General features: G+C 39.0%; 2 protein-coding genes and 1 pseudogene across 4 annotated transcripts; 2 read left to right on the top strand and 1 right to left on the bottom strand.

Moving 5' to 3' along the window:
- Nucleotides 1-7112: 7112 nt before the first annotated feature.
- On the bottom strand, nucleotides 7113-70521 carry SLC17A5 (solute carrier family 17 member 5). 3 transcript variants are annotated; one of them, XM_037034307.1, is made up of 12 exons: nucleotides 70301-70521; nucleotides 55669-55889; nucleotides 50237-50275; nucleotides 47575-47808; nucleotides 45030-45117; nucleotides 43078-43164; nucleotides 40333-40451; nucleotides 31184-31342; nucleotides 25828-25960; nucleotides 24694-24841; nucleotides 12150-12240; nucleotides 7113-8588 (listed from the first exon to the last, which is right to left on the bottom strand). In XM_037034307.1, the coding sequence occupies exons 1-12, from the start codon at nucleotides 70398-70400 to the stop codon at nucleotides 8454-8456; spliced, it is 1554 nt and encodes a 517-aa protein (XP_036890202.1). In that variant the 5' UTR covers nucleotides 70401-70521; the 3' UTR covers nucleotides 7113-8453. The 3 variants fall into 3 exon arrangements, with proteins under 3 accessions (XP_036890202.1, XP_036890204.1, XP_036890203.1); XM_037034309.1 differs by lacking the exon at nucleotides 70301-70521 and adding an exon at nucleotides 56430-56487; XM_037034308.1 differs by lacking the exon at nucleotides 50237-50275.
- A 34956-nt stretch (nucleotides 70522-105477) lies between these two features.
- CD109 (CD109 molecule) lies at nucleotides 105478-225315 on the top strand. Its single transcript, XM_037034310.1, has 34 exons — nucleotides 105478-105592; nucleotides 105725-105933; nucleotides 107045-107217; nucleotides 130665-130693; nucleotides 135089-135319; nucleotides 140821-140946; nucleotides 163233-163272; nucleotides 166111-166195; nucleotides 170061-170157; nucleotides 170421-170562; nucleotides 171247-171356; nucleotides 173281-173505; nucleotides 174341-174442; nucleotides 174530-174592; nucleotides 177190-177366; nucleotides 178399-178551; nucleotides 183425-183499; nucleotides 183988-184048; nucleotides 187319-187460; nucleotides 188343-188460; nucleotides 190560-190673; nucleotides 192113-192331; nucleotides 193162-193306; nucleotides 197713-197889; nucleotides 204977-205058; nucleotides 206793-207021; nucleotides 207990-208155; nucleotides 209764-209954; nucleotides 210401-210556; nucleotides 211598-211663; nucleotides 214320-214462; nucleotides 216109-216256; nucleotides 217790-217892; nucleotides 220376-225315. The coding sequence occupies exons 2-34, from the start codon at nucleotides 105833-105835 to the stop codon at nucleotides 220549-220551; spliced, it is 4365 nt and encodes a 1454-aa protein (XP_036890205.1). The 5' UTR covers nucleotides 105478-105592; nucleotides 105725-105832; the 3' UTR covers nucleotides 220552-225315.
- On the top strand, nucleotides 128102-128606 carry LOC118978700 (rRNA N6-adenosine-methyltransferase METTL5-like; annotated as a pseudogene).
- Nucleotides 225316-288358: the final 63043 nt, after the last annotated feature.

The following is a 288358-nucleotide window of genomic DNA, read 5'->3' as shown; positions in this document are numbered from 1 at the left end:
AAACTACGGGCGTTACCCTGGGGTAAGGGAGCAGATAAACACAGCAGTACTGAAGGGCGCGCTCCACCGGTGTCTGTTTTTTGGCAAGTAAATATGGGTCACTTGGCATAGCCTGTGGGCTGCCATGAATATCAACAAGGGCCACTTTGTCGGCCACAGAAGCCACTTTGTGCCCAGGCTGAGGTGTGAAGCTTGAAGCAGAATGAAGCCGGAGGGCGGGGCGCTCCTGCCTGGAGGGTCTGGGACGGACCCTGAGTTGTTGTATTTTTTAAAAAACAATGTAGTATTGTTTTCCTGATGAAGATCCTCTTGTTTTTAGTTTTGAAAATTTAATATAAGAAAACACAAAGAAAAAAATTAATTACCTATTGCCCCAGTATCCAGGAATAATTCTTGTTAATGTTTTGGTGTATATATGCAATTTTTTCTATGCATATTTTATTTAAACAAATGGAATCACTATATACTCAAGATAATTGAAAACATTGGCCCACAGAAAACACCTGTATGTGACTGTTCATAGCAGCTTTATTCATAACTACCAGAAAAAAAACAATCCAAATATGCCCATCTTTAGATGAATGGGTAAATAGAAAATGCAACATCAATTTGATGGAATATTATTTGGCAAAAAACAGGAAGAAAGGATGGTACATATTACAACATGGATGAACTTTGAAAATGTTATGGTAAGAGGAAGAAGCCAGACATGCAGACCACATGCTATGTGACTTCATTTGCATGAAATGTCCAGAAGAGGCGAATCTACAGAAGCAGAAAATAGATCAGTGGAGGCGGGCTCTGGGGGTCGGGGAGTGGGGTTGGGGAGTGAAGCTCATACACTGCGGTGTCTTTTTGGAGTCATGAAATGTTGTGGAATGAGATATGTAATAGCTGAATATACTACCTGAGAATATACTAAACACTGCTGAGTTGTGCACTTTGAAGAAGGCGGATTTCATAGTATGCAAATTATATCTCAATAAAGTTTTCATTAAAAAATAAAATGTAATCACACTGTACCTGGTAATATATTATGAACATTTCCCTAAGATTCCCAATAACTGCTTATCTGTAATGATTTTGATTTTTAATTATCCAAGTAATGCACATTCATTGAAAAATAATTAAATAATGAAGAAGAGTAAAAATTAGAAAGTGAAGTATAACTTCCCGTGACCAACTTCAGCACCTGCAGAGTACCACTTAAAAATTATTTTTATCTCACAGTCTTCTGTTCATAGGACCTTATGTGTGGCCCAAGCCCACAGTCTTGTTTTAATTTTAATCTTTCCCTCCCCCCTCTCTATTCTCATTCTTCTCCTCTGCATTGCCAAGCTCTAATGAGTTTTTTGTATGTTCTAAATTATGCAACATCAGGAAAATCATATTTTTATATATGGGTTTTTTAAAAGATTTTATTTATTTTTAGACAGGGATAGGGAGGGAGAGAGTTAGAGAAACATTAATGTGTGGTTGCCTCCTACATGGCCCCCACCGGGGACCTGGCCTGCAACCCAGGCATGTGCCCTGACTGGGAATCAAACTGGTGACCCTTTGTCGCAGCCCATGCTCAATCCACTTGAGCTACACCAGCCAGGGTTATGTATGGGTTTTTAATGTACAGGAGTGGTGTTGTGCTAAGTCCTATCTTTACTCAAAATTTTCTGAGGTCTCTGCATGTTCCTGAGTGATGTCGTTCTATAGTAAACAAACACCACTTTAACATATGTTTCCCTAATGAGGGACACCTGGGCTGCCACCAACTCTGTCACAATAAACAGTGTGGTATATGCTTCTTTAAGGACCTAAGTAAGAATTACGCTGCAAGATATACGCAGGTGTGGGTCATTATACAGGGTCAAATAGTGTATTCTTATTTAATTTAAACACAAATAGTTTGCTTTCTGAAACAGTTATGCTAGTTTATAGTCTCTCCTCTCCCCTTGTGGACAAGAATTTTCATCTCTCCACATCCTTTGTCAACACTGGGTAGCATCCAACTTTTAAATTTTTCCCAGCCTGATGGGTCTAAAGTAATATCTCATTATAGTTTCAGTTTGTATTTCTTTTCCTATGATTACTAGGAGTTTGATCATCTCTTCCTATGACTCACATCTGGTCTTCTGTTAAGTGAATCGTCTTTTCGTTGCTCATTTTTCTTTAGGTTTTCTGCCTTTTTCTTGTTGATCTGCAAGAGTTCTTTGAGTATTCTTGATATTAATGTCTTATACCGACAAGATGTTACAGTGTCTCCTGCAATCTGTCAACCACTAACTTGGGTATATTGTGCTGAACAGAAGTACTTAATGTAGTGTAGTGAGATCCATCTCTTTCCCTCCTCTAGTCCTAGTCTGTAAATATATTTTTTTCTATTCACTTTCTGATTTCACTTACTACTATTAGCAGATCATTTTCTACGTATATATCAACACATACATAATTCACTTGTTTTTTTTAAAGGATAAAACAATTTGTATATTGTTACCAGGTAACTCTTTTTCATCCTCCAGCAAAACGTATGGACATTGTCCTACATTGCTCTCTGCTCCGTTTTTTAAAAAGATATTATTTATTTATTTTTAGAGAGAGGGGTAGAGAGGGAGAAAGGGAGAGAAACATCGGTGTACGAGAGAGGCATTCATCAGTAGCCTCTTGAATGAGCCCTGGCTGCGGCAAGACCACACCCAATGCACTGAGCCACACCACTTAAGGCTCTGGTCTTTTTTCTTTTTCCTAATGGCTGCAGAGTATTCTCTACTGTAAATGTACCAGAACTTATTTATCAATAGTCTTATTGATAGAAAATTGATAATATTTCAAATAATGTTTGGTGCTTGGCCAAATAATTTTTAGGCTAGATTATTATAGATAGAATTGCTGGCTCAATGAATATGTTTATTAAATTTTCATATACTACTAAATTGGTCTCCAAAATGTTGTAATTTTATGCTCATTAACAGTGTTCAAACATGACTTTTTTCCTATTGTATTGAAGCTTATTCCCTTTCTTCTTTAAAAAATAAAGTTTATTGGGGTAGCATTGGTTGATACCATTATACAATTTTCAGGGGTACAGGGTTATAGTGTGACATCTGCTTATCCTATGGCATCCATGTCATCTGGCCCAGTTTCCTTTCATTACCATATTAGACCCTGCTTATCCTCTTCGCCCTCCCTCCAAACATGATTTTTAACGAAACAGAATGGCACGGCGCTAAAGAGATTCTACTCTAGTATCAGAGCGACCTGGCTCCAATCTTGTCTCTGCTACTGAGTTGTGTGACTTTCTCAGTTTCCTCATCTATAGATGGTGGTGCTGATACCTACTGATAGGGCTGTGGGGAGAATGAAATAAATGTGACATTTAGGGCCCTCATATGGTACCTGGCACAATTCTCTACTCTGGGAAATTTATAAACATTGTGATTTATAACATTATAATATGAAGTACTACTACGTTGAATTTGGAACATGCCTTCACTATTTCCTTAGCTGCTTTCGTTTTCATCCAGCTGACAGTCTCATACAGTCTTGGCCCTTCCTCTTTTCAACCGCCTCAGACTCGCAGGGTGAGAACGGGGACTCAGAAGGTGTAATAAGCTGCACTCCATGCCTGTCTGCACCTCAGGCCAGTCTACACCTGGAGAGAAACTCACCATTGTTCCTCACCTTCTTAGGTTCCGTGTTACTGTGTGGGTCAAAAGTAGGCGCAGAAAGAAGGACTGAGAAAACCTTCCAGAGAGAACAGAGGGGCCGGGCGGCAGCAACTTGGCCGGAGCATTGCTGCCGGCAGGGAAGATGGAGAGGGTGGGGGAGGGGGCATGCCACAGGGCTGGCAGTGAGGAGGGCGTTGGGCTGGGGGTAGACACAGAAAATGCAGGTGAGGTTTCTCGACTTATTTTCCTCCTGCATTCTGAACTTTCAGTTCCCAATGGGAGCTGATGTTCTACCCCTCAGTCCTTGCTACCCAGCCCATAATTTGAAATTACAATTTTCGTGGGACCAGGTATGGACCGCCAACAGGTTTTCTAGAGGGAGTTTATTTTTCAGTGAGAACATAGATGGGGAGGGCTGTGTTTTGGCACCATATCAAAATGTCCGAAATCATTAAATTTTCAATCTGTTATATTAGTAGAAATAATGAATTTTTTTTCCACAGAAGCAACTAAAATGTGTTGGCTTGCTCAGGTTTACAGAAAACATTTAAAATACTCGTAGTACTATAGACTAAAGATGAACAAAGATTAAGTAATTACGTATTTGCTAACATCACACATGGAGCTAAGATAATATTTTAACAAAGTCCTGGCTGGAGTTGCTTTTGGGCCCAGGGTTAATTTGACAACTTATATTGGGAGAACATATTAAAAATCTTTAGTGTGCCCTTATGCACAGGCTTCTTGTAGGATTTTTCTTAATGAATAAGAAACAGTTGTCCTTTAAGTAAGAATTTGATTCTGTGATGGGGCAGATGTTGTTAAGGGAAGGTTTTTTTTTTTTCCTGGTCTAATGTAATAGTTTGAGCCAGTGGGCTTCTTTCGCTGAGGTTGGCATGGGGGCCAAGGTTACTGGGTAGGACCCTCTGAGGGTCAAAGACTGTCCATGAAGAGTCAGAGGACACATCTTTCAGGGTGTTGCAGTGGTAGGGAGGTGACACATCACAGTGCAGCACAGATGATGTCACTGGCCACGTGTGTGCTTCTCTGTAGCAGGTGGTGGTCAAATACCCAGTCCTGGGATGAATGCGCTCCCTGCCGCTGGTCACAGAGCAACTGACAGCTCTGCTCGCCTCTGAAGTATTTCCCTGGTGCACTCACAAAGCAGAAGGCTTTGTGATCCATCTTAATTCACATTTCTATGAGGAAGATAATTTATTCTTGAACTGAAATTAGACTGAATTTATTTGCCCTACATCCACTTATCTGGTGTTAAAAAAAGGGTGTTATACTAGATGTTGTATAGGTAATTTACACTGAATTCCTCTAATAGCCTCCTAGTACTTCACACACAGCAGTTCTTGAGCATTAAAGAGACCAGATTACATATCTGTCCTGATTGCTTTCAATCTCAACCAAACTTGTGTGGGAAGCTCAAGTTTCAGACTGAGTGTGAAGTTGTAAAATGCTTAAAACCGGGACTATTGGCCGAGCTTTACAGGATCCCTGGAGCAGTGCGCCCACTGGGCCCTGAGAGGCGGTGACTGTTGGAAATGCCAGCATGTTTCAGTTGTTGCTGTCGAAAACAGCACTTTTCCAAAAGATTTAATAGAGTATTTAGGGTGATAGGCTCCCCATGGTGTGTGGGAGGCAGGCCATTTAAATGCCTTTCCAGCTCACTTGTTCAATAATGGCTTCTCACTTACAAGCACAGGACAGCCAATGACGTGGAACTTCTACGTTTCCTCCTCGGCACCATGGAGATAAAGTGAAAGTAAACAGGCTTGGAAAATTACTAGTGTTCCTCTCGAGGCACATGAAGGAGGGTGGCAGAAAATCTGTTACTTCTCGTTTTTTCTCAGTGTTGCCTGTGCTGTCTGCAGCGGAGCTCCCGGAAAGAGGGTTCTGTAGGACCCTCTTAGGGCCCAAACTTATAATTGGCTTTTCTGCTTCTGTTTGCTCTAAAAGGCGTAGGCATTTGAAAGGCCTTTGTGATCCATCTTAATGTACATTTCCGTGAGGAAGATAGTTTACTCTTGAACTGAAATTAGACATTTATTTGCCCTACATCTACTTATCTGAAGCACTTACATGCTTTTCCTGAGAGGAACCGGGCCATTTCCTATAGTGCTCTTCCTGCCTTTGGATTTAAATAATTTTATCAGCATTTTTCTGTTGGGAAAATTTTATTTTGAACAGCAGTGATAAGCCACCTTAGAGAGGAGATTAGATTTTTTTTTTTTTTACTTGTAGCAGGGTTTAAATGCAAACATCTCTATTTCTGGTTCTTGAAAACAAAACAAAGGCCGAGCAAAATCAATACAAACTGCTGATTTCAGCGTTCACCTCAATTTCTTTCAGAACTTTTGTTCTCAAGGTCAGTGGCATGCTCATTCCCAGTGGATGCGACTGCTCAGTGAGTAATGATGTTATACATGGCAAGTTTCAAAGGCTGGAGCCACCGAAGAAAAAGGTTTGATACATTTTTTTCACTGCCGTATTTCAGGTGCAAAGAACAAAGCCTGCCTGGCTCATACTGAATGCTTGGTAAATATTTGCTGCATAACTAGGAAGAGAAGTATTTTGCCTATATAGAACTACGCTGTTCTCACATACTTTCAAAACCATGTACCAATAACTGCCACTTACAACATTTTGAGGTTGGCATTTTTTCACTCAGATTTAACTACTTTTTTTTTTTGAGAAGGAAACATGTATATGAGGAGATACACACAAACACACAAATATACACACACATATATGTAACTAATTTTTTTGAGAAGGAAACAACATGTATATGAGGATATATATATATATATATATATGAAAACAAATTCAATTTCTTTGCCCATTTAACCACAGGGTTATTTTCTAAATACTTATTAAATGACTGAAATATAAGACAAAGCATATATAGTTACAAGGAAGACCACGCCGAGATAAATCAAATGGATGCTGCCTTCAAGATGTGCCTGACTGATCTAACAGGGTTCCAGACGAGCATGTGTTGATACGCATTGCAGAGGGGAAACCACGGAGAAGGGGGATGGAGTAGCCTAAGTTCCAAGGTGGCTTCCAAGGATGGAAGGGCCTGCCTCTGTCAAATGCGTCTCTCTATCCTTGTTGCCTGGCGGAGCAGATGGGTACTTTAGCTATTCCTATTTGTTGAGTGAATGAATAAAGAACTTCTCTGGGGCTGGGTGAAAAAGGTGAAGGGATTAAAAAACACAAAACAAAAACCTAACCGAACAAAAAACCCCCCAAATACAAACAAGGAAAAAAAATGATCATAAACCCAGACCACAGGATGGTGATTGCCAGAGGGAAGGGAGTAGAAGGAGGTAGAAGAGAGTAAAGGTACAAATGATGATGGAAAGAGACTTGCCTTGGAGTGGTGAGCACACCCCTATTTCCCGATGATACAATATACAGACAATATATTATAGACCTGTACATTTGAAAACTATGTAATTTTATTAACCAATGGTACCCCAATAAATCTAGTAAAAAAGAAAAAAACCAATTCTCTCTTCCTCATAATTGAGCCTGAGTCTTTGAGTTTAAAATAAAGAAGAAAAAAACTCCCTCAAAACAAATACATAATATGGTGTCCAGGGGATCAAAGAAAGAGACCATCTAAATCAGTGAGGCTGGAAGAAATCAGAGGTCAGGAAGGACAGTTAGTGTTAAACAAAAACAACATAAACCAAGTTCTAAAACACATAAAAGCTCTCAAAGCACGTTCAAAAGCTATTGGAAGATGGTCCAGGAAAAAGTGGAAAAATATGATTTCAGGAATCAGCAGAGAGATGATTCTTACCTTTACATTACAATTGGTCTCAGGAGATGTGGCCTTTAAAAGTCACTTAAACTTTAAACTGCAGCCAGAATCTTGAGTTTGGACAAACAGAGGGAACTAAAAAAATTTTAAAAAAAAATTCTGGTGTAGCTCATAGAACATAGGACTTGGAATTTATACTCTGATTGACTTGAAGATAGTTTTAATCAAGGATAATGTTGTTTGTGGTTAATTCGGCGTCACACTTCATTTTTGTAGGTTATATGCCAATCAATATTCTGGGGACGGGACAGTTTGAGGATTCATCAGACTCACGGCTATGAATCTCAATGCCCCTGTCTGCTCAGGGCTTTGTCTACACATTAACAGCCCTCAGGGGAAGAACACCATCCAAAGACCTGGCACTGACCCCGGTCTTGGCTGCTGCCTCTGATGAATGCAGGGCACTGCCCCTGAAGCCAGGAAGGGAATGCCTGGCAGCTGACTGGGCGTGCTTCCCTCAGCCCGGCTGCCAGGCCACTGTGCAGAAAGGCTGGCAGCTCCGTAGGGGCGCTGAGGCTTGAGACGTAAGGGTCGGGGATTGCTGATGACAAGTGACTTTTATGAGGAAAGTAGATAGAACAGGTGTGCACCAAGACCTGAGATTTATTACCTAGTTTAATTAAGCAAAGGTACAGAGGAGTGCACTTCAGCTCATTCCTAAGTACAGCCCTTAAAAATAACTAGAACTCCCCTACTTCACAGTGCCTGATTAGCAGCTGGGCATGTGGCCTAGAATAGAAGTTCTAGCATACATGCTATTAGTAATTAAAAATAAATGATTTTAGTAATCTGGCCACTAGTGACATGTCATGATTACAATTCTTAAAAATTTAATACATATACATTTTTTTCTTGCGCATAGAATGCTTGCAACATTAAAATATCAAAGGCACTTTTCGGTTGCATGAGAAACAAAAATACATGGATGGAGACAGGGTTATTTACTGGTTCCTTCAGCTTCTGTGTCCAATGTCATCGAGGGCCCAGTTCTGTACTTCACCTTTGGCAAAAAGTGTGAAAAAAATGGCACCGAATACATTAATAACAGCAGCGATCCAGAAAACAATTTGCCATTCTCTAATAGTGTTCTGTAGAAAAAGAAAAAAATGCGCATGAATATTTCTTGTTTGTAGCCCACTTTATAAAACAAGGTGGTCACAAGACTGTTATAATAGTAACATTACTCATAAAAGAAACAACCCCAATGTCCATTACAGTGAGACTGTGATGTATTTATTCAGTGAAATACTACACCGCAACTAGAATGAATGCACTACAACAACATAGACACATCTCACAAACACAATGTTAAGCAAAAGAAGCCAGACACAAAGAGTACATACAGAACACTTATATAAAGCTCAAAGTCAGAGAAAACTGATCTATGATGTTAAAAGTCAGGATGTGGGAGCTCTTGGTGGGAGGGGGTACCTGAGGGCTTTGCAAGAGAGTTACATGTTCTGTTTGGGTGCTGGTTTAGGTGGATGTACCAACTTTGCAAAAAGTTGTTCAGCAGCATACTTAGGATTTGTGTATTTTAAAAATACATGTTACACTTCATTAAAAAGTTTACTAAGACTAAAACATGTGGCATATCCTCGAGTCGTGTGTTACTAGGCAAGTATTATGCCTCCGTATTATCCCCCAAGTTCTTGGGGGGGAAGGTCAGGCGCAGATGAAGTAAGGATGAACTGAGACCCACTTCAAGTTGGAGCCTGGCCTGAAAGATTCCAATGGCTCCTGCATGGCACACAACGTAAGACATGCACTGGATTTGTCACCAAGAGATCAACAAAATGTAGTTGTTCAGTGTATAATCCACTGGTATAAAAGTATCAGACGGTTATCTAAACTTCTGGGTCATGTGACTAACTTTAACAATCATTTTTGGATTTTTTCAATTTCAGTATTATCAAAGTGCTACATTTGCAGCATTAAACAGACAAACAAACAGACAAAAACAAACCTAAATCCTTTAATTTAGGATTGGATTCTGCCAATCCCAGCAGAACTGGCAATGAGAAAGAAAAGAAAAGGCAGGAGGAAGCTAGTACGAGGTTATTTACTTAGGAAAAAAGGAAAAACATGAAGAAAGGAGCACTGTGTGGTTAAGTTACACTTACCTGAGGTGAATGTATTTTGGAGAAAAAAATCTTAGATATCCACCTTAAATTTTAGTGACTATTTAGATATGCTAACAATGTGTCACCATCCTAGAGGCGAGGTCAGTCAATAATTATATCACATACCAGAAAGAGATGCTTAACACAGCTCTGTAGGGTTCCTACGACAAAGCTTCCACCTTTGTGAGTTTGACAGAGTAAAATAGTGCCCGAGTGTTATCTGGCGGCAACTAGTAACTTAAAGTTAGTCCATTGGACCAGAAATCTCACATAGCTCCTAGTTGGCTTTCTATCAAAAATTCCACCAGTTTTTAGGGAGTGCTGTTTTGTTTGTAACAAAATAGAACCTCAGATACACCTTGACTTTTAATTATTTATACCCTGACTCATTAACCAGAGTTTTTGAGGCAGTGCAGTAATTTTAACTGTAATTCATTTTAATTGTAAAAAAAATGTGTTTTTCCTTTTTAAAAATAACGTCCTGGCCCTGGCTGGGTAGCTCAGTTGGTCAGAGCATCATCCCGATACACCAAGGTTGTGGGTTTGATCCCCTGGGCAGGGCATATATCAGAATGAATGCGTAAGTGGGACAACAAGATGTGTGTCTCTCTCCCTGCCTCTTCTTCTCCCCTCCCTCCTACCTTCTCCCCTTCCCTCTCACATTCCCTCTCTCTCCCTAAAATCAATAAATAAAAGTTTAAAAAATAAAAACACTATCCTTTTAATAACACAAAATAAATGTTTTAGTAATATATCCAAACTCCACTTTATAAACGTTCAAGACTTTAATTTAGGATCCGTAGCTCCCTGGCATAGTGCTGGGAGCACCACTAAGTGACACGAATACCTGGCCGTGTGCTGACTTTCTTTTGTTGTCACGATGTTCCATGAAGATCGGGTCGGACATTTCTGTGTCCACACAGAGACACAGAACTTTGGGACAAACCTCTTTCCCAGCATACCTTGCTATTATGTGAGAAAACAGTAGCAAGGGGCACTGATTCATTTCAGTAAGGAATTAGAAATGGTGGGAACAGAGAAGAAATAGGAACATCATCTGTGGTGAACACATACATGTCTGAAATCATGTACCTTCATACCAAATCAGTATATTTGGTATCAAGAAAGTTTGTAAGCATATCCTAAAGTTCTAAGAATTGGCGTTTATTAGATCACAGAGACAAAACAGAGAGAAAATTAAGTCTTTTTTAGAGGTTTAAGTCAGCTTTTAAAAAAAGGATTTTATTTATTTTTATTTTTAGACAGAGGGGAAGGGAAGGAGAACAAGAGGGAGAGAGACATCAATGTGTGGTTGCCTCTCGAGTGCCCCACACTGGGGGTCTGACCTGCAACCCAGGCACATGCCCTGACTGGGAGTCGAACCAGCGACCCTTCGGTTTGCAGGCCAGCACTCAGTCCCCTGGGCCACACCATAAGTCAGCTTCTTGAAGAATATATTTCACCAGTCCTTTAGATTTTTTTAAGTAGTAGAAAACTGGAGTTGGAAAGGGCCTTTGAGGTCATTCATTCTGATTTCTTACACAAAGTAGGCAACCTTTGGTCCTGCAGCATCTCTGCTTACTGACCTGGCCCAGGCTGCCAGCCACAGGTCAGAGAGATGCCTTGGCCCACCCTGCTCCCTGGGGCTCGGCCCTGGGCACAGACTGAGTACAGCCCTCCCCACACCCCTGGCTCAGTCCTCTAGGGCTTCATCCACCCAAACTGGGTATTCACTGCACACATTTTTTCTGCAGTACTTGTCATGTCATGCTGTACTTTATTTGATTTCATATAATCTCTCAATGATGATTTTCTCATGTACAGAAACTTGTTTGTCATTTTTTGCTTTTGACTCCTCAGTATCTGGTATATAAATAAGCACCCAAGAAATGCCTTTTGAATACATGGTTGACTGTTTCAGGGCTCGTTAATTCATAAGGCAGGCCATCCCATATAGTAACAGCTTTAAACAAAAAACTTCCTATTATCCCCTCATACCTTCTCTCCACCTGTCTTTGTGAAACCACTGAAAACAAGTCATCATCTCTCATCCAGTGGTCCTTCAAATACGCGAAGACCCTTACCTGTCTTCCCAAGTCTCTGCTCCTCTAAACATTCTCCATTATTTCAACTGCTCCTTATTCACTCTCACACGATATTCTGACACCTCACCTTCATGCATCCAATTCTTGAATAGTTATACATTACCAATTTTTAATCATTAAAGTAAAAGACACAGTCACTTATCTGGTATAATATCACAACTTATAAGTACTTATGTAGCTTAGGCTACGAGATCTTTGTTTAACTTACTTCTATTGTTCTGTCTAAAATCCAAAGTGTGTTCTTTTAAAATATACATTCCTACCCATTAATATATTTACTGTTTGTTGCTATAAGGAATTGTATAAGAATAAACATTAAGAATTTTATCCTTAATTAAAATATACTTAACTTTGACATAGATATTTAGCTTCCAGGGCACTGTTCAGATCTTTTCAGTTTATAAGTTAATTACCTACTTACCTCAGGGGTCAGACTTTTAGCAATGACAGGCCCGACCATTCCTGGAATAGTGGCAAATGTATTTGTGATCCCCAAGAGGACACCGGCAAACCTGCAGAAACATTTCCATAGATGTTTACATTGTGCTACATATTTAGGTAGCTTTTTTCAACAGCTAGCTATACCACTTCCAGGCTGTATTCTTTTCTTTTAAAAAATTTTTAATTTATTTTTAGAGATAGGGGAAGGGAGGGAGAGAAACATTGATGTGAGAGAGAAATATTGATCATCACCTCTTGGACATGCCCAACTAGGGACTGAACCCTCAACCCAGGCATGTGTCCTGGCCAGGAATTGAACCAGCGATCTTTTGCTTTGCAGGACGACACCCAACCATGCCATGCTGGTCAGGGCCCTAGGTTGTATTCTTACAAAATTTTATTTTTAAATGAAATGCCTTATTGAAACATGACATTACTAAAATGTTTAGCTGGTGAAAACCTTGCATTTCAATAGTTAATTAGCATTCTAAATGCTATAAACATGGCCATTGAAATAATCCCTTTTATAGTGATGTAGAAAAGTGCTGAGATATGATTTCCATACATGAACATATCTAGATAGAAAGCTTGATATGTCTTAAAATCTTTTTAAGTTGAAAAAGTTCAGCTCTGGCCAGTGTGGCTCAGTTGGCTGGAGCATTATCCTGTAAACCAAAGGGTTGCAGGTGTGGTTCTAGTCAAAGCACATGCCTCGGTTGTGGGTTTGGTTCCTGGTTGGGGCACGTGGGAAAGGCAACCAGTCGATGTTTTTCTCTCACATCAATGTTTCTCTCCTTCTCCCTTTCTCCCTCCCTCGCCTCCTCTCTAAAATCTATAAGCATGTCCTCAGGTGAAGATTTAAAAAAAAGGTTTATTTCCTGATTATAAAATTTATTTCATTGTTGAAAACTTAAGAAAATATTAAGAAAATATGCCCTGGCTGGTGTAGCTCAGTGGATTGAGCGCGGGCCTGTGAACCACACAAACGCGGTTCGATTCCCAGTCAGGGCACATGCCAGGGTTGCAGGCCAGTTCCCAGCAGGGGACGCACAAGAAGCAACCATACATTGATATTTCTCTCCCTCTCTCCTTCCCTTCCCCTCTAAAGATAAATAAATAAAATCTTTAAAAAAAAAAGAAAATAAAATGATCTATAATGCTTCCATAGATAGATAATCAGCATTAACATTTTGGTAAATATCCTAATTACTTTTTAATATATATATTTCAAATATATTATAGAAGTGGGATCATATCAAACATCAATTTTACTTACTTGCTCCACTTATTACATATCTGCTTGTAGTTAACTCCTTGAACAATGTCCCAGAAGTAGGTAAGTTTGGTCTACAGTGTGTGTGTGGGCGTGTGTGTATAAGAATGCATTTTTCAAAAAAATTTTTATTTACTTATTTTTAGAGAGAGGGGAAAAGAGGGAGACAGAGAGGGAGAGGAACATCAATGTGTGGTTGCCTCTTGCACACCCCCTACTGGGAACCTGGCCCACAACCCAGGTATGTGCCCTGACTGGGAATTGAACCAGCGACCCTTTGGTTTGCAGGCTGGCACTCAATCTACTGAGCCACACCAGCCAGGGAAGAATGCATTTTTAATAAGCACAGAAAAAGTTCTGATTTATTTTAAGGGTAAATCTTAGAGGAGTGGGATATTCTTATCTATGTTTACATGCAAATCTTTAAAGAAAGGATTCCTGCCTGTATTTGGGAAATGCTAATAATCTGTTGATTTCTCCAGTACATAAGGAAGGTATATAGACTAAATAAGACTTCCATAACCAAGATCTTAGGTACCATCCTAAAAATAAAATGCTTATCATTTTCTATAAAGAAGTCATATTGGAGTGGTAATCAGAAGACCTAAAGATTCCTACCTAGTTCTTCCATAAACCATCTGTATGACCTTTGGCAAGTTAGTGAGATTATTTCCCTTATCATTGATGGGTTCATAGAAGTATACACATAACATACCTGGTAGTCTCAACTGAGCCCACTGACATCCCACCAAATATATGAAAAAAAAAACCATTTTAAGTGCAACATACATATGGAAATACGTAAAAACCATAGGTATACAGCTTGATGGATTTACACATAGTGAACACAATCATGTCATTAGAACCTGATCAAGAAACAGAACCTACTGGTGTAACCATTTTAAAGGACATTTCACATATGGTCTCTCAGACTGTACACATTTTAACTTAAATAATCATAATTTTGTAGGGTAACCCCTTTCCTACTCAAAAACCTACAAGAATGGTTTAATGCTTACTGTGATCTTCTGCCTAGTTTACAATGGCCTGACCCTGGTTCATCTACCCAGCTTTGCTTCCTAGTACTGCACAGTATACAACTTCAGATCCTGAGAGCTCTCATTCCAGCTGTTTGCATCTGTCAGGCTCATTCCTTGCACTTATCTTTCTTCCTACTATATTCACTACCTGAAACCCACACTCTGTCCATCCAAACCACTTCCTTGGCACCTGTTCCGTGAAGCTTTCTCTGTCTAGTTCAGTTCACCTTGAACTCTGTCTTCTTAGAATCTTTATTAATCTTACAGCTAGTACTACGTGTTTTAAGAGATGCAACTGTTCTGTAATTCATGTTTGCTAATTCTGCCTCCATAGTCTCGCCGCAAACTCATGTTTTATTCCCCTTTATTATTTCCAGTGGCCAGGACAACATATGTGCTCAGTCAGTACATGCTTTCTGGGGAAAGTGCCCGTGACCCTAGTCATTCCAGGCCCCGTGCACGGATCTGGGGGCTGTGGCTTCACTGACTGCTGGGGCTTTGTCCCATGGAGACTCACACCCCTCTTGGGTATTGGCTCCAAACAGTGCCAGTTCCTGGTTAGAAATTTCATGTAAATGGAACCATATAGTATGCAACCTTTTGAATTACATACTAGGGTTGGTTGCTGGGCATCATCCCAAATTGTTGTGTGGATCAATAGTTCATCCCTTTTTTATTGCCTGCTATCTTAACTGCAGAACTGGGATTTTCCTGTAGATAGTCCCATATTCTGGACTTTGTAGATTGCTTCCCCAAGGTATCATTTAACTTAATGTTATGTCTCCTGTGTTTCCTGTAAACTGGTGGGATCTAGGCTCTAGATCCTAGAGGGTTCATTAGATTTAGGTTTGATATTGTTAGCAAGAAAAATTAAAGGTGATAGTGTAGTTAAAAATTAGTTAACCAAGTAAATGGCATTTATTATTTTTCATAAAAATCACCTATACATAGGACAAGTCCAATTAGAGCTTTAAATTTTTATGAGATAAACAGGGTTATTATAAAATAAAATTACAGCCAAAATTAATGAAGCTTGATGTTTATCAGTCTGTATAATCTTATCGTGGGATAATGAGATTTCTATTAGGGTTTGGAACCCTCAATTCCTTGGCTGCAGACTACAGATCTGAAATTCCTCTCCCTCTTAGATATGAAAAAGCCTTCTATGGACTGAACTGCTCCTCCCAAAATTCCTATGTTCAAGACCTAATCCTTAATGAGACTGTATTTGGAGACAGGGCTTTAGGAGGTAGTTAAAGTTAAATGAGATAAGGGTGGGGTCCTAACACACTAGGTTTGGTGGCCTTATAAAAAGAGGAAGAGAGGGAGAGATCACTCTCTTGAACTCTGTGAGGAAGTGCCGAGGAAAGGCCATGCGGAGACACACAGAGAAGGTGACTGTCTGCAAGTCAGGGAGAGTCCTCACCAGAAACTGATCTGATCGTGCTGGCCCTGTGACTGCAGATGTGCAGCCTCCAGAACTGTGAGAAAATAAATTTTGTCTTTTTAAACTACCCAGTCTATTTGATACGGCAGCCCAAGTTGACTAATACAGTGACTGAGTAAAAATACCTGCTGAATATAATTCAGTTATCTACGAACATCATGAATTTTTATGTTCAAAGCTCCTGTATAGAGGATACCATGACAAAACCACGTGGCACAGATCTTTTTGGCTTACACCCTTCAGGGAGCGTATCTTAAATTAACCAAGCTTGGCAGAACCTGTCTTTTTTTTTTTTTTAAACCATTAACACCTTGGCAGTAGGAGGAAATGAGTGCAATGTTGCCAGGCCTTTTTAGCAACAGATATTAAGTGCCGATGAATGTTGTGAAATTCTAAATGTTAGCACCAAGAAGCTCGTTCAAGTATTTATATTACACTAGGCCAGGAAGAGCCATGAAAGATGGATGGCTGCTTGGGAAAAAAACACATGGCACGGACTCAGTGTGGATTCTCTATTGGTCTACTAGAATCCTGTGGGATTAACAGTTAAAAACCTATCCAATTCCCTTAAACCGGGGCAACAAAATTATCTACAGAAAATCCCTATTTCAGTCTACAGAACAAAAGGCTTACAAATGCCTTCTGCACATTTATATGTTAATAGGAACACTGATGATTTATTGAAAAACTTTATGTCAGGCATGGTTCTAAGTGTTTTACATATATATATATATATATACACACACACACATATAGATATAATCCCATTTTAATAGTAAACTCAACCCCATGGGGAGGGATTATTTTCATTCTACAGACAAAGACTGTAACATGTTACCCAGTTTGTCTGATTCTAAATCAGTATTTAATATTTTAATGTTATAATACTGCCTTGTTAAAAACATAGCCATTGCTGAATTCAGTCTGTAGGAAAAATCAATTTTCTCATGCTTAATTTTTTACCACAAGCCTCAGTGCTGAATGCTTAAAGGTCTGTGGTCTTCCAGTGTTGTTCCAACCAGCACTGTTATTGACTGCATGGGCATCAGTGGTCACCAAGACAACAAGCACCTATGCAACATGGTCACAGACATGTAAGCCCCCAGTTAACCAAGACAGGGGACTAGAAACAACTAGTATGCTCTGAACAAAGATATTCTAGTAGGAAACTAAAAACTGAAAGCTTATCTTAAGGGTTGAATCAAAATATAAAGGAAATAATTTTGACTTAAATGAGATTAATTTTACAATTGTACAGCTGTATAATTTTAAAAGTTATATATGTTGTTTACACATAGATCATACATATGTTAATCACAGCCATAAATCTGGTGCCTTGATAAGCTTAAAGCACGTACAGCATTCTTCATTACCAGAGGCATACAGGCACTTAACCATTTTCCTAATTTCTACAACTTCGCTGGCATCATTTGTCACTAAGTTGTTTAGCTTCATACCATATTTAGAAAAATGTCTTCACTGACTTATAAGACCCACGAAATGTTTGGGCTGGACCAGGTTCTTGAGGATGTAGAGTTCAACCACTTGGCTGATGCTCGAAGCCCACTTTCAGGATCCCACCTGCAAGTTGTTCGGTGTGTGCTTTATTTAGGATCTGACCTGACCTCCCTCCAAGCCAGCATATGCTCACACAGATGCAAGCAGCGACCGTTACTCCTTCATATCAGATGTGTCTCCAACACTGAGTACAGTGTTGAATGACTGGATCCATTAATCAGCTTGCTATGACACTGAAATTTCATAATTGGAAATCTATCGACTTGTACATCCAGTTCATTTTTTCCATCCTGTCCAAAAGGACACATTGGGACACCTTTTAATATACTATGTTTCCTCTAAGTATGAAGCTGAAAATGACATTGAGATATTAGACTACTTGCTATTTTGGCTCAGTAATCCAATGGTGGCTCCCTACTGATCAATATTTTCTTTTCTAAGAGCTCACCAATCATCTATGTAATATTTTACTTGGATTAATTTGACCTTGGTCATAGCACCTGACTCAAAATTTGTCAGAAAATAATAATTGTTTATTGAATTATTTGCAAATATATTTATTACATTATGAGCTAAGTATTACGTGTAGTGTTTGTGTGTTCTACTTAATCCTCACAACAATCTTAGAAGGTAGGCACCACACGCATTTGCTTTTTTTCTTTTCCAGCATCCACTTTGATCTTCTTAAACAAAAGCTCCAATTTCTATTTGATAATCCAATTTTCTTTCACTGTCAGTTTAAGAGAGCTCTGTTGGCCCCTTGGCAGATCCCAGAACTTCTGATAGACTTCAGTCACCTGATGAATCCTGAACTACATTGTCACCCCATAAAATGGGGTGAATGGCTTACTACCTTCTTTCTGGCTAGGTGGTTGCTGAGGCAATTTTACAATATGCTCCTTATCACTTTTCCTCTCCTATTTGTTCACTTAGTTTTCTAGTAAACTCACATTAACTGAGGCAACCAGGGTGTGTGCTCTGCAATGAGTTCTGTTCTCTGGATTCTCAAAATAACTTCTAGTTCCTCGACAATGGCCAATTTTTAATCTTTCAAAAAGTAATTGAGAGGCAACTTAATGTAGTAGAAAGATCCCTGGACCATGAAGGTAGAAGGCCTGATTCAAGCCTCAGGCCCACCATTTACTATCTGTGACTTTAGAAGTCAATGACTCCTCTGTGCCTGAGTTAGTAGCATAAAGAAAGATTGTTAAGTCTTTTAATTACTTGCTATTTCCTTGAATCCCCTTTTTGGGGGGGAGGGTAGTCAGGGTTAGGTTCTATTTGTGAATCTCAAATACATGCCTCAAGTCACTGTGCAGAATGAAGGCAAGCTGGCTCCTTCCTGTCCTCTATTCCACAGAAATGGCTTCTTCTGCCTTTAGTCCTTCAACTTCAAGACATTCTTTATTGTTTCATTTATGTTTGTTTCAGAACTTTCAAATTATCTCTAAACTTATAAAAGATTTTTAAAGTTAATTTGCTTTTCTTTTTCTTTTCTTTCACCTTTATGTTAAACTCTTTCAGTTTTTAACCCACCAATATGTATACTAAATAAATATTTTCTAGCTTGTATGGTTTACAAAATTCTTTTCTTTTTGACAAAAATCTCTGGTGTATTGTAAATAGTTCCAAAATTAAACATTTAGTCCTGTGATTAACACCAGAGAGTCACTAATCAACAAATATTAACTGAGCATACTCTTTGTGACAGGCACTATAAGATAAAACTTTCATGAACGATCAATCTTGGGATGTGAAAAAAATGATTACATTGCTAGATTGAATAAGAGATATTTCAAAAAGTTTTTTTATTACAATAGACTTTCTACATACAGCACAATATTTTTATTAATATTCTTATGATTAGACCCTTATGCATTTAAAAATGTAATTCAGCCACTATATATATATCTTCATATTAAAAATATTTTGTTTAACCAGATAAATCTAAACTTCTAGCTTAAAAATAAAAATCATATATAACTGTGCAAGAATAAATTTGAAATTCAAAATTTAAATATTGCAAAGATTGTAACTAATGGATTTAATAATTAATCACATCTATTTCTGGTTTTAAAAGTTTAAATCAATCTTAATTATATGGAAAACTATGACTGAAAATAATTGACTCACAAAGTTGTGAAATGGGTGGCTATTTTGTAGTCAGTATATAATCAATTATTATTCATACAAATTTCTAAATACTAACAAAAATATTACTGTTTAAGGCAAGTAGATACCACTATCAGATGAGCAACTACAAGATTCATAATCACACAATTCTCTACATTTAAGTAGTTTAATTGTCATTGAAATTCTGAATCTTGGGAGGTTCTTTCATCCTAGGACTGTGATTAAATTATCAAGGTATAAATTAGGGAGATAAACTAATATGTAGTCTGGTGTTATTATTACTATAATTAATTCTATGAAAGAATTATTCAAAAGTAAACAGATATATGAAAAGTGAATACTTAACATAATGTAGAGAATAGGGCTGAATGTTAAAATATTTCTATAGAAAATTTTTTGATATGGGTATAAAGAAGTTGAGAGGACAAAATATCCTAATGAGTGAAATGTTGTTTAGGTGTATTATTTCCCTCCTATTCCTAATCTCAGCAAGTATCGCATTTTTAAATTTCAATCTCAATTTTATTCTTAATATAAACTTACATAGTATCTTATAGAATTCACTATTATACAGTTACTTTTTGCAGCTCTTTTAATACATAGAGGGGGCCGGTCAAGATAGAAGTGTAGGTAAACACACTTCACCTCCTCGCACAACTACAGAAAAAACTGCAACCAGACCTCAAAGCAAATAACACCCAGAACCGTCAGAAAAGAGTATGGAAGTCTGACAACCAAAGATTTAAAGTAGTCACATTCAACCAGACAGGTAGGAGGGGCAGAGATGTGGAGATGGGCACAGAGGTGCAAAGAGCCAGTGGGGCATGGAGAGGCAGTGGAATGGGCTGTCCCACATTCACGTATGGTAGATAAAAATCTGGAGGGATACGTGGGAGCAAAGGATCTGAGACCCAGGTGAGACCACACAGCCCAGGGTTCCAGCACCAGGGAGGTAAATTCCCATAACTTCTGGCTGTAAAAACCAGTGGTGGTTAGGGTGGCAGATGAAACTAGCAGATTTTCAGGATACTCTACTTAAAGGCCTGCATGGACTTAGAACTTAAGCTGACCCACCCGCTCTGGGATTCAGCACCAGGGCAACAGCTGGAAGGGGATATGGGGAGTATGCAGCACCAGTTGCATATGGGGAGTAAATGAAGTGACTAGAAACAGGGTGAGTGCCAGGCAAACCTCCAGAAGCCAGGCAGCAGCACTGTCCCCTCTCTGAGCTCTCCCCCGACACGGAGCCACAAAGTGGTGAAGCGGGATGCCCCTCCCTGGTGATTACCTAAGACTTTGCCCCACACAATTTATAGGAGACTTTACTACAATAGGCCACTACAATGCTACTAAGACAGGGAGTCAAAGTAGCTCTATAAAATACATAGAAACAAATACAAGGAGGCTGCCAAATTGAGGAGACAAAGAAATATGGCCCCAATGAAAGAACAGAACTAAACTCCAGGAAAAGAATTGAAAAGAACTAAATGAAATGGAGATAACCAACCTAACAGATGCAGAGTTCAAAACACTGGTTATCAGGATGCTCAAAGAACTCATCAAGTATGGCAACAACATAAAAAATACCCAGGAAGAAATAAAGGTTACATTAAGCGAAATAAAGAAAAATTTATAGGAAACCAACAATGGAGGGGATGATGTCGAAATTCAAATCAATGATTTGGGACATAAGGAAGAAATAAGCATTTAACCAGAACAGCAAGAAGAAAAGAGAATTAAAAAGAGAGAGAGAGAGAATAGAATAAGGAGCCTCTGGGACATTTCCAAATGTGCCAACATCCAAATCATAGGGATGGCCATAAGGAGAAGAAGAAGAGTAAGAAATTGAAAACTTATTTGAAAAAATAATGAAAGAAAACTTCCCTAATTTGGTGAAGAAAACAGATATACAAGTCCAGGAGGCACAGAGAGTCCCAAACAAGTTGGACTCAAAGAGGACCACACCAAGACACATCATAATTAAAATGCCAAAGGTTAAAAATAAAGAGAGAATCTTAAAAGCAGCAAGACAAAAGAAGAGAGTTACCTACAAAGGACTTTCCATAACAGTGTCAGCTGGTCTCTCAAAAGAATCTTTTCAGTCTAGAAGGGACTGGCAAGAAGTAATGAAAAGCAAGGAAAAGCAAAGCAATGAAAAGCAAGGACCTACAACCTACATTACTCTATCCAGCAAAGCTATCACTTAGAATGGGAAGGCAGATAAAGTGCTTCGCAGACAAGGTAAAGCTAAAGAAGTTCATCACCCAGCCCTTATTACATGAAATGTTAAAGGAACTTGTTTAAGAAAAAGAAGACCAAGCTATGAACATTAAAATGGCAACAAATTCACAACTATCAGCAACTGAATCTAAAAAACAAAGCAAATGACCAGAACAGGAACAGAATCATAGACATGGAGATTATTTGGAGAGTTATCAGCTGGGAGGGGGAAGAGGGAGAATGAGAGAAAAGGAGCAAAGATGAAGAAGCATCACTGGTAGATACAAAATAGACAGAGAGATGTTCAGAATAGAATACGAAATGGAGAAGCCAATGAATTTAATATGCACGACCCATGGATATGAACTAAGCGGGGGTGGGGAGAACTACTGGTGTGAATGAGGGTACCAGGCAGAGATGGACAAAGGGGGAAAAATTGGGAAAACTATAATAGCATAATCAATAAAATATATTAAAATAAATAAATACATATACATGTAGTTGATAAACAAACTCAGTTATTTAATCCATTGATTTCTTAAATTAAAAGATATGGTTATATGCCCTGGCAGGTGTGGCTCTGGATGAAGCACTGGCCTGCGAATCAAAAGGTCGCCAGTTTGATTCCCTGTCAGGGCTCCTGCCTGGGTTGGGGGCCAGGTCCCCAGTTGGGGTTGTGCGAGAGGCAACTAATTGATAATTCCCACATACATCAGTGTCTTGCTCCTCTCTTTCTCCCTCCCTTCTCCTCTGTCTAAAAATAAATAAATAAAATATTTAAAAAAATTGTTATATTAAAAAAATTTAAAAATGTTGTGGTTATAGAAATGAAGAGATATCTAAACAAATTTCATATTTCAATTACTAGAATTAGTAAAGAATAACATTTATTAAAAATAATATATATTTAAAGATGTCCTTTTTGCTAAATTTGTACAGAAAAGTGTCACTGCAATTCACTCTAAAAAGATTTACAAGTCTACACTGTTAACATTATAATTCTCTCAAGGCTGTGAGATCATTTTTCAAAATCCCAAAGAAGGTAAAAAAAGGTTTAAAACAAAGCCTAGAAGATTATTCAGCATACAAAAGATGTAAAAGAAATAATTTGATAAAATTGCAGACTTTTGTTTTTGTAAATAAATCTCTGACAATAGTCAATGCTTTATGTGATTTCTAAGTGGTAATTAAGATTTTCTTAGCAGAGGCAATACACTTAGTAATGAAAGCATATCATCTTTGCAGGGATCTTGGTTTCTAAATATCGGTCATCACTAAAAGGAACCAGGATTCCTTGGAGAAATGGCTGATTCCAAGGCAGGGAAGGTGTAAGATGAATTAAAAACATCTGGTTGTTCCATTAATAAGAAAGTACTCAAGAGGGAAAAGAAAAAATAAAGATGGGGCATGGCTACAGGTCACAGGAACTGGCTAAAAAGTGTTCCCATTGGCTAAATCTGAGAAAATGTGAGCATAAAAAATAAATACAGACAATAATGGATTATAACTCATAAAGTAAATTAGGAATCTCGAAGTCCAAACTAATAATTGATAAGCAACAGAATCCCGACTGATAAGTGTGGAGGACAAGGTTGAAATATTTTCTTGAAATGGCCATAGTAAAACTTGGTTTGGCATGGATTGTCAAAAGACACTCAATCTAAAGTGAGGGGTGGTGAGGGGAGTTTGAGGAGGAGCAGGATGTCCGCATGATTTCAAAGCATCTCTCCAGAGATGCTATTTTAGTTGAAGGAGAATAAACATAACTAGTTATCAGAGAAACTTGACACCACTTGGGTAATCAAAATTAACATCAACCAGAGTCCTCTGAATGTGATGTCCTGAGGTCACAGGCCAGTTATTCTAGCCAAGGACACAGTATCTGAATTTAATAATGACTGGGCATTCCAGGTATATAGACTACCATGAGCAAAGGGCCAAAGGTAGGAAAGTACATGTGTGTGCTTTATTTTTAGAAAACAAAGAGTAATTTAGTTCAGCTAATCCCTAGAAGATGAGGCAAGTGAGGGAGAAATAAAATTATAAAGATAGGTTGGGGCCATAATGTGAAGGATTTTGCACGTTGGCTGAGAATTCTGTATTTCAATTTAATAGAACCTATAAAGATTGATTTTATTACACATGAATAGTAAAGAAAGCTTTAAAGAAAAATATGGTAAGATCAATACACAAATAGTTTATCAGAAAGAATTTCAACATGGTACTGAGTATGAAAGTTTATTTTCATTCTTCCATTCATGCAATGGATTGACTGAGCAGGCCCAGGTGCTAGGACCGCTGTGGTGCAAAAGACAGAGTGTTCCCTGCACTCTCTGAGCTTACAGTCCTAGAGGTTGTACTTGGGCTCTCTTTCATTCCAAATAGTTTCTTGGTCCAGTGCCTAAGTGTTGCAGGTTCCTTTCTTTGGTTCCTCACTGTGAAGAGTGCACACAGCACTGATCGTGCTTTCTCTACCATTAGCAGCAGTTATAATGTATTATTGTTTTTATGGAAGCACTGTGTACACAGGCAATGATAGTTAGAAATTTAAATTTAAAAAACATTTTCATGCTTTAATTATTGTGTAACTGAAATCTTGTTTAAGAATTTAGTCATTTCCAGAGTAGTCAAAGCCATAGAGAAGAAAGTGGAAAGGTGGTTGCCAAGGACGGTGGGGGAGGGGGGAGGGGAAGTTAGTTTGATAGGTAGGGAGTTTCCGTTTGGGAAGATAAAGTTCAGGAGGTGGATTGTGGTGGTAGCTGTACAACTATGTGTATGCACCTAATGCCACAGAACTGTACCCTTAAAGTGGTGAATATCATGTTATGTATATTTTACCACAGTTAAAAATAATTTAACATTAATCATAGCCAATCTTTAGATTTGTACTCACGAAGGAGCAATATCCAGGTGGTTGATGCTAAATCCAGCAGCGCAAAAGCCTCCTAGCGTTGTTGATATGGTTAGGAATGCCACAGCCAAAGAATAATCACAACCTATAAATCCAGCGGCAACCAGAAATACTGCAGGTCCAATCATTCCTGTAGTTAAAAGGTTATAGAAGGAAAAAGCCCCAGCATTAACATTTGCTTGCTCTACCTTAATACAGCACAAATCTGATATTTGGTATCACTGCCACCTACTGTAGAAACACTGTATTACCTAGAAGACTTCAAATTTAAATTGCATAGTTTCATGAAAAAACTTTCGGAAAACATAGTCATGCAACTAACGAAACTAATATAAAAGTAAAAGGAAACTCTCCTTATGAAGTCCATTAAATCTACATGTGACCAAGACTCAGTTAAAGTTTTATCTACAATGTTAGAGAAAAGAGCAAAAAGAGAATAACTGAAAAATATGGTCCCAGAGAGAGGCAATAGAGTGTGATTTAAAATTCAAATAAAATAAATTAAATTACAAACTGTTGGATAAAGTTTGAAAAACACTCTATCTAGGTTTTAACAACTGAAAGCAATACGAATAGCTTATTACAGGCAGTTAAACATAAAATATAACATAGGAAGGGACTTAGTGAGTGGGCTGCCATTTTCCCTCTGTATCTATAGCAGTGCGACCCAGAAACACTCTGTGATGACAGGGTTGTTGTATTGCAGTACATACTGCAACTGAGAAACTAACTCTTACATTTCAATTGAATCTAAATAGCAACATATGGCTGGTGGCTACTGTACTGAACAGATCAGGTCCACGGAAAGCCAAAAAGGAGAAAGGCCTTTAAAAAATTTTATTCTAAAGGAATTTATTTCACTTGAAGATGTGGAATAATTTCTGAGTCAGAGTAAGCGAGCAGTGGAACATGACAGCACGTTTCAGGAGTAGGTATCCAGAAGTGTTTACAGAGTAATTCCAAATAGGACTATTCTGTCAACTGATGCACTACATGCATTAAACATTCTGTTTTAATATGTGAGCAAAATAAATGATGAATATTATCACTTAGACTTTGCCTTACACTGTAAACACAGTAAATAACTCAAAACAAAACCTGATTCATTTCACTTACCTATAAGGGTAAAAATTCTTCGAACACATACAGTTGAAAACTTCCATTTTGCTCTTAAATGGTCAGCAGCTTGACCAGAGAGGATCATACATAGCCAACAGCCGAAATATGGCACTGCTGATAAAATTCCATTCTGGGAGGAATAAGAAGATACAGGATGGATTATGGTGGCAGGAAGAACCAAAATACAAACACACACCTCCAATGCCACTTGAAAACAAAAGATATCCATAGCACTATACTGTTAATTTTATATAGTTATAGTTAATAAGTTTAGTTTACAGAAGGATTTTGGGATTCAGCTCAGTGCAGTCCATAAGATCTTGTCTCAGAGGGAAGGAGAGCTCACCACAGTCAAGTCTGCTCAAGGCATTCTTGACTGTTATTTTGGGACTTGGGCTGTAGCTTCAGGGAGAGAAGCCAAGTCTTCCTATTAGCCTATGGATTTTCCCTACTGAACAGTTTCTGTCTTCGATTTTCACTTATTTATTTTAAAAATATTTTTTATTATAAAAACATACAAAAACAAATAAATATATATCTTAATGAATTATTTTTTTAAAAATTGACTGTAGAGAATGGAAGGGGAAGAGAAAGAGGAACATTGATTTGTTGTTCCACTTACTTATGTATTTATTGGTTGCTTCTTGTATGTGCCCTGACCAGGAATCAAATCCACAACCTTGGCGCATCAGGATGATGCTCTGCTAACTAAGCTACCCAGCCAGGCCTCTTAATGAATTATTTTTAAGTGAACACCATCTAGGTCAAGTGCCTGGTACACTAGCACATGCTTTGAGCAGTGGACCAAAGGCAGTGAGGTGACTGAGAGACGCTCTATCTTTTAAGTTACCAGCTGAACAAAATGAAATCACCAGGAGATAGAAAACAGAATTGATTATAAAAATAAATATGTTATTTTTTTTGGTAGGAAATGATTTGACAACTTTTTTAAAAAATCACAAATTCTGTGAAATAAAGAACACACACTCAAAAAAAAAAAAAAGAGAACATTTTTTCTATTCATTTTTCCTTAGCACAAACCTGAGGTGCCAAAATTAAATGGCCTAATTCTGATAAAAACAAATGTTTTTATAGTCTAAGAGAGATGGGTACTCTCCTTAGTGTTTACACACTCAAAAAAGGTAGAAAGATATTTTATAAGCAATATTTAAATCATGCAATAATTCTATTTAAGCACCATTCATGGTGCAGACCATAACATTTTAATATTTTAAATTTGTGTGCTTAAGAAAATATTTAATTTCTTTCATTATAGTTTGTGGTTCTCTGTATTCAGATGTTTTATGCTTCCAGTTCTTCTGTAACTGAAGAACTAAATAAATAAAAACTTTTATTTATGGCATTATGGCGTGTAATCTCCTTTTTAAATTTTATTCCATTTGGGCTTCTGCATAGTGGGATCGCATCTATCATCACTTGGGCCAGAATCCTACAGGTGAAAAGACTGTCACAAACAGATAAGTTAATTTTCAGATCTTGGTCTTGTTCCCTGGTGGGATAAGGGTGAAAGTTTATCAGTTACTGAATTTTTCTACTTAAAGTGCCAATTGTTTTTTACAGCTCTGATGTTAAAACACCCCCAACAACCTAAAACTACTAAAATCTTCAACATTTATTCATTCCATGGGCATCTTCTACAGTTATTAAGCTTTCTGTGCAAGGATACAATTCCTTACATTCACTTATTTAAAAAGTTGATTCCAAAGTATAGTATCTAAAATAGGGTGATATATATTACCCCAACTCTCCCTGAGTTGTAAGAAATAGGAACAGTGGAATTAGAAAAAACAAGGAAAAAAGAAAAGTGAGAATAACTGATGAAACCAAACTCATACGAAAAAGCAAGCTTATAGAAAAAGATCAAGAGCTTTAAAATTTTTAATGAATGAATTATAATTTTAAATACAAAGCTTCTCAAAGCAAGCTTTACCTTAAGCAAAAGCCATTTCATGAATGTGATATACTGTTTTTTAAGGAAAAAATCCAAGTTGAAAAGAGGCTTCTAGGGGGTCAAATACATGGTGACAGATGGAAACTAGACTTTTGGTGGTGAGCATTCTGTAGTGAATACAGGTACCAAATTACAGTGTTGGTATACCTGAAACTTATATAATGCTATTAATCAATGTTCCCTTGATAATATAAAAAAGGCTCCTCCTGGCTGGTGTAGCTCCGTGGATTGAGCGCAGGCCTGTGAACCAAGGGGCTGCCACTTCAATTCCCAGTCAGGGCACATGCCTGGGTTGTGGGCCAGGTCCCCAGTAGTGGGTGCACAAGAGGCAACCACACATTTATGTTTCTTTCTCTCCCTTTCTCCCTCCGTTCCCCTCTCTCTAAAAATAAAAAAGTAAAATCTTTAAAAAAACTTCTATACAACTAGATAATTATTGTCAAACTTTATTCATATTTCTTTTAATTTTGAGAGAGAAAAATGCTTTTTTTTATAAAAATGCAAGATAAAAATTCTTGTTTTAAAGTCTCTCATTATAGAACTTTAAAAATCCATAAAATAGATAAAGACAACTAAGTGCACAGCAGTAATTCCTGGCCAGCTATTGATATTTCTTCTTCCCACAGTTCTCCCAGGAAAATCTCAGATAGAAACATCAGGGGAATAATCTTTAGATTCGCATGCAATTCATCACTGTAGTAGATTGTGGTCAGGTTCTACTAACAGGTAACATAGGGAAAAAAAGGTTGCTCACAACAAATCCATCCCATGCTATTGCCAAAGCCTGTTTTAGTTTACTTTTGTCAATGCTATTCGTGGATATATTTTGGTATAACTGATCTTGTTTTTCAAAGGTAGGCAGAAGAGATCTTCATGGCTCAGCTGTCTAAATGAAGTTCAAGGTTTGGTTCTTGAGGCCAATGTTTTCAGTACGTTTTGAGAGAGAGGTGACTGGAGATACACTTTAACCATGTTTAGAGCTGGCTAACTCCAGGTTAACCAAATTGTGCAGTCAGCCTTGCTCTCTTCACATTCAGCATGGAGGCTGCTTCTTGACTCCTAGGGTGTCAGGGCCCAGGGCAGGCCACCCCCAGATACCCCACAATGAATTGGTGATGATTTCGACTAAAATCACAGGAGAAGCAGCAGGAGTGGAAGGAACTCTGACTCCTGTTTGAGGAAACGAATCTCCACGTGACGGGTGTCCTCTCTGCTTCCAAGAGACACCCATATCCCAAGGGTTAAAAACATCCAGAGGTTAAAAGCTTGTGTAAACAAACCTTGTAAAGTCTTTACCAATTTACTACCTAAGCCCAAACCTTGCTTAAATGCCTTCTCTAATGAGTACTTTCTTTGACCTGTCAATTCCTCACAAATTTATCATCTTTGTCTGAAAAATATTGATGGTGCCTTGTTCCATCAATTCTTTGAGTCTTATGAATGAGCATCATATTGTGGCTCCTCATGTGCATGTATTAAATTGGTTTTTCTCCTGTTAATGTAGTATCAATTGTATTATTTTATTGCTGGTCCAGCCGAAAGAACTGCAGAAATACAGAAGGTGAGGGAAATTCTCCCCTCTCCCTGATAATTTTGGTGAGCCAGCAGGAACCCTCTCTGCTGGGAAAAACTGCCTTTTTCTGGGACTGCAGCAGCTAAGAGATCCTTGAGAAATCTGACAACAAGCTGGCAAACAGGTCGACTTTTTCTTACCTTCTCAGCCTCCTGGAATCTCTTATCTGCAGGGTCCAATGAAAAACAACGTGATGAGAATTTTATTCTTTCTTTCTAAATTTAGATTAGCAGGAGGGTTAGAGAGCTCCTCTCACTCCCTGCTGCTTCTTAAGTGACTTTAGTTTGAAATCATCAATATGCCAGTGTGAGATGTCTTGGGGTGGTCTGCCCTGGGCCCTGACAAGGGGTATCTTTCACTTCATGGCTGAGTAATATTCCATTGCATGAATATCCCACCTTTTGTTTATCTATTCACTAGCTGATGGACATTTGCATTGTTTCCACTTTTTGTCATTATGAGTAATGCTGCTATGAACATTTGTGTACACACATCTGTGTGGACATCTATTTTCAGTTCTCTCGGGCAGAGACCTAGGAATGGAGTTGCTGGGTCATATGACAACTTTATGTTTAATTTTCTGGGGACTTGACAAACTCTTATACAATTGCCATATCATTTTACATTCTCACCAGTAATGTATGATTGTACATCCTCAACAACACTTGTTATTTTCTGTTTTTTAAAAATATTTAAATAGGTGTGAAATGGTATATGGTTATGGTTTTGATTTACCAGAGGAGACCACCAAAATCCCAGAATTTACTTATAAAAATTGTGTGTTTATTCTTAGGGCATGTTTAAACTTTAGTCACCTTCAAAGTACTCTTCATTGATGCAACACACTTTCAAGATGTTTTTTCTACTGCTCAAAACAGTTTTTAAACTCTGATTTTGATGCCTTTTAGTGCTTCTGCTGTTTTTTTGTTTCACCTCTTCCATATTAGCAAAATGTTTCCCTTTGAGGACTTTTTTCATCCAGGGAAACAAAACAAAGTTGCTCGGGGTAAGACTGGGTGAATAGGGAGGGTGGGGCTCATGCTGTTTTTGGTCAAAACTGCTAAACACTCAGTGAGGCAGGTGTGCTCATAAATCACCCACAATGAAACATGTTGAAAGAGTCTTCAAAAAAAGTTCACTGAACCCACAGACAGCCTCTCACCACACCACAGGTGGTACACTGATACAGATGGGTGCCTAGACCACTCACCTAGCAGGGGAAACCTGTATTACAAGGGGCTGGCCCTCCAGAAGAACTACCAGTTTTCCTTACAAACTGTGCCTCATTCTCCTTAGGCTTCTCTTCAGTCTCTTTAAAGACAAAATCCATCAATGTAAATAGAGATAATAGGGACTCCCTCAATTTGATGAGTTCAAAGGTCCTTCTTATGTAACTTTCTAACTGTAGCCCTTCCAGTGCCTAAATGGCACAAGGACTTTGCACCTCTGCACAAGGACTTTGCACCTCCCAACTCCTCTTCAGCTGCCTGCAAAGCCCCACCACCATCCCCTGTAGAAATGAATATTGGTGGCGCTTGAAATTGTCATCTGATAGGTCCTGGCATGTTACTAGGGATTAGTAGGACTTTGTGGTTAAAGGGATGCCAACCAAAAGATGCCTTGAATCAAGTGTTAACACATTCTGAGAAAAGAAACAACAACTGTGAAGCAAAAAGAGAAGTCTCTAAAATTTAGTATATTAGAGTAAAATGGAAGATACAAAATAACTGAATTTTACATAGATGGAAACAAATTCTGTGTGTAGTTTAAAATCTGTATATAAAAAGCATATGATTATATTTTCTTACCGCTTGAACATTGAACCTTAGGATCTCCTTCATGTAAGTAGGCAATAATGTCAACAAAGTATAAAAACTCCAGTTATAAGAAAAGTGTGCAACAACAATAGCCCAAAGTGGCAAGGATTTTAGTATGGGTATCCATGGAACTGACTTCTGTGAAGAAAGCTGAAAAAAAAAACAAGCACATTTAGGGCAAGCCACAACCATGTTTTGCTATATTTAGATCCGTACCTTATCAGCCAAAATTCCATTTAGAACACATTATCAACTTTGATTAGTAAATTCCAGATTTTTAAATTAATTATTTTAAAATATTAAAGAGTAATAGAGTCCATTTTCAGATTAGAAGAAAAACAGAAATGTAATTAGAGCAATCATGTCAACCACACACACTCCTTATGAATGTTGTCAGAAGTCACCTGCAGTATTAATTCCTCCAACTATAAATTAGAGAACAGTGTCACAATCAAATTCAGAGGTTGGCATAAGGGCAAATGAAAGAGACTGCAAGTCCTATTAGAACTCATATTTCGTTTTATAGTCTGTATTAAATTACAATGATTTATAAGAACTGTGCAACAGAACTATTTTTGTGGAGCTCGTTGGAGTAACAGTCTTCAAAGTAGGGTAGAAGTACCCCAGGGGCGTGCAAGATGATCCACCAGGGTGCGAAGAGACATATTAGAACTTCTATCTATACTCACTTTTATTCTAAAGAATATTAAATTCTATTAATATTTAATAAATAGACTGGCCCTGGAGTATGTCAGATGTAAAAGAAAAACAGCAAAACGGATTTGATACTGTCAGGAGAGCAATCTCAAACAGAGCCGGGAGGCCTCCAGGAAGCTCAGTTAGTTAATGTGCCTCACCCACATAAAACAATGGCTAAACTCAACAGCTCATCTCGATACAGCCCCTGGAAAGGGCTCTGCATCGCTGCATTCTCTTTTAAAAATCAAAATTCTCACCTAGCAATGGATATAAGCAATTAATCATGTACAGCATAGTGGAAGTTTGCTTGCCAGCACCAATCTTAGCTCTTTCAACGCAACTTGCATTACCCCTTTGGAAGCCCCTCCTTTTTCTGTCTTTATAAGTTCTGTCCTCTTTTCCCCATTGGAAGAGAGTTGAGTTTCTATTCAAATCTGTTTTAAGGAATTTGCAATTCCTTAAAGAAAACACCCCCAACCCCCCCCCGCCAAAACCCACAAAGCTCTTATTTGCCTTGCACTGGTTAAAACTGACTGACACAGACAATATGTTGTATGACTACCCCAATTCAAAGGGGTTAATGGTGTCCTCACTTGTTTGTTTGCCCTCAGTGCATTACAGCATATTACATTTTATACACGCCTTTACAGTGCATTTATGGATTTTATTAGCATGTGTTACTTAAAACAAATCTCACAAAATCAACAGTGTCTTCAAAAGACTCTTATAAAGAGTCAGTAGAAAGGAATTCTAGTAATGTAAGCATGAGCGAACAATAGGAAAATAGTAGAGCTGACACTTCCTCACATGAGTTCTTTGTTGGCTGCCTCCCCAAACAAAATCATGGCTGGCTCATCAACTATAACATATTCAAACACACTGCTCCTATTAAATAACATTATTATTACTAATTTTAAGTAATAAAAAGGTGTTTTCCATTAAGTTAAAAAATATTCTACTTATTTATTTTTAGAGAGGGGGACGGGAAGGAGAAGGAGCGGGAGAGAAACATCATTGTGTGGTTGCCTCACATGTGTCCCCCACTGGAGACATGGCCTGCAACCCCGGCATGTGCCCTGGCTGGGAATTGAACCAGTGACCCTTTGCTTCACAGGCCCGTGCTAAATCCACTGAGCTACACCAGCCAAGGCTAAAATTTTTAATTTATGTATTTACCTGTTTATTTCTTATTCACCCCTTAAAAGTCTATTTTTATATATTTTATAATATACATAAGTACAGTAGTACATGTAGAAACCTATGAAAAAATATATACACTCAATGTCCTACCTAGCCAGGTATCTCAGTTGGTTGGAGCATCATCCTGTAAACCAAAAGGTTGCAGGTTCGATCCCCAGTCAACTGACCAATGTCTCCCTCATATGGATGTTTCTCTTGCTCTTTCTCTCCCTTCCTTTCTCTGTAAAATCAATGAATATATCCTTGGGTGAGGATTTAAAAAGAAAAAAATTGGACGTGAACTAAAGTGGGGGAGGGAATGTGGGTGGGAGGGAGTGTGCAGGGTGGAGGAGAGTGAAGGGGGAAAATGGGACAACTGTAATAGCATAATCAATAAAATATATTTAAAAAAGAAAAAAAAGGAAAACAAATGCATATACTCAAATTGTTAGCCAACCCTAATGTTTCATTGATGAATGATCAAGAAAGTCTGGATCACCCCAATAAGTTAAAAAAAAAAAGAAAAAGAAAGAGAACCTGGAGACCACTGGTCTGGGGTGTCAGATAATTCCATTTCTTATATACTAAGGCTCTGTGGTTTCTTTTTCAAAAGTTAGATCAATTTATGTTTCTACTTCTAGGGCTCACTGTTATTTCAAAAACAGGAAGAACCAGTATTAACCTTCTGGTGGAAAAAGTACCTTTTTCCTATTTGACTTGGCAGTTATGCTCTTATCTTCTCCACTATGTATCAAAGATATAGGGTATATAGGGGAAGAGAAGGAGAGAGAACACTTATTCCTGTATAGCAGTGGTTCTCAATTCTTGCTATTGGACAGGTCTGGGAGCCCTTGGAGAATACTGACTTAGACAATCAGCCATTGAAATGCTGAAAGAAATCTTGCCATTTGCAACTTGAATGGACCTTGAAGCCACTATGCTAAATGAAACAAATCAGACAGAGAATGTCAAATACTGTATGATATAACATGTGGAATAAAAAAAAGNGCAGTGGTTCTCAATTCTTGCTATTGGACAGGTCTGGGAGCCCTTGGAGAATACTGACTTAGACAATCAGCCATTGAAATGCTGAAAGAAATCTTGCCATTTGCAACTTGAATGGACCTTGAAGCCACTATGCTAAATGAAACAAATCAGAGAACGTCAAATACTGTATGATATAACATGTGGAATAAAAAAAAGGAGCTCATATAAACAGAGAGTGGAATGGTAATTTCCAGGGAATGAGGGGTGGGGGAAATGTCAGTCAACAGGTGCAAATGTCCAGTTACAGGATGAGTAAGTTTTGGGAACCTAATGTACAGCATGGTGACTAAAGTTAGTAATATTATATTATATACTTCAAAGTTGCTGAGAGAGTAGATCTTAAATGGTCTCCCCACAAAAAGGAAATGGTAATTATGTGAGGTTTGGAAAGAATATGACATGTACATGTTACATCTTAGAGTTCATTTGTAAATTGGCTAGAAAACAACAGTTTTGAGTTCCAGCCAAGATGGATGCGTAGGTGGAAATGCTTTGCTTCTTTGCACAACCAAAAGAAGGATAACAACCAATTTAACAAAAATAAACAACCAGAACTGCCAGAATATCAAACTGCATGGAACTCTGACAACCCAGGAGTTAAAGAAACATTCATTCAGATGGGTAGGAGGGTGGAGATGGGCAGTTGGATGGGCAGAGGGGACCCGCTGCAAGGTGGTGAGGAGTGGCTGGCTGAGAGGGAAACTAAAAACTCAAAACCTCTAGCTGTAAAATAATGTGGGGGTTGAGAAGGTGGGAGAACCTCCTAGTCTCACAGGAGAGTTTGTTGGAAAGTGGGGCTAAAGCGGAGCAAGTGAGCACATTGTTCCCTCTCTGGCACCTCCCCCATAGGCAGAGCTGCAGTGCCGCAAAGAGGGTTGCCCTGCCCAAGTGAATAGCTAAGGCCCTGCCCCCTAACAACTTAACAAGTGCACCAAGACAAAGAAATATGGCCCAAATGAAAGAACAGAGCAAAACTCCAGAAAGAGAGCTAAGTGAAGCTAAGCAATGTAGAGACAGCCAATCCATCTGACAGAGTTCAAAACCCTGGTAATCAAAATGCTCACAGAACTGATTAAGCTCGGTTGCAAAATGAAAGAACAAATGAAGATACCCAAAGTGAAATAAAGCAAAATATTCAGGGAACTAACAGTGATAGGAAGGAAACCAGGACCCAAATCAATGATTTGGAACAAAAGGAAGAAATAAACATCCAACTGGAACAGAATGAAGAAACAAGAATTCAAAGAAATGAAGGGACCTCTGGGACAACTTTAAGCACTCCAACATCCGAATCATAGGGCTGTCAGAAGGAGAAAAGGAAGAGCAAGAAATTGAAAAGTTATTTGAAAAATTAATGAAGGAAAACATCCCCAGTCTGGCAAAGGAAATAGACTTCCAAGAAGTCCAGAAAGCTCAGAGTCCCAAAAAAGTTGGATCCAAGGAAGCACACACCAAGGCACAACATAGTTACATTACCCAAGATTAAAGATAAGGAGGACATCTTAAAAGCAGTAAGAGAAAAGGAGACAGTTGCCTACAAAGGAGTTCCCATAAGACTATCAGCTGATCCTCAAAAGAAACATTACAGGCAACAAGGGACTGGAAAGAAGTATTTGAAGTCATGAAAGGCAAGGACCTATATCTAATATTACTTTTATCTAGCAAATCTGTCATTTAGAATGGAAGGGCAGATAAAGTGCTTCCCAGATAAGGTCAAGTTAAAGGAGTTCATCATCACCAAGCCCTTATTATATGAAATGTTAAAGGGATTTATCTCAGAAAAAGAAGATCAAAAATACGAACAGTGACAGGTCAGCAAACTCATAACTATTAACAACTGAGCCTAAATGACAAAAACATGAAGGGACCTTAAAAACTAAGCAAACAAGTAGAAGAGGAACAGAATCACAGAAATGGAGATCACGTGGAGGATGATCAGTGGGGAGAGGAAGGGGGAGGGGGAGAATGGAGAGGGAAGCACAGGGAATAAGAAGCATAATTGATAGGCATAAAATAGGGAGAGGTTAAGAATAGTATAGGAAACAGAGAAGCTGAAGAACATATGTAGAACCCATGGACATGAACTAAGGGCATGGGGGAGGGGGAATGTTGCAGGGTGGGAGGTACAGAGCAGAGTGAGGATAAAAAGGAGAGTGAGGAGAAAAAATTGGGGCAACTGTAATAGCATAATCAGTAAAATATACTAAAAATAAAAGAAAAGTTTTCTTTTCCCCCAATAAGAACTGTGAGATCAATTTATGGTATTGTATTTTCACATTATAAGTTAGGGTCAGGGAAGAAAAATCTTCATTTATAAAAACATTCAAGTTAAAGATGAATTTTTAAATGTTATTAGGAGAAACTATCCAAGTATTCAGCAGACACTAAAAAATCCTTTAAGGTTTTAAGTTAGTGATGTCTAACAGAACTTTCTACAACAATGGACATGTCCTATATCTGCATTTCTCAATGTGGCAACCAGTAGCCACATGTGGCTATCAAGCCCTTAAAATCTGGCTAGTGCAACAGAGAATCAGAATTTTTAATTAAGTTATTTTAAATTAAAATTTAATAGCCACATGGGCTAGTGCCTACCATAATGGATCACTCAGGTTTAAAGTAAGACCTTAATAAAAGTACAAAACAGCTTTTTCTGATATTCTGGATCTAAAAATTATCCTCTTGCTATTGTTTCTAAAATACCACTGGTGATAAATGAAGGAAATTTTTAAATTGCTCAGATCACCTTCTCAAGCAACATTTTGAAAGGAAATTTTCTTTAGATGTGTGAATTGTTATGAATTTATGAAAGAATATCAATGAGGTCTTGAATCTTGTATAGAGAATGTATTATTAAATTTGTAATAATAGATAGACCAGCTTTTTTCCATACAAGTTGAAACAAAAAAAGACAAACTACCAAAGACTATTTGTTGTCAAATGTGTTAATTTTCAGAATATAGGAAGGGTAAGGTAATTTAACAAATACTTGAGTATCTTTAAGTGCAAATTCACAGAACAATGTTTTCCTGTCATAAGCAAGTAACAACAAATTGATTTGGAAAAAGTTGCGTGAGAGATGTTCTTAATTTACAACAATAAAACATTCAAACTAAGGACCCCATTTGCTTTATACTGTTGCCAAATTGTATTCTTTTTCTTAAAAGTATAAAGGAGAAGCAAAACAGTTATAATACATGTTGTTTCAGGAATCAAGTAAATAAAAGAAAAAAACCAATACCAGATCTCTAGGAAAGAAAACCCCAGTGAAGTGGTAATGTTTTTTCACACTTTATTAAAAAGAGATCTTCAAAACTGAGTAAAAATTGATGATCTTAAAGTGCTCACTAGTACAGAGTTCATTAGTTATAAGCTGACCTTCTGAGTTTACCTGCTGAGTGCCCTAAAGATTTTATTGTTCTTTTTGTAATAATTTCTAAATCAGAATTGGAACTATATACATTGCCATAAATGTAAGATCTACTCACTGTAAGAATGAAATCTCATTTCTGTGTGTAATACAGTATTGACTTTAAGCTTGATAAGTGAGAAAGCATTCTAACTGGAACCCCTGCCTATTCGGGCAGGTATTCTTTCCATACACCTATCCATGTAAGCTCTTTGGAATGGAAACCTCATTCTGTCACCAAGCTCACAAACAATTCATGGCATCCCAGTGCCTACAGGATAAAGTCTAAGCTCTTTAGTGAGACACAGGGGACGCCCCCCATGATCTGACTTTTGCCTACCCCCTATATCTCTTGCAGTTCTTTGCTTTTTGCCAACTGCTGCACTTCCTGGCAGATACCATGCTCACAGCATATCCTTGGCCTGGAATGCCTGCACATCTCAATCCCCCAGTTTGTCTGGCTTCCAACTTCCCTTTCAAGACTGATTGGATATACTTTTATTAGTGAGAGAGGAAAAAGCAACCCCAGGTTGTTGTCACCTAAGCTGGCCAGCTTCTATCAACTTGGTCAGAGTGTTTGACCATTGAACTTGAACAAAGCCACTCTGCAAACATGATAGAATGAGACAAAAATAAGATCACTCTATAATCATGTCTGAGCACAGACAAAAACATGAATACTATAAACCACAAAAAGGAGCAAACATCTCCTCTCCTGACTAACAGCTTTAGCCCACACCTTTTAGATAAAAATTCAGGTAGCCCTGACCAGTGTGGCTCAGATGGGCATCGTCCAGCAAAGCAAAATGTTGCCAGTTTGATTCCATGTCAGGGCACATGCCTGGATTGCAGGTTCAGTCCCCAGTGGAGGCATGTGCAAGAGGTGGGGGCACGATCAATATTTCTCTCTCACACTGATGTTTCTCTCCCTCTCTCTTTCTCCCTCACTTCCCCTCTCTCAGAAAATAAATAAGCAAAATTAAAAAAATTAAGATAATTATAGAATTGCTACTGCTTTCCAACAGCACCACAACAGTAGTGCTATCTTATGGCACCGCATCACACAGCCTATACTTCATTGAAATTCTGTTCCTTAATGTCTGTCTCCTTTTGGAGATCACAGATCTCATAAGAACCATGTGTTGTTCATTTTCTTTCTGTCATTAATTTTTAAGTTCTCAGTATCTGAAAAAGAACCTAGGACATAGTAAGTTCTCCCAAAATGTTTAAAGAATGAATAAAGTAGAGCACATGCTGTGGATCCAAGATTTATTCCTCCTAACTCCTCTTGCTTTTGAATATTCTACTTTCTGAAACAGATGAAAGAACAAATTAACTTAGGTTTGGATAATGGACAGGTTTAGAAACACATCAGGTAGAGAAAGCTTTAACAAAAAAATCTAAAATCAAAAAGTTTCATAAGTCCATAAAAATATAATAAAAATAAAGTATTGGAAGAAGCTGGCTGTTGGCCATTAATGCTGAGAAAATATGACAAAACATATCAAGGTTTATGTCGCAAGACTTGTTTATAAGGCATTAAATTCTTTTTATCTGTTCCTTAAGGGAAAAAAGTGGGTAAGTCATTTGATTCACACCACAAAAAACACCAAGCTCTCAAAGTAACTTTCCTTATTACATTGCTGATTTCTTCTAAGTTTTTGCCAACCTTTAGCAAAGCTCAAGAGATGCCACATTTGCTAAAGTTCAACAGTTTGTGGAGGCATTTGTAGCAAAATTTGAAAACTTAAAAGAAATACAAATGAGTAAATGTTTAAATACTGCCTGGCTATACTATATATAAAAATTGAAGATATGAATAATAACAACATAATGGGCAGTAAAAATTTTAAATGAAATATTTTATAGACATATATATTTTAATTTTTCCTAATGTTTTCATATTATTCTTTTATTTTCCCAAAAGGCAGATATTTTGCGTCCATGGCTTGAGTACTTGCTATGTGAAATTATGGCAGACTTTAATTTCTGACTTGCTATTGTGTTTAATAAAATATAAATTTTTTTCTAATGAGGGCAAATAGGTATATATTATATTATTATATATGATAATAAATGGGCTGTCCTCATTAAATCACAATCATTTAAAATACGGATAAAAACATACCAATTAGTTTTCTAACATCTAACATTTAAAATGAAGCTATAAGATTCATTTAATAAATAACACATTTTATTTTCTACTAATTAAGAAGAAAAGATGAACTTCAGATTTACTTGATAATCACGATAGAACAACAGTTTTAAACTGGTGAGCTTCAGCACAGAGGTGCACTGCAAGAGTTTTTAAAACATGCAATACTTGACTATTTAGTTGGGGGCACTGACCTCTTTTTCCTTAGATTGTCAAATAAAAAAATGACAACAGCCAACACAATAGCTGTCTGGTGTGAATGAATCATATTACCATTTTTTGGTGAGATTGGCAAAAAACATATTTTTTGGTGTGTTGCAGAATCTTAGTAATTAGTTTATGTGTGCCATGATGAAAAAGGTGGAAAATAAGTGCTCTCGAAGGTTTTAAATGACTTTAAAAAGTATTTTTTTCATAGATTTAATCTAGAGAGAATTGGAATTTCTCAGACAAAACAAATGAATATTTTGTACATTTATTTCATCTGCTTGCTCTACTTTGCCTAGCGAGCAATGCACAAAAAATATCTATTAAAAATGGTATCTTGGGATTTCAGGCCAGATAGTGGCATAGTCAAAGAAAAAAATTCGTATCTTCATTCTGAAGAAAAAGAGCTTTTAAAATAATTTTTTAATATGCCAAAGTCCTTACCTGATTTTTTAATGATGAACGAATGTATTCCTTTTCTTGGTGGGAGATTCTTTTGTGAGTTTCTGGTGTATCACTAACTAAGCAGATCCATAAAACAAACCAAATGATTCCAACTACACCTTAAAATAGAAAAATAATAGTTAAGTAAAACTAGAATCCACCAACAGCAACTTTTATAAGTCTTGAAGAAATTATGTCATTATAAACTCAATGTAAATTTGGTTTCAACTCAATTTTCGTTTCAAGTTCCTCTTATTCTTTAATGGGATAGTTGCTATCTGTATTATTTCCTATAAATTTTGAAGAGAACAACTTTTGACCATATGACTCTGCCAATCGAAGTATACCGGAGAAATCTTTTATTTTTATTTATTTATTTGCAAAAGTTTATTTAGAAAGTCAGTGGTAGAAGAGGTGAGCCATGGAAGAAATGCCAGCTGGGTTTTATTGGGCTCAGGAATCAAGTTACAGAGGCCAAAGAGGGGCCCTTGGAGCTTAGGACACCAAGGCAGAGAGAATGTGCCTGTGGGGAGGAAAGGGGGAAGGGGACAGGCATGGTGTGCTCTACAGAGACAGGGCAGCAGGCCCCGGGGAAAGCAGGGAGTGGGGAAAGATGCAGGCATGCTCGAGAGAGAGAGAAAGAGCATGCTGACAAATCTTCTAAAATATAAATTTACATAACCTATTATTTCCAGAGAAATAATACTATTGTTTATTGATTTGTTGTTATTGTTTATGTTAATGTTTATTGCTTTTTTGTTGTTGTTTTTGCTTTGACTGCAGACAGACTTCCTGCATAAAATGTTTTTGTGGTAACCTAATTTATTAAAAATGTATATGATCATGTTAATAAAATTGAGAAATAAAAGGCCCTAGACAAGATTAGAACTACCAAGTGAAAGCATCTAACTTTTCTTGAGAAGGAATTTTTCAAAATACATATATCTACAATGTTCAAAATAGTAATTTTTGTTAGTAAGTATAGTATTTAAGTCCTGGATTCAAGAACAGTTTCTATTTAAATACTCCAAAACTAGTATCAGGTCAAAATTTAGCAAATCATTTTAACCATCTCAACTTAAAACACAAGCTATCAGTAGTGTTTTAGAACTTTGTGGTTTAGGAGATGATTACTTCCATGAATTAGAATATTTATTTTTAATCAATTATGGGACTACTATTACACTTTGGATTTTTATTTTATTGGCTATCACAGTTGTCCCAATTCTACCCCCTTCTGTCCACCCAGCACCCCTACTCACTCAAACATTCCCCACACCATTGTTCATGTCCATGGGTCATATGCATAAGTTCTTTGGCTACTCCATTTTCTATACTGTATTTTGTATCTTCATGGCTATTCTGCAACTACCTGTTTGTACTTTTTAATCCCCTCACCTCTTCACCCATTCTCCTACACCCATCTCCCATATGGCAACCACCAAAAACCTCTCCATATCTATGATTCTGTCTCTGTTCTTCTTGTTTGCTCAGTTTATTTTTTAGATTTAACTGTTGATAGAAATGTATTTTTGCCATTTATTGTTCATAGTTTTGATATTATCCTTTTTCTTAAATAAGTCCCTTTAACATTTCGTAGAATAACAGTTTGGTGATGATGAACTCCTTTAGTTTTTTTTTGTCTGGGAAGCTCTTTATTTGCCCTTTGATTCTAAATGATAGCTTTGCTAGTAGAGCAATCTTGGCTATAGATCTATGTAAATCCCTGCTTTACGTGACTTTGAATATTTCTTGCCAATCCCTTCTAGCCTACAAAGTTTCTTTTGAAAAATCAGCTGACAGTCTTATGGGAACTCCCCTATAGGTAACTAACTGCTATTCTTTTGCTGCTTTTGAGATTCTCTCTTTATCTTTAACCTTCGGCATTTTAATTATGATGTGTCTAGAGTTGGTGTCTTTGTATCCATCTTGTTTGGGACTACCTGTGCTTCCTGGACTTGTATGTGTATTTTCTTCAATAAATTGGGGAAGTTTTCTTCCAGTATCTTTTCAAACAGATTTCCAATTTATTGCTCTTTCTATTTATTTTCTGGCATTCCTATGATGTGAATGTTGGAATGCTTGAAGTTGTCCCAGAGGCTGCCTACACTATCCTGCTGGTTCTGTGGCTCTGTGGCGGGGAGGGTTCAGAAAAGGGACAATGGCCTCTGCCTGCCTTTCTGTCTAGGAGAAAACTGTTCCCCATCTCTTACCTTGATGCCAGATGTTTCAGTTCTTCCCTGTATGCCATTTGTGACTTTCGAGCTGCTACCCGTGCTGGAACTCAGAGGGAGTGAGTCTGAGTATCTTCGTGTGTGGGTTCTTTATGAGGAACTGCTTGGGATGCCAGAAGTTTCTTCCACCAACTCAATCCCTGCTGGTTTTTGCAGCTGGAAGTTATGGAGACTTATCGTCCTGGCACTGGAGCCCTGGGCTGGAGAGCCTGGTGTGGGGCTGGGACTCCTTGCTCCTGGGATATCTCTCCCAAATATTTATCCACCATACGTGGATGTGAGACCAGCCCATTTCACATCTCTATTCCTACTACCAATCTGGATGGATGTGGTTTATTTAATTCTGTAGTTGTTGAACTTCCATTCAACTTGATTTCTGAGAGTTCTGAGTAATGGTGGTTCTATAATTTATCTGTAATTCTCATGTGGTTGTGTGAGGAGGCAAGTCATGTTTACCTATGCTCTGGATTTGTTACATTATAATTAAGGTCAAATTTTTCAATCAACTTACCAAAAAAGTAGAAGACATAAGTCCAATTCATATAGAAGCAAATTATTCCAGAAAGAGGAAGAGAAATTACTGTCCCAAGCTGTGCTCCTACGACAACAACACAGACTTTGTAAACTTCAGAGAGATTAATAGAGGGACAAGTTACAGTTTAAAGAAGATGGGTAACAAATAATGGAGAAGAGAAGGAATGATTCAGATCCTACAAGGGCTGAATTAGTCACATGTAAAATACAAAAAGCCCATTTTCTTAAGGAATCATTTTACTAAAAACCCCACAACCCAATGTAATGCATATGTTAATATGTAGTTCCATTAACAACTATGTAGCTATTGATGAATCAGAAGGCATCAATCAATATAAGACCTAATAAATACCACAAGTGTTAGAAATTCAGGTATCTGGGGTTCGAAGATGGTTTCTAAGGCTGATAAACATGACCTAGAGTAGAATGCTTGAGGAAATAAGAATAAAGCTTTTAATAATATAATTTGCCCAAAATATATTAGGAGTAATTATTTCAGATAAATAAATAATAAAATTCATTTTAACCACCAAATATAAGACATCTTGGTATGGTGGAGCTAAAATAATCAGATAGTTTCTTGGCTCAAGTGTTTGTCTTACTATCACATCTTTGAAAGTGTTAAGTGTCACACAGCAATATGAATTTTCAAATATGAGACAAATTTCCTCTGACTTTCAGAGGTCAGGAAAAGATGTAATAAGCAGCAATGGACTTTGAAAAGATAGGTAAGAAGATACAGAGGGAGCTGTAACAGGATGAGTAAAGGAATGGAAGCAGGAAAGCAGAGAGTAGGTTTGGGAACTTCATTTAGATAAAGGAAGGAATAGGAGATAAGAGCTGGAAGAATAAGTCAAATGGTTACTGACTGTCTACTCTATGCCAGGTACTATGTGCCACGGCATAGGCTAGTTGAAATGAAGTGGTGAAGAATGTAAAGAATGTTGACTACTAGTTCAAGTTTAGACTGTATTGAATAGGAAAAGGGGAACAAGAGATAGTACCTCTTCTTGAACTTATTATCAGATTTCTCATGTCAATCTCTACACAGCTGCAAGAATCATCTTAAAATATAAATTAGTGTATGTCTCTCTGGATTAGAAACCTCTCAGGTCTCCCCATTCTATTTTGAAAAAAATAATCCTCATTCTTTCCTTTGTAAGACCAGATGTTATCTGGCTCTTGTCTATTTCTCTAAGTTCTTATGCTGTATTTCTTTTATTCATTATGTTTTAGCCACCTATAGTGTTTTCATTTGCTCAAACCCTTATATATTTCTTGCCTGAGAGCCCTTGTGCATGCTGTTCTAATAGGCTGGAATGCTCTTTGTATGACTAGTTCATTCTTATCCTTTAAATTTTAGCTAATAAGTCACCACAGAGAGGACTTTCTGAACCACTGTGTAAAAGCAGTCAGTTCAAACAGTTTTAATTCAGTTCATGTAAGAAAGGCTAGAGTTCTTGTGTACTCTGGTAAAATTATAATTCACATATAAAGCTCATGCTATCTCACTTATAGATCAAAATGATGGCAAATAAATGTATAGAAAAAAGACATATGAAGAGAGTCATGATGCGTGAATTAGACAATAAAATTAGAAATCACAGTTTAAAAGGACAAGTATTCAATTTTCCAGCCATTGTATTTTTTAATAAAACATAGCATTCTCTATACCAACATCTGAAAAGTCAAAAATTTTTAAAATAAATGATGGCAGATGAAGGAAATGGCATTAGTTAATAAAGTCACATTGCTATATACAGTTGAGTCAAGTAAAAAAATACTAATAAAGTTATACTCCCAAACTTAATTTTTCCCCAAAGGAGGCATCTCACAGTGGATGACTCTGGAGTGCAGACACTCCTTCTCTGAGGTTGATTGGTATACAACAAGTGATAGCAGAAACTTCTATAAGAACAGTTATCTCACCTGCATATGAAATAGTAAGAAGCTTGCTTCTTTCAAGAGGGGGAGCCCAAGAAGACCACATGGCATGCATGGCTGGAAATGTAACACCCTGAGGAGGGAAAAAGTATATTTCTGATGAAATATAAGGTAGTTTTGTTAATGTTTTAAATTGAGTTGAATTTTATTGCAAGAGAGATTTCTGGATAAAGATCAAACTAGAATCAGGTTCCATGAAGTGAGGTGTCTTCACAATTTTTAGTGAAAATACTTTATAATGAAGTACTTTCAAAATCTGAACAAAGATTTGTGGATTCTGTCAGCTGGTGTGAAGACTAAGGTAAGGGTTACAACAGATCCAAAAGAATGTACTGAATGATGACACAAAGTATTCTTCTAAAGGTTAATTTTACTCATTCACTTTATTAGTGAGCTGAATGAAATGGGAATGTTACCAATATATAACTTTGAAAAATACTGAACTAATACTGTGGGATACTGGAAGAAATTCAGATTGATCTTAACTGACAGGAAAAATGGTCTGGAAAAAATGAATTCAATCACAGTGTTTATAGTTTTTTTTTTCCTTTCTGGGGATAACTAGTCTAGTAAATGCCACTTATGCTATGGAAAGGTAACGGAGCAGTGGAGGCCGGGAGGCTCACAGAGACCTGGGAGAGGAGGAAATGCTACAGGACAGTGGGAACGAATAGGTTTTGGTAGATTCGAAGCAGTGTGGGTTCACAGCTCTCCTTTGTCACAGAGCTCTAACTGTGTAGCCTCAGTTATTCTTCTTGAACTTCAGTTTCTTTGTATGTAAAATGGGGATAATACTCCCTATCTTGCATGATTGTTGTAAAGATAAATGGCAGCTAGTGCTATTATTAATGGAGAGAATACATGCTTTAATACTTTGTGCTTTCTGCTGAATCTTTCTAAAAAGAAGAAAGAAAGAAAGACCAGTAGAAGCAAAAATGTTTTAGGCAGCATTCCAAATTGGTAACAATCCATATCACTGAGCAACAGGAGTCATTGTAGAATAAATATTTAGATGTTTGGAAATGTCCACAGAAATTATGAAAACTTTTATTATAAAACCTAGGGACAATGTAGGTATATTTATGGTGGATCAGATGAAAGATGCTGACCTAAGTTTACGGATGTGGAAATGTACATGTGGTTCATATTGAAGAAATAAAGATGAATAAGCCTAAGAACACAACTTAAATTCTATTCAGAAATAAAGCAGTCACCTGAGACAGTAAAAGTAATACAATCAATAGAGTATAATGCTAAATGAGTGGCATAAATACAAAGTATACTAAAATATGGAAATATATGCAGGAAGGAGATTCAATATCTGGAATAGAGACAATATACTACAATTAAGTATAACTAACTCAGTAAGGAGAAGAGAAACCTGGTGACATGGGAGCAGTTTTTATTGTCAGGAGGAATTTACTTAGTACACCTCTATTTGATAAGAGCAAAATAAGAATCTTCAGATGACTGATCAAAGCTTAAATTTAAATAGTACTTGGAAATATACAAAGTATTCTAGCAGTCATTATCCAACTTGAGCTATGACTAAATATGGGGCAGGTATTTTAGTCTCAATTTAAAAAAATGATGGAACCAAGGCCTAGAGATTAGGATTTACTGAATGCTTTCACAGTGAAGCTGTTATTCAAATTCTGCTTTTATGACTCCAGTTAGTAGCTTTCCAACATAGCATAATACATTACTACCTAAAATAACCTTCATTTTCTACACCAAACCCAGAGGCCACTATTTTGCTTGGGTTAAAAAAGTGTTAAGAGAGGGCAAACTACATCTATGCCTTAGTTTCACAGATAGAAGTTCTAAGTTAGAAACAAAAGAGATCATTATTTAAAGATGGAGATACATATGATCAAATGCAAAGAAGTGGAAAGGAAAAAAATAAAGAATTAAAAATTTTAAAAACGATAAAAGTGTAAGGAGGGGAGAAAAAGAAGACATAAAATTAATTGTAACAATTCTAAAACCAAAAAAAAAAAAGACCAGAAGAATCACAGAACCAAAGAAAGTTATATAAAATGATCATCTGTTTCTAAATTAGAGGACCAGAAAAAAAAGAACAAATGATAAAGAGGAAGTTCTTTCCATAGCAACAAATTTAAAAGAAGAGACAATTCAATAATCTACTGCATAATGTGTTTTAGATTTTGTGCAAACAATGACACAGCAGAGATGAACTGTGGCAAAAGTTCAGGAGGTATGTCTTAACTATTTTAATAGTGTTTTGTTTTCTTGTCTCCTATAATAAGAGAGTAGGGAGAGCTGTAAAGTGTCTCCTGGAAAATGTTTTCTCTACTCTTTGAGTAAAGCTGTCAATTTCAGAGTGCTCCCACTCCAGACTTTATTGACCACAAAAGAAATCTACGCAGGTTATCTTCTAGTGAAAAAATAATTCCCTATTATCCTCCAGTATCAATTTTTGGTTCAAGTTCACACCAACGAATGATATCTTTAAAAAGACAAGAAAACGATATAGGGTAAGAAGAAAAACAGACCACAAAAAAATTACCTCTCCTAGTCCTTCTAGTGCTCTGAGCACAATGAGGGCTCCAACTCCAAAATCTGCGGCGATGGGAGTAAACAGGGTGAAGACAGCAGTGCCAAGGATCCCAAATCCTAGCAGTAGCTTCCCCCCCACTTTGCTGGCAATATATCCTCCAGGGATCTGTGTGATGATGTAGCCATAAAAGAAGGAACCGAGAATCCATCCTTGAGTTTCTGCATTCCATTGGTATCTTTTACTCTACAGAGAGTAGAAGGAAAAAAAATCCAACCTTTTAAGACCTTGATTAAACAGCTTCTTTATCTTACTGGCATGTAAGTATATAAAAATGTACAATAATTCTGAACCACTGTTTTAGACTGAAGAACACAGACCTTTCTACAAGGTAGGTTGAGTCACCGTAATACAGACATGCGGTCTCTAGAAGTGAATGGAAAGTGACTGAAAATAAAAAACTACACAAAAGGCTTGCTATTTTATGAAACTAGACTGCAGGATGAGTTGCAGAGGCTTTGTAGTGACCATGACCAAGAAGGCTTAAAAAAGAGGCACAGGCTCAATTCAGAAAGCTAGTAAGTAGGAGGAAACTGTAATGGCTCAGTCATGCTTTGAGGCCAGGCCTGGGTTCCAGGCTAGCTCTATCACTTACTGGACTTATGTTCTGGCAAAATTAAATGGAAGAGGCATATAAAATAAGGCCTGACACATACTAAGTGTTCACTTAATGTTGACTATTAGATAAATATAGATCATTACTATCTCCACATTTCAGACCAAGCATCTGAATGAGCATGAATTTAAATCAAGCCACAAACTTCATGTGACTAGAAAATGTCTTTTAACTAGCAGCAGCACATGGTAAGGTAATAATGAACATTGGTAACTGATCTGAGTATCTGACATCTTTAATACATGCAGCTGTATAACGCGCTTACATGTCAAGAACCATTTGAGGATTTCTTTTTAGTAAAGCTGATGAAGATAAGTAGCTAGAGCAACAAAAGTACTTGCCAAAGGGAAAGATACAAAGCAAATCCCTCATTATCCTTGTTTATGGTACCAATCTGTAGCTTATCTGTACAATTCTAGAGCTTTAGTTATACAGTTATACATCATAGGTTGGAGTGGTGAAAGTGGGTGATATGTACCCAAATATGTATTTAGCAACATTATTCATGTCAAATATAAAGATTTTTGATGTTATTTTGCACATGTGCTTGTTTGGGCAGAAAAACCTTTTCCCTGCTTGAATGCTCTTGTTTTTAAATGGCAGAGGAGACTCACCCAAGTGTGATCTCACTCCTTTGTGAGCACTGAAAATGGATGAAAATATACTAATAAACAAGGACACCAGGCTTTTCTCCCTGTACTCTCTCCCTGTGTGATAAGCAAAATAAAATACAGTCACGTGCCACATAATGACATTTCAGTCAATAATGGAACACATATAGGATAGTTGTCTCCTAAGATTTTAATGGAGCTGAAAAAGTCCTATCACTTAGCGACACTGTAGTGCAACACATTACACAAATACTTAACATCTTGTTACAACTGCCTACAGTATTTAACACAGTAACATGCTGTATAGGTTAATAGCCTAGGAGCTGCAGGGAGAATTTGCCACCCCAAAATATTTCTATTTAAGCATAAGGATTATTTTAGGATGGTCAGTTGCATTTTAAACAGCAGATAAAGGAGAAGCTTTGAAAACCAAGTAGAAGTCACCCTTTAAAAAGACACTTAGATCTGTAAGATCTGCTATTCGAAAGGATGTTTTCCTCTCTATACCTGGAAGGTGGGGATGACCTTGTCTCTAAAAACTCTAATCAATGAAGAAGAAAATGACTTAAATCTCCACAACAAACTTACTCTTGTTTACTGAGCTTTTCCAGTTATTATGACAAACAAGCAAATTTTCTACAAGGTAGCTGAACCATCATGATCAGACATGCAGCTTCTAGAAGCAGGTAAATGGAAAACAACTGACTTCCCAGATCCCCAACATTTTCTTCTGTCTTCATCTGAAGGTGGTATTTAAGGTGGTGGCTTCAGCATTTTCCCAAGTAACTCAGTTTTCTTGGGCCTCTCCCACATATAAAAGAAGCATACATGTTATTAAACTTCTGTTTTTCTCCTGCTAATCTGTATTTTATCACAGGAATATCTAGTCAAGAACCCATAATGGTGGAGGGAATATTACTTTTCCTCCCCTGCACTGCAATTGCCATGTAGCTTAGGTGTGTATTAGGCTATATTATCTACATTAGTGTGAGTGTCCTCTGTGATGTTCACACAATGGCAAAATTGCCTAATGATGCATTTCTCAGAATGAATCCTTGTCATTAAGTGGCACGTGACTGTATTTAAAGTGTTTAAAACTCAATTCTAAACAAATGATGAATACACACTTATCAATTCTACTATAACATAAGGCAGGCAAAAATGACTTAAGTGACTTAGCTTTAGGCATGTATACATTGTGTAAAAAAATGTCCTAAGAAATTGCTCTGATCTTATTTTTCAGTCTGCAGCTGAGATTATCTAAGCTCTCCTGAAACAGTAGCCTTTATAAGTAAAACAGCTGTTAAGTAATAGTCTTACAAAAGCTATTCAACAATATCTTAAATAATCAAACTTTCTGGTGTAAAGGAAGAAATTTTTCTCTTACCCTCATAGGTTCTCTGGACACTACAAGAACTAGATGTATCTGGAAAGATTAACAAGAGAAAATAACCAAATTTAATTATGAGTTGTATGTGTGGGAATCTACACACATGAGAGCATCAGAGACCCCACCTACCCGAGAGGTTCAGAAGCAGACAGGGAAAATAAAGTATATACGACCTTCTGAACCAGAGATAAGGTAAGGCATGTAGAAGGGGAGGAAAGTCACTGCAGAACAATTAGAAGAGCAGATGTTCAGTAATTAGATGTCTGCCCTGGTTATTCCTGGTAATAACTCATTATAGACCAAAGCCCCTAATTTAAATTCTTTAAGGGAGAGGTAAAAGTTTCTCACAAGACTGCAACTCAAGATAACTTACAGGCAAATGTGGTACATCTTGGGATGGCCTGTTCTGAATACCTTCAGCCCTGCCTTTGAAACTTCTGAGAAGTTACACATTCTAGAAGCTGGGTTGATGGATTGTTCCATGTCTCATTAAACTAGTCCCTCAGTCTTTCAGTTTAATTAAACAGTGTTATCTAATTTCAGAAGCCAGTGACACAGGTGGGTTCCAAAGTTAGGCCTATGGTGCAAACAAATCAGGCATTTAAGAAATATCTTTGTGGAAACAAAAGAAAAACAATAGTTAATGATTGAGTAGACTATTAATCCCAGTTTCTGAGTTCTGAAGGCAGGCAGTCAAGAAGATTTCTAGATGTCTGGCTTGAATCATTTTCAGATGGAGTGAAGGCAGCCAGTGACAACTTGATAGATTTCTCCTAGTTTGAGGTTTGAATGTGTCTGGTGACCTTTCTGCAATAGGCACAACAATATATAAGCTGCTGTGGTGATTTCTCTGAAGGTTACATCCAATTGTCCAACTTTAGCTCCCATGGCTTTGGGAAAAGGGCAGTTTTATTTCTCAATGGTCCCCAGTCACAGGGCTTTGAACTGCTTCCACACTTACATTTCTGGTTTCACAGATTTATAAGAAGATAGGAGTGGTTATTCACTCTTTTTTAAAATTATATTTTATTGTTTATGCTATTATAGTTGTCCCATTTTTTTCACTCCCTCTATCAACAACCCCCCCCCCCCACTCCTTCAGGCAATCCCCACACTGTTATTCATGTCCATGGTCATGCATGTATGTTCTTTGGCTACTTTTTTCCCTATGCTGTATTGTGCATCTGCATGACTATTTCATAACAGGCAATTTGTATTTCTTAATCCCTTCACCTTTTCCACCCATTCCCCTAACACCCTCCTGTCTAGCAACCATCAAAATGTTCTTTGTATGTACGATTCTGTTTCTGTCTGCTTGTGTATCTTCTTTTTTAGAATCAATTGTTGATAGATATGTATTTATTGCCATTTTATGATCATCTTCTTCTTAAGGAAGACCCTTAAACATCTCATGTGATACTAGTTTAACAAGAGAAACATGAATTGTGACGAATTCATAGTTTGGTGGTGATGAATTCCTTTAGCTTTTTCTTGTCTGGGAAGCTCTTTATCTGCCCTTCAGTGCTAAATGATGGCTTTGCTGGGTAGAGTAATCTTGGTTTTAGGTCTTTGCTTTTCATCACTTTGAGTATTTCTTGCTAATTCCTTCTAGTCTGCAAAGTTTCTTTTAAGAAATCAGCTGAGAAATCTTATGATGTGTCTTGGTGTGGGCCTCTTTGGGTTCATCTTGTTTGGGACTTTCTGTGCTTCTTAGACTTGTATATAACACCAAATATAGGGAAGTTTTCTGTCATTTTTTCAAATAGGTTTCCAACTTCTTGCTCTCTCTTCTCCTCCCAACACCCCCACGATGTTAATGTTGGTATGCTTGAAGTTGTCTCAAACACTGTTTATACTATCCTCATTTTTTTCAATTGTTTCTTTCTTGCTGTTCTGATTAGTTTTTTTAAATTTTTACTTCCTTATATTCCAAATCACTTTCTTATATTCTGTTCCTTGGCTTCATTCACTGCACTGTTGAGTCCCTGAAAATTGTTCTTTATTTCAATTAGTGTATCCTTTGTTTCTGACTGGATCTTTTTTATGCTGTTGAGGTCCTCACTAAGTTCCTTGAGCATCCTTAAAACCAGTGTTTTGGGGAGCAATGGCGGGGGGGGCAGGGCTGGGAATATAAGACAGAAAACTGTACTTGAACAAGAATTAAAAAAACAAAACAAAACAAAAAACCAGTGTTTTGAACTCTCCATCTAGTAGATTCCTTGTCTCCATTTTGTTTAGTTCTTTTTCTGGGGTTTTGATCTGCTTTTTCATTTGGGCCATGTTCTTTTTTCTCCTCATTTTGGCAGACTCCCTGTATTTGTTTCTATGTATTAGGTAGAACTGCTACATCTCCTAGGCTTGATAGAGTGGCCTATTGTAGTAGATATTCTGTAGGGTCCAGTGGCACAGCCTCTGCTATTACCCAAGCTGGGTACTCAAGGTATGCCTACTGTGTGAACTGTATACATCTTCCTGTTATAGTTGAGCCTTGATTGCTGTTGGCACATACAAGGTCAGCCAATGACTGTGTTCTGTCTAGGGTCACACAGCAGTAGCTACAAAGCAATCTGTAGACGGCTCCTACTTATGCTGAGCTTGGTGGTGCCCAGGAGAGGCCCAGCTGTGAACCATGACTAGCTGCTGCTACTGTTGGGTTTGGAGCCACTTAATGAGAGGTATGGGGTTTGCTAAAGCTAGGTGCTGCTTGGTTGAAAGAATTTAGCCCTGGCTGGTGTAGCTCAGTGGATTGAGCGCGGGCCTGCGAACCAGACGATCGCGGTTCGATTCCCAGTCAGGGCACATGCTTGGGTTGCAGGCCAGTTTCCTGCAGGGGCCAGTTCCCTGCAGGGGATGCACAAGAAGCAACCATACATTGATGTTTCTTTCCTCTCTCCTTCCCTTCCCCTCTAAAAAGATAAATAAATAAAATATTTAAAAAAAAAAAAAAGAAAGAATTTAGAAAACTCTGAAGCATGGGCTAAGATAAGCAATTCATATGGAAAAGCCACTGGAAACAGCTTGTGTGGGCCCAAAAGGTGCCTGGGAAAGGGCCAACTTTTTGGGAATCCAGGTTGGGGCAAACAGTGTGAGCCAGGTTGATGGCTCACATCAGATATAGCCCATATCATATGATATGGGCCATATCATATCTCAGATATGGCCCCTGCCTGCTGGCTCTGTGACTCTGTATGGGGAGGGACAATACCCTCTGCCAGCACTTCTGTGTGGGAGAAAGCTGCCCCCCCCGCCCCCACGCTCTAGCCCTTATGACTGATGCTGGAAAATTAAGTTTCTCCCATATGTCTCTGATGTCTTTCAATCTACTGCCTCCATGCTGGAATTCAGAGGGAGTGAGTCCAAGTAAATTTGTGCATAGGCCCTTTAAGAGGAAATGCCTGAGACTCCAGCAGTTTATATCTCCCACAGCCCCAATCCATACTGGTATTTACAGCCAGAAGTTATGGAAACTTCTCTTCCTGGCAGTGGAATCCTGGGCTGGGGAGCCTAGGTGTGGGCTGGGATCCCTCCCTTCTGAGATATCCCTCCTGCTTTTTAATCTGCCACATATGGGTGTGGACCAGCCTGTTCTACATCTCTGCCACTCCTATCAGTCTCAATGCCGTTTCTTCCTTAATTCTGTAGTTGGTTTCTTCAATTCCATAGTTGTAGAACTTCCATTCAGCTCAATTTCTGATGGTTCTGAATGATGGTTGTTCTACAGTTTAGTTGTAATTTTGATGTGGTTGTTTGTCTGAGGAGGCAACAATGTTTAATTATGCGACCATGTTTACTGTAAATCAGAACGGTTATTCTTGATTCCTCAAGGAATTGCGTTGTAACTTAAGTGACAACTATGTCTTCCTAATTTGCTTCTTTCCCTCTGAGTACACATTTTTATTTTAGCTTAAGGGAGGAGGCTTTTTAAAAAAGTTCCATGGTTCCAGGTTTTGAATCTCTAGCTTCCAATTTTGTCAAATTTCTGATTAAAAAGTTTCAAGTGTCTTGTCGGGTTTCAGCTGGAACAAACAGTAAATATTTCTGGCAGTAATAAACAATACCATGGATTTGTAGGTGTTCAGACAGCCCCCCCCCCCACCAATGTGCCTCTTTGGAATGTGAATTATTTTGACCTGAAGACAATTAAGACCCTGCAGGCTTATGAGAAACTTTACCTCTCCCTGAAAGAACTAGGGGACTTGCCCATAATGAGTTACCACAAGAAATAACATTTTATGACCTATCTATAGAGCAGAGCAAATTTCTAATTTCTAAATATCTGCTCTTCCTGCAGTCCTGCAATGATGTTTTGAAACTCCCAGGGCACCTCACCTCATCTTTAGCTCACAATGCCACACATGCCTCATTCTGACTTTCTGTCCCTGAACCTCGCGTGTGTAAGGTTTCTCACTCTCTTTTATATGTGGGATTCCCATGTGTATGTACATTTTAAATTTTGGTATTTCTCTCTTGATAAGCTGTGTCATGTCTATTTGGTTAGTAGGTCAGGCTGAAGAACTGGGAGGGTAAAGTTTCTTCCTTCCCCACAGACTGAAGAGGATGCAAAAGTCATTGCCTTCCGGAGTCACTCCCTCTGAGAGTCAAAAGAAAGAACTGAGAGCTTGCATGTCCCAGGCAGGCAGGAAGCCATCCCAGTCCCTTAGGACATAGGCAATAGCTATTCCTAGGGAAAAAACGATCAGTAACCAATTTCTCTGGATTTGGGAAGGAAAAAACAATGTGAAATTTTATTTCCCTCTCTCACTGGGCTCATGAGGTAAATCATTTACAAAAACTTTTGAACATCCTGAGTTTAAGAATTCTAGGTACCTTTTATCTCTTTAATTTTTCATTAGTTCTTTCCAATAATCGTTCAATGAATACACAGGACATTCTGAGCTAAAGATGAGGGGGCACCTTTGTGCTTCACAGGAGAGGAGGCCACTGAAGAAGGACAGAGCAGATAATTAGAAGTTTGCCCTCCCCTACAGATAGGTCATAAAAAGTTACTTTACTTCTTGATAACTCTTATTACGAACAAGGCCCCTAATTTAAATTTTTAAGGGAGAAGTAAAAGTTTCTCATGAGCTTACAAGCTCATGACTACCTTCAGCTCAAAATAATTCACATGCCAAAGTAGCACATCTTGTTCTGAACCCCTTCACTGGAAGGTCAAACAGGTTCTTCCCAATTTTCTTCAAGGATGATATGTTTATAGAGGAAACAGACAAACAACTTTTCAGACAGCACAGCAGCAATAGCTAGAGTTCTAAGTTACTGTCCAACCAGTTCCTGGGAAGACACAAAAGAAAGTGATTCAGAATTTACATGAAAAAGTGTTTTTGGTTTTTATAGGATGAAGAAAGATCTTTCAGTATGTTTACCTGGCTATATTTTAGGATTAAGATTGTTTGCTTAAAAACAGTACTTACTGTTCGATTAGGAGGAGCCGGAGAGGGAGGAACCGGAGAGGGAGGAACCGGAGTGGGAGGAGAAGGCTCTGCACACTCCTTAGAAGTTCTATCTGAAGTTGTATTTGAATCTACCATATCCACTAATGCGACACTCAGATTCACACGTAATGCATAGAGAACGAAGAAACCAAAAAAAGCCAAAATTGCTAAGTTGTAACGGACAGAGCAGCATACTGGAGCTGAAATAAAGATTGGGGAAAAACTCTCATTAAAAGAAAAGCTTAGATAATATTGTCTAAATTACCGAAAATGTTAATTTTGGAATGTACACAAATTATTAAATCATGAATATTTTCCCGAGACTATTATCAGATTAAGCATATCTAAACATACTTGTCAAAAATAATTTGTTCCTGGTATCTGGTTTTGATAAACATTCAACACATAAGAGCTTGCACTGCAAGAGTTTCTTAAAGCATGGAGGCTATAGCTTTGTCAACTTTTCTCAGAAAAATTTCTAGTACAGACTCAATACTGAACCCTTACTTCCTGTTGACTGGCAAAAATATAAGAAAAATAAGTAAGGGGGTTTAATGGCATCACTATTTCTAAAAAAATATCTAAAACATAGCCAATAAGCCCTTGAGTACTCATTACAGGATAGCATGTATGCTACTGACTACAGATCAGTAGCCATCACACTGTAAATGTAGCACAGCACAAAAAATTTACTGATAATTTCATGCTGAGTGTGAAACCCTTCTTGATAAATTTCTTACCTTGAAACATATCCTTAGAAGCTGATATTGAATCAAAAGCCATGATTAATACTTACGGCTCTCCTAAACTAAATGTATTTAAGAATCCAGAAGCAAACTTGCAGACTCTATGACACTTGCAGCATCTGTGACAGCTGGTCAGCTGGTCATGCTTAAAAGGCCCATAGCAAAAAGGGAAAGAAGTGCATGTACCACAATGTTTAAAAAAAAAAGGGAGCCAGTGAAAGAAGGATCATGTGAGAAGACTCTGACCTATTTTTAACTCCAATCATAGGCGTATGCACTATTTTCTCTTTTTTTCTTCCTTAACTGAGTTGCATAATGGGGTGAGGAAATGGGAATTCAGGAAGAGTGACTGACAAAAAGAACTGGCTAATCTAGGTCTTACACCTTTAAGTTTGGTAAACACAGAGTGTTTGAAAACTATCTGTTTAAAGATATGAATATCTATTTCATTTGGTAATGATAAGTATATACATATGTTTTCACCTATTCAGGAATCCTAAGATTCCTGACCTAAGATCAAACAAGAATACATTTTTCAGAGTACCAAGGTTTTGGTATTGATTCAGACTGACTGATTCATACAGAAGCATTAATGAATAGGGCACAACTATATTTAGGTATATGTTAATATACTGCAATTCTAACTTTTCCATAAGCCCTCACACACTTAAACAACTGCTATCATTTTTCCTCTGTGCAAGATCTTTTTACAGAGAACTTTTCATTTGGCATCTTGGCTTCTTTTTTGGGAGTAGAACTAGCAGAATTATGGCACTGCTGCCAGTTGGGTCCAGACCCAGGAGAGATGCATTTCTAAGGCTCTATTCATACTGTCTCTGTTCCCAGAATCTAGGTACATTTATTCTCTGCCCCAACCAAGTGGGCAGTGGTCCAGTTAAGGACAGTTTGAATACTGCAAGGCATGTTTAATAGGAGAGCATATTTATTTTTTCAATCTTCACCCAAGGACCTGTTTATTGATTTTACAGAGAGAGAGGAAGGGGGAGAGAGAAACATTGATTGATTGCCTCCTGTAAGTGCTCCAACTAGGGACTGAATCTGCAACCTAGGAATGTTCCCTGAACAGGGAATTGAACCTGCAACCTTTTGGTGTACGGGAGGATGCTCCAACCAACTTAGCCACTGAGCTGGGTCAAGAGCACATTTATAAATCGTCATTTTTGTCTCAGACAATAATAGAAGAAGTCTGATGAGTACTCATAATCCAAACAAATTAGGGTTATCAGAATGTGCTACTTTGAGTAATTTGAAGAAAGAAAAATCTAGATTTATATACAGTCTGCTTTGCCAACATACAAAGTTCACCATCTACTTCAGCAGAGGAGTGACAAGATGTGAGTTATGGTTTAAAGAGCTGGTTCTCTGGTTGCTGTGTGGAGATTATGAAGGGGAGAAGTTTGGATGGGGCAGGGGACGCAGAGACAGGGAGATTACTGAGGGGACTATTGCGGCTTTCCAGGTAAGAGATAAAGGTGGCTCAAACTAGAGCAAAGCAGAGGCAATGGAGAGAAATGGGCAGGTTTGAGATGAATTTAATGGAAGACTGGCAGCCCTTGTGGGCGTGAGTAAAAGGGAGGAATGACGGTATTGGTTATTCTCTTACCCTAAATTTGTAATGCTGTTACTCTATTCTGTCCTTATTTGCAGTTACCTTATTTTACTGTATGTTATTATTTCCCCCCTACATGTTGCTTGACTTGGACTCTGATATACCTCATCATGTGAATAGTACATGAGGCTAGAAGCTTGGGAAGTAAAGGAAAGGTATGTAAAATGATTTCAAATTATTAGTGATATTACTGAAAATCTGACCTAGAAGTTATAGATCAGGCAACTTTAACTTTTGGGGGCTCAGTCAATAATATGAAAATAAAAAGCCAACACAGATGCTACAAAGTATACAAATATGAAGTTTTAAGAAATATTAAAAATAGATGGTTACTATCTGTATAAAAATGGTTGTTGATTACAAATCAGTCAGAAAAATTTTATTTCATAAAAGTATAGCAATAAACCAGAATGTGCTTGTGAAGTTGGATGATGTTTGAAATTCATTCACAAAAGCATTCTTGCATGATCAAAAGAGATAACATCCATTGAGCATCCCTCACACTGAAATCAAGTTCAAAGGAAAACCATGCTTGCATAATGAACAGAGCTCCTATCAAAACAAATACCAGCTTCTCAAATATGGTTTAAACTTCGGAAATGTGGAGTGGGTGTAGCTGAGAGAACAGAGACTAATTTACAGTGAGGCAGACCTGGAAATGAACTTCAGTTCTGATTTTCACTTGCTGTGTACCTTTGGGGAAGTTACTTAAGTTTTCTTTCCAAGGTTCCTCAACTTTAAAATGAGGCGATCAGCATATACCTCACTAGGTTTTGGGTGGAGTCAATGAAGTATTGTAGAAGCAGTATAGTAGGCATCCCGTAAAAGTGTGTTCCTTTCCTGTTGATGCTGAAGAAAGTTATATCAATAAGATAAAGTGCCACAGTGTGTGCATGTGTTTATGGGAGTCAGGGAAGTCCTCCCGGAGAAACACATGCACTGAGTGTTTACTAATGAGCAAAAAGTCACCAGACAGGTTAGAAGAGGTATAACAATGCAAACAAAGACAGCAGTATGTACCAAAGTATGGAAATAAGAAAGGCAAGCACAGGGAGAGCAGGAAACTTCAAATGATTTAATGTGGCTGGACTACGATACTGGAGTAACTCTGAGTGGGATAGCAGGTACTGAGTTTAATAACAAAAAGTAATAGCTAATACTTACTGAGTATTTACTAGGTGTTTCTCCAAGTGTGTTGGCCTATATAAAGGCTATTATAAAGATTAACTGCCCTGACTGGTATAGCTCAGTGGATTGAGGCGGGCCCGTGAACCACAAAATCGCGGTTCGATTCCCAGTCAGGGCACATGCCTGGGTTGCAGGCCAGTTCCCAGCAGGGGACTCATGAGAAGCAACCATACACTGATATTTCTCTCTTTCTCTCCTTTCTTTCCCCTCTAAAGATAAAATCTTTAAAAAAAAGATTAACTGAGTTGGTACATGTAAAATACTTAGAACAGTGCTTAGGATATAATAAACCTTCAATAAAGCTGAAATGTTTTAATTATTATTATTGCCTTTTTTTGGATAGTAAGAATTGAAGTCATTTGTTAGGAATTTAAGTTATTTCTCTTTGTGAGAGATTATGTTTTGGGGAAAAAAGGTCAGAGATTGTTGAAGAGAATAGGGGCGTGACGTGTCCAGTGAAACGTACAGGATTGCCAAATGAGTAGATACCCATGCAAAATTGGTGGGAACAATCTGCCTTAGTGTGTGACCTTGAAGAATTGCACACCTGTGCTCAGAAGTAGGCACTAGGAAAGAGGACACTGAGATGGAGGTGGTGACAAAGCACAGGGCAAGGGAATTTGAAAGAACTGGCAAGAAAATAGTGTTGGACTGTGATTCTGACCCAACAAGGCAGTGAAATGGAGAGTGCTAATGGTTTAGGAAAATGCACAACAAAGTACAAGAGCTCTGTAAGGAGAGGAGGGAAGGAAGTCATTGGACATGTAGGAATCCAGAGAACTGAGGGGACATGGTGTTGGATGAAAAGTCACTCAGGATAATGGTAAGAAATAAAGTGTACAAGATGGAGGGGTGTCAGATGGCAAATGTTTGATGAATGAAGCAAAGTGCCAGCAAGTGGGTAGAAGACACAGCAATGTAGGGGAAAAGTGATGTAGCCCAAAGGCATTGACAGTGGAGGGGTACTGGTCTGGAAGTATCAATGTGGAATGAGGAGGAGTCAATCTCATCAGTAAATACTAGGCAAGAGAAAATTATTACTTCCTGAGAAAGCAGTGGAAAGTGACACTGGGATGCCCAGAAGGCAGGTTTCTGCTGAAGCAAGGAGGTGTAAGTGGTGAGGCAAGACTGGGGAAAAACTGAAGGTGTCAGGCATTTACTCCTTGGGAAGGAAGGGTGTTCTAGTGAGAGGTGTGGGCATAGGTGAAGAGCAAGAAAATACTGAACAGCGAGGTGCTGACTGAGCTGGAAAACCCATGGTGAGGGGAACTGACCTGTGCAAAGATGATGAGAGTGGACACTAGACCTAGTGATTCTCCTTGGCAAGGGAAATGCATTAGAAAAGACTTCCTACCTAAATGGAGAAAATGTTTTGACTTTAAAAAGGGTAAATGCTCAACTGGTCTTATCCTGCCTTAGCTAATTAATTCCTGATAAATCCTTATGTATACCTAGCTCCCAAATCAATTCCTATTTAGGTAGAAGAAACATAAAAACATTAAATTCCATTAAAATGGACTCAATTGCTTTAATATTAACACTGATTATCACATGACCCAAAGCCATTTCCCTTCATCCTGAAACATGGTTGCTCTTTACCAGCATAGCATACCTTATATTTAAGACTATATTCACACACAAAGCATACTGGTGAAACTCAATGCTTGAGTAACTGAACCTTGAACGTAAACCACTCCTAACAGAATAGCAGATGCAAACAAACACACAAACAAATAAACGAACCCAAAAACAAAATCAATGAAAGCACAGCATGCACTATTTTAAGCTAGAAAATCACAGGTTGCTATAGAGTGTGGCAGTGAAAAATGGGCCCTCATTTTATGGATTACAGCTTCTCTGAGGAATTGAAGATCCAAATGGTCTTTATTATGATGATGATTATGATGATAATAACAGTAACTAACACCATGTGCCAAACTTTTCTCTAAGCACTTTCTATTAGCTTATTTAATCCTCACAAGAACCCTTGAATCAGGTGTATTATTTTCCCTCATTTATAGAAAAGAAAAGCATGAGAAGTTGGGTAATTGCTAAACTCACAAAGCTAGTCAGTGGAGTTGGGACTGGAAATTAAATTAGTCACTGTGGCACCATAATGTTTCTCTTAATATACTCTATTAATTACCAGACTGGAGTGGCCAGCTTCACTCTTGGGTCTTACCCTGCCCTGCACTTAGGGAAGTAGATTTTCAGTCTCTGTGCTTAGGGAAGTAGATTTTCAGTCTTGGGAACTTTCCCTGTGTCTGTATGTACTGATGTAGAAGGGAGGTTTTTGTTTTTTAAAACACCCATTCTTTTGTGAACATGCAAAGTTAATATAAGGGGCATAATTTAATTTAAAATATTTTGAAAATCCTTTGTGTTCTTATATACTAACAATACAATTTCAGAAAAAGAAATGAATAAAAAGATTCCTTTTGCAGTTTCAATGGAAAAAAATACCTAGGAATAAACTTAACAAAGGATGTGAAGGACCTATACACTGAAAAGTACAAGATATTACTAAAATAAATTGGGCCCTTTGCTTCACTGTCCTGCTGTCTGGCCCCACAGACCCATGACCAGCTGACCCACTACCGACAAATCTGCTCAGCTCGTGCATGTGCCACATCTGGTATCTGGTTCCTCCAGTAACAGTGATACAGAGTGCAGCTGGCGGGGGCGGGGCGGGGGGGGGGCAAAAAAGGAATTTGGAATGGTGTCCAGAACTCAAGGTATATAGGAATATTGGAGAGACATATAAGATGTCCTCACCCCTTCCCACCACAGGTGTGAGTTGGGGGAAGGGACACATGGAGCAGGAACATGCAGGACTGTTTTGTACAGACACAGCCTTGTAGATAATCCATGGCATGATCATTTAACATATCTATAGCTTTTGGGGGGTCACTTGCATATGTTAAATGGCTGTGGCCAGGCTTGGAGCCAGGGGGATGAAGTCACTTCCCCCCCAAGTGGGGGGCAGGTTCCCCAAATTACAGCACCTGCGTGGAGCTTGGAGAAGATTGGCTCTAGGACATGGGGCAATACCTGCCCAGACACACAATGGCAGCCCAGTAAACTTGCAATAATATAGAAATACTGGTAGGCGTAACTGATTGTGGGAGGAGTTGGAAATAGGGGTACAGAGGAAGATTGGCGGGAGGATTTAAACCCAGACACGGCAGCCATTCAGGGGAGAGCCATGCAGTTACAGCAGAGGACCCCCTCTTGCCCAGGTGAAAGAGAGCCATGTGGCTTTGCCAGAGTGGGGACCCCTGCAGCCAGGTGAAGAAGAAAGCCACATGCTCTTGGTGGAGTACAGACCTCTGCAGCTTTGGTAGAAGAGGCCCACACAGCTTTGGGGTGCTCCCTTTGGCTGTGTGGCCTGGGAAGCAGGAGAGACTTTGCCTGGAAAAATGGGTACAAAGGACTCTTGCCAGTGGACCGTGAGAAGGTGCCGCATGACTTTGGATTAACTGGAGATCCTGCCTGGACGGCGACACAGCTGATGGTACCAGCATCTGGGAAAAACGGACGTGTGCTCTTTTCCTGATTTATGGTACCCGGAGTTAGGACAGGTGTAGAAGGGAGCACTGTGTGCATAGGTGGATATTCTAAAGGACTTTGATATTTTAATGAAGATGTTAGGTCTGTATAGCATTAAATAAACATTTTCTTTCCTTTTTCATAAATCTCTAGCATTGAGAGATGTCTTTCCAATTGACAACAGAAGATTGGGTCCAGTAGGGGGTCCGGATGGTATTAGTATACCATCCTCTGGAGTCCGGGCCCCAGTGTATCTGTTCTGTAACAGTTTTTGGTGTCCCTGGGTGGGCCAAATATTGCCTCCCTTGGACCTCTGTTCTGTAACACCATTACTATGAAGAAAGTGGTTCAAGAGGTCCAGGTGGAGGCCAGGCTCAACCCATGAAGTTTTGAGATTAGAAACAAATTGTCTGCGGAATGTTCAACATGACCCCTTGCTGATTGCAGATACTTTCAAGTACCAATCCCTTCAGACCCCAGAAAGTCTGTTCCTTTTTGTAGTGAAAAGAATCTTTGAAGGTGTTCTAAATCACTTTTCATGAACTGGGGAATATTCAAAGAGAGCTAAATTTGAAGCCTGTACAAAAAGCTTATCCTTGTAGCCTGTCCCACACTATATAAACTTCTGCTTTTGTCAGTCCTTAACATCTACCTCTCTGAATTTTTATGAGTTTCTCATTTGACAAGAATGACTATTTTATATACACTGGCAGCAGCAAAACAAAGCAAAACATACAAGCAAAACAAAATAAAAGGGAAAAATTGACAAAGACACATGAAGCTGGAAAGATATTCCATGTTCATGGATTAGAAAAATCAATGCAGTTAAAATGGCCATATACCCAAAGAAATATAGTTTTAATGCAATTCTTATCATAACCCCAGTGGCATTTTGCAAAGAAACAGAAAAATAAAATCATCTGATTTGTATGGAGCCACAAAATAAAAGACAACACATAGCCAAAGCAGTCCTTGAGATAAAAGAACAAAGCCAGAGGCATCACACTCCCTGACATCAGATTATAGTACAATACCAACAATAATCAAAACAGCTTGGTATTGGCAGAAGAATAGACATGCAGACCAGTGGAACAGAATTGACAGCCCAGAAATAAACCTACATGTATATGGGCAAAAATATTTTTGACAAAGGAGCCAAAAACATACATTGAAAAATGAAAGACTTTTCAATAAATGGTGGTGGGAAAAATGGAAAGCCACATGCAAAAGAATGAAACTAGGCTGCTATTTGTCACCATATACAAAAATTAACACAAAAATGGATCAGATAACCTAAATATAAGACTGGAAACAATAAAATACACAGAAGAAAACTAGGTACTAAACTTACAACAAAAGAGTCTGTCAAAACAAAACAAACCAAATGGGAGAAGGTATTTACTGAGAAATAATTTAACCCCTGACCTGGGGTTAAATCCAAAAAATATATAAAGAACTCATACAACTCAATGACAAACCCCCCTCCCCCCCAAACAATCCAATTTAAAAAACGGACAGAAGACCTGAACAGACAGTTCTCCCAAGAAGACATACAAATGGCCAACAGACATAAGAAAAGATGCTCAATTTCACTAGCTATTAGGGACATGCAAATGAAAACTAAATGACACACCACCTCACACCTGTTAGAATGGCTATTATCAACAAGACAAGTAATCACAAGTGTTGGAGAGGCAGTAGAGAAAAAGGAGCCTTCATTTATTGTTGGCAGGAATATAAACTGGCACAGCCACTATGGAAAACAGTATGGAGATTCCTCAAAAAATTAAGAATAGAGTTACCATATGACCCAGTAATACCTCTTCTGGTTATCTACCAGAAAAATTTGAAAACATTTATTTGTAAAGGTATATGTACCCTTACATTCATTACTGCATTATTCATGGTGGTCAAGATTCATGGTGGTCAAGATAAGGAAATGACTGAAGTGTCCTTTGACAGATGATTGGATGAAGAAGATGTGGTACATGTATACAACGGAATACTACTCAGCCATAAGATGAAATACTTCCACTATGACAAAATGGATATTTTTTGAGAATATCATGCTAAGCAAAGAACTGAATATCATGCTAAGCAAAGTCAGATGGAAAAAGTCAAGAACCATATGATTTCACTCACATTGGGATATAAAACTGAAAGGAACATATGAACAAACAAGACAAAGAAAACTTCATAGACATAGACACAATAGTATGATGGTTACCAGAGAGAAGAGGCGTGGAGGGAGGTAGTAAAGGGTAAAGGGGGTCAAATACATAGTGACAAAAGGAGATTTGACTTTGGGTGGTAAACACACAATACAATATACACTTGATATATTACAGAATTGTGCACTTGAAACCTATAATCTTATTAACTAATGTTATCCCAATGAATTTAATTAAAATTTTTTTAATGAAAAAATTTTTAAAGTGGAAAAATAACCAAGGGTTATGTTGTTTCTCCTATTATACTGTACATGGTAGACATTATTGCTAAAGCTGGGACAGGTGGGCACCAACAAAATGAGAGTAAAAGGAGGCACCTGGTGCCTCTTGTAAAGCTGTCATACTCGTCTCTACCTTTTCACCTTTCTCTTGGTGCTCCTCTTTAGTCCTCCTGCTCACAGCATCTCAGACACAGAGCTTAATTAAAACATTGTTGATTAATGCAATGTCCTATAAATGTATGTTCCTCTTCTCTAAAACTGGTATTTTATTTTAAATACCACCAAAAGGTGTTGCTGTTATTTTTACTCCACTTTTGCTCTCCAGAGAGTATGTCAAGAATAAAAATAAGATGGGAAATTGTTATAATGAAGGCAGTCATGTCGAGTTAGGAGGAACAGGTCTAAGAGCTATACACTTGACCCATGAATCAAGTTGGGATTGTTTCTAAAATCAATGTTATGAGTTAGTTGTTTTCTTTTGGCACCAATTTTATTGCGGTACAATTTACATACAATAAAATGCACCCATTTCAAGCTCATAGGTTAGTGAATTTTGATGAATGTATATATGTATCTGTGCATCCCAATCACGATGCAGAGTTTTTCTATCACCACAATAATTACCCTAGTGCTTCTGCTGTCAATTCTTGCCTATGCTTCTGGGCAACTACTGGTGTGCTTTCTGTTATGTCAGATTAGTTTTGCTTATTCTAGAACTTCATGCTGATGGAATCGTACATTGACACGGTGGCTTCTTTTCTCAGTGTTTTTGAGATTTGTCCAGGTAGTTATGTGTGACAAGGCAGAATTCTGAGATGTCCTAAATTAAATTACACTAGGCTGCAGGAGATAAGGGAGGTTAATCAGTTAATAGAATTGAGAGCAAGAAACCAACAAAAGACTTCTCATATTCCTAAATGTATGCTGAAACTATGAGTCAACTTCCAGATGGTTATTTCACCTCTTATCTAAAAAGAGACAGTCCACCACCATTGGATAACACTACATCCTGCGTATGCATAAACTTTCTTGACTGTTGTCCACAACCAATAAAAAAAGCAGTAAACATTCCCAGGTAGCTCAGTTGGTTAGAGCATCATCCCCATATGCCAAGTTTGTGGGTGTGATCCCTGGTCAGGGCATATATAAGAATCAACCAGTGAATGCATAAATAAGTGGAATCGGGGGTGGATGCTTCTCTCTCTCTCTCAAATCAATAAACAAAAGTAGTAAATACTTCTTCCTTATGGACTATACACTATCCCCAAATTATCCCTGCTTCCTAGCTCCTACCCCTTTATCTATAGCCTATATAAATTATATCAAAACAACTTACATTTTTGGAACTTCTGGTCAAGATGGAGATGTAGGTAGATATGCTTCACTTCCTCTCACATCCAAAAGAAGGATAACCACCAATTTAAAAACAAAAAAACAACCAGAATGGCCAGAAAATCAAACTGTATGGAATTCTGACAACCAAGAGTTAAAGAAGAAGCATTCATCCAGACTGGTAGGAGAGGTGGGGACAGGCAGCAGGGGGCAGAAAGGTCGCATGGCAAGGTGGTAGCTGGCGGATGGGCTGCAGGGGTGAGGCTGGTGGCTGGCAGACCAGGTGGTCCCACATTCGTGTGTGGATAAACTATGAGGAATAACTGGGGAGTGAGATACATCCTGCAACCTGGGGTTCCAGAGCCAGGAAATAAAGCCTCAAAATCTCTGGCTATAAAAACCTATGGGAGTTGTGTTGGCAGGAGACAATGCTAGTGTCATAGGAGAGTCTGTAGGAGGGGTTCAAAGGATCCTAGAATGTACACAAACTCACCCACCTGGGAATCAGCACCAGGGCAGCACCAGGAAGGGCACAACACATGTGTGGGAGGGAAGCAGGGGAAGTGACTGAAAGTGTGGTGAGAGCTGGGCAAGCAGCACTGTTCCCTCTCTGACCGCTTCCTCACATGCAGTGCCACAATGCAGTGACATGGGTTGCCCCGCCCTGGCCAACACCTAAGGCTCAGCCCCATACAATGTAACAGGTGCACCAAGACAAAGAAATATAGCCCAAATGAGAGAACAGATCAAAACTCCAAAAATAGAACCAAGTGATGAAGAGATAGCCAACCTATCAGATGCAGAGTTCAAAACACTGGTAATCAGGATGCTCACAGAAATGATTCAGTATGGCTACAAAATAAAGGAAGAAGTGAAGGCTATACAAAGTGAAATAAAGAAAAATATACATGAAACCAACAGTGAAGGGAAGGAAACCAGACCTCAAATCAATAATATGGAACAGAAGGAAGAAATAAACTGGAACAGAATGAAGAAACAATAATTCAAAAAAAGTGAGGAGAGTCTTAGGAACCTCTGGAGCAACTTTAAACATTCCAACATCTGAATCATAGGGATGCCAAAAGGAGAAGAGGAAGAGCAAGAAATTGAAAACTTACTTGAAAAATTAATGAGGGAAAACTTCCCCAATCTAGTGAAGGAAATAGACATACAAATCCAGGAAGCTTAGAGAGTCCCAAACAAGTTGGACCCAAAGAAGAACACACCAAGACACATCATATTTAAATTGCCAAAGATTAAAGATAAGGAGAGCACCTTAGAGTAGCAAGAGAAAAGAAGAGAGTTACCTACAAAGAAGTACCCATAAAACTATCAGCTGATTGCTAAAAAGAAACCTTGCAGGTAAGAAGGGACTGGAAAGAAGTATTAAGAGTCATGAAAGGACCTACATCCGAGATTACTCTATCCAGCAAAGCTATCATTTAGAATGGAAGGGTAGATAAAGTGCTTCCCAGATAAGGTCAAGTTAAAGGAGTTCATCATTACCAAGCCCTTGTTATATGAAATATTAAAAGGACTTATCTAAGAAATAGAAGAATATCAAAAGTAATCACAGTAAAATGACAACAAACTCACAACTATCAACAACTGAGCATAAAAATAAAAACACACTAAGCAAACGACTAGAACAGGAACAGAATCACAGAAATAGAAATCACATGTAGGGTTATTAGCAAGGATGGGGAAGGGGGAGAATGGGGAAAAAGGTACAGGGAATAAGAAGCATAACTGGTAGGTATAAAACAGATGAGGAGGTTAAGAACAGTATAGGAAATGGAGAAGTTAAAGCATATGTATGACCCATGGACATGAACTAAGGGAGGAGGGGAATGCTGGAGGGAATGGGGGTACTGGGTGGATGGGGACAAAGGGGAGAAAAAAATGGGACACCTGTAATAGTAAAATCAATAAAATACACTTTAAAAAACTTACATTTTTCTTCCCCAAAGTCATTGCATGTAAGAGCCCCAACAATACCAGGTCAGAGGGCATGCTTGTCCTCTCCATCTAGGCCTGTTGCTGGATGTTTAGACTGTATGTTCCAGGATTTGGTTCTTTTCCTGGCTAGCATATGGCTCAATAAACTTTCAGAAAACTTTCAGTCTAGAAGGTTATTGTTTATCCTGTGTAGCAGAAGTTTCTTTTTATTACTGAGTAGTATTCCATTGTATGGACACACTTCTATTGGTTCATATTCGCTGTTGATGGATATCTAGGTTGTTGCCAGTTTTTTACTATTATAGATAAAGCTGCTATCTTATGGTAATGTAGGCTTAACTTTAAATTGCCAGTTTCCAAAGTAGTTATTACACATCTTTGTCAAAATTTGGTATCTTCAGCCTTTTAAATTTTAGCCATTCTAGTGGGGATTTGATGACTCATTGTGGTTTTAATTTGCATTTTCTTGACCACTAATGATGTTTAATATTTAGCTAAAATTATATATATAATCTCCATCCAAACTGCAACAGTCTTTAGTAGTATCTAGAGAATATCTTTATTATAACATTTGTTTCTGTATTTTCACACTAGATTCTTTTATGGAAGAAAATGATAGAAATCTAACACTATATACCACAGAAAAAGACTAGTTTATCGAACTAAGTCCAGCTCCCAGTGAAATGTCCCTGTGGTACAGAATTTACATGAGTGTCCACCAAAACCATCTCCCAGCTGCCAGATGGAGCTACAATGTTGCCACCTCCACTGCTGCCACCTGGTAATGTTAAATCAAAATGATGCCTCAGAACTATACTGCTCTTGGCCAGGAAAAGTCGAATTTCTAATTCAACTGTTTCTTATGTACACGTCTTTGCAACTATAGTATGCACACAAACTGTGTTATTGTTTAGTTTTAATTAGGTACTTTAAAGAAGTTACATTACAAAAGTATCAAATAGAAAAAAAATTTAATTCCTTCGAATTCAAAGGGAATGCGTTGTGAAGTACCTACTTTTCTATCTGTTGCAAAACCTTTGGCAACTTACCTTAGAACTTTATAGCTATATTTTGAAAGTAACCGTTTGTAACTTAAATCGCATGACCATAGAAAACAGTGCACAGCACTTTCAATCTCTTGCCGCACAATTTCAAGATATTCCCTGGGTTATGCAATTATTTCCACCCGGATTCTCACAAATGTAAACCTCAGTGCTTTTTTGTCTCTCATCCTCGCCCAAGGAGCTACCAGATCACATGCCGGCGGACTGCAGCTGCGGAAACCCGGAGGTGACAGAGAGGAAGAGCCAGCGGCTCATTCTAGCCCATCGATTTGCAGGTTTCTCCCCCAGTTCGCTCTTAGACGGGGTACTGTGTCCAGCCCTTTGCTCGCTGGTTTCATTGATTTGCAGATTCTCCGGCAGGTCATCCCCCCACTTGATACTACCGAAAACAGCCTAGAGCCCACTGCCAGCGGCGCCTGGGCAGAGAGCTGCCGGCAGTGGCCAGCGGTCCTCGCCCGCCCCCACAGTCTCGGAGCGGTTTCTGGGCACCCGGGCGGTGAAGGCTAAGTGGGGCCCTCACCGAGTTCTCCTTCCTCGAGTGCCCTCGCGCCTAGGCTCTCCCTCCTCAACCCCCCAACTCCCCCCGACCGACCACTGGTCTAAGCAGCTGTGGCTCCACCGGCCGAGGGCGCCGGTACTCTCTGGTCACCCCGCCGCCCGGCGGAAGCTCCCAGACCGTGCCGCTCCTCACCGACTTCCGGCTGCGGGGCGTCCTGCAGGAGGGGTGTATAGTCTGAGACCTTATCGCCTTCGCCATCACTAGGAGGCAGGTCTCGAACCGGAGACGTCATGACGCCTCCGGAGAGCTGGTGAGAGATCTACCGGTTTAGAGGAGCACCCGAGCCAGACAGCCGGCGTCCCGGGGTAGCCTCCAATCTGGCAACTCCCCTTAATCCTGTCCTGTCACTTTGGCCCCGCCCCGAGGCGGCTGCGGGGACTCCACCCCAGCGCCATTTTAGCTGTGGGCAAGTCAGGAATGGGGAAAGCGGAATTCTGGGAGCTCTGGCGTGGTGGGCGGTGGTCCGCGTTTCAGTGTTACGCTCCGCGGGTTCTAGGCACGCAACGTTGGGAGTGTTCTAATGGACAGTGCTTCGGCCTTTTGCGCTCCAGTGTAAAGCGCGGGGGCTGCCCCTCCGAGATCAGGGCTGAGTGGGACCCTGGAGGTGGGTCAAGGGTACTTGAGTGGCGCATAATTAAAGAGAGGTTTTGGATCGAACTTGAAAAGTGGATGGTGTGCATCTGGCGTTCAATTATCAGTAGTAAATTGCCGTGAATATTCGCAACGCTGGTACTGTCTATCTTTGACCGCATATTGCCCATAAAATAGCTTTTGAGAAAGAAAAAAGTAAATAGAAACGTATCGTAGAGTTGTATTAAAATGCCAGTTCTGTAGGTCAAAATAACCCAACATCAGCAGGTTCGTGATTACACCAATAGAATCCTCTGATATATGTGTGATATGCCCCCACAAGTCTAAAGCTCAAAACAGCTTCCCCTAGTATTTGCTGACTCTGAGAAAGGAAGTAGGAAAAAGGACCAGCTTGTGGTGGGGGGCAGGGGTGGGTGGGAGTGGGACAGATCTGGGCCCTCTTCCCTAACCAGAGGCTTCAGAAGTTCATCAATTATGGTGGGTGATAAAGATATGGAAGGAAAAAAGTATGATAGATGTCCTTGGGGAGTTCACTGTAGCCAGGGAAGACTCACAAGTCAGTAGTAATTCAATAAACCAGGTCAAACCAGGTGAGGTCTATGCAGGCACAAATGGGTCACCCTTGCCATGCAAGGAGGGTTGGGTTTTCCGAAGGTGCCCCTTAGCATCCAGATAAGTAGATGTTAGGAAAGTTTTCAAGTAAAAACAACAAATCAAGTTTTGTTTCTGAGTTACTGAAATTACCTTGCAGATTTAAAATTCTCTGAGGGCAGGCATTCCAGCTTTTTAGGAGCCTTGTAGAACAATGCCGTCCAACTTAAATATGCTTGAAATCACTTGGCAGATCCTTTTAAAAAGCGGATTCAGATTTATCAGGTCGGGTGTGACAGTTAATTTTATGTGTAAACTTGGGGGGTGTTTTTGGATTTAAATCCATGAGTTCTGGGTAAAACAGTTTGCTTCCGTTAATTTGGGTAGACTTTATTCAATCAAAGGCCTGAATAGATCAAAAAGGCCAGCGCCCTGAGCCAGGGAGCATTCTCTAGCAGAGAGCTTTCAGACATTATTTGCAGCAGGACTCTCCTGGGTGTTCACCCTCCTGGCCCATGTTGTAGATTTGGATTTGCAGTCTTCATAATTGCATGAGCCAGTGCCTTGTAATAATTCTTTGTACAAACCCACATCCTATTGATTCTGTTTCTCTGGAAACCTAACTGGTACATCTGGGATGGGCCTGATATTCTGTATTGAAAGTGACCACACTTTGAATAACTAGGTTATAGAGGACTTGGACCAGAGAATAAAGATTCCAAGAGATTTGAAAGCTTTCAAACCAAGGACATCTTTTTTTAAAAATGAACTTTTTGTTTTAGGAGTTTTAGGTTTATAGAAAAGTTGCAGAGGTAATATAGAGAGTTCTCCATACCTTTTGTCTAGTCTGACCTGTTAAAATCTTACATGGGCATTGCTCACAACTACTTAGTTTGTGCTGATACATTGTTCCTAACTTAGTTTAGCATTTGTGTCTTCTCAGGCCCCTCTATGACAGTTTCTCAGATTTTCCCTATTTTTGTTGACCCTGACAATTTTGTAGAGTACTGGTAGGTTTTGTAGGAAGTCTTTCAATTTTGAGTTTGATGTTTTTCTTATATTTAGACTAGGGTTATGTGTTTTGGAAGAAGACTGCAGGGGTGATGTCATTATGATCATATAATTGCAAGGGAATACACAGTCCATTGATGATTATTGCAGGTGGCTTCAAACTTCATCACATGCCCGACGTAGTCTTTGTCAGGTTTCCCCCCTTTGGAAGGAAGTGACTGTGCAGCCTCTACTTAAGGAGTAGGGAATTATTTTCCATCCCTTTGAAGGGCAGAACTCTTTGTATAGGAGATTTGTTTATTCTCCTCCCATCTACTTGTATATTCAATCATTTATTATTTTTGGTATGGACTCATCTTTGTTTTATACATTGGGTTATAAACCTTCACCATATTATTTCTTGTTCAATTGTTTCAGCTTTGGTGAAATGGGAGCCATTTCAGTTGACCTCTGTACCCCTTTTACATGTCACTATTGTGTTTTTGAGCACTACCTTTCTAGATGTTATGCTAGATGTCCCACATATATCCTATACAGTGTTTGCTTCACGGTGAATGATATTAGAAGCCAAATGGGCTCTGGGTGTACTTATTGCTACTGAGTTCTCATTGATTGTAGGCCCAGAGGTGCTTTCTTTTTTGTTTTACTTTATAATCTTTTCAAGAGATTAAAAAAAGTGTAATATGACACCATTTCCTTCCTCACATCTGGGATTTAATTTCTGACTGCTCACTACTATAGAAGATTGTTGTTGATGTTATTAATTTTTTCGTTGGCAACTCTTCCTTCCCCAGCATTCTAAACCAGTGCTGTTCAATAGAAATGTAATGCAAGCCACATACATAATTAAAACATTTAAATAACCACATCAAAAATTAAAAAAATAATCAACCCACACCAAAAAAGGTGAGATAAATTTTAGTATATGTGCTGCTGAAGTGAGCACAAGATGAATTGTATCATATAAATTATGTAGCCCAATATATTAAATATTTTATTAATTTGACACCTAATCATTATAAAACCCTTCATGAGATATGTTGCATTCTTTTTTTGATACTAAATCTTTGAAACTTGGTATGTATCTTATACTTACAGCATATCTTCTTTAGAAAGATCCACATTTCAAGTGTTCTTGTGATACCAAATTGGACAGCACAGTTCTAGACCATGTGAGTCTTACAAGCTAGGTCTGGAAAAAGTCCAGCCATTGTTAATATAACAAGAATAGTTTGCATGACATTGATGTAACCTGGCAGCCAGGGGGAATGGACTTGAATGCACATGTGTGAACAATAATGAGTTCACTGTAGTCAGTGGGAGGTAGATGCCATTGAATGAGCATGTGTGCTGTGTGGCTGTCACTTTCAAAATGACTGAGTGAGTAGAGCAACAGATCTGCATCAAATTATGCGCTAAGTTTGAACATTTCTCTGTGGAAACTATTCAGAGGATTCCGAAGGCCACAACCGTGGGCAGCTGATCGTTGGTAGGTTCATCACGACAATACGTCACGAATTACATCTCCTGAAGAGTTTTTTTTTGTGAAACAGTGAGTCACCAAGGTAAGTCAACCCCCCTACAGCTCAGCTTTAGTGTCCTATGACTTCTGGCTTTTCCCAAAACTAAAATCACCTCTTAAAAGGAAGAGATTTTAGACTGTTGATGAGATTCAGGAAAATACAATGGGGCAGCTGATGGTGACTGGGAGAACTTTGTGAGGTCTCAAGGTGCCACCTTTGAAGGGGACTGAAGCGTCATTGTCCTATCTACAGTGTTTCTTGTATCTTATATCTTCTCCAATGTCTCTATTTTTCACATTACATGGCTGAATACCTTCTAGACAGACTGTGTGTGTGTGTGTGTGTGTGCATGCAATGGAATATTTTTCAGTCATAAAAAGGAAATCCTGTTTTTGTGATAACATGGATGCATGGATAGACTCTGTGGACATTATGTTAAGTGAAATAAATGATAGAAAATCAAGGTACTGTCTATTCTTACTTATATGTGGAATCTAAAAAGCTGAACTAATAGAAATAGAGAGCAGAATGATGATTGCCAGGAGCTGGGGATTGAGAGAAATGGAGGCAATGCCAGTCAAGTGGTACAAACTCACAGTTATGAGATGATTAAGTTCTGGGGATCTAATGTGCAGTATGGTGACTATAATGAACCATAATGCATTATATATTTGAAAGGTAAGAAGGTAAATCTTAAGTGCTATCACTACACACTTGCACAAGGGTATAATTTTGTGAGGGGATGGAGAAATTAACTAATCATTGTACACTGTTTTAAGTCGTAATGCTGTATACCACAGATGGCAAACACAAGGCCCATGGGCTGAATCTGGCCCTCCACCTTGTTTTATCTGGCCTGGCACCTTGTGTCTACCCAGTGGCAGTGCCGAGCTCATTGCCCCTAGTTAAGGAGTAGTTACATTTATGCAGTCCTAAAATTACATTCAACCCTTTGAAGGCAACGGGCTTCCGTTCCCAGCTCTGTGCAGAGAACAGCTTAAGAAATATTTATGGAGCCTCATATTATGTGTGAGTTCCTGCCCTGCTTGCTCTGGGAATATACAAGATGTATAAAAATGGCTTCTGCCTTTAAGGAGTTTATAAGTAAAAGGTACCTCTAAGGAGATATTTCTTAGTTACTGTCCAAGGGAAGTATGAATATTTCTCTAACAATTATGAAAGTTAGAGGACATATGGACATATGGACATTTTTATTTTCGAGAGAGCAGGTGATATAATGCATGTTCTCTAGAGGAAGAGCAATATGATTTTTAGGAAGGAATTTCAAAAATGGATAATCGAGACGTACTTTCCCATGTCCTCTTTCCTTCAGGCAGCTGTCCTGTCAGATGTCCTCAGACAATGATCAAGTTATAAACAAAATAAAGTAGGTAAATGTGCAGTTTTCTGTCCTGTTTGTATGCACTCAGTTATTTTAATAATAAAGTTTAAAGTTCCTTGGTGCTTTACAACCAAACAAGTGGGTAATTCTTGTACCATACCCACAGAGACATGGATATTATTATAAATATTTTAAAGAAGGGAACTAATAGATAGCAGTTGGATGAAGTGATTTATTTAAGGTCAGCAAGAACCACTATTACAATTCAGATTTATTGCCTTTTATAGTATTCCAATCCTAGGATAGTACTTTCCATTATATCATTTATTTTCTACAACTTCCATGTTACCCTTGCATCATGAAACTTTTGTGTACAATTCTGTTTATCCTTGGAAGTTGTTTCAGTGGTAAGTATATAATATGTGAAGTCAGTTGCTGATTAGAAATTATATGTCATTTTTGGGTCATTTTTATTGTATTTACTTGTCACAAGGGAGCCTAAAAAGTAGCCACATTTGAAAAAAGACGTAAGTAATGTTGCCTCTGTGAAAAGCCTGAAAGAGACTGATAGTAAATTTTAAATACACAGAAAAATTTAAGAAGATATGTCAGTTTTATCTCTTTAAGTGCAGGGAGTTTGAAATCAGTTTTTGCAAATGTTGTGAAATACCAGTGGAGCAGATAGTAAATCAGCTGGGAAAATCACACGAGAAACAGAATGACCTTCAAAACTAAGATAAAAGTGCAGGCAAAGCAACTCCAAACTGAATGACACAGGCAGACTGGAAGATTAAGGTTCCAAACGGTTCTAACTAATGTGTGAAGCTACAGTGTTGTTGAGTCAGCCCTTCCTGATAATCCTTTTTGGTCAGAATTTTCTCTACATATGCACTCATATTTTCTGACCATTGAAAAATATACTGGCTCTGAAACAAATTGTTGTTTTATTAGAGAAAAGATAATGAGATCAATGGAGTCTTGGCATTAGAAAGTGCTACAGCATCATGATAACCTGCTGATGAACACAGCAAAATGCCATTTTAACAATGGCTGTATTCTCAAAGTGTCACACAATTTCAACCATATTTATTTAAAAATTTTTACTTATTTATCTTTAGAGAGGAAGGGAAGGAGAAAGGGAAAGAAATATCAATGTTTGGTTGCTTCTCGTGTGTCCCCTGCTGGGAACTGGCCTGCAACCCAGGCATGTTCCCTGGTTGGGAATTGAACCGCAGTCCTTTGGTTCATAGGCCCGCATTCAATCCATTGAGCTACACCAAACAGGAACTTCAACCATATTTAAAATGACACGTGAAAGTTTGCTACTTCTTAGAGGAGCTATGATCCATTCTTTGGTGAAAGGATGGCTAACTTTTCATCGTTTAGGTGTTCTTTTAATAGGGTACTGGTTTTCTCTACCAGTGATTCAAGTAAAAAGAGCAATGCAGCTATGTTTAGGTTATCTTTCTGAGGCCCTCCAGAATAAAAATTGCTATCTTATAAATCATTAGTTATAACACTAATAAATCAGACTATGAAAATTTATTCCTTTCTATTTTAAAAAATGTCACCAGAACTTGTTGTGTCAGCTGGAGCGATGATTGCAGTCATCATCGATGGACCCTGTGTGTCCACAAACAAACAGGCACCAAAGGACAGAGATCCAACAACGTCCACCTGCAGAGTGCGGCTCAACACCCCCGCCCCACAGGGAAACCAACAGCAAGACACACAGCTCATGAGGCTACGTAGTGACAGTCTTACTTATAAAGCTAGATAAAGCACTTAACCAGGTCTCAGTTTTAACTTACAAGATGTGGCTGTAAAGTAATGAGATTGTGTGAAAGGGAGATTTAAGAATTTGGCATTTAAAAGAGTTTTAAGAGGAAAGTTCCAAAGTATTTCAAGGGACAGAAATTGGAGAAAAGATATTTAGTATCTTAAAGTTGGCATTCTCCTTTACATTAATTTCTGTTTATTTGTAAAAAAAAAAGCCCCTATATGGTCTATTGCTTTATTATCACATATTGTCTCTCACTTAGACACTGTGATATTAACAGAGGTGGGTCCCATACAATACATTTCATGGAGAAGCACATCAGTGAATTGATAAGGAAAAACTGTCTCCTATGGAAACTACAAGGTAGAGTGGGACTTTTATCTGAAGGAGAAGAGATGATAACAAGAAGGCCAGAAATTAAAGTTATTAACTTCTTAAAGTAGCTCTGTGTCAACAGTGCTTGCAGGCCATAAGTCATGTGGTGAAAACCCACCCACCAGCACTGTGGTCTGATGTAATAGGGTGCACTGGACACAATGCCTGGGATGTGTTAGACACCATGGTAAGTAAGCACTTGCACATTATTTAGTTCTCAAAGCATCTGTAGGCCTAGGTGTCATTATTGTCATTTTATAGCTAAGAGAAGCTGAGCTCAGAGAAAGAGTAACTTGATTAAGTACAAGGATTCAAAAGTGTGTGTCTTACTCCAAACCCCACATACTTTCCATGCTGCCTATGTAATTCCTAATTTATAAGGGGTTAAAATTTGCTTGACTTATGTGTTTGGTCTGCCATCTAAATCCACCATCAATAGGAAGGGCCTGAGGATGACAGCTAATTGGTCCGCTGCAGAGTGCCTAGGTTTAGAACTAAGGAGGCAAGATCCTATTAAGTCCAAGGGGCTGGCAGAGGGTTGGAAATGGGGACCCCAAGAGGGTTAGAAGGCAGGTAGACATGGGATGCCAAAAAACAAGGGTAAAATAGCTTTTGATGACATTTGTTGTAAAAATGGCCTGGGAAGGATATTTTGGAAAACAAAACTCAGTCCCAGTCCACAGGTGGAGGGCTGTCCAAAAGTGGTGCAAGTTTGGGCAGGGGCTGCTGACCTGGTTACTTTTGAAAGCTGTCATTGTGTCCCATTATTGACGTTTTCTAATTACTTAGGCGCCGGAACAGTAAATCAAATGCTATTATGTAGGTCTAAGGAGGTAAAAGCTATCACACCTATGAGAGCTTAGAAGGGCTTTCAGTGATAGCTTCAGTTGTGTCTCGGAGTCACTGTGTTTTTTATCATTGGCTTTCCCCCCTCATTTCTTAGACAAGAGAATTTGTAAATTGAATGCTATGATGCACGTTTAAGAAAATTACTTTACCTCTGGATTAGACTGTCAGTGCATTAAAAAAAAAAAGAAATTCTAGCTACTACCTGGTTAAAACCAGCCATTCCCTACACTGTACCCTTCGTTGCTGTGCAGCAGGTGGTCCTACCTGAAAACCCAGACCGTGTTCTAATCCAGGTTCTTAGGCCCTTTAGTCATGAGGGAAACAGATCACCACAATCCTTAAAAAAACATTTCAAAGCACATGCCTTAGAAAACGCTTTTCATTATGAAAAATTTCAAACATGCACAAAAGTAGAGAGAATAGAAAATAAAGCATTATCAACTATTTACTTGATTCTGATGATTATCAATATTTTGCCAATTTTGTTTCATACATTTCCCTTTCTGCATGGTTCCCCTTTGCCCCATAGCCATCACTGGACTATTTTAAAACGAATTCCAGACATTTCATACATTTCAGGTAAAGTCTTAAAAATAATGATGCCATTATCAAACCAAACAAATCACACAGTAATTCATTAATATTACCAATTACTCATCTATATTCAAATTTCCTGTCTTAAAGATGTCTTTTTTTACAGCTTTTTTTTTAGAAACGGGATCCAAAATAGGTTCAATTTAAATTGGTTGATATGTCTCTAATAGTCTCTCTCTCTTATAAAAAAATTAATAGATTTTAGTTCTTAGAGCAGTCTTAGGTTTATGGAAAAGTTGAAAAGAAAATATAGACAGTTCCCATATTATCTGCCCCCCTCCAGTTTCCCCTGTCATTAACACATCAGTACATTCATGTGGTACATTTGTTATAACTGATGAACCAACATGGATGTATTGTTATCAACTAAAGGCCGTAACTTTACATCATACTTTTTATACTACAGTTTGATGGATTTTGCCAAAAGCATGATGCCATGTATTCATCAACACGGTGTTATGAAGAATAGATTCTCTGCCCTGAAAATCCCTTGTGCTCCACCTACCTGTCCTCTTCCCCCCAACCCCCTGCCAACCAATAATCTTTTTACTGTTTCTATAGTTTTGTCTTTCCCAGAATGCCATGCATTTGCAGTTATATAGTACAGAGCCTTTTCATGCTGGCTTCTTTCACTTAGCAATAGGCATTTGTTTCCTTTGTGTTTTTTTTTGTGGCTTGATAACTCATTTCCTTTTAGAGTTGAATGTTATTCCATTGCATGGGTGTACCACACGTTGTTTATGCATTTACCTACTGAAGGACATCTTAGTTGCTTCCAAGTTTTAGCAAATATGAATAAAGCTGTTTTGAACATGTGTGCACAGGTTTTCACGTGGAGATAAGTTTTTAAAAATTCATTTGGATAAATACCTGGGAGCACAACATTGGATCATGTAGTAAGAGGATATTTAGTTTTGTAAGAAATCACCTAAGTGATCACCTAAGTGATCCACTTTCTTCTAAAGTGGATGCACCATTTTACATTCCCACCAGCAATGAATAAACGCTGCTGTTGCTTACATCCTCGCCAGTATTTAGTAACTATTTTGGAGGTTAGTCATTCTAATGATATGTAGTGCTGTCTTAAAGATGCTGAGCTTTTAAGTCTCTTTTAACCTATAACACTTCTATTCCTTCTTTCCCTTGCTATGCCATTTATTTGTTAACGGCCATCTATTTTGTAGAATCTTCCACATTCTGACAGACTCATGATGTGTAAAGTACATGCCTTTTTGATGAAGGTTTAGTATCATCTTCATGTTTGAAACAGAACATACAAAAAAGATCCTATTGAGTAAAAAGACCTTAAGATTCTATTGTAGTTTACATATTAGCATTTAAATGTAATATTTCAAGATATTTTTCTTACACATACATAATATTCCTTTGAGAGCCCTCACACATTTCAGCTAACATTTCTTTTTGTACAATTTGTCTAATTTTATATTAACTGATAGGATTTTAAAAAACCTCTGGTGATGCAGAGTTAGGGCTTTTCAATTCCATTCAGTGTTGTCCTTTTGAAAACATAACTTTCCCAAATGCTTTGGCTAAGTATACATTTTGGAGAAGCCACGTTTTAGCACTCTTCAGGAACAATGAAAGCTGCAGGCAAGTGTCTGATTTCAAATAGATTGGAGGGGGTTCTAGCAGAGCATTTTGCTTCCTGGTTTATGGGTGATGTCTTGGTCACGATGTTCCTGTTCCTTGAGACAAAAATTTATCTTGACTAATAGATTTTTAAAAAACCTTCACCTAAGGATATGTTTATTAATTTTAGTAAGAGAGTAAGGGGGAGAGAAAGAGAGAGAAAGATTGATAACTCACTTCCTATGTGCACTCTGATGGGGGCTTGAACATGCAACTTAGGTATGTGCCCTGACTAGGAATTGAACCTGCAACCTTTGGTGTACAGGATGATGCTCCAACCGACTGAGTCATGTGGCCAGGGCAGAAAGTTTTATTTTTTAGTAAAGGATCTATTGCTCTATGGTTTATTACTCTTTTAATTCTTGTGTTTTCAATGGTGATGTGGAAGGTATTGTCAGTGTTGTTGGTAATCTATGGACTGAGGCACATAACAGACTACAAATTGGGTTATTAAGAAGTAAACTTTTGTCCTGGCTGGTGTGGCTCAGTGGTTGAGCAATGGTCTGTGAACCAGGGGGTTGCCGGTTTGATTCCCAGTCTGGTCAGGGCACATGATAGGTTGTGGTGTGGGGTTGGGGGTGCTGCAAGGGGCAGTTCATCAGTGTTTCTTAGGTGGATGTTTCTCTCTCTCTCCCTCCCTCTCTTCCCCTCTCTCTAAAAATAAAAAATAAAATAATATATTTTTTTAAAAAGTAAACTTTCTGTGTTTAAGAAAAATACACATTTGCTTGGAAGGAACAAATTACTTTAAAAAATATGGATTTCACTTAGTGAAAATCAAAACTTATCATATACTATATTATCACCAAATTTCTCATGTCAGTTTTTTTTTGCATTGACAAATTTTTATGAAGATGTCTAGTATTTCTATAGAAACTGTTCTCCAATGTAGGCAAAACACTGGTGCTGCTCAGGCTGATTTCTACCCCACTGCCAGTGAGGAAAGCAGTTCACTGCTGTCTCCTGATTGGGGTTGATGCATCTTAATTTACTGACAGTAACGTGGGCTGTGTGTGTAAGTTCAAGAGGGACACAAGGAGATGGCACTAAATAGACTTGAGACTTCAGTGTTGCCTAAAGAAACCCTGCATCTGTATAATTGGAACCTTGTGGTAATGAATGAAATTGCTGGAGGAAGTTTAAGCTATCTTGAGGGAACAAGATCATACTTGTAATTGTTTCCTCAAATTTTAGGAACATTTAAAACTTTCTGGCAGGAGCAGGGGAAAAGTTGAAAAAAGGTAAATTTTTTTCCTAGTAGATCATTATAAATATAGTATGTATTAAAAAAAAAACCAAACAAACCTGAGTTACCTGAATGTAGATTTTACAAATGTACTAGCAGTTCTTTTATTTTGTGTAGTAATCAGTGGGACAATAGCTATTATGATTTCTGGATATGGCTGTAATTGTATATTTTTGATAAAGTATTCCTCTTGTTTTCTTTTAAGTTATAGTGAGTTTAAAACAATTTAGAACTGATATTTTTATCACCTATGAGACAGAATTAATGCCAGGATTTAGTTTAATAGCTACTATGGTAATTTGTGTGATTATTCTGTAGCTGATTCCTTATCTCATTTGATACTCATGGCTCCCTCTGAGGGATTATGTGCATTTCACAGACAAGTACTTTGAGGCTTGAAGATGGTAAGCATTTTGCTCAGGGACACAGGTATTGAGTGGTAGAGGAAGGTACTAGGTACTATCTTCTTAGGTTCAAGAGTTTGTCTGAGGTTTAAGTAATTTACAAGATGGCAAAATGCCTGGAGCGCGTGCTCCTTTCCTTTACCTTAGATCATGGAGAAGAGAGATGCCCCACGTCCCTTCCTGTGCATTTTCCTCTCCCACAGCTTTGCACCCAAACGTGTAAGATCAGTTCTATTACTGGGCATTAAGCTACAGTAGGACTATTTTAATATTTAGTTTCCATTCAACAAGAGTAGAGACCTTTTCTATACCAAAACCAAAACAAATGAAAAATGAAAATGAACAAAACCCCCATATATCAAGGGTAGCACTGATTATTCCAAATCAGAGAGTAGCATCATCATGGAGTTTTGGGTTGATGATGCCTTCTGAGTGCATATAAGTTAGAGGTAAAGCAATAAGTGAGCCATGAGTGGTCCCCATCATGGATGACTTTGCATGCAGAAGGTTCCAGCTTTAAGGTCTGGGCCTGACAGTGTCACTCAGCACTACTTCCGACTCTGCCTGGTGGTTTGCTGTCCTCCACAACTGCCACTCGTGGAGACACCTGAAGTTGGTAGATCATTCAGATCTACCCTGAGAATCCTTGGAGTTGGCCCAGAGTAACCTCTTTTCACAGCAAATGTTTAAATACAATGGAAACTTTTTTAGAATAAGTAACCTAATCTTACTTTCAGGCTCTGGAGAACCTGTTCTCCAGGGAGTACAAGTGCAAGGTATTTTTAGGATGGGTGGCATTTGTCCTAAGGATAAAGGTGGCACTGAGTTCAAGTTATCTTCAATTTTTATGGAGGGAAAGTGAAGTTCCTTTGTCCACAGTGATATCTACAAGGCTGTTCGCAGTCGGCGTGGTGGTCCTGAAATCCCTGTGGCAGATGCTCATGTCCTTCCTAGCAGTCTATGGCTAAAGCAATCATCTGACTGTGGTATAAGCTGAGGTTATAGCTGGTCCATTTCACTGATATTAAAGCAAGTGACATTAAAAAGTTTGTTTGGTAGACTCCTAATTATATAATAAGTGTAAGAATTATATATTTTTATAATCAGAAACATCTTTTTATAATAATTTTATCAATAATTCTTTTGCTATTGTCATGATAGCAGGAATGTTTACTTCCCTCTGCCTTTTGGTTCGACCCAGTAAACATCCACTTTGAGGCACAGAAAAGAATGAGGCTATGCAGTCACGTGCCACCTAACGATGCTTTGGTCAGAGATGGACTGCATATTCAACAGTGGTCCCGTAAGATTACAGTGGAACTGAAAAATTCTTAGTGCCTAGTGATGTCCTAGCTGTCCTATCGTAGCACAATTCATGACTCCCACATTTGTGGTGATGCTGGTGTAAACAAACCTGCTGTGTTGTCAGGTGTATAAAAGTGTAGCATGTGCTGCTATGTACAGTACATAATGTTCGATGGTGGTGACAAGCAACTATTTTACTGGTTTATTTATTTATTACACTGCTTTTTATCCATATTTTGGAGTGTACTCTTTCTACTTATTAAAAGTAGTTTGCTGCAAACAGTACATCATGTTAGCTGCTAGCAGCCTCATGCATCTTGGTTGCATCGTTTTCTCTTCTCCTTGATTTAATCTTGTTTTGTACAGGTGTAGCCTAGGAGCAATAGGCCATATCACATGGCCAAGGTGTGTAGGCTGTACCATGTAGGCTTGTGTAAGTACACCCCGTGGTGGTCACACAAGGATGAAATTGCCTAAGCACTCATTTCTCAGAATGTTCCTTAAGGGGCACATGACTGCATGTGAACCTTGTGGTGACTCCAGTAACCTGTTGCATCAATTGCTGTAACCACTGGGTGGCAGGCTGGTGCAGAATGGCAGCACCCTAGGAAACCACGGTGTTCTGTGTCTGCCTTCTTTGGCCCCAAGCATGGTGATAAAACCATTTACATCAGGCTTTTTTCTGAATTCAGAATGCAGTCTGGACGAATCAAGCATCTGTCACATTATGGACCTATAGCTCCAATTATTATTTCTGCTCATTTCTGTTTTTCAACCTTCAAACTGGAAAGACTAAGGGTCATATCTCAGGTAACAGAGCTATTTTTTCTCGCTATCTTAATGCAATTACAGGGCCCCCTAGATAGACATCTAGAACTCAGAGGGGTCATAGTCTAAAATTTATAGTCTTCTTGGAAAACTCATAGGACCCTGTAATGAAAATGTGAAAACACCAGGAGTAGTGATAGGGATTGTAAAGAAAGATTCATTAACTAAAGTACCCGGAGAGACACTGCAGCCCAACAAAATTATCTCCCCTTTCAGTATTTATAAGAAGCTAAAAGGTTTTGGTCTACATTGGCTCCCAGTGGTCCATCCCTGGTTGGGATCCAGTTCTTTTCCCTTTCCTGCTTCACAAGGACATTGAGTCCAATTGTGGCACCCAGTGTCTCAGCTAAGATAAAACAACTTTTGCTCCCAGGTTTCTTCAGATGGGACAAAATCTATTTCTGGCTCAAACTGATCTGCCTTAAATGATCTTCAGGGGAGCGATGTTGTTGTCTGGCTCAGTTACTGCCTTTGATGCTTGAATCTTCCCAGGCCTAAACCATGCTCCCTCTTTCCACTGAGCTGTTGATTCATGGTCCTACCTCTGGCTCCAGAGCCAGCAGATCTCTCTGAGGTGTGCTGGCTTATACCCTGGCGCACAATCCCGGCTGTGCCTGAGTCCAGTCACCAGGTTACTGGTTAGGCTCTACTATTAGCACCCACACTTCTTGCCTGTATGACTCTTCTGTTTCAAGACTCTTGATGCAGTCACCATCAAGTCAATTCAACTCCACTTTTTTTCATGCCCATTGGTTGCTTGATGGAAACTAATAGAAAATTCAAGGGACTCTACAGACAGACTCTCAGAACTAATGAGTTCAGCAGGGTTGCTGAATACAAGATCACATACAAAAATTAACGGTATCCTGGACTCCCAGACAAGATGGAGGTATAGGTAAATGTGCTTCACTTCTGTGCACAACTACAGAAAAATTTACAACTAGACTACAAGACAAATAACACTCAGGTTCATCAGAAAACCAAGCTGTATGGAAGCCTGACAACCAAGGATTTAAAGAAGCCACAGTCATCTGGATGGATAAGAGAAGTGGAGCCACTGTGTGGCTCTGTGTAGAGATGTGGAGGAATAGGTGGTCCCACATTCACATGTGATGAATAAAAATTGGGAAGGATACCTCAGGAATGAGCAATTCCAACCCCAGACTAGACCACACAGCCCAGGGTTCCAGCCAGGAAGATAAATCCCCATCACTTCTGGATGCAAAAACAAGTGCAGGTTGAGGTGGTGGAAGAAAGTTCAGGATTCTCAAGAGACTTCTCTTAAAGGTCCTGAAACGGACTTAGGATTCATGCAGACCCAACCTCTCTGGGGTTCAGTGGCAGGGCAACAGCCTGAAGTGCACAAGGGGCATACGGTGAGAAGCAGAGAAAGAGAAGTGACTGGCAAGGAAATGAGTGCTGGGAGACAGTGTCTTCCCAGGCAATCTACAGAGGCCAGGCAGCAGCATTGTCCGCTCTCCGAGCCCTCCACCACAGAGAGCCACAAAGCAGTGATATGGGTTGCCCTACTCTGGAGACTTACTACATCTCTGCACACACAATTTAAAGGTGCCTTTTCTACCACAGGCCATACTGCTAAGACAGGGAGTCAAAGCAGCTTTACCTAATACACGGAAACAAACACAGTGTGGCTGCCAAATTGAGGGGATGAAGATATATGGCCCAAATGAAAGAAAAGAACAAAACTCCAGGAAAGAACGAAATGAAATGGAGATAAACAACCCATCAGATGCAGAGTTCAAAACACTGGTCATCAAGATGCTCAAAGAACTCATTAGGTACCATAACAGCATGAAAAAGACCCAGGCAGAAATGAAGTTTGCATTAAGTAAAATAGAGAAAAATCCACAGGAAACCAACAGTAGAAGGAATGAAGCCGAGGTTCAAATCAACAATTTGGAATGTAAGGAAGAAAAAACCATTCAATAAGAATAGCAAGAAGAAAAGAGAATTCAAAAAAAAAAACACCCAAGAATAGAATAAGGAGTCTCTGGGACATCTTCAAACATACCAACATCCAAATCATAGGAGTGCCAGAGGAGAAGAGGAAGAGCAAGAAATTGAAAACTTATTTGTAAAAATAATGAAAGAAAACTTCCCTAATTTGGTGAAGAAAAGAGACATACAAGTCTAGGAAGCACAGAGATTCCCAAATAAGTTAGACCCAAAAAAGAACACACCAAGACACATCATAATTAAAATATCAAAGGTTAAAGATAAAGAGAGAATCTGAAAAGCAGCAAGAGAAAAGCAGATAGTTACCTACAAAGGAGTTCCCATAAGGCTGTCAGTTAATTTCTTTTTTAGCAAAATTTATAACACTGTATTTTTAAAAATATGTTTTATTAATTGCGCTATTACAGCTGTCACATTTCTGTCCTTCACTCCCTTCTGCCCTGCATGTCCCCTCCCACCCACATTTCCTCCCTTTAGTTCATGTCCATGTCATACATATAAGTTCTTTGGCTTCTACATTTCCTGTGCTATTCTTACCCTTCCTCTGTCTATTTTCTACCTACTATATATGCTACTTATCCTCTGTACCTTTCCCCCCTCTCTCCCTCTCCCACTCCCCTGTTGATAACCCTCCATGTGATCTATATTTCTGTGTTTCTATTCCTGTTCTAGTTGTTTGCTTAGTTTGCTTTTGTTTTTGTTTTAGATGTGGTTGTTAATGATTGTGAGTTTGCTGTCATTTTACTGTTCATATATTTTATCTTCTTTTTCTTAGATAAATTCCTTTAACATTTCATATAATAAGGACTTGGTGATGATGAACTCCTTTAATTGACCTTATCTGGGAAGCATTTTATCTGCCCTTCCATTCTAAAGGAAAGCTTTGTTAGATAGCACAATCTTGGATGTAGGTCTTTGGATTTCATGACTTGGAATACTTCTTTCCAGCTCCTTCTTGCCTGTAAGGTCTCTTTTGAGAAATCAGCTGACAGTCTGATGGGAACTCCTTTATGTGTAACTGTCTCCTTTTCTCTTGTTGCTTGTAGGATTCTCTCCTTCATTTTAATCTTGGGTAATATAATTATGATGTACCTTGGTGTGTTCCTGCTTGGGACCAACTTCCTTGGGACTCTCTGAGCTTCCCGAACTTCCTGGAATTCTATTTTTTTCTGCCAGATTGAGGAAGTTCTCTTTTATTATTTATTCAAATAACTTTTCTACTTGTTTCTTTTCCTCTTCTTCTGGTACTTCCTCTTCTCCTATAATTTGGATGTGGGAATGTTTAAAGATGTCTTGGAGGTTCCTAAGCCTTTCCTCATTTTTTTGAATTCTTGTTTCTTCATTCTTTTCTGGGTGGATGTTTCTTTCTTCCTTCTGGTCCACTCCATCGATTTGAGTCCCAGTTTCCTTCTTGTCACTATTGGTTCTCTGTACATTTTTCTTTATTTCTCTTAGCATATCATTCATTTTTCCATCTAATTTGCAACCAAATTCAACCAATTCTGTGAGCATCCTGATTACTGTGCATCTGATAGGATGGCTATCTCTTCATCACTTAGTTATATTTTTTCTGGACCTTTGATCTGTTGTTTTGTTTGGGCCATTTTTTTTCATTTTTTTTTGTCTTGATGCACTTGTTACATAGTGAGGAGCTGAGCCTTAGGCGTTCAGCCAGGTGGGGGTAACTCAGATTCCTGTGTTGTGATGCTGTATGTAGGTGAGGGGTATGAGAGGGATCAATACTGCTTGCTCCACTCTTGGCCAGTTTTCAGTCACTTTCCCAGCTTCCCACAAGCAAATTAGGCCCTTCCGGTGCTGATTCCTGGGTGGGTGGGTTGTGTACATTCTAGGACCCTGTGGGTCTCTCCAAAAAACTCTCTTGTGAGGCTGGGAGTTTCTCCTGCTGACACCTCAACCCCCACCGGTGTTTCCAATCAGAGGTCTGAGGCTTTATTTCCCTGTGCTGGGGCCCCGGGTTGAGCAGACCGTCCGGCTCCCTAGTTGTTTCTCCTGGTTTATCTGCACGAGAATGTGGGACTGCCCAGTCTGCAATCTACTGTCTCATGGAGTCTGCCAGCTGCAGCCTTGCCTGCCCCAGTCCTCTAGCCACTGTCTTGCCAAGAGTCCTCTCTGCCCAGCTGCCCGACTCTGCCTTTCCTACCAGTCTGGATGAATGTGTCTTCTTTAACTCCTTGGTTGTTGGACTTCCATACAGTTTGACTTTCTGTCAGTTCTGGTTATTTTTTTGTTTTTAAATTGTTGTTGTCCTTCTTTTGGTTGTGCAAAGAGGCAAAGTGTGTCTACCTATGCCTCCATCTTGGCCAGAAGTCCAAGACTATCAACTAATTTCTTAAAAGAAAACTTCTAGGCAAAAGGGACTGGGAAAAGTATTCGAATTGATGAAAAGCAAGGACCTACAACCTACATTACTCTATCCAACAAACCTATCATTTTGAAGGGGAGGGCAGATAAAGTGCTTCCCAGACAAGGTAAAGCTGAAGGAGTGCAAGCCATTATTATATGAAATGTTAAAGGGAATATATAAGAAAAAAGATCAAAACTATGAATATTTAAATGTCAATAAATGCACAATTATCAACAACCGAATCTAAAAAACAAACGAAGCAAACAAGCAGAACAGAAGCAGAATCGTAGATTTGGAGATCATTTGGAGGGTTATCATCTGGGAGAGGGAAGGAGGAGAATGGGGGAAAAGGTGCAGAGATTAACAAGTACAAATTGTTAGATAAAAAAATAAACAGGGAGGTATTAAGAATAGTATAGGAAATGGAGCAGCCAAAGAACTTATTTATATGACCCATAGACATGAACTGAGGGAGGGGATTGCCTGAGGGAGTGGGGGGTACCAGGTGAAGGGGGGCAAAGGGGGAAAATTGGGACAACTGTAATAGCATAATAAAATATATTTAAAAAATTTAATGATATCTTTTAGATCATCAGTAATCCATTAGGTAATATAATAAAAAGTACCATTTATAATAATATCAAGGACTATAAATCTGACAAAAGATGTGCAGATCTTTATGGAGAAGAAATACAAAATGTTATTGTAGAACATAAAAACATACCATGCCCATGCATGGGAACATTCAGTTTCATAACAGTGTTGATACTCCCTACATGAATCTATAAGTTAACAAAATTCAAGGAAAAAAATACCAGCATGCTTTTCCCCCTGGAATTAGACAAATTCTAAAGTTCATATGGAGGAGTTATAGTCAAAGAACAGCCAAAAATAATATTGAAAAGAAACTAGGAGAAACAATTAACCTATTAGATATCAAAGCAATACAAAAATGTATTAACTAAAACATATGGTGTCCAGTCCAAGATAGTCAATAAATGAACAGAAGAGAAATGAGAGTTGATAAATAGATTGAAACATTTATGGCAAATAGATTGAAACATTTATGGCAAATTGGTATAAATATGATATATATTAGAATTTCTTTCTGTGAGTGACAGATAACACAGAATAGCAATGGCTCAATGAAGATATGTTTGTTTCTCTCTCACCTGTTAGTCCAGAGGAAGTCAAGGACCCAGACTTCTCTTCTTGCACAACTGTTTATGGCCTACTTTTCTAAACTCTGCTAATGGCTCAGCATAACCTCTCCAGCTCCAGTCAACATGTTTGTATTCCACCCCAAGGAAAGATGCTAAGAATGGGAAAAGGCATGTCTCTTCCCTTCGGGAACACTTCCTGAAGGATGTGCACCCTACTTCTACTAACAACTCATGAGCCAGAACATGGCCACATCAAAGCCTAGAAAATGCAATGAACTCTGGACGCCTTGTTTCCTGCTAAAATTCTGTTACTGTAGAAGAAAGTAGAGAAAGGATATTAAAGAACTAGAAAATTCTGCTCAGCTGGCAATGCAAATCAGTGGAAGAAAGATTCATTATTTAATACTTGGGTTGGGATAGCAGATTCTTAAGGAGAAGTAAAATTCGGTACCTTGCTCACACCATGCATAAACATCTTAAATGGATTAAAATCTAAATGTGAAAAATAAAACCTTAAAACTTAGTGAAAAAATATAGGAGAATATCTTTTGACTTTGCAGTAGGAAGACATGATTTTTTTGTTGTTTAAAGATTTTATTTATTTATTTTTAGAGGGGAAAGGAAGGAGAGAGAGAGAAATATCAATGTATGGTTGCCTCTGGTGTGTCCCCTGCTGGGAACTGGCCTGCAACCCAGGCATGTGCCCTGACTGGGAATTGAACCGCAATCATGTGGTTCACAGGCCCGCGCTCAATCCACTGAGCTACACCAGCCAGGGCAGGAAGAGATGATTTTTTAAAAATGGAGGACTATATAAGCACAGCACATTAAGTAGAAGTCTGATAAATTTGCCCATATCACAATTAAACCTTTCTGTTCCACAAAGCAGAACAAATAAAAATAAAAGTCCTAGGAAGATATTTGTAACTTATATTGTTAAAACAACATTTTGTAATAGTAACATGTACAGTTTCTACAAATCTGTAATAAAACCTGATGCAAACTAGATGAAAGATCTCATGAGGCAGTTATAAATATAGAAGATGAAAAGAGAATGACAATGAATACATAAAAATATACTAAAACTCACTAGTCAAAATATTGAGTGGAAGGATGCACTGTGAATTACAATGATGGTTGCTTGCAGAAGACAATGTCAAATATCCACTGAGGGGGAAGAATAGGATTGGAGGCGAGAGCAAAGGGCAATTTAATTTATCATATAGCTCCTAATCTGTAAGTTAAAAAGAAAATGAAGAAAGAAACAAAACCAAGCCACAAAGCCTTCTCAGTAGGGCTTTTCTCATCTTTATTTGCATGCTCTTAGAAGGTCCACTGAAGTCTGTCCATTGCTCTGCACAACAGAAAGTTGAGGGGGCAGTTGGAGTGTCATAAGGCATGTTCCCTCCCTGATGAATGCTTTCGCCCTCGCCCTTCACGAGGCTGTGGCTGAGGATGGTAGCCTATCTTTTGTGCAGAGGCCTCCTGGCTCTCATTCTCTTTTTGTTGTTGTGATATCTCTATAAAAGGAAACAGAAATGCTGTCTTGTTTTTGAAGAGGACCCCTGCTCTATCCTTAATCTTGCAAAAGGAGAGTGTGCTCTTCTCTCTGACAGCTTCAAGTTTCTGTCACTGTCTGACTCTTGGGGGTGGGTAGACAGGACACCTGAATCAATCTATTTTCTCTCTTGGCAGGCTGTCTTTCCGGCTAAAGCACAGGAATTTGAGATGATTATCGAATAAAATTCTGACGGTCCCTGACCCATGGGTCATGCCTAGATAATTAAAAAAGGGGGTGGGGACTAAAAAGAAAAAAGGCAGTGTGCAGTAATAAATTATTTCAATAATTAAAAAAAGCATCTGACATGAAGTCCTCATTAAATCTAATTTCTCAACATGTCTAAAATGAAGACATCACCTCTCTCTGAGGGACAGCACAAAAGACTAGTTTAGTAGTAGTGGTGGTGGGGTGAAAGGCCTTCTGGGAGCCAAAGTGTGTATTTGGTGCCTGTGGAAGCAAGGAGCTTAACAGCAACTGTACGGCTGGGGTGAGCTTACCCTGGGAGGAGAACAGAAGCCAAAATAAGCTGAATGTGCATGAATGAACACAGGCTCAGGGTGAGTCCTGAGGTGAGGGCTGCGTGGAAAAGAACATCAAACCAGGTTGAATGAGATATCAGAATTAAGTCTAAGGTTCAGAGGCAGGTGACCAAAAAGAGTAAAAGTAGGGACCACAAACCCAGGGACTTGGGTGTATTTATGATGAATTTCTATTTTGTTTATTGCAAGTCCTTTTTATTTTTAATACTCTTGTGGTCTTTTTTAAACTTTACTTTTATTGTTGACAGTATTACAGGTGTCCTCATTTTGTTCCCCTTTGCCCACCTTCACCCAGTCCCTTTCCCCACTTTCCTTCTGGCTATCACCTCACTATTGTGAGTGTCTATGGGTTATGTACATATGTTCTTTGGCTAATCTTTCATCCAGTCCCCCTGTCCCCATTCCCTCTGGTTCTATTTTGTTCATAATTTTATTTTGTTCATTAGATTCTATATATATAGGTGATATCATTGGGTATTTGTCCTTCTCTGACTGGCTTATTTCACTTACCATAATAATCTCCAGGTCCATCCATGCTGTCACAAAAGGTAAGAGTTTCTTCTTTTTTATGGTTGCATAGTATTCCGTTATATAAATGTACCACAGTTTTTTACCCACTCATCCACTGATGGGCACTTTTGCTGTTTCTAGATCTTGGCTATTGTAAATAAAGCTTCTGTGGATATAGGGGTGCATATGTTCTTTCTGATTGCTGTTTCAGGATTCTTGGGATATATTCCTAGAAGTGGGATTGCTGGGCCATAAGGTAGTTCCACTTTTAATTTTCTGAGTAAACTTCATACTGTTTTTCACAGTGGTCTCACCAGTCTGCGTTCTCATCAACAATGTACTAGGGTTGCCTTTCTTCCCCCATCCTCATGAGCACTTGTCATTTGTTGATTTATTGATGGTAGCCATTTTGGCAGGTGTGAGATGGTATTTCATTGTGGTTTTAATTTGCATTTCTCTGACAAATAGTGATGTTGAGCATATTTTCATATGCCTATGGACCATCTGTATGTCCTCTTTGGAGAAGTCTCTATTCAGGTCCTTTGCTCATTTTTTAAATTGAATTATTTGTCTCCCCGGTATTAAGTTGTATAAATTCTTTATATATTTTAGAGATTAAACCTTGTCCAATGTATCATTGGCAAAATGTTCTCCCATGCAGTGGGTTCTCTTTTAATTTTGTTGATGGTTTCTTTTGCTGTAGAGAAGCCTTTTAGTTTGATATAGCCCCACTTATTTATTTTTCCTTTATTTACCTTGCCCTAGGATATATATTGGCAAAAATATTGCTTCAGGAGATGCCTGAGATTTTACTCACTATGTTTTCTGCTAGGATTTTTGCTATTTCATGACTTACATTTAAGTCTTTTATTCATTTTGAGATTATTCTTATATATAGTGTAAGTTGGTGGTCTAGTTTCATTTTTTTGCATGTAGCTGTTGAACTTTCCCAACACCATTTATTGAAGAGACTATCTTTACTCCATTATATGCTCTTGCCTTCTTTGTCAAGTATTGATTGACCATAAAGGGTTGATTTCTGGGCTCTCTATTCTGTTCCATTGATCTATGTGTCTGTTCTTATGCCAGTACCAGTCTGTTTTGATTGTAATGGCCTAGTAGTATAGTTTTATATCGGGTATTGTGATACCTCCAACTTTGTTCTCGTTTGCCAAGATTGCTAAGGCTATCTGGGACCTTTTTTGGTTCCATATGAATTTTTGGAACATTTGTTCTAGATCTGTGAAATATGCCATTTCCTTTATACAATTTTAATTTGCAAAAATCTGTGATATTTTAATAGCGATTGCACCGACTATAGATTACTTTGGGTAGTATAGACATTTTAATGATGTTAATTTTTCCAAGCTGTGAATACAGTATATACTTCTACTTGTTTGTATCTTTCTCAGTTTCTTTCTTTAGTAACCTATAATTTTCCGAATACAGGTCTTTTATCTCCTTTAAATTTATTCCTAGGTACCTTATTGTTTTTAGTTTGCTAATATTTTGTTGAAGATTTTAGCATGTATGTTTATCAGGGATATTGGCCTATAATTTTCTTTCTTTGTAGTGTCTTTGTCTGGTTTTGGAATTAGGATGATACTGGCTTCATAGAAAGAGCTTGGAAGTCTTTTCCTCCTCTTGAATTTTTGTGAATAGTTTCAGGAGGATAGGTGTTAGTTCTTCTTTGTATGTTTGGTAAAATTTGCCCATGATGCCATCTAGTCCAGGACTTTTGTTTGCTGAGAGTTTTTTGATTACTGCTTCATCTAGTCAGGTTTTCTGATTCTTCCTGATTTAGTTTTAGAAGACCATATGTTTCTAGGAATTTGTCCATTTCACTCAGGTTGTCCAGTTTGTTGGTATGTAGTTGTTTATGGTATTTCCTTACAGTCCTTTGTATTTCTGTGATAACATCTGTTACTTTTCCTCTTTCATTTCTGATTTTATTTATTTGGGTCCTCTTTCTTTTTTTCTTGATGATTCTGGTTAAAGGTTTGTCAATCTTGTTTATCTTTTCAAAAAACCTGCTCTTGGTTTCATTGATCTTTTGTATTTTTTTTTTTAGTCTCTATGTCACTTATTTCCACTCTAATTTTTATTACTTTTTCCTTCTGCTTACTCTGAGCTTTGTGTTTCTTTTTCTAGTTCTTTTAGGTGTAGGGTTAGGTTATTTATTTGATATTTTTATTGCTTTTTTTGAGGTAGGCCTGTAATGCTATGAACTTCCCACTCAGGACTGCTTTTGCTCTGTCCTGTAGATTTTGGGTTGCTATATGTAAGTTTTATTCATTTTAATACATTTACTATTTGGATTATATTCTAAATATATTATACACATATGGTATATAAATATATTTACATTAACATATAGATATGTATATACATATTTATTTAATTATATATATTATTTCTACTCTTTTTCTTTTATACAATTTTAATTTGCAAAAATCTGTGACTTGACAGAAGATCAATGTATTTTGGGACCTGGGGGTAAATATGCTCTTATAAAAGCCCTGAAGCTTGACTGGATAATACTTTTGACTAAAATATGACAGTGGAAGGGTATGCTGTACTCAAGAGAAAAATTATTAGAGAATGCATGGAAAAATTGCCGTGTATACCAAGAATGCTTAAACTTGGTAGAAATCATTGACCTTAAGGATGTATTGTATTTTGTGGGGACAGACAGGATGTGAAAGACCAACCCTTGTTTCTAGGCAGGTTGTGAGAGGGAAGTGGCAGCGGACAGCTTTGAGGGAACAGTAACTTGCCAAGATTTCCCAGGGGAGAGTCCCAGGTGTGGTGGGCCTGGAAGCTGGGCACTGACATGGAGTTGGCTCCCATAAGAAGGTGGATCGGTGGGGAAGGGAGACACTTGGAGCTGTCCAGGACTGCTTCCTTGTGCATCAGGGATCCAGGTGTTCTTAGCCTTTCTTTCTATTCTGTCCTCCTCTGGTGCTTTCATCCTCTGAGTTGATGCCTGTGTTGGACAGAGTGGAAGTGGAAAAATCAAGGGCCCTCTCTCTTGAGCTATTGCCTTTTAATTTAGGGAGAGAATGCTGTCCTTTTAGTCTCACTGTGCAGAATTATATTACATAGCCATCTCTCACTGGATTGAGCCTGCAGAAGTGTATTTAAATTTCCAGTCTCTCTGATAAAAGAGTGAATGGCAGAAGGAGGCAGTAGGTAGCTTTCCAGTAGCCAATCTACAGTATTCATTTCTAAGGGAAGTAGGTGGTTCCACAGGTGCCCCCAAACCAAACTGAACAATGGAAATGTAAAACAAAGAAAAATCGAGAAGTTAAAATGTGGGTAACAGAGCAATGCAAAAGTATTAGGTAAATGTGACAGTTAACTTTTGGTGTGTGTATGAAGTTGGCCAGGTTTTAAAACCATGACACAGAGTCTTTGTTCTGCCTCCTTCAAAAAATATACACATTTAGCTGTCGCCAGTGTGGCTCACTTGGCTGGGTGTTGCCTCACAAACTGAAAGGTTGCCCCTTCAGTTCCTGGTCAGGACACATGCCTGGGTTGCAGATTTGCCCCTGGTTGGGGTGCATCTGAAAGGCATCCAATCGATGTTCCTTTCTCACATCCATGTTTAACTTCCTCTCTTTCTCTCTCCCTTCCCTTCTCTCTCAAATGAAAATAAATAAGCAAATAAAATATACATTTAATATTTAAACTTAATGTTTTAAAAATTTCATATAAACATAGTGTGAAGACCAAAATAGTTCTATTAGACTTAGCAGAAGACCCAAAAAACCCAGCAGTCCCCTTTACCTTCCATTGTGGGTTTCCAGAGGAAGCCATTTTAAACTGAGAACTGTTTTCTTGGCATTTTTAGCTCAAGATTCTTTTTTCCCATCAACTCTCCATCTCTTCACTGTGGTTTTAACTGGATATCTTTCTTAAGCTGTGGTAATTCGGCACAGAGTTTTTGGTCATAATTTTCTTCTTCTCTGTGATAACATTTTTTTTCTAGTGAATATTATTAGCCATTTTTTCTGTTTTACATTTTTTCTTCTAAACTGAATTTTCTTGCATCTTGGTGTAAATTTTGTTTTGATACAAAAATGTTTTTGTTATGGAAAATTTAAAATATATAAAGAAGCACAGCGAAGAGTGAAATGAATCCTCCAATACCCCCATCACCTAGTTTTAGTTATCATCAGTTCACAGCCATATAATTCCATCTTTGTCCTACTTACTTGTCCCTTCCTATATTATTGTTATTATTATTATTGCTATCATTAGTGGTATTAGTAAAAGATACATAACATAAAGTTTGCTATTGTAACCATTTTTGAGCATACTGTTCTGTGGAATGAAATATATCTCATTCTTGTGTGGCTCTCACCATCCTCCTTCTCTAGTACTTTTTAATCTTCCCAAACTGAAGCTGCCTATCCTTAAATAATAACTCTATTCATTTTCTCCATGGCTGTCCCTGGGAACTGCCAGTAAAATGTACTTCCTACCTCTATGAACTTGACTAGTATAGGTACCTCATAGAAATGGAATTATACAATATTTATCCTTTTGTGACTTGCTTTACTTAGCCTAATGTGTTCAAGGTTCAAACATGTTATAGCATGTGCCAAAATTTCCTTCCATTTTAAGGCTGAATAATATCCCATGGTTTGTATATACACCACAATTTGTTTATACATTCATCTTTCAAAGGACATGAGTTACTTTCACCTTTTGGCCATTGTAAATAATGTTTTTATGAACATGAGTGTACAAAAATGTCTGTTGAAGTCTCCGCTTTTAGTTCCTTGAGTACCCAGAAGTGGAGTCGCTGCATCCTATGGTAGTTCTGTGCTGAACTTGCTGAGGAACTGCCGCACTGTTTCCCACGGTGGCTGCACCGTTTCCCACTACTGCCAGCAACGCCCAAGGGCTCCAGCGTCTCCACAGCTTCTCCGGCACATTTTATGTTTTTAAAGAATAATAGCCATCCTAGTAATTGTAAATTGGTTCCTGTGTTATTTTTGAGGCAAATCCCAGGCATTATAACATTTTACTCACAAATATTTCAGTATGTATTACTAAAAAATAACCCCCCTTTCAAAAATATAACTCCAACCTAAACAATTAATAGAAATTGTTCAATATCAAATATCCAGTCAACATTCAGAATTTCAGCTATTTCAGAAATGTAATAGTTCTTTCATTAACTTTTTGTTTGGATCTGGAGCCACATAATATTCATATATCATTATTACTTGTTGTCATTCAAGTCTCTTAAATCTATAGTTTCTTTCAATTCTCTTTATTTTTCCTTGCAATTTATTTGTTGAAGAAATTATATTGCTTAATAAATTATTCTATAGTCTGGATTTTGGCAATATATCTGTGTAGTATTTAATATTTTCTTGCAAATTGGTGGTTGAATGTAGAGACTTGATCAGATTCAGTTTCAATTTTTCAACAAGACCACTTATGCAGTGTTGTATTCTTCTATCATGAGACTTACAGTATCTGAATGTCTCCTATTGTGATACTAGCAGTCATTGATGTTCATTGTGTAAATACATATGATCCAACGTGGTAGTTATTGGTTACATGTTGCTGGATAAATTAAATAAGTAAAACTGATCATAATGACTGCTAGTATCACAAAAGTAAACATCCAGATCTCTTGGTAGAAGAACATAACATGACATAAGTGGTCGCATCAGATTCAAATTAAATAAAATTAAAAATTCAGTTGCCAGTTGTACTAGCCACATGTCAAATGCTCAATAACTCATGTTACTGTGTTAGGGCAGCTATAGAACATTTTCATCAGCACAGAAAGTTCTATTGGACAATAGTCGTCTAGATCAAATAATTCGTTAAGAGTTGTTATATAATGCTATTCTATTTCTAACACTGATTTTACATTTACTAGCTGGAAAACCTCTATAATGGTAAGTTTCCCCATATCTACTATTTGGTTACCAGCAATACAGATCATGTTAGAAAATCAAGATGGAGCTTAGTTTATTTCCTTTAATGAGACTGATTCTGCAAGTTAGCAATATTCAGCTGGTGTGCCAGTTGCAACACCTGACTATTTAGTCAGGGGCACTGACATTTTTTCCTTTAGGTAGTCAAATAAAAAAAATGACAACATCCAACAAAACAATAGCTGCCCAGTGTGAATGAATCAAAATTATACCTATTTTTGTCAGATTGGTGCCGGGGTCCAGCTTTGGCAGGTCTCAGGGTCCCTGAAGGATGGACGGCACAGGTGACAAATGAAGAGTCAGACACCCGACTGTGTCAAGAGATGGGTCTGACCGAACTCTCCAAGTTTGATTTAAGCTTTATTTTTTATAGAGATTGTTACATAACATTAAAGGAACAGGCGTATGACATGATCCGTTAAGCAGAAAAAATCAATACAGAGGTAACTAGGAAAAGTACAGGAAATTCCATAGATTCGGTTATGTTAAACAAAGGTTATTTTGACCAGGAGAGCCATTAACCAGATAATTAGAAATAGTTGTATGTACAGAGTTTTAAATGTCTTATTGTTTATTAAAGTTCTTAGAATTTGGCATGGGGCAAAAGGATACGTTAGACTGAGCAGAGGTTATAGGAAATTTACTATAAGGCCTTTGTGATGTCCAACTTAGCTATCCATCTTTCTGTCTAAAATATTTCTTTATGTACTATGAACTCTGACTCCTTGGTAATTGTATCTGTGTGCTTAGTTTGTAATAGTTAACCAGCTTCTCCTACTACTTTATCTGTCTAATTCTAATTAATACATATTCCTGTCCAAGGTAGAGGAGGGGCTGTTACTCCATCAACTTTTAGTTATTCAGGGGCTACCCCATTAGGGAGGACTTTTTTCTATGGCCAAGAAATCATTTTGTATAACTTCATTGGAATTACGTGGATCATTGGGCTTGAAATACAGGTGTCTAAAAATCCCACCACCTATCAATTGCAAAGACAAACATGCAAAGGAGAGATAGACAGGAAATCCAGCCACAGTTGCCTCTGCTGTGCAGATGCATCTCATCCATCCCGACTGTGTCAAGAGACTGCTGCTCTTGACAGATTGTCAAAAATGATAATATATTTTTTGGTGTACCACAGAATTTTAGTAATTAGTTTATATGTGTCATGAGGTGAAAAAGGTTGAAAATCACTGCTATAAGGTATAAACCAATAAACCACACTTACATCAACATAATTATTTCAGTATTGTTCACTGCAGAGCCAACTAATGGTTATATACCTTCTTTTTAAAAAATAATGGTTAGACTCTTCTCCACCTCAGTTTCTTCCCCACCCCAGTTTCTTCCCCTTTAGTTTCTAAATCCCCTTCTCTTTCATTGCACTATTTTACATGATCATACTCACAATTTTCTACCCCAGTTCTACATCATGTTTCTTCTAAGATTCTTTTTTTTCCCTTGAGGGTTATTCCTTGAATTCTTCTTACTGTTGAAACTTCTCTCTTCATTGCCTTTTGAGGTTATATATACTTTCCCCTGAATCTTATACCTTCCTTTTCCTTGGCTTATTTCATCAGTTTGCTAAATACGTCCTTCTAAAGTCACTTCCTAAAAAGAATTTGTAGCAATGTTTTTCCTATATATTCATCTGTTTGATAGTTTAGTTGGGCAGAGAATTCTAATTTTAAATTCTGTACTCTCATATAGTAAGTTAAGAACAAGTATTATTCCTTGTTAATTTCAACATTATTCCTTGCCTTTCAGTAGATGGGGTTTCATCCTCTGCCCTTGGGCAGGCAAGAAAGACTATCAAGGAATATTCTGGTATTCTGTGTGGCATTTTATCAAATAGCTTTCAAGTGGATGAATGTAAGTGGACATTAATTTCATACATACTGCTTCTGAAATGGTATACAATCTGCATGTATAAACATTAAACAACAGATGCTAGGGTGTGCTGTATGACTTAAATCAGTAACAAATGTCTCAGTGTTTCTCCCAGAGCCGCTTCACTGGTCTGAGAGTGAGGCGGTAGAAGCAAGAGCGGTTCCTCTATCATCCCAAGGGACTCCCCACTCAAATTCTTGCTTCTCGTTCCCACAACATCAGGCTCTGCTGGTTTAGGGGTTTAGGTTCCCAAGCGAGGAGCTCTTCCACTGGGGATACTGCAGGGGTTCCGTTACACTGGCAGCTGAGATTGCTACCTGGCCCCTTGGGGCTCTTCATGCCAGTGAACCAACAGCCAAGGGGTCGCTCTACCGCTAGAGTGATGGAATGATCCCGAGTGTCAAGCAGTTGCCGCTAAACAAAGTAAGGAGCATGTCTGGAACGCAGAAGGTGTATTGGGACACCTCTTACTCTTCCCCGGTCCTGTGATTAAAATCAATGGAAAATAATAATGCAATCCCAGGAAGACTGCTAATGGCTTGAAGACTTCAGGAATAAAGATGTGAGTCACTTTACCATGTGAAGAAACTTGGCCAGCTTAGATGCTTACTGAGGGCGGAGAAATAGGTGGTGGAAGAGGGTCACTGAAAATACTGTCTACTACCATGCCACCAGTAGCAGAGATAAGGACTAGGTATTTGTACTTTCTTCTTGTTTTGATATAAATACACTTGTGTGTACATTAACCGATATTTTCCCTTCTCCCGCTCATTCCTCTATCCTCTAACATGTGTTAATAGTAGTTCACCTTTTGCCTCAGTATTGAAGTTATAGATACCAGAGAAAAGTATGGTTCAGCTAACAAGAGACATGAACAACGTCAAAAGATGATTAAAGGGAATTTGTATCTTCTTGGAGATACGGTTAAGTTGTTTTTTTGGTTGTATGAGGGATAGTTGCATCATGTTAAGTGAAAGCATGATTTTTCTATTGTCTTTTTTTCAAGTCAAGTACAGCTTAAATGGGCATATACAGATGTCAGATCTATGAAGCATAGACTTTAGTAGCTTTGTAGTGTGTCAGCTTATCTAAGATGGACTTAAATTTCTCAGAATTCCTTACTTTGTATGGCTCTGAATTGGCGTTGTCTGCAAGAGATATGTTATGTGAATTTGGAAGCAAGCAGTATAGCAGAACTCTATTTATTACTCCCTGGGGGCTTATGCACTGTGTGAGGCAGGTAGGCTGCCTGCCTGAGTTGGTACTGACTTGCTAGCTGAGTTGGTGGGTGTGAGGTGGCATTGAGGCCCGTGGCTTTCCCGGTGCTCAGAGGATCTCCTCCTTGCCCGTTTGGAATTCTGGGAACTGCATATGCAGCTCTGGGTGCAAGATATCAGTTGCTTCTGCAGGTTACCCATGACATCAAAGCTGGAGGTGGTAGTAGAGACATGGGTTCCAATTTTTCCTTGTGTTCCTTTGCCCTTTTCCACATTAAGTTTTTCTCCCTGGCTGACTTGGGGTGGCTTTAGGCTCCACACTAGCTGCAGGGGCAGTGGATGCTCCACAGCTCCTGTAATTTCATAGAATAGTTCTCAGTGCTTTTCTCACTGAGCCGCACCCTAAAGACGGATCAGCAGGGATATGGGAACAGAGTGGGGTTCTTATGCCAAAGGCCATTCAGTTTTCATGGGAGGAAGATACACAATATTCTTAGTATCAAAATTCATGACTTTTATTCCAAGATGCTCCTTTAAAGACTGCTTACTAAAGAAATATAATTTTTGTTGTTTCCTTCAAGGAAAAATAATATATATAATTATTATAGCAAACTTGGAAGATTTGGTAAAATCACCAGGATACTGATAACATTTTGGTGACTGTCCGTCAAGTCCTTCTCCAAGTCATATGGCTATAATGTGTATGTCCACATAAACATATTTTAGCTTTATAAAAATGGAATCGCATTTAAATTGTCATATAAAACAGACTTCCTCTAACAGCTTATTGTAAATACTTATCTCTAAATAATTAAGTAGTTTCCAATTTTAGAGCATAGTTTTTAATTACTTTATAGCATTCTGTTGCATAAGTATATCATAATTATTTAACCCAATATCTTATAATTGACTCTCAGATTATTATCAGTTTTTCTTAATTAACTAAAAACTTACATTCCCTATTGAAATGATTTTTTATTTTTAAATTTCAGTTGACATACAATATTACATTAGTTTCATGTGTGTAGCACAGTCATTAGACAGTCATATAACACAGGAAGAGATTACCCCCATGAGTCTAGTGTTGTCTGACACCATATGTGGTGTCACTACAATGCGACAGCTTTCCCTGTGCTGTGCTTTACATCCCCGCCGCTGTTCTGTAACTGCCAATTTGTACTTCTGAGTCCCCTCCCTCTTTCCACCCCATCCCCCAACCCTCCTTCCATACGGCAACCATCAGTTGCTCTCTGACTCTGAATTTGTTTCTGTTTTGTTTGTTCATTTATTATGTTTTTTAGATTCTACATACAAGTGGAATCATATGCTATTTGTCTTTTCTCTGTTTGACTTACTTCACTTAACAAGATACCCTTTAAGTCCATCCATGTTGTTGCAAATAGCAAGATTTCACTTTTTAAAAAAAAGGTTTTATTTTTATATTTTTAGAGAGAGGGTAAGGGAGGGAGAGAAACATCGACCAGTTGCCTCTTCAATGTGCCCCGACCAGGGATGAAACCCTCAGCCCAGGCATACACTCCGACAGGAATTAAACTGGCGACCTTTCGCCTCGAGGAAACATGCCCAGCAGACTGAGCCACACCTGTCAGAGCCAGGTTTCACCCTTTTTATGGCTGAGTATTATTTCATTGTATATATGTAGCACATCTTCTTCATCCATTTTCCTATTGATGGACACAAGTTTGCTTCCATGGACACTAGATCAGCTATTGTAAATAACACTTCAGTGAACATATGGATTCATATATCTTTTGAATTAGTGGTTTGGGTTTCTTTGGGTAAATACCCAGAAGTGGGATTGCTGGGTCCTTTTCGTCTCTTCTTATACATCCTTTGTTTTAAAATCTATTTTTTCTGATGTATTGCTGCCCAGCTTTTTCCCCCATTCCCATTTGTGCGAAATTTCTTTTTCCATCCCTTTACTTTCAGTCTGTGTGTCTTTTAATCTGAGGTGAGTCTCTTGTAGATACTACATATATGGATTTTGTTTTCTTATCCAGTCAGCCATCCCATGTCTTTTTTAAGCATTAAAATTTTTTTATTGATTTTTTTTAGAGAGAGAGGGGAAGGGAGAAAGGGAGAGAGAGAGGGGGAAAGAGGTTGTTTCATTTATTTATGCATTCATTGATTGATTATTGTATGTGCCCTGCCAAGGGGTCAAATTCACAACCTTTGTGTTTTGGGATGATGCTCAAACCAACTGGAGCATTTAATCCATTTACATTTAAAGTAATTATCGATAAGTATGTAGTAATTACCATTTTATTATTCATATTTTGGTTTCTTCATCTCCTCCTCTTCCTTTTTCAAGTCTAGCATTTCTTGTAATACTAGTTGCTTGTGATAAAGTCCTTTAACTTTTTCTTGCCTGAGTTCATTAAACCTTTTAACAAATTTTTATTGAGTAGCCAATCTGTGCCAGACATATAATAGCTTCATCACTGTGCAAATTCACACGTTTAAATTTTTCATGTTAAGCTTTTCAATAAGTGTATTTTGTGAAGGGGAAGGCATAAACAGAGAGGTTGTATCAGTTTAAAAACCTGTACACACACACAAAAAAATCTGCACAGATTTAATTTTATTAAAAAACTGGGCAGTGCCAAGTGTTTCCAGAAGTCTTCTGGGAATGCAACATTACCAATGAATCTTCTGGAGTTCCTCTCACATTTGCCTGCCTCCAGAATAACTCTGAATTTATTGGTCCATCTTACACAGTGAAGCCTGAAAAGAATTTCCTCCAACTTCCTTTTCCCACCAAAGTGCCCCCAGTTGCCTCTGCCTATAGATACTCTGTGGTGCACTGCAAGCTGACGGAAAGCAGAATCTCAATCCCCATCTCAAACCTGCTAAATTGGTGTCTGCATTTTAATGTACTTCTCATACACAGGAGAGTTTGAGAAGCACTGATACAGATTTGATACTTGGCTTGCACTCGACCCTCGTCCTTCCTTCTGAACAACAGAGATAAGGAGACCAGACTAGCAGTTAACAGCTGGGTCAGAGACAAGATCTGTACCCTCGGATCCACTTACATACTTTCCCTCCCCACCCTCCTATCCAAGCCCTGCCCGGACAGGAAGTTCGCCACTAAAGATAGGCTGTCTGTAGGAGACAGAAGGACATAGGAGACCTCCAAAAGTTGTTCAACTCCGTGAAAAAGGGTGGAACAGGAAAGGGAGGAAAGTAAGTTCCCGGATTCCAAAAACCACAGTTTGTCTAGGTGCTACTTTCTCCCTTTTTAGCACATAACTTTGTCATGAGACATTCCTTTGCTGACCTCTTTTCCTTTTACATTTTGCCCTGATTAAAAAGTCACCAACTAAAACTTTTCTCCATGAATTAGAAACTTTAAGTTGTCTGGGACTGAATGTGCATGGTTTTGGACAGTTTCTGGCAGTTCCTTGCCTTCATGGTGTAGTCATGGTGGAACCTGAGTCATCTGAAGATGGTGTCAGTGCCAAACGGCTGGAGAAGGAGTTGCTGACAGCCAGGGCAGCAAGGAGCTGGAGATAAGTAACCTTGGGCACCAGGGCCACTGACCTTCCCACAGGAGAGGTAGCCCAGGCCTAGCTGTGTTGACACAAATTGCTCCACACTGTACAGTTCTAATGAGTACTTGTCTGTTGCAAGTGTGTTTAGACACAGTGGAATGTAGAAAGCATCTCCCCAATTGTTTCTTAGAGTTCCAAGTAGCAACACCTAACTTTTGCATGTGCCAGAATTTTTTTTGAAACCTGAGAAACCACGTTTTCCTGGTGAGGTAAATAATATACCTCAATTTTTGTTTTAAGGTAATAAAGTTTTCTCTCGTGCACATCCATATATACATTAAACAACTACCCAGCATATGCACTCCTGTTTGGTGTGTGTGTGTGTGTGTGTGTGCGCGCGCGCGCACCATTTCTCTAAAATTCTGACTCACAGTCTGGAGGACAATGATGAATTTTTTTCCACTTTACAAAGCTGCTATGAATTTCTCCTCACAAAGATGAGCCTGTTTACTCACTCTGGACATCGTTAGTAGAGCGCTACTGTAACAGCTGGAGAAACCAGTGGGCTGGGGAAGTGGGTGCCCTGCGTGCTCCGCGGGGAGCAGAGATGCTGGGACCAGGTTGGGCTGACCGCAGTTAGAGACGGCTTTCTGACCCTCCTGGATTTGCGATGTTTGCCAGAGCAGCGAGAAGCGCCATTTGGTGCGGGTGGGAGGGGTGGAGCCACCAAGTCATGTCTCAATTTAGATCTCTCCCACTGCTTTTAGGCGCGCCCATTTCAGACTGCTGAACTCGAGTCAGTGGGGGGGAAAAAAACGTCAGGGAAGAGGTGGAAAGCCACACCCCACAGTGCCCGCGAATTTCCCCGGGAGCCGATGGTCGCCCGACCAGTCGCTGCCGAGATGCGGGGCCCACGGCTTCTGACCGCTGCCCACCTCGTCTGCGTGTGGACCGCCGCGCTGGCCGCAGCCCCGGGGTAGGAGCGCAGGGCGTGCGGGGCGGGCAGCTCGACGCACTTTCCGCCTGGGCCGGGGCTGCGGGTGGCGCCAGTAGCTGTTCAGCAGCGGGTGGGAACCGGCCCGCAGCGGCAGCAGCCCCCACCCAGGCACTGGCCAAGAGGTTTGACCATGTGTCCCGTCAGCTTGGCTCTCCGGGAGACAGTTACCGGTATTTTTTTTTTTTTTTACCCATGAAGTTGTTTAAGCGTCTCTCTGGCTATAAGTACTTTCTAAAGAGAGTCATTTTATTTTTAGTCCGCGGTGCCTCTGCATTTTTCTAAGCTGCTCCCAAACAATGTGCATGCCTTCTTCTCTGAAAGACAGATGATACTAGTTTTTCTGAACAAGGTGTCTCAACTTTGGCATTGGCAGAGTGTAGGTTTGGTGACTCAAGTGCAGTTCAGGTGCGGACATTGTAGAAAGGGTAACTACCGCGGCACCCAAGTAATGGAAAGTGCCCCACTCCTAAAGGTTTTTACAGTTGGTCCCTAACTCCTAGCTTGGGCAGAGAAAATGCTGCTTTAGCGATTTTTATGCTCTGCTGCACCTGGAAATTTCACCACTGATAGTGAAATGTCTGGTGGTATATTTCAGTTAGTGGTATTGGTTAGATCTTTTCCTGGGCAAATACCCAAATATAAAGGTTTTAGTAGGAAATAGGCAAAATCTATGTGTGTGTGAGATCGAGTGTTTAAGCCAAGGAAAAAAAAAATCACGCTGGGATGAGGTCCGCTGTGACAGAGAAGTTCAGAGACTTGGACATTGCCAGTAACTTCTGCAAGCCCCAGGGTAAGCCGTCTCTGCTCAGGCTCTTCCTGTGCTGTTTGTGGTTTATAAGATGGAAGTAATAACACAGACCCTACTCTAGTGGTACAGGAATTACTGTATTAAAATTGATTTGTGGGAATTACTGTTTCCATGACATTTCAGTGCAGTCGCTAAACGGAGCAGCAGCCCAACATTAATTGGAACAGTTGCAATCGACACAATATACGAAGTCTATCTCACTGTCTATACAATTTGAGGATCACAAAAGAATGGAGGTGTGAAGATAAAACACGTTGTTTTCCCTTTGTTGGGGACTCTTAGGCCCAGGTTTCTGGTGACAGCCCCAGGGAGCATCAGGCCTGGAGGAAGTGTGAATATTGGGGTGCAGCTCCTGGAACACAGCCCCTCGCAGGTCACTGTGAAGGCCGAGCTGGTCAAGGTGGCCGCAGACCTCAACATGTCTGTCCTGGAAGCAGAAGGAGTCTTTGAAAAAGGTAAGATAAACAACATAGAGTTTTACCCTTCTACTATAATAATTAGAACATGTTAATAAAGCTATTAGGTAGGGTAACAGAGAACCCCCAAATTTGGAATGGCTTATGTAATGTTCTTTTATTCCTGGAAAGTCCAAAATGGTGTTCTTGGTAGTTCTTCCAAGTGGCAGTTCAGAGACCGAAGTTCTTCCACTTTGTGGCTCCATCATCCTGCCGGGAAAGAACAATGAATTTCTCATGTGGGAGGTTTTTTTGGGCTAGACCTAGACATGGCTCATGTCATTCCTGTTTCTCTTTCAGTGGCCACATTCAGTTGCAAAGGAGCCTGGGAAATGTAGGCAGATTTGTGTCCTAAAGAGGAAATGGGTATAGTTAACAGTCTGACACAAAACTGTATTTATAAAAAAAAAAACCCAAAACCTGTATTTATTAGGTAAAGTTTACTAAATAGGCCTATGAGAAAAAAGAAAAGCAACAGAATAGCTAAAAATCCAGTTTTATGAAATATTTCTTAATTTTTATCTTATTTAAAAATTTTTCTAAGTGTATTTTATTGATTATGCTATTACAGTTGTCCCTTTTTTCTCCCTTTTATTCACCTCTGTCCTGTATCCTTCTGCCCTCAGCATTCCCTCTGCCCCCTTAGTTCATGTCCATGGGGTCATACTTGTAAGTTCTTTGGTTTCTCCATTTCCTATACTATTCTTAACCTCCCCTGTCCATTTTGTGCCTACCATTTATGCTTCTTATTCCCTGTACCTTTGCCTCCTTCCCCCTCTCTGCCATCTCCCCACTGATAACCTTCCTTGTAATCTCAGCAATTCAGTGATTCTGTTCCTGTTTTAGTTGTTTGCTTAGTTTGTTTTTGTTTCTTTTTTTAGGTTCAGTTGTTGATAGTTGGGAGACTGTTGTCATTTTACTATGAATAGTTTTGATATTCTTTTTTTTAGATAAAGCTCTTTAACATTTCATATAAAAAAGGCTTGGTGATGATGAACTCCTTTAACTCTACCTTATCTGGGAAGTACTTTATCTGCCCTTCCATTCTAAATGATAGCTTCGCTGGATAGAATAATCTTGGATATAGGTTCTTGCTTTTCAGGACTTTGAATACTATTTTCCAGCTCTTGTTTCCCGTAAGGTTTCTTTTGATAAATCAGTTGGTAGTCTTATGGGAACTCCTTTGTGGCAACTCTCTTCTCTTGTGTCTTTTAAGCTTCTCTCCTTATCTTTAATCTTGGGTAATTTAATTACCGTGTGTCCTGATGTGTGTCTCTTTGGGCCCAACTTATTTGGGGCTCTCTGAGGTTCCTAGACTTGCATGTCTATTTCCTCCACCAGATTGGGGAAGTTTTCTTTCATTATTTTTTCAAATAAGTTTTTAATTTCTTGCTCTTCCTCTTCTCTTTCTGGCACCCCTATGATTCAGCTGTTATAATGATTAAAGTTGTCCCAGAGATTCCTAAGACTCTCTTCATTTTTAAAAATTCTTATTTCTTCATTTTGTTCTGGTTGAATGTTTATTTCTTCCTTTTGTTCCATATCATCGATTTGAGTCCTGGTTTCTTTCCCTTCACTGTTGGTTTCCTGTATATTTTTCTTTATTGCACTTTGCATAGCCTTCACAGCTTCCTCTATTTTGTGACCATACTCAACCATTTCTGTGAGCATCCTGATTACCAGTGTTTTGAACTGTGCATCTGAGAGGTTGTCTATGTCCTTGTCACTTAGTTCTTTTCCTGGAGTTTTGATCTGTGTTTTCATTTAGGCCATGTTTCTTTGTCTGGTCACATCAGTCTGGATGAGTGTTTCTTCTTTAACTCCTTGATTGTTGGACTTCCATACAGTTTGATTTTCTGGCGCTTTTGGTTGGTTTTTGTTTTTAACTTGGTTGTGTGAGCAGGCAAAGCCTGCCTATTATGCCTCCATCTTGGCCAGAACTCCCTTTCCTTATAGAAAGTGATTAATTACATTATGAGGAGCTCTGATGGCAGCAGGTTGGCAAATCAGGGCTGCTGAAATATTTAACATTTATTTATTTTTATTATTTATTTATTTATTTTTAGAGAGAGGGGAAGGAAAAAGAGAGGGAGAGAAACATCAGTGTGTTGTTGCCTCTAGGGTGCCACCCACTGGGGAGCTGGCCTGCAACCCAGGCATGTGCTCTGACTGGGAATCGAACCAGCGACACTTTGGTTTGCAGGCTGCCATTGAGTTCACTGAGCCACACCAGCCAGGGTGTACTTCTTAATATTTAAAGTAACAGAAAAAATAATGTAAAAGTGGGAGCCATTTATGAAAGAACCTACATCTCTTGTTTCAAGTTTGTGTTGTAACCTGGCCTAGGATCATTGGGTCAATGTGTATCTTCTTTTCTAATACTAAGGGGAAAATAATTTTTTGATGGGGGGCAGGTAAATAACCTTTTTTTTCAGCAAAATAACATTTATTGTATTTTTTCTAATTGAAAGAGCAATAATGTCTGCTCAGTGCTTCCAAACTGTTAAAACACTGGAGGTAAAGAAAAGAAACAAAAATCACCCATAATCCTATCACCCAGCTGTAAACGCTGTTAATCAGAAGAATCTTTAGATGTTAAGTCAGAGGCCAGGAATTGAGGCACAAATTCCTATAATGTTAAGAGTTATGTTAAAAAATTATGTACTGCATATAATGAAGGATGGATGGAATTTCACAACAGTTCGTTGTGGTATAAATATTTATACTCTACCAGCATAGAGAAATTAACACAGTCATGCAATGAGATAAAATCAAAGTGGATTGATATTTATTGTTCTTTCCTCACTGGGAGTTGATTAACTGGGTGGATAAGTTTGGGACAAGAGTCAGGGAGAGGTAATGTGTGCAGGGGCCAGGGCACTTGGTCAGGAGCGAGGGAGGCCTCATTTCCCTGGAAGAGGAAATGTCGATTAGTGCTTAAGATCTGTTACTGAGCCTCAGCACGAGCTGCATGATCTCGGGCAGGTTACTTAACTGCTCGGAGCCTCAGTTTTTCTCACCTATAACCTGGAGATAATGAAACTTAGTTTCTAGGACAGTTACCAAGGCAAAATAAGTATTTTAACTTGAGCACCTATGAAGCGCTCAAAAAACAACAGCTGTTAATATTATAAGGAACAGATCATGTAATAATCCTAAAAAAGAAAATGCAGGAAGCATCATTACCTTTTTACATGAGGCAGACCTCTACTTTCATTATTGAACCATTATTTCTGAAAATCAGTGAATCCTAGTCTTATGATAATGGCTAAAGAAAATATTGAAATATGAAGCCACAGCAGACAATAGTTAAGGTAGTTCTGCATTCACTATCACTTATTAAGAATTATTATTTTGGCTCTACAATGTGGTAGTTTTACTGTAAGGCAAATTTAGATGATTTTGATAAATGTCTGGGCTTTGCTTGGATGTTTGTGTACTCTTAATCTAGAATTTTCCCTGCATTGTCTTTTCTGCAATTTCCTTTATCTGTCTCCTTTCCTTTTTTCTGCAAATAGTAACAACGTTGGGGGTGCATGTTATTGCAGCTTGGTTTTTAACTTTATTCTTAGATTTTTCTTTTGGGAGGAGAGTCCATCACGTGCTTCTGGGAAGGCTAAAGCACTTAAGACTAGTTCAGACAACACTCCTGGAAGCAGGGTGGATCTTTGAAAAAGAAAGATTGAACATGTGTTTCTTTTAGGGGCTGTTTTTGACACTGTTGATACACAGTTTCACTGAAAATACCGTTGCTGGGAGCATGATTCCACTTTGAAAGGAGAACGCTATTCTGTTACCAGAGGCTTTGAGTCATTGTTCTCGCAGCAGATGCTTCCTGGAACGGGAGGACTTAGGATCAAGACATGTCTCCCTTTGCTTTATCTGACTTCTCCAGTTGTAACTATATGTAGATAAAAGAGAACTTCTACATCAGTGAGGTCTGGATCTTGCTAGGATTCATTTTTATTCATTAAAAAATTTTATTTATTGATATTTAAGAGAGGGGGGAGAGAGAGAGAGAAAGGAGCATCAGTTTGTTGTTCCATTTGTTTAGGCATTCATTCATTGATTCTCGTATGTGTCCTGACCAGGGATGGAACCCGCAACCTTGGCATATAGTTCAGTTGGTTAATGCTTTAACCAGCTGAGCTACCCAGCCAGAGCTCATTTTTATTCCTAATTTAACCACATTTCACTTTAAACCAGATAAACACAAACAAGTAAATACATTTTAGGTCTGACTATTTCATCACTTTTTTATGAAGCTCTCCAAGAAAAGATTGATTTTAATAAAGCTTCATCTTCTAGCACAGCTGGGAAAGGATGGGGACGGTTTCTAAGTGGCTGTTTCTAGCAGTAGCCATCTTCTTAGACATTCAGGGGGCAGGGTGGTGGTCGCCATAACCAGAATGCATTTCTACTTTTTTTCTACTTTATTTTTTGTCAGAAATAGTAGTAGCTAAAGGATTTGAATTGTAGTACCTTAATAAATGCAAAACAGTGTGGCTTGTCCTCAAGGAAGAATTCATTTGTTTGAAGACATGGGGAAAACTCTCTTTGCATTTATGTCCATGAGGCCAGCAGCATCGATTGCATTGTAGCTAATTTTTCATTTGTAACGTATTCTACATTTATGAGGGATTATTTATGTTTTTTTGAACTGGAACCCTTTAGAAAAACTGTTCCTGCTAAGTTCTGTGCAGTTGTCTAAAGATGTATTCATATCTTTTTAGTGGTGAGATTCGGACACTCAAATGTACTGGTCGTTATCAGTACACCACCACCACTGTCACCACCACCGTTGTTACCAGTCTCATCGTCAGCGTCCCTTTGGTGGGTAGAACTAGCTAGCTTCATAATCTTATCATCCATTGTGTTAGAGAGGACATCTCCTGGTGAGTGCCTACTGCTCCAGAGGCACCGTTTATTCACAGTGCCAAGACCACTTCCATCTTCCCACTGAGGCATTGGGGTGAGACCTGCTCTTTGAATGTGTCTATATTCTTTAATAATATACTTTTCCCTTTTGCACTAAAATCTTGTAGAGTTAGTGGGGCATTGACCTTCTGTTTTTTTAAGAATTAATAATTCTTCTTTGTCCTCTGTGGTTTTCTCTCTTTTCCACATTGAATATGTGGTGTATTATTTCCCATTTGGATCAAGTAAGGTTGGGAAATCAATAGTTCTTAAATTGGGATATTAGCTGAAAACTTCAAAAAAATTCATTCAGCACTGGTGGGAACAAAGCTCCTGATCATATGTTTCATAACTTATGGCTCAAAATCAGTCCCATGGTTTTTATGAAAGTAGATTAATGAGTGTGGTGTGTGGGCAGGTCTCCCAGGGCAGGTTTTCACAGGCAGCTTTGCTAGCAGAGCTCAGTCTGAACTTGCAGTTATGTGAGAATTATTAAAGGGTGTTGCTCTTCATTCACATGTCTTTGCTATTGTGCGTGGTATGTATAAATAGGTAGGTGGCGCCTGAGGATAAAGGGCCGTAGTGTAGTAACCATGATGTACCAGTCTACATAAACGCACATCATTCGTGGTTGTGTGGCTGTGGGCAGTCATGATCTCAACAGGCTTCAGTTTTATTATCTGAAGAATGGTGGTTTCTGCCGTTTACAATTATATACCCATTGTAAGAATTAAGTGAGCTAACATGTTTAAAGCACTTAACACATGGGAATTATTCAGGAAAATGGTAGCTGTTGTTATTAGAGGAGAATTACAACAATCATGTCAGAGGCAATTGTTAATCACCTATTGGGACAGTCTTGAACTCTATAAAGGACACATCACTAGGAGAGAATGGGAAATAATTTAATGTGTTAATTGTTGAGTTCCCTATAGTGCAAGGGACTTTCTGCATCATATTTAATTTTAATAACTCCATGAAAAAGGCACTACAGTGACACTAAGAGAGAACAAGTAATTTTCTTGACTTAATGCAGTAGTAAATGATAAAGCTTGAATTTGAATTTGGTTCTGCTGTTTCTGAATTTGAAGGTTTTCCACTGCCTGGAAAAGCATGGAATAGTTTTCATCTGCTTTATTTTGGAATATCGATGCAAAGTCGTATCAGTCATTTTCTTCTGAAATCACCTTCAGCCCTGGATGGTGTGGCTCAGTGGACTGAGTGCCTGTGAACCAGAAGGTTGCTGGTTCAATTTCCAGTCAGGGCACATGCCTGGGTTGCAGGCCAAGTCCCTGGTTTGGGCCATGTGAGAGGTAACCAATCAATGTTTCTCTCACACATTGATGTTTCTCTTCTTCTCTTTCTCCTTCTCGACCCCACTATCTAAAGAATAAATAAAAATCTTTAAAAATATATTTTAAAAAATCACAAAATTGTCTTCATGTTCGCTGGTGGGAGTTTAGTCCTAGATCTAATGAATCATAATCTAGATGTGAAGAATCTCAAGATGCAATGCTGGCTCTCCTTCTCACTTACTGTGAGCGTCATAGAATTTGGGGGCTGGACAGGACCTCAGAGATAAGCCAGTTCGATCACCTAATTTGTGGCTGAGGAGGCTGAGGTGTGGTGTTTGGTGACTTGCCTAAGGTGAGATCACTTGTTGGTGGAAACAGATTGCAGGTCTCCAAATTTGTAGTTCAATGCCATTTCCATTATACTCTGGGAAACTCCCATAACATATGGAGAACTGTGTGTAAGACCAAGGATATATTTGCAAAGGTCGTTTAAAATAATTAATTAATTAATTAATTAATTAATTGTTTTTAGAGAGGGGAAGGAAAGGAGAAAGAGACGAAGAGAAACATCAATATGTGGTTCTGCAAACCAGGCATGTGCCCTGACAGGGAATTGAACCGGTGAGCCTTTGGTTTGCTGTCCGGCACTCAATCCAGAGTCACACCAGCCAGGGCATGGTTCTTCTTCTTCTTCTTGTTCTTCTTCTTTTTTTTTTTGACACGGAAGGAAATAAGGCTAACTAAGGAGTTTTAAAATGCTTACCTGCATTTTTGTGCAAGTTTCTTATTTCAGCTCAAGGTGGAATTGCTCATTATGGACGAATGGCTCTGCACCGGGGTGAGGGTGGGGATAGGGCCAGGGGCCTCACAGACCTTTTTCAAATTAATTTCTGTGGCTGTGTTTCTCAAAGTTCAGGTAGTAGCCTTGTGGCCACCCCCTGAAGGCAAGGGAAAGGTCTAGGAATCTAAACTTTATTTTAAGCAATCACCACCGCTGATTCTTAGACATTTTAAACTGAGAACAACACTCCTTTAGTATCCAAGGAATTCTTCTTGATCCAGTACCAGAAACCCTGAGAGGCACGTCTTTGCAAGTTGATGATGATTCACCGCAGCTGAGAGAAGGCCCCCTGCCAGACTTCCGTATTTGCCTTTCAAGCAGCCCCCAACCCTCAGCATGGGTGTTAATATTAACCTGGGGAGAGACTTGGGTTTGATATTGAATCAGTAACTGAGTGAAGTTGGAAGTGAACATACTGGTTCTTTAAAGTCCAAGGTAAATGTTTGCAGTAAACGTTTCGCAGCTTCTCTCCTAACACGTGATGAGTCACTGTTCCAGTGACTCACTGAGGGTTGTGGTGGAAATAGAAATCAGATCCTGAGAATTTGGGCTGAGTTGCTGTTTGATCCTCTATGTGACTGATTTTCAACCTTTTTCATCTCATGCACTCATAAGCTAATTACTAAAATGCTGTGGCACATTAAAATATACCTATTTTTTGCCAACTTGACCAAAAAATAGGTATACTTTTGATTTGTTCATACCAGATGGCTGTTGTGTCAGTTATTGTCATTTTTTTATTTGACAATCTAAGGGAAAAGAGGTCAGTGCCCCTGACTACAAAGTCAGGTATTGTGTGTTTTAAAATTCTTGCAGCACACTGGTTGAAAATTGCTGCTTTATGGATTTTTTTTTGCTGCTTTATGTTTTTAAGAGGGCTTTGCAATGCTGAAACTAGTTGTTTCCCCAGTGACATTTCTCTCCATTCATTTATTATTTGCTCTGTGTGAAATGTGAATAAATGAGGGGTGGGGAATAAGAGGAAGGACGGCATTAGAGGAAGTGTAGAGGTTGTGGAAGGATAACATAATAAAAGTGCAGAAGGCTGGAGAGTTTTTATTTTTGTTTGTATAAAAAATTCAGTGTGGTTTGTAAATAGTACTCATTACGCATAACCCTGTATATGGTACTGTTTTACCTTTTACATCCAGAGTGATACAAATACCCATTCATAAATGTTCCACCTCTGCTGACGTATTGGCATTTTAGTGGGAACGGTTACTTCTCATACTGGAGAAGGAAAGGGTGTGCCAGAGGAAAGAGCCAGTGGCTAAGAGTGAGGTGGTGAGAAGGAGATAGAGGTTTGTGTGTGTGTTTTCTGAAAAGATGTTACATTCTGCTTTATATATAAGTTTGAGGAGACATTCAGATGGAGATGTTCAGCAGGTAGTTTTGAAATTGTCGGGAGGGAGGGAGTTCAAGGTATTGTTTTCACAGAGGCAGGCAGTATTTCAAGTCTTGGTGGAAATACATCAGAGGCACAGGAGAGACAATGCTTCTGGAAAGAGCAAGACTAACAGCAGAGCTTGGGAGGAGGAGCAGAACTCAATGAAATGGACAGACATTGAGCAGTTGGAGACAGGGATAGATTGAAGAGGGTGAGATGTCTCAGAAACCAAGGGAGTTACAGAGGTTTTAATAGTTCCAAGAGTCCCAGAAGGTCAGAGAAGAGAAGATGAGGACAAAGAAAGGGGGACTGATGATCCTCAAGTGAATAGTTTTAAGTTGAGGGGAAAAGCCAAGTTTTAAGTGATAGGTGGGTGGTGTGAAAATATAATCAGAAAGTGTAGCTCACTCTGCAGAAGTTTGACAATAGAACGAAGAGAGGTCTGTTGAAAGGCCCAGGGAGAGGTAAAGGTGATGCAAAGGTGAGGGGTGGATAATTTATGGGTAAGAGGTGGTGGGATTGGGACCAGGAACTCAGGTGAGCCAATTGTTCTTTAAAAAAGTGTACTTTTTCTTTGACGTAAGAAAGAAATAGAAGAGGATGAGTAAAGTATGAACTTGAGATAAAGGGGATAAAATTGAAATATGGTTTTAGGAAAACTTTGCCATAGTGAATCTATCTGACTCTAACTTGTACAGACTGGCCACCTTTTTATTGGAAGTGGGAATAAACATTTCAAGTAGCAGCCAGTTGGAGAGAGAAGCACAGACTGGAGATGTTCCCTGGTGGTGCCCTAACCTGGGTCCCCGCTGGACTGTGGAACATTGGAATGCGAAGGCCAATACTTATATTGGTATGGGGGGAAGGAGCACATAAGAGAGAAGAGAGAGGGACTGTTTATGGTGGCAGCATGGGCCAGGAAAAGTCATTTTCCTTCTTCCTAAATCCCTCTGGCTGGACTAGTGATCAAACTGACGTGAGACAGAGCAACAGGAGAAGGATGGGTGCCTGCAGGGCTGCACAGGGGAGAGAGGTGCTAATAACGTGGGTAAGGGAGAAAGGACAGATGAGTGGATGTGCTCAAACCCTAACACCAGAGCGCACTAAGCTACAGAGGAGGCACAGGGAGAGCTTATGAGATTTTGTTTGGGCTAACATTTTTGAAGAAATAGCTGAGTCTGTCCTGTACAGTTTGGGAGACAGTGGATCAGAATGGGGGCTTGGTAGGCACAATGGAATTGAACCCTTGGCACTGCTTGTGTGGCCTTGGAGCAAGTCACTTCATCTCATTTGGTGTCAGTATTTTTATTTCTATAATGGTAATAATTATAGTACCTACCTCAGGACATTGTGAGAATTAAATGAGACAGTGCTTTAAAACCGTGCTGTCCACTGTGGTGGCCACTAGCCACAGGGATTTAGTTTTCCAGGACTTTGAAATGTGGCTCATACCAGTTGAGCTGGACTGTGCCCATAACATACCCACCAGATTTTGAATACTTAGTACCAAAAATGCAACGAAACTCATTTTTCATGATGATTACATGGTCAATGGTTAGATGTTGGATATGTTGGGTTAAATAATTATGTTATAAAAATAATTCCACCCATTTCTTTTTCCCCTTTTTTGGTGTACTGCCTCACAACATTCACCATAGTGCCTGACACGTGATAAACACTCAGGAGTGTCTGCGATGTTGCACCTCACGTTCCCCAGTGTTGCGTATTTGTCAGTACTGGTACCTCCCTCCACCCTGTGGCGTGTGGCCAGGTGTCTGTGTTGGTGGCCGTTTGACTCTGACTTGAGTGGGCCTTCAGTCTCATTCTGTATCCCTTGGGGAAGGAAGAAGTCTCCCTGAAAAGACAGCCATACTATAAATGTGCAAAGAGCCTGATGATAGTAAACATCGTATGTTTGGGTGGCCTTAAGGTTTTGTGGCAGCTGGTCAGCTTGGCCTTTATGGTGCGTGTAGCCATCCACAGTGCAATACAGATGAGTGTGCTTGTGTACCAACAGATCTTTATGGAGCTTAAATTTGGAGTTCATCTAATTTTCACATGTCACAAAATATTGTTCTCTTTATTTTTCCACCTATCGTCAGTGTAAGAAATGTTCAGACCTGTAGAGCATTGTTGTGAGTTTATTTGAGCCAAACTGATGACCATTGCTAGGAAGCAAAACCTTAATGGATTGAGGAAATGCTCTGGAAAATGGCAGTTTTACCACTTAATTTTCTTTAAATCCTCACTCAAGGACATTTTTTTCACTGCTTTTTTAGAGCCCTGACTGGTGTGACTCACTTGGTTGGCTGCAAAGTAAAAAGTTACCAGTTCGGTTCCCAGTCAGGGCACATGCCTGGGTTGCTGGCCAGGTCCCCAGTTTTGGGTGTGAGAGACAACCAATTGGTGTTTCTTTTGCACATTGATGTTTCTCTCCCTTTCTTTCTCCCTCCCTTTCCCTCTCTCCAAAATAAATAAGTAAATAAAATCTTTAAAAAAAGAAAAAAAAGAGAGGGGGGGGGAGAGAGAGAAACATTGATGTGAGAGAGAAACATCAATTAGCTGCCTCTAAGTAGGCTCTTTTAACCGCAACGTAGACATGTGTCCTGACCAAGAATCAAACCCACACCCTTTGGTTTATGGGATGATGCTCCAACCAACTGAGCCACACCAGGAGGGCTACCACTTATTTTATGTTATAGTCAAAGGCAATGATGTAAGGAAGTTACGTGAGATTCATTACGTGATATATTAGGAAGGTGGGAGAGGGCAAAGCAAGGAAATCTCTGGGATTGGATCAAAAATGAAACAGATAGATGCATACTTCTTTTACATTTGTGAATATAATATAATTCATATGAGTTTATTTGAGCCAAACTGGCAATAATTGCCAGGAAGCAAAATCTCAACAAATTGAGAAAATGCTCCAGAGAATGGAGCATTTGGTGCTAGATTAGGTGATAGCTTCGGGGGTGGGAGAAAGTAAAGTGGGGAAATCTCTGGGGTTGGGTAAAGAGTAAAATGAAGAGACAAATACTGCTTTTGCATTGGTGGATATAGGATAGTTAATAATTCACGTTTATAGCTCATAGAGATGGTATGTGGGGGAAGATAGCAATGAGGGATTCTGGTGGGAGATTGTGCCATGAGGGGTCTGGGAAAAGGGCTTACTCAGATATTCCAAAGGAATGCTATTTTAGATGCAAAAAGACAATGACAGGCTCAGTTAAGGTAAAGAATGTCAAGGAATATACCCGCCTAGGACAGGACTACCTGCCATGGTTTGATTTTAGCTAGGAAATTTTCATTTTAGACCATCCTATTGAAATCAGAAAAGCTGGCATTCATGCCGCCTGTCACTACCAGAACCAGTAAGTAGAAACAAAGATTGAGTTTTTGTGGGCACTTTATTCACATACCAGTGATCTGAGAAGATGGAGAGTTATGTACCCTCAAAAATTGTCTTAACATCGCATTTCAAGTGTACCTTTTTATAAGGAGAAGGAAGAATAGGTAAGGAGTTTGGGGGAAAGGTGCACTGGATAAGAGTTACAGTCTGGCATCCATTGGCCTAGTACGTTTTCATCTGTTGATCAACAGTTCTTTATCTGCATCAGGAGTGTTCCCTCCCTAGCACACAGCGGCTGGATACCATCTCCATCACTCGCAGACCTCTTGGGGCACAGAGGTTGACTTCCTTGTCATCTGCTGGAGTCAGGCATTCCAGTTCCTGGAATAATAGCTTTCCACATGCATTAATCACTGAAACCTATCAACTAAGGCCAATTTTTTTAACACTTGAATTCCCCTATCACTGTGTAGTTACTTTAGGTCTCTGAGTGTGTAAGGCTGCCATGCAAGCCTCCCCTGAACTTGTCAGCTTTAGTGTGTGGCTCTTTTTTATCCACAGCAGTATATTATTGAATAGCAGGAGCTGCCAGAAATAATTAAGCAGTAAATACTAACTCAGGCATATATTATGTAGAAAGTCTTTTTTTTTTCCATAGAGGATATTTCTGGACCTAGTGGATTTCCAGTTACACAGTACTCCTTCCTTTCAATGTTCTTCTACAGAGCTATTTTGCGAGCACAGATGTCAGAAGAGGCAGCATATGGTGTTACAGAGTGTGTTTAAAAAGTTAAGGAAAGGTTAGTTTTTGTGTATGCCATTTATACAATTTAAAAATAGCATCGACTCTATTTGTAAATCAAAAGGCCAGCACTCAGGCTTGTGCCAAGTGAGAAGCCTGAACACAAGGTTTCTTTTGAGTGGTTTAGTGGTGCTGGGAAGAGAAAGCATCTGAAGGGTGTTAAGACTGACTTTCTCTGGTTATACACAAAAATGATAGGAGTTTTACAAAGTTACCTATAGTAAGGTCGAAAAGGACTTTACATAACAGACTATATCTTTGCTCAGTGATTTTAAAGAGTGCAACACAGGGTTTCATGAGGTGCTGACTATTTCCCATGTCTGACTGGAGTCTTGCCAAAAGAGAAAAAAAGTTCACAACAACTTGTAAATACTACGTATTTCATCCTTAGCCTAGCATCAGGAGAGAAAGACACTACTATTCCTCATCTACACTTCTACTACACCGCTCTCAGTTTTATGTTTTGGTGGTATAAATTATGGCTAAAATGTTAGGACTTTCAAATAAAATTTAAGTGCCTAGGATATTCCAGGCTGCGTTTGTAAATTTAGAAGAAAGAAAGTAGAAAACAATGTTAAGTCCTCAGAGTTGCCCTTTTAATAAGGACACATGAGACCAGTGTGTGGGCCTTAAATCAGATCACCCACCCTTGAGTCACGCTCTGAATTGAGCAAGAATCAGCTTTTGGAGTCAGCTTCTGTTTCTGGCTGTGTCTTTCCTGGGTCTGTGAAAGGACGGGGTTCACGTGTCAGAGCAGTGGGACCCAGGCATGTGTCAATCCCATTCCAATTTCTTGACAAAAACTTGTCAAAGCTTTGACTCTACTAAGAGCTACATCAGAGGAGGAGTGGAGATGTGGAATAGCCTGGTCCCACATCCATGTGTGGTGGGTAAAAGTTCAGGAGGGATATCTTGGAGTGAGGGGTCCCAGGCCCACAACAGGCCCCCCAAGCCAGGGTTCTAGTGCCAGGAACTTAAGTCCCCGTAACTTCTGGCTACAAAAAAACAGCAGAAATTGAGTCAGTAGAAGAAACTTCTGGAGTCCCAAGCAGTTCCCCCTTAAAGAACCCAAACATGGACTTATTCAGACTTACTCCCTCTGAGCTCCAGCACCAGGGTAGCTGCGTGAAAGGTACCAGTGGCATACAGGGAGGAACTGAATTGTCCGGCATCAAGGCAGGAGCTGGGACAGCCTTCTTCCAGACATAAAAGTGGGCAGAGGCTATTGTCCTTTTGCTCAGCCCTCCTCCCACAGAGCCACAAAGTAGGCAGGCAGGTGCCATCTCTGAGACTCCATAAACCTGGCTCATACTGTTTACCCCACCCTGGAGATCCTCTGAGGATCCATCCCACCAAACTTATGGACCCATCTGAACTGTTAACCTTGACTTTTCTATATGAATGGCTGGTCTTGGTTCATGCTTCACAACTTCCTAAATCCACTCAAACAAGCAACAGCCAGCCTCAGTGGCCCCTAGACCCCATACCTCTTGCTAAGTGGCCCCAGTGTGGCACTAACAGCAGCCAGCCTAGATTCACAGCTTGGCTTTGCCTGGGAATCTCTAAACCCTGCATAAGTAGCAGCCATCTTATATTGCTTTGTAACTCATGAAGGGTGGCTCTGAAGAGAACACAGGTGAAGAATGACATTGGTCTCTACTACTTGGGAAACCTCAGAGCCTGGGCACTCAATGGACAGCTGCAGACCACAGTGGAACACCACTGCCCTGCCCCTGCACAGCTGATCCTCCACAGCAGGTGGAGGCTGGGGGTCACAGTCAGTTCTTGCAGCTGACTCGCCTGGGTAAATCCCTCCCATAACCTGCCAACAGCAATCAGGGCTCAACTGCAACAGGAGGGTGTACTCAGCCTGTACAAAGGGAACACCTCAAGTGGGCCAGCTTGGATGATAGGGGAGGCTGTGCCACCAGACCCTATAGGATACCTGCTATTTTAGGCCATGCTACCAAGACAGGGAGTTGTACAGCTCTACCTAATACATAGAAGCAAACACAGGGTGGCTAAAATGAGGAGACAAAGAAACACAGCTCAAATGAAAGGTCAGATCGAAACTCCAGAAAAAAAACTAAACAAGAGAGATAAGCAACCTATCAGATGTGGAGTTCAAAATACTGGTTATAAGGCTGCTCAAGGAACTTAGTGAGGACCTCAACATCATAAAAAGATCCAGTCAGAAATGAAGGATACAGTAATTGAAATAAGAATAATTTACTGGGAAATAACATTAGAGTAGATGAAGCCAACAATCAAATCAATGATTTGGAACGCAAGGAAGCAAAAAAACAACTAACAAGAACAACAAGAAGAAAAGAGTTAAAAAAATGAAGATAGTGCAAGCAAGCCTCTGAGACAACTTCAAGAGGTCCAATATTCTAGGGGTGCCAGAAGGAGAATAGAAAGAGCAAGGAGTTGGAACTCTATTTGAAAAACTAGTGAAAGAAAACTTCCCTAATTTGGTGAAGGGAAATAGATATGGAAGTCCAGGAAGCACACAGAGTCCCAAACAAGATGGTTGCAAAGAGGCCCACTCCAAGATACATCATAATTAAATGCCAACGTTTAAAGATAAAGAGAGAATCTCAGAAGCAGCAAAAGGATAGCAGTTAGTTACCTACAGGGGAGTTCCCATAAGACTGTCAGCTGATTTCTGAAAACAAACTTTGCAGGCTAGAAGGGATTGTTAAGAAATATGCAAAGTCATGTAAAGCAAGGACCTATAGCCAAGATTGCTCTACTCAGCGAAGCTATCATTTAGAATCAAAGGGCAGATAAAGAGCTTCCCAGACAAGAAAAAACTAAATGAGTTCATCACCACCAAACCATTATTTAATGAAATGTTAAAGGGACTTATTTGAGAAAAAGAAGAGCAAAACTATGAACAATAATATGGCAATAAATACATATCCATCAACAATTGAATCTAAAAAACAAACTGAGCAAACAAGAACAGAGACAGAATCATAGATACAGAGAGGGTTTTGATGGTTGCCAGATGGTAGGGAGGTGTGGGGGATAATGGTTGAAGAGGTGAGGTGATTAAGAAGTACAAATAGGTAGTCACAGAATAGCTATGTATGTAAAGTACAGTCTAGGAAATGGAGTAGCCAGAGAACTTATATGCATGACCCGTGGACATGAACAATGGTGTGGGAATGGCCTGAGGGAGTGGGAGGTGCTGGGTGGAGGGGAGCAAAGGGGGAAAAATTGGGACAACTGTATAACATAATCAATAAAATATAATTTTAAAAAGATAGAAAAATTCTTCCTCTAAAAAAAAAGAGCTACATTTTTAAAAAGTTCTATGAGGGAGATCTTCTGCACTTCAATTTTGGGTAACTGGTTTTAGATTGCTAAAAAACTGCTTTATTTGGATTGTAGATTTACAGCTGTTTTTTACTTTGTCCCTGCTTCATGTCACTTAGATAAACAAATTATGCTCCCCCCAACTCCCTCTTTTAGTCTTTGTAAATTTGCCAGTGGTGGGAGGTAGGCAGTGTGTCAGGCCATGACAGAAAGGAAGCATATTGTTTCCTTAGTCACCAGGCTGACAAAAGAGCCAACCTGATGATTTATCCCAAAGTAATGAAAAATAAGTTAACTCTTAGTAATTGAGGGTGCAGGTTTGTTGGAGCTCAGCTTGCTGCAGTTTAATTTTTTTTTGTTTTATTCCACTGTGGTGTGTGCCTTGCTGTACCACCCAGAGGCAGTCCTTGAGGGATGAAGGACTCATTGCCCAGCCTGTGGGAGGGCTGCTGTCAGAGCCAGCACCCTCTGGGGATTACATCAGCTAAAGGGAGTCACCTTGCCTGGGGCACCCCTCCTTGGGTGGGGATCAGCCCCTCCTTGGATGGAGGTTCAGCTAACTCGGGACAACTCCCAAGGGTCATGGCTGCCTCTGAGCGCCCCTGTGCACGTCTGGAGCCTGCAGTTGTCTTTCTCCCCATCCCTCTCCCTAGTCCGGTTTCCTTCCCTTCCTCAGGTGCCCATCCCAAGGCACCCCCTACAAAACCTTTTGCACTTTTATCACCTCAGAGTTGGAACTCATCCTTAGATGTGGTTATTGTTTTACTCTGTTTTTAAGAGGGATATTTCAGATCTTGAAATTAACTTAGAATGTATCATAATTGTGTAGTGTGAAGAACTGATACAGTTGGGAGCTCTTCTAGTTTTCATATATCTATTTCACAGGTTGTTGTGTAACTTGAGTTATTTTAAAATGAGTTTCACCGCTGCAGCGCTTATAGTGTAACTGTAAGGGTTGGGAGAAACATTGGGGAGGAAGGAACTTTAGGCTCTGGTGACGACTGACAGAAAGTTGAGGGGAGAAAGGAATCTGAGGTGATTTGGAGCCTCTGTGACTGAGAGTGGGGATATCCACGTGCACCAGCAGGCTCTCTAGGCTGTGGGACTTGTGCAGTGACCAAAGGTGAGAATCGAAGAACAAAAGTACAACTGCTGTTTTCAGCCCGAGAGACAGTACAGAGTGGCGGGTTAGAGCTGGGACCAGGCTGTGGGGCTTAGATCTGGGCTCCCTTCTTTTCTGTGTGATCTTGGGCAAGTCACTTAATGTCGCTGTGACAGGTTTCTCATGTGTAAATTGAGGATACTAATACTAATAAGATCATGGTGAGGATTAAACCAGTCAATACGTGTAATGGTTGTAGAACACTCGAAGTAGTGTCTATATTGTTGTATTCACAAAATTAAAAATCTTATTCACAGAGCTGTTGGTTGTTTTATTGCTTCTGAGCAAACACCCTAGTCTTCTACCCTCCAGACCAGCACTGTCCAGTCTAATGTAATCTTTTTAGTAAGCACATTAAAAAAGTAAAAAGAAACATGAAATTAATCTTCATAATATATTTATTTAACCCAATAATTTATGAATATTATCAGTTCAACATGTAATGACTGCAAAAATTATTGAGCTAGTTTACAGTCTTTTTTGTTGTTTGAAGCCTTGGATGTGGGGTGTATTTTACACGTGCAATGAACATATTTCAGCTGCTCAATAGTCACGTGTGGCTAGAGGCCACTGTAATGGACTGTGCAGCTTTAGAGGTTTGCTAGTTAACCTTTTTTTTGAAAAACATTCATACGTGTTCTGGGTATCTGTTACTGTGAGTGAGCCAACTCCAAAATGCAGTGGCTTAAAACAACAGCGGTTTGTTATTTCTCGCGAGTCTCACTCGCCCAGTTTGTACACATAGGATGGATGATTATCGGCGGAATCATTTATTACCATGATGGTTGTGACATTTTCTAATTCCATGGTTCCTTGTACATTTATTAGTTAGAATTTGGTGGTAAAGAAGAACTTTTTCTTCTCCCTCAGCTAGTCATCTACTTAATTACATAGCAGTATAAATTCACAGATTCTTGTTTTTTCAGTAGGTTGTAATCCATTATTTGTTAGAATGCTCAAGTTGCCTGACCATTATATATCTATGTAGATATAGTCATACATGTACATGGTTTTATGTTTTTCAGATTTCCTGTATTACCCCTGCCCCCACACATGTGTAGCTTCCCGTATTGTCCACATCACTCACCAGAATGGTATTTTTTTTCTTTAGCAAGGATGGACCTACATTGACACATCATAACATCATAATCACCCCAAATCCATAGTTTACTTTAGGGTTCACTCTTGGTGTTGTACATTCTATGGATTTGGACAAATGTGGAATATTGGATTCATCATTATAATATCATACAAGGTACTTTTGCTGCCCTAAAAGTCTGTGCTCTGCCTGTTCATCTTATTATTGTCTTCATTGTTGTACCTTTTCCACAACTTCAAATAGTTGAAATGATACAGTCTGAAAATGATACAGTCTGAAAAGCTTCTTCAGATTGGCTTTCTTTTACCTAGTCATATGCATTTAAGTTTCCTGCTTTTAATCACCTTTTACATGTAAGTGTATGGTCCATTTTGAGTTGAATTTTGTAGAGGGTATAAAGTGTGTGTCTAGGGTCACTTTTGTTCCATGTGGATGTCCAGTTGTTCCAGTGCATTTGTTGAAGAGGCTCTTTCTCTGCTCCATCTTATTGCCTTCACTGCCTTGTTAAAGATCAACTGACTATATTTAGGGCAGTCTATTCCTGGGCTTTCTGTTCTCCACTGATCTATTTGTCTATTTTTTCTCCCATACAACACTCCCTTTATTGAGGTAGCTCTATAGTAAGTCTTCAGATTTGATAGTGTCATTCTTCCAATTTTGTTTTTTTCCTTCACTATTGAATTGGCTGTGCTGGGTCTTTTGTCTCTCCACAGAAACTTTATTATTATTTTTAAAGATTTTATTTATTTATCTTTAGAGGGGAAGGGAAGGAGAGAAGGAGAGAAGTATCAATGTATGGTTGCCTCTCATGAGTCCCCTGCTGGGAACTGGCCTGCAACCCAGGCATGTGCCCTGACTGGGAATCGAACCGCGATCATGATTGTGTGGTTCGCAGGCCCACGCTCAATCCACTGAGCTATGCCAGCCAGGGCTCTCCACAGAAACTTTAAAACAGTTTGTCAATGTCCATATATTAACTTGGTAGGATTTTGATTGTGATTGTATTAATGTATAGATAAAGTTGGGAAGAACTGACAACTTGATAATACTGAGTTTTTCTATCTGTGAAGCTGGAATATATTTTCATTTATTTAGTCCTTTTTTGATTTTGTTTATCAGAATTTTGTAGTTTTCCTCATTTATTTATTTTTTTAAAGATTTTATTTATTTATCTTTAGAGGGGAAGGGAAGGAGAGAGGGAGAGAAATATCAATGTATGGTTGCCTCTCGTGAGTCCCCTGCTGGGAACTGGCCTGCAACCCAGGCATGTGCCCTGACTGGGAATCGAACCGCGATCATGATTGTGTGGTTCGCAGGCCTGTGCTCAATCCACTGAGCTACACCAGCCAGGGTAGTTTTCCTCATTTAGATCTTATACCTCCTTTAGATATTTTGTTAGATTTATACCTAAGTGTTTCATTTTCTTGTTTTTAATTTCAAATTCCAGTTGTTCATTGTTGGTATATAGTGACCATATTTTTAATTGAGAAAACACTCTCTCTACATGTGCTGAGGTACCTGGTAAGATCAGAGCAAATTCTGCTCTGTGGCAGATATTCTCAATTTCAAATTATTTCCGTATAGAAATGTCTCAGTGTTTCAGCCCAGATATTTCCATGGTCTGTCTCTTTGCAGAGTACCATATCTCTTTTTGATAAATATTTTTATAAGACAGAACTTGCCAAGTAAGTCGTCTATCTGTGGCTCTTTTGGATGTTTCACCAAGTTTAGTTCCTGCAGTATCATAGGGCTTCTCAATTTCACTTTAGTTCAGTATGGAATGTGTCTGTTGGGTTGGCCAAAGAGTTGGTTTGGTTTTTTCCGTAAGGTGGCTCTAGTAGCCCTAACTTGTCCTTAACTTCATTCAGAACAATTTTGCTAGATTGTATTGTGACAGCTGTCTTATCAGAGTGCATTTAAAAGAACTTATCAAAATTGGTGAATTGGGTACAGTCATTTTAATATTGAAGATATAAGAAAATACACAACATTTTTGGCATATCATGCTCTATTATTTCAAGAAGGGTAAAAATACAACTAGAAAGAGATTTGTGGAGTGTATGGAAAAGGTCTTGTGATTTATGGAATGTGTCAAAAGTGATCTGCAATGTTTTGTGCTGTAGATTTCTCACTGAATGATGCTTCAGTGTTGGGTGGACCAGTTGAAGTGGATGGAGTTCAAATCAAGACATTAATTGAGAACAGTCAGTGTTATACCATGTGGGAGATAGCTGACATACTCAAAATATCCAAATCAATAAAGTTATTGGTGAAAGTGAAAAAATGTGTCTTTTATTTCACAGAAAAAACTAAAGGGACTTTTTGGTCAACTCATTGTATTATTAAAAATAAGAACTAGGCTTCTGGCATGGTTGTGCGAGCAGCTTCTTGAAATGTCCTGAATCTGTGTGTGAAATCCAGGTTGGAGCCTTGGTTGATCTCCAAGAATCCCAGTTGGTGGGGGGCGAATACCCTGGAGGCAGGACTGTCAGAGGCTGGCAGAAGACTCCCTTCACCAGTAGTGGGAGGAGAAGAGCAGAAATGGCCTGGGCTCCAGTGTTCCCCTGGTTCTTCCTCCCCTGCTTGGCTCCTTAGTCAGTGGCACTGAAAAATGGGCTGGGGGTTTGGGGGTATAGGAAATTCAGGTTAAACAGGTTTCTTGGCAGATCCACTGCCTGTAAACCCCGAGAGCCCACACTTTTTTAAAAATGAAGAAATTACGGCTTAAGGAACTGGAGAGTCGCCTGGAACAAGTGGATGGATTCGGAACACCCACACCACTTCTAGAACAGTATTCCACCAGGCCTCACATCGGAGGTTGTGTGTTGGATTCAACATAGATGAAGATGCATTGGAAATATATAATAGGAGTGTGGGAGAGTTTGAGTTAACAAATGTTGACATGGTTCAATGTGATGTGTGTTCATTAGCTAACAGAATGGCTAAGTAACTTTTTACAGTAATTATGAATCCTCCCTCGGAGACCAAAAATAATAAAGGGACAGATATGGCATTTCTGAAGACTGCTTTGAAAATGGCAAGAATAGCAATATAGTCTTTACACAAATCCTTAACTGGAGAACACATTCAAAAGAATGGAAAATCAAGATCGACATTATTGCAGAGCTGAGATATGACCTGCCAGCATCATACAAATTTCATAAAAAGAAATTAGTGGACATTGAAGTGGACCTAATTTTGTTTTCTTTTTAAAAGCCTCCAAAGATAGAAGCAGCTGAAAACATAATTAAAATGAATAAAAAATTTGTTTACTAAAAAATAAAGAACTAATGAGTAGAAGTTTCTTCCTTAAGTTGAAGTATTTCCGAAGGATGATTATAAAATTCCAAAGTTAAGTCTTGTGCAAATTAAAGCCATCTCATACAAATATTTTGCTAAAGAAAGAAAGACCCAGCAAAAATGCTGTGTTGGGGGGCTAGGATAACAGTGTGACCAGGGACAGCCCTGGAGAGGCCTCACCGTGTCTAAAAGGCCTCTCACCTTCACCACCCTCTTCCTACCTCTGATCTTGTCTCACCCAAGGTCTTCACTTCTGTAGACTCATGTTAACTTCTCCTTTGCATTTCCTGTACTCCACCTGGAAACTCTTCCTCTCCTTCCTTGCCTGGCTAATTTCTCCTTGGGTGAAACCCTGCAACCCAAGACTCTGGCATCATTTTCTCTAGGCATTTTCCCTCGACCCCTCCTCTATGTTCCCTGCCCTACCTCAGTTGTAGCCTGTGTTTAATTTTCCTCCTTTACCTTTTCAAACACATTTTTTGTCCAATGACCTGTTACCTAAGACTCCTGCTCTTTGCTTTCTATAGTGGCAGTTATTGGATAAATGGATATGTTCTAAGTGGGGTAAATGATGTTGCTGAATTGCTTATCTGCTCCTGAAAACATATTTGTATTTCACTGAGGCCCAATTGGGCAGCGGTGTCCAGAATGGGTGTGCACACACCTGGGAGTGCGTAAGCCCATTTATAAGGATCAGGGTAGAACCGTTACTAACTTTTATTCTATAATTCTGAGCAAAACTACGAAATTAAGGTTTTATAATATTTAATATTTTGTTTGAGCAAGTGCATGTATATCTTTATAAATCTGAGTTGACACTGGGAACGCGTACAATCCTAGATATTTTATTGATTGAACACTCCTTCGCAGAACATTTGAAGACCACTTGTATAGAGGCACACTAACATTCCCAGTACGCAAACTCTTCAAGCTATAATGGCTTACACTTATCAAATGCTACCTATGTGCCAGGCATTTTTCTATACACTTTACAAGCGTCAACATACTTATTCCTCACAACTGCCTTGTGAGATTGGTATGATTGCTGGCACCCTCAATTTAAGGGTAAAAAAAACTGACTCTGGAGAACTGGGTAACTGGTCAGGGATCAGAGTGGTATGTAACTGATTCAGGATAAAGCCGGTGTGGTCTAATTCCAGAGGCCACTTGCTTAACCCTTGCTCTGTGCTGGGCTGCGTGCTGCCTGCCCTTGTGGAATAGGCACACGGCCTCCAGGAGAGGGACCGTGTTTGTCTTGTTCATTGTGGTGCCCTGGATAAATACTTCTTAAATGAATGAAGGAACTGAGGGTCTGTCACCATCTCTGAATTCATGTCACCTAAATGGGAACTGTGGATATATACTCTTTTGTTTTTAACATGAAATGCTTTTTCCTTTGAAATAAATGGATCTGATGAGAAACTAGCATGAGTTGAATTAGCAGTCCTATGTTTAGAAACTTTACATAAAGAAAACTCTGCATCGCTCTAACACTAATGAGTCAGTTATGAGTCCCAGCTCACCACTGACATGACTAATGCCTTCCATTTCTTCCGTTGTCATGAGGGTATGAGAACATAAGTAATGAACCTCAGATTCCTTCTGTGCACTGTCTGCAGTGTCACTCAGATGTGTATAACCTTAAAACAGCAACAAGCACAGCAGTGACCATGACAGCAAAAATGATAATGGAAAAAGAGAAGTGGAACTTACTAATTTTGGGGTGGTTCACCCACTGAGAGCACTGTAAATCTGATTCGGTTTTCCTTAATTCTTTGGCACAAGAATTTGTAATAATCTTTCAGGTGTTCTGAGCATTCATAAAATTGTTTTGGTTTGACCAGATAAGTTTATGACTCCATTAGTTTATAATTCCCTCCATATGCAGGAGTATCAGGGGAGTCTTGCGAGTACAGTGTTGTATCATCCAATTCAAATTATGACTCTTTTTTCTTCTCCTTTTCCTTTAAGGCTCTTTCAAGACACTTACTCTTCCATCAGTAAGTATCCATTAAAAACTTGGTTTTAGAAATATACATTGCATCAGTGAATTAAATACATTGATATTTTATTGGTTTTACTATCAGTTTGAATTTTTTGTGTTTGTCTTGAGTTTTGTTCCAACCTTAGACTATTTGAGAAAAATATTCCTTTAAACTCACAGCAGAGATTTTCCTCTTGTAAAATAGAGAACTGAACTGAGGGAAGCTGGCCTTGGACTAGTAAGGAGTCTGGGCTGGTTTGGTCTTGCTTCTGCCGTAGTGGACCCTGCAGTGTGTAATTAACACTCCATCCTTTAAGTCCATCCTTGGCTGTGTATAATGTGCACCCACATTTTTAGCCCAAACTTTCAGGAAAAAAATCTTTCATTTTAATTTTCTAACTCAATTATTATTTATATTTAGATACTTGTTTTTTTTTGTATTGTAAAGAAATTTCAGCATTTATTTTTGAACATATTTTGGTACAAGAAATTTTATGTAACAAATAATTACAAAACACAAGAACAGATACCAGGTATTTCAAGTACTACCCATGTATAATGCGCATTTTTATTTTTCCCTAAAGAATTTGGGCAAAAATACTGCGCATTATACATGGCGAAATACTGTAGTTTCCTTGTGCTGGAAAAGGGCAGAGTCATGCTGAGCCATGTTGGAGCCTGAGGCAAAAGGAAGCATCGGTAAAAGCAGCCTGTCTTTTTTTAAAATTTCAATTTTCTGTTCATGATTTAATTATTTGTATTATTCTTGATATTTTAAACTACCTACAATAACGTTATTTATTTTGATTACTGAGTTTTTTGGAACCCCCTCAAATTTTGTGCCCAAGGTGAGTGCCTCACTCACCTCACCCTAGTCCCAGCCTTGGAGAAGGGGGTAAGACACTGTCTCTGTTTCATGACGGCTCCCTGGAGGCGAAATGAGATGTCAGAATGCTGTGAAATTTGATGAAGACGTGCCAAGGGGTTATTACTGTGTTGAGGGAGTATTGAATGATAGAATGTGATCATTAACTATTGTTTGTGAACTAATCCTAGTTCCCATAGCTTTGATTGGCAAGTTTGTACTTTTATTACCATGCTCCACTTTGGAGCGTCTCATGGTTTAATGAGTAGACCGCAGCATCCAACAAGAGGTACAATTGGTATACTTTTCTGAGAATAGATGACTAATGACTTTGACCCTGACACATTCCATACGTGGGGTCAGCATTACTTGATGAGCTGGGTTCCCCCATGACCTCTTGAAGGTTACTTGTCAAGCCCATGCAGAAACCACATTCGTTTTGAGGGGTTCCTGGAGAACCTAGTGCTCCCAAACAACACCTTATAAAAGTTACTTATATTCTCCACAGCTGTTAAGTTTCTTAGTTATTGTGTTTGTGGTTTCCTTATTAAGAAATATTCTGCTTTTCTATTATTAAAAAAAGTGGGGGTGAGTAGGGGGAGGGCACAGCAGGCAAAAGTAGCGCTGGGAACCTATCTTGGTGATGGTAAAACATTAGATTGCGTTGATGTAACCTATAACATTAGATGCTGGCCACCAGTGTCTGTGTATATAACACTGTTGAAGGAGCATTCAAATGAGAAGATTGAAATAAATTTTGTGTAATATAATTTCCCTATAGCAGAAAGGGGTGGGATTTAAGTTCAGGAACCATAGCTTAAAGCACAGTAACTGTCTGTTTCCTCAAAGAAGTCTGCAGTTGCACAGGCCAGAAGTGCAGAAGGACTGAAAAGAGAAGGCATGTAGGTGGGATAAGAGCATTTGGGCTTATTCCAATAACGCTAGAGTAAAGTGTACTTGTCTGAACTATCATCAGCTGGAAATCTGGCCACTATTACTCTTTTAAGTCTTAACTATACGAAATACTAACTCCAACATCCTATATGTGTCTTTAATATTATGCTGTTTCTATTATACGTAGCCATGGCAATTATTTATTGGACTCTTTACTAGAGATTATATTTAGGACTTGCCCCTTTTTAGTAAAGCAGTTTTGAAGACTTAGTCATAAAGTGTCTGGGGAAATCTGATAACACTGGCAAAAATAGAAGGTTCTGCATTTTTGTAGGTTTTCAGTTAAAATAGACCCAACTTTCAAAGCACACTTGTATTCTGATATTTGTAAGTGTAATATTTTATTTCATTTAAAAAAGATTTTATTTATTGATTTTTGGAGAGAGGAGAAAGGAGGTAAGAAAGAGAGAGAAGCCTCGACTGGTTGCCTCTTGCACACCCCCAACCTGGGACCTGGCCCAAAACCCAGTCATGTGCCCTGACTGGGAATCGAACCAGCAACCTTTCTGTTTTTAGGCTGGTGCTCAATCCATGGAGCCACACTGGCCAGGGCTAAATGTAGTACTTTAAATTTTTTTAAGGCCTTCATGAACTTTTTGCTGTAAAATATGAATATTTGAATTGTTTAAAACAAATGTTAATAATATCTGGTTACTCATTGTTTCTACTTTTGATACACTACAATGAGCCTTTAATAAGGAGTAAATAAAAACATAATTGCTGCTTGATACAAAGATTATTTTTTGTAGAAATGTGTTAGAAAAAATTTATTTGTAAATAAATATAACTTAAAATAAGGGAGTGATTTTTACAATTATAAATGTTTTTACAGTTTATGTTAAGTAAAATTACTAGCATTACTTCTGATAGTAACTATCACCTTATATTTCTCAATTTTATTTTGAAAATTATTTGAAGTTTTCATATTTGTTTTTAGTAACTGCTGTTATTAATGAAGTAAAATAAGAGAAATACTATCATATTTTCTCAGTTCCCCTGAGACAACCAGCCTTTCAGAGAGAAACGTCGGTTTGTTGCTCCATGAATTTATGCATTCATTTATGCATTGCATGTGCCTTGACCGGACTTTGAACCCACCATCTTGGCGCATTGGGGCAGTGATCAACTAACTAAGCTCCCTGGCCAAGGGTCCATCTTATTTTTTAAATGCATTTCCAAGTAAATTGCAGACATCAGTACTTTTCTCCCTAAGTATTTCCTGCTGACCATTTTATTGGTGGTTTGTTACATTTCCTTCTTATTCTTACCACCATAATCCTAGCTTTATGGTAGCTATTACTGGAAAATCTCCTCTGAGCTTTCTGTGGATAAAACTTATTTGCAAAAGGGAGTCAGAATGGAGTTGTAGAACCTCAGTGTCTTAATCTGCAAGTGAACTACAAGTCAGGTGTGCTGGTTATCTATTATTGCGTAACTTATTATCTCAAAAACTTTGGGCTAGTATAACAATAAACTTTTATTACTCACCGTTTCTGTGGGCCAGGAATTTGGGGACCACATAGTTGGGCAGTTCTGATTTGCAGTCTCATGAGGATGCAATCTAGATGTCACCCAGAGCTGCAGTCATCTGATGGCTTCACTAGGGCTGGACCTTCTGTAAGGTAGTTTACACACCTGGCAAGTGGGTAGTGGGGGTTGGTGAGAGGCCTCAGCTCCGCCGCACGTGGGCTTCTCTACAGGCCTGTTGAATGTCCTTAGCATATGGCACTGACTACTGCCCGAGGGAGGAGTCAAAGGAAGAGAGAACTGGGCAGAAACCTTGCTTTCTATGATGCAGACTCATTCTACTCTAGAGAAGCCACTAAATCTGGGGAATTGGCTCTATCTTTTAAGGGAGGAGGGTCAGAGAATCTCTGGACATATTTTAAAACCACCACATGAAGGATCTTAAGAGTAGCATAGATCCTCTTGGGTTTGAATCTCAGCTGCTGCCCTGGAACAACTTTCTTAATTCCTCCGGGCCTCAGTTTCCTTATTTGTAAAATTGTATTAGAAGGGTTATTGTCAAGTAAAATGACACAGTGCATTTGGACTTCGGGATATGGCTTCTGTTCTGTTAATGCTGGTAGGTGGGATTTCTTTTAATAGAAATAGTAAAAGTAGCACCGCAGGACGGTGACACATAGTGCACGAGGTGCAGGAAGAGAGCACATTGTAGAGCACAACCCAGACCTTGTGTGAATATTCCCTTCACCGACTGCCTGCCTCAGGTAGGGTGTAGCATGGAAAGAACATCGAAGGATGTTAGACATTCTGCCCCATGGTGACTGTTAATAAGGAAGACTTGGCACTTGGAATAGGAAATGACAAGTGACTGCAGCTGAGAGTGAGCTGTGGGAGGTGTGTCTCACATTCCAGAAATCCTGTGATTTAATTGGAGAGCAAACTACAGGATGTTTAAAAAAAGGAGAGAAAATTGTTTCACTTCGGGGCCTAGGAGGGGCAAATTTTCAGCATTGCAGTTACTTTTAATTATGCTATGTGCTTACATTTTCTATTCTCCTTATAATTAAAAATATTTTTGAGGTGAAATAATGAGACTTTGATATGTCTGATCTCTTTTTTCCCTAGCTACCTCTGAACAGTGCAGATGAGATTTATGAGCTACGTGTAACTGGACGTGCAGAGGATGAGATTTTATTTTCTAATAGTACACGCCTTTCATTTGAAACTAAGAGTATAACTGTCTTCATTCAAACAGACAAACTCCTATACAAGCCAAAAGAAGAAGTGAAGTTTCGTATTGTTACACTCTTCTCAGATTTTAAACCTTACAAAACCTCCTTAAATATTCTAATTAAGGTAAGTGCCCAACAGAAATGAAGCAAGGAGTTTAAACTATCTTACTGAAGCTCTAAGTTTTGCGCATTATCTTAAAATTCATCATTGGACACCTTTCCTCCCAACATGGAATTCTCTCTCTAGAAAGGGAGCTGGTAGAGCATTGAGTTAAGAATTTAAGCGAAAAAAAGAAAGAAAGAAAAAGAAAAAGGAAGAAAGAACGAGAGTCTAGGTTCTAAAGTCGGCTTGCTTGGATTCCAGTCCCGAATTCTTCATCATTGATTTATTCATTCGTGAACCATTTATTGAACTTCTGTTCCAGGTTCTGGGTTAGGGTAGTGAACACAACAGATTAGGTCCCTGTTCACATTGAGCTTTTATTTCAGTGGGCATCGGGGGGACAGACAATGTATAAACACACACATGTACACATAGATGGACAGATATTTTTTTGTGTGTGTGTATGTGTGTGAGACAGAAAGGCAGAGAAGAGATCGTCATTTTCTGTAGGGTTATTAGGGAAATCCTATTTGAGCAGAGACCTAAAGGAAATAAAAGAATGAGCTCATAAACAGAGGGAACAGCACACACAAAGGCAGCGTTAGGAGCATTGGGATAACCACAGGCTGACAGTGTGCTGGACCCCAGGGAGTGAGGGGACAGATTTTAGAAGATACAGGTGGGTGGCTTGGAGGAGGGGTCATACAGGGTCTTGTTGGCCATTACATGGGCTTTGGGTTTTATTCTGAGTGGAATGAGAATTCACTAGAGAATCCTGGGAAGAGGCATGATGTGATCTCATGTAACATCTTCAAAGAATCACTGTCTAAGAATAGATCTAGCTGTGGGACCTTGAAGAAATTAACCTCCCTGAGCCTCAGTTTCCTTATCTGTAAAATGTGTAATAATATCTCAGAAGCTTCTTGTGAGGATTAAGTGAGATAATGCAAGTAAAGCATTTAGAACTGTGCCTGGCACCATAGTACGTGCTCCTGGAACACTAGCTGTTATTATTATAGGAGGCTCCTTTGGGAGTCATTCGGCCTCTGCTGCTTGAACACCCTGATGAGGTGGAGGCAGCATGGTCAGCAGCTTGAGTGCTTTCCTGTGAGAACCAAGTTGAAGACAATTGAGGTCCAGCTGGAAGTGGTTTCCACATTTAAACTGTGGAGAATGCTAGACATTAAAGCATAACATGGAAACAAGGCAACCAGCTCATCCCAGTTTGTCTGGGACTCTCTTGATTTTAAAACTGAAAGTCCCTGGTCCCAGGAAGCCCTTAGTCTGGGACATTGGTTTCCCTCAATGTTCTGATGAGTAACATAGAATGGGAGGTAAATTCAGGCTTTTAATTCAGCATCTTCCCATTTTTAGTTTATTATTCAACAAACAAACAAACAAAAATCTAGTGAACAACCATGGGTACATGTAATTTTAAGCCATGGTATGTTTATGGCAAATCCCATACTGGTTGGCATGGTGCTCAATGCATATTTATTGAAGTCAACCAGGATTACTGCAGGGTTGGCAGCTCTGGGAATTTCTGCCTCTGACAAACGGAGTGTCTAAAGCAGGTTGACACAGAGAAGAGCATTTCTAGGTCCATGTAACTTTCGGAGCAGGGCTTAGTGGACTACATTCATACCATCCTTTATCATTTATCCAATATAATGAGAATTTACTGCATGCCAGAAACTATGGGCAAAATGGGGGATTTAGAAGGGAATGTCTGCTTATCTTTGGCTGTTTATATCCATTTTGGCTCCTTCTACCTTAGGTCAATAAAAGTCAGCCTTGAATAAAATGCCCGTTTGCGGCATTATTTCAGAACTAACCCTGCTGATGCTGGACAGCTGCTCTGTGCATTGTTATGATTGTGCCTCTCTGTTCTGCTCTAGCATCTGCCTTTAAAACCTTTGACTTGTGGATCCTTTGCACTTTGCTCTCCAGTTTTGAACTTGGCCTGCCACGTCCAGCTTTCCCAGAAACACAGAGAGACCTTCCTCTTACTACCTCTGGTTGTGAGGGATGATACTGGCTTGGCCCACATGTGGCCCTTTTGGCCAGGAGAATGGAATTTAGACTAAAATTTCACCTGGATGCAAAGTATTTAGGAACAGTAACTGGGGGCGGACATATTATGCTCTCTGCATCTGGTCAGTGGGATGAACTGACCGGCTGGGATATGAACTCATGTCTACTGCCTTCTTCCTGTAACTGGCAGAAGCCAGATCACAGCACTGATGCAAATGCCCACACTGCTGTACTCTTCCCTCTGGAAACAGTCATTTGGGCCAGGCTTCACCAGATGGTAATGTTTTTTATGTCTTTCAATGTGGAATTGTTTTCTTGGAAAAACTTTCCAGAAAAATTGGGACTTTGTTTAACAAGAGCACCTTGACTGGGACAGTTGTATTTTCCTAACACAGCACCATCTGCAGGCTAAAATGGGGAAGTGCATCTGAAGGCTCTGAGGTTGACTTTTGGGGGGCCATTTTGCCCAGCTCACATAGCATGTAGCTATACTGACTGTCACAGCATATTAAGGGGAGTTAGGTGATTTTCCTCCTTCCCTCCCTCCTTCCTTCCTTCCCTTCTTTCTTTTTCCCTCCAGCTCTCCTTTCCTCCCTCGCTTCCTTTCATTATTGGGTCTTACTCATTTTTCCTGCCCCAATAACTAATCTTCTCGGGAGGGAGAGGGACTTTGGAGGCCTTTCAGCAGCAGAAAAAACATGTTCAATTCTGCCCTAATTTTGGCCTCTTCCAGCCAGTCGGGCCTAACATCGTGGAAATAAATGCCTCCAATGCTGTGATGGCCATTGGCACAGCTGGCTTCCACTTTGCTCTCTGTTCTTGAAGAAGTTGTTACTGCTGTTATGGGTGAATGACCTTCTGTGGGAACAGGTGTTGGCAGGGAAATGTTCCCTGACTGTGTTCTGACATTCTGGTCTGGATGCAGCCATTAAACCAGAACCTCATCCCTGGCCAGGTGAGGGCACCACCTTGTTTAAGTGACTGGACTTCTCTAATTGTACGTGCTGGACAGGCACTGTGTGCATAATCCAGGACTCCAAGAAGTGACAGAAACATTCCTTACAGACACAGTTTTCAGCCATGGTGTTCACTGCCCAAGATAGACAGGCGCAGGCAGTGGGCACTGTGCTGTACTAAAGCAGCCAATGGTGATACAGAGCCAGCCAGAGGTAACTCAGAGGGCACGAGGGGCTGCTTGTCCAGCATCTCCTCATGCAGCTGTTCTGGCTGTGACAGGGGCACTGTGCACATTCTGTGTGGCTGTCCCATGTGCCTCCCACCAGATGATGAGCATGTGCAGATTTTGGTTCTGCTGTGATGCCACCATGCACGGCCTGTTCAAATACTGACATGCTCTGTAAAGACTTCTGGTGTTTCTATATTTGCTGTCTTCCTGTTGGTGACAGTTAGGCCTACATCCAAGACAGCTTTGGGAAATGACAGGGATTATTTCATTCACTCCCAACACTCCAGATCACTCAGGTGTGAAGTCTCACAGACTTCAGTTTGGACTTCTTTTGTTGGTAGGGCCATGAGACCACTTGGGAGAAATGTGCACCCTCACCAAAATATAAATACATCAGCATAGGACGAACACTCCTTTTCCTGTACTTTCAGTAACACTGGGAGATATTGTTATTATTATTTTATCTCGGTCAGTCTGACAAAAGATAAGTGATATTTCATTGTTTCCACTTGCATTCTTTTAATCATTAGCATGTATTTACTAGCTCTGTGTACTTCTTCCTTTATTTTCAAGCCTCTAAACCCCGGAGGCCCCCTGTGCATCACACTGTGGCGGGTGCAGTAGAGCCTGCTGCCGACTGCAGTGCCTGTCTCAGGAGCCCGCTGTGGACATAGACCTGCTTATTCTTGGATTGCTTTTGGGCTTTGGTTTTAGTAATTAGTTTCTGGCTACTCCATTCTCAGCATTGTGACTTTCACATTCTCCTCTACTTGGGGAGAGAGATTTCTTCTGGCTTCTAATAACTGGACCAATCTAAGTACTTCTAGTCAAAGGATAAAGGATGACAATAAGGAAAATACTTCATCCCTGCTCTCAGGAGTTCACAGTCTACTTGGGAACAAATAAATAAACAAGACACCACCCCCTCTGAGATAACTACTGAATACTTTAAACAGTAACGTGTATTCAAGAGGGATGAACTTCAGATGTCCTAGGGGCTCTTGAGGAGGGCGTCGTTCCTGCCCGTTGGAGGCCTATGCAGAGGCAGGACACCAGCTTATCTCACCAGCTGGACAAGGAGGGGAGGGCGTGCCATGCAGCAGTTGTAGAGGCCTAGATGCATGGGTTTGGGGGGTAAAAGTCAAACAAATATACATGTTCAGGGGGAGATGAGTCTAGAAATGAAAAAGGGGTCCGCTTTCCAAGGCTTGTAAACTCTGCAAAGGAGTATAGACCTCATTCTGTAGGTAAACAAAAGCTAGTTACCAGTGCTCTAGTAGAATGATCATAGCCAGTGTTTATTCACTGCTTGTTACTTGTATACCAGGAATTGTGCCAACCATTTCAATCACCTTGCCTCAGTCCCAGATTTATGTTCCAGGATAGCACTGTTTGTAGTGGGGAATGCGTATCGGAGGGGCAAGACTGGAGGAGGGAGATTACTTGCAATTGGGAGTTAGAAAACAGCACCTGGTGGCTATATGGGAGGATGGGAAGCAGAGAAATTAGGGAGATAGTGAAGAGACAGAGATGACAGGGCTGGGGATGGGAGAGGCCTCTGGGATGATGGCTGGTTTGGCCAGGGTGGATGCTGCATGAAGGGATTGTCGTCTGGGGGAGGGGGGGAGTATAGGAAGACACAGGTGTTTTTCATGCATCCCCTTGGCTAAACATCTCTGTGAGACACTTTTCCTGAATTTAAGACACATGGGTTTGAATCCTGACTTCCACTGTGTGTGGGTGCTGTAACATGGGACCATGCCAACTGCTTATAGTCGAGTGGTTACCTAACGTCTCCAGGCAGCAGTTTTCTCAACTATACTGTGGGATAACCCTACCCGAAGGAGAGTTTTAATGATTGAATAGCGTGTGAATTGCAATGATGAAGCAGAGTGCCTGACGCATCATGGGCCTTTATGCATGGAGCCTGTCGTCTCTACAGTGGAGTTGCCTTTTCGCAGCAGCAGCAGCAGCAGCAGCAACACAGGTTTGGTGATGTGCGTGCTGTAGTTTCTCATGTGGGAGGAGACGTGGTGCCAGGAACCAAACGATGGAGCAGAGTCCAAAGAGTCTCTGGAAAATAGGAGCAAAGAAGAAATTTTGGTTTGTCTTCTTTTGTAGTATAGAGCTGACATTTTATCTATCTGTCTATCTACTTATTTTAGAGCTGACATTTAAAAGAAAATCTCTGTGCTGTGTTTCGTGTGTGCCTGGGAGTGCTGATGGGGCCGTCTGTAACTGGGTAGGATGCAGTGTACACGGGCAGTTTTCATACAGTGAACACGTGTGGTTTTCGTTGTAGGACCCCAAATCGAATCTGATTCAACAGTGGTTGTCGGAAAAAGGTGATCTTGGAGTTGTTTCCAAAACTTTTCAATTATCTTCCCATCCAATACTTGGTGACTGGTCCATTCAAGTTCAAGTGAATGTGAGTATAAATATATCTTTAAGGGGAATGTTAAAATGATTTAAATAGATCAGGTGGGGAAATATATCCAAAGTCATTTATTCAAAGAACAGGAAAACATGAGTCTGAACACCTAGGCAATTTAAGTGCTTTATTTTTAACTTCCTGTGTTTTTCAGTGGGTTAGCACAGCTTATATAACACATTAGAGTTTTAATCATTGTTACCTTTTTCTATAATGTCATTTTTCGAGATTAAAACATTTCACATTTTAGTATAAAACTGACTAAATGATGTTTATTTATTTCATGCATCGGGTATTTTAAAACTAAGTAATGAATACATAACTGCTTTTCTGCAATTTTTTCTGTCTCAGAATAATAACTCCTACTTTACCTTTGTTTTAAAAAAACGCAAGGAGTTTAAACAGCCACACCAGTCTTCTGTTCCCCAACCTCCTTTCTGCCCAGCTCTCCCGCCTGCTTCCTGTAGTTGCTGCTGACGCGTGGCTCTGAGGTCCAGCAGGCAGGGCCATTCAGACCCCTCCGTGGCTCCGCCTCTGCTGTCCTCCTGGGCCTCGCTGTGTGATGTTTGAAGATTTGTTGAATATTTTCTCATTGGAATTTATTAAAATAAATTTGTGATGAGAGCTTTAAACATAATTCTATTAGAATAGGGCTTCTCACTATCAGCATTGTGGACAAAAATTCTTTGCTGTGGGTGCCTGTGCATGGGAAGACAGTTAACAGGATCGCTGGCCTCTGCCCACCAGGTGCCTGCAGTGGCTCTCCCCTCCCTCCAAGTCGGGACAACCAAAGCGGTCTCCAGACTTTGCCCAATGTCTCCTGGGGGAAAATACCTTCTCTCTGCTCCAGTGGGACCAACTGTGTTAGAAGGAATAATCATTCATTAGCATTAGACCTGAGGTGAGATAGAAGTACCAAGTACTTAATAAAAAAAATAAAAAAAATTTCCATTTGGTTAGCATTTTCTGGAGCCACACCCCCAAAACAGAGCTAGCCCACCTTAGTCAGCACCTGTGTTTCTGAGCATCTGCTTAAAGAAGAGCACGCTGGGCTTGTGGAGAGGCTGTGCCACAGGAGGGGCGCATGGGAACCGAGAGCGAGCGGAGGCATGTCCAGGAGCTATGAAAGCCTAGAGCAGGGGGTGGACACTGGGGAAGCAGACAGCTGAGCTCCTAGGGAAGGGGGAAGCAGTAGATGTTTGGGAGATGTGGGGGAGAGAAGGATTTGCGTGAGGCGGGGAGCCTCCCGTGTCTGGGATTTGGAAAGAAGTTTGGAGCGTATGAAGATGAATGGGGTTTGAGGATTTAGGAAGCATATTGTGAGTTTTAGAGAGTTAGGTTTTAGTCTCAGTTTCCACTTTTTGATTTCACTATAAATTCTTTAGGAATTAGTTTGTTTATCTATCTATCCATCCACCCCTCTATCCTTCATCTAATATGTATTGTGAGCTTATAGTGCTGTGATCAACACAGGAAGCTGAGCATGTGACCTCTGCCTTCAGAGACCATTGCTACAGTGAGGTGAATAATAGCATAAAAGTTAAACGACACAACGGTGACAGAAAACAGAAAGCCTGTGGAATGGTAAGGTGCTGAGTCAGCAAGGCCCCCCAGGTGCCTCCAAGGATAGAGTCTCATTGGGTCCACATTGGGGTGAAGAGCATTTATCTTTTAAAAATATTTTACTTATTTATTTTTAGAGAGAGGGGAAGGGAAGGAGAAAGTGGGAGAGAAACATCAATGTGTGGTTGCCTCCCAGGCATCCCCTACTGGGGACTGGCCTGCACCCCAGGCATGTGCCCTGACTGGGATTCGAACCAGTGACCCCTTGCTTCATAGGCCCGTGCTCAATCCACTGAGCTGCACCAGCCAAGGCAGTGAAGAGTGTTTATTGTAGGGTTGAGTGCCAATGTTTCTGGGACCAGCTACTCCCTCTGTTTCTTGTGGTCTGCTCTATTTTCTTCTTACACTCTGCCAACCTCTAAGGTGTTCTGTGGTCCAAATCTGGTCACATTGGCTCAGCGAAATAACTGTTATCCTCCAAGTTCTATACACAAGACTTCATGGGTGGATGGGCTTCCCCTGGGTCAGGTGTCCATCGTTGGTCCATTCAGAATCCCTCTGCATAATGACCAGGCAGGGAAGTCTCCGGTGGGTAGAGGCCTCTGAAATATTAATTTGTTCAATGAGCAGTGAACAGAGTAAGTACCAGAGGAGAGAGGATAAAATAGTGGAGAAAGACTTGTGGAAGATGTGAGATTTCAGGTGGGAAGATTCACAGGATGTCTCATGTGGTGGTTTGTGGACTTGACCTATCCTATAGCTTTGATAGGAAAAAATAAGGAAATTTAGGTACTAAAAAAATTAAAACCACTTGAAAAATTTGGCTTTTGCCCACCTCTTCAACCTTCATCTTCAGTTAAGTGCTACCCTTACCCTTGAACTCCATGCTTTAGACATACATCCCTTACCAGTCTGTCTTACCCCAGAGCCTCCCTGTGTGTTCCCCGGAACACTGTTTTTCTGCTGTCATTCAGGTGGCTTGATTTTGCTCTCCAGTCATCATCTGAAATGGATAAACCCCACCAGACATTCCTGTAGTATCCTGTGCTTCTCTTGGTTCATTCATGCCGCTTTGAGTCGGTGGTACTTCACCTCTGGGCCCTAGTGATTTGCACATAGAAGTCAGTATTTATTAAATGAATATATTAAAGCAGTAGAGTAGTCATTTATCTTTTTAAATTAATTATTTATTTTTTAAAAGATTTTATTTATTTATGTATCTTTAGAGGGGAAGGAGAGAGGGAGAGAAACATCAATGTATGGTTGCCTTTCGTGAGTCCCCTGCTGGGAGTTGGCCTGCAGGGAACTGGCCTGCAAACCAGGCATGTGCCCTGACTGGGAATTGAACTGCGATCCTCTGGTTCGCAGTTCTGTGCTCAATCCACTGAGCTACACCAGCCAGGGCATTTATCTTAAACTAAATATAATGTTCTTTTTTCCATATCCTATAAAGCATCCTTACCCTATTGAAGACAAGCATGTTGATTAAGTACTTATTTTTGGCAATATAATATTTCCCCACCCCAAGTTTTTATTGAGGTATAATTAACAAATAAAACTGTAGAATATTTAAAGTGTACAATGTGATTTGTATACATTGTGAAAATATTTTCCCCCAGGAGATGTTAGTGCGCACAACTAAGGAAAAAAACAGTCCTTTATTTTTTTTTCCTTTTTTTTTATTTAATTATTTTTCAAGTACAGTTTTCTGTCTATTACTCCCATCCCATCCCACCCCCATCCTCCCCCCTCCCTCCCATTTCCACCCTTCTCAGTTGTTGTCCATGTATCCTTTATATAGGTTCCTCTAAATTCCTCCCTTATTGAAAAAATAGAGTCCTTCAATGGCCACCAGGGGTCAGAATAATCAAAGAAATGACTTCACCTTGGTCTCTGCTTTTTATCTTTCCTTGGCTCCTACACAGCACTCCGTGCACTGTACAGTGCTAATTATTGAAATTCTTTTCTTTCAGCAGTTAATAATGACTATGATGAAAATAAATTTATTATTTACGTAGTTCACCATTATAGCCTCTGTTTTTGTTTTCCAAAGGCAGTGGCCATTCTCAGTATTAGTCTCAGGGAGGGGAAAATACTTATTTTTAGGGGAGTGTTTTGAAATTCCATTTTGTTTCTAGAGGAAACATGGAGTGATCCTGTTATTACTAGTGAAGTGCAGTGTACAAAAAACACAGGACTTATCAGAGCTTTGACTCATAGTGACTGTGCAGATAATCAGAGGGGCATTTTTAAATACCCTTCCCACTACGTGGGCTCTTTGGTGTTTCTACAGGGTAACATGTACCTTAACACACTAAGTGTGAATGAGTAACTTATTTTACTTTTCTCCTTTCTGGAATACGTAAATTGCTTTTGACCTTCAAGTAGTCCTTTTTACCTTCAGGATTTTTAATGATGAATAATTATTTTAATCTAGTAAAATTTCTAGGTTTTTTGTTCTTATTTTTTGGTGTCTCTTTTATTGTGTAGGGTCTGATGGTAGAACATAGTAAGTTTTCTCTATCTTTATAGACATGTATTTTAAGAATGCTAATCTAATTAAATTACAAAGCAACTCTTGATTATTATTTTTAAGCCCTTTTAAAATTAGTAAAATTTAGTGAGAACACTGAGCTTTTTTTTTGGCTACTACTTATGCATATACTTAATTTGCATACCTGCACTGAATGAGAATAGTTCTTTGCTGCTTTGGGGGTTGTACTCTTTCTTGTTCTGCCTCTCCCAGCTCTTCCCACCGTTTGTCCCTAACCTCCTGGACCACCCACTGAGCCCTGCTCTCAGAGAGGTTTATTTTCCACCTCTCCACAAATGTGTGTTGTGCAGAGCTGTTGTGCTTCAGGTACATTATAGGACAAGCTGGGAAATGCGCTTCCATTTGATAATCATCTCTCAGATACACTTTGGGAAGATAACTTGTTTTAAAAGTTAGCCACTGCTTGTATTTTCATTTTTTGCAGTTCTTCTCTGAGGGCCTTATCTCTAGGTGCCTATCTCTTGACTGGTATTCTTGGCTCTCCCAAATAGTTGTAAATGTTTTCTTCCCAATTATTTTATTATGGTAAGTGCACATAAATTTATACTCTTAATTATTTTTAAGTGTGTACTTCAGTGTTATTAAATACATCCGCATTGGGGTGCAGCCATTGCCACCGTCTAGCACCAGAAATCTTCACCTTGCAAAACCGAAACCCTGCACCCATTAGACAGAAACTTGCCATTTCTCCCGCCCCCAGCTTCTGGCCACCACCATTCTACTTCCTGTCTGTATGACTTCGGCGACTCCAGGTACCTCATATAGTGAAATCATGCAGTGTTTGTCTTTTTTGTGACTGGCTCATTTCACTTAGCATGATGTCATCAAGGTTCATCTGTGTTGTAGCATGTGTAAGAATTTCCTTCCTTTTTAAGGCTGAGTAATATTTACTTATAGGCATACCAGATTTAGTTGCAAATGTCCTTGCATCTATGCCTTAAAGTGTATTTCAGCCCTGGCTGGTATAGCTCAGTGGTTTGAGCTCAGGCCTGTGGACCAAAGGGTCGCTGGTTCGATTCTCAGTCCAGGGCACATGCCTGGGTTGTGGGCCTGGTCCCCAAAAGGGGGCATGTGAGAGGCAACCACACAATGATGTTTTTCTCCCTCTCTTTCTCCTTCCCTTTCCCTCTCTCTAAAAATAAATAAATAAATAAATAAAATCTTAAAAAAATAAAGTGTATTCCAGGTTATCAGAAGGGAACTTGAGAGAGTTTTTTTGTTTGTTTGTTTTTAGAGAAAGCCTAATGTTGGAGGCTTGGAGGGATCTGGCCACACCAGCCCTCTCCCTGTGGGCGGCCCAGGGCCCAGAGTTCCCGGGCCTCTGGGTGACCCAAGCCTTGGTGCTCATGTTCCTCTGAGAACCTGAGGGGAGAGCCCTCTTCACTCAGAGTCCTGCCACTTGATACCTGCAGCCCTGTGTTCCTCAGTGGCAGGTGGAAGCCTGTCTCCCTTTCAGAGTGGCTCATGGAGCCAAATTTACTGCCGGAGGCTCCAGCTGCTAGAACTCAGCAGTAGTTCTCAAACATCAGTGTTCCTAGAAATCAACCCACTGGGGAGCCTTCCGAGATGCGCAGTCGGGGCCCCACCCACAGATCACAAATGAGCAGAGATGCGCAGTCGGGGCCCCACCCACAGATCACAAGTGAGCACTACCGGCCGGCTGAAGACCTAGGAATTTCCAGGTTAAACAAGCACTGTAGGAAATTCTGTTTGTTTTCTGGACCTCACTTTGACAGGTGCCGAGTATGTGCCCACGGTCAGGCGACTCAGTTTCCATCCTTCCGCTGAGAGGCAGTGTTGGGTGGGAAAAGGCAGGTCCTGATTTACCCTTTGAACTCTCTAGTGGTGAGACTGTAAGCTATTGGACCTCTCCAGGTGATTAGGTGCATAAAGCCCCTGACACCCTAGGCTCACTGAGTCAGTTTTGGGGGGATAATCTGTATTTTTACAACAGTTCTCTGGTGATTTGGATACGTAGCCAGCTAGGGAGACGTTGAACCTGTAGGTAATCTTGTGGTCTCTTACAGCTGTGATTGGCTGCAGTTTCCCAGCCCTTGTCTCATTCTGCAGCCAGTGCGGGGGTGGAGGGGGGATAGGGGAGGTGGGGGGTGGGGGGAGGTGGGGGGTGGTTGGGGGCCAGAAATAGAAGATAGAAAACTCAATAGCTCCTAGGCTTGAACTCCCTCTTTTAGAGTTTTGCATAATACACGCTGGGTGTCACATTATTATGTAATAGAGAAGCAGTCCCATTTGAATTGTTCCTTTGTGTATAGCACTTGTGTCTACTTGAGTGAGCTGTGGAAAGTTTAGGTAAGGGTTGCCAGCCCCTAAGCCTTTTTTTTAGTATTTCTGATGTTCCTAATCTTTCTGTCCCTGTGGGTCACCTGTGGCCTGGGTCAGTTTGCTTTTGCTGTCAGGTTGTCTGGGCCCTTTGTCCTTTGAAGAAGCACAGCATTGTTTGGATAGTGCTTGTCCTTGAAGCACTCTGTGAGTAGCATCTGGTCAGCCTCCCTGGCCTGTGATGACAGCCTAACAGAAAGCCTGGAGCAAGTTGTGACAGGTCAGCAAACAGTGGCATCCTCTCTGGAATGTGAATATGGCTTCCAGAACACTTTTTTTAGCCTCTGCCTGAAAGACTGCTCTTCCTGGGAATACTTCAGGTTCTTATTTCCATGTACAGTGAGAAAGAGAGGGAAGAATCAGTTTTAGGATTTTATTTCTTAGAGTGTTGGCCGGCAGAGGTCAGCACTTCATTACTTGTTCCTCCATGGGCCCTTACACACACCTCTTCTAGGGCACTAAGTGACCACTCTAGTTTATTTCCTTTTTTTATTGTGGCAAGATGCACATAACATGGAATTTGGCACTGTAACCTATTTAAAGTGTGTTTCAGTAGCATCAAGTACATTCACATTGTTGTGCAAACATCCCCACCATCATTATCCACAATGTGCTTCATCTTTCCAAACTGAGATCAGTGTAGTTTTAAAAAATATTACTTCTTAGTGGGGTAGGGGAGGGAGCTTTCTTTTCTACCCTACTGGGTTCTTCCACTTGGTCTAACAATCAGTTTGACATGAGACATATTAACAAGAGAAAATAAAATGTAATACATATGTGTGCATGGGAACCCATATATGTAAGAGAGTGAGAAACCTCATATACATGACAGGTTCAGAGCCAGACAGTTAAAGTGAGTTATTCATGATCTTCTAAGCTGGATGCTGGACCATGAGTCTCATGGGGAGGTTCTGGTTCCTCCTTCACTCTCAGTGGATGACCTCCCAGGTCAAATGAGATATCAGAAAATGAGTTATCAGATAGAAATTTCTTCAACTCCCTCTGTCAAATTTATATGTCTACCTGCATCAGCACCCATCTCATGCTTATCTTCTTCTTTTACAGAAAAGATGTAATTCTGTGCATTTAAGACCAAAACCTCTACCTCTGCTAGCTTCTTCCTTCTCTGACTTTCTCAGAAACCTTACAGTACTGATGTTTCTTCTTTCTCCTGAATCTTCAACCTGAATTCTCTTTCTCTGCTGATCACGCCACAAAATCTAATATGCGCAAGTCTCTAACATTGAAAAAGAGAGAGGGAGGGAGACAGCAAAGGAGGGAGGGAGGGAGAGAGAAATGAGAGAGAGAGATTCTGAATTTTGACCCTACTGCCCCTCCAGTGACTTTATTTTCTGTCTTTCTAATTCTAGCCGATACTCTAAAAAAAAAACAAAAAACCCAAACTTGTGTAGTCTCTCTTCCTCCCACTTCCCAACACATTCCAGTTTGGCACCTAAATTTTTTTCTACTTGTCTGGATGCTTCTCTTTGGTCTCTTTTGGTATTTATTCTCTCTTACATATGGGCATGTTGTAAGATTTGATTTTAAGTTTCTTTCATTTTTCATTCTAGGCAAATTTATCTGTAGACATGGTTTCATTTTCTTTCTATACACTAATGACTCTCAAATTTGCCTTTCTGAGAGAACCTCTGAGTTTCAGACCTATATAAGCATCTGCCTACTTCACGTTTCTACTTGAATGTTTTATTTATTTATTTATTTTTATTTATTATTTTATTGATTATGCCATTACAGTTGTTCCAGTTTTTCCCTCTTTGCCCCCCTCCACCCAGTATCCCCCATTCCCTCTGGTAATCCCCCCTTAGTTCATGTCCATGGGTCATGCATATAAGTTCTTTGGCTTCTCCATTTCCTATACTATTCTTAAGGTCCCCCTGCCTGTTCTGTAACTACCAATTTGTACTTCTCAATTCCTGCACCTTTCCTCCTATTCTCCCTCTTCCCCTTTCCAGCTGATAACCCTTCAAATGATCTCCATATCTATGATTCTGTTTCTGTTCTGCTTGTTTACTTAGTTTGTTTTTTGATTCAGTTGTTCATAGTTGTAAATTTATTGCCATTTTAATGTTTATATATATCTTTAAAATTTTTAAAAAACTTTTATTTATCTTTAGAGGGGAAGGGAAGGAAAGAAGGAGAGAAATATCAGTGTATGGTTGCCTCCCCTGAGTCCCCTGCTGGGAACTGGCCTGCAACCCAGGCATGTGCCTTGACTGGGAATCGAACCACGATCGTGTGGTTTGCAGGCCCGTGCTCAATCCACTGAGCTGAGTTACACCAGCCAGGGCTTAATGTTTATATTTTTGATCTTCTTCTTTTTCTTAAATAAGTCTCTTTAACATTTCATAGAATAATGGCTTGGTGATGATGAACTCCCTTAGCTTTACCTTGTCTGGGAAGCACTTTATCTGCCCTTCCAGTCTAAATGATAGGTTCACTGGATAGAGTAATGTAAGCTGTAGGTCCTTGATTTTTGTCACTTGGAATACATCTTGCCACTCCCTTCTTGCCTACAAAATTTCTTTTTTGAGAATCAGCAGATAGTCTTATGGGAACTCTTGTGTAGGTAACTCCCTGCCTTTTTCTTGTTGCTTTCAATGAGGTTTTCTCTTTATCTTTAACCCTTGGCATTTTAATTATGATGTGTTTTGGTGTGGTCCTCTTTGGGCCCATCTTTTTTGGTATTCTGTGCTTCTTGGACTTGTATGTCTATTCCTTTCACCAAATTAGAGAAAATTTCCTTCATTATTTTTTCAAATAAGTTTTCAATTTTTTGCTCTTTCTCTTTTTTTTCCAGCACCTCTAGGATTTGAGTTTTGGTATGTTTGGAGTTGTCCCAGAGGCTCCTTACTCTATCTTTGTTTTTGTTTTTGTTTTTGATTTGTTTTTCATCTTGCTGTTCTGTTTGAATTCTTTTTCTTCCTTGTGTTCCAAATCATTGTTTTGGTTCTCAGCTTCATCCACTCCGCTCTTGATTCACTGTACGTTTTTCTTTATTTCACTTAGTGTAACCTTCATTTATGCCTGGGTCTTTTTTATTCTGTACCTGATGAGTTCCTTTAGCATCCTAATAGCCAGTGTTTTGAATTTTGCATCTGATAGATTGCTGATCTCTATTTCAGTTAGTTCTTTTTCTGGAGTTTTGTTTTGTTCTTTCATTTGAGCCATATTTCTGTCTCCTCATTTTGGCAGCCTCCCTGTATTTGCTCTGTGTATTAGGTAGAGCTGTTTGACTCCCTGTCTTAGTAGCGTGGCCTAATGTAGAAGAGCGCACCTGTAAGTTGAATGGGGCAGAACCTTAGGGAATTGCCTGGGTAGGGCAACCCATACGAACCAAGCTGATGCAGTCTCAGATAGGGTGCCACATGCCCTGTGGCTCTGTGTAGGGGAGGGTTCAGAAAAGGGTTAGTGGCCACTGCCTGGCCTCTGGAGTTTTGTCAGGGATAAAGTTGTTTTCTGTCACTCGCCCTGAAGCCAGATACTTCAGTTTCTCCTTCTGTGCTGCTGGTGCCCTTCAAGCTGCTGCCCTGGTGCTGGAGCCCAGAGGAGTGGGTCTGCGTAAGTTCTAAGTCCATCGTGTACCCTTTAAGAAGAGATGCCTGAGGATCCCACAGTTTCTTCACTGCCTCTACCCCCACTGGTTTTTACAAACCAATTATAGGGACTTAGAAGTTATGGGGACTTATCTTCCTGGCACTGGAACCCTGGTCTGTGTGGTCTGGTGTGGAGATGGAATTCCTTGCTTCCAAGATACCCTTCTTGATTTTTATCCACCACACGTGGGTGTGGGATAGTCCACTCTGTGTCTCTGCCCCTCCTACTTGTCTGAATGAATGTGACTTCTTTAACTCCTTAGTTGTTGGACTTCCATACTGCTTAATTTTCTGATAATTTTGGATGATAGCTGTTTTGTAGTTTAGCTGTAATTTTTTCTGTGGTTGTGTGAGGAGGTGAGCTGTGTTTACCTATTCCTCTATCTTCTCTACTTAAATGTTTTAAAGCTATCCCCAGCTCTTCATGTCCAGTATCATTCTCATGGTCTTCCCCCACTGTACATGGCTGTTGTCCAGAATTTCCTATTTTGTTGAGTTACTCCACCATCCATCCAGTTGTACAAGCTGGCAAACATGGAGTTTTCCTTGACAGAAAGTTCTTATCTTCTCTCACATCCCGTATTTAGGCCTTCACCAGTACCCATAGATTTTTCCTGTAAGTGTATTTCAAACCCAGTGGGTTCTCTCTATTTCTACCTCTACCTTCTTTATAAGCTACCATCATATTTTCCTAGATATTTGCAGTAGGTACTACAAATCTCCCTCAATTTACTCTTCCCTTTGCGAACATTTTTCTACACAGCAGCAAAAGTAATGTAAACATTAAAATTGGATCACATCATTGCTCAGCTTAAACTTCTCCAAAGGCTTTCCGTTGCTCTTAGGAAAAAATTCAGATGTTTTACTAGGACCTGCACATGGCCCTGCCTGATCCGACTCCACTTTTCCAGCCTCGTCTTCAGATTTCATAACTTCCTGTGAGCTTAATTCACTTTAAATCATTTTTTAATTTTTTTGTATTTATATATTTATGTGTGTGATTGTTTAGCAAATATCTTTCTTTTCACTAGTTCAAAAGCTCCATGACAGAAAAGTGTATTCCATCATCTAGCACAATGCTGGGCACTTCAGTGCAATAATTCTCTGTGGAAGGAATGGATGAATGAATGCATTTGTTACATTTGGGTCGTAGCCCTGTTACTTCTGATTCAGTAGCTTTGTCATGGAAACTGGGGATCTGTATCTGTTGAGCCTACCACAGTCGATCCCGATGTTTGTTTGGGTTGAAAACCCCTAGAGAATTATATTGCTACTTCAGTTGAAGTCACAGATGTTCAGATTCTAAACAGAAAAGGGAAGGACAATGTAAATATTAATAAACATTTTTAGTCATTTTGCACATCTATCCTTTCTCTAAGTTGGTCAATTTATATCAACTGACATTTTTACTGGATGATTTCTTGTTAATTTTAAAGTTTTTTGCTAATCTTTTGATAAAAAGAAAAGAGGGAAAAAGATAGGGTATTATATGATGACTGCTGTGTACGTATGTCAGGCCAGAGTCTTAGATTTCATTCTGTAGGCAGCGAGGAGCTCGAAAAACTTCTATTGTGCTTTGAAGCTCAATGTTATAAATTTCATATAATACTTTTGAGGACAAAAGAGGCAAAAATGTGCATGTATGAGCCCCTATTCATCAATATATATAAAAATTATATTTTTATTTTCCTATGATTATGAAAGTAATGCATGTTCAGTGTGAAGGCAGCCAAACATTATTCAATAGGAAGAATGACACACTTATGATAAATCTGCAAACAAAAGAAATCACCAGTATTTGTTGTCTGGTTGATTTTTGTAGGAACTCTGAGGCAATAGTATGAATGCTTAAAGTAATATTTAGGGAGATTATGCAGTCAGGGAACTACCAAGAGGTTAGTATGACTGTTTAGCAAACACACAGCCACCGTCTATGTTGGGTTACAGTGGTCCAGTCTGAAGGTTATAGGGGCCTTTCAGGGGGCAGCAAAAACTAGAGGAAGGAATGAATTCAAGAGACACTTTGAAGGACGAATCACTGGGCTTAGTGACTGATTGGATTGTGACTGGAGCAAAGGAGAAAGAGGAGTAAAAGGTGTTAAGTTAATTAAACAAGGAGGCCATTAGACCCAGGTGGCTCTAATGCTGTGGTGGCCCAAGTCAGCGAATCACTTGAGTGATTCGCAAACCTAAGTCTACGAATCGCTCAAGGCAATAATATCAGAGCGCAAAGGACAACTGACTACAAACAGCAAACTAGGCTTTCAGATATAGCTAATCAACAATTCCCTTACTTGGCTTCCGTATTTTCTCTATAAAAGTCTCTCCCTGAGATCTTGTTGGGTGAGCGCTCCTAATTACTGGTTTGACACTGCCTGATACCAGTTGATTTTTGCTCGGGGAAACTTGTAAAATTTTTAACATGCTTCAGTTTATCTTTTAACAAAGGTGACTCTAGGATTTCACGTGTGGTGTTTCAGAGAATTGCCTATTATAAATTCTAAGGATGTCCAAACTGGAAGCTCAAGTTCAGGGTAGATAGCTAAGCAGGTGAGGTTTGGACTGATCCATCACTGCATTTAGACCTAAGAGGAGGAGCCACCCAAAGCAGCAGAGAAAGAATGAGTGGGCTTGGAAAGAGGACCGAGAGAGTGCAGGCACAGAGCAGAAGGGTAAGGGATTCAGAGAGGGTGGCCAAGCGTCACTTGCTTCGGAGACATCCAGGAGAACAAGGCCTGAGAGGGGTGGTGGGCAGTCAGCAGAGGCAGGCGGCTCTCACTTACCCCGCAGCCCTCCGTGCAGGTGAAACAGTGGAGGCAGAATTCAGATTACAGGGGCAATAAGGAGCCTACACAGATCATTTTAACGTCTAGTTCCTAAGAAGGAGAGAATTAATATAGTACCTGTGGTGAGGGCGGCAGCAAAAATATACCATATAGTTTCATTCATATTATAATTACATAAACTTTTGTGGATCAGTCTAGAACTCTAAGCCATAACCATGTCAGTGAGAAAATGTCTTATGAGTCGGAAATGCGGACACCTCCTGTGTCTCAAGCCTTGCTTCGCATGAGCAGTTGCCCAGCTTGGTGTGGCCAGTTATTGCTGTGTGACTGTGAGGTGGGATATATATTCCTCGACAGATTAAAGGAGAGCCACACTGTTCGCTTGCCATTTAGTCCTGTTCTTTGGGACCAGTTCTCCTCGATTCTTTGAATGAAATGTAGGGCAAATCCCACCATTTTTCTGGTTCTTAAAAGATTCTGCCACACACGCCCACACACAAACCAGTCTACATTTAGTAACTAATATGTCCAGTCGCCCAAATTAAGTGCTCTCTTCTCTCAGCTTGGGTTCTGTGGTCTGGCTACTTATTCCCGACTCATTAGGCTGAGTTTGACTCCCTCAGGATTGAATCGTGGAGGGAAGACGGGTGAGGGGTGAAAATTCTTACTTGATGTATAAGAACGAGCCATGTGAATTTGCCAATATTTGTCCTACAGAAATGGCAAAAGCGTAATACTGCTGTCATCTGGCATTGGAACTCTCGAGGTCTGCAGGCGTTTAAGACTAACACCTCTCCTCCTTAGGACTCTGTGGGTGCATTGGAGCATCCCTACCATTGCTGAGAGGTCTCTCACCTGACATGTCTTGGAAGCTTTTGAATCTGTTTCCTCCAAATGGCAGCTCATAGCCCCATTGTCTGCTCCTGGGCATCTACGCTTTACCCCAGCTGTCACTCCTGAGCTTGGCTTACCCTTCAAAAGACTGGTTTTGGTCACCGTAGAAGGCAGTCCCCTGCTAGTGCTCTTTGTTTGCCTGTCTAGTTGAGGGAAAATACGCCTGCTTTCCTTGCTCGTTGAGACTCGGCAGGTGCAGACCATCACACTCAGCACACTTCCTTAGCCCATGTGTCCCTGCAGCTGGTCAGTAGCAGGATTTGCACTGTAGGGTGTTCAGGCGTGTCAGTGCCTGCTCACTGACAACTTGGGGATGTTCACGGGGACACACATCCAGCTCTCTGGATTGTCCTTTCAAAGTCCCTTTCCTAGGCTTGAAGTGAGGGGCAGGCAATGTCTGCCTGATCCCTTGGGGTGGGGCGTATGTGACTCTTATCCCATTCAAAACCTTTCTCTTAAAATTCCTTTTTAGTGTATTTTCATCTTGATGCTCTTGGTTGAGAGTTGCAAAAGCAGCATTTGGAAATCCCCTTCATGAGTCCTGCATGCTAGTCTTACATCTCACTCTATGGTCTAGTTGCCATATGTTGTCTTGGGGGACAAAGCCAACCCTGAGTCTGAAACAGTTCTATTTTAACATCCAGTTATGTGTGGATGTAAAAAAGTTACTCTCTTTCTTTATCTTTACATAGAAATTTAATCCAGAGGGTAGAGATCAATGCTGAAACAGACTTTTGGGAAACTGAAATGTTCTAGATGTGTAAACAAAAATAATCCATCTTGTACCTCTGTTCTGTTTCTGGCATTTTTTCCACTCTAGAAGCAAGAGTTGAAAGAAGCTTACCACAGCATAGTGATTAGACATTTATATAATGTACAAAGTGATCCCCTTTATAATTCTAGTACTCACCTGGCACCATACGTAATTACTACAATATTATTGACTATATTTCCTGTGCTGTACTTTACATCCCTGTGACTGTTTTGTAACCACCAAGCTATAATTCTTAATTCCTTCATCTTTTTCACCCAGCCCCTGCTACCTCCCATCTGGCAACCCTCAGTCTGTTTGAAGAGCTGGTTTGCTAGGGGAGTGCTTTCCCCACGGAACAGTGACCATGTTGGGGAAAGAACTCAGGAGACATTGACGAGTTACGTAGTCTCTTTCCTGGAAAGGTATTTGCTCCGAAAACATGCTGCCCAAGCATTTATGCCTTCAGGTCAGCCTCTCTCTCCAGTTGTTGGCAGAGTGAATGAGCACAAGCTGTATTTGATGAGCTAGAATAAACATAAAACTCATTTTGAAGCAGATCGTTTCTTTGAAACTGTAGGAAAATTGTTCAGTAAATGAAACTCATGCTTCCTACAAAAGGTCTTAGTTTGAGTTTGCTGTGTGTTTTTAGTTATGTTTAGTCAAATTTAATTTAGTTCAGCTAGAGTTAACATAGAATAATTTGGAAATAAATTTTACTCTTTAGGCCAGGGTTTGCTGACCCTGGTCTACAGGCCAAAGCCAGCCTGGTACCTCTTTTTGCAAATACAGTCTTATTGGAATACAGTCAGTCTCATTTGTTTACGTGTCGTTTGCACTCTAGTGGCAGAGCTGAGTAGTTGCGACAGGGACCATATAGCTCATGAGGAGAGGAAGAAACATTCCTCATTCCTTCTGGGTTCTTCCGGTTGGTCTAATAATTAAATTGACATGAGGCAGATTAACAAGAGAAAATAAGCAAATTTAATTATATATGCACCTCTGTGAACCCCACATATATGAGAGATTCAAAGACAGAAAGTTAAAATAAGGTATCTATGACATTCTGAGCTAAGAGGTAAAGCACCCTGGAACGACAGAGGGGAGGAAGGTCATTTTCAGGTCACTATGAAGAGCCAATGTTCAGTGATTAGTAGTTTGCCTTATCCTATAGATAGGTCATGAAAAGTTATTTCTGGTAATAACTCTTATTATGGGTAGGCCCCAAATTTCAATTCTTGAAGGGAAAGGTAAAAGTTCTCAGGAGCCCGCAGGGTCTTGATTGTCTTCAACTCAAAATAACCCATGTGCCAAAGTGGCACAGCTTGAGGAGGCCTGTTCTGAACTACTTCACTTGCAAAGCCTAAATATTTACTGTCTGGTCCTTTATAGAAAAAGTTTGCAATTTTTTGTTCTGGTCTAATGAAAGTACTTAGTATCAGGGGCTTTGTGGTTACATGTGGTATAAATTGCTATTAATCCTTGGAAATATTAATTAATTAATTAATTAATTAATTAATTTTTAGAGAGGGGAAGGAAGGGAGAAAGAGAGGGAGAGAAAGCATCAATGTGTAATTGCCTCTTCCATGCTGCCTTCTGGGGACCTGGCCCACAACCCAGGCATGTGCCCTGACTGGGAATCAAACCGGTGACCCTTTGGTTCACAGGCCAGTGTTCAATCACCTGAGCTACACCAGCCCCTGCAGAAATATTCTTAATGTAAACCTTCTAGTAACTCCTACCATTCTTATTTGTAAAAAATATTTAACATTTTTTAAAATTATTCTTTTAATCCTTACCTGAGGATGGTAAGGATATATATATATATATATATGTATGTATATGTATGTATATATGTATATATGTATGTATGTATGTATATGTATATGTGTGTGTGTATATATATAATATATAATATATATATGTATATGTGTGTGTATATATATAATTACTGATTTTGAGAGAGAGGAAGGGAGAGAGAGAGAAACATTGATCCATTGCCTCCTGCATGTATCCTGCTAGGAGGGGATTAAACCTGCAACCTAGGTATGTGCCCTGACCGGGGATCAAACCTGTAACTTTCTGTTGTATGGGATGATGCTCCAACCAACTGAGCCACCAGCAAGGGCTGTAAAAATATTTTCTAAAAATAACTAAATTCATTGTGAAAGTTGGTATGGCCTAATAGACAATATGTTAAAAATGACAAAATCCATTTCTTTTTTTTTAAGCCCCTTGGAGAGTAAAATAATTCATTTCTTGAGTTGCATTTCACCACTTACAAACAGTCTGGGAAACTTTGTCTGGTACAAAGCGCACTGTCAGCACTCAGTTACAAAATGTTTTTTTGATTTATTGGAACAATTTAAAATGACATTGAAGAGAAGCACTTTCCTTCTGCTCTTTCTTCAGTTTTCCATGAAGGCTAGCTTCTCTTACTCCTGGGCATTCTTATTACTTCCAAATGCAGGGCAGAGAGTTAAGATTATTCTGTGGATCATTTGACAGATGGCTGTGCCTTTTCAGGGTAGTCTGATTCTGCTCATGAGAAGGCTATTTTAATTTCTTGCAAGGGATACTGTATAACTGAGGCTTATCTAATGAACCCCATAAAAACCAGCCTGGGGACAGGAATCAATTTGTTCATTCATTTATACATGCATTCATTCAACAAACGTTGAAGGCATGCTAAAATGAGGTGCTGCACCTTTAATGATTTTGTTTTCTATCACAGGAGATAGACACAAAGCAGATAATTATAGTATATTATTTTAAGTAAAACTTAACACAGGCATTATGGGAGAGAAGGTGCATCCAACAACAGGGGGGAGGCAATCAAGGAATGGTGCTGGTGAATCCAGACAAAGAAGTCCTGGACATTCTATGGGACATTCAGTGGGGATGTTGAGAAGGTGGAGTTGAATCAGAATCTTTGGGTTGAGGTATGGACTAGAGCAGGGGTGTCAAACTCATTTTCACCAGGGGCCACATCAGCCTTGCAGTTGCCTTCAAAGTGCCGAATGTAATTTCAACTCCTTAACAGGTAAGGAGTAGTTGCATTTATACAGTCCTAAAATTATTTCAGCCCTTTGGAGGCAACTGTGAGGCTGATGTGGTCCCTGGTGGAAATGAGTTTGACACCCCTGGGCTAGGGCTAATTAGTTAAGGGGTGTATAGAGATGGCAATACAAACTGTGGGAGATGATGAGCTCATTAAGGGTAAAGAGAGTAGGATTAACATTGGGCTCCGGATGGAAGAGCCAACATTTCAGGATCAGAGAGAGAGAGGACTATTAAGGAAACAAGGAAGAAGTCTTAAAAATGTTTATAGAATGAATGAAGGGAAGGAGACAGTAAACAGAGAAATGGAAAATCCAAGAGTTATCAGGGATGATTGGTAATGTAGGTGGCAGAAATGGAGAATTCATTTCAAATATAGTCTAATGTAACTACTTAAGTGTTAAACAAATAACTACTTAAAACTTGGTTTTAAGGCTGTTTAAAGTAGGCCCGAACAAAGTTGATTTCCTATGTTTGTCAAAGCTAGTAATTTTTATATAATCTAACACATACTCATCAAACACTCTTTTGGTATCAGGCACTTTGTTAAGTTGGCATTGCAAGGGATAAACTATGAGATAAAAAATAGTCCGTCATGGACCTGGCTCTCAGAGAACTTGCAGCAAGATAAGCTATATACCTAAATATTTATGACACAGGGTAAAAAGTGACCAAAAAGGACTAAAGTGCAGTGGAGGAAGAGAGGTTAATTTTAGACAGGGGATTTGAGGAAGCAGTGATATTTGAGCTAAGTCTTAGAAGATGGGTGGAGATGAAAGTATGTATAAGTCAGTCATAGAGGAGAGTCTGAGCAAAACATAGCGCATGAGACTCTGAGGCACTGTCAGTCTCGTATCATTGTTCTTGCCTACGTCTGGCTCCATTTCTAGACTGACCCTCTGATGCCGAGGACTATAATTTACCTTTACAGAGCCTCATATAATGTTTTGTATACAATGCTCACTCAGTGTTTGCTATATGAATTTAACTTGACAAACAGACATCATCATTGTCAAATTACTTAGTCCACAATCTTACCTGTGCAGGCCATCATAGTAAAGCAAAAAGTAATTTACAGACTACAATTCTTTTTTTGCATGTGCCTGTCCAGAACTCCCAACACTATTCATTGAACAGGCTATTTTTACTTTATTTTATGCTTCTGTCCTCTTTGTCAGATATTAATTGACCATAGAGATCTGGGATTGTTTCTGGGCTCTCTATTCTGTTCCATTGATCTAGGTGTCTGTTCTTATGCCAGTACCAGACTGTTTTGATTATAGTGGCCTTGTAGTATAGTTTGATACCAGGTATTGTGATCCCTTCTACTTTGTTCTTCTTTCTTGAGTTTGCTGAGGCTATTTGGAGTCATTTTTGGTTTCATATAAATTGTTGAATATTTGTTCTATATCTGTGAAATATATCATTGGTATTTTAATAGGGATTGCAGTGAATCTATAGATTGCTTTGCGTAGTACAGACATTTTTTTAAAAGACTTTATTTATTTATCTTTAGAGAGGAAGGGAAGGAGAGAAGGAGAAACATATCAATGTATGGTTGCCTCTCGTATGGTCCCCTGCTGGGAACTGGCCTGCAACCCAGGCATGTGCCCTGACTGGGAATCAAATGATCATGTGGTTCGCAAGCCTGCACTCAATCCACTGAGCTACACCAGCCAGGACTGTAGTACAGACATTTTAATGATGTTAATTCTTTCAGTCCATGAACACAATATAGCTTTCATTTCTTTCTTAATTTGTTTCTTCAGTGTTATGTAGTTTTCTGAATACAGGTCTTATACCTCCTTGGTTAAGTTTATTCCTAAGTATTTTATTTTTCTTGTTGCTATAGTAAGTGGGATTTCCCCCTAGTTTCTGTTTCTGATATTTCATTGTTGGTGTACAAAAATGCCTTTGGTTTCTGAATATTGACTTTGTATTTTGCTATTTTTCCAAATTCACTTATTAGGTTGAGGAGTTTTTTGGTGGAGCCTATAGGGTTTTCTGTGTACAATATCATGTCATCTGCAAATAATGACAATTTTACTTCCTCTTTTCCAATTTGGATGCCCTTTATTTCTTTTTCTTGTCTTATAGCTGTGGCTAGAACTTCTAATACTATGTTGAATAAAAGTGGTGAAAGTGAACACACTTGTCAGGTTCCTGATCTTAGGGGGAAAGCTTTTAGTTATTGCCCATTGAGTATGATATTGGCTGTAGGTATATCGTATATGGCGTATATGGCCTTTATTATGTTGAGATATGGTCCCTTTACCCCATACTGCTGACTGTTTTTATCATAAATGGGTTCTGTACTTTATTGAATGCTTTTTCAGCATCTATTGCTATGATCATGTGACTATTGTCTTTCATTTTGTTATGTGGTATATTACATTTATTAATTTATGAATATTATACCATCTTGATTCCTCAGATGAATCCCACTTGATTATGACCTTTTTAATGTATTGTTGGATCTGGATTGGCAATATTTTGTTGAAGATTTTAGAATCTATATTCATCAGCAACATTGGCCTGTAGTTTTTAGACAACCAACTTATACCATACACCAGAATAAACTGAAGATGGATAAGAGACTTAAATATAAGCTGTGATACCGTAAAAGTCCTAGAAGAAAACATAGGCAGTAAATTTCAGATATCCCTTGTAGCAATATTTTCATTGATATGTCTGCTAGGGCAAAGGAAAAAAAGGAAAGAATAAACAAATGGGATTACATCAAACTAGAAAGCTTTTGCACAGCTAAAGAAAACATCAGGAAAATGAAAAGAGAACCAACCATATGGGAAAATATATTTGCCAGTGATACCTTTGATTTCTGAAATATATAAAGAACTCATATAACTCAACACCAGGAAGCCAAACAATCCAATTAAAATATGAGCAAAGGACCTGAACAAACACTTTGCCAAGAAACTGCCTTTTGATCCAGTAATTCCACCACTGGGATTATACCTTAAGAATCCTGAAACACCAATTCAAGAACCTATACATATACATTGTTATGTTCTTAGCAGTGTTATTTACAATAGCCAAGTCCTAGAAACAGCCTAAGTGCCCATCAGTAAATGAGTGGATCAAGAAACTGGTGCATTTACACAATGGAATACTACACAGCAGAAAGAAAGAAGGGACTCCTACCTTTCTCAACAACATGGATGGAACTGGCAAGCATTATGCTAAATGAAATAAGCCAAGTGGTGAAAGACAGATAACATGATCTCGACTATAAGAGGAACTTAATGAACAAAACAAGCAAATGAGCAAAACAGAACCAGAGTCATGAAAACAAGGAACAGACCAACAGTGACTAGTGAGGTGGGGAAAGGGAGAAGGGGGGAAAGAAGAAAGATCTAGCCAAGGAACATGTATGAATGACCCATGTACATGGACACTAGGGTGGGGATTGACTGAGGGAGTCGGGGGGTGGAGCAGGGAAGAGCACTGGGGAAAAATTGGGACAACTGTAGTAGAACAATGATACAAAAATAGCACTGTATTGTAGGGCTTATAAAATATATAGTAGTATATTTTTAAGTAACAATAATGCAAAAGATGTATAAATGGAAATGTACTATTACAAAGTTCTGTTGTTCTAAAAAAAAAAGACAGACTAGAAATCTTATATTTACCAGTAAAGTGAGTATAGATTACCTCTGTGATTTGATTTTTTGAGGATGACAAATTAGGATTATAAATGAATTAAATACACGTAAGTTATAGCATCACATATGTGACATATAACTTAAGATGTAAGTCACAGTGCAGATTCTTAAAGACTTCAATGAACACAATTTCTATGGGATCTGCTTAAATGACAACTTTGAAGCCAGGTTTCAGACAACTATTTTTTTAGTGTATAAGTAGATACATTTGTTTTATACTTTGGAATTAACTGTATCCTTTTAGGATTAAAAAAATAACTTGTACGGTAGCTTCAGATTACCCAAGGATGATGTTTTAAAAGCCCATACTTTGTGGCTGGATCTGGATATTTCATTTGATAAACTTAAGGAATCAGAATTAGAATACCAATTTTATTAGTGGAATTACTTAGTTATTGTGAAGTGCTTCTATTTAATGTGTTACCTATGACTTACAATGGACAGATGGAAATATGAGGAGTTAGGGAAAAGGCCACCTATTTTTTGTTGATTTGGAAGAGGAACTAACTTACAATATCTATAAAATAAGGTATATAATGTAGTGATTTAAGGGTTACACTAGAAAATAATTCTAGGAATTATGAAGGTAGAGGATGTTGGTCCATGATGATTTTGTATTCTTAATTATTTATAAAATCCAGATAGTGATTTTCAATACAAATTTGAAGTCCTTTCCTGTTGGTTTGATGTGTGTTACCCTTGCCTCATAAATTCCTGAATTAGCAAATTTAATCTAATCTTATTTTACAAATGATGGAAGTCAGATGATGCAGTTTGTTTAAATGAGCTATAGTGAATTATAGAGTCAGGTCACCCTTTTATGTTAGTGCATTGGCAAGAAAAACTAAAAATATCACAGACTTCATGTGGTAGATGACTAAAAATAAACTACAAATGACAATAACTTTTCTTCATTAAATCATTATAAGTGTAACGATTAAATTTTCCCCTCAATTGTTCTGTGAGGTAAGTAAGCAAGCAGTATAATTAAATAAGAACTCATATATTTTCTTTTTTTTTTCTTCCCCCCAATAGGACCAGACACATTATCAATTATTTCAGGTTTCAGAATATGGTAAGAGTTTTTCAATTTATTTTGAAGGAAAACACATTTATTACTTTCAACAGAGATAGGAAAAATTTCCAAAACATGTGTTGTTTAAAGTAAAAATCCGAGTTGAGTTAAAATCTTGATATTTCTTATAGGTCTAATAGTTTTTTCCTTTGTAAAATGAAAGTTATAAAAGGTCATTATAAAGAATAAAGGAGGAAGCCAGTCAGAAAAAGACAAATACCATATGATTTTGCACATATGTGGAATCTACTGAACAAGCTGAACTAACAAGCAAAATAGAGACAGACTCATAGAGAGAGCGCAGCTGACAGCTCTGGGTGGGGAGGAGGTTAGGGAGTGGAGGGACTGAGCAGAAAGGAAAAAGGACTCATCAACATGGACAACAGTGTGGTGATTGCGGTGGGGAGGGGACAAACGGTAATGGAAAAGACACAATAAAAGTGAATTAAAAAAATAATAAAGGAGAAGAAAAAGATCACTTAAGTTCCATTTTGCTTGTCTAGTTTTTATGCACAGTGGTTCCATTTTTCTACCTTGTTGTGATTATAACATATACACAAAATTTTGTGTGGTGTTTTTTTAAAAACATAACATTAATTATTTTCCATAATTTTTATTTGGTAGGCACTGGTGAAGGTGGTCTTACTCAAGTAAATCCTGTTCTTGCAGGTGCCCCATTTATAACATCTCTGTTAGGCACACACAGATAAAAAAAGTGTGACCTAACTATTTTGTTGGTGAATGGAGAGGAAGGAGAGATGAGAGTGAAAGTGTAGGATCCAGCATTAGTTCTAATTTGCTTATATAAGGTTTTTCGTATGATTTGTGTCACTTTTTGAGTTTGGGTTTCCTTTAGCTTTAGAAATTCTGGAAAGTAGCTTGCTTACCCCTTGGTGGTTTCGCCTCCACATAGCTCTTACTGCCTTGTCACATCTAAGCCTCACGGTCAACTCGAACAGGGATCAGCAAAATTTCCCTATAAAGGGGCAGAGAGTAATATTTTAGGCTCCATGGGCCTTGTGTCTCTGTCGTAACTGCCCAACGTTGCCATTGTAGCACGGAGCAGCCGCAGACACCCTGGAGGGCGAATGAGGCTGTGGCCTGATAACATTTTGTTTATGGACACAGAGCCCTGCATTTCAGCAGTTTTCACATGTTGTCAAATATTCTTCTTTTGAATTTTTCAGGCAATTAAAATGCCAAAACCACTCTTAGTTCCTGCTGGTCATCATTTACTGACCCCTGATCTGGGGCTCTGTTGTCCAGAGCTCACCATGTGTGGCTGTTGAACATTTGAAATGTGGCTCATCTGAATGGAGATGTGCACTGAGTGTGTGCAATACAGATTTTGAAGGCATGGTACACAAATAAGAAAAAAAGGGCTCATTAATAATATTTTTATATTGATTATTTGTTGCAATGATAATATTTTGGATATATGTAGGGTTAAGTAAAATATTACAAAAATTAATTTGCCAGCTTTTTTTCTTTACTTTTTAAAATGTGGCTACTAGAAATTTAAAATTATACTCTGTAGCTCACATTTTATTTCTTTTTGACAGCCTTGATCTAGAAGAATAAAGCAGAGGTGGCCAAGATTTTATAGAATATTTTCATTTTGCAGAGAGACGGTGCTGGGTGGTGGCATGTTGCTGAATGAGGTATAGCAGAGGTGGAGAATTGATTGCCAACCTAGGATGTTGGGACATTTGAATTCCCTTAGAATAAGGAATTTCTTTATTCTTATTTCCTTATTTCTTATTCTAAGGAAATTCTACCTCTGAGTGACCCCTAATTTCTGTGTTGGTGGAAAGACTTCAAGGAAGGTCTCAGATGACCCATATGGCTTTTTTGACTCTCCAATCAGCCTGGTGTGGAGTCAGTCCCAGACTGTCTTGGCACACCAGGGTCTTTAGCCCGCTTTGGAGCGGGACGTCTGCCCATATTGTTGACCTATTGACCTTGATACTTCTCTTGTGTTAAGCGAATGGTGAGATGCCTTTTATGAGACTGATCTATTTCTCTAATCAGTGAAGTTAGAGAAAAAAATATTTTTGTACACTGAAAGGAAATAAAAAATTTAATATTCTGGATGAGTTCTTTATATCAATACTATTAATATTGCTAAAATATTTTATATCTTAATTACATAAAGCTGGTAAAAGTAGGATTTCTAATTTTGGAATTACCTATCAGTACCTGCCATACAAAGAAAAAATGATTATTTTGTAGCCATATCTTAGTTATTCACTAGAACTTCTACTACACAACTTTCTCCTTGTAGCAGTCTGTTACATTAGACTGTCACGAGCTTTGCCTTTGTCTCAAAGGACAGGCATGGTCTTTGACTGCGTGTGTGGCACCGTGCAGAAGAAGGGGCCCCAGGATGTTCTTTTAGTAACTGAATTGGTGAAAGGCCCTAGGGAAGGGGCTGCTCTAGAAGCAGCTGTTTGCCAGGTGATATGGAAGTATTTTAGCATGAGTAAGGATGCACTGATGGGTGACAGTTAAATAAAAACCTGGTCTTTTAGCACTCCGATGTGTTTGCATCTAGGGTTCTGGATACAAATTAAGTTCTATCAATGGGAAATTCCCACTCACACCAGTGTCCACAGCAACTGGCCCCTGCTGTCACTGTCTAGTCACTAGCTTCATAGGGGTTTCTAATTTGGGGTGAAAGGAAGTGCTTTTCATCTGTGCCTTACTGTGTATTTGGATTATAATGAATCAAATTTCAAACTACCAATTATGAAGTCCTTTAAAACAATTCTATTTGTTATTTTGTCAAGCTATAAATTAATAATAGATTCTTTAAAATACTCTTGTTTTTATTTTCAGTATTGCCAAAATTTGAAGTTGCTTTGCAGACACCATTATATTGTTCTTTGAATTCTAAGAGTTTAAATGGTACTGTCACAGCAAAGTAAGTATAATTTTTTTATGTATACAAACTGTTATGAAACTATATGACAAAGAATCATTATATAATACAGAATTTCAGCACAGTGTTCTGCTTACTAAGATACCTTGATGGGCAGGAAACAATATCTATAATAAACAACAATTAAACATGGAACCCGTTTCTCTTTGCTTCAGAGTTGATCCAGTCCTAAACTATTTCCACAGATTAGTGTCTTTCCAAGATTAATGGAGGGATTTACATCATAGTTTATGCCAGATTTTTTTAATGTACCTGTATTTCTTATTCAGTTGGCATGGATTGAGGCAATTTACCTCTTCTTAACTCCTAATTTTTTTCTTTGTTAATGATGGAGGTTGACTCTTGGGGGAGAGATTTGGTGGTCCTATTGCAATTAGCATATGAATAAATAGTACACATACGTTACTCATGTCAGCATATGCACACAGATGTAGAGTGGCTCTTGTGGTTTTGATCTACTGGCTCCAACAGCATAGCATTTGGTTTTGCGGGACAGAAAAGCATCCCAGAGTTCCAGACTAACAGTCCTCAAACTCACAGTCATGGACAACACTATGGCGGTTACCAGAGTGGTGGTGGGGGAGTGGGGGCAGACGGGGGTCGACTGGTGACCGAAGGAGACTTGACTTGGGGTGGTGGACACACAATGCAGTATGTAGAGGATGTATCATAGAATTGTACACTTGAAACCTATGTAATTTTCTTAATCTATGACACCCCCATAAGTTCAACAAAAAAAAAAGGAGAAAATAGAAAAAAGGAACCTGAAATATCTGGACTTAACATTAAAAAGAAAAGTGTAGGCTCAGATTAGAGGTTCTCAAAGGTACAGGCTGGGGTTGTCCTCGAGTAACTTCAGGACTGAGCTCTTGAAGCTTTTATTTTTGGTGTGTCAGTATCTGTGCTTTGGCTTCTGAAATTTCTTTAATTTTAATTTTTCTTTAATTTTCTTTAATTTTTCTTTACATTTTTAATTTTTCTTTCTAAATTTTCTTTAATTTTTCTTCCCTCTCTCCTTCTCCTCTGCTTCTTCTTTATCTTTTATTTTTGGCTTAAAGACAAATCAATTTCTATGACTCTTTTGCATGAAAATTTTTAGACCATTTCCTTGCAGACGAAGTTCAGATTTTTTAGTGTATCTTACAGAGTTCTTTCCTGGTTTCATGTCTTTTGGAACATCCTACACAGTCCTTCTCTAACCTCCCACACATTACTCCCAAACACTAGTTGTATTTCCAAGAATGCAAAATGCTTTTGCTGACCAATAGGCCTTTACATAGGCTATTTCAAGGTGGGCTACTTGCTCCTAATGCTCTATCTTTATACTTCTCATAGCTCAAGTCACACAGTGCTGCTGTTTGCTAGTCCACCTTTTTGAAGGTGTGTCTGTTTCTTATTTACTCCTGCATCTTGGTGCCTATTGTTGTGTTAGTCATGGAGTAGGCATCCAATAAAGATGTATTGAAAGAAAAAATGGATAAACAATATCCCTAAGGTTTCAGTTCTGAGCTCTGTGTAGCATGGGAAAGGCCTTCCTACCCAATCAAAAGCCTGCTATTTGGAATGAACCAAATTGAGTTGTATGGGCAATGGGTTTGGTCTTCTCACAGAATAAGTGGGTAGAGAGTTGGGCTTGAAATCCAGTTGTTCCTTGACTGTATTTTGAAAATGAGTTCTGTTGTCCTACTACTTGGATGGTTTAAAATGTTTCATAATAGCTATTATAGACATCTCTATGAATAAATGATAAATAGCTTAGGTTACTGTTTTGCTAGTGGCCATCTGTCCCATCCAGGCATAGTTAATGTGCAAAACATTGCTGGAAATTATCCAAAGAAGAAGGTTAGCAGTCTCTTTTTAGTTTTGAAATCTTTAACTGAGATGAATAAAAACCTGTGTTTATTAGCTTTGATGTAAACATCTGTTTGCTATTTCCACCTTATTGAAATAAATAATAGATTCTTTCCCACCAACCACAATGGGTTCAAGAGGATTATAAAAAGAATAGCATACATCTAGTTACTTCTGTAACTCTTGTAGATTTAAAAATATTTTTAGCTGAAGATTTATTAAAATGTATTAATTTCTTGAAGAATTGAGACATTTTTATTTTGTGAGTGACATGAAAAAAGGGTGAGAAGAAGTGTGAATTATGTTAAAAATTTCAGATTTTTAGGTATCATTTTAAAAACCTTTTGTGCAATAGCTATTTTCAAAAAAAAGAAAAAGAAAAATCCTTGTTTTGTTAATAATACTATCCAATAATATTTCTGATTTGCTTTTTTAAATGTCAAACTACAACTTTCTGAAAAACGAATGTATCCCAAATGCTTCCAGATTTTGTTTAGGACAATATCTGTCAGTGTTCTTGTTTCTGCAATTGTTATAATCAGCTTGGGGCTTGGGAAGCTAAATCTGCTTTCCATTTAAATAAAAATTAAAAATATTTGCATCTGAGGATGCTTTAAATTATGTCTGGGTTTTCAAGCTCCCAGTACCATCATGTGATACAACTTCAAATATAATGATCTGGTATTTTAGTTGTGGATTTATTTAAACTTTAACAAAATATAGCAATGTTAGACTTTGAGGACTCTTTTGAATGAATGAATTTGATACTGAAGTTGCTAACCACGGTTTCCACTAACTTGACAGTTTTCATTTGGAAGGGTGGCACATTTGAAGTTTGATTTATTTTGTTCTTAATTGTGAGCTATATTTTACTAGTGACTTTTGAGTTGAGTTGATCCAGACAGTTTCTGTGTTCAATGATGGACTCGGGAAGCAGAACTACTGTTTGATTTATACAGAGCTCGAGCAGAGCTGACTTCCATGTTTGGCTCAGCATTTCACAAGAGACATGGAAGGAACCCAGGAAGCACATTTAAGAAAGGCTTCTTGGCAGTAAAATGGTTTAGCAAAGATTGCCTCTCCTTCACATGAAGAGACTTTCTCACCATTAGAGGGGATGAAATTAATACATAGAATGCAAAGCAGTAGAGATGAGATTTTACTTAAAAAGATAATTTGGCACTATGGATTAAAAAATACTCTACTCTTATTTTAAACTTTCCTGCAAGATAATTTTTGAGAGCCATGAGCCCATTTGGTGCCCTAGCATGTTTGGTCTAATACATCCTCCTGGTTAATATTTAAACACAAAGTAATGGGCCATGGTGATTACAATTGCAACTAGCATTAAAAAATGTTAAAAAATTATGAAGTCTCATAGGCATGCATCAAATTAACAGGCCAGTCCAGAGTTTTGGAATAAAAGATTTTCATAATCTTTTAAAAATCTTTGAACACAGACAACAGTGTGGTGATTGCTGGGGGGGAGATTGGGCGGGAGGTGCAGGAGGGTATTGGGAGCATGAATGGTGATGGAGGGAGACTTGGCTTGGGGTGGTGAGCACTTATACAGTGTACAGATGATGAGTTGTAGAATTGTGCACCTGAAACCTCACAATTTTGTTAACTAGTGACACCCCAATAAATTCAATAAAAATGAAAAAATCTTAGAGCAAGATGTCACTTGCACTTATGATCAGATTTTCTCTGGGGTCTCTGAAGTGGTTAAAGTCTGGGCAAAGCATTAACTAGGAACTGTTCTGAGGTGTTGTAGTTAAAAGTCTTCCCATTTTGGAGATGTGATTTCAAGTATCACCATTTTTTAAGGACATTCCTAGCTCTGTTTAGTTTTGAAAATTTGTAGTAAGAGTATGTTTTACTATAATTTTTTTAATTGGGTTGCCAACATATATGCTATTGAAAGTAATATATTCACTGTATTAGTGTGATAGTGTCAAGTTGAAAATGTAAAAAAGAACCATTTATTATTTTTCAGGTATACATATGGAAAGCCAGTGAGAGGAGACGTAACACTTACATTTTTACCTTTATCTTTTTGGGGCATGAAGAAAAATATTACAAAAAAATTTAAGGTAACTTTTATAGATATAACTTGTAATGGGGAAAACTATTAAGTGTACTTTTTCTAGAAATAAAATTTGTGCTGAATTATCAAAAAAATTGAATGTAAGAAAAAAAGGGCTTTCTGGCGTTAGACAAATGAGAATTACCCTTATATAGTGGTTAGAATAGAATCGAAGCCATCATAGTGTTTGATGTTACTTAGTTTGAATTTTATTTCTAAAATTTAAATTGCTAAAGTGAAGAATAAAATTGTAAATTTTTAACAAAACAGATAAATGGATCTGCAAACTTCTCTTTTAATGATGAAGAGATGAAAAAGGTAATGGATTTTTCAGATCGGCTTTCTGAACACATGTCTCCATCTTCCCCTGGGCCAGTAGAAATTTTAGCCACAGTGACAGAATCACTTACAGGTTTGTGGACTTTGAAGTGAAGGTAAAGCTATTTATATGGTGAGCTCTACCACCTTTTTTAGTATAACTAGCATGTTTATTTGGGAAAATCACTGCTTTGGTAAAGATGCTGTTTAATGCTGAAATTGTCGTGACAGTTCAGTGGTCTAACTTGCAGAATGTTTTCATTGTGAAGGGGAAACTTATTTTCTATGGAAGTCTGTACTTCAGCCACATGTGAGGGATATTTGTAATCTTTTCCTGCCTGTTCTTTATTTCAGCCTGAAAACTACACATGGAAAGGCTTACCTTTTCAGCTGACCATCCTTTTTTTTAAATCACTTAACATCTGAATCACACCTGCTCCTAGACAGTTTTCTCTCTTAATAATAAAATAAAGGTTACTTACTTGGATCTTTCCGATCCTATGTCAACAGTTTTCACCAATCCCAAAAAGAGCAAAAGCCTGCTCTTTCAGTGGCCTTAATCTCCTGGTACATGTGTCAATCATGGGGATGCCAGTAATGGCACTTATTAGAAGGATCTGTAGAGGACACAGCAGCCACGGCACCCATGTGGGAATGTGGCTCCTGTGCCCTGATATCTTATTCCATGGGGAATTAGCTCAGATGGGGATAGTTGGTGGATAGAAGCTGTTGGTGGACTGTAACTTTTGCTTTCTAAATGATGCAATTCCCAAAACAGGTATCTCAAGAAATGCAAGCGCCAATGTATTTTTCAAGCAGTACGACCACACCATTGACTTTTTTGGTTACGCTGCTGTCTTGAAGCCATCACTCAACTTCACCGCCTCTGTAAGTTGGCTCATTCATTAGCGATCTCAGAGCATTAACGCCACCTTAATGAAACAAAATGCAAATAATATTTTCAGTGCTTTAAAAAATTTAACTGAAAAGTAGATATTTTTCCTATTTAGATATATGAAATATATAGAACTGTTTTCAAATGATCTTTGTCAATTTTTTCTGAAAAGGTAGTTCCAACAAAAATATCTTCCTCAAAATTCATTTAAATGATCTAACTTACATAAGCAATTTAAGTTAGATTTGGATTGCTACATTGAAACTTCTATGAAGTAGTTGAAGGAATTAGATGCTGGTCAAAATTATTTAATTTTAATTTGATTTTTGTAATGACTAATTTTAGTTCTAGCAAAGAGGTAGTCTTAAAAATTATCAGCAAATCTACCTGTGTTTTTTTAGAGAATATTGAACTAACACTTTTTTAGAAGATTTTATTTATATTTAGAGAGAGGGGAAGGGAAGAAGAAAGAGAGAGAGAGAAACATCAGTGTGTGGTTGCCTCTCTCACACCCCCCACTAGGGACCTGGCCCACAACCCAGGCATGTGCCCTGTCTGGGAATCAAACCAGTGACCCTTTGGTTCACAGGCCTGCTCTCAATCACTGAGCCACACCAGCTGGGGCCAAAGTAACATTTATTAATTGAGTGAATTTCGACAATGTGCAAGGCTTGGTGATGGATTGGGTTTGAGAGCTGAGAAATACGCAGTCCCTACCCTGGGTACACAGTGTTTGTGATGGTGACAGGAAAATATACACAACTAAAAATCGAGGCAGCATGTAACATCAGTGTCATGAATAAATTTCTATAGGGATTTAAAAAAGGGGTTGGCACCCTTTTTCTGCAAAGGGCTAGATAGTGAATATTTTCAACAATGTGGGCCATGTGCTCTGTGTCACAGCTACTGAACTCTGCCATCGTAGTGTGAAAGCAGCCACTGCCTCTTTGTAACTGAGTAAGGGTGGCTATGTTCCTGTAATTTTACTTATAAGGAGACTGGATTGGTTTCCTTACCTGTCATAGTTTGCTGACCTTTTGTTTAAAGAAAGGAGGCATCACTTCTTGTTGAATGGCTAGAGAAATTTAGATAGTTTTTAGTTTCAGTGATATTATAATTTAGACAGTTTGAAAAGGTAAGTAAATGATACCCAAAACCCAAAACCAAAAAAATGGTAACTTCCAAATGGGTAGAGTGAAACAGAGTTCAGAGGAAGAGTTAACTTTGGGATCAGGATGAGGGTCATTAAAGGGATGCCTTAGGGAAGGGGAGAATTTAAACTATTTGTTAAAAGATGGGTAGGATTTTAAGTGTTTGGGTGTGGGGGTGGGAGGTGGAGGGCAAGATGAGCTGGGACACAAGGTGAGAGCTCTCTGGCTGGGCTCTCTGGCTCATTCAGGGCTGTTTAATCTGGTGGATTTGTGGTGTTAGAAAAAATAGAATGGCGAGATGGTTACTCAGTTTTGGATGTACTGAATTTGAGATGACAGGGATATACAGGTAGAAATATCCTCCATGGTATTGGAAGTGTTGAGTATGAGCTCCAGAGTGAAGTGTGCGTGGCAACAGGAAGACAGAAGAACAGATAATTGATGATTTGGCCTTGACAGATCCCCACATGTAGGGGAGGGAAAGGGAACCAAGAAGGGAACTGAGAGGGCACAGAAAGAAGGGTACGAAGTGAAGGAGGTTGTGGAGCCACCGAAGGCAAGAGAAGCCATAATGTCAGGAAGGGAGCAGTCAGTGGTGTCGGATGTCTCCGAGGGAGACCACTTAATCTGGAAGTTAGGGTATCGCTGATAATTTTTGAGAGTTTGGTTTTCTAGGAATAGCATAGATGGAAACTGGACTTAACTGAACTCAAATCCTTTGAGTCTTTTGTTACCTGGTTTTAAAATGTTGTATTTTGACGATTAGGTGAAGGTGACTCGTTCTGATGGCAAGCAACTGACTCCTGAAGAAAGAATACATAACGTAGTCATAATGGTGACACAGAGAAACTCTACAGCGTATGAGGGCAGATGGACCAGCAGAAATCAGGAAGTAGAAGCTGTCCAGATGATAAATTATACTCTTCCTCAAAATGGAGTATTTAAGATTGAATTCCCAATCCTGGACAATTCCACTCAGCTACAGTTGAAGGTACCATCTGTCTTCCATCGTTATGTTACTGCAATAGCATCATAAAAATTGCAATTTTGTGGTAGCATTCAATCTGTTGGAGGTCAATGTGCACAAGAAGTGGACATGTTTCTATATCTACACATGGGGGAAAGTGTTAAAATTAATTTAATGATAGTGGCTGAGGGTTAGACTAAATCCTTCCCTGTATATTCATTTTGTAAAGCACAGTAAAATATAGCAATCTGAAAATATGATGGAGAAGCTCCCCAAACTTCCAGTCTAGGTTGATTTTCAATCATTTGAAATTATATTTTGGCAGGAGCTGAAATGAAAGAGTAATATGTAAATTTTTACACTTGTACCCTTTTTTGTTGAGCTCTTTGTTGTCTAAGACTCCCCAACCATTCCTGTTACCTTTCTTTTGGTGACTTGACCCTCCCACAGGTGTGGCCTCTTTGAGTTTTACTCTAACTGTTGGTGGGTCAAATGGGCTAATATGATTTCTTGCTTGTAAATGAACTCTGTGTCATGGAGAGAAGGAATGAAATCATTTTTTATATCATTCTCTCTTACAAGTGTTTTCTGATAATATATCTTTGTTTGTAAAATAAGTTAGGACTGCTTTTTTCCCTCTTAGATCATGATGATGAAGACCTTCTGTGTTTTGTAGATGTCACTTGGTTTAGAGTGTAAGCTATGAAATGTTGAAGATCCAGTGCCTGGGGGATGTGTTTTTCCTGCATGAAAAAAAGTAAAAGTGCATTTGCTTTTCAGTAATTATTCAGCAGGTAGCATCTTTTCTCAAGGTGTTGCTAAAAGTGAAAATTTATAGCTTTCTTTTCTTTCCTTATAGGCCTTTTTTCTTAATAGTGTGGGTAGCATGGCAGTTTATGGCATATTTAAGTCTCCTAGTAAAACATACATCCAGCTCAAAACAAGAGATGAACATATAAAGGTAATGCTTATAATAACCTGATAATTACAATATAATTATACTTTTCTGCCATTAATATGTGTATATTAATTAAGTTTTTTTTAATAGGTGGGATCACCTTTTGAGTTGGTGGTTAGAGGCAACAAGCAATTGAAGGAGTTAAGCTACATGGTAATCTGTTATAGAATCTAAATTTATGATCAATTATGGAATCATCTTAATTCTAACATGTCTAGATTAAACTTACTTTTTATAAGATTAAAAAAGGATTTATTAATTAATTAATTTTTATTTTTAAAAAGATCTTATTTACTTATTTTTAGAGAGAGGGGAAAGGAAGAAGAAAGAGAGGGAGATAAACACAATGGGTCGTTGCTCCTTGCATGCCCCTAATTGGGGACCTGGCTTGCAACTGAGGCATGTGTCCTGGCTGGGAGTTGAACCAGTGACCTTATGGTTCACAGACCTGCACTCAATCCACTCAGCTCTCCCTTGGCTGAGTTTTATTCTTTGCTCTGAGAAATCTCCCAATCTTGACCTTTTAGCTTTGCAAATGTGAGGCTAAGTTGTTTTCCAGAAAGGAGACGTTCCGGGAACAGCAGTTCCCTGAGCAGAACAACTTTGGGGACAACGGTGGGAAAGTGGGAGGTCACCGGAGAGCACTGCATCTGTCTTGGGAGAGAAGCAGAGATTGAAAGCTGATGGATTATTCTAGGGAATAATTTGGACATCAGCAGTAGTTCCAGGGCCCGGGTAACCATGTGAGGCCCTGAACTGAGGAGAAGCCATGCCCTCTGCTTTCAAGAGTGTTTCTCTGACAGTCTACAGAAGTGCTAATTTTAAATGGTTGTGTTCCATTGTATTTTCTAACTGGTATAGATTACTTTCTAACAATTTGCTAGGGCAGAACATTACAGACTGGGTGGCTTAGACAACAGAAATTTGTCTCACAAGTGGGGCTAGAACTTCTCACAGTTATGGAAGCTAAACATCTAAGGTCAAAATCTCAGCAGACTTGGTTTCTTCTGAGGCCTCTTTCCTTGGCTGGCAGATGGCTCCTGTGTCTGCACATGGCCTGTTGTATTGTCTGTGTTCTAATCTCCTCCTCTTCTTCTTTTTTTATTGTTGGCACCATTATAGATGTCCCCCCGCCCTCTTCCACCCAGCACTGCCATCCCTGCCTCCTCTGCCCTGACTGCCTTCACCACACTGTTGCCTGCATGGTGAACTAAGCTACACCAGCCAGGGTTAATTAATTTATTTTTAGAGGAGGGGGAGGGAGGAAGAAAGAGAGGGAGAGAAACATTGATCGGTTGCCTCTCACATGCCCTAACCAGGGACCAGCCTGCAGCCCAGGCATGTGTCCTGATGGGGAATCCAACTGGCAACCTTTTGCTTTGCCCAGCCAACTGAGCCACACCGGTCAGGACTAAACTTAGTAATTTTTAAATTTAGCCTCACACCTTTTCAGCCTGCCCTGTTTATACTGTAATCACAATATTTTGCCTTTTTTCTTTTCCTATATTTGCATTTCCAATTTAAGAGGGATAATTAAATGTTGCATTATGTTTAAAATTTAATACTTAAAATTTAAATTTTATTAGCTATGCCACATATCATTGTAGGAAATTATAAAATATAAGAAAAAAAGAAAATTGCCATATTCAGCCTTGTAGTTTTGATAATCTAGGTCTTCCAGTGCTGCTCTGTATTCCTTCCACTCAAAAATAGATTTTTTTGCCCTGGCTGGTGTGGCTTAGTTGGTTGGGCATCGTCCTGCAAACTGAAAGGCTGCCAGTTTGATCCTTGGTTAGGGTACATACCGGGTTGCAGGTTTGGTTCCCAGTGCAAGTGCAGGGCGTGTGCAAGAGGCAGCCCATCAATGTCTCTCTTGTTCTCTTTCTCTCTCCCTTTCTCTCTGTCTAGAATCAATAAAAGAAAAAAATAAAAGATATATTTTTTAAATTAAAAAATTTGTTTATTTTAAATTACAGTTGACATACAATATTACATAGTTTCAGGTGTGCAGCAGAGATTTGATTAGACATTTATATACCTTATGAAGTGATCATCATAAGTCTAGTATCCATCTGCCAGCACACATAGTTATCACAGTATTATTGACTGTATTTTCTGTGCTGTACTTTACATCCCTGTGGCTGTTTTCGTAACTGGCGGTTTGTACTTCTTAACCCCTTTCATCATTTTTGCCTCTCCCCTAGCCTCCTCACATCTGGCAACTGTCAGTTCGCTCTCTGTATCTGTGCATTTCTGTTTTGTTTTGTTTGTTCACTTGTTTTGCTCTTTAATTCCACATATACATGAAATCATGCAGTATTTGTCTTTCTCTGACTTATTCATTTAGCACAGTGCCCTCTAGGTCCATGCATGTTGTTGTTGCAGGTGGCAAGATGTCGTTCTTTTTATGGCTGAGTGATAGTTCACTGTGTGTAGGTACTACATCCTCTTTATTCACTTGTCTGTTGAAGGACAGTAGGTTGCTTCTACGTCCTGATTATTATAAATAATGCAAAAAATACATTCTTGATTGTGAAGCTACTACTATTGCTTCATCCTTCGTTGCCTTTCTGTTTCCCAGCCTCTATTCTCTGTGTCGGTCAGGGAGACTTTCTGGCATTCAAAATGACTTTGAAGTTGGTTTAAGTAAAAAACTTGTGTGTATAGTTAAAATTATGATGAACATAGCTGCAGTTGAAATTCTCTCTAGCTTTAGCATAAAATAAAACTTGACTACTATTTTTTTTCAGGTAGTATCCAGGGGACAGTTGGTGGCTGTAGGCCAGCAAAATGCAACAGCCTTCTCTTTAACACCAGAAAATTCTTGGGCTCCAACAGCCTGTATAATTGTATATTATATTGAAGATGATGGGGAAATTATAAATGATATTCTAAAAATTCCTGTTGAGCTTGTTTTTAAAAATAAGGTAAGACTTAAGGTAATGATGTTTAAAAGAAAGATGTATATTAGTAAAGTCTGAGAAATGTAATAATTCTTCAGAAAAGTATCATTAAACTAAACTGGTTACAAATTTATATTCTTTTCTAGAACTATAGTTTAACCTCTTCATATTTAGTTAATACATCTCTCTTCATATTTAGTTAATGCATCTGTATTTTTAGATGTGGCGTTCTTGGGCTCTGTGGGTCTTATTTGTAAGTTATGATTCTTGGCTTTAAGACTTCGACTCAAATCCATGAAGCATGTTCGGATTTCTCAAGTGGTGGAGTCCACATTGCTCTGGCATGAACTCCAGTGGCAACGTCGAATTAGCGTGGGGTTGATACTGGTGTGATAGCAGACTGAAGGGTGTTGGAGGGAGGCTGTCTGTAATGATTTGTGAAAGCAGAGCCAGGCTTTGGTTTATCCATTTCATCAGCCTGGAAACAAAGCCAGGGCAAATTTACAAAAAGCTGGGCTATGTTGTATGTGGAGATCTCTGTGTGGAGTCTGGTCTCCAAATACACCAGTGATTGTTATAGCCTAAGGTGTATAACTTGCATAGGGAAACCCTTTCGACCTTACTCTGAAAATTAACCTGATTGCAACAGTGCCAAGTAGAAGTAAATCACTTTATACATATTAAAATAAGCCATTGTTCTCACTAAAGCTGCTACCTCCCCTGAGGATGCAGGACACTGCTGTTTCCTTTCAGCACTGGCTGGGAGCTGAGTTGTGAGGGATGGACAAAGGGAAGAGGAAAGGTGGGGAAGTAAAGGGTAATTCAGATTTATGCCACTGTGAGAAGTTCCATCACTTGCAAACACTGTGGAAGTAAAGTTTTTTTTTAAAATTTCTTTTCCTAGAGAAGGCTTATGTATGATTTTAGAATGATCCCGGAGCAATGGCAAATAGAATTTTTTTGCTAGATTTTGAGTCATTGCTCTGTTATTGTTAATACATGTAAATAATGCTTTAACTAATAAAATAAATCAATTCTGTCTTCTCCCTTTCTTAGGTAAACCTCTTTTGGAGCAAGGCTGCAGCTGAACCAGCTGAGAAAGTCTCTCTTAGGGTCGCTGTGACCCAGCCCCACTCGATGGTAGGGGTTGTGGCTATTGACAAAAGCGTGAACCTGATGAACGCCCCAAATGATATTACAATGGAAAATGTGAGTTTAGCTTTTTTTCATTACAAAAATACGTGTTAAAGAGAAAAAAGGAACAATTGTATTACTTCTAATATCTAAAGGAAATTTCATTAGTTGCTCTTCAAGTATAAGCCAATAACCAGTAAAGCTTCCACATAAAAAGGATCCACATTCCAGTCCTTCTGTTGGAAAGAGGCTGATGTCAAGAGTCTTTGCTGTCTCATGTGAGAAATGCCACCTGGAGTTTCCCCTCATTTTCATACTGTATTTTAATTCAAGCCTCCACTGTCATCCAGAATTTATTTGCCTAATTCTGGGTGACATTGGAGAAGAAAGCTTTTGATAGTTTTGAAGTACCTTCTGTTTGGCCACATAATGGTTATAAATAATTATAGTCTTCATTGAATCAGGAATTTGTAGTGTATTTGAGAAAATGAGATCATTCAGAATCTGCAGAAAATTTCCAAAGCAAGAGTATATGAACATCAAGCGTTACATAAACTTATCACCTATTTATTAGTCCTTTCATTTTTATTTGTAAGTTCTTGATATATCCTTGTGTAGCATTGTCAATGGAAATCTAGATTGTATAATAACTGATGCCTGTTAATTGATTAAGTAGAGATTAACAACATGTCAGAAAGAAAGATATGGATGTTTAAGCTAATTTGGTCATCATGTTGTAAAATTAATCTTCTTGAGAAAAATTACTTTTTTCCAACCTATACAGGTAATTTTTCCCAATTCCTTAAAAACTTCTTGGTCGTATTTTTTTCTCTTTACTTTTCTAAAATTTACATTATTCTAAAACGTGTATAACATCCTGCATTTGATTTAACTGAATATGGTAATAGCTCTCAATTTACAGATGTGTAAATACATAAATAAAATTGTTTATAAATATATAAGAACAAATATATAAATATATTTATAAATATACATATTTATAAATATATTTTATTTTTATTTCCTATATATGTACACACGCACACACATATATACACTTCTACCTAATGCGCATGTTCTCTGTGTGTGTGTCTTTCTGTCTCTGTCTTTCTGTCTCCCTGTTTCTCTACATATTTATATTAAATGTTGTCAGATATTAAAATTGCTACCCCAGCTTTCTTTAGGATCATACCTGCCTGGCACATTTTCCCATCACTTTATTTTCAACCCTTTTGTGAGTTTTTGTTTTAAATATATCTTACCAATAGCACATATCTATATTTTGCATTTGTTTAATCTAATCTGATAGTCAATTTCTTTTAATAAGCCTATTTAACTCATTGATACATGTACAGTAATTCTTGTTCTAATTAGGATATTTCTGCTTATTTATTTTACATATGTTTAATTTTTAAATTTGCAATTACAGTTTTTATTTTATATTTAAAAATTTAGACTATTTTTTGTTTCTTTTAATTCTTTCCATGGGCAAGATCATATTTTGTTCTGCTGGTTTTGCAAGTTATACATACTATTTTTGTATCTATGATGGATGCCCTTAACTCAGGAACCACACTCATATTTATTATTCTTACTGCTTTCTTAAGGCTATTAAAATTTGTATCTTCGTTTAACAAGATAGGTGTTTTGGTGTGTTCTCATATTCTTGTACATTTTTTGGTCTCTGCTCCTGTCCCTACCTCCTCCCCACTTCTGGGCAGACCATGTTGATGTGGTGCAGAATTCCAATTCTGTGTTATGATTGAGTGCTTTTAAAATCTGTGCCTTCCCTTCATTATTTTTAGTTCTGGAAATTTATATCCATTATTTCTTCATGTATTTCCTCTTCTACATTTTAATTTTTCTCTTTTTCTGGGACTTCTATTATTTAGACATTGGCACTTCTACTTCCTCTGCATTGCTTAGCTTTCTGTTTTGTTTTCTGTCTCTTTGTCTTTTCTGTATTTCTTTGGGAGCTTTTTTTGTTTCAGCTCACTGATCATTTGTCAGGTGCAGCTGTCCTACTTTGATGTCTTATATTGGGTTCTTGATCTCAGCTATTATATTTGTAATATTTATTATTTTCCTTGGTTATCTTTTGTACTTATTTTATATTGCTGATATTTTCCCTCTCTCCTTATGTATATTTACTATGTATATTTTAAATGTTGAGCTGACTTTTTCAGTATTCTTCTTCACACGTTATGTTGTCTCATTGGATGTCTTTTATGGAAGTTATACTCTTTGAATGTCCAGTTGGTTTGGCAGCTACTCCGATGATGTCTGTTGGGGAGGCTAGATTGGAATTTACCCTGTTCCAATCTGTGTAAGTCTCATGAATTTAAAGCGAGGGGCAGGGTGAGCTGCAGGGACTAGAGAGCTACTCTTTTTTTTTTAAAATTTTATTTATTTATCTTTTTAGAGGGGAAGGGAAGGAGAGGGGAAAGAAATATCAATGTATGGTTGCATCTCGTGCATCCCCTGCAGGGAACTGGCCCCTGCCGGAAACTGGCCTGCAACCCAAGCATGTGCCCTGACTGGGAATCGAACCGCGATCATCTGCTTCGCAGGCCCGCGCTCAATCCACTGATGGAGAGCTACTCTTGATCCTCCCTGTGCGCCTGATTCCATTCAGTGTTTCTTTTGTAAGCTTTTAGGGGAAAGCAACACCAGGAAGAGCCAGTCTCTTGAGACTATGATCCAGCAGCGCTGAGGGTCTGAAGGAGAAGGGGAGGAAGAGAGTGAGTGCTTGCGGGCCAAGGGGTCTGTGCTCCTCCTGTTTTCCTCTCTTTCTCACACCAGACGGGCAGAGGTGCCGACCTAGTCTTGTCTTCCTGACACCTGCACAGGCAGTTTGGGCTGCCGCGGCTGCTGATGACTTTGACAGTGAAATTGCAAGGAATGATCTTGCTGAGGCAATCACCTAGGAGAAGCAAGAGCAGAACCTAAAAACCTTTCCTCCAGCCTTTTCCCCGACTGCTGCCTCTAGTGACTTTCAGCCATCCACTTCCTTCCAACACGACAATTCAAAATCTCCCTCACTCTTCCCAGGCTTTCCTCGTTTGGCACAACCAAGTTTTCTCCTGCTTCTGTTGTTTCTCCAGTTGGCTCAGGAGGAGGGAGTCAGTGGGCTGTGATAATGGACTATTTTGGCTTCTTCCCTTCTTGTTAAATTTGTAGGTGCTGCCGAGAGAGACTATTGAATGCCTTGGAATAAGTTAAGTATACTCGATCTTCCAGGATTAATTTTCAGACTCCAGCCTTCCCTTCATCAGCCTGTGCTGCAGCTTTGGCAGTGCCTTTTCACTGAGTCAGTGAGAAAAAAAGGATCCCTTCGTGAGACAGACACCGCTTCCTAGGTAGCTTCATCAGGTCATGCCTGAGCGTCAGCAGAAGGTGGTCTCGCACGTATTTGTGTTCTGTGGCAGAGTTTGAGTCGTGGAACCGAAACCTTTTCCTCTTTATGATGTCTGGCTCTGTCTCCACTGTCTGTATGTGGGCAAATCACTGTTTGCCTGCTTGTTGAGACAGTATGAAAGTTTGTTTTCTCGTTCTGTTGGTGCCTGTTCTAGCACGTGCTTGCTTGTGTGCTTACTGTGGATGCAGTAGTGGTTGTTAGCAGAGCAGAAGCAGTGGTTGTGGGTGTTTAATTTGAAACTTTGTTTTTTTTTAAACTTCTACTTATAATCTTTTATGATTTTTATTCATGCCTTTCTGTTAATTTGTCTGGTTAATGCTAATGTAGGTACAAAATAGTTACTGAAAGAGTATAATATCTTAACTTTTTCATTGTAGTAAAATATATGTACCATAAAAGTACAATTTTTTAAAAGCACAATTCCATGGCCTCAGTTGCATTCATAATGTTGTACAACCATCACCACTGTCTTTCCAAAATGTTGTAATCACTCCAAACAGAGGCTCTGTAACCACTAAGGAATAACTCACCATTCCTCCCTTTCCACAGCCCTTGGTAACCTCTAGTTACTTCTGTCTTTATGAATGTTCCTATTCTAGCTATTTCATGTAAGTAGAATCATTTAATATTTGTCCTTCTGTCTACCTTATTTCACTTAGCATAATGTTTTCAAGGTTCATCTATTTGTAGCTTGTATCAAAACTATTTCTGTGGCTGAGTAATATGCCATTGTATGTGTAAACCACATCTTGTTCATCCAGTCTTCTGTCGATGGATGCTTAACCTGTTTCTGCCCTTTGGTTGTTGTGACTAATGCTGCAGTGGACATTGGCATACAAGTATCTTTGAGTCTGTATTTTCAGGGTTTTTTGGGGGTATATGCATAGGAGTGTAATTGCTGGCCATATTCTGATTCTGTGTTTAACTTTTTTAGGAACTGCCAATTGTACTCACTCTTGCTAGCAAAGAGTTCTTCTCTTAAAAAATAACATTGCTAATGTGATATATGCAAATATCTCATTGAAAAATACTATCTCCTGGATGTTGTAATTTACATTGCTTTGATTATCAATGAGGTTGAACATTTTTCTGCTTATTAATAATTTGCATTTCATCTTTTGTGGATTTTCTCTTTGTGTTATTTAAAAACATTTTACTGATATTTTGCAGAACTTATTTCAACCATTGAATTTAGCTCAATTATCTCTGCCAAAAGTATTGGTCATTTTTAATGCTGACCTCTGTGTGTTGGTTTTGTCAACCAGTGACATTTAAATTCCTCCTGGGCAAAACTCAAGCCTGTACTTCCTAGGAACTCTCCATTGCTGAACAGAGTAAAAATAAGTTTAAATAATAAATATAATTCTGGCTGATTGAACAAGGCACTCACATATTTCTCTCTTTGTGTCATTTTCAAATTTGATAAGTATGTGAGCTATGTATTATCTAAGTTACATGTAGGAAATGTTGCAGAGGAAAGAACAGGTTGATATGAATGTATCCATTTCATATGTTTTATCTTCTGCTTAGGTGGTCCATGAATTGGAACTTTATAACACGGGATATTACTTAGGCATGTTTGTGAATTCTTTTGCAGTCTTTCAGGTATGTTGTGTTTAGTATGTAATTTGAAAAGATATGAGTATCTTTTACTGTTGCAAACACTTTTAGAATTAATGATATGAATTATGAAATGTAAACCTTTTATTAAATTCATTACTGAAGTGTAGAGTGCTGTACAAGTGTGATTTAAAATGGAAAGATAATCATCCTTCCAGTTTTAAAAGAAAATGGAAAAATTCACAATTGAGAAATTAATGGAATTGTCGTTATTGCCATTATATCACTTTCCTTGGCTTGTTACATTCATATGCGTGTCAGTTTCAGAGAGAGAGACCGAAAGAGAAAGAGAGGGAGAGAATGTGTACTCATCTACATACCTAGATACTCAAAAATGGGCAAGATTAAAAAGAAGGACTTTAATAGTTTGCGTAAAAACAAATGAGCAAGAGTGAGTTAGGAATATGGGAAACTTCTGTGACACTTTAGAGAACATTTAACTTTTAAGAGAAAATTTTTATTATTCTTTCTAGGAATGTGGCCTCTGGGTCTTGACGGACGCAAGCCTTATGCAGGATTACATCGACGGTGTTTGTAAGTAAAGCCTGGCAGTGTGGTTTTTTGTCTTTCTTTTCAGGCATTTAAAGTTACTTGCATTAGGTGTGAGTACTTTCTGGTTGTACATGGGCATTGTGATATTTATTTTCTGTTCTTTTAGCCTGAAAGCTTTAGAGTTTAATGTACTTGGAATTATACCTGGGCCATGACACAGAATCTTCAGCTGGGCTTCTCTCTAGATCTTTGCAATGAATGCTTTCCATTTGCTCTCTGTAATCTTTTGAGGTGGTTACATTTTTGCACATATTGGAAGATCCTGTGCTTCCAATTTGTATTGCAAATTGCAATGTTATTTTGGAGTTAGATAAAAGGAGTAACATGTTTTTGACACATTTTTTTCTCCAGCTTTTTGCTGTCTCCCTAGAACAGAGCCCAGATGCTGTGCAGTGTGTTGCTGTGCACAGAAACAGACATGCACGCACACTGGTCACCTCACCCCGAGTGCTTCCTGGCCGGGTCCCAGCTACACGTCCTGGTTCCTGGGTCGCTAAATGCAGTTGGCTATTCAGCTAATAATAAGTGTACTTTTAAGAGAAAGTCATAAAATGTTTTGCCTGAGGAAATGTATAAATGAGAATAGGTAATTCTAGAAGTTTTTCCTTTTTTATTTCAGGTAAAGTTATACTGTCACTTTGAAAGGCTTCAGAACTGTCTCAGTTTTGGTCCCCAAAGTCCCTATTTCTTTTAGTTCTCAGTTTCTCCATGCCAAGTTCTTTAGCACTGGGTTGGTTCTTGCCACATACCTGAACCTCTGTCCTTAAATTAAAAGGATAATTTTATAGTCTTTTTTTAAATCCTCACCAGAGGACACTTTTACTGATTTGAGAGGGTGTTGGGGGAAAGGGAGAGACACCGGTGTGAGAGAGAAACATAGATCAGGGCCCCGCAACTGGGGATGGAACCCGCGATGCTCCAACTCACTGAGCCACCCTGCCAGGGCTTGTTTGTAGTCTTAAAGATTTTATGGAGTCATTGTGATCTCTGTGTAGTAAAGACTTGTGGCACGTTTACCTTTCTTCATGTAATTAATATCCTAGACAACCTTCCGCACAGCCTACCTGTTTTTATTTTCTTTGTCAGTCTCGGCTTCCACCCATCTTAGTTCATCTTTACTTCATAGTTCCCGATGCCCCCTGTGCTACTCACTCTATTGTTAGTAATACCTACTGTATCCTTCAGCTTTCCCAAGAACTTTCTTCTGCCTCTTCACTCTGACAAAAGAAACCAGATACTCTTATGAGCATATTGTATCCCGGAAACTCTCTCAAGCGAAACATTTATTTATCTGCCTCCACGTCTGGATCAGGGTCAGTAGCTACATGGAATATTTTGGTGGCTACTTTTTAAAAAATACTTTAAGACCATTCATTGTTCAACAAGCCTCAGGTAAGAGTGTCTTAACTGAAGCTCAGAAATTTTAATTATAATTCCTGTAATCAAAGTTCAGGTCACCTACTTTCCCTGTCTATGTACTGATGCTCTCTATGTATTGATTTGAAGTCTTACTCTGTTGTCATCTGGGGGATTTGAATGTCCTTGTGGTCGATCCAGCTAATGTATGCTGTCCTGTGGTCACCACTGTGGAAACAGTAGTCACTCAAGGGCACATTGTCACCTGAGCACTGCTCTGCTCCTAACAGGGTGTTGTGAGGTTACACTCAAAAACATGGAAATACTTAGCATGTGTTTGGCACTTATAGTCTGCATTTACCTATTATCCCTCAGATCCAATTTGTTTATTCATTATTCAAAAGGTAGCAGTGATACTAATTGTATGCTTAGCATGTCTGAGGCAATGGAGCTTCCATCTTGGCCTCGTGGAGCAAAGCAGCCCAGTTGGAAGAGCGTGCTGGTGGGGGAGTGCAGCGTGGCATGGGCACACACGGGGGCCATCCAGCCAAAAGATACAGCAGAACTACCTCCCGGGACTATCCTTGCTCCCCTCTCCTCAGTTTCAGGCCCTTACCAGTGTCTCCCTGAGCATTGCTGCAGCTTCCTAACTAACAGCTTTGCCTCCTCCACTTCCCCGGCTCTAAACCACTGTTTGGTCTGAGGCCAGAGGTAGTGCATAGAAAACATGGGATGGAGCGTGTTTCTTATTTATTAAAAAACCTTCAATAGCTCATTATTGCTTAAAGCAGAGGTGTCAAACTCATTTTCAGCAGGGGCCACATCCGCCTCACAGTTGACTTCAAAGGGCTGAATGTTGTTTTAGGACTGTATGAATGTAACTACTCCTTAACAGTTAAGTGAGAGCTCGGCCCTGCGGCAGGGCAGAAACAAGGTGCTGGGCCAGATAAAACAAGGTGGAGGGTCAGATTCGGCCCGTGGGCCTTGTGTTTGCCACCTGTGGCTTAAAGGATGACATCCAAACCCTTCGGGGATATTCGATATTTTAAAATCTGGACCAAACTATTCTTTTTCCTCCCATTGTTTGACACTTATACCTAATACTCATACTGTGCATGTGCCTTTGTACTTAGCTTAATTTTTTACCCCCCCTGTATGGTATACATTTATTCTGGAGACTTAAGGAAAATGGAATGGCTGAAACAATGGGATGCCCCCCCCTGCCCCCACCCTACTCTTTTCATCATACTGATTCTGTGTAAAATCAACCCTTCTCTGTATAAGAGACATTTTACATCTGTCTGCTGTCACTCTTACCATGTTTGCTACCGTTTCTGTTTGTCTGCATCCTGCATAGCCTGTGAGTGGAGCTCATTGCATTCATCTTTGTGTCCTTGGTATCTGCTGTAGTGTTATTTTCTCGCATTTTATATTGAAATAATTTCAGATGTAGACGAGTTGCAGGCATGGAGGTAGGTGATCCAGAATCTGTGTGACAATATGGCTTTTTAGTAAGAATGAAGCTAGTAGCATTTTATGGCTATGGAGCCAATGGTATTCAGCATCAGAGAGCTACAAAAGGAGAAGAGCAAAATTGAAGGTAGCCGTAAAAATGTGATTTAACTGATGTTTTAGCAACTGACCTGTTAAGTAGTTTTTCAGGTTTTGGTCATAGGGACAGGGAACTGTTTTTTCCAGCTCTCTCTCAGCTGTCACTGGCCATGTGGCCTTGGGTTAGTCGCTTAATTTCTCCTATTCCTCATGTGCAAAATGAGAGGCTTGGACAAGATGAACTCTGAAGTTCCGTTCAGCTGGGAGGTGCTGCGATCGTGTGGATGGTTTGTAACCGTTCTCTCCGCTGACTTTTCCCTAACAGTTGTCGATGTTCATTTTTAGATGAGAGTGTGGTGCTCGCTGAGGACTACTTGGAGGAAAATGACAACTCCTTGGTAAACTCAATTGACTTTTCTTCCATTGGCAATCCACGTGTCAGAAAGAATTTTCCAGAGACTTGGATTTGGCTAGACACCAACATGGGGTAAAAATTATAAAGTTGATTGTTCATATCTATTTTGTACAGTGTGAGTTTTAAAGAAGTTTTGCTCTTTTTCTAATGGTTCAGTACAAACACTGTGTGATCAAGAACTAAATAGACCCAGAGGTTTTTATTTCAAAATGATGTTTATTGTATTCCAAGTATAGTATTTAAGAAAGCAACCTGCAAATTGTGGCAATGAAAGTATTAAGGAGAAGATAGGCCCTTTTTTTTCTGGTGAAGAGTGATTTTTAACTTCCTTGAAGTTTCTTGGTTCTCATTGGAGAAAACTTGCTGAGAGTGTATTCATTGCCTGGTGGGGGAAGCACTCATGGCCGCTCCCTGTACCTTGTGGCTCCCCCTAAAACATCCATCCCTCTGAGCCACAGGGAAGAGGGCTGTGGGCTGTGTAAGGAAGTCCGCTTGCTGACAAACTCAATGCTACGTGCTGACTAAGGAAGTAAGGCATGAAATGTACATGTATTTTATGAAAAGTCAGCCGTTTACAGAAACTTGGGATAAGATGCAGGTCAAACCTAAAAAATACCCAACAAATAATAGCATTGGGTTGGATACAGAAGGAAACTTTTATGCAAAATGAGAGACAAAATTAGAGTTATTTGAAAAAGATATTTACTATATACACACAGTTATGAAAATAATGTTCATTCTTAATATGTAAAGAACACTATAAAACTTTTAATATAGATGATGATGACCTTATTATGACCTATTTCTTGCTGTTTTATGCATAAATTAAAATTTTTGATATGTAGCTGATTTATAAAATTAGTAGTCTTCCAGAAAATGGTTTAGGTTATATTGACTTATTTTGAAATGTGTCAGTTCTTGGTTTTGTGATTTTTATGTTTATCTTGACTTCAGTTCTAAGACGTATGAAGAATTTGAAGTTACTGTACCTGACTCTATCACTTCTTGGGTAGCTACTGCTTTTGTGATCTCTGAGGATTTAGGCCTTGGACTAACAACTGCTCCAGTGGAGGTAGTGTATAATGTGCTGCTCGTAAATGTTACAGTTTCATAAGGTGAAGAAAGTGTCAATCCACAGGTTATATTTGTTGAAATTTGCAACATCATAACCTGTCAATCCACAGGTTATGATGTTGATCATGGTTTTGAGATTCCTAGGTTTTNTTGGTTTTGTGATTTTTATGTTTATCTTGACTTCAGTTCTAAGACGTATGAAGAATTTGAAGTTACTGTACCTGACTCTATCACTTCTTGGGTAGCTACTGCTTTTGTGATCTCTGAGGATTTAGGCCTTGGACTAACAACTGCTCCAGTGGAGGTAGTGTATAATGTGCTGCTCGAAAATGTTACAGTTTCATAAGGTGAAGAAAGTGTCAATCCACAGGTTATATTTGCTTATGATGTTGATCATGGTTTTGAGATTCCTAGGTTTTTCCTTTTTGCTTTTCATCCATTTTATATTTTAAAATGTGAGCTGTATTAAGCAGCTAAAAGTGCTGGATCCATATTAAGATTTGGATAGAAAGTTTATTATGGTCCAAGTCCCACCACTTCCAAAGGTCAGAAGATAGAAAGTATTTCTGTGTGTTCCTCTTTCAAGGTCAAACGTAACTTCTCAAGATGTCCCCTAGCAGACATTCCTTTGTATCTCTCTGGTCTGATTGCATCACCTGGTTTACTTCCTAAACCAGTTGCTGGCAAGAGAAACATGAAATCTGTCATTGGTCTTAGACCAGTAGCTCCCACCTCTGTTGTGCTTGAAGCCCCTTTTATAACAGATGTTTTGTTTTGTCCCTTTACCAATCAAAATGAAAACCATAGAACACATAATATAGCCACATATTCAATTAAAAATCAATATGATGCCCTAAGTGAAATATTAAGTAGTAATAAAAGGACAGTAAATATAAAATAATTATATTTCAGGATATAAATGACCCGGCATAACTAACTGCACTAGAAGACAGAGTAGTATATTTAAATGTTTGTGCCATGCACAGAAATGCACTTTGGCAGATTTGTATTGTTTTAGCAACGCAAAAACCTTGAGTGGTGCTGCGTGAAGTGATGCAAATTTCTGAAATTGTGAACAACTTTAAGTAAAGTTACCAAAAAAAAACAAACCCAAGCACAGTCTTCTTTTGATTAACAAAATAGTTGTATTCATGAAAAATCAAGTGTGCATTGAAAAATGCTTTGCGTTTACCTGTACAGTGGAATTATGCAGTAAGCTCAGGGTATCATAAGCAGGTACTTTATCGATGCTACACAAATGTCTGAAGAGACGTTCAAGACTCATGAGGGATATGGGGCACTTCTCTGTAGGCTGGGACTGCCCTGAGCATTCCAGACTTTCACCGGCTGAGTGCCAGTGGCACCCTTCAAACGCTGTGGCAATCTAAGACCTTCCACAAATGTCCAGGCAAACCCCTAGAGGGGATTTCTGCTGCTGGTGAGAACCACCAGCTCGCAGGGATTGAGTTTTATCCTCAGAGGTAGGGGAGGGGGTTCTGTGTCCCCTGCAGGACATAGTCAACAGTGTCAGAGGTGAGTCACCAGCGAGGAAGTCCATGTGTCTGCATGTGTGAAAGGCAGTAGGCAGAACATCATTTAGACTTGGCACACGAGTCTAAAACAGGGGCTCTTTGATTTGACTAGCTGCTTTTGAAGCAGATGGGCGGCGTCAGTATAGCGCAGTAGCAGAGAACTTGGCATTGTTGTCAGACACACTGGGACCCAGTTGTGGCTCCTCCACTTACTGACAGTGTTACCTCATACTAGTTACAGGGGTCTCTCAGCTTCAGATTTCATTTCTGCAAACTATGAGCATAACACCTGCCTCAAGGTTGTGATGGTTAAATGAAATAATTTGTGTAAACTACCTGGTTCCAAGTAGGCCTTTCATAAAAGATAGTGTTGTCTAACACAAATCAAATCAATTTACCATATTCACTTGCAGTAAGTTACTGTGTTTGCTGTGTGTTGATAGGCAAGTGGACATTTCTATATGAAGTTATAAATTTCATAGGTTTTGCGAGATTTTCTTTTAGTCACATAAAATGTGAAGCATTTTGATTCAAATAAAATATGTATTCATTGTGTTCTTTTCAGCTACAAGCCTTTCAGCCATTTTTCATTTTTTTGAATCTTCCCTACTCTGTGATCAGAGGTGAAGAATTTGCTTTGGAAGTAACCATATTCAATTATTTGAAAGACGCCACTGAGGTAACATATGAAAGGTCTGGTGAATCACTTACACTTCAGGGAAAAATGGAGAAAACATGCAGGGACTGGGCTGGACAGTGTTTGGGTTCTGCGTACATTCCGGAGAAATGAACATACACAAACTTTGGCAGCGATTTCTTCTACTTATAAATGTCTAAGGGTATTATTCTCACATCTAAGCATTTTCCCTCTCTCTCTCCCCCATCTGTCTTCTCCAGCCCAGTTTCCTCACTTAAGCCACGTAACTTCCACGTTGTCTCTGAGGCCAGTCTTTCTCTTTCCTGCTGCCACGGTTTTTTCCTAGTCTTACATCTAGAATGTGTTGCCATTTATCACTGTCATTTATCACTGTGCCCACTGTAGTTGGCAAGAAATTTATTTCATTCAAGACCTGGCTTGAAAGTAAGGTGCCTTTTCTCACCCATTCTGTTATGTTTATTGTCCCCATGTTTATTTAGTGCATCCTGTTTTTAAGGCTTTGGTTTTCTGAGTTGTGTGCTTGCATCTCCTTAGTTAGTCAGCTCCCTGGAAGGCAGGGTTTGGCTCACGGTTTGGGTTGTGTCCCTAACAGTGTTAACCAAATGGTTGACTCCCCCCTTCGCCCCCCTCCCCCCACAGCCCCATGGTAAATAGAGAGCTGTAATTAACTTTATCAAGTTAATTACTACGTGGAAATGCTATACTTTCTTAAAGCACTATGTCCATTAATAAATTAGTTCTTCCTTTAAATTTTAGTTTTTAATCTAGTCGACATGGTACAGTGTGAAGAGCAAAAGCTCTGGAGTCAGAGGGAGTCCCCTCTCTACCACTCCTGGTAAATAAATTAATTGTAGTTTCTGCTTCTGTAAGTGAGAATAATAATTACTGTTTCTACAGAAAATAGTTTGGGAAACAGATGAGAAAATAAATGGGAAAACAATTCATAAGTTGTAAGGCTCAGAGATGTGCTGTTCTTGATGAGAGCGGCGACTCTGACACTTTACAAAAGTTTACAGCTGATGGACACTTCGGGACAAATGTCTGAGTCCCATTTTCCTTGGAGTAATTTTAGCAGAGACTCTCAGTGATGTCATAACATGTCACCCTTCTGTCTCAGGTTTTTCTAGTAACACCAGTGTCTCAGAATGACAGTTCAGTCAGGCTTGTGGCAATACAATGACATGAAATAACCTTTCTGGGCACCTCCTGACCACTCGAAGGCTCTGGATAACAGCAGAATTTGATGTTAGTTGGAGTTGAGTTTAGAAGTGGACTAAGGAAGCACAGGAAAGAGATGAAAATTTCCTGTTGCCCTTCCGTCCTCTCTTTGGCCGAATCTGCCTCATCTTCCTCTAGCCTTGGGCCTGGCAGATTAACAGAACTGAAGGTAGTGATCAAGTTAACACTTTACACCAGAGCATTTATTATACAAAACCTTTGATAATAAATTTTTCTTCCAGGTCAAGGTGGTCATTGAAAAAAGTGACAAATTTGATATTCTAATGGCTTCAAATGAAATAAATGCCACAGAGCACCAGCGGACCATTGTTGTTCCCAGTGAGGATGGTGCGACTGTTCTTTTCCCGGTCAAGCCAACCCGCGTGGGGGAAATTCCTATCACAGTCACAGCATTTTCACCTGCTGCTTCCGATGCTGTCACCCAGAGGGTGCTAGTGAAGGTAAATATTTGGAATCTCCAATAAATGAAATGGAAACATGTGAGTGAAAAGGAAACAGAAGGCGGTTTTTCTTGGTTAGATTTGTTGGTCAGATCTAGTGGGTCATCTCCTCCACTTTTCCAGTAATGCCTAATTGTTTTTCTCATCTATATGTAAAAATGTATTATGTTTTGGAAGAAGCTGCCAATCTCCTCTTTTCATCGATAGTATGGCTGTAAAGCAAGTCTCTTTTGCAGTCAGTTATATTTATAAATCATGTGCCATTGGGATCCTATTAAATCATGTGAAGTTGGCATGTAGGTTTTAAATTTTGGAATTCCCCAGCACAGATAGAAAGCATTTTGTAGATTTTTTTTTGAGAACATGTTGTGCACAAAAAAAACAACTTGGCGTGGTGCATAAGCACTTGTGCTCTGTGGCGAGGCAGCCCTGGGTTCTAATCCCAGCTCCGTCAAGTGTGACTTTGGGCAAGGTATTTAACCTCTCTGGATAGTGGTAGAACCTGCCTTAGAGAGTTTTTCTCATCACCTTTTCATTTTCTCCTTTGTCATTCCCATTGCCATTTCACGAGATAGTTTGTCTAATTTAACTAGAGAGTGAATGCTTATTAACAGATTTGAAGCGAGAGTCAAAGAATGGTAGGTGCTTACCTCACCACACACACACACTGGGACACAACGGGCTGGATGTTTGTTTTCTTGTCTGCACACAGTGCTCTGTAAACAGAGGGGGGGGACCACGTTAATAGTGTTGCTTTTATTGTCTGCATTCAGTGCTCTGTAAACAGAGGAGGGGGGACCACATTAATTGTGTTGCTTTTGTGTCGACAGGCTGAAGGAATAGAAAAATTATATTCACAATCCATCTTATTGGACTTGACTGACAACAAGCTACAGACGACACAGAAAACTTTGAGTTTTTCCTTTCCTCCCGATACAGTGAGTGGTAGTGAGAGAGTTCAGATCACTGCAATTGGTAAGAATGGAATAAAGTATCATAATTACTGGTTCATTTATACATGATGATATATATTTTCATCTATTTGTAGATGTACCAAACTTTATTTGGTCAGAATGAGAAAAGGTTGCAACAAGTTTTTAGTTGGTATCAAATAGGAAGGCCAGCAGGATTACTGCAGAAAGCCTAGCAAGATAGGTGTCCTAAACCAGTTCTTCTGTGTGTTCAGTGTGCATGTGAATTGCCTGGGGGTCTGGTTTAAAGGCAGACTCTGGCATGGTAGGCCTGGGCTGGGACCTGGGGTTCTGCATTTGGGACAAACTCCCAGGTGACGCTGGTGCTTCTGGTCTGCAGAGCACTTTTTGAGTAGTGAGGCCCCCCTATAATGTGGCTACTGGGGGAGGTTATTTCTAAGAACTGGCTCCCGTGGCTCTCAAGTCTGGCAAGTATTGGAGTCCTCCATGGCGCTCCTCATTCAGACTCTTGGGCCACGGCCAGGGTATGTGTATTTGGAAAAGGTTCCAGAAGTGCTTCTGCCAACCGAAAGCTGAGAACTACTGCCGAGGGCAGTTGTTTGTACAGGACCCGAGTCACCTTTACAGCAGGGAGAGACCCGCCGATTTCAGGCAGCCTCCCCTAGTCTCCCTCTGCACCCCTAAAAGGACTTTTGAATCAGCTACTAAACACAGCTCCCACACAAACAGTCTGTTTATATTGATGTGCTTTGCAAAAACGTGAAGGAAATGTTTAGGTTAATGACATCTAAATTGCTGTGTTTTCAAGGTGTTAGGACCTTAAACACCTCAGAGATTCTTGTTCATTCCCATCCACAGATGTAATGCTTTTCTACTATAACCCCAAGTAACCAGTTCCTCTATAGAGGACTTTCTTTGGAGCCTTATATATGACTTTAAAAAGAATTAAATAAGCTCCTTCTTTAGGGGAATAAAAATTCTTCCGATGCATCACCCACAGCAATGGGATGCTGGAAGGATTCAGCCCACCCATGCACACACGCACACATGCATGAACACACGTGCACGCAGAGGGAGAAGCCTTGACTTTTAAACGTGTGCTACTACACCTTACGCTGGAATGAGTCTATCTGGGGTCACTGAAGTACTTTGAGATGTACTTTTTTTTAAAAGATTTTATTTATTTATCTTCAGAGGGGAAGGGAAGGAGAGAAGGAGAGAAATATCAATGTATGGTTGCCTCTCATGAGTCCCCTGCTGAGAACTGGCCTGCAACCCAGGCATGTGCCCTGACTGGGAATTGAACCGCGATCGTGTGGTCTGCAGGCCCGCACTCAATCCACTGATCTACACCAGCCAGGGCCTGAGATGTACTTTTTAAAGCTTGACATAAAGAATGATCTTTCAGGTTTTATTTTTATATGATGTTTATTTTAAAGAGACTATTTGGTAGCTCAGAATGTGTGAATACTAGCTTGCTTCTTTGAATTTTGATGGTCTAAGGTTATATTCACTCTGAATATTAGAAACATAACCTGCAGTGGTAATATTATTGCCTTTATGTATATCTTTGTATTAACACCTAAAGTTTGACAGCATGGCAGTGTGGCCGCAGTCTACTCATAGGAAAGAATCCTTCCTCTCTCTTTTTTAAAATTATTTTATTTTATTTTATTTTAAAATATATTTTATTGATTATGCTATTACAGTTGTCCCATTTCCTCCCTTCATACCCCTCCACCCTACACACCCTCTCATAACCACATTCTCTCACTTTAGTTCATGTCCATGTGTCTTAAATTATTTAGCTTCTACATTTCCCATACTATTCTTGCCAATCCCCTGTCCATTTTCTACCTACCATCTATGCTACTTATTCTCTGTACCTTCTCCCCCTCTCTCCTCCTCCCACTCCCCTGTTGCTAACCCTCCATGTGATCTCCATTTCTGTGGTTCTGTTCCTGTTGTAGTTGTTTGCTTTTGTTTTTGTTTTAGGTGTGGTTGTTAATAATTGTGAGTTTGCTGTCATTTTACTATACATGTTTTTTATCTTTCTCTTAGATAAGTCCCTTTAACATTTCATATATTAAGGGCTTCTCAGACCTTATCTGAGGAAGCACTTTATCTGCCCTTCCATTCTAAATGAAAGCTTTGCTGGATAGAGTAATCTTGGATGTAGGTCCTTGCCTCTCATGACTTGGAATATTTCTTTCCAGCTCCTTCTTGCCTGTAAGGTCTCTTTTGAGAAATCTGCCGATAGTCTGATGGGAACTCCTGTGTAGGTGACTGTCCCCTTATCTCTTGCTGCTTCTAGGATTCTCTCCTTCATTTTAATCTTGGCTAATGTAATTATGATGTGCCTTGGTGTGTTCCTCCTTGGGTCCACCTTCTTTGGGACTCTCTGAGCTTCCTGGATTTCCTGGAAGTCTACTTCCTTTGCCAGACTGGGGAAGTTCTCCTTTATTATTTGTTCAAATAAGTTTTCTACTTGTCGCTCTTCCTCTTCCCCTTCTGGTACCCCTATAATTTGGATATTGGAACGTTTAAAGATGTCCCGGAGGTTCCTAAGCCTCTCCTCATTTTTTTGAATTCTTGTTTCTTCATTCTTTTCTGTTTGGTTGTTTCTTTATCCCTTCTGGTTCACTCCATTGATTTGGTCCACTCACTTTTGATGAAAAGTCCCAGTTTCCTTTCCATCACTATTGGTTCCCTGTGCATCTCCCTTAATTTCACTTAGTGTAGCCTTCATTTTTTCATGTAATTTGCAGCCATATTCAACCAATTCTGTGAGCATCCTGATCAGCAGTATTTTGAACTATGCATCTGATAGGTTGACTGTCTCTTTGTCACTTAGTTATATTTGCTGTGGAACTTTGATCTGTTTGGTCCAATTTTTTTTTTTTTGGTTTTGCTGCATTCGCCTGTTATGTACTAAAGGGCGGAGCCTTAGGTGTTTACCAGGGCAGGGCAACCCAGTTGCTGGGTTGTGATGCTGTATGTGGTGCATGTGGGGGTGGGGTCTGAGAGGGAACAATGGCACTTGCTCTGCTCTCTGTTGGACCTCAGTCTCTTCCACTGCTTCCCCCAAGCAAACTGGGCCCTTCTGGTGCTGGTTCCTAGGTGGGTGGGCTTGTGTAATATATGTTCTAGGACCCTGTGGGTCTCTCCAACAAACTCTCCTGTGAGGTTGGGAGTCACCCTGTGCATCAGCCCCCACAGGTGTTTTCAATTAGTGTTTTGAGGCTTTATTTCCCAGCGCTGGGACCTTGGGTTGCTCCATCTGTCTGGCTCCCCAGTTACCTGCACGCAAATGTGGGACCGCTGCCCAGTCAGCCACTTGCCTGGTACACAGTGCCCCGCCTCTCAATTGCTGCCTTGTTGGGTCTGCCCGTTGCCACCCCTCACCTGGGGTCTTCCAGCTGCTGCCTGTGCACCCAGGGTCCGCCCGCTACCACCTTGCACACCCAGGGTGCCTTGGGTGCGTGGTGTTACCACTTCTTGTGCTGTGACCCCTCTCTCCTCGGCCTGACTCTGCTCTGCCTAGTGGTCTAGATGAATGTGTCTATTTCAGCTCCATGGCTGTCCAACTTCCATACAGTTCAATTTTCTGTCAGTTCTGGTTGTTATTTTGTTTCTAAATTGTTGTTGTCCTTATTTTGGTTGTGTGAGGAGGCACAGTGTGTCTACCTACGCCTTTATCTTGGCCGGAAGTTCTGGATTTAACTTTTTCTATCTTTTTAAAAATTATTTCTGAAGTATTTGTAGTATATTAGTAAGAAATCAAATTGAAGTTTTATTTACACAAAGAATACTAATTTAAAAAACATTTCTTTCCTGCCCTGGCTGGTGTAGCTCAGTGGATTGAGCACGGGCCTGTGAACCAGACAATCGTAGTTCGATTCCCAGTCAGGGCACATTCCTGGGTTGCAGGCCAGTTCCTGGCAGGGGCCAGTTCCTGGCAGGGGCCAGTTCCCCTGGCCAGTTCCTGGCAGGGGCCAGTTCCCAGCAGGGCATGCACAAGAAGCAACCATACATTGATGTTTCTCTTCCTCTCTCCTTCCCTTCCCCTCTAAAGATAAATAAATTAAAAAAAAAACAAAAAAAACCACACACACACACAAAAACATTTCTTTCCTGTATAAGAACAGTGGTTTGTTAATGGTTAATTCCTGACATTTTTGTTCAAGATTTATCTTGTTAAACTTATTTTTTGTCTGGTGTATGCCTATATCTTTACCTGAGCTAAGGAATGTCCTAATTTGTCATGTAATCTACAAGTTCAGTGTCACTGTATTACCATTTATTAGAGCAATCATCCTAAAAACGACATACAGTTTCTCCTCTGTCGTAAGCACTGGATACCTTCTGTTCTCAGTGGAGGTCTCTTCTCCACCAACAGGTACAGGTATTGAGCATTTGCTGAATGTGTTCAATATCTTGTGCTTTCAGGAGATATTCTTGGTTCTTCCATCAATGGCTTAGCCTCATTGATTCGGATGCCTTATGGCTGTGGTGAACAGAACATGATAAATTTTGCTCCAAATATTTATGTTTTGGATTACCTGACTAAGAAGAAACAACTGACAGAGAATCTAAAAGAAAAAGCCCTTTCATTTATGAGACAAGGTAAGCATTTTAGAACCATGCTTTAATTTGTAATTTTTTTAAGGTAGAGTTCACTCTAGACCATTGTACAAAACAGGCAGATTCCATCTTTGCGATGTGATGGTGGGACTTTGCTATGTGATTGTGTGGAAATGTGCTAGGAGTGTGTGCTCACTTTACTACTTGCTGCTAAGGTGTTGTTAAGGGGTTGGTTTATGGAGGGATTTGTATTTTTATAAGGGTCCTGAAATTTAAAACCACTAAAAAAGTGAAAGGGGTGAATGTTTTTTATTCATTAAACATGGAGTGCCAGGGTTCCTTCTAGTGCTGAGGTGACAGAGGAATTCCCTGTTCGGTGGAGAAGACTGTCTGTCCGTAAGCACTTGTGGTGTCCCATGGTGGGGACCTTCTCCGTGTGTGCAGAACGTCAAGTGGACGGTTAGGAGAGAAATGTGTGTGGGGGGAGGCCCTGCTGGATCCTCAGGTCGGAATCCAGAGCGGTGGTGACTGTACTGTGGCTCCTTGAGAAGCTGATACTGGTTGTGGACACCAGATACTTTGCGTTTGCGACTGGCTGATACCAATGGTTAACATTAGTTGAGTGCTTACTATATGGTAGGCAGTGTTCTAAAACCTTTACATCTAATATATCATGTAATGCTCATAATTAGTATTAGTGTTATCCTTCTATTTTTACAGATGAGGAAACTGAGGCACAGAAAAGTTAACTAACTCACTCAGGGTCATACAACAAGTAAGTGGCAGAGCTGGGGTTTGAACTCTAAGTGCTCTCTGGTCACAATAGTGGGTGCCATGCTAAAAACAAATGAGATCTTTGCCCGTCACCATAATGATTATATTTAAGGAGATGAGTAAAAAAAAATTGAAATTGTTGGAATTTAACTCTGTATCTTTTGAAAACTTGTATTCAAAATTTAATTTGGCTAGTTTCAAGAGGATGATATATAGGAATGACACTGTTGTGAAGATTAAGTGAGACGTTTCAGCACTAGTTAGTTGCATCTAACTAGGAAGTTAGGGTCTAAAGTCAGCAAGTAAATCTTGCCCCTTCTACCTCTAAAAACGAGTGGGAAATGCTTCCACGTCTTCATCCCGTGGCTGAGTGTTCAGTTCCCTCGCCGTCATGGCTCATGTAGACAGCTCCATTGGCTTCCTAAATAGACTCTGCTTCTAGCCCTGTGGTCTCCACGTGTTATAAAAGAGAACTTTTGCTAATTTCAAATTCATGTCACCTCCTTGCTCAAAATTTCCAGTGGGAGTCTTCTATGCTTTTGGCTTTCTAGGTTCTTGGCCTCATCCTACAAGGACCTGATCGAACTGGACGGGCCTCCATCTTCCACCTTGTCTGACGCTGCCAGTGTTTGGTTCCCCGTCTGGCCACAACTGGAGCTTCGGTGCCTTTAACTGTGTCCTTCCATCTCCTGGGAGGCTCTTGCCTCCCATCTTTCCGTGGCTGGCTTCTTCTCCTCATTCAGGTGGTGGTTTTCTCAGAGTGGTGTTTCCTAACCATTTAGTAACTCTCAGTTATATTATTCCATTTTTTTATTTACCACTTAAAACATTATTTCAGATTATCTTAAAATTATTTTAATGATCTGTCTGCTGCACTAGAAGATAAGCTCCCTGACAGCGGGGACCATCATTAATGTCTCCTCCGTCGTATCCCTGTTTTGATACCTCGGTGAATCTAGAGTGGCTATATTCGTACCTCAATAAGTACAGGATGGAGGAACACATTGCTACCAATATTAACTTCTTTGGGCCTTAGGTTCACCATCGTAATGTGACGATTGGACCTAGAAGGTCTCTCAAGTGCTTCTACAATGTGGTCATTATTTATAAACACTAGGCCCTTGCATGTTCTTATCAGCTGGGAAATGTGGCCAGTGGTCTCAGTGTTCTACCTTTTGGGCTGGCAGAGTGGCTGATGGGGGCCAGTCCAGTGGCGCTCCCCTAAACACATTTCCCACACTGGACCGAATCACATTTCAATGTAGTGCACAAAAACCTCTTGGTATAATGATTTTCATTATGAAATCAGTGTCTTATTTCAGAGATTCTGTTTTTTCTTTTGCCATCACATTTGCTAAAGTCCTTTAAATATACTGTAGTTGTTTTTTATTTTTTTAAGGAGTTAAAGTGGCTTTGGCATCAGTCGTGATTATATTATTTAAATGTCATTGATGAACAGCGCATTGTTTTACTTAAATCATGCTTGGCCCAGGAGCCCCGTAACCCAACCCGTTGTTTTTTGGTCAAAACAACAGCTACATCATTGAATGAAGTGTCTTTTACTGTCAAAAGAAAAATAGAACCGTAAAATAAAAGCTGTTTTTGATAAGGACTGGAAATCCTGAATCTGTTAATTAGAGATTTAAAACACTTGTTTTTCTCAAATATTTAAATCATAATGCCTGCAGCTCAATTTTTCAAGTGGGACTCAGACCAGGCTTAGTTGAAAACATATTATATTTTCTCTCTTGAAATAAAACAGGAAAAAAGCAGGTTACAGAAGTCTGGTGCTGCATTTGGCCATCACAGGGGTGGCTGGAGGCAGCAACAAAGACGTGAGGACACGTGGTCAAGTTCTCACTTTCCATTTCATGTCATAGAGAGTAAGGGAGTTGGTAAGGATTACTCATCTTTTAGTACAGAGGATATTTTTATCAACTTCTTTTGTTTAACCAGAGAAAGTGATTGATACGGTAACAGGGGGCTGATTTTACTTCTTTTATTCTTATGCAGTTTTGACACTTGAGGTAAACCACATCAACTTATGGTTGGAATGTTACTGTTCTATGTGTTTTCATGACTAGCACTTTCATATTTATTATGATAAATTTTAAATACTTTTCATTTGTGGCTATTTCAAAGGAAGGTCATGACCCAGTAAGTCTGTGTCTTTTTTGGCCCTTTATAAATGACAGTTCATGTGGCATTATCTCAGCAGTCTCTGGACTTCCTCTGTATTTTAATTTTCAGGGTGTTTGTTAATTCTGATTATACTATTATTACTTTCTAACTCTAGAGCTATTACTTTTTAACTCAAGAGCTATTCATAAAACTGTGAACTTAAAGGCTATACTCTTACTTCCTCATAAACACGTGGAAAACACTATATTTTTGCCTTTCTCACCTGCCGTGATGACAAGTCTCCAACTTAGGTGACTACATCAGAACGCTGAGTTGTGGTATTAACAAGAAGCATTACAGCTGAGTCAACAATGTGCTTTTCTGTACATGGAGTGGATGGTTTGGAGGACCAGCAGCCGACGGTTCTCTAACGATTGCCTGGCTAGTGTCAGACAAGGAACGGAGCCCCACAGGAGACTCCCACCCAGACAGCCAGATGAGCTCCTCTCTCTGGGTTCTAGTTCTCTCCTTTGTTTTGCCATGGGTGCAGGGCTGGTGTTTTAGACTCTCAGTTTCATCCATGCCAGCTCTAGAAATGAGCTCCCAGTGGGGGGTAGTCTGTGCGTCCTTCCCCGCTCTGGGCTGGCTGCCCCTGGTGGAGGAATGGTGCTAGTTGTTGATATTAAGGGGGACTGTTGGAGGTCAGCCACGTGGGGGTAATTTCCATAAGCACTGACCTCATCTCCATGAGCTCATCTCTCTGACCGGTTTTACATAACTCATGCTTGGAACTGCAGTTGTTGATGTGATCTCGCGGCTTGGAGGCACATGGTCTTCTTGAAGTTGGTCCCTCCTTTCGCAGAAGCACCTCCTGTGCTGATGGAGGGCCATGAGCCTTTCCTTTTTTCCTTTCCTCCTCTCTTCTTTTCCTCTGCTTTCTTCTCTTCTCCCTTCCCCCTCCTCTCCTCTGTCAGACTGGGTTCACAGTTCAACTTTATCTGGTAGATCTGGTCCTGAAGTGGAAAATGAGGGAGAATGCCTTGGACTCTTTTGCTAATTTCCTTTGTGAGTATTAGAAAATTATCCTGCTTCTCTGTGATCCCTGGATGGCTCTGGAAAAGGAAATGATTTTATTTTGTTTTTTTTCAACATTATAGGGAAACTAAAACATGTTAAAGTGAACTAAGGTGATATGAATAATGCCTATCATTTAGCTTTTTTCATTCTTACTTGGCTTTTTGAGTAGGTCGATCATTGATATCTTTTTAAACGTCAGACTTATTCTGAAAGGTGTATGCACAGGGTGTCTGTGCCTGTTGTGTCCCTTCTCCCTGCCCTTGTAGGTAACTTCTTTAGTTTCGAGGTTCTCTGTCCCCTTCTCTGCAGAACCTAACTTATACACACACGTTTTCTTGTTTGTTTTTTTTTTTTACACAAAAGGTAGTATACGACATGTGCTGCTTTAGACTTTGTCCTCTTCACTTAAAGATGTTTCCAGCAAATTACTGCATGTCAGTTCAGAGAAATAATCCTTATTCTTTTTTTACAGCTTCACAGTACTGCATTGTGTGTATGCACTAAAGTTTACTCAACCGATGTGTAATTCTGGCACATTTAGGTTATTTCTAATATGCTTGCAATTGCAAACAATGCTGCAGGGAATAATCTTTTGCATGTACATGTTGGTGTTGTTGGAGGTGTATCTTCAGGCTAGGTTCTTAGAAGTGGGATTATTGAGTCAGAAGAGCCCAGGGGTGTCCAACCTTCAGTGTCTCTGGGACACGCTGGAAGAAGACTTGCCTTGGGCCACACATTAAATACACTATGACATGTAATAAAAAAACCCAACTCATAATGTTTTAAGATTCTGTGTTGGGTCACATTCATAGTCATCCTGGGCCACATGCAACCGCAGGCCATGGGCTGAACCCCCCTGGACATTTTTCTACACAGGAGTTTACTGTTCTGAACTCCCTCCAGCAGTGGCGGGTACTGGTCGCCTCACAGCCTCCCCAGTGGGGTGACTGGTCAAGCTTTTGAATCTTTGCTAATGTGATAGATGAGGAATGGCATCTCAATTGGTTTTAATTTGCATTTTGAAGATGAACATTTTTTATATATTAAGGTCCATTTTTCTTTTTTTTTTTGTAAAATGTTCTTTTATCCATTGTTTTCTGTAGGTTTAAATATTTTTTCTCTAAATTTAAAAATGTACTTCATATATATATATATATAAATATATTGTAGTAATATATGAACATATACATTTATATTAAATTAGGGATATTAGCCATTTGCTTCTCTCATATGTTACAAACATTTTCTTCTAATTCATGATCTTTTAACTTTGCTAATAGTGTATTTTGCCAGAAAAGGTAAAAACAAAATTTTTTTAGTTAAATTTGTCAACTTTAAAAAAAATTCTGTGGTTGGAAAGGCTTTCCTTCCGCTTGTATTACAAAGTAATTCCTATTGCTTATTGAGAGCTTGCTGTGTAAAAAGTGCTGTGCTAGGGACTTTTCCCTCAGTAATCATTGAAAGAAGTCTCTGAATGACTAGGAAACAGAAGCTTTGCAGACAGGTAGGCCTTGGCTAAGGACTAGTTTCAGTACCGACCAGCTGTGTGACCTTGCACGTGAGTTTCACTTTTACCATTTTTAAAAAGGGACGATAACGGCATCTGCATCACAGGGTGGTTGTAAGAATGATCTGGGTCCCGAAAGGGCTTTGAACAGTTCCTGACATGCAGTCAGTGTTTGGATTAAGGTTGTGCCATAATATTTTAGTTTTAAACATAAAGATTATAACCTAACATCCCCTTCTTTAAATTAACTTCTTTGAATTAACTAAATTAATTCAAACAGTGACAAAATTCTGTCACTGTTTGAATATTAATGTATATTTCTGTTACCATGGGCCTTGGAGATCACCATGAAGCAGGGTTTTGTTTTTTTTTTAGTGTTTTGTCTCCCTGTAGCTTACGTCAGCTCCACAGAGCTGGGGTCTCCTGTGGAGAGGCTCACTGGGAAAAGTTGGGGACATGGCAAGGCCAGATTAACTGCGATTTAAAAATATTAATACTCATGTTTTATTAATCAAATATGAATAATTATAATTGTTGATGCTTCTAAAATGTGATATTCATAATGTAAAAATGTTTATTGCAAGAATTTACAAGGAATTAAATTCAACGTGTTACAAATGTTCACGGTTCCCGGGCTCCATGTGCCGAGCTGAAGGCTCATGACGTGTGCCTTACCTGCCTGTAGTGGCATCCTGTACTTTTCGGAAGAATTCTTGGTTATCAGAGAATCATTGATAATACCTGGAGTTTGGAATGGTTTTGGTTCTTGCTTATGCTTTACTTTTAATGATAAATTATTGCTATTTTAATTTCATTTTTGGCAAGTTAGTCTGTTGTGGGTTCTTTGGTGAATCTTTAGTGTTCAGTCTATAATTTCTGAGTCACTGGACTTGGAGACCTGCATGCATCACTGCGCAAGTATGAAACATCTGCCTCTTATTTGCCATCACTTATTTGCAAATATGAAACATCTGCTTTTATTACAGCAGACACATGAACCTTAACCCCCTTCCCAATTTATTTCTATAATGAGACTTCATTACTACTATTAAGGTTTTGTTTTCTTCTGTTTTTTAAGTGAAACCTTGGAGTTGATGTGGTGGGCAGACCAGTTGGTCTTTGGTTTACCTCGGTTGGCCATGGCCAAAAAATTTTAGAGGCACTGTCTTCGATTATTTAACAATTCGCCCTTCCTCCAACCCTCTTTGTTGCTGGCCTAAAAGTAGAAAGCCTTTTCACTTTCTGTGTTAGCTTTAAACTTTAGTAATGATATTTTAGTTTTTTCTTAGGCAACAAACAATTTTAGGTGACTAAGTATTGAAACCATTGGAGTGAAAACTACAGAGCGGAATAAAACTGCTTTTAATTTGCTTGCTTTTGGATGGCTGGAATTGTCTATGTTATAGTATTCCTCTGAATTTACTTTACTTTGAGGATATAACAGTGGTTATTTTAGGCATTCTGCTTGAAAAGTTCTGGTATTTTAAATTTTCCACAGCACTTACCATGGAAAGTATTCAATATTAGTTGTTGATTTGATGTCTTTTTCCTTCCCATTCTCTCCCCATGTTTCCTCAGTATGAATGCGTGATCAGAAACTTCCATTCATTGCAAGTTGATTACATTGCTGATCTATTTTGGTGCCCTTAGGTTACCAGAGAGAACTTCTCTACCAACGGGAAGATGGCTCTTTCAGTGCTTTTGGGGACGATGACCCATCTGGGAGCACTTGGTAAGTGTTTTTGCTGAGAGAAGAAACCTTTATCATGGAATGGGCCCTCACGGGTCACAATGGCCATGAAACTGAAAGATGTGTTTTATATATATAAAGGCTCTGGGGCTGCATTTCTCATAGCTTGTCTTTTAAAGAGATTCTCCTTTTAAAATATGATTTTAAAACACTAACAAAGCAATTTTTGTTTGGAAAAGATAGGTCCTAAATCCTCTTTTAGTGGAAAAAGCATAAATAAAAATACCACATGATGATGGTAAAGCTGTCAAGAAAAATCAATTAGAAATACCGGGTGATCGTGACATAGCTTTTTCTTTAATCTGATATGATCAACATGAATTTTGTGTTAATGCAGTCAGTGCAGGTTCTTTAGGGTTATTTTTGTGTGTGTGCAAAAACAGTGACAGAATTAAGTAATGAATGTCTAGAGTTTCCTCCAGAATGGACTCTGAATGGCTGATTTTGGATAATTACTCTCTCTCCTTGCTATCTCCTCACTATCTTCAATTCACTCAGAAAAAGAGGATCAGTCAGGTAGGACCTCTGCTAACAACCCATCTCAGTAGCTTATTGAGAAGTTTTTCTTACACATACTGCATTTCCACTATGCACCAGTAGGGGGTTCTACAGTCTATGCTTCAACTGACCGTCTCATCTCACCTGGAAGCTCCAGGTTTGCCTCTCTCTGCCTGGGAGAAGGCTGGAGTATGTGGCACTGGCAATTGGATGCTTCATCTTGGGTGTAACGTTTCTTTTTACTTTATCATTATCACTGCTGGTCACGTGGCCATGCTTAACTTCAGGGAGGCAAGGAAGTGAATTTCTCTGCATCCTCAAAGTAAAAGAGCTGGATATTATTGAATATTAGTAATGTTTACCACACTAAATGTTTTATAGGATGAAACAGATCTGGTTCAAATTTTCTTTTGGCATGAGTCGGGATATAGATCCATAAATAGAAAAGTTTCACTGTTTTATTGCTTGACATTCTTTTTGCCTTAACATCTAGCAATCAGCCAACTTTTTCTGTAAAGGTTCAGATAGTAAATATGTTAGGCATTACAGACCACATGGTGTCTGTGTTGCACATTCTTCCCTCTCCTCTCATTCCTCTCTTTTTCCCTTTAAAAACCATTTTTAGGTGGAAAATGGAGGGGGAGAGGTACAAAATCAGACTCTGGGCTGCAAACAGACTCAGCTCTGGCCCAACAGATTTGGCCCACATGCTATAATTTGCTGACTCCTTTCCTGTAGGAAAGAAAACGTCCATTTTCTCTATTTAACAGTATGACAGTTTCTGATCTCATATACATTCTCTGCAACTTAAGGGCTAAGGGAAGTAATGTAATGAGTTCATCCTTAGTAAATACCTAGAACAGTCCAAAGATGAATAATCTTGGACAATTTGTTTGAATGCCTTGGAGTGTCAAGTTCTCAATCTGTAAAATAATGAGGCTGTATTGGATTATTTCTAAATTTCTTCCTAATTTTGATATTTTGTAAGTTGACCTAAAATTTCTTTGCCACGCTCTTGTGGAAACTAGGTCCAGAGTTGTCTATGTCACCTCTTTGTCATTTTCTTCCCTCTGTTTCTTTGTCAGTGGCTCTCTCTTCGGTGACTCTTCTGATGGGGAAAGGAGTGTTATTGTTGCTGGTGTTTTCTTGCTCGGTGTTATTTGGAGGACATTATAAATTGTATTTTATGTAATCCCCCACCTTTTTTTTTTTACCAAGGTTGTCAGCCTTTGTTTTAAGATGTTTCCTTGAAGCTGATCCTTACATAGATATTGATCAGAATGTGTTACACAGAACGTATACGTGGCTCAAAAACCGTCAAAAACCCAATGGTGAATTTTGGGAGCCAGGAAGAGTGATCCACACTGAGCTTCAAGGTGGCAATAAAAGTCCTATAACACTCACAGCTTATATTGTGACTTCTCTCCTGAAATATAAAAAGTATCAGGTATTTAATCTTTAACTTCATAAATGATGGGTGGGAAATCATAAATGTAGGTCTTGATGGATGAAATATGTGTCTGGATACTTGAATAGTTTTGTAATTTTATATCACATTCAAAGTCTGAACTTGGGCCCCCATTTGCTTTGCATTTGTGGCCACATTCCAAAATCTGAAAATCAAAGTATTGACCCACTGACTCAGAGTAACTAAGAGAATTCTAGAAATACTTTTCTATAAAAAATGTTGTTGTACTTGCTGTCGGTAAGATAAGTCAATATGTATTTTGTTATTGTAAAGGTTAATTTCTTGGGGAACAGACAATTCTTAAGAATTTGGGAGTGCATTCTAGCAAATTTAGGTTGCAAAAGTTTTTTTAATTTCTAAAATTTCATGGAGCAATTACTGTGTCTGCTAATTTAGTACAAAGTACACCCACACTCTAAAGAAGTGTGTTACATGGGCATGGACGTCTGGATGAGAGTGAATATACATGGATAGTTATGCTAATGAGCTTAATTTTGCTCCAGAGCTGTCTTGGTGATTGATGCCTTACTGCCTAATGCTGGCTGCATTCCACATGATCCAAACCAGCCATTGTCTATATTAAACTCCTACTGTTTTCCTAATCCTGTACTAGGCATGTGAAAGATAAATGTTCTTCTGAATTTAGAGCTTCAACACCTGAGATTAAATATGAGAAATATATTTCTTAAGCTATATTTTATGCTTTCACCTGAGTTTGTGATATTCAAAGGGAGAAACACTGACAAAAATTCTACTTTTTATTCCCTATAAGAAATGGTGACTTTTTTACTTGTAGAAACTAAAAAGCAGTGTTATTTTCAAAACACACGGCGAATCTGTAAATGTCTATGATCATTCTTAATTCCCATTGCCTAGGACAAAGTTAAATAAGTGGTTGAAAATACTTTTGGGGGGTTATTTTGAATGGTAAATATTTTTCTTTTAAGCCTTATCTTGAGGTGCAAGAGTCTGTCAACTTTTTGGAATCTGAATTCAACAGAGGAATCTCAGACAATTACACCCTGGCTCTTGTGACCTATGCGCTGTCACTCGTGGGGAGCCCCACAGCCACGGAGGCTTTGCACCTGCTGACGGGGAGAGCAGAGCAAGAAGGTAACACATGGTCCGGTCCCATCTGGGGCTGTGAGACTGTTGTGCACTGTGAGATTTATTAAATTAGGTGAGAAACCTTGGAAGCCAGCTAGGAGCTTGATGACATTTACAGCTTCTAAATGGGATGAAAAAGGAAGCACAGATGGGATCACGTGGCTACGGTGTGGCCACGCTACTGCCCCTCCCCCTGGAGTTTGCTAGAGAATTTTGGGGCTTGGCTCTTTTCTTCTTTTAGATATTTTCTGCCAGATGTCAGTAGTTATCCTTTGAGTTCTCTCCACCAGCTACGGTTTGGTGGCCTTGAGTGGACCTTGGTTTGTGAGAGACCTGAGTTCAAATTCTGCCTCTGCTTAGTTTTCTTCATGAGCTTCAGTTTCCTGAGCCGTAACATTGGAGTAGGACCAATTTGGGGGTTGCTGTGGGGAGTAAAGGAGATAATGCACAGTGCTTGCTAAAATGCCAGTTCATAAAAATGCAAGTGCCAAAAATGCTGGTAGTAAATAAATGTGTATGATATGTTTTTTGATTGGGGCCTGCTTAGGGGCTACAGCAGGACAAAATGTACAAGTGTTGTCACTTCCCAAATGACCTCTATAGTCAGAGATTCAGAGTGTGTGTGTGTGTGTGTGTGTGTGCGCGCATGTGTATGCACATAGATAGATACTTGAGTGTATCTACCCTATAGTAGATAATGTACTAGGGTAGATAGATATGGTGATGAGTGAGCTGAAATAATTGTAGGTAATGTCCACTGATTCAAAGTCCTGTTAATTCAAGAAGGGGTAACTGTAGACTTCTGAGACTATAAAAAAATAATGTATTATTATTAGCAGTAAGTTAGATTGAATCCTTATTACCTATTGTTGTGCTAGGGGCTAGAAAGTCATTGCATCCAAGCTGAAGCAGCACTCCTTGACATTTCTTCTTCTCTACTTGGCTAGGTGGTGGTTATTACACATTCCACTACATGTGATCATCATCTAAATAGTAATGTTTGTGGGGGGAGGCACCGTATAAGATGTTCCTCTGGGGGCTAGTAGGAATATCTCCAGGAAGATTGTTGAGTTGGCCAGGGTCCCTCATTTTTTTCTTGGGGGCTTGGATTTTGAACTTATAACACCAACTTTCAAATAATGAAAAAGGAGAGGTTTCCCAGAACATTAGCACTGGTTAATGGCAGAGTCCCAGAACAGGGTTCTTGCCAATGTATTCTAAAATATTTTGGGGATGGCCCGGTCAGAAAAGTTATGTACATTATCTTCTGGAATATAGTATGTTTTTTTCTTTTATTTATAGCTGTTTAGTCTCGAGCCAAACATATGGAATTTCTTTTGTGAAAATATTTTCATCAAAACATCTTCACATATAAGCAATAGGAAAAGGATGGAAATTTGTAAGCTTTATAGTTTAAAAAGTGACATATAAGTACATGTTTATATGCATGTGTTGATATACATGTATTTTTGCTTGGCATAAATGTATACATACATAGAAATATACCTATTTTTATGTTAGTCAAGCAAAACTTGGACCAGTGTAAGAACAGTTAATGGTATAAAGCGTAATTTTTCTGTAATTGCTCAGACTGCCGTTACTTCCCTCTTGCAGGAGGCATGCAATTCTGGGTATCATCAGTGTCCAGACTTTCTGAGTCCTGGCAGCCCAGCTCCCTGGATATCGAAGTTGCTGCCTACGCATTGCTCTCCCACTTCCTGCAGCGGCAGGTTGCGGAGGGCATCCCGGTCATGAGGTGGCTAAGCAGGCAGAGAAACAGCCTGGGAGGTTTTGCATCTACGCAGGCGAGTGATGATAGTTTGAAATTTATTATCCATTTCTCTGTAGTCTTAAGAAGGATGTGGTTGCTTTTTTTCATGACTTTATAAAATTACTTGGCAGAGTAAAAGTTTAGTAACTTAAGTCAAAGTTTTAAGTTACTGATTTTAATTTTTCTCTTAACATGTTTATGTCATATCTGATATTTATATGGAGTACATTTGTTCCTCATCTATGTCAGCCATTTCTTCATCTGTGATAACTGATATTGTAGATGGTCAGTTCTATCCAGCAGATATTTTCTGAGCCTCTCCTGTACTCTGGGTCAAAAAGATTCAAATATGAGCAAAGGAGAGTTCCTCTCTGAAGGAAGGTGGATGAATGCATAGTGGACTCCTACACATTACTGAACTCACTCTTTGGAGACCTTGGTACACACTCATATGCACAAATGTTTTTCTTTTCTCGACAGGACACTGTTGTGGCCTTGAAGGCCCTGTCTGAATTTGCAGCCTTAATGAACACAGAAAGGACAAATATCCAAGTAACGGCGACAGGGTCCAGTTCACAGAGTCCTGTAAAGTTTCTGATTGACACACAGAACCGCTTTGTCCTCCAGACGGCAGAGGTGTGGGCAAGGGGTGGTTATTTGAAATACGTAGATGATTCCTAATGCTGGAAAACTGCTTTATTTCTGTTCTGTTGACCTCAACAAAGATTTGTTTCCAGAGCCCAGTGGAGAGATTGGGAGGAAGGAGTACACGCCTCCGGTTGAATTTGCTGAGCTGGGGAAGGGAGGAGGGGGATGAGAATTTTGTAAAAGGAGAAAGCGTGGGCACTGTCATACTGGGAGAACTACGAACAGTGGTTGAGTTACTGTTCTCTACAGGCACTGTGCTAAATTTCTTTACATGTGCTATTGCATTTACTTGTCAAACCCAGCACTAAGGAGTAAGTACCTTTATCCCCATTGTACACATAATAAAACTGAGGCTGAGAGAGAATTTAAGTAACTTGCTCAGCATCATGTTACGGGTAACAGCAGAGCTATGATTCGATCCATGGTTGCAAAGACCACATTCTTTTCAGCTCACCACATGTCTTCATTGGAGAATTGATAAAACCAGTAGTAGAATTCTTACTTTGAAATGGAATAAAGGGCCTATGCTGGACCCTAACTTTATCCTCCTGGGTAACCTTGTGGGAGCTTGAGGGTAAGGGATGAAAGTGATCATTTCAAAGCTGGAAACGGAGTTATGAGAAAGGAAAAAGAAGGAATAAACGTAGTCACAGGCACCAAGGATGTGTCATTGTGTTCTCGGCAAGGTCCGGGGGGATTGGGCACCAGCTAAGGGAGGTTAGCAGAGAGAGATGACTGGTTCTCGTCTTTCATGCATTGGCCCCTATGGAAGGGCAGTCCTGTCCATGGCACTGACTTTCCCTCCTAGAGGGCAGAGGCGCAGGCGTGTGGAGAGTGCTCACTTGCTCTGCCTTCGCCTCTAAGGTGGTTGACCCATAGCTTTGGGCAGGGGAGGCCAAGTAAAGTTTTAAGAGGTTTCCACAGATCGCTTACACTCCTGATAAGGTTTGACTGCTCTCTTGTGCTACCCAGAAGGGCCTGGAGATGGAAAACTAGCCTCATTTGCTTTTCCCTCCCACCTTTGTTCAGCTTGCTGCGGGAGAGCCAACTGAAGTTAATGTTTCTGCAAATGGTTTTGGATTTGCTGTGTGTCAGGTATGTAATAATGTTAGGTTTTGTTTAGCTATATATGACTTGGTATAACTTTGGTTTGGGGCAGTGCTACATCTTCAACCTAGACAATGTATAAAATCCTTAATGAATTATTTCTATGACTTAGGCCAGATAAGTCACTCTTTTAAATAAAAGGTATTAGAGATGTGATTAGCTAGTGAGTCGACAGCAACTCTGTGGATGGATAATCTATTGGAAAATATTTCTTGGCTATTATATGCTTTCTGATGTGAGGGTTAAAATTCTATGGTATTATTAATGTGAATTCTTGAGCATTCCCACTTTCTTTTGTGAAAATTCAGCTCATAATTAAAATACTGTGACTTGATGCATGGTATCACATCAAGACACGATGCAAACAATATACATTTTACTTACAACTTAATATTCATCTAATGGTATAAAGGTCAATACAGTGTTACAAGTCATTGACTTTAATATAGGAAATGTGTCTTTTAATGTAAAATCATATGATAGCAAATGAAACAATTAGGGCAGGGTATTTTTTACACTCTGGTACAGGAGGAAAATCCAAAGAAATCTACCTTTTATGGTGCAATAGGGGTTAGAATAAAATGGAAGTAGTGTGAAAATTTTGAATGAAATAATATTATACTAAATAATATATGAAAATCACAGGGACTGAAAATCATCTAGTAGAAATTCAACATAATATGTGATAGGACCAAAAATGGTTCTGTGTTTGATTAGAAAAAACAAACCAAACAAACCCTGAAAGAATTACTGAGAAAATAAAAAAGTAACTATTATAGAGAAGAGGTACTTTTAAAAAAACCAGAACCACTATTCTAGACAAGGGAACAGGTATACTTAGTAAGTAGGACAGAAGGTCAGGTATAATTTGGGAACTTCCAAATAATTTTAAGATGATTTTTCTAATACTTAGAATAAGTGAATTTTTTTTAAATCAAGGGAAAATAATCACAGTTAAAAGGAATGGTGTTCCATGAAAAAGATTGAAAGAGAAAAGAGTAACTAATTTGTATCGGTCTTTACTGAAAAAGACCATGTGAAAATCTTATTCTTAAACTATATTTCTTTTTTCACTTTTTTATTATTGTTCAAGTATAGTTGTCCCCATTAAACTATATTTCAATGCAAATGGTAAATCTAAAAGCAAAACACAGGATATTTTAGATATAATTGAAAAATTGTATATGTATACTTAAGTCACCAAATTGGTTGAAATTCATTCTTGACCAACTAAATGTAGATAAATTACTGAAGCCAAATGATTTTTACTTGAGGTTTGAAGGGCACAACAGTAAATATGGCACCTACTGGTGCCAGTCAGAATGTTCCTTAGTCCAATGTCAGTATCAACGTGCAGGAAACAACAGGTAGGACCAGAGGCACTTCTTGTGATGGAGAAAAACATTGCAAAAAGTGGGTCACCCAGCAATAGGTATGGAGATTTCCTTTAGTTGGTATTTTTGTAAGTGCCCTTGAAAAAGAAGGGCAAAGAAAACTCTCCGTACCCTCAAGCTGTCAGCTTTGCTGAGAAAGGAATTTTTAAAAAAATGAGTAAATTCACAATGGGTACTAGAGGTTTAGTTGTGTGTGTGTGTGTGTGTGTATGTGTGTGTGTGTGTGCCTGTGTATGATTTAAATATAAGTAAAAAAAAATCGCAATGGGAAGAAGTCTCAAGAACCTTGGCATCAAAAAAAGTGGAAGAGGTAAAAAATTTAGATTCCAGTTCAACTTGACATGAGGTATGCCTGGAAAATTTTGAATATATTCCCAAGCTTCTGATCCTAGGATCCCTTTGAGAAAAAGGGTGCTCACACTCCATTGGTGCTCATGGACACAGAGAATATATATGCTAAAAAAGGTCCAGTTGACTTGATAACCGTCATTTATTTTATCATCTTTGAAAAATGTTGTGTGATTAATCCTGGCTGGTGTGGGTCAGTGGATTGACCAAAGGGTCACTGGTTGGATGCCAAGTCAGGGCATATGCTTGGTTTGCATGTCAGGTCCCCAGTGGGGGGCGCTTGAGAGACAACTACACATTGACATTTTTCTCCCTATCACCTTCCCTTCCCCTTTCTAAAAATAAATAAATGAATGAATAAATGGATAAATAAATAAATAAATGAAACCTTTAAAAAGAAGAAAAAAAGAAAAACATTGTGTTATCAAAAAGAATCCTTAGCAGTTGAACAGGTTTCTGTTCAGCTGAGGCTCTTGGCTGTTTTAGTTTTGATTTATCTTAGGTTTCTTAAGTTTCCAGTTTGTGAAAAATGACTTTAGATGGGCAACAGAGCTTAAAAATTCGTGGATACTCTCAAGAAAGTTGGCAATAGTTTTGCTTTTTCCCCCTCTATGGAATGTTTTATATTTTTGAAAAAAAAACATACCCATAAATATCATTCATGATAGTCTATGACATCAATTTTGGAATGTTATCTAACAATTTTCTCGATTAAAAAAATCATTTTTTGCGAACTTTCATAACACTGCTTATTAATAGTGATACTTTGTTAGCTAGTAATACTAGTATTTTTCTAGGTTGGAGGTTGTGAATCTAGTTGAGAATCCTTAGCATTTAGAATACATAATGATGGCAATGTATTTCTAATAATTTATTATTTATGCTAATTTGTCATTTTTCAGCTAAATGTTATTTATAATGTGAAAAATTCAGAGTCTTCCAGAAGACGAAGATCTGCCCCAAATCAAGAGGCCTTTGATTTAGATGTTGCTGTAAAAGATAATAAAGATGATATTAACCACTTGAATTTGAATGTGTGTACAAGGTGGGTGTCTATTTAAGTCTCCCCTCCTCCTCTTTCTCTTTTAAAGATAAGATTTGTAGATTTAATTGTTTATATTTATCCAACTTTATCAATATGTGAAGAGTTACATTTAACAAAGATTTCAGCTATGCATTATACTTTATTTTTACTTTACTTTGTATTTTTTTATTACCATTTATCACCTCATACCCTCTTGCATTACACTATAGATTACAGACTGGAAGTACATGAACTGCTAATTATATTTAAGAATGTCTCATTGTGTCCAAAATTATTTACAAGTTTTCTATGTATTTATAACAACTTTGTATAGAAAAATTTAATAAAACTCAGGTCTAATTGATGAAAACTGGAAATTAACTAATCATGTTTAATATATCCAAATTGGTGTTTCTTGTTAGTTTGCTTTCTGTTATACTTTTAATTCAAAACTTCAGAAGAGCAGGCAAGTTCAACGAAGAGAGTAGTTTGGTTTAGACATAGCGAAAATATTCCAGTTCAGAAGATCCACACCTTGGATAACTGGGCGCTCACAGCTGCCGGGAGTACTCACTGGGGTAAATTTGGTTTGTGTCCAAAGCCTCTGAGGGTGTAGTTGAGTCATAAGGGAAAGGGATGCACCTCAAACCTGCTGGCGTGACAGATGCGGGGCCTGCACAGCTGCCTTCCTCAGCTTTCCTGGTCATTCTCTCACACACACAAATCTGAGAGCAACTCCTTTAGAAAGTTCTTGAATCAAGAGACTATACAATTGGGACAGCTGAGCCAGCTGCAGTCAGCAGTTGCACCGGGTTCTCTGCTCTGAAAAGCAGGATTTTCTAGTGGTCCTGCTAGGTTCTCTGTGTGAAAGGACAATGGAACTAACTTCCCAGTCCTTGATCCTTTCCCACTGGAGTCAGACTCCTTTCCATAACCACGCTGGGCTCTTCCTGCTCCAAACAGAAAGCTCTTGCCAGCTATTCATTTTAGAAAAATATTTATTTTAAAGGGGACAAAATGTTGTTGGTGCCCAGGTGCTTTGATGCTCACATTGTGTACAACAGGGGGAGAGGACTATGCAGTGTGATAAAATTTTCCGAGGCTTGTCATTGTCTCAAAGTGGCCAAAGAAAACACCAGATGTGCTCTGAGTATGCGGGAGAACAAAGGGAAGGACTCACCCTCTTTTTCTAAAGCCAGATGAAGAAAAGGTTGCTAAAGACTTGGCCGGGGTCTGCTGCTAAGTGGACAAGTGATGCCTCTGTTTCAGTTCCTGGCTTTCAGCTGGCACCTTTGGGGCCGTCAGCTTTTGAGAAAAGGAAATGTGCAATTCAGTTTGGAACCACCACTAGAAAACAGAGCTGCCTGCTGAAAGGGCGCCCAGGGTGTGCCTGGCACGGCCCGCAGGCGCAGCCTGTTACACGCAGGCATTTCATACCATCCTTCAGGTGAGCACACTGTAATATCGTTAGTCTTCATGCTGGTGAGAGTTCCAAGACTTTCACACCTGGAAGGGAAGGATTACCTGTTTTACAGTTTCTATGGCCACTTTTACATATTTTAACAAAATGGTAATATTTGGAGTAACACTTGGCAGTTTTCATTTTTCTATGAAGATAATTTGCCAACAGATTTCATTTTTTCTTCTATTCTGTCCTTTTGGTTTAGGTTCTTGGGCCCAGAGAGAAGCGGCATGGCCCTCATGGAAGTGAACCTCCTCAGCGGCTTCACCGTGCCTTCGGACGCAATCCCCCTGGGCGAGATGGTGAGGAAAGTGGAGCATGACCGAGGGAAACTCAGCCTGTACTTGGATTCTGTAAGTAGTAAACCTAAGTTGCACGCAGGTGGCCATGGACAAAGCATAAAATTCGTTTTAAAAGAATTACTATTAATGATGACCCCAATGAAAGTCTTGGTAACCAAATTATTACCCTGTGCCAGATATAACATATATAGAAACTGCCATCCTAGAGTTTCAAAAATTAAGTTCAGTTCTCCATTGAAGAAGCCCTCCCCCACCTCAGGGACTTGCTCAACATATTTGTTTAAATGCTCATGATGAAAGCTTTAATTACATGTTTTAAAATGCTTTTATGAAGCTTTTTAATAAATCCCAAGTAGGTTAATATTCCTACATTGAAGTTATGTGCTTAAATCATAGAAGGATATTTTTAGACCTTTGGCCTTTATACATAATTATTATATAATTTTTATACATCCCATTGCTGTATGAAAATTACTGACCCAAGAATAAGGTGTGTAAAATATGTGAGAATAATGTAAGCAAAGAATTCAAGACTTGATATATCTCAGACCTGCTGGTGTATAAGTTTACTCTTTTCTTCCAACCTCTCTATGAAATCCATAGGTTGAATTGAAACTGAGTTCTAAGTGTTACATGTGGGGAATACATATGTTTTGTTTTCCAGTTTTGCCAAGTATGAAACAAATATTGCTTTAGGAATATATCTACTTTTAAAAAGCTAGTTCCTGAATGTTCTCATTGTTTTAAAGCTTCAAAAATCAGTCTGGTTAAGAACCTGTCAAAACTAATTCAGGATCTCTAGAATTCTTTTGCTGGCCGGTAATTTTCATATATTAAATACTGCTTGAAAGCCACAGGACTGATTTGGAACTTGAAAAACGAGTTTAAGGTTTTTATTTAGTAACATAATTGGTTTTGGAGTTTGTCCTGTACCTGTGGTGTTCTTGTTAACAGTCACCTTAATTTGAATGTCCATTGTGTTTTGACAGATTTATTTGTATTTTCATTTACTGCTTATTGAGGCATGATGGAATGCTTGAAGGGATTTATCAGTTTCAGATTCCTCAATTAGTCTTTTTGCCAAATTGGTATAAGCTGCTTCTCCTAGAGGCAAGGAGGCTGGCCTTTTGTATTTCGTATCAGTCAGTTATTGGTTGTGGGGTGCAACTGTCCACCCTGGGTTTACCTCACTTACTGGGAGAAGTGGCTCCTATGAGCTGAGGGCAATTCTCTGGGGAAGGGGGTGGTGGGAGCTGTCTGCAGCAATGGCCGCAGGTGCACTGCCTGAGGTGGGGGGTCTGGGCAAGGCACCAGGCCCAGGAGCATGCGCCCATGGGCTTGTTGCTTACTTGACCACTCAGTATCTGTCCCTTTCAGTAAAATGAAGTGGGAGCAATGCCTATCCAGTAAGGATGTTTTGTGAGTTAAATGTGATAATTTATATAAAATGCTTACTACAGTATGGGGCATATAGAGGTGCTACCTAAATGTTAGTTTCGATATCTGTTTTCTAAAATGATAAGTTTTGGTTTTTCATGAACACATAGTCTGCCACTTTCTTAAAGGTCTTTTGTATTTTTCAAGGTAAATGAAACCCAATTTTGTGTTGATATTCCTGCTGTGAGAAACTTTAAAGTTTCAAATACACAAGATGCTTCTGTGTCCATAGTGGATTACTATGAACCAAGTAAGTGTGTTTTGAAGTTTCTATTACTTTAGGAGTTAAGCCAGGCATTCATTCATTCATGCGTTCATTCATTCACTCATTCACTCATTCATTCATTCAAAGAGGTGACCAACTGCACTGGTGTTTGTGTAGGGGGCATATTATCAGGTGAAGTCTAGGAGGTGGGGGAGCAGAAGGTAAACTTTCCATTTAAATGAAGATAACTGATCATTTACAAAGGTCACATGATAGCATTTAGCATAGGTTTTTAAAAAGTCATGCTTTTGCTCATAATGTTTTAGGTTTTTAACTCACAATTCCAAAATTTACTAAGAAAAATTGACATAGAGAGTCCAGTTATGTTCAGTTTCCAAGGTTTTGTCCCTATTCCAGGCACCCATTCTGCCTGGCTTTTCTTTTAAACTGGGGGTTCTTCAGGACAGGACATGAACATCTTCTCTAATTTTACTGGTAATTTCTTACTTTATGAAATGTTGGAAGTATAGGATGCGACAATAGAGATCTGGTTTAGAGATCATCTAATTAATGAAGGCGCATCTGTATTCAGTCACAGTGACTTTTTGTGGCTGCGTGACCTCCAGGCTGGTATTTCACCCTGTAATAAGACTTACCCTGAAAAAAACATTCCTGGTGACTTAAAAGCATCAGGTCGCATGAGAATCATGAGCTTTTTGTGTGTATGTTAGGTAGTTGTAGACAATTGCACTTTAAAGTAGGATATGTTGACATTATTAGTACTGTATTTTTAGGACTATAAGATGCACCTAGGTTTTAGAGCAGGAAAATAGGAAAAAATTTTGAAGCAAAAAAATGTGGTAAAATATTTAATAACCTGTGACACCCCATTCCACCGCCACTCCTCCACCCCCACCCCAGTGAGCCAGGTAAGCTACATTTGGACTATGAGATGCACCCCCATTTCCTTCCAAATTTTGGGGGGAAAGTGCGTCTTATAGTCCAAAAAATACGATAGTTTCTGACCGAGTATTCTTTTAAAATTAAGGTATAGTGCCAGTTCCCTCTCCTAAATCAACAAGCCAGTTTCTCTCCTCTTCTGTCTCCTGGTGGAATTGGGAAGAGCATTCAGTCTGGTTCTTGTGGGACATTTGGGGGAAACACTGATGATGTATTTTTTTCCTGGTTTAGGAAGGGTGGGATATACTGTGGAGACTCAAGGAGAGTACCTGGTTATTCAACCTTGTTATTTAATTAACCTAGTTGCAGGATTCTCCAATTGATGTTTTTAGGTATATGGAGAACATTTTAAACGTTTAAGAAACAAAAAAGGTTCAGTGTATGTAAATTTTTTGTGGAAAACAACTTATTTATGAGAGACACATTTTGAAATGAACATTTGAGGAAGATCAGAAGAATAAAACCCTACAACCCATTTTTTAAAATCTCAAAGTTAAAAAAACATATTTATAACATTACAACATTGAAAAATCATGAAGAAATTTGAGTATAGAGTTTTTTAAAATGTAAAAATTAAAATCACTTGTTTTATAGTAGGTTTATTATAGAGTTGTAAGTGCTTTATATAGTTTTCTCATATTGGCTTATCCAAAAAAATTTACCAAAACTGAATAGTTTTTAGAGATTATGTGCTCAATTTTTTTACTCTCTAACATTTATTTACAGTTAATAGTGGGTACTCAATGTTTTAAAGCAACGATTTTCCATGGTTTTGGTCTCATGGCACACATAAACTAATTACAAACATTCTGCAGCACACCGAAAATGTACTTTCTGCCCATTTGACCAAAAACATAGGGATAATTTTGTTTTCTTCACATTGGATGGCTATTGCTGTGTTGGTTGTTGTCATTGTTTTTTCGTTTGGTAGTCAAAGGGAAAAGTGCTCAGTGCCCCTGACTAAATAGTCAGGGATTGCATGCTTTAAAAATTCTTGCAGCACAACAGTTGAAAATTGTTGTTTTAAAGCCTTGAAACAACACATTGCATAAACAGAGTTTTCTTCATATTTTTGTATTTTTAAATAAAGCCCATGGGAAATATCTCTTTTTTGAAGAAATTAATTTATTTTCCATTTACAGTTAGCATATAATACAGATATCTCTTTTCAGTAGTTCTAATGATCAGAACTTGACTTGAATGTGTAGGAAATGTCACCCTGAAACAAGCCCTTGAGGGGGGTGAAACAACCCTCAATTTAAAATCTTCCCCGGTCCACGATCTCGCTGTGCTGGCCATCGAAGCGCGCAGCTGCCGTCTGTGTTCCCTCTTTCGGGGCCGGCCAACTGCGGGTGGTACATGGCTTGGACTGAACGCATTGTTGCTCTCTTGGATTTGGTTAGTAGCTGGGGACTCTCTGGAGCGTTTCAGTTGTTTCTTGTAAAGAAAAATAAAATTATATGGAGAATGGAAAACTCAGAAAAGTGTACCGAAATGCTTTTAAGTTTTGGCAAAGTGAAGGTTTCTAAACAAGGGAGATGTGTAAACTGATGTCCATCTCTGAACAGGGCGACAAGCGGTGAGAAGTTACAACTCCGAAGCGCAGCTGTCCTCCTGTGACCTTTGCGGAGACTCCCAGGGCTGCGGTCGCTGCGAGAACGGAGCCTCGGCCTCCTTGTATCACTCTTCGGTCCTTTTTGTTTTCTGTTTCGTGCTTCTGTTCTCTTTGCAGCATCGGCTGTGATTCATTTTTTAAGGACTCCATGTAATACATTTCCAGAAGTCCCACGTGATTGTCTTATTTTCATAACCAAATATCGCTTCTGTTTTGAAAAATTTTTTTCTTTTTATGAAGTTGATGGGGATGGTGTACAATAGGTCCTAGTATGTATGTCTGCATAGATTTTTCTCCTGACTTCTGTGTGGAACAAAATTCAGAATCATTGCAGTTGTATAGCTTTATTTTCCCCCTCTTAAAATATTTTTGGTTTGTTTGGGGAGGTGTTGGTTTCTCCAGAATAAATGTGTTAGTTTAGATACATAATTCTTTTCATTTTCAGAAGAAATGAGGTTCCTAAGCATTATTAAACATCAGTCTTTCCTTTAATATTGATAACTCAGAAATAAAAGGCCAAAATGAGAGGCATAAGCATTTATTTGAGATAAAAAAGAATAGTTATTTGGAAAGCACAGATTCAGGCAGAAGCCCAAATAGTATTTGGATTAGGAGACAGAGACAAGACATATTTATGAGAAAGGGAAGGAAAACAATGACATCACTAGAAAGAAGGCACTTCTATTGATGCCCATAGATAACATAGTGATGTTATTTCTGAACAATGTTTTTAAGTTTCAGTCCGGTAGCCATGAGTCTGGTAGTCATAATAGCTGCTTTCTGGTTGTCCTTATAGACCCAATGTTGCTTTAGGCCCAGTCTGAAGATTATTTTGCCCTGTTTTAACATTCCAGAGATTTGAGGCATCAGACTTGCAGGGCAGTGCCCTGGGGTGGCAGCTCTGACTCCATTTTAAAGTATTAAAGATGAATTTCCTAGGACTTGCGAGAAGGAAACCTGAATGAGGAGCTTGCTCTGTTCCCTTTCCACATCCACCTTAACCTTACTGTCCACCCCCTCCCCCCTGTGGTCTTAGTGTGCCCTTTGTAATTGAATGTCACATCCCTCTTTTTAGAAGGTAGGGGGTGAATTTTTTTTTAGCAAAATGGTGTTTTTCCATTCCACATGAAACAACATACCTTTACTTTTCCTCTATTTTTCTTCTGGAAAGAAGAATGAGAGGGGGAATGTGTTTTCCTGTCCTTTGCTGGTGGGCTTGGAGCTTAAGGCCTGTACAGAAAACTGCCTAAAGGGGCCCTGGGTGCGCTGCTCTCCTCACTTCCTCAGCCCCACACTCGGGCTCTGTTCCAGGGGGAAGGTTGGAATGCATTGCAGTATGTGCCTTATGTGACCTAGACTAGAAGATCTTGGACCAGGAGGCACAACTTTGCTAGTAATGGGGATGATAAGTCAGGGGGATGACAAAATCCTGTGTAAGACACAGCAGACTGACCTCTCTGGTCTGAGAAAGAAGCTGAGGTTTGATGGGGACCAGAGAGTCTTGACGTGATGGCTGGCTGAGGTACTGTAGTGCATGCCCTGGGGTCCTGGGCAGCTCTTCTGGGCTCAGGTGTCTGGGTGTCAGACCGCCAGCTGTCCAGTGGATCGCACTGGACGTCTAATGCTCACTGCGAATCTTTAAGAAGGTCCTGAATTTTGAGCATCTGAATCTGGTTACCCTGCATTCTGAAGGATACTTACTATTCATTTATCTGGGTGAACATTGTAAAGGAAAATTCCTTTGTGTTTTCTTTTCTCATTTTCCTCTATTCTTTCTTTCTTCCTTCTTTCCTACTTCCCTTTTCTTCCTTTCTACTTTCCCTTCTAAATAGGTTAAAACATACTAGAAACATCAAAAACAAAGATCTTTTACTAAATCTAAGAATACTTTAATCTTACTCCCTGACTCCACGCATCTCTCTCTCTCAAGTGGACGTGGGAAAAATGATTGCTGGGGGCTCCAAGGAGCCTACATTACAATATTTTCAACTTTTTAAAAATAAATCTACCAAAGTATGCAAATACATCTTTTAAAAAGAATTTTATTTTTACTGATTTTAAGAAATTATAGTGTAGTGGATATTCATATATTGCTTATGAACATTTTGGATACCAAAGTAGAAATCACCAGCATTCAGTGTTTTAAAGCTTGAAATCTCTGTATGGAATAAAGATTCTCACAAGTGGTCTGTGGAGAGAAAGCAGTTAGATATCAAACAAAAATTTTTCTTGCATTTTTTTTCGAGAGGGGAAAAGTTCTGTCACACCTTTGGGCCACTCTGATCTAAAATAAGCACTTATGGTTGGGCCTCTGTATGGTGTGTTTGGCCTTCACACCCCAGGACTTTCTGAGAAATGAAAGTAACTTATAATGAAGCTGGTGATGGGGTGTTCGAAAAGATGCCTCCTCACCGGCCCTGTCCAGGGGGCCTCATGCTGACCATCAGCACTTTATATTCTTTGGTAAGTAATTGATACAGAACTTTCACTGTAGTATACTAGGAAACACTGGAATGGAATCTTTTTTAGACCATATTTCCTCATTTGAAAACCAGGACTCTATCACATTTTTGTGAAGTTCTCCAGATTTTCAGGTGAAAAACTCATCTTGTAAGTCATGTCTTTTTATTATAAATTTATTAAAAAGGAGGTGGAGAGGAGGAGGTGGAGAAAGAGGAGAAAGGGTGGGTTAGCTCTGCCTCATGGTACATGGGGCCGTGGTGGAGGGGCCTTCTCCTCTTTCTCCTCCATGTCTTAGAGAACTTGCCTGCTATACATCGTGGGTCTGGATGAAAAGTCCCTAAAAAGCCACCAAAATAGAAAAGGAGGACATGTAGTAGTAAAAATTGGTAGTATAGATTATTTTCTTCATGTGCTATGAGTAATAAAAACCCATTTTACCTGAAAGTTTGCTTATGCTGAAACTCTTCTATTCAGAATGCCATCAAATTCACTTATTGATAGGAACTAATATAAAGTCCCCCCTCCCCCCACTGACTGGGAGACTTATTAAGACATCAGCATATGTCACTTCGTTTTGACTGGACGATGGTTCCAGAGACTGAACGCTGGGAAAACTAGTGGCCAAAACAGTTCAAGAACAGCACAGTGCTTTTGTATTTGGTTTCACCATCTTACTACCTTCACATATAATTCTGGAAAAGAGTTAAAGCTTATTAAAATATTCAGGGTCAATGAAATATTTCCTTTTATTGTCCTCTTATGCTTTATGTTTTCTATATGTTCTAACAATATCTTTGGTTTACTATCTTGATTATAGTAAAATCTGAGGAGCATTGTGCTAATATAAAATCCAGATGCATAGCTATAATATCGCCTAACAGTTTGTTACTTATATGCAATACTATGTCTACATGCAGAAACTTTCAGAATTGTAGATAGCATAATTTTCCCTGACTCATTCTTTTCAGCCTGGGTATAGTTATTTTTTAAAGTTATATTTAACCCTAATTTCTGTTTATGTTAAATATAATTATAAATAGTCTGGCAATATAACACCTATTATCTTTATTTTGATGTAATTGATTTATTTCATTAGACATTTCTGACTGTCCTATGACATTTTTTAAAAATTGAAGCTACGAATTTTTTCTTTGCCACCTTTAAAAGAATTCATCTTGTTTTAACCTGTTGGCACGTAATCATCTTTGTAACAGCCTTACAAATAAAGTATAGCTCCAGTTTTTAATAATTTGATTTATTGAAGTTTAATATTGATTTCTATAAAACCATGTCATAAATAGCTCCTTGACAAGTTTTCTTAACATAGGGACAACACATACTTTGAGTTTGCCGAGTGTCCACTATAGGTCCAGGTGCCCCTGTGTATTTATTATTGGGTGCATCATTATTCTTGCATACTGTAAATCTGAGACACTTACAGTAAGTGGACTCACTCTTGGTTAAGCTTTAGAACTTTTGTATTCTCTAAATAGAAGCTTCTGTTAAATGGAAGAGCATATTCCTCATTACTCTTTGCTTTCAAATTATAGTAAAACATAGAATTTGTAAAACTTAAAATTTTTCTATCTTCTATTCAGATGATATTCATGTTAACATTAAATAAGTCACATTGGGAGTAATTTGAGGTGCAATTATTTTAGTCACGACATTGAATAGAAGTCTGTTACATGACTTCAGGAAACTGGATAGTGAATATGTGTTTTTAACTAAGTATGCGCCAGTGGGAGTAGGCTTGTTTCAAAATATTGCTAGTCAGTGCGTTGTTTCAGGTGCCTCACCAGACAACAGTGCTCCGTCGTGTCATTCCATAAAGTGTTGCCATTTTGACTCTGATTATGATTCTAACAGAGGAAAGCAGGTATTTCTTAAGTGATTTGTGAGTTTCTCACACCAAAGGCTGCTGACAGTGGGTGTCTATGTCTTTGCAATAGGGGTGATACTAATATATGTAGCTACATGTTTAAGAATAATTCTATCTCAAGTCATGAGGCCGCAGGTAACCCCTCTTCTGACCAATGTATTGAATCAGTGATAAAAGGCAGTTCCATGTTCCATTTGTAGATCTTTGTGATTTACCTTCGAGAGCTTCAATAAAACATGGCTCTACCCTGGTCCTTCAAGCCTTTATGTTTTGGATGTTTAGTAGGGTGCAGTTAATGTGGTAGAGTCGGTGTCTTTTGTACACAGGAAGGTTTATGAAATAGTGCTCATAAATTCCCTATTTTGAGAAACTGTTTTGCATATGAGACAAATACTGTTGAAACATTATTTTCTCAGAAACTAAAGCTTTACGTATTGATCAAGGTAATTCTGAAAGTTTAAATTTTAAATGTGTTGTTGATTGTACTCTATTATGTATTCAGCAAGAATCATGGTCTATCAATAAAACATTAAAATTCCCATCTGTTTCATATCAGTGTTCTTTTTATCTTAGCTTCAGTCATGCTCACAGCACACACCTCTACCTGAAGCTGTTTCATTGTGAGAAACGGGCCATCGTCGCCTGGTAGGTTAGAGGAGGTGCTGCTGTGTCAGGAGGGTGTGACCTGAGTGAGGGGAGGGAGGCTTCAGTATAAACCGCTTTCACTTCCCTCCTCGGTCTTTGCTTTGGTGGTGGAGTGGGTCTGTGGAGAGACAGTCGTATATACACATAAAAAATGTGAAGTGACAACTCCCTCAACTTCGGTATACTACATGGAAAGAAATAATTCACAGCTTGTGTACACAGGAACATGGAGACATGGATTGCGGCATCTGTGGTGTGGTACCAATGCTTCAGGTACATTTTCTTGATTTCTGTCCAGTGTTGTTTTTTTTAACACTTCTGCTATGAATTTTCCGAGTTTCTGCAAAATGCTAAGCTCAGGGATAGTATAATGTTTGTCAGTTGGGCGTGATTTTTGACCCCCAGGTGATCTTTGCAATGTCTGGAGATTGTTTTTGTTGTCGCAACTGGAGGTGGTGCTACTGGCATCTAGTAGGGTGAGGCCAAGGATGCTGTTACACACCCCACAATTAGCAGGACAGCCCACAGCAGAGAATGATCTGGCCTAAGGTATGGGTAGTGCTGAGGTTGCGAAACTCTAGCTGAATGCTCAGACTCTTGACCCACAGAAACTGTGAATTAAATGACACATTTTGTTTTGAACCACAAGTTTGTGGTTTGTTAGGCAGCAAGAGAAAACTAATACACAAGTTTAAAAAATTAATTCTGTTATACACAGCTAATTTATTCCTGTTACACCTGGTGTTGCCATCTTCTCTGTAGCTGAGGGGCCTGTGAACACTTTCGAATTAGCCCTGGCACCCAGCACGGCCTCCTCGGCTGCTGCCACTGAGTCACCACACCTAGGAGGAGCTGCGTTCTCCGGAGTCCTCGTTGCTCTGGAGCTGCACCGATTTCCACTCTGAAGTGGGGAGTCTTTCTCTCCCTGACTCCATGCTACACTTTATCCCTTGGGTAGAGTGGTTGGTGTTAGAATGAAGGATGTTAGAAGGTGGGGACGTTTGGCGGGTGAAACAATGTGGACGCTAACGTTTTTCTTCAAATTCTGAAAAGCTGCCACCTGCAAGTTCGTGTTGCAGAATCATTGCAGGTGGGAAGTTTTGGCACTCTACTAGGAGGAATCAGATAGAACTATTTCAGAAGGTAATGACTGCATGGTCCCTAGACTTATTTAGCAGAAGCTGATGATCATTAGGGGCTGACATTTTTAAAGTTGGTATCTTATGTTTGTTATCTTATCTTATCTTATCTTATCTTATCTTATCTTAACTTTGTTTTTGCACTGAGTGTTAAAAATGGTAGGGGTAAAAGGTTTTCTACTTCAGCTCCTGTTACACATTTAATTGTTGAAGTCCTACCAACCCTCAGGACCTCTGAACGTGACCCTATTTGGAAATGGGGTTGTTGCAGGTGTGATTAGTTAAATGAGGTCACACTAGGGGAGGATGGGCTGCTAATCCAGTAAGAATGGCTCCTTTTAAGATGATAAAATGCCCATGTGAAGACAGAGATGCAGAGGGAGAAAACCATGTGACCACAAAGGCAGAGACGATTTAGGCAGCTGCAAGCCAAGGAATGCCAGAGATTGCCAGCAAACCACCAGAAGCTGGAAAGAGGCAGGTGTCAGAGGCGAGCATGAGCTTGTTGAAACCTTGATTTCAGACATGTAGGCTGCAGAACTGCCAGGCAATGAATTTCTGTTGTTTTGAGCTACCCGATTTGTGGTACTTTCTTGTGGCAGCCGCAGAAACTAACACAGCTCTGCCATGTCACTAAAGCCCAGAGACACTGCGTGCCTCGCACAAGTTCCACAATGTTTTTCCCCTCCACAACTTCTTAGGAGCAAAATTGGGACTTCTGCCTGGTGGGTAGCAGGCACACAATAAACGTTATAGAATGAATAAATTCACCGCTTTACCTGGAGTTTAAGTTCTAGCATGTTGATAGCTTTCCCAGCTCCAGCTTCCTGTCCTGTGCACCTGGTGCTAATGCTAAGCCCCCACCATTTCCCCTCTACTCTCACCATGCCTGCTCCCATGCCTCCGCTCACAGCTGGGAGGACTGGAATTACCATCCACTGTAGGCAATTTACTCCGAGTGTGTGCGCGTGTTTTAAAATAATCCCTGTTGGGGCAGTGATGGCAAATAGAGTTCCTCTTGACTACCTCCTGAAATCATCTGATAACGACTGCCTGATGGGCTTCTGCCAGGGCTTCTGAGGCCACTTTGTGGACCCAGTGGGAGCAAAGCTGGAACCAGCTGTGAATATCTGCATGGGTGAGGCAGGGCCCCATGGTGGTGCAGGAGCGGGGAATTTGCCATGCCTGACTTAAGTCTGCCAGGCACAATTTAGTATTTTGTTATATTAGCTTGCACTATGAACTAATTGCTGTTATTGTTGTTGGTCCTGATTCACTTACCATATTCTAAGCCTACAGTTACTAAATTTTCTGCGTTATATCATAGACTCTCTTTCTTGTATCTGATATCTATCATCTATTCCTATCATTTATTTATATATCTCTATCTCCATATTTAAGATAAATACTATCTGACTAATGTACCTAGTGTATTATGTAGGGTCCAAACTATATATTTATACATAATAAAAATAAAAAATAATAAAATCAATGCTTTAAGGGTCCTGGCAATCTAAACAAATGAGAACAATTTTTTTCTTAAAGGGTTTGATTTCCCAGTTTTAGTTTTTTTTTCTCTATACATTTCCATACATTTTATTTTCTTAGGAACTGGTTAAAAGATATGAAGGAACAGGAGAAATTATTAGGGCATATAAGATAATTTGGTAAGTTGGTAAGTAAAAAAAGCTCATGGTTTGAAGGTGGCTCTTTTTCCCTTTCATTTGAAAGAAGCACACTAGCAAGGATACTTTCTCTGTTCTTGGGAAATTCAGCCTAGGTTTGTGTCCTTTTGTTTCAGTAGCTTCTGAGAGTTCTATGCTCACTTCTAATATTGCCCCTTTCCTTAAGTTTTCCTATACTTTGCTTATCAAAAGCAATGAGAAGCAGGTTTTTGAAGGGCAGGATCATACTTCAGTTTTACATTTTCAGTATCTGTAGAGTTTGACATAGAGTAGATACTTAATCTGGTAGATTAAAAAATTAAAATTAAAAAATATATTTTATATATTTTATTATGCTATTACAGTTGACCCAGTTTTTTCCTCTTTGCCCCTCCCTGCCTGGTACCCCCGTTTCATCCAGTAATGCACCCTTCTTTAGTTCATGTCCATGGCTCATGCGTATAAGTTCTTTAGCTTCTCCATTTCCTATACTGTTCTTAACCTCCTCCTGTGTATTTGGTACCTTCCAGTTTGTACTTCTTAACCCCTGTACCCCTCCCCCTCCCAGATGATCCCCCTCCAAATGATCATCATATCTATGATTCTGTTCCTCATCCCCTTGTTTGCTTTGCTTTTTAGATTCAGTTGTTGATTGATGTGCATTTGTGGACATTTTAATGTTCATAGTTTTGATCTTTTTCTTATATAGTTCCATTTAATATTCCATATAATAATGTCTTGGTGATGGTAAACTCCTTTAGTTTTACCTTCTCAGGGAAGCACTTTATGTGTCCTTCAATTCTAAATGATAGCTTTGGTTGGATAGAGTAATCTAGGTTGTAGGTCCTTGCTTTTCATTATTTTGAATACTTCTTGCCAGTCCCTTCTAGGCTGCAGTTTCTTTTGAGAAGTCAGCTGATGATCTCATGGGAACTCCTTTGTAGGTAACTCTCTGTGTTTCTCTTGTTGCTTTTAAGATTCTCTCTTGGGCCCTGGCTGGTGTAGCTCAGTGGATTGAGCATGGGCCTGTGAACTAGAGAATCGCGGTTCCATTCCCAGTCAGGGCACATGCCTGAGTTGCAGGCCAGTTCCCTGCAGGCCAACTCCCAGCAGGGGACGCACAAAAGGCAACCATACATTGATGTTTCTCCCCTCTCCCCTTCCCCTCTAAAGGTAAATAAATAAATAAAATCTTAAAAAAAAAGATTCTCTCTTTATCTTTAACCTTTGGTATTTTAATTATGATGTGTCTTGGTGTGGTCCTCTTTGGGCCAAACTTGTATGAGACTCTCTGTGTTTCCTGGACTTGTATGTTCATTTCCTTCACCAAATTAGGGACGTTTTCTTTCATTATTTTTTCAAATAAATTTTCAATTTCTCACTCTTCCTCTTCTCCTAGAACCCTAATAATTTGGATGTTGGTACATTTGGAGATGTCCCAAAGGCTCCTTTGTTTATCTTCATTTCTTAAAAATTCTTTTTTCTTCTTCTTGTTCTGATTGAATGCTTTTTTCTTCCTTCTGTTTCATATCATTGATCTGATTCTCAGCTTCATCCCCTCCACTGTTGGTTCCTGTAGATTTTTCTTTATTTTATTTAATGCAGCCTTCATTTTTGCCTGGGTCTTTTTCATGCTGTTGTAGTACCTAGTGAGTTCTTTGAGCATCCTGATAACCAGTGTTTTGAACCCTGTAGCTGATAGGGTGCTCATCTCCATTTCATTTAGCTCTTTTCCTGGAGTTTTCATTCTATTCTTTCATTTGGGCCATATTTCTTTTTTCCTCAATTTGGCAGCCTCCCTGTGTTTATTTCTGTGTATTAGATAGAGCTGCTTTGACTCACTATCTTAGTAGCCTAGTCTGTTGTAGCAAAGTACACCTCTAAATTGTGTGAGGCAGGGTCTTAGGTAATCTCCCGGGCAAGGCAATCTGTTTCACTGCCTTGTGGCTCTCTTTGGGGGAGAGGTGGGAGATGGGACAGTGTCGCTGTCTGGCCTCTGGAGGTTTGCCTGGGAGGAAGCTGCCCCTGGGCACTCACCCCATTGCCTGTCACTTCACTTTCTCTGTATATACCATCTGTGCACTTCCAGCTACTGACCTGGTGATGAATCCCAGAGGGGGTGGGTCTGTGTAGGGCCTGAGAGCTTTGTGGGCCTTTTAAGAGGAGTCTCCTGGGACTCTTGCAGTTTATTCTACTGCACCAACGCCCACTGGTTTTTATAGCAGAAGTTATGGAGACTTATCTTCCTGGTGCTTGAACCCTGGGCTTGGTGGTCTGATCTGGGACTGGGATCCCTTGCTCCTAAGGTATCGCTCCCAATTCTATCCACCACACGTGAATGTGAGGCTGTCCATTCCACTGCCTCTCCATGCCACTCCGTGTCTCTGTGCCTCTCTGCTCCTCTGCCCCTCCTACCTGTCTGGATGAATGTGGCTTCTTTAAATCGTTGGTTGTTGGACTTCCATACAGCTTGATTTTCTGATGAATCTGGGATATTTGTTTTGTAGTGTAGTTGTAATTTTTGCTGTAGTTGTGAGAGGAGTGAAGCATGCTTATCTATGCCTCTATCTTCTCACCTGTTTTGGAGTTCGCATTCTGAAGGTGCTGCTACACTATGGGCCAGGTCAGCCCTGGGACATGTTCCTTGGGGGAGGGCCTGACTCTCCTGTGCTCCGCAGCTCCTGCCCTGAACTCTTGGAATCCTCGGGGACTGGAGCTCCTCCTGGCCTGCTCAGCTACCACTTTCTAGACTCACCCTCATGCCCTGCTGCTCGCCGCTGTCTGCAAGTTGAGCAGCAGCCCTGTGGCCCTAAGTTGCACCATGACCCAGAGTGCCCCAAATTAAATGTTCTTTGGCATGAAAAGAATATTTATTTTTTAGGCCATTGCCGGGTTCCCTTCAGAGCTTCAGTTAGTTTATTTAGATGCTAAATGTTCTGTCTGTTCACCAATCCCAACATATGTTGTTGGTTCCCCACCACCTTGTCATTCTCGAACACCAGCTGGGTGTCCACAATTCAATTCCATTTTGGTACAGTTTACCTGGAGATGGCATCAGATCCCACAGGTTAAGGGTTCAGTCCTACGGGACTACCCACCCCACTTCCATCTCACTTCAGACCCCAGTCAGGAGCCCAGGTTGTTACCTATTACTTCTGACTGACTGGCTATAAATCAGAGGTTCTCAAGGCCCCTGCTTGGATTAGATCAATTTGCTAGAGCAACTCACAGAACTCAGGAAACTATATATTACTGGCGTGTTATGAAAGGAAATAACTTAGGAGCCGTCAGATGTAGGAGGGTTAGAGGTCAAGATATGGGGAACATGTGTGGACGTGAGCCACTTCTCCAGGTGAGCCACTTCTGTACCTCCATGGAGTCGCCAACCTGAAACCCCTCTGAACCTTCTCTTTTCAGGTTTTGACGGAGGCTTCATTACATAGGCATGACTGATTAAATCATTGGCCGTAGGTGATGGAACTCCGTCTTCAGTCGCTCTTCTTAGTGGGGCTCTTACTTCCAATCCCGCAATCATGTTGTTGGCTCCATTAGCAATGCTGCCCCTCTTCAGGTGCTTTCCAAATGTCACCTCATTAACATAACAAAAGACACATTTGTTGCTCTCATCACTTAGGAAACTCCAAGGGTTTTGGGAGCTGTGAGCCAGGAACCATGGATGAAGACCAAGTATACATAAGAAATACATTTAGTAAGCAGAGGGGAGGGGGAAAGGGAAAATGGAAGAAAAAAGGAGAATGACTGTCAAGGAACATGTATAAAGGACCCATGAACGAAGCCAAAGGCAGTAGGTTTGAGGGCGGGAGGTGGGGATGGGTGGGGCAGGGGGTGCCATGGTGGGGAGAAAATTGAGGCAACTGTACTTGAGTAATAATAATACAAAGTATTTGTTAAAAGAAATAAAAAGCTTGCATATAAAAAACAGGTAAAAGTATCAAAAAAAAAAAAAGAAATATATTTTGGTTATCTAAATGACCAAATACACTTTTTTCTTATAAATGACAGTATTGCAAATATTAATTACAAGGAACAGTGTAATATCACATGAATGCTTAATCTTTCACAGCACCTAAAAGTACTTTTAACACTGTAGACATTCAGAAATACTTAACTAAATAATAGAATTTTAAAGTATCTGCAGTTAAGAACATTTCTACATGAATAAATTTAAAAACACATGACTAGAAATAGAGGAAGGGGGAAAGGGTGGAAAGAAAAAAATGCAGAAGGTAGAGAAATACGAAATAGTTCTAAGCATCAACATTACATGACTTACTAAATTTTAGTTCTGGGGGTTTGGAGAATTTCAGCTGATTCCAAAACACTATACCTATTTAATTCATGTATTTTTAGTGCTAAATAAAAATGTAATCTTATTTCATAGAGTTATAAGTTAATGCAGCTGTCTGTGTGGCTACACTTTCTAGTTTCTTGCTGCCCTTGTCTAAGTCTGCAGGAGAAAGAAGATTTTGATTTTTCTTAGTTTTAACTATTTTTGGTAATAAATGCGCTTTTGGTTACTGAATGTACTTTTGGAGTATTAAATTAGTTATAAAATAAGTGAGACCATGAAACAATAGTAATCTGACTACTTAATAGGAGAATTTTTAAAATCTTAAAAGCTTTCATATATTAAAAACTCCATTCCTGTCAGTTATGACCACCTCTTCTCCTTTCCCAGCCAAATTTTTAATAAGATTTTCTATATTATCCACATTTTTTCACTTCTCATCTATTCTTGAGACCACTGGAGCCTGAACCCACTTTATCGAAGACACTCTGAAGATGGTGATCAGCCCTCTTCTTCTCTGCATCCGAAGGGCAGTGTCCTTCCTCCTTTCCTTGACATTGCAGTGGCCTTCAACACTGCTGACCTCCTTCTTTCCTGAACCTCTGTTTTCCTTTGCCTGTCTGTCAGGTGTATTGTCTCAGTCTCCTTTGAATTCTCATCTCCATTTATATTTGAAATGCAAACTTGAGGTACTTGGAGGTATTCATCAACAAGATTGGAGGATAGATCAGATGTAGAAATTGAGGAAGAGTCAAAAAGTTTGGCCTTAGCAAGTAGGTGATGGGGGAGAAACTTTTATTGAGATGAAGAGGAAAGACTAGAGAAAGACGAAGTGTGTTTGTGTTTAACAAGGATTTCGTTTGGGTCATTTTACCTCATTTCATTCTTTGTGAAGAACAGCATATAGTTTCGACCCTCAAGTAATCTGGTAATGTGAAAAATAACAATATATTACCTAATTATTCCTACCCAATTTATTTATTTAGTGATTTATTTTGCAATCTAGAGGAATTTCAAAAAACCCAGAGGCACTTATATTTTAAAAAATTATTGGTGTTAAGCTTGGGATTTGATTTTAAAACATTTTTACTTTGTAATATTTATAGACTCATAATAAGTTGTAAAATAGCACAGAAGTACTCTGTGCCCTGCAACCAGCTTCCCCAGTGGCGACACCTTAATTACAACAGTGCACTGTGGCACCCACAGACCTTACTTCGTTTTCACGATCTTTTTACATGCATTCATTTGCTTATGTCTTTGTGTATAATTTTAGGATATTTTCTCACAGTGCCATGGTCTGAATGTGCCCCCACAAAATTCACATGTTGAAACCTAACCCCTAAGGTGATGTATCAGAAAGTCGGGTCTTTGGGAAGTGATTAGATCACTTGGGCAAAGCCCTTGCCAATGGGATCAGTGCTCTTATCAAAGAGGCTCCAGAGAGCTCCCTCGCCTGTCTGAGGTGACCGGGCAACTTTGCCAGCCTATGAACCAGGAGGCCGGCCCTCACCAGACCTCTGCACGGAACTCCCAGCTTTCCCAGCTGTGAAAAGTAAGTGTCTGTCGTTGTTAAGCCGTACAATCTATCCTATTTTGGGAGAGTAGTCCAAATTGAGTAAAACAGATTTTGAATAATGACGATCACAACCAAAAGTGTCAGTACTAGAGGATTTATATTAAATATAGTGATATGTATGTTGAATTTTAAGAGGATATACCATTCTGAGCTTTCCAAATCTTTAGCCCAGCACATTCATGTTCTTTTCTCAGAATATTTCTCTCTAGGAGTTTTCCAGACAAAACATTTTGGGTAAAGCGGTTGCATATTAAATAGACAATGTTAAGTTCTAAAATAATCATGACATTTTATCACACAATCCATTGTTTATTAAGTTGATTTTACGGTTTATAGGAGGCATAAAATATAATAGATTTGCTCTGTGATGGAAATATAACAACCCAATATTCCTAATGACAAAAAAGTCCAGTCTAGAGAACCGGAGAGTAGAGTGGGGATTGCCAGGGGCTGGAGGTGGGGAGCATGGGGGGTGCTGGTCAGAGGCACAACCCTTCCGTTACAGGGTAGATAAGTTCTGGGCATCACTATAGTTGATAATGTTATATGCTTGAAGTTTGCTAAAAGAGTACATCTTGGGTGTTCTCACCACACCGAAGAAAGAAAGGTGACTATGTGAAGCGATGAGTATATTTACTTAATTGTGGTAATCATTTCATAATATATACCTAGATCAGATCATCACATTGTATACCTGAAATATATGGAATTTTTATTTGTCAATGCGTCAATAAAACCGGGGAAAAAATCACATAAAAGTATCTGCCACTGGGGGGCAGAAGAGGATTAGAGCAAAGAAAACTTCCCGTAAATTATTGCCTGATTCAAAAATTCCTGTTGTGTACTAAAAATGAAATGAGATCTGAGAGTTTTTCCTCTTTTCTGTGAAAACGGATAATAAGGTTGTTAAAATACTCTACTTACTCCTATTACCATATGCTCTTTAGCATGCATTCTTATCTTCATTGTATGCAATTTAGACTTATTAATTTGTTATTTTCAGAGTAAAAAGCATACCCAAAGTGGGAGCTGCTTTTTAATTTAATAAAAGTAAATCTTGATTTTCAAAACCCAAGAGGTTATTAGTCTTTGTACAGCTTAGAAAGTGATCTTGTTGCCACATTCTACTGACATTCTCTAGCCAGTTTTGGTCAGGGAATAAGTTAAGGCAAGTAAAATCTGACCTAGAATTCATGGAATTTTAATCTCCTAATGGATTCAGAGAGTCTCCATAAATCCTCTAACATGTATTTATTACCACCTTTCCCCCACCCCTACTTTTGTTTTGTGCTTCAAGTACTTTCTTTCCTCCTAATGCTTTTATTTTTAAATTTATAAATACTGCTTGAAAAGAACAAATATAACTGAAAAGATAGCAAAATGTACTTGTTAGTGCTTTGGTTGCCTGGCTTGCTTCTCAGAGGCTGTCTTCACTGTACATCACCAGCCTCCCCTCTGTACTTTTTATAGTGAACTAAATTATTTGAATAAAAATGTTTTATGAGAATCCAGGAGACTCTTCTCATATGGAAGGACTATGTAGAAAGTTTCTAACAGACAAGTACATTACTGCATTTGATACCACTACGAAGGGAACCTACCCTCAAGGGGCCCTGTTGTTCTCTTCTTCTCTTCCCGAAAGTGAATGCTTATTTGTGATATAGTTTTGCTGGTGAGGAAGATCCTCAGATGGGGGAGGCATTTCCCTGAAAGTGGCAGTGATTCTGGAAGGGGGAGGTGGATAATCTGGGGAAATTGTGGGTCCTTAGACAGGAAAATGGAAATCAGGAGGTGGAGGAGGGAACACTTGCCCTTCTCTGGATGGTTTCCTGTGTGTTTGAACGTTGGGGTATGTAGACGTTATTGAGGAAGAAGGGGAGGGGATGGTGAGATCAGTGAATTGTACCACATGAATTGATTATCTAGTTACCCGCTTATTCTTTCTCCTACCTCTTAGATCTTAGTGGTTTTTAAATGTTTTGGCCCTTTGCAGTTTTACAGAAGGGAATTTCAGGAAGAGTTGAAATTACTAGGTGAAAACCATGCTGCCCTGTGAGACCAGTGTGAAGGTGGTAGCTTCAGTAGAGGGGACATTGAAGGCAGGTATTTGAATGTCAGAGCCACAAGGCCCAGCCCTCTCTTTCCATGAGACCCTCATTCATTGCTGCCTCAAAGGGGGTGGAGCCCTCTCAGGCACCCAGAATAAGACATGTGGAAAGAGGCGTGTTAGGGATTTCTTCCTCCAGAAAATGCTACACAGGGCTGCCTCCTGAGCTTTTCCCTTGGCAGGGTTCTTTTAAACATATACATTACCAAGATGAGAGATTAAAGGAGTGACTTGTCTGTATTTATGATCAACTCAGACTTGATTCCCTTACCCAACTGTTTTCAAGTGCAGAAACTGAAAACTAGTTCTGTGATAGTTTAAGTGACTTCCTCATATTCGCAGGGTTAAAGTCAGAGTGAGAAGCTATAAAACTCAGGTTTCCTGCGTTCAAGTGGTTTGATACTTCCTCAGTTAGGAATGCTCTTGGCCAAGATCTTACTCTGCAATGAGATAAGTGTTTCAGGACACCAAGAGACAGAGACCAGTCAAAAAAAAGTTTCCTATCCACTCATCTACTGATGGGCACTTGGGAAGCTTCCAGATCTTGGTGATTGTAACTAACACTGCAATGAACATAGGGGTGCTTATGTTCTTTCAAATTAGTGTTTAGAATTCCTTTGTATGTATTCTAAGAAGTGGGATTGCTGGGTCAAAAGGCAGATCCATTTTTAATTTTATGATGTATCTCCATACTACTGTCCACAGTGGCTCTACCAGTCTGCATTTCCACCAGCAGTTCGAAAGTGTTCCCCTTTCACCACATCTTCACCGGCACCTGTTTGTTGATTTGTTGATGATAGACATTCTGACAGGTATGAGGTGATAACTTGTTTTGGATTTAATTTGCATCTCTCTGGTGATTAGTTACATTGAGCATCTTTTCATATGTCTATTGGCCATCTGTATATCCTCTTTGAAAAAGTGTCTATTCAAGTTCTTTGCCCATTTTTAATTGGATTGCTTGTTTGTGTGTTTAGAGTTGAGTTGTATAAATTCATTATAAATTCTGGATACTAACTCCTTATCAGATATATCATTGACAACTATGTTCTCCCATTCAGTGTTTCATCTTTTCATTTTGTTGATAATTTCCTTTGCTGGGCAAATTTTTTTTTTTTAGTTTGGTGTAGATAAAAAAGCTGTGGTACATTTACACAATGGAATACTACTTGGCCTAAAAAAGAAAGAAATCTTACCTTTTATGACAGCATGGATGAACCTGGAGGTTATTATGGTAAGTGAAATAAGCCAGTCAGAGAAAGACAAGTACACTATAATTTCACTTATATGTGGAATCTAATGAACAAAATAAACTAACAAACAAAATAGGTATAGAGAACAGACTGACAGCTGCTAGAGGGGAAGGGACTGCAGGGCTGGGTGAAAAAGGTGAAGGGATTAAGCACCCCCCCCCAAAAAAAAATCCACAAAAAACCCAACTCATAGACACAGACTATAGCATGGTGATTACCAGAGGGAATGGAGGGTGTGGGGATGTGGAAGAAGGTAAAGGGAGGATAAATGGTAATGAAAGAAGAATTGATCTGGGATGGCGAACACACACTGTAACGTACAGATGAGGTATTATAGAATTGTATACCTCAAACCTATATAATTTTATGAACAAATGTCACCCCAATAAATTCAATAAAAAATGAGAAAAAAAGGTTTCTGCAAGTGTTTTTAATTTCTTTTTTCTTTTTAAATTATATTTTATTGTTTACACTATTTCAGTTGTCCCAGTTTCCCCTCTTGCACCCCTCTACCCAATCTTTCCCACTCCCTCAGACAATCTCCACACCTTTGCCCATGCCCATGGGTCATGCATATGTGTTCTTTGGCTACTCTATGACCTGTGCTGTGCTTTACACCCCCACAGATATTTTGTAACTACCAATTTGTACTTCTTAATAACTTCACCTTTTTTTCTCATCCCCCTCCCTTCTGGCAACCAACAGAACATTCTCTGTGTCTATGATTTAGTTTCTATTCTGCTTGTTTGTTTTGTTTTTTTAGAATTAATCACTGATAGATCTGCATTTATTGCCATTTTATTGTTCGTATTTTTATCTTTTTTTCAAAAAGATCCTTTAACATTTCATATAATACTAGTTTAGTGGTGATGAACTCCTTTAGCTTTTTCTTGTCTGGGAAGCTTTTTATCTGTCCTTTGATACTAAATGATTGTTTTGCTGGGTAGAGAAATCTGGTTATAGGTTCTTGCTTTTCATCACTTTGAGTACTTCTTGCCAATCCCTTAGCCTGCAAAGTTTCTTTGAAAAATCAGCTGACAGTCTTATGGGAGCTTTCTTGTAATTAGTTAACCATTATTCTCTTGCTGCTTTTAAGAGTCTCTCTTTGTCTTTAACATTTGGCATTTTAATGATCATGTGTCTTTGTGTGGGCCTTTTTGGATTCATCTTGTTTGGGACTCTCTGTGCTTCCTGGACTTGTATGTTTATTTCCTTCACCAAATTAGGGAAGTTTTCTGTCATTTTATAAAAATAGAGTTCCAATTTCTTGCTCTTTCCCTTCTCATTCTGGCACTCCCATGATGCAAATGTTGGAATGCTTGAAGTTTTCCCAGAGGATCCTTACACTGTCCTCATATTTTTTTCTTTTTCTTTTTCTTTTTGCTGTTCTGATTAGTTGTCTTTTGCTTCCTTATATTTCAAATTGCTGATTTGATTCTCAGCTGCATCTATTCTACTGTTGATTCCCTGGAAATTGTTCTTTATTTCAATTAGTGTATTCCTCATTTTGGACTAGATTGTTTTTATGCTGTTGAGGTCCTCACTAAGTTTCTTGAGCATCCTTATAACCCTTGTTCTGAACTCTGCATCTGATAGATTGCTTTTCTCTATTTTGTTTAGTTCTTTTCCAGGAGTTTTAATCTGTTCTTTCATTTGGGTCATGTTTCTTTGTCTCCTTATTTTGGCAGCCTCCCTATGTTTGTTTCTATGTATTAGGTAGAGCTACTATATCTCCAAGGCTTGATACAGTGGCCTAATGTAGTTGGTGTCCTATAGAGTCCAGTGACACAGCCTCCCCTATCACCCAAGCTGGGGACTAAAGGTGCACCCCTGTGTGGGCTGTGTACATCACCTGTTATAGTTGAGACTTGAGTGCTGTTGACACACCAAAGTCAGCCACTGACTGTGTTCTGGTGGGATCACATAGCATAAGCTTCAAAGCAATCTGCAGATGGCTACTATTTGTGCTGGGCTTGGAGGTGCCTGGGAGAAGCTAAGCTGTGAACCAAGGCTGGCTTCTGATAGTGCTGAGCTGGTGCCACTTAGCAAGAGCTTTTGGGCTCACTGAAGCCAGAAACTGCTTGTTTGAAAGAATTTAGGAAAATCTAAAGCATGGGCTAAGACAAGCCATTCATATGGAAAAGCCACTGGAAACAGCTTGGGTGGGCCCAAAAGTTGGCTTGGGCAGGCCTTTAGGGAATCACCAGGGTGGAGCAAACAATATGAGCCAGGTTGATGGAGTCTCAGATATAGTCCCCACCTACCAACTTTGTGGCTCTGTCAGGAGAGGGACAATGGCCTCTGCCAGCACTTTTATCTGGGAGAAAGCTTCCCCTCAGCTCTCACAATGATGGCAGACAATTTAGTTCTTTCCTGTGTCTCTGATGCCTTTTAATGGACTGCCCCTATGCTGGAGCTCAGAGGGAGCGATTCCATGTAAGTCTGCGCTGTCATGGGCTGTTTAGGGGGAAGTGCCTGAGACTCCAGCATTTTATGTCTTTCACAGCCTCAATCCCTGCTGGCTTTTACAATCAAAAGTAATGGGGACTTATCTTCCTGGCACTGGAACTCTGGGCTGGGGAGGCTAGTGTGGGGTTGAGCCCCTTGCTCCTGAGATATCTCTCCTGATTTTTATCCACTGTACATGGGTGTGGGACTTGCCTGATCCATAGGTCTGTCTCTCTACTAGTCTCAATGTGGTTTCATCTCTAATTCCATAGTTGTAAGATGTCATTCAGCTCAATTTCTAGTTGTTCTGAATGATGGTGTTTCTATAGTTTAGTTGTTATTTTGGTGTGGTTGTACAAGGAGGTGAGCCATGTTTACCTAGGCAGCCAAGACATAAGCTTTTGCCCTCTTTATTTTCCACCAAGACAGTAATGAACAATATTAGATATTAATTATATAGTCTTTAGGCTAGTGATGAAGGTGGAATTTTTCAAGGACACTGATACCTCAAATGTGTGGCTCATTAGTTAAAAGGGTAGACACAAAAAGGGTCTCTTGCGCTCTGCAACTAAGCACAGTCTGTAGATGTGACAAGATGGATGCTTCAGAGGCACATGAGTGTGTGTGTGTGTGTGTGTGTGAGAGAGAGAGAGAGAGAGAGAGAGAGAGAGAGAGAGAGAGAGAAACTCCTTTTGTTGCTTCTTTTGGAAAGAAATGGTGGGCCAGGGAACATAGGATATTACCCTCTTCCTTTATCCAGTACACCAAAGAGCTAAGTCTTCTCTATAATTAATTAGATGTGAAAGAAACAAGCCATCTCAATTTCAAACAAAGGGTCATTGAGCAGTCATTCCATTTTCTTTCCCTCAATGCAATTTATCTTGTGGGAAAGGAATGCCAAGATGCTGATGACAATTACTTAATGATCACAGGTTATTGACTCCATGTGTTCTTGTGTAAAAAGAAAATCATTGTATTGTATTGTTAGTGGCTCTTTTATAACATCCATCTAGACCTTTCTATGTGGCTGTGTGCGTCTTTTGTGGAAGCAGTTAATGTTGATTGCTTGGCTCCTATGTGCTCAGCTTTGTTCTAAGTTGTTTACATGTTTTATGCTAGGTAACCCTTTCAAATGCCTGTAAGATAGGTGCAGTATTACAGACGAATATGCTGATGAAATGAAGTTAAGAATATATATCATATAATAGTAGGTAGGGAGTCTGGACTCAAATCTTAGCAGTCTGGTTCCTGAGTGTATGCTCCAATCTACTGCTGTACCCCACCACCAGTTAACATTCACTTGACTTCCATAGAATCCTGTGGACCTCGGTTAAATCTTGCAGATTTTATCCACAATTCATTTGGTGTAAGTAACATACAGGGAAGTACTTAAGTATGGGGACAGCATCCAGAGTAAAAACTGAAGTTTGGCAATAGAATTACTCTGGTATTAACTCAAGAATAATGTGACATAGGATGCCATTCTCTCTATTTGAATCATTCATATTGCTTTCAAATATATAGCTACTATTTGCTGAAATAGTATTTAACTAAATGTAATGCAGGCGTTTTACATGTATAACCTCTTAATACACCTAGCAACCAAATGGGGTAAGTACTTATTTGAACCCAACACCATGACTCCAAAGTCCACATTCTTAACCACTGAGTTAATCAGTCTCCTGGTTGGCCATCTTGTAGTTTAGGACAGACATCTTTTCAATCAGCTGGTTTCCTGAAAAATTGTGAGCAGAAAAAATTTGGTCTCTGTGTTCCTAAATTTTGTTTTGCTGATTCCATGATGTTCTTCAACCATCTGTGTACCATTCTTTCTTTGGTATTCAACTTTTATCATCTGGCTTTGATTTGCTCAAACTCTTCCCTCTATGCTATTTGTATATTTTGAGTTTCTTTTTCTATGGAAACCATTTTTTGTAGTTAATTTAATAATATATGTTTTACTACTTTAAGTCTTATTCTTTCCCTATGGTAATGGAATTTATAAACATTATAATTTTTCATTAAAAGTATATATGCATATCTAATTTCAAATTTATAAACTTCTGGCTCTATAATTATCCTTATGAATTGTTTGTCAAACACAACTGATACAAACTCACTTGCCAATGTCACATTTTCCGCATGCCATGATTGGAGGCATAGAAAAGTGCCTACCTTAAAGTACTTGTTAATGGCACAGAGAGATAAAGCATTATATCCAGACAGTGCCCTGAAAATGCAAATAGGGTCATCCTCTGAGGACCATATATTAATTTAAAAGTGCTGTGTTAGACAAATGAGTTGCTTTAAGTTGCAGAGAGTGGGACAAAACCCTTGGTGAAAGGGGTCCTGGACAGGTGAATTCATCGCCAGTACAGAGCATTTTACTTTAGGTGTGTATGTGTGGGCCAGTGAGCTTGGAGAGTATGAGAATTCTGAATAAAGTGGGCAGTAGTAGGAGCAAGGGGCAGGGAGAGAAAAAATAGAAATTCGAAAAAGTGGAAAAAGCTACGTGTTTGAGCTTGCAGTGAACATCATGCAGTTGCCTGCCAGCTCATAGTATTTCCCCTTTGTAACTTTAGATCCCTTGTCCCTGCTCCCCACCCCCCAGTGATTAAAATAGGAGTAGCCAGGTTCATACAGCATGTCTTTGCCTTCATAGCTGATTGGGCAAATATGGGCCAATATGTCCCTCTAAAATCTCTGAGACCAAGAGATTCTGGACAGTTGGATTTTCTCCCAAACTGAAGAGATAGAAACCAGGACTTCATTGAGAGAGAAGAAAGGCAGGTGCTAGAGAGTGGCAGAGATGAGATCTAGATTCTTAGTTTTTTCCATTGTACCAGTCACTGCCTTTTCTAATCCATTTTCTAGAATCATATGTGACTCTGTCCTTGGCATTGGCAGATCCTGTTGCCTTTTTGCTTAATTTTATTGAACTTCTTATTTATAACTAGTCACTTTTTATTGTGGCGAAATGTGTATAACACAAAATTTACCATTTTAACCCTTTTTAAAGTGTACGGCTCAGTGGTATTAAGTACATTTGCATTGTAGTGTCACCATCTTCATCGTTCATCCCCAGAACTTCATCTTCCTAAATGGAAACTGTATAGCCCCATTAAGCAATATATTTTCTTGATTATGCTATTACAGTTGTCCCAGTTTTCTCTCTCCTTTATTCCCCTGTGCCATTAACCCTCCCCCTCCCCTCTCCCATTAACCCTCCCCCTCCCCTCTCCAGCATTTCACATACCCCTCCTTAGTTCACATCCATGGGTCATACATATAAGTTTTTTGGCTTCTCCATTACCTATACTATTCTTAATCTCCCCCTGTCTATTTTGTAACTACCAATTATGCTTCTTATTCTCTATACCTTTCCCCTCATTCTCCTTCCTCCTCCTCCCTGCTGATAACTCTCTATGTGATCTCCATTTTTGTGATTCTGTTCCTGTTCTAATTGTGTGCTTAGTTTGGTTTATTTCTAGTTTTTTTTTTTACATTCAGTTGTTGAGAGTTGTGAGTTTGTTGTCATTTTACTGTTCACAATATTGATCTTTTTCTTAGATAAGTCCCTTCAACATTTCATGTAGTAAGGGCTTGGTGATGGTGAACTCTTTTAACTTTACCTTATCTGGGAAGCACTTTATCTGCCCTCCCATTCTAAGTTATAGCTTTACTGGATAGATTCATCTAGGTTGTAGGTCCTTGCTTTTCATGACTTGGAATATTTCTTTTCACCCCTTCTTGCCTGTAAGGTTTCTTTTGAGAAATCAGCTGATAGTCTTATGGGAATTCCTTTGTGGGTAACTGTCTCCTTTTCTCTTGTTGCTTTTAAGATTCTCTCCTTATCTTTAATCTGGGGTAATTTAATTATGATGAGTCTTGGTGTGTTTCTCTTTGGGTCCAATTTCTTTGGGACTCTCTGAGCTTCTTGGACTAGCATGTATATTTCCTTCACCAGATTGGGGAAGTTTTCTTTCATTATTTTTTCAAATAAGTTTTCAATTTCTTGTTCTTCCTGTTCTCCTTCTGGTATCTCTATGATTAGGATGTTGGAACATTTAAGTTTTCCCAAAGGTTTCTAAGCCTCTCCTCATTTTTTAAAAAATCCCGTTTCTTTATTCTGTTCTGGTTGTATTGTTTATTTCTTCCTTCTATTCTAAATCATTGATTTGAGTCCCAGTTTCCTTCCCTTCACTGTTGGTTCCCTGTACATTTTTCTTTATTTCACTTCGTAGTCTTCACTTCTTCCTTTATTTTGTGACCATACTCAATCATTTCTCTGAGCATCCTGGTCACCAGTGTTTTGAACTCTGCATCTGATAGGATGGCTATCTTCTTGTCACTTAGTTCTTTTTCTAGAGTTTTGATCTCTTCTTTCATTTCAGCCATATTTACTTGTCTTAGCATTCCTGTTACACTGTAAGGGACGGAGACTTAGCTATTCTCCCCAGGGTGGGGTGACACACTTCTCTGCCTTGTGTCACCATATGTGGGGGAGAGGTCAGAGAGGGAACAATGCTACTTTCTCTGCTCATGCCCCACTTTCTGTCACTTCTCTTGCTACCCACAAGCAAACTGATTCCTGGGTGGGAGGGTTTGTGTATGTTCTAGGACCCTGTTGGTCCCTGCAACAGTCTCTCCCATGAGGCTGGGAGTTTCCTCACTGCTGCAACCCCCACAGGTTTTTACAGCCAGAGGTTTTGAGCTTTTATTTCCCTGCACTGGAACCCTGGGTTGCGAGGTCTGTCTTGCTCCCCAATTATTCCTTCTAGTTTATCTGCATGAGAATGTGGGACTGCCTAGTCCATCAGCTGCTGCCTCAACTGCCCAGTCTATCACCTTCTGCATTGCTGTGAATCCTTTTGTTCCCAGCTGCCCATCTTCACCCTACCTACCAGTCTGGATGAATGTTCCTTCTTTAACTCCTTGGTTGTTAAACAATTTGATTTTCTGGCAGTTCTGATTGTTTTTTGTTTTTAAATTGGTTGTTTTTCTTTTTTTGATTTTGCACAGAAGTGAAGTATCTACCTACATCTCCATCTTGGCTAGAAGTCACTTTCTATTTGTTTTGTATATAATCTAAGTGGAACTGCAGGATCATATGAGAATCCTATGTTTAATTTGTGAGAAATTGCCATAAGACAGAGTGTGGGAAAAGCAGGTTTACAGGTGTGAGTATGTGGAATACAGAGTTTATTCTTGTATTATTATTTGTCAATTATTGTATTGTTCTCCATATGAACAACTGTAAACCTGCTTTGCCCCACCCTGCATTTTCCCCTGTGGCTTTGCTACTTTTCATTCCCACCAGCAGTACCCAAGGGTTCCAGTTTCTCTATTTCCTTGCCAACACGTGTCATTTTCTGTCATTTTAATAATAGTATTCAAATAAATGGGAAGTGATTTTGATTTGTTTTTCCCTAATGATTAATGATTTTGAGCATCTTTTCATTTGCTTATTGGCCATTTGTATATCTTTTTTGGAGAAATGTTTATTCAAGTATTGACTTTTTAAATTTTTTTTGCTTTTGTTGAGTTGTAGGTATTCTTCTTACAATCTGGATATCAATCTCCATTCAGATATTTGATTTGCAAATATTTTCTCCCACTCTCTCTGTTGCCTTTTCACACTGTTCATATTGTTGTTTAATGCACAACATTTTTAATTTTGATGTAGTTCATATTATCTATTTTTACTTTTGTTCCTGTGCTTTTGGTGTCATATCCAAGAAATTTTTGTGAAATTCAATATCATAAAGCTTTTCCCCTTACATTTCCTTCTAAGAATTTTAGTTTTTACATTTAAATATTGGATCCATGTTGAGTTAATTTTGGATTATGGTGTAAGGTAAAAATCCAACTTTATTCTTTTGCACGTGGATACCCAGGTTTCCCAATACCATTTATTAAAAAGATACTTTTCCTTATTGTTGCCTTTGGCACATTTGTTGAAACCATTTGATTAAACATGTGAGGGTTTATTCCTGGCCTCTCTGTTGCTTTATTTTTTTAAATCAATCTGTATGTCTCTATGCTAGTACCATAGCTTTGTAGTAAGTTTTGAAATCAGGAAGTGTTAGACCTCCAATGTTGTTCTTCTTTTTCACAATGGCTTTGGCTTTTCAGGTGGCCTTGAGAATCCATACGGTTTTTAGGATGGATTTTTCAATTTCTGAAACAAGGTCTTTGAAATTTTGTTAAGGATTGTCTTGCTTGAACTCTTGCATCTTTGCTTTGAGATTGTGTTTTACAGAAGCAGTTAGTTTGTTAAGTTTTAAAGTTTTCTTTCATCTTTTCCATGAAAATATTTTTCTTCTGAGTATTCTTTGCCATTTAAAAAAATTGACTTTATTGGGGTGACATTGGTTAACAAAACTATACAGGTTTCAAAAGTGCACAACTCAACAAAACACTGTATGCATACTTCATTGTGTACCCACCACCCAAAGTCAAGTCTCTTTCCATTCCCATTTATCTCCCCTTTGACCTCTTTCACCTCCCCCACCCTCTTTCTCTTTGGCCATCACCACACTGTTGTTTGTGTCTACATATTTATATATATGTGTGTGTATTATACATACTATATATGCATATTATATATGTGTGTATATGTATACTCTTTTCTGTTTGTTTTCCATCTCTCCTTGTGTTGCCTTCCTCTCACCTTCCTCTCCCCGCCTTACACATACATACACACACTTTTTGGTGGTATTGTGCAAAGTTTATTCAGTGATGGTTCTTTATTTTTTCTTTATCCTTAATCCAGGAGAGTTCTTTCTGCACCATGTATTATAGGAGAGTTTTTAAAAGATTTATTTATTCATTTTTAGAGAAGAAGAGAAATATTGATGTGTGGTTGCTTTTCACGTGCCCCGTACTGGGGACCTGGCCCGCCCAGGCATGTGCCCTGACTGGGAATCAAACTGGTGACCCTTTGGCTCGCAGCCCGCACTCAATCCACTGAGCTACACCAGCCAGGGCAGTTATTATAGGAAGCTTTTATGAAAGAAGGGTTAGGGAATTTTTCAAGCCTATAGAAAACTTCTGTTACAAGTAAAATTTTTGCATTATGTGGGTAAATTAATTCAACGTTTTTCTTTCTAGCCACCTGACATTGTCAGCCACAGCACTGCCCGTAATGCACTCTACTTTGCCTTACTTCCAAAAAGCTTCCTAAAAATACAGTGTGTATGAACGATTGATTCCTGGTTTACTTTTACTTTCCCTGTTCTTTCTTGATATAGCCTACATACCTCTTAGATTGCCATGGAGTCCTGTGTTCTGACAGTTTTGTTTAAGATCTTTAGCTATTTATGTTCTCCTGGGGTGTCCTTTCTACCTCTATTTGACCTTGAATGCATTTGGCAGCCCATCTTCATGTATATGCTTTGGAATTTAAAAATCTCTGAATCTTATTAAAAGTGGAGCTTGACTTTCTGTTTCTCATTCTCCTCATTGTTTTGGGGTGATTTTCTGAAGAAGAGACTATTACAGTTTCCAACAGTGAATCTGGGAGGCAAGAGTTTTAGCTTGTTGAAATAACAATAATAGAAAGTTGATTTTCATGAACAAGAAATATGAGGAGAATGAATAAAAACAGAATACCAAACAATTTCTTTATGGTGGATTCTAGCTAAGTAAAGACACCTGCGTGGTTTGCCTGAATGACAGCATTTGGAATGCAGAACAGATGTGAATTAGCTGCCATTGCCTTTCATAGGCAAACTTAGGGTGCTCTGGAGATCTCTGCATGAAGCTGATGTTTATTTCTCAGATTTTGTTTTTGAATCTAGTATTGTCCTTTGGTGTTTCCACACCTAAACATCCTGACTCAGATGCTTTTCATATCCTCTTCTGTGACTTTCATTTGGACTTGCCTAGTCCATTGACTCTACTGTCCTTTCTTCCTTCCACCTACTGCCAATCAACAAGTATCTGCTTAGCAGACTGGGTGGATTTCTGGATTTTAAAGGGAATGTGAATGTGACAGGGGAAGAGTTAGTCTTCACTTACATTATGTCCGGAATTATAAAGTAACTGGAATTATAAGAAAGAGATAGACAATTTATGGTTATGCCTTACATTTAGCATATGAGCAAAAATTGGAATCAGGTGTCAATAAGGTTTGATATCAGAAATGTTTACATATAGTGTTTGGCTGGCCAAACAGTGGCATGAAGATGACATGGATGAGTAAGATGCACTGATGGGTAATATCACAGTGCAGTGGTGAGGAGTAGCTGGGAGTGAATAGAGATTCCCTGACGCAGTGGAGAAAGAAGGAATAGAATGGCTACACACATTTCAGTTATGAGAACTCTCTGGTAAACTAAGCTAAGAGTAAAGAGTGTGTCCTACTTTTTGAACAAATTTTCCATCTCTATTATACAGGAAAGGGAATATTTCAGTCCCATTTCCCAAATGAGATATTTCTAAACAGCATAGGACTGCAATGGTTTGATGGTGAACCCAAATTCTATTCAATTTTTCAAATGTTCAAGATGAGATAAAATTGGAAGTTCTAGCTAAGTGGTCTTCCTCCTAAAGAAAAAATGGAATTCCTATTATTTCATTCACCTAACAGAATTGTAGAGTTGTCAAAGGTCTAACATCCGCTTAAAATCAGCAAAGATTGTTTTTCCAAGCCGTTTCATCTAAGAATGATAGCTTCTTCCTAAATGTTTAAATTTGGTCATTTTGGAGTCTGACTCAGAAGTCCCAACTGAGTCTAGGGTTGCCAAACTATAACATAAAATAATTAAGCTCAGTTCAAAAATAAAAATTGTGAGTTCTGATTGAGTGAGAAACTTGGCAAATACCTTGTGCAAATCAATCTGCTTTCCACAAAATGGGTTTGATATATTTCTAAGAAATGAATCCTGCCAGCTTTTTAGATTGGTTACATTCAGTTCTTGATCAAAATGGACATTTTCATTGTGTTTGTAGTGTAACAATTAATACTAAAAGTCTGAGTTGTGACTTAAGAAAAAAGTGAATATAATGAGGTGAATCTCTATTGCCAAGTACTGTGAAATATTATGTAGTCATTAGAAAAATGTATTAAGTGCTTAATATGAAAAATTTGGTCTCTTGCATATTGTAGCACATGTGTGCTTTTACATAACGCTACTTTTATGTGTAAGGTATGTCCATCCATCTTATAAATTTATAGTAGGTTTATAAGTATCTCATAAACATTATAAATCTAGCTTGTAAACTTCATATACTTGGAATATCAACTTGTGTTTAGTGTTTTCAAAAATCTTAGAAAACAAGATAAACACAAAGTAGTACAAGGATCACAAAACTTATAAATACCAGTACTTAAACCTCCCTCCACTCTGATTTAATACTATGTGATTGATTACATTTTAAAATTCTCTCTACAATTATCTTTATCTTTTGCTGGAGTTGCAAGTGTACTACGCAACTGAGAGAAGAATTATCATTTGAGACTGCAAATTTTTTGGTTTAGGGATTTGAGGATAGAATATGGCACCTAAGTGCACCTTCTAGGATAATTTCATCCAAGCTGGTGTTTTTCAGGATAAGCCTAGAAAGGTAGATTGTAGAAAACTGTGTTGAGTGTCAAATGCAAGACTAGAAATGAGAACTAATCTTGGTAGGAACTATTGCTGATATGTGAGTAGGGGAAGTACAGAATGAGGGCTGGACTTTATGGAGTTGATAAAGCTTTCAATTATTTTCATTTACTTTAATGTACAAATCCCCCTTTGGATAATTAATTGGAGAGATCTGACTTACAAAAACCTTAATTTCCCTCAGCTTTATTGGAGTATGATTGACAAATAAAAATTGTATACTTTTTAAGGTGCACAGTGTAAATACTTAAGGCATGTAATTGTATATATTTAATGTGATGCTTTGATATACATATACATTGTGCAATGATTATCACAATCAAGATAATTAACATATCCATCACTTCACGTAGTTACCATGAAAAAATTTATTTTCCACTTACAGTTGATATACAATATTATATTAGTTTCCAGTATAAACATAATCATTAAACATTATATACCTATGAAATATTACCCTCTGACACCGCACATTTTATTATGATATTATTGACTATATTCCTTATACTACTATGTTTATATCCTTTGACCATATTTATAATTGAAAATTTTTACTTCTTAATCACTTTCAGCTTTTTCACCATTCCCCCTAAACCCCCAAGCTTCTGCCAACCATCAATTTGTTCTCTACCTAAGAGTTTGATTCTATTTCGTTTATTTGTTTATTTTGTTTTTTTAGATTCCACGTATAAGTGAAATAATGTTACCTTTTTTGTGGTGAGAACACTTGAAGTCTACTTTCTTTCATAGTTATAGGCAAATTTCATACCTATAATGATACATTATCTTCTAAAATAAAAAATATCAGCATATTTAACAGGAAAAACAAAAAAGTAGAGAATTAACAAACACCTGTCTTTCTCTTTGTTTTTGTTAGTTGGTCCATACCATTGGTTCTCAAATAGGGTGAGGCTTGGCCTTCCTTCCCAGAAGGCTTTAGACAGCGCCTGGAGACATTTTTGGTTGTCATGACATGGAAAAGGTAGAGGGTATGTGCCTCTGGCACTGCGCGAGAAAGGCCGGGGATGCTAGCTGCTAAACAACATATTGGCCAGTCATCCACAAGAAAGAATGATCTGGTCCACAATATCCGTAGCATTGAGGTGGAGGAACTCTGGTGTATGCGTATTGAGGGCACCTCTGAGCAGAGCACTGAACTAAGCTTGTGACTTCCAAGTACTTAGTCTTCCTTGAAGGACTTGGATAATTTTTTGTATTTTCTCTTGAAACATAATGTCAGGTGAGTTACTATATAGAATGTGCTTTGACATGGAGAACATTTGGGTATGAGCAGTAGCTCTTTATTTTGATATATGTTTATTTTAGTCATATTTCCAGAAATACAATACATGAATATAGTGTAAGGTCACTAGTGAAATAGTTAGCTCACGTCACATGGGCCCCATAAAACTAGAGCTATAAAAGGTTGAATTTCATACAGAAGGACAGCATAAAGATTATATATTATTTGCTCCAACCAATAATCTTATAGCAATATTTTCAAGACAAACTTTTAATAATCTAAAAGGTAAATTAAACATTTTAATTAAATGGTGATCATGTCTTCAAAATGTTCTTAGGAAGTCCATATGAAGATGTATTTGATTTTGAAGTCATTCAAGAATTAGAAAGGAGAAACTTAGGGGTTCTGCAACTTTATCAGATTTTAGACTTTTAAACTTGTTATTTTGAAAAAATTTCAAACCCGAAAGAATAAAATGATGAATTCATGTGTACCCTTCACCTAAATATACCAATTTTTAACACTTTTTCCCATTTTCTTTCCCTCTCCTCTTATTGTACATGTATATACATGTTCTATGTTTATTTTCTTTGCTTCCTAATGATAAGGAATTCTCTTATATAATCATAACCACCATGTACATGGATGAACAATAAAAAAAGACAAGTATTTGTTTATTTTCCACTGTTTTCTTTTTTTCTGTTAAATATTTCAATTTAGAAATAAATTCCCAGAGTATAATGCACTGTAGACTTGAAATTTGCTAAGAGAGTAGGTCTGAAATGTTTACACCACACACATGAGGTGATGGATGTGTTAATTATCTTGATTGTGGTAATCATTTCACAATGTGTACGTATCCTCATATATTGAAAGATTACCTTAAATACATAAATATACACAATTTTCTTTAAAGATTTTATTTATTTATCTTTAGAGGGGAAGGGAAGGAGAGAAAGAGAGAAATATCAGTGTATGGTTGCCTCTCGTGAGTCCCCTGCTGGGAACTAGCCTGCAACCCAGGCATGTGCCCTGACTGGGAATTGAACCGCGATCTTGTGGTTCACAGGCCCGCACTCAATCCACTGAGCTACATCAGCCAGGGATAAATATACACAATTTTTATTGTCAATCATACTTCAGTAAGCTTGGAGAAAATTGTTGGAACAGAAGTTATATTGCTACAATTGTTCAAAGTAGAATTCGTTCAAGTAAACGACAACATTTTGAAGCTTTATCAATCTTCCTAAAACCTAGCCCTCATTCCATACATCTGCTACTCAAATGTCAACAGTAATTTCTAATTACTTACCCAAATAAGTACAGTGATCAAAATTTTAAATCACTACAATGCTATGTAAATAGAGTCCTTATTCAAAAGTGCCAATATTTTCATTTATAGCATGTCATATCTGCCTCATCTCCTTAGGTCTGGAATATTTACTCAGTTTTTTGTCTTTATGACTGATATATTGGGAGAAGACAGGCCAGTTGTTTTGAGGACTATTCCTCAATTTGGATTCGTCAGACAGTTCCACATTTTTGTTCAGGTTATGCATCTGTGGCAGGGGCACGACTACGTATGCCGTGCTGTGTCCTTCTCACTGCTGTGCACTGGGAAGTACCTCACGTTATTCTGTCCCATTATTGGGGGTAACTTTGATCACAGCAATAAGGTGGTATTTCTTAATCTGGAAGATTTCTCACTATAAAGATATAATTTCCCCCCTTGTAATGAATATGTTCTGTGTGTGGAGATATATAAATAATCTGTTTCACACAAAATTGCATTCAATGATGTTAACATGGTTCTTACTTGAGCCAATGATTAGTATAATGATTGAAAAATCATTTTCTAGCTCTATCATTCCCTCTACATTCATTTGTTGGCTTTATACTTTAAAAAACATTTTTCTCTTAATCAATTTGTCACTTATTTTGGTATCAGCATGAGCTCATGGATTATTTTTATTCAATGTGCTACAATCCATGCCTTTCATAATTTGTTTTGATGTTCAAACTACTGCATGCTTGGGCACTGGGAACCCTGTTAGGCTGGATCCTGTGCCCATTTGATATGTTCCCCCATATTTTTGAGTACCACCTTGCTTACTGGCACACTAAGATATTTTAGGTTTAACGTATACTTTTCCTGTTACTAGCTTCTCTTTTTTGAGTTTGAAAATAGTATTTAGAAAACAAAATCTGAATTTCAGTTGTTGCCATTGCTGTTGGGTATCTGTGCTTCTAAGTTCTTTCAGCAGATAGAGTTAGAAATAAATTTCTTTCTTAAAAAATTTAAAATTAGTAATTGTGGTAAAATACATATACATGGTATCATCTTAACAGTTTTTAAGTGTACACTTGAATAGTACTAGGTACATTCACATTGCTGTGCATCCAATCTCCAGAACTCTTTATCTTGCAACAAAACTAGGACTCCATACCCATTAACCAGCCCTCCGTTCTCCTGTTCCCCTACCCCCTGGCAACTACCATTCTACTTTCTGTCTCTAGGAAGATGACTGGAATCATATAAGTGGAATCACATAGTTTTTGTCTTTTTGTGACTGGCTTATTTTACTTTAGATTTCTTCTTTAACCATGAATTCAGTAAGTGTATTTCTGAAGCATTATATAATAAATTTTTATTAAAGTTGATAAAGTTTTTTTGACAAATGCCATTTTAGAAATGAGTGAAACTTTCAGGTATTTTTTTTTTGTTTGAAGATGATGATTAGGTGTTTTCCAGTTTTATTAAATAATAAGTGCTTGGCCTTAGTATCTTATAAATCTCATCAACTTGTTTTGAATACACTTATTATATTTTTCTTCTGGAATTGTGTGGGTACTTGGAAATAGTGTAACAGTTAAAAATAACTGTTTAAAATAAAACAGTTATTTACCTTTACCTCTTAAAAATAAAAGGAATGAATAAATTTATAAGTAGCTAGCAAAACTCTCCTAGATGAGTTATGTTTTTCTAATTGGAGCACTGAAAAGTCACTGAATCACTTTTAAAGAAATATCATATAGATATCTACATATCTATGTGTAGGATAGACAGATATGTTGAAATGTGAAATGTCTAACTTTTAAGGGAGTATTTCAAATATATGAGGTGATTCTTTAAACAGTTCACCAGAGGAACCAAAAATTACTGGAGGCTATAAAAGGTGGACACTTTGGAACTTCATGTGATTCAGAAGATTTTTGGATGGGTTTCCAAAGTCTGTGGTGATAGAATGTTTGAACAAATTTGGATTTGATTTGTGAAAAATGTTCTTAACAAATTATACAGTTATGGACAGGATGGGGCACACATAGGTTTACAGTTGTTCATATGGAAAATAATACAGTAATTAATAAATAATAATCCAATAATAAAATCTGTGTTTTGCATTTTTATGACTCTAAGTCTACTTTTGCCCTACCCTGTATTTGTCATGTAATAATGCAGGTTGCTTGAACACCAGTTAAATATGGACATTCCACCCACACTCTTCCTTTTAGTAGCTAATCTTTTCTGTTCTATTGCAATATACTAGTACTTTAAAGTGATATAAATTAGCACTGTTATTTATATTTGTACTGAAGCAATATGATGAAATTCACAGTGAAATATGAAACCAGGCTGTGGGCAGTGGGAATTGGTTCCCCTAAGCAAGTTTTTTATTGGATCCCTTAATGTCTGGGCTATAAGTCACCTTTTATCTTAACAATCATTTAGTCCAAAACTCTTTAACTTTCTCTTTCAGACATCACCCAACCCACATCCTCATTCTGCTTGTCTTATCATTCTATCTTTAGAAAACTCTGACTGCCAGAACATGATCTTCTTATAGCTTTCACCTGCTTGTATTGGTCAGCTTCATTGGAACCATGGAAAAGTGACTTACTTATCTTCCACATGACCAGCCTTCCAATATTTAAAAACCATATTATCTTATTTTCATAAACTGGAATCTTTCAGCAGTACAGCCCAGGGCTCAATCTTAGAGGCAGAACTGAGGCAGAGAGGAAAACAAAGAGAACTGGCAGGGTATAGGACCTGTTCCCTCCATGCTGTAAATCACGACATTTGCTCATTCTCCTGCCCAGGGGTAGCCTCCCCATGCCACCGCCTCCGTGCGGCCCCTGCTGTCGGTCAGCCTAGTGCAGATGTACTCTGAGTTCCACAGCTGACCCTCACAGTGTTTTGTTGTTTCCAATGGAAAGAAGTGGGTGTTTGTGAGGTAAATAAAATACACTTTCCTTACAGCATAACATTTAAAGATGAGCATAACTTGCTGTTTCACAACTAAGCAGGGCACTGATAATTATTATGCTTGTCAAAATAGTATGGACCAAGTGTGACAGTCATTAAGGCCATCCTTTCACTCAATTAGAACATTGACTTTCATCACATATCATGATGTGCTGATTGTTATGATAAAATTATATAAAAACTGTGTAAGGTAGAATACGTGAATCTAAGGGGTCAGGAAGAAAGTCTAGCTTGAATTGGCTCCCAGAATTCTCAAGCTTTTAATGTTCTCACTGGCTTGTACTCCGTAGCAGGTACTGATGGTGCTGCCCACCCAGGAAAACCCCGGTTCCCTTTCAGAATCCGCCACCCACAAGACTGTGTTTCAGGGGCAGCAGGCCCTGTATCCAGCCCCAGGGGCTGATACTGGTAATTTTAGACGTTGGAAGGACGATACCTCACACATTTTTGTCCAGTCAATTCTTTGTTTTGGGAGGCTGTTTCATGCATGGCAGGACATTTAACATCCCTTATTTTCATTGTCTAAGTTCCAAAGCAAGTCCCATCGCTGTGGCAATTAAAAACGTCCTCAAAGATTTCTCGATGCCCCACATTAGCAGGGCAGTGGGGAGGAATGTAAGAGACCATGCCGAGGGGCTGCGTAATCCTAGTTCCATGTGACAACCATCAGTCTGGAGCCGTCACACAGACCCCAGTCATCTTGCCAGTGAATGCTGTAGGCACAGGAGCTGACACACTTCTGGCCAATGAGGTGAGAGAAAGTCTGCTGAAGTGCTTCTGGGAGAAGTTTAACCCATTGATAAAATGAGAAGAAACAGTTTTTTGTCTGTGTCTAATAAAAATATGATGTCTAGAAACTGGTTTCCATTTGCTTGTAAATGAGGTGAATTTGCTAAAAAGACAGCTGAGCAAAAAAAAGGGGGGGGAAACCTGATCCTCAATGGTGCCAGTGAGCTACTACATCAGTCAGTCCTAGAACTGTTTTGTGTTTTGACTTCTTACTATGTGAGATAATAAATTCCTTATTGATTGACTCAATTAGGCCAAAGTGTTTGGCTACTTAAGTTAAAAGCTTATTAACCAATATGCCTTATCTTGCTTTTCCCTCCCACCTGAAAGATTAGTTTATTGAGACAAATTACATGATCAAAAATGAAAAATGAAAAATAGTCACACCTCAAGTGAATACTAATGCTCTTTGAAAGGCAGACTTGGACGTGTCTTCTACACTACTCATTTGTCAGATTGAAATAGGGCAAAATAATAAAGTCTGTGTCCTCATTCCAATGAATAATTCTAAAACCAAAACTAATTTTTCAAGTAGCTAAACATTTTCTGTTTAAAAATGTACTGGTATTTGAATAATATTCACATGACATCATCGTGTCACAATGTCCAATCATGGTGGCCTTTTCTTTTATCTCTGCACTCTTGCTTGAATTATAACATTAATTTTTTGATGTATTGTTTCCAGCTGGTATTTCCCAATTTGACCATGGCTTTTGCCTGAAGATGAGCACATGCTTGAAAACTAAGGTCAATGTCTCATGAATGAGTCTATTAGTGTGATCTTCAGTCTCATTTTAAGAAGGCTAGAAATTTTTACAGATATGTAGAATTTTAATGCTTGGGTAGACATCAAAGGTCATCTTGCATGCGTAAATCGTTTTTGACTCTTTAGTTGGAAGGGGAGGGGTTTAGGTGGTATAATGTACTTTAAAATCATAAAAATTCTTTAAGCAATAGCATGTCCTGGTGAAATAAAAGCTACAGTCCTGGGATTACAATACTAGTTCTTCTTGTCCTGGCTTTGCATTTCCCAGATGGATGACCTCAGACAAACTATTCACTTCAGTTTCTTTATCTATAAAACATATTAGCTCTCATTGCCTTGGAGGGTTATTCTGGAAATGAAGTGGAATGGTGCATTACTCGGGTAGCAATGTTAACAACCACTACAATGACATCCTGGGTGAATTTATTTTGAATAAAAAACATTGCAGATTAAAATAAAAAATAAAAGCTCCATTGCTTGCTAGAACTACCTTCCTCCTTTTGTCATTTTGCTACCTCTTTACCTACTATCAACCTCTATTCAGACATGTCTTCCCTCCAGAAGATTCTATGCTTCCCCTCAAGAGAAGCCCAGCTCAGGTTCTCTTCCTTGCCCTTCTTCAGGGTTGGGTTCATAACTTGATCATAAGACTTGCTTGTCTCCATCTTGCTCTTCAGCAGTGGTTCTCATGTGCCTAAGAACACCCGGGACCCATCTAATAAGAGATTAGTGGGACAACCCCTAAGATTCTGATACCATAGGCCTTGGGATCAGGGAGTCAGAATTTTTGATGGCTGGTAATTTTGATGAGATAGTTTTGGGCCACCCTTTGAGAGGGATCACATCTGGAGGGTGATCTCCCTGAGAACCAGGCTTTAGTTTTATTCTTTTATGCCCTTTACTGAGAATGAGACTAGATAGATAGTAGGTGCTGAACAGACACACACATGATAAATGTCAAACATTTTCTGTAGTTTGTAGAAACATATGATTCCTTGGGTTCCCCCCATAACTTATATATATTGTAAAAGGTGATGTAGAAATACATAATTCCTTGGACTCCCCCCTAATTTATATATATTGTACAAGGCGATATGCTCCTAAGAAATTTTGCCTTTTGTAGTACAAACATTCAGATTTCTGAAATTACTATAACTGTATTAGATAGAAAGAAAGACTTTTAGCATTTTTTAAGATGTCGGAGAAATGCAGAAAAAGTATTTATTTATTAAAAATAATTTATGAAGTACTTTCAACATGACTACGTTGTATTGGATGCCACAAAGATAGAAGAATTACAAATAAATGTAAGCAAGTTTGCAGTTGCTCAAGAGCTAGATATCCTGAGAAAATAAGACAAAGCCATATAAAATAGCTGCACACTAATATGAATACTGTAGTGGAAATTAGATGGCATGTACAGGAGGAGGTAGGAATGTTCATGAAGGGATTTGTGGAGCTGCTAAGTCTTGAGGAATTAGCAGATGAGAGGGAAATACTTTAGAGGGAGGTACAATCACCTAGTAAAAGACTTGGGGTCAACAGTAGGCGTGGCTCTCACAGACAAGTGATGTTGCAGGCGTGGTGGGAGTCTCAATAAACAGTTTCTTCCTCCCTCAGTGATGAACAAACTGACAAAACAAAGGAGTAGCAGGTGAGAAACCAAGGTGTCATCTCTAGTTCTGACAAAGCCTACATATGAGATTCTAGTTTAGCGTGAGAGCTGAAATGCCTGGCTAACTGACCCTCAAGGAGTACCACAATGGATGGTGTCCACAGGCAGCTTGTTCCTAAGAGGAAGAAGGAGGTGAGCTGGGTGTGCTCCCTAATTTTGCTAATTGTATAAGTCACTGCATTTCACCTGCTTTGAGAGAAGGAAGTGACAGAAAGGTCAAACATGCCACTCTAGTGGTGCTCCCTCCACTTGGAAAGAAAAAAAAGGAGTGTGGAAGGAATGTTCCTCTTAATTTCCCCTCACTTTGTGCTCTCTTGATATTTGGGCTGAACCATTAAACTCAAGGTCAATTCAGAGCATAGTTACACCCTTCGAGTGAGACCATCAGCTGTCTTTCAGGGCAGTTCTGATCCCACCTTCACATAGCCAGCCCTCAATACTAAGGCTGGGCTTATTGCAGACCCTCACCTTTGCCTAACAAGATCCATTCCCACTTCAGGTTGTCCAGGCCAAACTGCACTGCGCTGAGTTCTGTGTAGTGATCCAACCCTAATGTCTTGTGGTCAGGCCTTTAGGATGGGAAGGGCGGCACTAGACTGGGTGTTGTGATGCATTTGGGCTTTATAAGCAATGTTCTTTTGTTATTTATTTAATTAGTCCATTAATAAATTGTTTCTTATTGAATCAAGGAGTGTCAAAACCAACTGCATAACCTTTTTTTTAAGGCAAATATGTTATGAGGGTCGATTTGGAGTTTATGTGGGTTTTTTTTTGAAGGTCATTTCTGGGCCAGGGAGGTGGCAGGGACAAAGAGAATATTATTTGAGGATTTTCCAAGAATTAGAACAAATAGGTGATAGTCAGTGGGAGGCAAAATCCTGCAGAGCAGGTCCTGACTGTAGACTTAAGAATATTCCCCATTCCTTTCTCTTTGCCCTAAAAGCTCTTAAGGGGCTAGGCCTCATCAAATAGGGGTCCAAATGGAAAACATTTATTAGGCAACAATGGAGGGGTTACAATAGATGTCATGGAAGATTCTTCTAATGCTTTGAGTTACTCTGACGTACAGCATGGGAATGTGCATCTGTTTTTCTCTCTCGGGTAGTTGAAAGATGCTGTCCTGGCTTGAGTTCTTATGATCCACCCTGAAGGTAGGTCTAGACATCCAGTGCTAAGATAGTGACCTTAACAAATGGCTAACATTTAAAAATAAAGGAAAATATTACATCAGGGGATTTCAGTTATTTCTCAAACCCAAATGGCATCGGAGCCACTAGATGTGTCATTGTTAAGTCCTGGAGACTTGAGGGAGGCAGTACGATTGAAGAAAATTTTGCAATTTCTTCACATGTCTGGGTCCTAATTTAAAGAGAATTCTCTTACAGCCTCATCTCATTGCCTCCCATGACAGAAAAGCCATTACTTTTTATCCAGTGAATATTTGGCCATCAGGTTAATGCTGTCCACCTGCTTTCTACTGACACAGCTGTTTTCTTTCCTTCCAGGAGAGCTGGGCATAAAGCGTCTCACCCACTGTCAGCACTTGGCTCCAGGACCTGACCAGAATCCAGACTGACATGAATTCCCAGCTCTCCTAATGAAATACAGTCTTACAATCCATAAGTGGTGTAAGGTGTCCTGGCCAAAACCGGGCCCCATGAAATTTAACCCAGAAGAAATGGGGAGGGGATGCTTGTGTGTCAGGGGACTTTCCCAGTTCTGTCCCTAGGACAATTTGTAAGCCATCGCTGAAATATTTTTGTTAGTAAAGCGATTTCCTAAACTCCTAGTTAGCAGGGAAACATCTGGAGGAAAACAAGTCAGTTTTTGTGTGTGTGTGTGTGTGTGTGTTATTTAAAGGAAAATGGCATATGGTAGTTACCGCCAACAGGGGCCTGAGGAAGAAGTGACCATTGCTTATGGAAAAGGCATTGGGTCTAATGCTGAACAAGATACAAAAGTGAAGATTTAATTCCTGCCAATGGGAAATTTGCATTGTAGGTAGGGCCTCCCTACTGTCGGTCTCTGGCTGGAACCTTCAGTCACGATCCCTTTGATGGACTGTTGACTGACGTCCCTGCCCCATGAGCCTCAGGGAGACCCTTCATGTACATCCTGTGCCCCAGACTCCCCCCAAATGCCAAACCAGTTGTTCAGGTGTTTTCAGTTTTCTTTATTAAAGGGCCCAGCATGTTTATTTTATTTCTATATTTATTTTTAATTATAAATTATTATTATTTTAATTATTTTTTACATTATTTTTAAATTGTGTTTTCCCTAAGCCAGTTTTCCCCATCCCCTTCCCAAGAAATTTAAATAAGGGAAGGGGAGAAAAAATAATGTATTTATTAAGATTTTCTGCTTAGTCCAACAGGCAAGGGAAAGAAGTTAAGCCTTTTCTTCCCTAGAGGGTTTGGAGTACAAGTCTCTCAGTGGGTCTAGGGTGGGTGAAGGGCCCTCTCGCTGGCCTGGCCATCCTTGGTGGTGGATGGGGAGTGAGCTGCAGGCCTGTTTTGTTACCATGACTCCTGCGAAAGGCAGCAAGAACTCATATATCTCCTAAGGCCAAGCTTTAATTCTCAGGTACTGGAGAGTCTAGACTCCTAAAGAAGATGAAATTGTTTTCTTGTCTTAAAATTTGCGAGCTGATTCTCTCTTTCTGTGCAGGACAGTAATCTCTTCATTGCTGTTTCCAGATTATGCACCATGGGGACTGCAGTAACAGGGAAGGCCCTGACTCTTTTCCGCCTCTTTGTACACACAGAGGAAATTTGTGAGATGAGGGTTCTAACACGGATTTTTCTTAGTCAATGAATGTATTTCCCTTCTCTTTTCATCTGGAGAAAGGTAAGAAGGGGGCCATCAGTCCAGTCACATTACTTCTGATCTTATTAATAAGCCTAAATATCTTAATTATTTCATTATCACTTTTTGGATTACTAATGAAATTGAACATAAACTTCTCTATAAATTTGTATATCTACAGAAAATTGCTTATTCAAGTCCCTTCCCATTTTCCCCTAGGCATGTCGTATTTTTCTTACTGATCTGTAAAAGTCTTCAACACCAAATTAGATGGTATATGCTATCATGCAAAATTAATGCATTTTCCTCTCCCCAATGTACAGTAATTATTGTGTTCTGAGAAACTTAGGCCAGATAAAGCCCTTCCAATTCTGCTTGTGGTAGAATGTCTTAATTTGAAGGAACAGAATGAAGGATCTGTATTGAATAAGAAGTATAATACCTTATTTTTACATTATTTTACAATTTGAAAAGATTTTTTTATTCACACAAACACATTTGGAACCAAATGAGGTGTTCTCTGAGTTCTTAGACCAAAAGAATTAAAGTCTCTTCATATATCTCACAAGTATTTGAATTGTACTGGCTTGTTATTGTTTATATTTCATGGGACTTTAGTCTATTTGGCACTGGGGCTTGCCTGACGCTGTTAGAACTCCACCCCTGGTTAGTGCTAAGTGATCAAGAGAATGGAGTCTGTTCTTGGTCTCTGATGTTCAATTTGGCAGATTCAGGGTTGGGCTGGGATTCAACATATCTCAGTCAGAGTCACTGTTGCATTTTAAAAATTATTTTTAATTATTGTAAACTATACATAAATTTACCATCTTAACTATTTCTAGGTGCAGAGTTTAGTGATATTAAATACATTCACATTCTTGTGCAACCATCACTGCTGGCCATCTCTAGAACCCTCTTAATCTGGCAAAATTGAAACTCTGTACCCATTAAATAGTAACTTCTAATTCTCCTCTATTCCCAGCCACTGGTAACCATCATTCTACTTTGTCTCTACAAATTTAACTAGTCTAGCTATCTCCATAGTGGAATAATAAGACTTTGTCTTTTTTGATTGGCTTATTTTATTTACTCCATTGGCATTTTAGGTGGGGCAATCCTTGGTTGTATGCAACTGGATACTAGATGCCCATGGAAGCGCCACTGTCTGTGGCAATCGAAGCTGGAGGATGGTGGTATTCTTTTGACTGGATCTCCAAATAGAATCTCTAAACCATCTGAAGCTGATTCTTTCAAAAGCAAATATGTGTTTGAAATGTAAATAGCTCCTCATCCCAATCTGTGTAAACAGCCCCAGATGCCGCTTTCTGCGACCTGAGAAAGCCAAGCCAAGTTTTATCAAAGGCCCTTTCAAAGTTTAGTTTCTGACCAGGCATTTGTAAACAAGTTTTAAATGCTCTGCTTGGAGTGAGTGGTTTGCATCCAGGCCAGTAGGATCCAGAGCCCTTGACCGCTTCCAGCGGGAATAGACTTCATAGTCAGCTACTTGTCCTCAACTCCCTTTCCAACCAGCCATTCACGATAGTTCCCCTTAAAGCTCTCTGTGTAAATAGCTTATCACTATATTTATCACTTATTGTATATTTTAATATATTTATTTTAACATAAATACCTCAAATTGCTTAGAAATTTTGCAAGTAGGGGGCATGTCTTAAACCCCAGAGTAAAAGTTACACTTGAGGAGAGTAGCCTTGCTGGTAGAACTAGGCCTCTCTGACACTCTGGGCTGTTATGAGGAACTAAGAACAGGTAACCTTGAGGGTCTGATCATTATTGCCACTCATATGCATCAACAAAGCATTTATTTTCAAGGTGTTTTGTATAACAAATGCATGTTATTAAAATGAAGAAAATTATGAAGAGAAAGAATAAGAAGAAAGAAAAGGAAAACTAGATTCTGTGTAAGTCCAGCATCCATAACTACTTATGGCTCACTCATTGATTTGCTGACTTCCAGTAAATTTAATGCATTTGAAAGACAGTTTCCACCTACTTCCTTTTCAAGGGAACATTCCTATAGTCAGTTTTGCTAAACTGTTTGCTAAACATTATGGAGTTAAAATTGAATTATTTGATTGGTCCATCTACCTCCCTCATTCTGTCATTAAACTCTTTGGAGGCAGTTAAGTGTTTTGCTGGTGGTCACAATACTCTCTATAGCTGTTCTTGGTAACTCTTCAGTTTGGGCAGATGGGAATTATTTTTTTCAATGATGCTTTAAAGTAAGCTCGGAGATTACAAAATCTGCCTCTTCAGGCTGTGTTCTGAGCTGTATGTGCTGTCTGCCAGTCTTGGTGGCTCTGCCTCTCTGCCTCCGAGGTTTCATCCTAATTTTTCTTGGTTATATCTTATAATGCATTTCTCTCTCTCTACCCTTAACAACTGCTTTTTATGGTTATCTGATGTTACACTAATTTTGCATATATTGGATGTCAAAAGATAAGTTACAGTAAGTCGTGGTTCAATAGAACTATGAGAACAACATACTCAAGGCCCAAGTTTGCCTTTATCTCGGGCAGTCACAGGATTTCTCTATGCTTTGGTTCCTCTCTCCATAAAGTGGTATTTAAGAGTTTCTGTGAGGATTACTAAGGTAACTGTAACACAGTACTTGTAAGCCAATGCTGCCATTGTGACTACATTATGCCCTAATGCCACTGTTTTTTCTTCCTCATCATTGAAGATCAAGTACGGCTCTTACGTGAAACTGCTGGGCCTTTTGGATAACCTATTCTAATAGCAAGATAGAGTTTTACTCAAAATTATTTAGTTAATAAAAAGTAAAAGCCTCCATGATGTTGAAAATGCTAAGAGGGGCTTAAAGTTATACAGAATAATTAGCTGTGATTTTCATCTTTGAGGAAGGAAGGAAGGTGAAAATGGAAAACACAGTCAAAATAATGGATCTAGGTTAATACAGCCATTATCTGCCCATGGTGATGTTTCCTGTTTAGGGACCCTATTAATGTGACTTAACCATGTGTTTGGTCTCCATGACATAGTTAACCCGCACCATTGTGAGGTTTCCCTGTAGTTATTTGTGCATTGATTCTTCCTAATTAGACTACACTTCCAAGTCTGCCTCGGAGCACACGGCATAGATCAGGCCCCATGTGCCTGGATTCAAGTCCCTTGGCAGTAGGTTTTCAGTGGAATAGTTTGAAAATTACTGCATTGTAGTATAACTTACATGTTAGATGAAGGGTATCAATGAAGGGTATAAAGGAAAGAAAAGGATAAGTGAAAGGACTTCAGAGTGGTAGGACAAATGTCACCTACCAGTTTTGGCCAGAAGCAGGCCTGGAGGTGCAGAGGTTGCCTTGTGTCTGTCCCTTTGAAGAAGTGCTAATAGGAGAGCAGAGCATTTGTGCCCTCACACAGGTCAAACCCTGTCCTGCTGCCTCTGGTGAAATGCTTGTCATATCTGCATCCTGTCACTCGGGTTGGGCTTAAATGTCATTTCTCTGAAGGGTCTTCCCTGTCCACTCAATGTAAGTTTACTCTGTCTTCCACAGCCCTGAAGCAATAATTTTCTGTCACAATGTTAATTTAGTTCTAAGGAGTCCTTGTCATTAGTTAAAGCAACACAAATTCCTTGATAAATTCACCTAACATCTCAGTGATCTATTCTTTTGTTTGTAGTAGGATTGCTAAACTCCTACAACACTGCCTGGTACTCACAAGGTTGAATGCATAAATGAATTACATACATTCACAATTAGCTATAAGGAGACATCCAAATATTTTCTTGACTTAAAATTTTATTATTAAATATTTAAAAATCGAACCATTTGGAGAAGAGTGTTAATTGCTTCAGTATATATTTTTTGTAAAGTAGTGAGCCTTGAGCCATATTGTAGTATGTTACCACCAGATAACCATAAATTAATGTGGTTGGTAATAAGAATGGGAAAAAGCAAAATAATGTTGGGGAATGAACAGTGGCCCAGGTGTGAGGCTCTCTCGATCTCAGCTTTTTCTATTCTTAGGAGACCTACTTGGAGTACTGATGGTTGCCTCTCTACTTCTGTGAGCTCTTTGTAAGAGCAAATAAGCAGGAACAAAGTTTTTAATGTATGCACGTGAATAAACCTGCCAAAACACTTCATTAGAAGAAAATCGAGCATTCTTTTAAGCCATTGTGAAGCATGTCAGTTGCTGAACTGATTAGGGCTCAGTCTTACAGGAAGAGCTTAGAGGGAATATGAGACAGGAAAAAAATTCCAACAGCTTTGTTGTTGAAAAGACAGCTGTCTAGTTAGTACAGGAACTTTCCTTTAATTCAGACCCTCGTTGATGACCTAAGTTGGCTAGTCCAAGCAAACTTGGAAACTCGTAGCCAAATTTGAAGATTTTATCATTTGTTTTAATCAGAACTCTCACCTCTAAGTCAAATACATTGCCACTGCTTTCCCCTCCAGCCGTGGGCCATTGCTTGCAGTTTCATCTGATTATTATTTTGGCGCTGACCCTAGGTTTGGTGAGTGTGCTAACAGAAGAATTAGAAGTGGAAGATACACAAGGCTAGTGCTTCATTTACAGATGAAGGCAATTTACCCCTCTTTCCCTTTTAAAAATCTACCATAAATAAGTAAACAAAATAACAGCAATGTTTAATGAACCCAGCGGTTGAAAGAGCATTTACAGTGCCATTGTTGTGGGTTGTGGCAACAGTGACAAATGAAGATGTGACGTGATGTTTAACTTAGATGGATGGTCTCTCTGGACAGGTGTGATTCACTTTTATCCAAGATTAAATTCTTTCTTCTTTCTCTGTAACATATTACATCCAACAATGAAAAACTAATTTGTATCCTATGTTTTTAAATGCTAATAAGCATTAAGGTGATTTTTCTGTAAAGAAATGAAAAAAATTGGCTTACAGTACAAATCTCAGGCAGGAAATTCTGATTAGGTAATCATCACTTATTCTTGCTGTGCGTATTTAAGTAAAGCTATACTACTATTGATAGTTTTACAGGAAGACACAGAAATGTTCTTATCGTCCAGCAAAATTAGCTGGTTGTGAATTAAAACATGATAACTTTAAAGAGATTTACTTTAAAAATACATCTTCATGCATATGTATAGGCATCCTTATTAGAAAAGCAATGTAGTAGAGTATGACAATTCTGGATCGATGGTCAGCACACGTGGGTTTAAGTCCTGGCTCTGCCTGTCCCCTTTCCTCCCAAAAGGGAAATTTTTCTGAGCCTCCCTACAGCTTCTTTATTTATAAATTATTCTAATTTGGATGTATTCCTGCCATACAATCCTGTGGATTTTGTGATTTATGTAAAAATTGGATTGATCTTTGTAAAAACAAATTTGAGGAAATGAGCATGAAATCAATATCGAATGATCTTAAGCTTGTCACTGATTTTTTAATTAGGATTTTCTATTCTTGCCTTATTTTATTTATTTATTTTTTTCAAGGGAACACAGACTCCCTATAAGCTTTAAGGAAAAAAAGGTTTTTCTACCCAGGTGACGGGCAGAGCTGATTTGTCCTGGCCATGTTACTCCTGGTTAGAAATGTTTAACTAAAGATCACTCTTGCCTGGGCCTCCACCTGAAAGGCAGAAAGGAACTGGAGAATAAAGGAAAGAATCCAGAGATGTGGTTTGGCAGGCTCATGCCTTGGTGCCTCCTGATCTCCTCTGTGCGGTGTGGCTCGGGGGTTGTGCCAGGAGAGTGCTCTGGTACAGCCTCTCTGGTCTGGGGTGTGTGTGTGTTTGCCCGTGTGTGTCTTTGTGTGTGTGGGGGGGTGTGGTGTGAGGAATGCATCTTTGTTGGCCTGGCAGGATAGATTTGTTTTGGCCTTCTTTCTAGAAGATTAGCTTCATTAAATTTTAAAAGTAATTATCCCTGAAAAGGATGAATGAACGGGACTCTTTTCCAAAGGGTCACTGTTTGGTGCCAGCGATCGGGCATGACTCCATACCACTTCACGTGACGCAGGATGTGGTCTGATATTTAATCTAAGTACAGGCTCCACTTTTTCCTGGTTATAGGAAAAAGACATATAATGCTTCTTTCTTGTGGAATGACTTTTTAGAAAATTGCTCTCTTTCCTCCTTAGAAACTGGAATTACTCAGGCAGACGAGGGTAAAAAAAATAGAACAGTCACGGCATTTAAGCACTTATTGGTCCCCAGCAGCCATTTTGGGAGAAGGTGATGGACCTGTTAGAGTGGTGGAATATTTCTGGAATGTGAGCAGGGTCAGTGTACAGCATATCAGCAGGGTTGCCACTCCAGGGATCTTGCGCAGGACTGCAGACCTTGCTGCTGCATCCAGTCCTGCTGGGAGCAAAGCCTGCACCTCTCAGTGCCCTTCCATAGTTCGTTCCCTTGGATCTTATCCCATGGAAAATGGATAGTACTGGGACAAGCAGAATGAGTGTAATTAACCAATCTTTTTATTCATGTATGTTAGCTTCTGTGTAATAAAATGTTGTAAGTTAGTCATTGCACTTACCTACAATTTCCCAGTTTATGGGGAGATATTTCTTTCCTAAGGTAATTTCAATGCCCATTAAATCAAAGCAATATAGTTGTATGCTTTGTCTACAGGTATGAATGGCTATTGGTATTTTCATAAATTTTCTGATGTTCTTTTTAAATTAACAAAACAGAAGTCATCATGAAAATATTAGAATAGATTGTCCCAACTTCAGTCTCCCTTACAGAAAGACCAACTAGCAACTATCTATATAGAAAATACCTTTGTGAAAATCCAAGCCACAGGTGTGAGAGTGAAGCCCCCTACCCCTGAGGACTTCAGAGACTAACAAGGACTGCATCAACAGGTGATCAGAGTGTTTTCATTTTCACTGTATTGTGCCTCTTCTAGGGTGGCCCGGCTCCACCCTGAAAAGGCCCCCCTGGGCCTATGGTTTCTCCATGGATAAAAGTGAAGCCAAGGTGGACATCCAGATTCCCCTTCATAATTCCTGGGAAACCCATTTGGGTCTTGTCTCACAGGGATCCCTGGGAGAAGTGGTAGGGTTGGACCACTGGGATCAGAGATAAAGAAGGGGTGGGGGCTTAGCACATCAGCCCAAGGATCTGGGCAGATCACATACCCACTTGTGGTGGTATCTGAGTAGAGATCCCACCCAGTGTCTCTGAACATATGCTAAGCCAAGTTGGTGGCTTTATCTGGCTAGGGAACTTGTTGGCAGTTCTGTCTCTAGCCAATGGGCCACAGGGGCTATGAAGCTGATTCTATGATCCCACCTAGATAGGGAAGCAAGTCAGCAGCCCAACCCTATTGCTGAACATAGTATACTATCCTGCTTGACCAGGAGTGCTGGTCAGAGACTCTGGGAAGCCATGGAGCCCATCCTATAGTCCCACTCAGGCAGGAAACCATGTCAGCAACTCCATGAAACTATGGGGCAGAGACTCTGGCCCTGCCTGTCCAGGGAAATTGAAAAGTAACCTGGGAAGCCTTGGAACTAAGTATTGCCTGGCTTCATAATCCAATCTACACCCCTTTCTGACTACTAAGTATAGCCTGAAGTCTAACCCAGAAGTGGAGCCCAGCTAGCGACAATGGAGCATAGCCTGTAGCTAGATGTGACCCGGGATCCTGGACACTCTACTTGACCATGGAGCATAGTATACAGCCCCATGCAATTGCAGGATACAGCTGGGGGCCCTATTCCACCAAGGATCCTGGGCAGTAACTTCATTTAAAGTGGAGCACAGCCAGTAGCTGATTTCAAACTATGCTACAAAGCCATAGTAATTAAAATATGGCACTGGGGTATAATAGACACATAAACCAATGCAACAGAATATAGAATATAGAAACAAGCTCCTGAACATACAGTCAATTAGCATTTGACAAGGGAGCCAATGACACTCAATGGGGAAAGAATAGTCTCTTAAAGAAATGATGTGGAAAAAACTGGATAATAACATGAAGAAAAATGAAGTTGGACCTTTATCTTGCATCACTCACAAAAATTAACTTGAAGTGGATTAAAGACTTAAACATAGAACCTGATACTATATAACTCCTACAGGAAAAATGAGAAGAACTTATTAAAATTTGGCCCTGGCAATGATTCTTTGGGTGGGACACCAAAAGCATGAACAACAAAAGCAAAAATAAGTGTGACTACATCCATCTAAAATGCTTCTGCATAGCAAAACAAACAGTAAAAAATGAAAATGCAGTCTGTAGAATGAGAGATAATATTTGCAAACCACATACTTAATATATGAAATATACAAGGAACTGCAGGTCAGTAGAAACAAACTCCAAATAATCTGATTAAAAGTGAGCTGAAGAACTGAATAAACAATTTCTTTGAAGAGAATATCAAAATGGCCAACAGATGGAGGGAAAGATGCCCAATATCACTAATCATCAAGGAAATGGAAATCGAAACCACAATGAGATCTCACCTCACACCTATCAGATTGGCTGGCATCAATAAAGCAACAAACAAGTGCTGGCAAAGAAATGAAGAAAAGGAAATCCCTGTCAGTAGTGGTGGGAATGCAAACTGGAATAGTTACTATGAAAACAGTGTTTCCTCAAAAAATTAAAAATCAACTACCATATGATTCAGAAATTCTACTCCTGGGTATGTGTCTAAAGGAAATGAAACCAGGGTATCAAAAAGATATTCACATTCCCATGTTGATTGCAGCATTATTCACAATAAGTAAGACATGGAAACAGCCCAAGTGTCTATCAATAAATGAATGGATAAAGAAAATGTAGCTGATTGAAGCTTCCGGCCAAGATTGAGGTGTAGGTAGCTATGCTTTGCTTCCTCATACAACAAAAGAAAGATAACAGCAAATTTAAAAACAGCAAATTTAACAGAAACTGCCAGAAAATTGAACTGTATGGAAGTCCAGCAACTCAGGATTCAAAGAAGAAACATCCATCCAGACTGGTAGGAGGGGTAGAAACCGGCAGTGGGGGAAGAGAGGATGTGTGGCAAGGCTGTAGTTGGTGGACTGGGCAGGTGAGGTGGTAGCTGGTGGACTGGACAGTCCAACTCAAATTCAGATAAACCAGGAGGAACAACTGGAGAGCAAGAGAGACCATGCAACCCAGGGTTCCAGGACAGGAAAATAAAGTCTCAAAACCTCTGGCTATAAAAACCTGTGGGGGTAGCAGTGGCAGAAGGAACTCCCAGTCTCACAAGAGAGTTTGTTGGAGAGACCCATAGGGTCCTAGAATGTACACAAGCCCACCCACTCAGCAATCAGCACCAGAAATGCACAATTTGCTTGTGGATAGTGAGGAAAGTGACTGAAAGTGAGGCAAGAGCTGAGCAATCACAATTTTTCTCTCTCTGACCCCCTCCCCTCCTTACAGTACCACAAGGCAGAGAAGTTGGTTACCCTGACCTGGAGGATACCTAAGCCTTCACCCCTTATAATATAACAGGTGCACCAAGGCAAAGAAATATGGTCCCAATGAAGGAACAGATCAAAACTCCAGACAAAGAACTAAGCAACAAGGAGATAGCCAACCTATCAGATGCAGAGTTCAAAACACTGGTGATAAAGATGCTCACAGAAATGATTGAGTATGGTCACAAAATAGAGGAAGAAGTGAAGGCTATGCAAAGTGAAACAAAGAAAAATATATAAGGAGCCAACAGTAAAGGGAAGGAAACCAGGACTAAAATCCATGATTTGGTACAGAAAGGAGAAATAAACATTCAACTGGAATGGAATGAAGAAACAAAAATTCAAAAAAAATGAGGAGAGGCTTAGGAACCTTTCAGACAACCTGTTGGAACCTTTAAGTGTTCCAACATCTGAATCATAGGGGTGCCAGAAGGAGAAGAGGAAGAGCAAGAAATTAAAAACTTAATTGAAAAAATAATGAAGGAAAATTTCCCCAATCTGGTGAAGGAAATAGATATGCAAGTCCAGGAAGCTCAGAGATTCTCAAAGAAGTTGGACCTAAGGAAACACACACTAAGGCACATCATTATTATATTACCCAAGACTAAAGATAAAGAATCTTAAAAGCAACAAGAGTAAAGGAGACAGTTATCTACAAAGAAGTTCTCATAATACTATCAGCTGATTTCTCTGAATAAGTCTTGCAGTCAAGGAGGTGTTGGAAAGAAGTATCCAAAGTCATGAAAAGCCAGGACATACAACCTAGATGAATCTAGTCAGCAAAGCTACAGTTTAGAATAGAAGGGCAGATAAAGTGCTTTTCAGACAAGGTAAAGTTAAAGGAGTTCATTGTCACCAAACCCCTATTATATGAAATATTAAAGGGACTTATCAAGAAAAAAAAGAAGATTGAAACTATGAACAGTAAAATGACAACAAACTCACAACTATCAACAATTGAACCTGAAACTAAGCACACAACTAGAACAGGAACAGAATCACAGAAATGGAGATCACATGGAAGGTTATCAGTGGGCAGGGGGTGAGGGGAGAATGGGGAAAAAACGTACAGGGAATGAGAAACATAATTGGCAGGTACAAATTAGTCAGGAGGAGGAAATGGAGAAGCCAAAGAACTTATCTGTATCACCCATGGACATGAATTAAGTTGGGAGAAATGCTGGAGGGAATGGGCGTATCAAGCAGAGGAGTATAAAGGGGAGAAAAAAATTATAAAACTGTAATAGCAAAATAAATAAAATATACCTAACCAAAGAAAATGTAGTATACAAGGGTATATACACAATAAAATATTAGTTAACCATAAGGAAGAAAGAAATCCTGCCAGTTATAATAATGTGAATGAATCTTGAGGGCACGATGCTAAGCGAAATACGTTAGAGAAAGAAAAATACTGTATGATCTCACTTATATGTGAAATTTTTAAAAGTTTAACTCATAGAAACAGAGAGTAGACAGGTGGATGGCAGGGGCTGGGGATAAGGGAAATGGGGAGATATTAGTCAAGGGGTACATACTTCCATTTATAAGAGAAATAATTTCTGGAAACCTGTTATTGATACAGCATGGTGGCTATCATTAACAATACTGTATTGTATGTTTGAAAGTTGCTAAGGGAGTAAATCTTAAATGTTTTCACCAAACACACAAAAAGCTAACTATGTGATGGTATGCTAACTTTACTGTGGTAGTTATTTTACAGTATGTGCATGTATCAAATCATCATGCCACACATTTAAATTCACACAATGATATATGTCAGTTAAATCTCAGTACAGCTGGAAAAACAAAACAGAATCATTAAATAATATTTTTTTCTGGGATCTTTAAAGTTTCTAGGACTGTGTTTTGCTCCCTATATTGTTTTAGTTACTTCTGTTAGCTTTAAGTGACAAGGCTATATATTTCTTTTTTGCATTGTTTTAAATTAGTTTTGGATAAAAAAATTTATCTGATTGTATAGGCTAATATTCTTTTAGAGCTTTCTGCAACAACTTGTATTCAAATAGAATTTAACAATTCACTGAAAGTTTGTTATACCTCACATACAAAGCTATTGGGGATTTCCCTCCCTCTTTTTTTCTTTTATTTTCTTTTTTTCTTTTCTTGTTCTTTCTTCTTTCTGTGGTGGAGGGGTATCTTTGACCTCCCTTTCAGATTCTTTGATGCTCTTTGGTTTACTACAGTTTTCCATTTTTTCTTGCACCTATTTGAAAACTTAATTTTATAGCAATTTAAAATTTTCATCTAATTTCAAAATATTAATATGGAATTGCTAATAACATTTTAAAAAAATTTCCAAAGTTTCTGAAGTTTCCATTTTTCATTCTGCATTTCCTATAGTTTCTATTTTTCATTCTTTATTTTTTGTTTATTATTAGAAAGTAATTACTGTAATGAGCTATCACTTGGATGGATGGTAATGTTACTATGTACTGCAAAAGGAAGATTTTTCTGAATGGGCCCTACATAATCATGAGAGGACCTTAAAAGCAGAGCCCTTTCATGCCCCAGTGGCTAAAGAAGAAGTTAGAGAGACATGCTCTAGCTGGGTTGGAAGAAAGCAATCACCTATGATGTGAACTGCCTGTGGTGGCCACATGGCAAGGAACTGTGGGTCCCCTCCAGGAATGGTCCCTGGCTAACAACTATCAGGAAATTGGGTCCTCAGTCCTACAACTAAAAGGAAATGAATTCTGCTCAAAACCAATGAGCTCGAAGAGGATCTTGGAGCACAGCAGAGAACTGGAGCCCTGGCTGACACCTTGATTTCATGCTAGTGAGACCCTGGGCAAAGAATATAGCTACACCATTTCTGAATTCCTGACCTACAGCAACTGTGAGATAATACAATTTGTGTTGTTTTAAGTTTATAGAAATTTGTTATGCAGCAATAGAAAACTAATATACATTGAAAAAGAGCATTCAAAACAAACAGGCAATGATAGTTCTGTGTTTGCTCTGTGGAAAGGATATCTATTCTGAAGCTCATATGATTCATGTCAGTAATGTTGGCTATTGTTGGCCAGATGTCTATGTCCTGTGACTAAGAATAAAAACACAGGTTTAGAAAGCTGTTTAGAGCTTTCTGTTTTGTTAGGGAAAGTAAAGTCCTTCTATGCACCGCCCCCCCTTCTTTTTTTCCAACTTCTTCATGTCTCTTCAAAATTTCTAGATGAAGAAAGTTGATACAGGAAATCTAAGATGCTTCATTGTTAAGTGAACAAAAGGGTGATAGACTTAGTTGCTCTCACAATCAGTAGAATTTTAGGTGTATAATATTCTAGATGAGAGTCCAAAGACAATAACTTGCAATATCATTATATATAAATTGTCTGAGAAGACAATAAATATCACAAGTGAAAAACTAGAGGTCATGGGAGAACCTTCCATCAAAAGATCTAAGACCTTTATGAGCAAGTCCTTGAGTCTGGCTGTTACAGATTGAATTGTGTCCCCCAAAAGATATGTTAAAGTCCCAACCTCTAGTACCTTAGAATGCAAACTCACTTGAAAATAGAGCTGTTGTTGTAAATATAATTGGTTAAAATGAGGTCACATTTTGAGTGGGATGAATATAAGGTAGCCATGTGAAGTGTTAAACACAGGGAGAATGCCATGTGAAGTTGGAGGTTTGGAATGATGGAGTTACAAGCCAAGAAGCCACCAGAAGCTAGGGAGAGGCATGGATGGCTCCCTTACAGGTTTCAGAGGGAGAATGGCCTTGTTGACACCTTGATTTGAGACTTCTACCATCTAGAATTGTGGGACAATAAATTTCTGTTGTTTTAATTCAAACTCTGTGAAATTTGTTACAGTAAACTTAGAAAGCTAAAGCACCTACTGAGGCTTTTTTACAAAGTTAAGAAAATATGGCCCACTTATGGGCTTTGTGTGGTCTGAAACTATTTGTGCAGGGTGTCATACCAAAGAGCTTGGCTCACTGCTAACTGTGAAATGGAAGGTGGCAGGGTATCTCTGGGAAACACTCCCTCCCCTCAGCTAATCCTCCCAGTTTCAGGAAAGTGTGACCCTAAATAACAGTTTAATACTTCATCAAGAGATCTACCTAAGGCCCTTTAATTTGATTTGCATTGATTTTGAGTCACAACATTCTACATATTTTCCCATTTATTCACACATTTTTACTAATAGAGAGAAATATATTTCCTAAAGTTTGTTTGATGAACTATCAACAGTACAATTTAATGAAAGACTTCTGAGTCCAAATACACTTAGAAAATGGTGCATTAGACAAAGATAAGCATGTTTCTACCTCCCTTTCCTCCTTATAGGATTTCTTGTGGTCTTGAGTACATTCACATGTACAGGGAACCTCTAAGGTATAGGATAGAGATGGGGAGAGATTTGCAGGGTCTCCCAAAGCTATTTACATACTTACACTTTTTATTTTGAAGAAATACCCAGAAGGCCAGTGTTCTCCAAAGTATACTTTGAGAAATGCTGGCAGAACTATAAAAATTTCAGAGATGTAATATAGTTGGGGGAGATCTATCCCAATCTTGAGGCTTTAAGTTATTCAAATACACCCAAATAAACAGCAGTAGGCCTGGGGCATAAAGCTCCGCTATTCTGAAGCCCAATGTCGTTCCTGTGAACTGTTTCGTACAACCTACACTTAAAACACAGAGCTCTTAAAAATCACATATTTTTATTGTGTCAAAACAAAGGAATTAAGCTTGTATTTTTCAAGTTTAAATGAAATATAAAACTGATGCTCTATCTTTTTTCTGTTATCTGAATAGCACTCTCTAAAAGTGTTAGCATTTTCTTTTTGATCAGGACTATGCCTGCTTTTCATGACAGTAAAGTGTGGCCACTAAATTTTTGCATTATCTGTCCATGCAGAAAGCAGTTGAGAAACAGATGGGGACCAGAAGGTCTATGGATGGGAGTGAGGAGGGAGGAGTGGGAGATGGAGAAAGAGCCTTCCAAATGAATGATGTAGGAACAGCTGAGTCAAACCTGAGCTTCATTAAAGTTTCCCATTTCTGTCTTGCAGTTTGGAAATATTAGCATTCTGCACTTCCCTTAGGGGTTTACCCTTGCTTTTTCACAGACTGGGGAGGCAATGGCAAGCAGCCTTGCTCCGTTGTCAGTCCCAGTGAGGCCCTCACGCTCGGTGTGCCTGCCAGCGAGTTGATAACTCCAAGAAGCTGATCTCATCTCAGGCATGTGTGTTGTAGGACTGGGAAAATCTTTGTCAGTGCTCTAGGGGGAAATATCAAAGATAACAACAGCAGTCTTCTCAAATCGTTTTCCTTCTGCCTCATTTTCCTGACCTGATATAAGAAAACTTACAAAAGTTGTCAATTAAATAGACCTTTTGAGATGTCAAGGATCTAGTCCACAAGCTCAAAATGTCAGTCTGTGGACCATTTGAAGGACCATGGGTGAACTTCAGAGGGTCTGAGAATCCCTGAAATGGTTTGAAAAATTTTGTGACTAAGTTCATTTTTCTGGGAAAAGAATCCATAGCTCTCATCAGATTCTCAAATAACTTGATAAACCCCAGAAGGCTAAGAACTATTGATCTAACCTAAGTTTCCTACTTTACAGAGTTGAGGAAACTGAGAGTTGAGTCTCAGTTTCAATTTCACAATCAGAAGTCTCTCTTTCTCTCTCTTTTTCCATAGACAAGTAGATAGATAGATGGATAGATAGATAGAGATATATAGTAGAATGTGTGAAAGAATTGCCTACATTATTTAACTGCTAATTCTACACTCATACTTCTCCTTTTTATTCCTTCTCTTTTTCCAGAGTTGAGTCTCTGAGAACCTGAATGACTTTATTTAACAGTAAAATATTACATTTTTAAGTGGAGGTTAGGCCTGTAATACTCTTTCAATCCAATTCAAATGAATCTGTCACAATAAACAAGAAATTTGAAAAAAGTAATATTTCTCCATATTTGGTTATTCAAATTTGGAAGAGAATCTGGGTTCCATATGGGGTTGTTTATTTCCAGATGAGGTCCTTAAAATTGTTGGTAAGATATTCAGAAGTGAGAAGATAGCATTACTTCCTCTGCTATGTTATTGCTCATATTTTTCCCTTCATTCCTCTGCTCAGCATCTATTTTTTCATACTTAAAACTAATCAAATGAGGTAGTCTCATCATGCAGGGTAGTCTCGTTTGTGTGTGGACTAGGTTCTGCATCAGTCAGAATCCAGCTAGGAAACAATGCAGTCACTGTAGGCTTTTTAGCACAGGGAATTTACTCGGTCACACAGGTGGAGCTCAGCAGCCACATGAAATGGGGAGGCAATCCAGGGAACAGCAAGGCAGCATGCTGCTCCCTCCACCGCGTCAGAAGCACCATGGGAGAAGCGGTGTCTTTGGTGATTTCTGAAAGGATCTAGAACCCTTACGGGGGATGTCTAGTGAGAGCTAGAACCATAGAAAAGGGACAGCTATTGCCATTAGCACCACCAAAAACAGAGAGAAAGGGAGAAATGCTTGGTCTTTGCTACTCCACTTTCCAGTTTTCTCTCTGTGTCTCCCATGGGCCAGACCTACCTGGATGACAGAAGAGTGCATTTGTCTCCTCCGAAGGAAGAGAGCAAGAAAGGTTAGAAACGGCAGTTCCCCGAAAGACAGAACACAGTAGGAGATGGAGATTGGATGGACACAGGAACAAAAAGGCAGCCAGTTGGCATAGATTCTAAAACTAACCAGAAAAGCCAGGTTGAGAACTAGCAAAAGCTCTTAGGAAATTGTTCCTTTGCAGATGGGCTTACATCCCTTATGAAATTTAGCTCAGCTGGTTTTATCTCTGGTGTTGGGACAGAAAAATCTTTTTTTTTTGAGCAATGCATGACATATTTAGCTTTTCTCTGGAGTCACCTGGTATGAAAAATATGGATATTTTAAGGCTAAAATCACTCAAGTCAGTGACATGATCATATCTTGAGAGGTTGCCAGGAACTGAGGAGAACAGGGGTACAAGCATTTTTCTACTTTTCATTTCACACTCAGAAGGCTTTCTCTTTTTTTCAATGGATAGATCAATAGATAGAGTTATATCTATCTATTGGGTGAAAGAATGGGTGAAAATATTACTTACATTACATAATTTCTAATTCTACCCTCATACTCCTCTTCATTCTTTCTCTTTTTCCAGAGACCATATGCTAGAAACTCATGTAAGTTAAATGCTGCTATGATGCTGCACCCCATTGAATTCTATGATGTACTAAATATTCTGCTTAGGTGTGGAAAGAAAGTGAGACATGGTTCCTGAATTTAATGCATTTTTTGGAGTTAGTAGAGTTTATGCAGGTTGATGAAAAAGAATTCAAGAAGAGAAGATTGTACAAGAAACTAGTTTGTTTTGTATGGTAGACTATTTTTAAAGGAAATGTTTTAAGAAATTCTTAAATTGAAGTGTGCTGATTCCTCATATCACAAATCTAGTGACACCTCAAGGAACCAAATACCACATACAAAGCAATATCCAGGTAAAGACTGATAATGTGATGACCTCTTGCCCACATAAAAATTAATCTAAAAAGTGGTATAATATGTCACCCATGATTTATTCCTCATCTGTGGCTCATTAATTGGTAAAATAATGTATCAAGGGAGTGACAGGATGTTAGTTTGTCAAAGTCAGAAAGAATCAGCCAGAAGCCTTCTCTGGGTTGACTTAAAGAAGTAAAACTCTTGATTAATGGTCAAGGGGGTGGTCTTCATTATTAACTAGTCACTGATTATTATTTAACATGGTGTACATTAAATAACATAATAATATAATTTCTCATTGATCATCACCACAGACATTCTAGGTGGCTATTCCCCTCATTTTCTGGTGAGAAAACCAAGGCTCAGAGGGATTAAATGACTTGCCAAGATCATGCAATTATTTGTGGCAAACTAGGGCTCAAATCCTGTTTTTCTGACTATATTCACCTTATTCAATGACATCACATGGTTTCATAATACCTCCTGGGGTATAGGCAGAGAGGGATTATAAATGGTTTGATAAAATTTGATAATATAAATGATTTTGTAAAAAGTATTTGACAAAATATTTTTGTCATATTCACCTTATTTCTTAAGACAAAATAGCTGATATGACATTCAGTTATTAATTAAAATGGAAATATAGGGAGACTATGTGTGATCCTTTTTCTTTTTCTGCAAAAAGCTTTATTGCTTCCATTTGGTTTACAGTGTGGGAGAAAGCTCCAGGGTGGTTAAAAGGCTACCTAGTGGTTTCAGGGAGAGGCTCAGGCAGAAACCAGACACCAGGGGCATGCAGAAGGGCCCCTCAAAGGCCCATAGGCTCCAAAGGCTCCTAGTCCTGCTTGAGGATGAACCTTTTTAAGAGATACTAAACCAGCCCAGCCTGGGGCCCAGCCAGCCTACAGAGTTTCATCAGGTGGTTGCCCATCTTCTTAACGAGTTTCACCTCCTCATCCAGGAAGTGTTTCTCCAGGAAGTTGCAGGGGTGAGGGTGTGTGCAGGTGGAACTCAAGACACACAGATCCAAAAGGGCCTAGTTCAGGTTCTTCTCCAAGACCATGGCAGCTTCCACAGTGTCCTGAGTTTTAACTCACTCATCTTGGGAAGGCTTGAGGAGGTTATTCTGAGTTTGTCTCTTCAAGAGAGCTCAGCACCCTTGACTTCTCCTCAGCCAACTTGGGGAGGAAGTATCCTACACCCCTCAAAGCCACATCATCGTGGTGGAAATAGAAGGCAAGAGAGGTAGGCAAGAGAGGCCTGCAGTTGCAGGCTGGTCAGACCTTTGACAGGGCCTCCACCTCAGTGGAATAATTCTGATGAATTTGGGAGTTAAGCTCAAAAAGTGGTGTTGGCTGAGCTTGGAGACTGAGGATGGCTGACATGGTTCTGAAGGTGGTGACCAGAAAAGAGGTTAGAGGGTGGGTGGCAGAGGCAGGAAGAAGGGGCACCTCTAGGTCTGCTCCATCCAAACACTGTTGAATCAAGAGACAGATCCTAGAGATCATGGAAGGCACTGCAAAAATAGTTCAGTCAAAATTTTAAAAGTATTTTGAAAAATCATGCCCTGAGAACAAGCAGAATGGTAAGTTAGACAACAGATTTGACCACGTGTTAGTCACACAAAAATCTCAGTAATTTCCACAAAGCGAAAATAATACATACTAAATTTTCTGAACACGTGAAGGAGAGAATAAGAACTAATAAAACATGCAACATGTACATTTGGGAATTTAAAAATATATCTCTTAAAGCATTTTTTTAACTAAGGAGTTAAGTAAAAATAAAAATAATTATCTATTAGGAATAAATAAAAATGAGACAACTTAATACCACAAAAAGCCTGTAAGACACTGCCTAAATAGAACTAAATATTTTAGTCTTAAAAGGATTTATTAGAAAATGAATATTGTTTTGGATAAGGGAAACTTATGAAATCTAGATGATCAAAGGCCTCAGAGAAAAATATTGACAGATTTAATTACATAAACATTTAAAATTTTGATATGGCAATATGACATTGACTGCAATCAATGTCAAGAAACAATCGACAGACTCGGCTTTGCATATTTGTAACATATAATGCAAAGATTTAATATGCAAAAAACATAAAGATGTCATACTTATCAATAAAGAAAGAGTTTAACATGTGATAGGAAAAGAAGTAAAAGATATGATTAAGCAAGTCAGATGAAACACAAATGGCCAAAAAACTTTAAATACATGTAAAATAAAGAAAAATGAGGTAATATTTTGCCCATAAAATTGGTAAACACTTTAAAGATTGACAATACTGGCAGGGGGTGAACATATGGGGAAACATACTCTCAGACTGCTGGATGGTGAGTAGATTAATACAGCATCTTTGGTGGGCCGATTGGCAGTACCAATTCCTATTAAAAGCAGGTATGCCCGTGGAACCTATAATTTCACTTCTAGAAGTTTATTCTATAAGATTTGTACAGGATGTTTATTTTGTCATTATTTGTAATTAAAGCAAGCAATATAAGAAATCTCTCATAAGTGCTTACATTTGAAAATTGTTAAGTATGTATAATATGAACACCCTAAAATTCTCTTTCAGAAAAAAATGTAGATCTATAATACTGAAATAAAGATGACTATCTGTTAGGAGAGAAAGAAATTACAGGATGCAGGATAATGCTATAATGTGATTTTATCTAGGTTAAAAATATATATTGATGTTAAGTTCTCAGAGTTTTAAGATGTGCACTTCTCTCTTCTAAATATATGTCTGCAACTGGACTGCAATGTGGAAAAAGTTGTCTGCCAGATGTAGGAAAAACTTATGACCTAGTCATTATTGTACATGCAAGAGCCATGCTGTGCACAGATGTCATCATTGCTTATGGTTATCACCTCAGTATACTATGCCATTGTTGTGTCCACACATGGTTGAGTTTTAAATCTGGATCCTTGTCACATAAAACATCTTCAAGAAAAGATTATACCATCTTGTAGTATTAAAAAAAAAGTTGTTTCTGGGAAAGAATGAGTGTCATTGTATAGACAATGCAATGAGAAATAGTAGCAATTGCCAAGTATCTCAGAATAGATCACAGAATTTTCAAAGATAAGAGGTTGCTGTGCCATTTTAAATGAGAGCTTATGGCACAGATAGGCAACACTTCTCTGTGAAAAATTTGTCCGGCTTTCAGGAAAGGTTGTTTAATTTCACTTGGTATGAAAATCAATTAAGGAAAAAATAAACACAGAATTGCGTCAGTATCTCCAATGTGCTTTGAGATTCTATTGTGAATCCTATAAAGATGCTATAGAGTCAACATTGACAGCTTGGGTGATAAAGAGAAGTCACTCACTGTGCTACACCCAACTGTGATGGTTGAGAAACGGTTCAGGAGAATCATGAGACTTTGTGTATGAAGAAGCCTGAGACTTAAGCCTTAATTGTGACTTGATTGACCATTTGATTGTAATTATTGGAGAAAAGGGCTTTAGCCAATTACCAGGTAAACTGGTGGAACCATTTCCAGTTGCATAGACTACAGCATTAAACCCAAAATCTCAGGTTGGTTTATGCAAATCAACAAATTTAGCCCTGAATCTCAGGTTAGTGTACCCAAATCAATAAATTTAGACTGATTCAAAGTTATTGAGCTTATTCTCTTTTGTCTCAAGTTTATATATAAAATCTTGCAATTTTTTGGTATATAAGCTATTTCTTTCTATATTAAACTTTGTCTTTCTCTCCCTGGACCAATAACAATATGGAATAGTTTGTCTGGGTCTTGATGAAAATGGCTACCCCTTGCAAAACATTTGCCATAGGTGAGGCTTTAAATGTGTTTCAGGAAGGACATGACCAGCTGCCACAGACCTGGGAGGGCAAGCTGCTTCCACTGACATGGTCAGTTAGTGTTGCCTGGGTGTTAAATAGTCAGAGCCATGTAATAAAAAAGAAATTGACTATCATACATGATAGAGTACAGATTCCAGATGAATTATGCTTCAAAAGCCACATTGCTACAAATACTTTATATCATCATTCTGAGAAAGGCAAATAGTGGGAAATTGAACAAAACCCCTTGATCTTCAGGTGATTTTGAGGCTAAGTGCTGCAATATCCCCTGCGCCTTGTTTCATGCACTCTTTACACTGCTTCTGTTGCTACAATGTTATCTTTAGAACACGCAGTTCAATCACAAATATTAAGAAGAACCTGGTTCAAATACAAAAGGCTAACTTACATTTATTGCACTTTACTCACAAGCTTTAGAACTTTCACTTTGTGTGAAATCCACTTATCTAAGCAGTTATTGACAATAAAAACATCCCCAATTGTTTCTTTGGTTTCCTACATTCTTCATGATTTAATCTTTCCCAAACCCGCATCTCTCTTTGCTCCATCCTAGCTGAAATGTTAGCAGACAGCCCATAAACCAGAACGGCTTTTGAACATTTCCATTTTTTCTTTCCATTTCCTCTTTCCCAGGCAAAAAGAGAAAAAAAATAATTATGGCCTCTTGCCTTTTATTGGAATATAATTCTCCCTTGTGTACACTTCAAACTCAGCTGCATTCTAAAAGCTAAGTTATTTTTATTCTTCTTGTCTTCATTTTTTAAAAGTTCATTTGAAAACAATTCACCCACGTTATAGACTCATCATGTTTAGACAAGGAAAAGATCTACCATTATATTTGCTGGCTTTGTTCTCTCTCCTAGCACCAGAGCTGTCCCCACAATGCTTTAGCCAGTGGTAATCTTGGTTCATTTAAGAAGTTTCAAGCACCGGCATTTATCATATTCCCTTGAGGTATGATACACAGAATAAGGGGCTTCATTTAGGGAAGTTTTCTTTTTTTCCCATTATAGATGTAGTTAACCCCCCGAGAAAATTTAATAATAGATATACATGAGTAATATTTTGACTTGGTTCCTATTTTAAGAATTTTAATATTCTGGGACTTCAAAACGGAACAAACTCTCTTCCATAAATTCTGTTAAAATTAGAGCTTTTCTACCTCACATGCAACCACCTTATTTTTCCCTCTGTCTTTGTTTTTCTTTAACATTTGTAGAAGTGTGGCAGGTGCTAAAATGTCAAATATATCCAATACTATTTATTGGTTTGCATTTATTTTCATGAAAGTTGCCCTATGTGATGAAGTTAAAAGCAGTGAGATGACATCCTTGATTTTATTCTCTGTAGTGTGTTGGCTCTTGTGGAACTCTCCTGAGCCACTCCTCCAAGATTCAGTTTGGGTCCTGAGTCCTTCATTAAGTTTTGCCTTGCTTATTAGATGTTATTAACTTTTTCCTTTTCTTACATCATTCCTAACATTGGCAGCATGTATTCTTTTTTACAAATTGTTATGCGCTCTTGTGCTATCAAGTGGAAAATAACCCAGAATTTAGGAACGTTGTCATGTCCACCTCTGTTAGTGAGCAAATACTGTAAGTCAACCCAATCAATGTGGATGATTGGTAGGTGAATTAATTTTGTTTTCATTATATTTCATTGGTGAGACTCTTAGAGTTGTCCTAATTTCTCCCCCTTTGGCCCCCTCCATGCAGCACCCCCTGCTCCTTCAGACAATACCCATACCTTTGTCCATGTCCATGGGTCATACATATGTGTTCTTTGGCTGCTCTATTTCTTATACTGTACTTTACATCCCCATGGCTTTTCTGTGACTACCTATTTGTACTTCTTCATCCCCTCAGCTCTTTACCCATTCCTTAATATGCTCTCATTTCTAGCAACCATCAAAATGCTCTCTGTATTTATGATGCTGTCTCTGTTCTTGTTTGCTCGGTTTGCTTTTATATTCAGTAGTTGATAGGTATGTAATTATTGCCATATTGTTGTTCATAGATTTGCTTTTCTTTTTCTCCAATAAGTCTCTTTAACATTTCAAACAATAATGGTTTGGTGATGATGATTTTTTTTAGTGTTTTCTTGTCTGGGAAGCTCTTTATCTGCCCTTAATAATAATTGATAGCTTTGCTGGGTAGACCAATCTCGGCTATAGGTGCCTGCTTTCATTACTTTGAATATTTTTTGCCAACCCCTTCTGGCCTGCAAAGTTTCTTTGGAGAAATCAGCTGACAGTCTTATGGTAACTCCCCTGTAGGTAATTAACTTATTTTCTCTCACTGCTTTTAATATTCTGTCTTTATCTTTGACCTTTGGCATTTTAATTATGATGTGTCTTGGAGTGGGCCTCTTTGCATCCATCTTGTTTGGGTGCAAAGAACACCTTCTCTGTGCTTCTTGGACTTGCATGGCTATTTCCTTCACCAAATTAGGGAATTTTTCTGTCATTATTTTTTAAAATAGATTTCCAATTTCTTCCTCTTTCTCTTCTCCTTCTGGCATCCCTATGATGTGAATATTGGAATGCTGGAAGTTGCCCCAGAGGCTGCTTAGACTATCTTCCTTTTTAAAAAATTCTTTTTCCTTCTTGTTGTTCTGATTAAATTTTTATTTCCCTTGTGTTCCAAATTGCTGATTTGATTCTTGGCTTTATGCACTCTGCTGTTGTTTCCCTGTAAATTTTTTTTATTTTAATTACTGTATCCTTCCTTTCTGACTAGATTGTTTTGAGGTCGTCACTAAGTTCTTTGAGCATACTTATACCAAGTGTTTTGAACTCTACAACTGATAGATTGCTTATTTCCTTTTTCTTTAGTTCTTTTTCTGGAGTTTTGATCTGTTCTTTCATTTGGGCTATATTTCTTTATCTCCTCATTTTGACAGCCTCCTTGAATTTATTTCTATGTATTAGGTAGAGCTGCTATGACTCTGTGTCCTGGTAGCATGACCAAATGTAGTAGGTGTCTTGCAAGGTCCAGTGGCACAGCCTCCTCTTATCACCCAAGCTGGGTAGTTGAGGTGTACCCTTTGTGTGGCCTGAGTACACCCTCCTCTTGTAGTTGAGACTTGATTGCTGTTGGCAGGTCAATGGGAGGGATTTGCCCAGGCCAGTCAGCTTCAAGTACTGGCAGGGACTGCTGCTGACCAACCTCTGCCTCCATGGAGGATTAACTGTGCAGGAGCAGGCTGGTGGTGCTTCAGTGTGATCTGTAGCTCTCCACTGGGTGTGTAGGCTCTTGTGTTTTCTGACTGGTGCAGGACAAGGCCAGCCCACGCCTGTGTTTTGCCTGGGGCCACCCTACCTTAGCTATAAAGCAATGGCTGAGATGACTGGTACTTGTACTGCATTTAGAGATTCCCAGGAGAAGCCAAGCTGTGATTTTGGGTTGGTTGTTGCTAGTGCTGGGCCTGAGGCCACTTAGCAAGAGGTATGGGGGCTGGGGGTTCACTGAGGCTGGCTGTTGCTTGTTTGATAGGATTTATGAAGTTGTGAAGCATGATGAACTAAGACCAGCCATTCATATGAAAAAACAGCCTGGGGGGGGTGCCCATAAGTTGGGTGGGATGGAGTATCTCAGAATCTCCAGGGCAGTGCAAACACTGTTAGGCAGGTTGATGGAGATGTAGATATGGCACCAGCCTGCTATAGTTCTGTTGCAGGAGGGCTCAGAAAAGGGACAATGACCAGTGCTCGCCTTTCTGTCTGGGAGAAAATTTCCCCCCAGCTCTCACCTTAATGCCAGACACTTCAGTTTCTTCCTGTATGCCACTGGTGCCTTTCAATCTACTACTCCAGTGCTGGAGCTCAATGAGAGTGAGTATAAGTAAGCCTGCGTGTGGGTTCTTTAACAGGAACTGTTTGGGACTCCAAAAGTTTCTTTCACCAACTCAATCCCCACTGGTTTTTGCAGCCAGAAGTTATGAGGACTTATGTTCCTGGCACTGAAACCTGGCTAGGGGGCCTGGTGTGGGGCTGGGGCTCCTTGCTCCTGCGATATCCCTCCCAAAATTTTACCCACCACATTTGGATGTAAGACCAGCCCTTTCCCTTCTTCCACTCCCCCTACCAGCCTAGGTGCATTTGGTTTCTTTAATTCTGTAGATGTTAGACTTCCATTCAACTTGATTTACGGTGGTTCTGAGTGATGGTTGTTTTATATTTTAGTTGTAATTTTGTTATGTTTGTATGAGGAGGTGAGCCATGTTTACCTATGCTACCATCTTGACCGAAAGTCTGGTGAACTAATTTTTTAATTTTATTTTTTATGCTTTCTTCTTACTATTTGATCACTTTTAAATGACTATGGGTTAAAATCTTTAGTAACCCAATTGTTAACTAATTTAATACACTTATATTTATAGTAAAATACTTGATTTATAACTTCATGTTTTGAAGTCCCGTTCTGGTAAGGTCACAAGTTCTGATTTAACTTAGTTTCCTCAGAAGAAATTTAATTTGACACATAATTTTCTTACTTAATAGATATAAATTTAATGTATTATTTTAAACTTGAGCACAAAAATTTTAGAATGCAATTATTTAGTTGTTGAGCTAAGTTTCTACTGATCTTGAAAAACTTATTTAGACTCTTCTGAGGAAATCCAGTCCAATTCAGTGATTTTTCATTGATATTCAGGATTATTTTCTTAGTTACATTTTTATTCACAGGATCTATTAGGCTGTCCACTCTTTATCTCTTCCTGGTTCTGTCTATGTATGTGTGTCTATGCGTGTTTGGTGTATAGCTGTGTTTTTGTGTATGTGTGTAGGTATGTGCTTATGTGGGTACATGTGTGAATGTGTGGTAGGTGAAGAACAACTTCCACGACTGGCCACACACCGGTGGGTGGTGCACAGGCTTTGCTTTTGTTTGGTCTGACAGGCTTCTCACCTTTGTGTGGTGTTATGTTAGTTATTCTTCTGTTGTCCACTGTGAGTCACCATTTGTTAGGATCCCTGATGTGGACTGTGGTATTCAATGCAGGCTCTGTCAGTGGTGATTAGGTGGCCTGGTGGTTTCCTCTGGGACCCTTGCATGGTTTCCGGATGAGGATGAACCCATGAGATACAGGATTCTTGATCCCACCAGCCTTCAAAGTCAGGCCACCTACCACTCTGCCGAGTGGATTGCTGGTGTGTTGACCTACTTAATTTGGGGTTCACAAAAATGTATAAATTCCTTTATACCAAACTTGACAGTGGTGAAACCTTTGGGTGTGTGTTTTAGAATATCCCCCCCCCCCTGTTTCTTGGAGCTCCCAAATCATGGGAGACAGACTTGTTCTTTCTTCTCTCAATCCCCCACCTCCCATTCAGCTTCAAAAATACAGACTAAAGATGGTTAGTGGTAACAGGGACAAACCCTTCACACTTTTAACACTCTTCTAAAATTTCCATGCCTGCCTCTTCTCCTGTTTTATTTTACTTTTATCTCATAATTATTTTTTTATTTTTCAATCTCCTATCTGTTTTATATCTCCTTTAGTAGTAGAAAAGAGTGCTCAAGTTTATGGGTTTGCATAACTCTTCTGTTGCTTTTCCTATCTCCCACCTGGCATTGTATCCTATAAAACCAGTATTTTAAAATTTAGTGTGTTTCACCTTCACAGCTTATGCAAAGTGGTCACTGGGAAGGAAAGTAGAAGATGCCATTTTAGGTATGAAGTTTAGTATACTTAAAGTAATTCCTTACATACCTGATTCCATTTGGATTTTGTAATGCTCAGTCTTTAACAGGTGGCTGCTCAAACATTCTGGACAGTGCAGGGCAAGAGATTCAAGATATGTGTCTCTCCTCGGGGGGGGGGGGGGTGAACACTATTCTGTAACAATCAAGGTTCCTGATGATTTCCTGTTTCATGGAATTCTCTGTCGTCATTCCCTGACTTTCATTCTCTACTTCTTTAGGGCCAACATGGACAAGAACATAAGTACCAAGTGGGCTTCAAGGGCTCTCTTCTAGAAGTTTTTGTGGAAATTAGTATTGTACTATCCCCCAAACAGCTCCATTTCTACTACCCTGAAGAATCTCAACTGCCCTCAAAGTCCAGGTTGCTTTCTCTTCCTCCATCTCATGGTCTGGGGGAAATGGATCTTCTCTGGTGGCCTTGGCTCTGGCTGCTGGAGAAAGCATTTCACCCTGGGAGGAGTGACAAACTGCCAGGAGTTTTAAACAGGAAAGACTTATACTACTAGCTTTTAATGGTAATACATTTATTTATTTATCTATTTACTAAATTTTTCATTAACTATCCATTGATCACCTGGCAAAGAAGACTGGGGAGGACTCTACCAAATTATTAAAAGTGGTTTTTCCTGTGTGATTAGTTGTGGGTAATTAGTTGATTTTTCTTTTTTTAAATTCTAATGAAGATACATTAGTAAGATACACTAATATAATATTAATAAACATAAGCCTTATTTAAAATGAAGTTGGGAGATTGAAAGAGAGAACTCTCATACATATGTCACTGAACATGCATTACTGGCTCAAAAGGAAGGGACTTTTTCACATTTC

This window comes from Sturnira hondurensis, unplaced genomic scaffold (assembly GCF_014824575.4).
Source record: "Sturnira hondurensis isolate 20B ecotype Veracruz unplaced genomic scaffold, ASM1482457v3 Scaffold0022136, whole genome shotgun sequence".
NCBI classification, from domain to species: Eukaryota; Metazoa; Chordata; class Mammalia; order Chiroptera; family Phyllostomidae; genus Sturnira; species Sturnira hondurensis.
This window is presented reverse-complemented; position numbering and strand designations above follow the sequence as displayed.

What these genes read in the sequence shown, in the direction of transcription:
- SLC17A5 (XM_037034307.1), bottom strand. Translation starts at nt 70,400, where the DNA reads ATGACGTCTCCGGTTCGAGACCTGCCTCCTAGTGATGGCGAAGGCGAT. An exon ending in CGGCTCCTCCTAATCGAACA is followed by an intron (nt 50,276 to 55,668) that starts GTAAGTACTGTT and finishes TAATCTTTCCAG; the next exon opens with ATACATCTAGTTCTTGTAGT. An exon ending in TCTTACTATTTCATATGCAG is followed by an intron (nt 43,165 to 45,029) that starts GTGAGATAACTG and finishes TTGTTGTCGTAG; the next exon opens with GAGCACAGCTTGGGACAGTA.
- CD109 (XM_037034310.1), top strand. Translation starts at nt 105,833, where the DNA reads ATGGTCGCCCGACCAGTCGCTGCCGAGATGCGGGGCCCACGGCTTCTG. An exon ending in CACTCAACTTCACCGCCTCT is followed by an intron (nt 171,357 to 173,280) that starts GTAAGTTGGCTC and finishes TTTGACGATTAG; the next exon opens with GTGAAGGTGACTCGTTCTGA. An exon ending in TTGGATTTGCTGTGTGTCAG is followed by an intron (nt 211,664 to 214,319) that starts GTATGTAATAAT and finishes GTCATTTTTCAG; the next exon opens with CTAAATGTTATTTATAATGT.